Below are 262,260 nucleotides of genomic sequence, written 5' to 3'. Positions count from 1 at the left end.
CATACTGGAACGCAGTTTATAAACTAAACAGAAACAGATTGTGCTGATTTGGTCAGTATTTATCCTTTTCCCGCCAAATGGTTATCTGATCTCCCTAGCTACGCAAAATGTGAAAAGGTCCTTTGCCTGAAAGGGTCTTTCCTTATGTAGTCTTTGAACCTGGAGAGCTGCAAAATCGTCTCTTCTACTTTAGTAGTACATTTATTACCGCGAACAAACCATTAAATTGAAATGTATGTATAAGAAAAAAGCTTGTACTTTTTAATTTTCACAAAGAAATTTTAAACTTGAAATTTTCACAACCAAAAAATACAGAGGAGAAGGAAGTTTTAACTTGTATTTCAATCTAGCGTTTTTTGCATTTTTTTTTTTAAATGGAAGATGCCACCAGTTGATTTAATTTCAGGTTCCAATGAAAAATACATGTTTGACTTAGAGATTTCACATTTTTTTTCAAAGATAGGTACACAGACAAGTAGGATGCAGTAAGTACTATGATTACTGTAACTCATAATAGCTGGCCTCTCTATATCAGGTTGTCTTTGTAAACCGCTTATTGTGCGGGTTAAAAGAGTTGAATTTTCAGTTCGGTAGCCCTGAGGTAGAAGTCAGAATTATATCCATTTTGTAAACAAGAAAATAATCTCCAGACAAATCTTTAAACTATATTTTAAGATGGGAGTGGTGGCACTGGCCAGTAATCTCCAGTTGGGAAATAGAGAGAGGGTGGTCACAAGTTCAGAATCATCCTCGGCTTCATACCGAATTTGAAGCTAGCATTGTGTCTACCAAAGGCCCTGGGAAAAAAAAATGAAAAACTGTATTTCACCACTCATAAAGATAAGGGCAATTTACTATTGAAAGGTATTTCATAAAAGAAGCTAGAAGGGTGGCTCAGGATCTAAGAGTATATTCTACTCTCCCAGAGGACCAGAGTTTGGTTCTCCCCACCCACATTAAGCCTCACATGCACATACCCACACACAGACTCGTATATAAAGTTAAAAATAATGAAAAAAAAAAGAGAAATCTTATTTTAAAATACCTTTTCAGGGGCTGTAGAAATGATTCAGGGGTAAGAACAGCTAGAACCCTCTTCCAGAAACAGATGAAAGCAGATGCAGAAATTCACAACTAACCACTGGGCCAAGCTCCTGGAATACAGTCAAAGTGAGAGTGGGGGATCGATAATATGAACAAAGGAGTCAAGACTATGATGGGGAAACCCACAGAACCAGCTGACCCAAGCTAGTGAGAGATCACTGACTCCAGTCTGACAAATGGGGAACCTGCATTAGACTCCCTTAATATAGGTGACAATGGTGTGGCTGGGACAACATATGAGGCCATTGGCAGTGGGTCCAAGATCTAACAGTAATGCGCAAACTGACTTGGTGGAGCCCATTCTATATGGAGAGATACCTTGCTCAGCCTAGACACAGGGGTGGGGTGGGGTAGAGAGGTACCTTGGTCCAGCCTCAAGGAGATGCTAGGACAGGCTTAGTAGACTTCCTAGAGAAGGACTTACCTTTTCCAAGGAGCAGATGAGAGATGTGGGGTGGGGGTGGGGGGAAGCAGGAGGAGAAGAGGGAGGGAAACTGGGATTGGAAGGTAAAAAATAAAATAAATAAAAAATTTAAAAAAATAATCCCGCAATAATTAAATAAATAAATGGCTCATACTCAGAAAGAAAGAATGAAAGAAAAGAAAAAGAGCACTTGTTCTTACAGAGGACCTGAGTTCAATTCCCAGGACCTACACAATGGTTCACAACCATCTCCAACTCCAGTTTCAAAGGAGCCAACACCTTCTTCTGTCCTCTGTGGGCACCATGCATGCATGTGGTTCATATACATACATGAAGGCAAAACACCAATGTTGTGGAATATTATTTCTACGGAATATTTGTTTAATGATGCAAAGATGTGTTGCTTTCTTTTATGTTGCATTAGCTTAACTCTGTAAAGCTGTGTTACTTTTCCTGCCTAAAGCACCTGACTGGTGTAATAAAGAGCTGAATGGCCAATATCAGGTGGAGCTGGGAGAGAATAAATAGGAGAAATCTAGGCATGAAAAGAGTGAGAGGAGAAAAGGAGAAGAGGAGGGTACCAGGGGCTAGCCAGCCATGGAGTAAGAAGGAAAGAAAGACATATGGAATAAAGAAAGGTAAAAAATCCCACAGGAAAAATATTTAAAGCGAAATGGAATAATTTAAGTTAAAAAAAAACTGGCTAGAAACAAGCCAAGCTAAGGCCAGGCATTTATAACTAAGAATAAGTCTCTGTGTATTTACTTGGGAGCTGGGTGAAGAGTGCCAAAAAAAGAAAGAAAGAAAAACTACACACTAAGACACATATAATTATTAAATCTGAAATAAATGTTTCAGAACATTCTTTTCATGGAACACAATGCATCACACAGCATTTCTTTCTCACGAATGAGTTCTAAAAGCATTTGACCAAATGTGAAAGTTGGATTTGTAATGTAATGACAAAAAACATTTCAATAGCTGTCCATTTCCTGCACAGTAAAATCTGGAGACTTCTATTACTTTGTGTCAATCAATCCCGTCTAGCTCTTCTAGATAAAATCTACAGAAAAGCTCTTTTTATGGTTGCTAAGGGCACAGACGATTCCCCTTCCATTTCTTTGCACACTGAATTCTCTCTCCAAGCCCCTCCCTTCTTTTATTTTTTCAAAGCCCTTTTGTTGACAATTCACATCATCACCAACTTCTCCACCATTTCAGATGTCCTTGTGCTCCACCAGGGTACCGTTCTGCTCTGTACTTGGCAACACTGTCTCTTTTTTTCCCCCTACCAGCCTATATTCAGCCAGGGTGAGTCACCTAAAGGATTGAGTTCCTTGGGAACAAGGGTTGTTTTAGTCAAGTACGAAAATACAAGGTCAAGCAGTAGACACTGAAAAGGAGGAAAGTTTATGTGTGTAGGCAGCTACTATGTTACAACCATGCAGTTTTTAGGATCCAAGAATATTGGCCTAAAATATTAGGCCTTTCAATTTTCGAGAGAAACTGAAGTTGAGATTTCTGTATGGAATGTCAAGATATAAACACCTCCTCAAATGAAGTTTTGTTATGAGCATATTTATTGAGATAGAGGCTTGCTGACCTTGAACTCATAGCATTGTGTCATCTCCTGGGAGCTGGGTTTACTGATGTGTTACACCCCCCTGGCCTTGAATTCTGCTTCTTAAATGCAGATTAAATAAAAACAGCCCTGGACAGAAGTCACGGGCTCCAGTTAATCTTTGCTATATCAGTAACCAGAAGAATGTGTGCTAAACAGTGCTGAGATTTCTGGTTACTACAAATGCCTGCTTTAAATAAGTCAATTCATTTAGTCTCTATAACAAATCTGAGGTAGGTGATGGTGGTGCATGCCTTTAATCCCAGCATTCTGGGAGGCAGAGGCAGGCAGATCTCTGTGAGTTCGAGCCAGCCTAGTCTAGTTCCAGGACAGCCTCCAAAGCCACAAGGAAACACTGTCCCAGAAAAAAAAATCTGAGAGATAATTTTACAGATGAGGAAACTGAGGCACAGTGTAATTAGATCACGTCACCAAGGTCATAGAGGCAATAAATAACAGATCTCAGATTGAGCTAAGTAGTGGGACATCAGGGCATGCATATATCCTTGGCATACAGTGGTCCTCAAGTGAGTGCCCCCTGCTTCTGCTGTTCAAAGATAAGCAGAAGGGCCACATATGATGGCTTACTCCTGTAATCCTGGCAACTCCAGAGACTGAGGCAAGAAATTTGCCACAAGTTCAAGGCCAGCCTCATACAGAAGGAAGTTAGAGCACAAGAGGCATGGATTCAAGCTCTGTTTCTCTAATATCCCATGGATAACTTGGAAAAACATGGAATTTCTTATCTTATCTCTAAATTCCTTTCAGAGTCTAAAATTCTTGCCATAGTCTGGGTAGATAGCTCAGTGGAGAAAGTACTTGCTGTGAGAACATAAGGACTGGAGTTCGGATATCCAGAATCCAAGTAAAAACCAGGCAAGCACAGTGGCCTGCTTGAAATCCCAAAGCTAAGGAAGCAGGGACAGGGAATCCCAGGCTGCATAGACCAGCTGGATCAGTGAGCCCTAGGTTCAGGAGAGAGACCCTTTCTCAATGTCTATAGAAGTGTGCAATTGAGGAGGGCACTCAACATGAACCTCTGGTCTCCATATGCACCTGCAGATACATGTAAACATGCATACCTGTCCTGACTGGTCTTGAGTCAATTTGTCACACAAATTGGAGTTATCTGAAAGGAGGGAATCTCATTAGAGAAAATGCCTCCATAAGATTCAGCTATAGGCAGACAAGCCTACAGGACATTTTGTTAAGTAGTGATTGGTGGGGAAGAGTCCAGACTATTGTGGGTGGCCCTGAGTTCTATACGAAAGCAAGCTGAGCAAACCAGGGAAAGCAAGCAAGTAAGCAGCACCCCTCCATGGCCTCTGCCTTGAGTTCTGTCCTGACTTCCTTCAATAATGAACAGTGATGTGGAAGTGTAAGCCAGTAAATCCTTTCTTCACCAACTTGCTCTTTGATCATGGTGTTTCATCACAATAAAAAACCTAAGATGATACCATACACACTACACAAAAGAAGTTTAATTTTTTTCTAATTCCAATGTAAGGCAGAAAAACAATAGCTCTTGCTGATCATCTGCCTATAGTGATTATCATTGTCATGTTAGTTTTGTAGATAATTCCATTCTCCCTTTCCAATTATGTTCACTCTGGCACAGTAGACATGTTTGTCATTTTGGTCCTACAAATTCTCCTATAGGTTTTGGGGCATATAAGTTTTCTAATCAGGTTTACTGAGTATTATAATGTTAGCTAGAAATATAAACACCTAAAAGGTGGACAAAATATTATATTACACACTACCTACCTCTAGGCTTTGCCAATCTTATGTGTGTGTGTGTGTGTGTGTGTGTATACATGCATGCACACACACATGCAAATACTCATTCATATGCACATGCACATGTGACTGACAACTTCTGGGAACTGAGTTGGTTCTCTTCTTCCAGTATATTGATCCTGGGTACTGAAGGTCCATGAGACTTGGTGGCAAGCCCTTTTACCTGTCAAGCTATCCTGCCAGCCCTACTTTGTCAATCTTAGCATCTCACTTGTTTCAGACCTTTCTCAATCCCAACTCTCTCCTCTTTTCACAGTAACCAAATCTGGTGTTTTGTATTACTACAGCTGTGTGCATACTATTTTCCTATGTATATAATTCCAAAACTAGCACAGTACAGTTTAGTATTGTAAAACTGATCATTTAAAAATAGTCCTGAGACCTTTCATTCCTGTCTTTCCAGACTTTCTTAGTCCTGTAGCATCCTGCCTATAGGAGACTTACCTCAACTGCATTCCCTGGAAACTCTTGGTGCAAACTCAGTTTCCCTAGATCTTTCCCATTGCCCCTCTCAGCCATTCCTCTTAGCCCATTCCCTTCCTTTGTGCCACCACTGACCAGCAGAAACACACTTTACCAGGGATTTCACAGCCACCTCACTTGCCCAGGATCCAGAGTGGGCAATAGAAACCAAAGAAGAAAACACTTACCCAATAAACACCCCCACTTTCATCAAAAACTAAACAGAGAAACACTGTAGTAAAGAGTGTCATTAATCAAATGGACCTACCTGATATATACAAAACATTCAATACAAACACAAAATAATATACTTTCTTCTCAGCTGCTCATGGAACTTTATTTGAAATTAACCACGTACTAGGACACAATGTAAGTCTTGACAGGTATAAGAAAATAGTGTCATGTGTCTTGTCTGACTGTCCTGGATTAAAGCTGGATATCAACAACAACAGAAGAAAGTATACAAACTCATGGAATCTGAACAACTCACTGCTGAATGAAAAGTGGATCAAGAGAGAAATAAAGAAGGAAATGAAAACTTTTTAGCACTGAATGAAAATGAAAACACAATATACCCAAATCTAGGGGTTACAATGAGCACAGTTCTAAGAGGCAAGCTCAACACACTATATCAAAAAGTAGAGAGATCCCATTTTAGTTACTTAATGACACACCTGAAAATCCCAGAACAAGAAGAAATGATACCCAAATATAGTGGATGGCAAGAAATAACCAAAATCAGAGCCAAAACTAGTGAAATAGAAACAAACAACAAAAATAGGAAGAGTCGATGAAACTAAGAGTTGATTCTTTAAGGAAACCAACAGGATTGGCAAATTGCTTACCAACTTAAATAAAAGATGGAGAGAAAAGATTCTTAATAAAGTTAGAGATGAAAATAGGGACATCACAACAGGCTCTCACAAAATTCAGAGGATTATAAGGACATGATTTACTTTTGCCTCCTCTTGGGACCCTTTTCCTCCTTCTGGGTTTCCTCCTCCAGGCTTAATATGAAAGGAGGTGCCAAGCCTTACTGTGGATGGGAGGAAATGGGGGGCTTGGAATTGATGGGCGATGTCATTCTGTATATGTTTCTCCTACTGGTTAATGAATAAAGCACTGTTGGCCAATAGGAAAGCAAGATAGATGGGACTAGGAGACAAGGAGGAAAGAGGAAGTAGGAAGGAGGTGTCAAGATGGAGAGTCTGGAGAGAGCAGGACGGCAGCCGGTTCTCTGAGGGTAAGAGGAGACCATGTGGAAATACATAGATTAGCAGAAATGGGTCAATACTTAAGACAGAGCTAGCTGATAAGAAACTTGTACCTGGCCAACAGAATTATATTTAATACAGAGTCTCAGTGTGTTAAATGGGGCTGTCACGGCAGTGGGACAAGACCGGCAACGGGAGGAAAAACCTTACTCCTTACATGGAATAACTTTTAAAAATTGAAAACATCTGTACTCCACCAAACTGGAAAACCTAAAAGAAATGGATATATATCCTATCAAAGTTGAATCGAGACCAAATAAATAATTTAAACAGATCCTGTTGCATGGGCTCTAATTGGCCTTAATAATAAAGACTCTGAGCCAGATATTTTGGGTAAATGCTGAAAGATGAGAGAGACAAAGGAGCAAGTCACAGTCACCTCTTACCTTGACAACTTCTCAGTGGAAAAGGGAGTGAGCTCCTGTCTCCTCCCACCTTATATTCCTCTCTCTGTCCAGCCATATCTCTGTACAGACCTCCAGATCTCTAATTTTCAGACTAGCTTTATTTGTTAGAGAAACAAACCACAAGACCCATAACTCCTAGTAAAATAGAAAGCAATAATTAAAAGTATCCCAAACGAAGGAAAGAAAGAAAAAAAAAAGGAAGGAAGAAAGAAAGGAAGGAAGAAAGGAAGAAAGAAAGGGGCTAGGGCAGGATGTATTCAGAGCAGAATTCTATCAGACCTTCAAAGAAGACTTAACACCAACATTCCTCAAGTTATTCCCCAAAATAGAAACTGAAAAAGAATTGCCTAATTATTTTTGTGTGTCCACTAGTATCCTGATTCCAAAACCATACTTAGAAAGAAAATTATAGACCAATATCCCTTATAAGCACATATGTAAAAACCCTCAATAAAATATTTGCAAACCAAATTCAAGAACACATCAAAAATATTATCCACCATGACTAAGATGGATTAATTTCAGAGATGCAGGGATGTTTTGACATATGTAAATAGGTAAATATAATCTACCACATAAACGGATGAAAAAACAAAACCACATGACCATCCATTAGATGCAGAAAAGGCATTTGACAAAATCCAACATCCTTTCTTGATAAAAAATCCTGGAGAGACTAGGGATAAAAGGGACATACCACAACATAATAGAGGCAATTTATAGTAAGCTCACAGCCAACTCAACCTAAACAAAGAGAAACTCAAAGCAATTCCACTAAAATCAGAACTAAGACAAAGATGTTCACTCTCTGCAGACCTTTCAATATAGCACTTGAAATCTTAGCTAGAAATAAGAGCATTGGAGATCAAGGAGATATGATGGGAGATGTCATTCTGTAAATATGTTTCTCATACTGGTTAATAAATAAAGCACTGTTGGCCAATAGGAAAGGAAGATAGAAGGAACTACGAGACAAGGAGGAAAGAGAAAGTAGAAGGGAGGAGTCAAGATGGAGAGACTGGGGAGACAAGACGCTTGCCCTATTCCCAGGTAAGAAGAGACCACGTGATACATGCATCAACAGAAATGGGCTAATTCTTAAGACAGAGCTAGCCGATAAGAAACTAGTACCTGGCCAACAGCATTATATAAAATACAGAGTCTCTCTGTGCGTTATTTGGGGCTGGTGCGATGGCGGGACAAGACCAGCAGCAGGCAGAAAAACCTTACTCCTTACAGAGATACAATCCAAAAAAGAAGGAATCCAACCTTTATTTGTAGGTATGATTTTTATTTATTTTTTTAACAGAAAACAGAACTAAACAGAGAATTCTCAAAAGATGAAACTCAAATGACTGAGAAACATTTAAAGAAATGGTCAACACCCTCAGCCATCAGGAAATAGAAAATCAAAACTACTTTGAGATTTCATTTTACACCAGTAAAAGTGGCCAGGATCAATAAAACAAATGACATTTCCCTGCAGGAAGAATATAGGGAGAGAGGAACACTTATTCATTGCTGGTGGGGGTGCAAACTGGTTCAGCCACTGTGGAAATCAGTGTGGCTGGAGGTTCTTTAGAAAGCTGGCTATTCTTGTTGTCAACTTGACTACATCCAAATGGCTGCGGCACCCATAGGGGAATTTTCCTTCATCAAAGCATTTGAAATGGGAATATCCACTTTTAATCCAGGTCTTTGAGGTGGGAAGATACAGCTTTAGTCCAGAGTTTTTGATGTAGGAAGATCCACCTTTAATCTGGGCCACCCCTTCTGCTGGCAGCCTATATAATGAGCAAGGAAGAAGGACGCTTGCTCTCTCCTTGCCTACTTGCTTTCTCTCTTGCTTTCAAGACTGTTTCTTCACATACTTCTTCAGGATTACTGCAGATCCTGAAGGCGTCCAATTCAGACATCCAGCCTTGTGAACTGAACAACTTCTAGATCCTTGGACTTTCCATTGATAGCCATTTTTGGACAGCTGGACCACTGCTTATAAGCCCTCCTCTCAAGGTTAAGGGCTACATGTAAAAGAGGAGGCTGGAAGACTGTAAGGGCAAGGGGTGATGGAAGACACAAAGGATGCAATATCTTCTAGAGAGATACAACAGGATTGGTGAACTCACAGACTGGAAGCATACACAAGACATGCACAGGTTCAAGCCACATGGGGTCACAGCACTAAGAGAGTGAACTGGACACAGGTTCCCACCCCTAACCAATAAACTATCTGCAATTGATACCCTTTTGCAAAAGGATAGTCCGTTTTCTTCAACCATGCATCACTGGGTATAGCAAGCACACATCAGCACAGGCTCCGTGTTCAGTAGTAGTTGGCCAACACAAAATGAACTCAATGATATCTCAATGATATACTGTAGACTCTTTGCTTCATTTTGCTTTGTTTTTTTGTTTGTTTGTTTTTGTTTTTGGCTTATTGGTCTTTCAGATGTTTGTATGATTTTTGCTTTTATGGTTTTTGTGTTTCTTTTTTATTTTTGATTTTGTTTCTTGTTTCTCTTTTTTGAAACCATTTTCTCTTTCATTATTAAAAAAGTTGTCTTATTTTGTGAAGAAGAAAATTATTGTTCAAGGCATTTGATAAATATTTTGATAAATGACCTAGAGCAGCCACAGTATCAAAATTAGGGTGATTTTTTTGTCTTCTTTTCTTTTGTTTTTTATTTTGTTTTTGTTTTTTTTTCTTTATATTTGAAAGACTCTACCAAATGAAGTATGAATTTGTAAAACACATACAATGATACTAGAATATATCTTCCCAGTTTATAGTATTTTTTAGCTTTTAGACTAAATAAAAACTACATTTTATTATATTTTAAAGTATAGTCTAAGTCTTATAGTAGCAAAAATTTTTACTTTCCATGGTGTAGATTTTATAAGCTGGAGACTGTGAAGTGGAAATCCCCAAATTGTAGTGTCAGAATTTTATCTGTACTGGTCATTTTTATGCGCTACATATAATTCATAAAAAAATAAAGCATACTTGAAAATTGGGAACATAAGCAATTCTCCATTTCCCTAAGGGAATAGAATGAGCGCAACTTCGTGAATAACTATAACTTTTATAATCCTCAAGAGATAAAACTTAGTTGCCTAAATGCACATTGCTACATGGGTCTTTTAGACCATATGTATAAGAATTTCTCTACATCAGAAGCTCCAAACTGGGTTATGTTTATGCAGAGACTGCCACAGAGAAGGGGGAAGGAAGGAAACATCAAAACTTTTATTTGTTGGCCAATAAAAAAATTGTCCTACTTCCTTAACCATTAAGGAAACACTAATCGAAACACTGACATTTTACCTCATACCAGTCAGAAGGGATATCATCAAGAAAACAGACAAGAAGATGTCCAGGGCATGGGAACTCTTACACAACATTGGTGGGAATACAAAGCGATGCAACCATTATGTAAGGCAATATAGACCTGTGGTTCTCAACCTTTTTACAGAGGTTGCCTGAGATCATCAGAAACTACAGATATTTACATTATGATTCACAGCAATAGCAAAATTACATAGTGAAGTAGCAACAAAAATAATTTTATGGTTGTGGGGGGGGGTCACCACAGCATGAGGAACTGTATTAAAGGGTCACAGTATTAGGAAGGTTGAGAGCCACTGATATAGATGTTTCAAAGACAAACAAACAAAACAAAACCAAAAGTAGAATTATGATACAAGCTGAGTGTGGTGGTGCATGCCTATAATCCCAGTGCTCAGGAAGCATCAACAGGAGAATTGCTCAAAGCTAGCCTAGTCTACATAGGAAGCTCCAGGCTACCCAAGACGACTCAAAACCAAACTAAAACAAAACAAAAATTGTATCGTAAGACTTCTGTATACCAACCCTGTGTATGTACCTGGAGAAATCCAAGCACACCACAGAAATACTTGCACATCTGTGTCTATTGTAGCACCATTTGAAACAGCCAAGGCTTGGAACTAGCCTGGATGGCCATAAACTGATAAAATAAGAAAATGTGGCATGTGTGTACAATGTATTTTATTCATTCACAAAGAAGAAAACCGTGTCAGTTGCAAAAGCAGAATTGGATAAAATTAGAATCATGGTTTCTTGAGACACATTTTGAACACTTTGTCATCCTCTTTCTCCTCTTCTTCTTCCTCCTTCTCCTTTATTCAAGACAGGGTTTCTCTGTGGAGACTTGACTGGCCTCAAACTCACAGATATCTCCTGCCTCTACCATGCAAGTGCTAGGATTAAAGGCATGTACTACCTCATTTCATATATATATATATATATATATATATATATACATACATATATATATCATGTGTGTATGATATATATGATGTATATATGGATATGTACATATGTGTGTATGAGATATGAAAATAGGAGAACTATTGTGTGGGGTAAGAAAGAAACCATATGGAGGATAAATGTGAATATGAGCGAAGAATCTCATTGTTTTGTATATCATTTTAAAAATTTACTTTAGAACTTACAATGTTGCTTGGTGATGATGGCTCATACCTTTAATCCCTGTACTTGGGAGACAGAGGCAGGCAGAACTCTCTGAGTTCAAGGCCAGCCTGGTCTACAGAGCTAGTTCCAGAACAGCCATGGTTACACAGAGAAATCCTGTTTTAAAAAATCACTCCCACAAAAAACTCCAAACATTCAATGTTTTGAATTCCATCTGTTTGCAATAAAATAAATATCTAAGATATTTTCCTTTTTAAAATTTCTTTTCTGTTTTGAGTCTTATTATGTACCCCAGACTATCTTTGATATTAATAATCCTCCTGATTCCGCTTCCCAGTGTTCATATGATGAGAATGAGCCACTACTCCCCTCTTGTAAGTCTCTTTTAAATTCTTTTTTATCCTCCTTATTTGTTTCCAGTCTGTAGGTCCTGTGTCTGACAGAAAGCAAACAATTCCAAGATCTGCCACATGGTGGGGCTGAGACACCAGTTACAGGATCCCCAAATTTGCCACTTCTGATGGACAAAGATCAAATGCTGGAAGCCTATAAAACCAAGACAAAATAACAGAAGTTGTGATTAATAACTACTGCCAAGTTTTTGTCATATAAACTGTAAGACAGTTAAGAGAAGTACATTAACAACCAAGTGAAACTGATTTTATGCCAGGCAAACCTGAAACCCCTACTATGTAGCCCAGGCTGACCTCAGTTCTGCCTGTCTCAGCCTCCCAAGTGCTGGATTCTAAGCATGAGCTTATCCCACACTATATAGGGATTTTTATGGTGTTTTTTAATGGAAGTAGTGAATAAAATATATTAAAATCTCCCAATGTTGATGGGGGATGTCCTGTACATATGCTTCTCTTATTGGTTCATGGAATAAGACACTGTTTGGCCAATAGAGGCAGGAAAATAAGCAGGACTAGGAGAATTCTGGAAAAAGGTTAGCAGATAGAGCTCTCCAGGAAGAGATGCCATGTATCTGGCAAAGGAGTAACAGGTCTAGGCGTTCTCCAGTAAGCCAAGGCCATATGGTGTTATGGATTGTTCTTCCTGCCAGCCTGGTTCCACAGCCGCCTTGCCCCTAATGAACACTCAGAGACTTATATTAATTATACTACTGTTGGTCAATGACTAGGGCTTCTATTGACTATCACTGTCTTAATTGTTATCCCATAACTACCAATCTATGCATTTCCAAGTGGTCTTGGCTTACTGGAGAATACAAGACCTGTAATTCCTTTGCCTGCTACATCGTGATTGTTCTGGCAGGCTCTCTTGCCTACCTTTCCCAGACTTCTCCTCCTCTCCTGGTTTCACCTATCTTAATGCTTCATTGGCCATTGACCCAACAGTACTTTATTCATCAGCCAATAAGAGAAACATATACAAAAGGACATCCCCATCACCAGGCTGGCAATGAAATCACAGAGATCTGCCTGCCTCTGCCTCCTGAGTGCTGGGATTAAAGGCATGTGCCACCACATCCAGCTACTCTGTTTCTTTTTTTAAGGGCTTTGTCTATCCTTTTTTTCTCTCCTAAGCCTACATATATTTTTAAACACACTGTAAACCCTTTAGAGGTTTTTCTTCATTTGAATTAGTCTCTCTCTCTCTCTCTTTCTCACTCTCGCTCTCTCTCTCTGACCACATGAGTCTTTAATCTGTTAAACAGCATGGCAAAAATTAAGGTGGCACCTAGTTCAACTCTATTCCTTGGCTTTCTGGTAGTCTAGCTTCATGGCAGAGTACTGGTGGGAGCCATGCTTATTGGCACAACTCTGAAGAGTTTCTTGGTCCATGTCACCACCAAAAAGCATGTTGCCAGCTTCTTGTAATCACCATTTAATAGTTTGGAAGTGGGGCCTCTTAAAAGAAGAGCCTTTCTGTTTTTGCCACTAATGCTGAGTCAGAAGCCTCTCGTTAAAGAGCTATATGCCTCTGCTTGCCTCTAGCAAACAGAACCCACCTGAGAAAATGCCACTACCAAGAAGCCGTGCTTGACTTTGTTCTTTTGTTTTTAAAATCCCTTTTTAAGTTCTTGTCAGGTTTTATGTGGAAAGTCTCACCCCATGTGTGGACAACATTTTTTGACCTTAAGTTTATATCAATAAGACCAAAATCCATACCAATGCAAAATATTCTTTTCTATATCACTCTACAAAGCCATGAAACTACTAGCACTGTGAAATAAAGTTGGGCTTGCTACACATATATTTCCTAGACATGTAGTCCCTGCTACTGCTGATTCCTCTGTCACTCAGGTAGGCATATTTTCCTTCTCCTCAGATGGAATTCAAGCTGTTATATTCAGTGTTGTTGGTCCACCTCCAAGGGTGTTCTGGTGACTCTCTGTGCAGTCCGATTTCGTGGTTAAAAGTCTCATTGTATGTCTTCAGGAAATTGTGCTCCTTCAGGCAGTCAAATTGAGCTAGCTGAGCCTCTAGTGCCATGCAGTGGGTCTGGCTGAATGTCTAGTTTCTCATGCCTTCAGAAAAATAAAAACATTTACTTCCAAATCCAATCCAGTCTCTTGAGCAGGTGGCAGAGCAATGTTCACAGTTCTCAGTGGCTGGTTTCCTTGACAAGGCAACAGAAAGTGCAATTGCAGCTACAGTGAGGACCACCATCACTACACATGTGGAAATACTAGATTTATAGGAATGGGTTAATTAAGACAGAGCTAGCCAATAAAGAAGCCCTAGCCATTGGCCAACAGTTTTATAAGTTAATACATGTCTCTGCGTTCTTATTTGTGGCTGAAATGGTGGCAGGACCTGGTAGAACAAGAAACTCCAACAACAAAACATAATTTGTTATTATTGTTTAAAATTTGCTTCTCAGTGGAGGGGTTGGGTGTATAACTTAGTGGGTAAAGTGCATGCTACACAAGCATAAGGACCTGAGTTCAAATCCCCAGCACACATATAAAGACCTGAACATGTAGTCCCAAAGCTAGGAACCTGAAAAAGATCCTGGTGGCTTGCTGGCCAGCCAGTCTAAACACACATATTCTCTCTCTCTCTCTCTCTCTCTCTCTCTCTCTCTCTCTCTCTCTCTCTCTCTCTGTCTGTTTCTCTCTCTCTCCCTCTCTCTCTCATTCTCTCATGTACGCACGCGCGCGCGCGCGCGCGCGCGCACACACACACACACACACACACACACACACACACACACACACACACAGATGCCTATAATCTCAGAACTTGGGAGGTTGAGGCAGGAGGGTTGCCTAGAGTTGAAGTTCAGCCCAGGCTAGTTTGAGCTAGAGAAAGACCCTGTCTCCCCCCTCCCGCACCCCCCCCCCCGCGCAAATCCTTTTCATATTCATTAGTATTGCTGAGTGCATATTATATGACAGGTATGGTACAAATTTCAAGAGATGGATTGTTGAACAAAATAGGCACAGAATGTCTTTATAGATCCTCAAGAAAAAAGTAGAAAGAAGTATCAAACAGCTCTACAAATTGAGGGGAGCTTTTTTATGCATCATAAATACAGGTCTTTGCTTCCAATGATAAAATTTAATCTTCTCTGGCTGTGGATATAACTGAACAGTAGAGCAATGGTTAGCCTTGCATGCCTCACATGTACAAGGACTCCAGGTCCAATCCCTAGTACAGGAAAAGAAATCACTCTTGCCAGTGAAAATTAGGATTTTGGAAAACCTTAATGAGCATGACTGGCTTCCAGTACTTAAAGGATTTTCTGAAGTGGATGATTGTTTGATATTATTTAATAAAATTTAACTTTTGCTATCCCAGTGTACCATACCGTTCTTTTACAAATGAAAATGCATAATGTTTCAAAGTCTTGCATAGATAAAAGATCTATTTAAGGTGTAGAATTGTATTGCTGAGAGCAAAGAATGTTTACCCATGTGCCTTCATATCCCCTATTGCAACTCATTGTTACAAAGCTGCCACTTTTGAACTTTTAGTGTGACGATCACAAGTATTTGAAAAAAAGAAGTGATCAAATAGTCTCCCTTTCTGATTTCATAGAGACATGGAACCAGGTTTTCTTCACACACTTCAAGCAAAAGAAGAAGAAGAAAAAAGCTATCACATCATAAGAATCTAGCTGTCTTCTATTTCGACATTAAAACATTTTTTTTTTTTTTTTGCAGATGGGGGAGTACAGCAATGATACTTTTCTAACTAAATACTTTTGTTTAGAAAAGATTTTCAGACGGGTTGGGAACGTAACTCATTGGTAGAGTGCTCGCCTAACATTCATGTGGCCCTGGGTTTCAATCCCAGCAAAGCATGAAATGGAGTGTGGTGGTGAATGCTTGTAATTCCGGCACTCATGAGGTGGAAGCAAGAAGATCAAGAAGATCAAGGTCATCCTTGGCTACATACAAGTTTGAAGCTGGTCTGGGGTACATAATATTCCATCTTTTAAAAAGTTAATCATTCTGCCATCTCTCGTGAACAGCACCATTTACATTTTAGTGTTTAGAAGATATAGACTCCTTGTCTTTTTTTCCTCTTCTCTAAATTTCATTCTAACTCAGCTATATATCATATACTGATATTTTAAAACTTTAATAGTAATTGAATTCCCACAGTTGGTACTATACTTGATCTTAGTAAAAGGTATAGAAGTGGTCTCACAGCTGACCTAGGTGAAAATAAAACATTAAAAATATGAGGCTGGGGGATGGAGAGTGGTTAAGAGCACTGGCTGCTCTTCCAGAGTCCTGAGTTCAATTCCAGGCAACCACACGGTGTGGCTCACAACCATCTGTAGAGGGGTTTGATATCCTCTTCTATCATAAAGGTGTTCATGAAAATACAGCACTAATATGCATAAAAAGTATGAGACTGGTCATGTAGCTTAGTGATAAACAATTACCTAGCACTTGTTAAGCTGTGGGTTTGACCCCCAGCATTGGCCCCAGCCCTAAATGTAAGGAAAGCATAGAATATATTTTGGTGTGATTTAAACAGGAAGCATTCACCTTCCTGACATTTTGGCTTGCTGTTATTAAGCATGGTTTCCCTTTCCTTCTTGCCTCCCACCATTATCATTTCTCCTCCTCTGGTGCTATCCTCAAGCAAATTGTCATTATTGAGGTGACATAAAAGAAAATGGCAACTCAAATACATTTGCATAAATTGAATACGCAGTTGTTGAGTACCTACTGCTTACACAATCTTTGCAAACACGCAGACTGACGATCTACTAAACAGCCAGTATCACTGGGCCAAGGAGGGAGAGGGGTAAAAGAGAAGCGGGGAGGAAAGGGAGACAGGTAGATGGGAAAGGAAGGAAGGAGAAGAGAGGGAACCTTGAATTGTGAACCGTAGGAAAATTAATATGACTTATCTTTGGTAAAGATTATTGTCTAATATGAGAGAGATGTAGTACAAAATGACTGCCACACAGTATAGATGGTGAATGTTGCTGGAGAGAACTTCAGATGTAGTTCCAAATTCTGGGAGTCAGGCAGGGTCTGGGTTCTTTGGGAAGTCACCATGACACTCAGGCTGACCTTGAATTTGTACCAGTCCTCCTGCCTCAGTTTCCCAAGAGCAGGGTTTATAAGAACAAGAGCTACTACACAGGTCTTGCACAGTTGTTTTCAAGTACTTCTCACACCCCTTTTAAACTTTTTATTGAGTCTGTGGATTTCACACCATGTACCCCAAGCCCACTCATCTCCCTGTCCCTTGGTATTTGACCTCTACCCTTGGAACAACATTCCCCAACATAAAATAAAATTAAATTAAAAAAAAAGACAAAAACAAAACCTCATCATGGAAGCTGTAGTGTGCCACAGTCACACAGCATACCCTTTAGACCATACAATACATCTTTGCTTGCAAATGTTTATTGCAATAAGTTATTGGTCCGGGTTGAGATACTATCAATAATGCAGCCTCACTGGAACACCTCTTGGATGATCTGTTGCTGCCCTGTGTTGTGGAGAGCCTTCTGCTTTGGGTCTGAAGGACCTGTTCCTTCATGTGCTTGAGCAGTAGTTCACAGATGATCTGGACCTGGGTGGTAGCTGAGTTGGTCAGCCGTATCCTTACCTCTAGGGTGAGTTATCCAGCACTGCTCAGGCTAGCTTACCCAATGCCATAGGCAGAAAGGGATGGGGCCAATTCACCTGCTTTCACACTCTCAGGGAAGCTCATTCATGCCTACACCAAGGCCAGCTCTACTATGCTACCTGGGTGAGGTGCAATTGGTGAGGGGTGGGACCATTTCTGCAGCCCTTGGATATCAACATGCTCCCAAGCTTCAGTAGAGACCAGGGACGTACACATGACCTTTGGAAGTAACATGGATCATGGACATCGACACAGACCTCTGCTGCTGCATGCCACTGAACCCAGATATGACCCTCGGCAGCTACATGGTCTGGGACTTCACCATGGCATCAGCTGGCTTCGCAGGCTGTACCTCTCTGTACTTCAGACTCCAGAGCTCAACTGTTCCATTTCTCTTCTCTCCCATCTCTCCACAGCATACTTGCATGTTGTAGTGGCTCATGCTTAAAGCCACACATTGGGTAGGGCCTCTGGGTGTCTTCAAGTGTTTGTCTAACCCAGAGCTTCCAAAGGAAATAAATCTCTGGCCAAAGTTAGATGCAGCAGAGTAAAGCTATAATTCAACATAGAGTCATCCAGTCTCACGGTTGAACCGTCACCACAACCAACAAGAGAGATTAGCAGATAGGCCAATAATGAGAAGTAAACACAGCAGGACATGTCCAGTCAGTTGTGGCTCTCCACTCTGCAGACACCGCCCTCCTTCCTGAGTTTGAATGCAGTTCTGGGAATCACAGCTACCATACAGCCGGTTTCCTCTAAGGGAAAAGGCATAGGTCCACTAACACTTGTGTGTCTTACTGGGCTCTGTTGATGGGCAATGTAATTCACCCTTTCCCAAGGAGCAAGAACAGCAACCGCCTTCTCATCCCCTGATTTGCCTCACTTCATTGCGCACAAACCTTCCATTTCTCCACCTCATATTTGCTCACTTTTTACTTCCCATCACTTTACGATCTACTTACTCATTTCTAGCTGGGCCCTTTGTGGACCTGGCCCAGTCCGCCATGTTGTCTAGGCACTTCCTGGTATCCAGGATCTGTTTCTTGATTATTCTAGTCCTGCTCCTTTTGGTCCTGCCTCACCAGGCTGGAGGACAGGCTACAGAGCACTCACTCTCAAGAGACGGAGGCCCTGGCCAAGACTACAGCAATTGAAACCACCACTGAGAGAGAGCCCAGAACATGACACTCAGGCATGCATGGCTGCCAGTACCATTTTGATTCCTCATCACTCCTCCAGCCCTTTAAATTTCTAAGTCCTGTGCACTGCAGCATGATAGTCCTGAATTTTTGTATTATTTATTTATGTGTATATGTGTGCGTGTGTGTGCTTGTGCTTCAAGAGGTCAGAGGCATCCTTTGGAGTTAGAGTTACAAGCAGTTGTGAGATGCCTAATCTGGGTGGTGGGAATTGAACCCACTCGAGGCCTCTGCAAGAACAATACATGATGATCTTAACCACTAGGCAGTAATTCCAGTTCCATAATATCTCTTTTAAGGTTTTATCTTTAAGATTAAAAAAATGATTTATGTGCATGGGTATTTTGCCTGCATGTGTATTATGTGCACCTCTTGTATGCCTGGTGCCTGAGGAATCCAGAAGACAGTGTCAGATCTCTTGGGAATTACAGGCAGTTGTGAGCTGTCAAGTCGGCACCTGAGAACTGAACCCTAGTCTCCTGCAAGAGCAGTAAATGCTCTTAACTGTTGACACATCTCTCTAGGCCCTAGCATATCTTTAAATGTGGTACAATGGCTCATTGTAAAGGCACTTGTCACCAAGCCTGTCAGCCAGAGTTATATCTTCAGGACCCACATGGTGGAAGGAGAGAACTGATTCCTGTAAATTGTCCCTTGACCTCCACATGCCCAGCATAGCTCAACTGAAACTGCCCTAGGCAAGTAAGAACAGTAGTTGTGAAACAGAAAAGATCATAGTACTTGAGTTAATATCTAGTGGATCCATGTCATGCTGGTTCCCTGTGATTCCAGCCAGGCTTCATCCTCTTCATACTCAGTTCATTAGAAAAATGATTCCTTCTTTCCAGTCGTTGAGGATGGCATTTCACCGGGCTGACCTCCTAGGGGCTCATTCCTAACAATAAAATCTTACTCAGGCTCTATAGACCACTTAATAAAAACAGGGCAGTGGAGAAGAGCTCAGATGTTCAGATGGCACCGAGAGAGGGAGAGCTTTCCCAAGCACACCGGGTGTAGCTGTTAAAAAAAAAAAAAAAAAAAAGCCACAAATGCAATGCAAGCCCCCAACATTCATTCACCACAATCAATGTATCTGCTTCTGTTTTCCCTCTTTTGTTTTCATTCCCACTTAATACATTCAGAAAGATCAGAAAGTAGCTTTGCCCTCTTCCTTGCATCTTCTAGGTCAACTTGAAGATACTGATCATAATCATGTTGGAGTAGAAACAAGATATAGAGCCTAGCTACGTTTAGATTTAGTTTCTCTGAAGTCTGTCTTTCAATGTGGGTTTGGTTCTTTGATCAGAAGTGCTATACATTCCCTAAATATGCATATACTGTGCCCCAACATGATATATGCTGATATCTATACATCCATTGTGGTGTGTGTGTGTGTGTGTGTGTGTGTGTGTGTGTGTGTGTGTGTTCTTTTGCAGGGAAAATACTGTACCACTAAGCTAAGCTACATTCCCTGCCCCTAGACAATCACATATTGATTCCGAAGAGGAAAGACTGTTGGTACTATTTTAATTCTTAGTTTGACTTTAAAAGGAGTGGACTTCCCCAAATTCTATTGAGTATCCACAAAGACCTCTGGTGGATTCCCATTACCACCAGGTGTGGTGGGGACTTATCTGTGGTTTTAGAAATCAGGAGATGGAAGCAGGGAGTTCAGGAGTTCAAAATCAACTTCAGCTACACAGTGAGTTGAAGTAATTAAACAAAAATATTTGTGGGAAGTGGGATCTTCAGGACTTTGTTGTTTAGAAAGAGGAGAAAATACGCCTTTAGGGGGTTCTATTTTGGGGGGGCTAGGGAGGTGACTAGTGCTCAACACACAAGCATGGGAACCTGAGTTCAGATTCCAGCTGTCTACATGAAACAATAAACACAGGACCTGGTCTCATGCTGGGAATAGGACAGAGACAGGAGGGTCCTTGGAGCTCAATTGACCCCAGCCTAGCCTATCAGTGAGCTGTAAAGTGGAAAGTGATAGAATACCCCTGAGACCAACCTCTGGCTTGCACCTGAACACTTGTTTATGCATTCAAACTAATATGTATACACACCACATACATACAAAATACAATTAAAAAGATGATTCTAGTTTGTTTTTGGAAAGCATGCTAGAGCATTAGCATTGTATACCCAACAAGGAAAGATGAGGTAGGAGGGTGGAAACCACACTTTTAAAGACACTTCTTGTTTTTTAAAGAGTTTCTATCTACTTATGTATTTGTAAACAGGCTGAAGCTCACCGATAACTCAATATGTAGTTCAGGATGACCTTGAACTACTGATCCTCCTGCCTGTACCACCACAGTGCTGGGATTACAGGCATGTGTCACCATGCTACACAAATATTTTACTAACCCCGCTCCATCTCCAGACTGAGAGTTTCTATTCTCACACATACATACTAATTTGTTTGTTCGTTTAGTTTAAAATTGGTATGTTAGACTTTCCTAGTTGCTCTAAAAATTGTAAAAGATGACAAAGGTTAGCATGGTACATATTGAATTCAGGTAGTTTTTGAATTTTTGTTTAAATTTATTTGTGTAAGATCCCCCCCCCCACACACACACGTATGCATGCATGCACGTATGCGCGCGTGCACACACACACACACACACACACACACACACACACACACACATGCAGCAGCAGCAGCAGCAGCAGCACACATTGGAGGTCATAGAATAACTGGAGGAAGTAGGCTTTCTCCTTCCACCATGAGGGCCCTGGGGATTGAATTTATGTTGTCTGTCATGTTTGGCAGCTAGTGTTCTTATCTACTGAGTCATCTTGCTGTTATTGAATGGCTTTTAAAAGAAAATCAGAGTCCCTGGTTGGAGAGGGAAAATTTTTATCTCAGAAAAGAAAATTAGGCATTGACAGAGACACGGGATTCTAGAATGCCTAATAATCCAGGTTCTTTTCTTTTCCCCCCTCTTTCCCTTCTTTCCTCCTGGCTTACCCCACTTCCCCCCCACCCTTTTTTTTTTTTTTTTTTGAAATGGGATCACAAATAGCCCAATCTAGCCTAAAATGTGCTGTGTAGTCAAGGCATCTCCTAGATCCTGAGATTACAGGTATGTGTCACCATGACCTGCCTTGATTTTTGTTGTTGTTTTTGCTGTCATATAGTGTTTAAGACAAGTTCTCCATCTATAGCCCAAGCTGGCCTCAAACCCGTGCCAATCTTTGCTTCAGTCCCCTTAGTGCTGGGATTACAAATGTATGCAACCACACTTGGCTTAACAACAATCCATTATCTAGTTGTAAAATCAATGATTTTAAAATCAATTGTAAAGTCTACGATACAATGGGATATAAAGTTTTTAAAATTAATTTTAAAGCAGCTTCTCCTCTTGTATACATCTTAATTTAAATTTGGTATACTAGAGGCTAGGAAGATCTCTCAATCACTTAAGTGCTTTCTGTACAAGTGCCAGGACCAAATTTCAATGCCTAGAGCCCATCTATGAAAGTCCAGCAGGGTGGAACGTGCCTTTAGTCCCAGGGCTGGGGAGGTGGGCTCAGGAGGATCCTGGGGCTTGATTGCCATCCAGCCTGGCTGAATCAGTGAGTTCTAAGTTCAGTGAAAAACAATGTCTCCAAAAATAAGGTGGAGGGCCTAGAGAGATGGCTCAGTCATTATGAGCATATGCTGCTCTTGCAAATGCCCTCAGTTCATCCAACACCCATGTTCAATGTTTAGAAACCCCTATAGCTCCAATTCCAGAGGATCCAACACCTCTAGCCTTAGAGGGCACCTGCACACATATGCACACACCAGTACACAGATATATACACATGCATATCATTAAAATAATAACAATGAATATTTTTTAAAAACCAAGGTGGAGGCCAGATATGGTGCATGCCTTTCAATTCCAGCAGATGGGAGACACAGCCAAGTGGATCTCTGGGAGTTCAAGGCCAGCCAGTGCTACACAAAGACTCCCAGCCCCAAATATAAGTAAATAAGTAAATAAATAAATGGTGGAGAGTATTTCAGGAAGACACTCACTGTTGACCATCTGTCTCCATAGCATGAAATGAGTGCATTGGATTGTCCTAATTTAAAAAAAAAAAAAAACCTTTTTGTAAAAGCAGAATTTAATTTTATAGAGGAAATAGAAACTAAGGAAAATATAAAAAAGAATGTTAAAAAATACTTCCAATTCACTATTTGGGAGTATTTTCCACCTTTATTTCTATTTTACAAATACAATTTTCTCAAAATTTAATAGTGTACACATTTTCATTTCGTATTGATTTTTTTGTGGTGCTAGGGACTGAACCATGTATTCATTTTTTTTTCATCTAATATTGCCAAGTATCTTCCATGTCATGAAATGTCCTAGGGGCCAACAAGATGGCTCATAAGGGAAGGCAAGCAGATAAGTCAAGCATGATGAGCTGAATTTAATCCCTGAGATCCACATGGTGGGAGGAGAGAAGTAACTCCCATAAATTGTACTCTAACTTCCAAACATGCACAGAATAAATGTAAAATAAACAAAAGGCTTCATGGCTGAGTGTGACGTTCCATACCTATAACCACAACACTGACAAGGCTGAGGCAGGGGGGTTTAGGAGCTCTAAATATATAATATGCACTATCATATATATTATGCATTTCTATATAAATTATTTCATATATAATATAATGTAAATTATATATATTTATTGCATGTATAATATATAAATATATAGTGAAACCTTGCTCAGAAACAAGACCCCCAAACTACACAGGCAATTGCCACTGCTGTTGGTTGCTCATCAGAAGCAGATGGTGAGGCCCTGTTGCTGAAGACAGCCACATGCATTTGATGTCAATATCCACCTAGACTGGGCTGGAAGCCATCCCCACCTCACCCTCTCCAGCCCAGCTTTCATAGAGCTGCAAGGTGTTATGCAGGCTTCTAGGGGAGAATTGTAATCAATAGCCTTATTCAGTTTTGGACACTGTAACAAAACTACCCGAACAGGCAAGATGAGGTTACTGATGATACAGTGGGAAGTCTGTTATGAGAGTAACCACTAGCTTTCTGATTGTATTTGATGTCTTCTCCACAACGGGAAATTCACATTGTTAACACACTCAAAAGCCTGGGGCTGAGGAGGTCATGGCCCTTGTTGAGGAAACTACTGTTGTTTTGCTAGATGGATATGATGTGACTGTCAAATTTACTTCTAAATAACCATGTTTATTCACATCGATGTGCTGCTGTCAACTTTAGTAAGAGAAGCTTCTTTTTCAGTGGCCAGGAGTTATTGCAGAGATTCATAAGTACTGAGAAGAGAAATTGTTGAATGCCTAGACTTTATGAAGCACCCATATTGCTCCCTAAAGAGAGACAAGGAACATTGGAGAAGTACCACGGTTCAGCCGCAGTCAGAACTAGAAGGTGATTGACATAGACACATATTTTCAGGAACAACAATCTTATTCAAAACATATTTACAGAAATAGGGGTGACCTGCCTCCAATCCTGTTAGCACTGAATCAGAACAGCTCTCAGGTTTGGAGTAACAGACCTGAGGAGCATCAGCTCCCAAAGATTTTAGGGGAAAATATTTGAAAAAACTGGGGTGTCCAGGAATGATCACATCTGTTCCATGCACGATTGACAAAATGATACTAAAATCACCCAGGGAATCAACAATATTATGTGAGAGAATAGAGCATTCAGGCTGTGCAGTCCCAGCAGTATTCCTTGTTATCTGGAAGTCCACTGTTCCTTGATGTATGAGACTGTTCCCAAGGGCTTTTGCCTCATCTGGTGATCCACTGAACCAGCAATCATATACTGGTCTGAAACTAGGCCACACACTCCCAACCGAGAAGGGGTGGAAAGACTCAAAGAGCCTGGCAATGTAGGAGAGCTTTGGGGGTGCTGACCAGGATGTGACATGCAATTAAACTCTTGAACTCACAATAGCCCTGCTTAAATTACCTGCTTAAAACCTTCACAAGATTGGATTCATCAACAGCTGTAGTGGAGGAAGTTTAAGAGGCCCTAGCCCTCTGAGAATTTATAAGCAGTTAATGGCTGAATGGGAACGGAGAGACACTTTCTTCAGTGGTATAGTCATTGGTAAGCTGCCTGACGCTCCTTTAAGCAAACTTTTACCCACACTGTCAAGAAAGTGAAAGATAAATGATAATGGTCCATTTTCAGTATGTGGTGCTCTTGGAGGTCACCAGAGTCACAAGTAAGCAGGAGATGCTATGTCCTCCTCTCTGCTAACTGGAGGCAGGCATTTGCTGCCTTGGAGCTCTCAGATGTGGAAAGTACTAGGCCGTCTTCTGAATTAATAGGATGGTGAGTTTGGGAAGGGTGTTGTGGTAAAAGAGCATGAAGATCATATCTTTCTGGAGTACCAGCCTATGGAAAAAGAGAGCAAGAACTTCTTGCCAGAGAGGATTTTTAAAACCACTGTTTTGGGTCAAATCAGCACAGTAGCCATTTTGCCTTTCTCCTGTGCTCGCATCCTATTCTGTAGATTCACATATTAAAAACTGTTTTGTTGGGACTCAGCAACTCAGAGCACGTACAGGTTCAGTTCCCAGCACCCATGTAATGGTTTATGGCGGCTTGTAACTCCAGTTCCAGAGGACCTGACACCCTCTTCTGGCCTCTGCATGTACATGGTGTATTTAGAAGCTGGAAAAATACTCACACACATAAAGTAAAAACAAATGAATAAATAAATTATAATAAGCTATTTTGTTTTTGCTAGTCTCCACACACCTACGCATCTCTAAAACACAGTACATTTTCAATCATTATTTTGCAAAAACACGGGGAGAATCCAAATTAGAAAGTGAATAGTTTGCAAAACACAGAAAGAATACAAATTAGAACGTGAAATGACGTTACAGCCAAGGCTTCAGAGCTGGTATCAAGCTGGCCTTGCATATCTGCTCTGATGTCACTGGAGCGATTTAAAGAGTGGGTACCAAAGACCTCAAAAAGAGAGAGGAGGGAGGGAGGGGGAGAGAGAGGGAGGGAGAGAGAGAAAATCTAGGAACTACCGTTTACAATGAGCACCCTCCTTAACTTTCTTGCCCTCCTCCATTTGCGCTAACACAGGGAAACCAAGAGTTTACAGCCGGCAAGCATGAGCTCACGCTCGCATGACGTCACGAGCACTTGACGTCAGAAGGCGGTTGCCACGGGGACCGTTCGCCACCGACGGCAGAGTCGTGAAACTCCATCACCACACGACTGGGTTTTGGCCTCTGCGCGGTTGAAGCTGCTAGAGAAGCTTCAACCTTAAGGGGGCCTCAGGGAGAGAGGAGCGGCGCCGCGGCGGAGCGCTCCATCTCCGCGGCTGTGGGGCCCGAGCCGCGGCCTGGGCGGCGGCAGCGGCCGCTCCGCGTCTCCTCATCGCTGCAGCGCGCGGGGCGGATCCGCCATATTGGAGCCGGGGCCGCAGGTTCCGTGCAGCGGCGGCGGCGCGAGGCGGGCCTGGCAGCGGGGCCCGCGCGGCGGCGGAGCGCATGAGCCGCCGGGGCTAGCCTCTTCCCCGCCCACCGCCTGCGCTGGGCCGTCGGGACCCGGCCGGGAGGGACCGCGGCGGCCGCAGGATGTTCTCTAAGAAGCCGCACGGGGACGTGAAGAAGTCCACCCAGAAGGTGCTGGACACCAAGAAGGACGCGCTGACCCGCCTCAAGCACCTGCGCATCGTCATCGGTGAGGAGAGTAGCGACCCCGGGGGCGACGCCTCGGCCTCGGCCTCGCTGGCCGGCCCCGTCACCCCGCGAGCTCCGGGCTTCGCCCTCGCGACCTGGCGCGGTGGGGAGTGGGGGGCCGGCGGCGCCTGTGCCCACGCGCGCGCGCGAGGGCGGGCGGCAAGGGAAGGGGCAGCTTGGCAGTTGGCACAAACCAGTCAGCGCCAACACGGAGAGACCCACGTTTGAGTTCGTGGTCTGAATTCTTAAAAACCAAAACAAAAACGAGCGTCAGCCTAGAAACTTAAGTCTTTGATGAGACTTCAGGGACACTTGGTGTTGTGGGTAATGGTGTTTAGAGGGTGTGTTTGCCAGATGACTACTGCCATCCCCACCCAAGTGGAAAGAAAAGCAGAATGCTCGCTCGGGCAGTGTAACCCATAAGTCTTTCCAGTTTTTTTGGCAGGTAAGGGCCTGGAGGAAGCAGTTACACCTCTTTGGGAAGTGGGTGGCTCCTGAAGCTTGTGGGAGAGGACCCCGCCCTACTCTCAATACACCCTGTTCTTCTTTTGCTGTCCTTTAGGAGGAAAACTAATTATAGAGAGCAAGATTCTCCAGAAGTGTACCGAATTGAGTTTTCATTAAAGTTTTCTTGCTGTCAGCCGTCTTCAACTGGAGTTTTCCCAAAGACTGAACCGAGCTGAATTTGGGAGATATATATATATATATATATATATGGTTAAATGAGGGTTTTGGATACTTGGTCATAGATAACGTTAATATGGAACTTTTGGTTCTGTACTTCCTTTTGTTTTTGTTTTGAAGAAACTTGAGATGAAAAGGAAAGTTGGTCAGGGTTCATGTACAGAATAATAGCATAACTGAGGTTAGAGCCCATATGCCTGGATTCGAATTCAAAGTTTATCATCTCAAGCTGTCTTCCTAATGACTGCCTATTTTAGAAAGTGACTTACATGTCTAGTAGTGTATCTGTGTCAGGGATATATTTCCTTAATGTGTTATGACTAACACCACTAATAACACCCAACATTTTTGTGGTGCTTTACTGTCTACAAAGGGTTTCACATGAATTATTATAATAGATCTTTGCAATCTCTCTACAAATAGAGATGTTATTGCCATTTTTTTTTTTTTGTACAAATGAGAAAGTTTAAGCCGTGTTTGTGCTAAGCTGATGGGAGACCAAATCACAAATGAAGCCCAGATTTTGTGTCTCTAATTTGTTTTTCATCTGTACTACCTGTATGACAGCTAATCTTTATCACAAGAACTTAACTCCTGTGGTATGATGAGAAAGGAATTAAGTCCAGTTTATGTAAATATGGTAGAGGTTTTTAGCATTTTCTTATGGAGTTGTCACTGAAGCAAGATTTGTCTGAAAAGGTATGACTGAGACGTACAAAGTCATGGTGAATGTAGATGTAGTACAAAATAATGGCAGTGTGAAACTGGACACTTAGTGGAACTTAACACTCACTTGAGACAAGCTGTGGACTGCATAAATGCAGAACTAAAATGCTGAATTACACCAGGGTATTGCGATTTCTTAAATTAACCGCCACGGTTGATGAATGATTGGTTTCTTTATATTTCTTTGGCATGTGGTTTTTTTGTGTGTGTGTGTGTGTGTGTGTGTGTGTGTTTCCTAATTTGGGAAAGATGAGATGCATTATAGTCATGTTGAATATTTTGTAGAACTAGCTTCCTCAATTTGAAAATATAATACTTAGGCTGGGTGGTGGTAGTGCACGCCTTTAGTCTCAGCATTTGGGAGGCAGAGGCAAGTAGATCTCTGTGAATTTGAGACCAGCCTGGTCTACAAGAGATAGTTCCAGGACAGCCTCCAAAGCTATAGAGAAACCCTATCTCGAAAAACCAAAAAAAAAAAAAAAAAAAAAAAAAAAAAAGATTCTTTTTAAAAAATAAAATCACTAGGGAGGACATCTTTACAACTTTCAGGACTTTAGGATGTTGAACAGTCTTACAGGCCTGTGCCTTGAGACTAGTAGCCGTAGAACCATGGTGCTTAATCGGACACACTTTGCTAATAGCAGACAGGTAACCATGTCTGGAAACACCACTTCTGTGAGGAGTTGCTACCAGATATAGTAAGTGAGAAGTTGCTACCAGATATAGTATGTTAGACACTACTAAATGAACGGAAAAATCTCTCACAACAATATTTAAGTCTGAAATCTCAGACCTTGTCATAATAAATACTATAAGATGGACTCCCCAATGCTAAGCTTGGTTTTAAGTTCTCTCCCTCTTCCTTGGGGCTAAGAATTGAACTTGGGGCCCAAGTGTGCTAGCAGGAACTTTGTTGCTGAGCAACATTTCAGCTTCAATATTTTAATTTTATAAAATATTCTGTATTTTTAAATGTTTACAGTTACTTAAAATAAGATTAATATGATTTATAAGAAAATGAGTGAGAGAAATAAAGTTGAACACTTAGAGACAGTTGGTATCCTATTTTGTAAATCATTTTTGGAAATAAGTAGGGATTTAAATAAATATAATGAAGAAACTACTTAGTTGGCTAATTACATAGAGCCATATTGACCCAAACAAAAGTGCTCTTCATTGGGGATATTTATAGGGGAATTCTGTACATCTAGATAATAAAATAGCAACCCCTCCTTAGGAATAATGTTTCCAGACATGACCTGTAGTGTTGGTACCACTGTTCTATAGCTACTTACAGATCCCTACTCACAGGGCAGAGGTCTGGAAGAGTGGGCAACATTTGGAAGTCTTTGAAGATGTCTTCTTTAGCGCTTTTCATTAAAAAATATATTTTATTTTTAATGTGTATAAATGTTCTGCCTTCATGTATGTCTGCATAATACATGTGTGCTTGGTGCCCAGGGAGGCCAGAAGAGGGTGTTGGATCCCCAGGAACTAGAGATAGTGAGTGACTATATAGGTTCTGAGACTTGAACCGCTAGGGCTTTAGCAGAGCAGAGCAGCTAGTGTCTAACCAGTGAGCCACCTCTCCAGCCCACTCTTCATTAAAAAAAAAAAAAAAAAATCCTTACATTATTAAAAATCAAAAAGCTCTTTTTTCTTTAAAAATTATTATATAAAAACATAAAATTTAAATATCCAATGTTAACCTTTTGCTTGGCATGTATTTCCACTGTAATGAGAATTCCAGTTAAATTTGTAGATTTTAGTCAGGTGTGGTGCTGTATTTCTGATGCTGAAGCAGGATTACAAATTAAGACACTCTGGGATTCAGTTATTATAGGGAATACCAGGGCAACGTGCTGAAACCCTGTCTTAAACAAAATAAAAACTCCTCTGATGGATTCAGATTTCAAATCTGCTGGCTTATTGATGATAGCAAGTATTTGATCTGTAGGTACTAAAAGGGTTAAGCAGAAAAAGAAGAGGTCTTGTCTGGTTTCTAGAGTTTTGTGGTGTTCTTTTTACCTTCCCACTTCTGCTTTACAACTAGTAGCTTTAAGATAACGATAGTAAGGTTAATATATGTAAAGTGATTAATATGGTTCTTGGCATATTATGCATATTCTGGAAATGTGGTTTACTTCTACTTAAAGTGGCAAGTTGGAAGTTTAGTCATCTGGATTTAAAAATATAAGTGCTGATTTAACTAAGAATGGATTATTTCCCTGGTTCTCAACAATTGGGTTGCCACCCCTTGGGGTCATTGAACAACCCTTTCATGGGGTTCCATATCAGATATCCTGCATATCAGATATTTATATTACATTTCATAACAATAGCAAAATTACAGTTATGAAGTAGCAATGAAAATAATGTTATGGTTGGGGGGGGTCACCATATGATTGGAGGTTGGAGGAACTGTATTAAAGGTGGCAACACTAGGAAGGTTGAGAAGCACTGAATTATTGCTAGATCATTTTAACAGCTTTAATAAGGTATAGCTGTCATCCAATAAATTGCACATATTTAAACTTTGTACAGTAATTTTAACTTGAGATACCTCATGAAATCAACATTAGACTTAACCCAAACAAGATAAATATAGCTAGGGACTGGGCATGTCACTCAGTAAGAAAGCATGCACTGTACAAGGTCCTGGAGTAATCTTCTCCACAACACAAGAAACAGAGAAAGAGGGTTGAGGCTGTAGCTCAGTGGTAGAGGGCTTGCCTGGGCTATAGAATGAGAGAGACTTTGTCTCAAAACAAAAGAAACTGCCAGTCTCATTTTCATCGTTTCAGAAGTAGCTTGAGAGTACCAGTTTCTCCATATATACATTAGTACAGCTCTGTGTGGCCAATCCTCTTCATTTCAGCCTTTGTAATATGTGTACTAGTCATGTCTGGTGGATAGTATGTGCTTCCTTCCATTGTGTAACTTCTTTTGGAAAGTTTCTCTTAAAATCTCATTTTGTGTGTGTGTGTGTGTGTGTGTGTGTGTGTGTGTGTGTGTGTGTGTGTGTGTTACATGTTTATGTACAGGGTTGGAGAGGGTAGGAGGTTGAGGTTATGAATATTTATGGATCATTCTCATCTTACTTAAGGCAGGGTCTCTAAATTGAATCCAGAGCTTGTTGATACCAGCTAGTCTAGCAAGTCAGCTTGCTCTAGAAATTGCTTGTCCCTGCCTTCCACGCTCTGGGGTTGGGGTCTGAATGCTGGTCCTCATGTTTGTATGGCAAGTGCTTTATCTGCTGGACTATCTCCTCAACCTTCAGTTTTAAAGTTCTTTATATATTCCAGACACAAGTGTTTTTGGGGGCTTGCTTTGTTGTTGTTATTTTTATTTTCTCAGTGCTCAGGGTCAAAATCAGGACCTCAAGCTTAGTCAGGTGCTCTACTGACAGCAGCATCGCAGCTACTGAATACAAGTATTTTTAACTAAGTGATTTGCCAAGAACCCCTCCCCCCAGCAAATTGTGGCTTATCTTTTCATTCTCTTTCCTTTTAACCTTTTAAAGAGGAAAGTTATGTGTTGACTTATATAATTCTTAACATATTCATTGTAGTATACATTTTAAATTTTGTTTTAAAAACATTTTTAAACTGTTATTTTTTATTTCATGTTTATGGGTGTTTTGTCTGCATGCATGTTTCTGTATCATATGCTTGTAGTGCCCACACAGACCAGGAGGGGGTGTCAGATCCCCTGGAGCTGGGGTGGCTGATGTTTGTGAGCTGCCATGTTGGCACTGGGAATTGAACTGCTGGTTCTCTAAAAGAGTGGTCAGTGCTTTTAACTGCAGACTCAACTCTCTAGACCCTAGCATCCTTAATTTTGATTAAATGTGTTTTGAGTTGGAGATGTAGCCATCCTTGCATATTCTTGGATTTGATCCCCCCAGCCAGACCACCACAACCAAAACTTCAGCTTAATTAAAAATTCATATAATTTTTTATACTAATTTTTGGACAGTGTCATCTAAAATCTGCCTAACTCATTGTTACATATTTTCTTACATGGTTTTATTTGGGTCTGTGATTCAGCTTACTTTGCTTTGTAGATGTGATATAAAGTGTGTTGTAGGGTGCTTCCCCAACCCTAGTCTTTATATATAGATACCAGGTTGTTCTCAGACTTCTGTATAAGTCCTGCTTTACTGCATTGCCTTTGTGCTTTTGTTAAAATTTGCTTATCTAAATATGTGTGTGCCTATTTCTAGATTCTGTTTTGTTTCAGTGATCTGTTTTATTTGTGCTGGTGCCAATACCACAATATTTTGATTATTGTAACTAAAATAAATCCTGAAATCTAGTTAGTGTTCTCCAACTTTTTTCTTTATTTTTAGAGGTCTACTTTGTTGTTGCTTGTGCTTTTGAAGTGCCAGACCCTTTGTATTTCCATGTGAGTATAAGATTAAACTGGTTAAGCCCAGTGCATCATGGTGGCGCATGCCTGCAGTCTCATCTAGTCTGTAGTCCAGTAACTCAGGAGGCTGAAGCCAAAGGATCATTTAAGGCGGCTGCTTCAAACCTAGCCTGGGCAACATAGTGTGAGGCCCTCCAAAAAACAAAGGTGCTGCAGAGATGGCTCAGTGGTTAAGAGCCTTGATTGTTCATCCAGACAGTCTGGATTGTCTTGTTCCCAGCACCCACATGGTGGCTCACAAGCATCTATAACTCTTCTTCCAGGGGTTCAGAGACTCTCTCAGGGTTTCTGAAGGCACCGGGTATGCACACAATACATATGCAGGCAAAATACCCACATACGTAAAATAACATTAAAAAAATGAAAACATTAGTTTCCATTTTGTAAACAAAACAGAAAGCCATTGAGATTTTCACTGGGACTGTTGAGTCTGGACATGAGTCTGGGAAAATGTAAAGACAATTTAAAGATTTTGAGTCCTGAACCAGTGTGTTTCTTGTAGGACTTCTTTAATTTTCTCAGCAGTGTGGCATTGTTTCAGCATCTTGTGGATCTTTGGTGAGGCTTAACCCGTAACTATTTTCTACTTTTGCAGCTCTTATAAAATTTTATCTGAGGCAGAAGTGGTAGCACACATCTTTGATCCCAGCCCTTGGGAGGTAGAGGCAGGTGGATCTCTGAGTTCCAATCCAATTGGGGTTGGATAGTAACACTCCATCTCAAACAATAACAACAACAACAAAACCAATAAAATCATGGTATTTATTTCTGATTGTAGTTAGTTTAGGAAATACTGACTTTAAAAAATATTTTTATTTTGTGTGTGTTTTGCCTACATGTGTGTTAATGTACCACTTGTTGCCTGGTGCCTGAAGAAGCCAGAAAAGGACATTGGATCCCCTAGAACTAAGTTACAGATGGCTATAAGCTCACATGTAGATACTAGAAATCAATCTCAGGTCCTCTGGAAAAACAACTAATATTCTCATTTTCCCAGTCAACTCTTCACATTGAGATCTGCCTTCCCCCCACTTGATAGATTCCATTGGTTGGTTTCCTTTTATTTATTTCTGTTTCTAATTTGGGTGCTTTATTCCTTTTTTACTCCCCCTTGCCTTGAAGTGGCTAGAAACTCTGATGTCACGAGGAAGTTTTTTGTTTGTTTGTTGTTGCTTTTTGTTTCGTTTTTAAATATTTTTTAATTTAAATTAAAAACAGTCTTATTTTTCATGCAAATCCCAGTTCCTTCTCCCTCCCATCCTCCCATGCCACCCACCCACCTGTAAGGAGTAAGGATTTTCCTCCTGCCACTGGTCTTGTCCCGCCCCGCGCCAGCCCCAATTAACACACAAAGAAATGCTGTATTTGATATAATTCTGTTGGCTAGGTACTAGTTTCTTACTGGCTAGCTCTGTCTTAATTATTAACCCATTTCTGTTAATCTATGTATTTCCATGTGGTCTTATCTTACCAGAGATAAGACTCTTGGTCTGCTCTCTCCAGACTCTCCATCTTGACTCCTCCTTACTACTTCCTCTTTCCTCCTTGTCTCCTAGTCCCTCCTCTCTTGTTTCCTATTGGCCAACAGTGCTTTATTCATTAACCAGTATGAGAAACATATATACAGAATGACATCTCCCATCATCTCCTCTTTCTGTATAAATAAAAAGAAGGGTTTTAACCTTAACATAGCAAAATATATCATATAACAGTTATCAAGTAGGAATCACAGTTAACAATATTTAGTCTATTAACATTTAGCAAGATTTGAAGAAAATATTCCATCATCTATGCTATCTTTGTGAATCTGAAGTCCTATATGTAACTTATCTTTAATCCTAAGGAAAACTATAATCATAACTATCTGTCTTCAACTCCATCAAAGACCACAGAAGGATAATATATAAACTCTAGAAATGACAGAGACATCTCACTGTCTGGTCTTCTGTAATCTTCCATCTTCAGCCTATAGGCCATAGTGTGTCTAGCACACTCCTCAGCAAAGGAGGAAACTTTAGACTGTATTGGCAGTTTGTCAGTCACTTTTCTCTGTTTCCTGAAGAAGGTCTGGCAGACTCTTCCATGAAGCAGGAACCCTGTAGCAATGTCCAACTTGTATCAGCAGTCACTTTTCTGTGGGTCCTGCATGTCCAGTTTATACCTCATAAAGTCAAGCAGTCCGGACAAGAGCAGTATCTTGTCCAAATGGCTAGTCTTGCCATATTGAAAGCAAACTCCATAACGCATTTCTTCAAGGCCCATCTTCCTTTCTGACGCAGGTGGTGTTGCCAGGAGCAGTTGTGCTTCACTGTCAAGAAAAACCCTAAACCATTTTAAATGTCATATTCTGTAGGTCTTTGAAAGGGTTGAAGAATGCCTATCCATCTCAAATACATCTCTGTATATCTAGAAATCCTAACTAACTTAACTATAAGTTCTGAGTATCATAGGTAACTATCTATAATCTGTACTAAATTATACATTACATATCTAAATGAGCTATATAAACACAATACCTAAACAAGAGGAGAAATATACATATCACAAAATTGACCTTAAATTGTATCAATAAATGAAAATCCATTCCAAAACAAAGTAATCATATTTATACTATAGTCCCCTTTTTTACCTTTAAAAAGAGATTGGTTGTGGTCATTAACCATTTATAACCAACCCCATTTAAATGAAAACAAACATTTATAAACAATATTTGGGAATTTGGGCGTCATTCTTTCCAAACTGCTTCCTGCTGGTAGGGGGCACTGTCATGGGGATCCTAAGAAGATGAAATCCTGGCTGTAGTCTGCAAGGCTGGCTTGTCCCAACTATTTTGAATGTTGGATCACCTGGGATGTTGTTTCAGGGGGGTCTGGCTTGATCAAACCACATTAGTCTGGAAGGAATCCACAGCTTTTCATTTTCTGTGGAAACAAAAATAGAAATCCTTTTCCCCAGTAACTTGTCCTTAGACTTAAATTTTGGAGTCAAAGCATTTTAAAAATATATAAATTAGATTGATCCAGCAGCATTTATTTTAACAGTTGTTTCCTCAGCAGTCAAATGATATAAAGACAATATAATGCCATACAGTATACAGATTCTCTCTGAGCTTTCCATCTTTACATGGCTTTATTATTACTCTGTTTCTTTTACTTTTTTATTTTTTTATTTTTTGAGACAGGGTTTCTCTGTGTTAACTCTTATCTGTCCTGGAATTCACTCTGCATACCAGGTTTACTTTAAAATCACAGAGATCTGCTTGCCACTGTCTCCCAAGTGCTGGGATTAAAGGCGTGTGCCACCACACCCAGCTCCTTGCTGACTTTTTAAAACCATTTTATTCTTTTTCTCTCCCAAGCCTACGTATATTTTAAAACACACTGTAAACCTTTACAGTGAATATGTCTTAACTGTAAATCTTTATCTTTTTCTGGCCAAGAGTCTTTTATCTGGTAAACAACAATATTGCTAAAATGAAAGTCAAAGCTGTGTTAGCTGTGCGGTCTATCCAAGATGGTGGCGGGTACTTTTACCACAAGAACTGAGAGCTGTGCTCACTGTCCTGGTCTACGCTGCCATCCAGCAGCATGCTGCCGGCTTGGAGATGCGGTCACTGCTGTTGCCAGCTCTCATACACACCATTAAAATGTTAGCAGAGTTTCTTAAAAGCCTTGTGGGGTTTTTTTGCTGCTTATGCTGAGTCAGGAAATCTCCCTTAAAGGAGCCGCGCAAATATCTTCTTGTCTCTTGCAAAGCAGAGTCCAATCGAGAAAAATGCTGCTACCAAGAAACCTTGCTTGTCTCTGTTCTTTTGTTTCCAAAACCCTTTTTAAAGCTTTTGTTAAATTTTAAGTGGAAGTTCTTAATAGCCACGTGGGCACCATATGTAAGGAGTATATTTTCCACCTGCCGCTGGTCTTGTCCCTCCGCCACACCAGCCCCAAATAATACACAGAGACTCTGTATTTGATATAATGCTGTTGGCCAGGTACTAGTTTCTTATCGGGTAGCTCTGCCTTAATTATTAACCCATTTCTATTAATCTCCACGTGGTCTTAACTTACCGGAGAGAGATCACGCCAGTGTTCTGCTCTCCCTGTCTTCCATCTTGACTCCTCCTTCCTATTTCCTCTCTCCTCCTTGTCTCCTAGTCCCTCCTATCTTCCTTTCCTATTGGCCAACAGTGCTATATTCATTAACCAGTATGAGAAACATATTTACAGAATGACATCTCCCATCACCCACCCTCCATCCCAATCCCCATCCACTCCCATGGGAGGGTGAAGCCTTCCATGAGGGATCATCAAAGTCACATCATTTGGGGCAGGGCCTAGGCCTCCCCTGTGTATCTAGGCTGAGAGAGTAACCCTCCATGGGGAATGGGCTCCCAGTGTCCATTTGCGCATTAGGGATAAATACTGGCTCCACTGTCAGAGGCCCCATAGACTGCTCTGACCTCCCAACTGACACCCATGATCAGGGGGCCTGGTTCGGTCCTATGCTGGGTCCTCAGCTGTCAGACAGGGGTCTGTGAGCTCCCACTTGCCCAGGCCTGCTGTTTCTGTGGGTTTCCCCAGCATAGTCTTGACCCCTTTGCTCATCACTCCTCCCTCTCTACAACTGGATTCCAGGAGTTCCACTCAGTGTTTATTTAGCTGTGGGTGTCTGCTTCTGCTTCCATCAGCTACTGGATGAAGGCTCTATGATGGTATTTAAGGTAGTCCTCAATCTCGTAATAGGGGAAGGGCATTTAAGGTAGTCTCTCTACTATTGCTTAGATTTTTAGTTGGGGTCATCCTTGTAGATCTCTGGACATTTCCCTAGTGCCAGATTTTTCTTTAAAACTGTAATGGCTCCCTCTATTAAGATATCTCTTTCCTTGCTCTCCTTCCTTATTCTTCCCCCAACTCAATCTTCTGATCCCTCGTGTTCTCCTCCCCCTACCTTTCCTTCTACCCACCACACCAATTGCTCCCAATTTGCTCAGGAGTTCTTGTCTCTTTCCCTTTCTCTGGGATACCATGTATGTCTCTTAGGATCCTCCTTGTTTCCTAGCTTCTCTGGGGTTGTGGTTTATAGGCTGGTAATCTTTTGCTCTGTGTCCAATATCCACTTATGAGTGAGTACATACAATGTTTGTCTTTCTGTGTCTGGATTACCTCACTCAGGATGGTTTATGTGGAAGTTTTTGACAGGCATTTTTCTTATAAGAAAGAAAAGAGAAAAATGGTGTGTGTGTGTGTGTGTGTGTGTGTGTGTGTGTGTGTGTGAGAGAGAGAGAGAGAGAGAGAGAGAGAGAGAGAGAGAGAGAGAGAGAGGTGACCAGAGGTCAACATTAGATGTCTCTTTATCGCTATCTTATTTTTTGAGACAGACCCTACTGATTGGTTAGACTAGCCAAAAGCTCTCTACCTGTCCCTTCACCCACCAGTGCTAGGGATACAAATGTAAGCCATCACACTCAGTTTTATGTAGGTATTAGGAATCCAAATGAAGTGCTTGTGCAGCAGACACTTTACCAATGAGCTAGCTCCCCAGCCTTGGTTTTTGTCTTTTTAAATAATAGATACATTTTATACCAAGTTTAGAAAATTTCTTCTCAAACCTACTTTGCTAGGAATCTTTACTAGGAATCAACATTGGAGTTTTCTGCTTACAGCTATAAACATTTTTTTTTTTTTTCCCAATTTGGTCATGTTATGAATCACATTCATTGGAGAGTGGGGTTTTTGTTTTTGTTTTTCTCCCTCTTTTAATTTCTTTTCTTTGTGGTGTTGGAGGTAAGAGACCAGTGTCTTAAATGTACTAGGACTCTACCACTGAGCTACACCTTAGTCTATGATTTATTATTTTGTTTTGTTATTGTAGAGTTAAAAAGAAACACATTTTTATCTACTTATTTTGTGTATATGCACTGTGGTTCCATCATATGGGTCCCAGGGATCAAATTCAGCCTTGGTGACAGGTGCCTTTACCCACTGAGCCACAATCTGTTGGTTTGAGACTGGTCCATTGCTAACTTGAATTTACTCTATAACTCAGGCTGTCTTGGAACTCATGGCAATCATTATCTCTTAGCTTTCTAAGTGCTGGGATTTCAGGTGTGAGCTGCCATGCTTAGCTAGCTTTTCCCCACCTCCTCTGAAACAGTGTTCTTATGTAGCTTAGTTCCCAGTGGCCTGGAACTTGCTTTTAGTCTAGGATGGCCCCCAACTTTAGCCTCCTGTTTATGCCTGGTGCCACAGAGGCTAGAAGAGTGTTGGATCCACTGGAACTGGAGTTACAGGCATTTATGCGCTACCATGTGGAACCAGGAAGTGAACCAGTGTCCTCTTGAAGAGCAGCCAGTGCTCTTAACTTAGGTTGAACCTTATCTCCCAGCCCCCCACTCTAGGTCTTTAGGTATCTTAAAGGTTTGGTTGTGAGTTGTATCATGGCCTTTTGGTTAAGATCCAGTATAACATTTACATTTGTGAAGACTGGACTTAAACTTCTGGGCACAAGTAGTTTTTCTGTGTCAACCTCAGAAGTAGATGGTATTACAGATATGTGCTATCATACCTGGCTTGTTCCTTCTTTTTTAAATAAAGTATCCCTTTATCATTATGGAGTGACTTCTTTATTACTAGTGTTATGGAGTATCCTCCAGAGGAGACTGTTTGGATACAGGTTTAAGCCAAAAGATAATCTTTTATTAGTTGGCCATTAACTACATTAGGTGTTCAGGACCCCAGTGTTGCACTGATCCTTTCTCAGGGTGAGCTTTTAAGCACAAAAAGTATGTTCTGGGTTGACATACTTTAGTTAATGGGAACAATTAGCCAGAATTGGAACTATTTAAAAGTCAAAAAGCATTTGTAGTAGACTTTCTTTTAGGTAGGTCGCCAACCAGCTCTTAAAATCATGATATAGAAACTTACTAGTTTTGAATGCTTGGCCTTAGCTTATGTTTATTTCTGGCTAGTTTTCTTTTAACTTAAATTAATCTGTTTCTCCTCATCTGCATTTTGCCTCAGGGTTTTTTTTTTTTTTTTTTAACCTTTTCTTTGTTTTCATTTTGGCAGCTGGTGCTGTCTACAAGCTAAGTTTTATGGCTTGAATGGTACTTCTATCATGGAGTCAGTTTTGCAAGGTCTAGGGCCTACTACAGTTTGGGGCCCTGTTATAATAGTAATAGTTTTTACCATATAGTCTACAATACTATTTTTAAAGATTGCTTGTGTATGGTATGTATTCGTGTGTGTGTGTCTGTCTATGTGTAGGTGTGTGCACATGTACATATGGAGGTCAGAGGTCAATGAAATATTCCAAGTGTTTTTCCTCATTCATTCATTTTTGAGTCAGAGTGTCCCATTTAGCTTGGAGCTCACGGATTGTCAGACTAGCTAAAAAGCCCTAGGGATCCTCCTGTCTCTGAATTTTTAGCTTTGGAATTATAAGTGCACAGTCCCTGGCTTTTTACATGGGTTTGAGAATACACAGTGAGAGCCTCATACTTGTGTGGCAGCATTTTACCAGTTGAGCTGTCGCCTGAGCCCCATCCTGCTCACATATGTCTGTTCTGTCCTTTTTATTTAAATGCTTATTCTTTGTTGCTTAATAATTTGTAGTAGTTTATTTGTTGCTTTCCCTATGAGGATCTCTCTAGTCTTTTCTGAATTTTCACATGGTGTGTCACAATCTTTCTATAGTACATTACTGAGCATGTCACACCAACTGTTCTTAAAGCTTTCATGGGTCCCCATTGTCAGGAAAACGAAGTTCAAAATGTTTAGCTTGTGTTTAAACAATCCAGTTATCTGATCTTACCATTCCAGTTGAGTGATATAGTTGAATCATAAAAAGTAATGTAGTGGTACTTCACTTTGTTAAAACTCATTTGACTATTCTGAATTCCACTTCTCTCTTTGATATCAGATTTTTTTTGTACCCCGTTTTAATGAGTGTCAGTCTCCCATGCTTGAGGAAGCCAGCATCCCTGACTTTGTCTTAGTACTCTTTTGCTTTTGTTATATTATGCATTCATCTGAAAAAAAAAAAAAAAAAAAAAACATGATTTGGGGACATGTGTTGCTTTCTCAGTGCTGTGAGCTCTCCACCTCTGGTCACTCTTGTGTGTGTGTGTGTGTGTGTGTGTGTGTGTGTGTGTGTGTGTTTTGAGACAGAGTTTCTCCATGTGACTCTTGCTGTTCTAGACCTCACTATGTAAGACAAGGCTGTCCTCAAACTCTCAGGGTCCCCTTGACTCTGCCTCCCAAATGCTGAGGAGGCACCACCATGACCAGTTCATTCCATTTCATTGATTACACTTTTGCAGACTTCTCTTCTGTAGCCAGATGCTCCCTTCAGTGTTAGTGCTTTCAGTGTCTCTTTTCTTCTGCCTATATGTAATGATTGATTAAGTTGCCTCTGGCTTCAAACGCCCACAGAGTTACTGTTGATGACCCCCACCTCCACTCCAGGGTTTAGTTCTGATCAGCTTCCTAATCTCAAAAGCAGAATTTGCAATAAAATACTCACCATACCTCAAACTCCTTCCAGTGTCCTAAATCTTTTCTGACACAGTGTCTCCCTGTTTACCCCCTAGGTACAACTCTCTGGCATGTTACACTGTAGTATCAAACCAGAAGTCATTGCACTGTCCCTTGCTAATAATACTTGCTGTACCAGTCTGTCTTCCTATCACTTTTACCATGTGAAACCTTTAATTTTTACAATTTCAAGGGGAAATGTTACACATGGCTTCTGTCAAGCCTTTCTGATTAGGTCAGCAGAAGAGCTGATGTGACACTTTCATACAGTGTGCTTATTTCTAGTAATTTGATTTCTTGATGACAATATTATTTGCATGCCTAAGGGATGCCCCAAGTCTGAGTCCAGAAGTATATTTTTATATCCCTAAATTTAGTGTGGTGGCTTTCCCTATAATGGGGTGCTCAATAAATACTTTTGAATTCTTGAGCAGATATTTCAAGTATGAGGAGAGCAAGACTGTGAACATTCAATTGGCAGTGGTAGAAAAAAAAAAATCATTGAAGTCAGTATTTTGATCAGAAAGAAGATGGGATTGTTTTAAATACCCAAATAACAGATTTTGATTCAGAATCTAAAGTCTGTGTTGTATAACATGGAAGAACAGGCAAAACATGCACATGCATACATGCACACACACTCAGGGCGTTAACTGAAACATGTATAGGCAAATACACACATATACGCATGGCATTGACTGAAAGATGTCTATGGTGTTATAGCAGGGGTTAACAATTAATTTCTCCAATTGAAACACATTTTTATTACTTTGTTTATAACATTCAGCTTTTATAAAACTCATCCTTTAGGAGCCAAATGAAATATTAGACTTAAAGTACACCAGTGTCTTACTTTTACCCCATCATGTAACAAAGTTAAATGACCTAGAGAGAAGGCTTGATACAAAGACAGAGCAAATGGAAATTTCAGGGTACTGATCTTGAAGATTGGAGTTATGTGGCTGCTAGATAGAAGGCAAATGCTTCTAAAAGATGAAACAGACAGGATGGACTGATTCTTCTCTACAGCTTCTGGAGGAAGACAGTGGTACTGTTAGTGCCTTGATTTTTATCCCATTGATTTCAGACTCTGGGTATTAGGTGTGTTTGAGAAAATAACTTTTGATGTTTTGGGTGGTAATTTTTTGAAGACAGTCACTGAAAGTTAAGAGCAGTTTCTTGGCTGTTTTGACTTTTTCCTCTCTACCATATGCATTTGAGAATCAGATGGCTAACTTCCATGAAAAGCTTTGATTGGATGTTTTGTTTTTTGAAACAAGATATCTTGTTATATTGCTCAGGCTTGTCTTGAACTAGAAATCTCCATCTCACCTCCTGCTAGCCTTACAAGTTTGTGTTAGCCTTACAAGTTGGTGCCACAGTGCTAGATGTGACTCAGTTTTTGTTTGTTTGTTTGTTTGTTTTTATTACATTGGATCTACAAATTTAGTTTAGAGAAGATCCAGACATTAGTAGTGTGTGCCTCTCTTTCTGTATTAAGGAACTTTCCATTTACTTATTTAAGTTTCTTTAAAGTTTAAGAATTAAAAGTTTTGTATATTTTTTTCACCAAAGATTTTTGCATACCATTTAAACATAGCTGAAAACAGTTACATGTTGAAAGAATATTAAAACTGAAAAGGACACTTGGAGGTAGAGGTAGGGCTACTACTACAGTGGAAGGCCACACCTCCCTACAGGGTCAGATCCTGTCTTCAAAGGATGGCTGTTCATTTCCTACAGAAGGTACTTGTGGATGAGTGAATGTTTAGATGAAGTTGAAGAGTGCCAATATGTCATGAGACCTGAACCCAGTATACCATGCCCTTGGTTCGGGTCTCAGTGCCACAAAAACAAACAAAACACTCCGGAATTTTTGAACAAGTCCAGATGGTAATAATTTGCAGATTGATTTCATAATTTAGCTCTGTTCCTACATTGCAATATTATTTTTCTAGATATTTGTTAGACTTTTTGGTGGAAAACATGCTAAGACTTCACAAATGTTAACATATGCTATATCCCTGAATTACATGTCCAATCATTATTAATTACTAAACAAGTAAGCTTTTCATGTAAATGTAAATAATTTGTCTGGTAGTTCAATCTATCGATGTTCTTGGAAAGTTTTTAGAGTTAATAGTTTTATATGAAAAAAACAACTGTCATGTTTTGGTAATAATAGTATTTTTGATTACTCAATTTCTGACAGGCTCTAGACTAGGTATTTTGCATGAATTACTTAATCCCTACAATATATTAGCTACTGAAAAGACTTGAAGACTAATTAGATAGGAAGTGAAAGCAGATGATGGGTTGTGGTTTCAGTTGTTTATTACTTAATACTTCCAATCTTTAGTGTCTTTGTCTGTGAAACTGTTATAACAATACCTCAAACACAGTTAGAGACTGCACAAAAAAATACATTTCAACCACAGGGTTTATAGGGGGATTTGAGGCATTTTTTTGAAATTTAATTGGACTCTTAAAAATGATAAACTTAAATCAGAGGCCTGGGCTTGTAGCTCAAGGTAGAATGCATACCTAGCACTTTCAAGACCCCAGTTCTGGCCAAGCAAACACAGAATAGATGTTATATATTACTCAGTCAAGTAATAGAATTTGTTCTTAAAGAATAAATGAGCCCTACATGTCTGGTAAAAATTAGCAACTTAAAAAGTGATGTATTTATGCTAGAAAACAAAGGAAATAAAATTGACTACTGGTATTTTAGTTCAGATAATGTAAGGAAGCGAAAAAACTGTTACCCTTCCTCTCCACCCAAACCTAAAATAGAATAACCAGGCTAAAGTGGTGTTTGTTTGGAATTTGTTGGTTTTGTCTGAATTTTTTTAAGTCCATAGACTTAAGTAAGGTTCCTGCTCATCTTTCTATCAAGTGTTCTTAGGACTTTTTAGAAGCAACTAGCTTGTTAATGTAAGCCTTTTAGAAAGTTCCTCACACAGACATACATGCAGGCAAAACACCAATGAACATAAATAAAAATAATTAAAAACCAAGTTTAAGAAACATAACCATCTATGTATATGCCTATTTGAAAGTTTAAAAATGATGGATCAAAGAGTCATGCTCTGGGCAGTGGGCAGAGGACTAGAAGAGGTGATTGCTTGGTAATATAGAGTCATATGTGAGATGAGAAACAGGGAAAGAGAAGTATTATCTAAAATACTGCCTTCGTAGGGCGAGGGCATTTGAATTATGTCTTGAAACATAGTTAGAATTCAGAAGGTATACATGAAGAAACATCTTTTGGGTAAAGGTAATGAATAGCAAGAACACAGAAATTAATACAGTAAAGTAGTTGTTCAGTACTTTTTGAAGGTTTTAAAACAAAACATCAGTCTTCAGCTTCAAATTTTCAATTTAATTGCAAAGTGAACAGAAGGATTAGTGTTGTGGGTGGTACTGAATAGAGATACCTTTTAAGATTTCATGAGGATATAAGTGGAAACGATGCTACTTCTTGGATGTGTATGTGCGCGTGCGTGCGTGCGTGCGTAGTTCTAGCTGTTCTGGAACTCACTCTGTAGCCCAAGCTGGTCTTGAACTCACAGAGATCTGTCTGCCTCTGCCTTCTGAGTGTTGGACTTAAAGTGAGTTTGCCACCATGCCCATTTGTGCCATTATTCTTTTTTTAGATTTCTAGTTTGTTTTGTTGTTTTTGTTTTGATTTTCTGGGTAGCTTTGAAGCTTGTCCTGAACTTGCTCTGTAGACCAGGCTGGACTCAAGCTCACAGAGATTCACCTGCCTCTGCTTCCTGAGTCTGGGATTAAAGGAGTGCACCACCACAGCCCGGCCGGCTACAATCCTAGTTTTATTGTGAACGTGTATAAGAAATTCTATGCTCTGGTGTCATTGGGGCTGTTTAGCTTACACACTGTACCATTTCTTCCATAGTTAATGCTCCTGGAACACCAAATACAGTCTTTAAACATGTACTGATGCCATATTACAGATCTGCAACAAGGCAAACATTTAGTTGAATATGTGGAGAGGTTCATCTCACTTTGACAATATTATAACACCCAAATGTGCAATTATTGGACTTATCAAATAGGGTACAGAACATAGAACAGTCCATCTGCATTTCACTTTACACAAATCTTATTTATATTTAAATGTACAAGCATACACACAAAATTTTGCATATGCAAACACTTTATTTGATTTAAAGTATGTACTGGAGCTGGAGAGATGGCTCAGGGGTTGAGAGCAATAACTGCTCTTCCAGAGGACCAGGTTCAATTCTCAGCACCCACATGGCAGCTCACGACTGTCTATAATTACAGTTCCAGGGCTCTGACAACCTCATATAGACATACATGCAGACAAAACACCAGTTCATATAAAAATAAATAAAGTTGATTAGGAAGCTAAGGAATTGGATATTAGGAGAACTAGAAGAGATTAAAAGAAAAAAGAAATAGGAGAAACTTGCACCTACTAACAGTACTGTCCCTTCTATACTGGGTTCTCCTGGCAGCTATTACACTTTCCATCTCTGGTTCTGGATGGATCATATAAACAAAATCAAACATGTATTGTCCTCTGTGTCTGGCTTCTTAAACTTAGCACAGTGTTCTAAACAGTATGTCATTCTTTTCTTTGAATACATGGTATTTGTTGTATGAATGGTTTGCATTTTGTCTATCTTTTCATCAATTTATGGATGTTTGAATTGTTTGCAGTGTTTGACAATTATGAGTGATGATGTATGCTATGAATATGGTAGCATGTATCCTAGCAATGGAAATTCTGGGTCATGTGGTAGTTATCTAACATTTTTTAATGCTTGCCAAATCATTTTCTAAAACAACCACATCATTTATAGTCATAGCAGCAATGCACAGTTCAAATTCCCACATCTTTGCCAGCTCTTGTTTCATGTCTAGTCTGTAGCTTTGTAGTGGATAGTGGTGCCTCTTCTTTGTGCTGGAGATGAACCCAGGACCTCGTGCATGCTACACAGGTGCTCTACTATAAATTCCCAACCCTTCATTTGGGTTTTGATGTTTTTCCCTAGTGGCTAATGGTGATAAGCATTTTTCCTATGCATATTTTATTGAATATTTTCATGTGCAAATTTTTATTGAATATTTGTATATGTCATTGGAGAAATGTCATTGTAATCAAATATCCTGTCCATCTTTAATTGTGTGTGTGTGTTTTTTTTACATTGTTAATTGTTAAAATAAAGTTTGCAAATGTTTTCTTTCATTCTTTAGGGAGACTCTTCTCAATTTCTTGGTAGTGTTCTTTGAACAAAAAGAAATACACAAGCCAGTTTTTTTTTTTTTTTCTTTTTCTTTATGTAGTGTTAGAAATCAGGCCCAGGGCATGCAAAGCAAAGGCCCTAGCCTCCGTCCACCTTCTTCTCTCCTATTTCTTCCTTCATTGCTTATGCTTTTAATGTTATCTAAGAAATAATTCCTAAGATTGTTTTCTTCAGAGGGTTTTATATTACATTTGAATGTGGTTTTTTTTTTGAGTTTTCATTTTTCATAGGGTATGAGGTAAGAGTCATATTTCATTTTGTTGCATATGTACATTCAATTGTTTAAGTACCATTGTTTTTAATGAATTGCTTTTCCTGTTGAGTTGTTTTGGTATCCTTGTAAAAGATAACTGACCAGTAAGGGTTTGTTTCTGGTTTGTTAATCTATATGTCTTCCCTTCACTCAGAATCAGTTTTGATTACTGTTAGCTCTTCTGCATTTTTCTTTCTTAAGATTTGTTATAAGTATTTTAGAATCTTTGTGTTTTCCTACAAATTATAGAATCAACTTGTTATTTTTGGTAAATGAGTATTGTGATTTTGGGTAGGTATTGCATTGAATCTAGATCTATTTGGGGTACTGTCTTCATAACATGAATTCTTAAGATTTGTTCTTCATTTATTCTAATAATGTTTTGGAGCTTTCTTATTTGTAATAATAATTATCATCATCGAGAACTAAACACAGAGGGGACAGATACAGAATTAGAGAGAACTGAGTGGAGATAGAGGTGTGAGAACTAACTGGGCCTGTATAGTGAGATATCCATCCATCCTGCCCACACCTGTTTCACTAAATTGAAAGCCTATCACACTAGTGCAGCTTTTTTCCTTAGAATTTTTTAGTTTTGCCTTTTTATATCTTGAAATAGTTGTACAAAACTGAAAGCTTCCTGGATACAAAACAAACAACAATGACGACAACAAAACCCCAACTTCTATAAAATATATTTGTTGTGGGAATGTTTCTGGAATAAAGTACCCAGAGACTAGTAAGAATGAAAGAGAAGAGATGTCACCAGCAGACTGAAGCCAGGACACCTGAAAGGCATCAATGCTGGATCTAGTTTATATTTTCCTTTTATACTCTAAAACCACAGTTGGGGCGGGCAAGCAAGCAGGACTTTACAGAAGTGTACCTGTCAGTCAGCAGGTTATTAAGGGCAACAACCCATTGTTTCAGCTATTTCTCCAGGTCATTCTGTTCCTGGTAGCAAGTGAAGCCATGCTTGGCAAATAGACAGTACAAGCCATACTTTAAGTAAATCACTAAATAAATAATAAATTAGTATCTAATAATTAGTCTTTTCAATCTGACTTTCCATTAGCCTTATTTAGTTTGTAATTCTTATCTTTGCCTTTAATTGATGACTCAGTATAATTGTTTGGGTTAGGAGCTAGATTGTATTTCTTATCTTTTAATCATTTTTAAATTGTGTGTGTGTGTGTGTGTGTGTACATGCCTTTTAGGAAATACTTTGTAGATGGATTTTTTTTTTTTTTAAGACAGGACTAATGTATGATGTGAATTCTCTGTGTAGTCATAGTTGACCTTGAGCTCCTGATACTCCAGCTTTGTATATGGTAGACAAACTTTCTGCCAACTGAATTGCACCCCCCACAGTTGGATATTTGCCTTTGTGCTTGTGATAACATTTCATTGACCTGAACTTGCCATGTAAACTCAGCTAGCCTTGAACTCATATCTGCCTCTACCTCCCAAGTGCTGGGTGCCACTATGCCTGGCTTCATTTGATTTTAAAAAGTGTGTATGTGTACATGTGTGTGGATACCCCCAGAGACCAGAAGAGGGTGTTGGATCCTTTGATGCTAGAGTTACAGATGGTTGTGAGCTACCCAACATTAGTTCTAGCAGCTGTCTAGTCAGGGTTCTCTAGAGGAACAGAATTGATTGAATGAATGGATTTTGTTAGAGTGGCTTATAGGCTGTGGTCTGAGTAGTCCAACAATGGATGCCTACCAACAGAAAAGCCAAGGATCTCGTAGTTGTTCACTTTACTAGGCTGGATGTCTCAGGAGTCCCATTCTGGTGCTGGAGCCCTAGAGTATTCCTAGAGAGTTGCCTGTCTTCAGTCTGTGTGGGATCCCTGAAGAAGTAGTTCTGATACCAGTGAAGGATTGCCTCAGTAACAAGATAGAAGAACTCTCCTGGGAAATTGAGGGCATGCAGGCAAAAGCAAAGCTTTCTTACTTCTTACTCCATATGCTTTTATGTGGGCTGCCACCAGAAGGTGTGGCCAAGAGTTAGAGTGTGTCTTCCCAACTCAAATGATGTAACCAAGAACATCCCTCATACATGTGCCCAGCTGCTTGAGTTTTAGTTGATTATAGATATAATCAAATTGACAATTAAGATTAGCCATCCCAGCACCCAAACTCTGGTCCTCTGAAAAAGTAGCAAGTGCTCTTAACCATTGAGCTATCTCTCTAACTCTTTGTTCAGCATTTTAGTATATTCCCTGAAAGAGTGGTTTGTGGATAAGCCACCATATTGTTGTATCCATCCTCATTTGTGATGTTTACTACTTTATTATTAGAAGCAGGTTATTTATGTTATATCTTATAAGCTAATAAATTATACTACCGTTCAAGGAAAGGTTGTTCTAAATAGCAGTTACTATTTAGTAGATGAAGGATAATTAAATTGCTGAATTTTTGAATGTTTTTTAACATAATTCTTTATTGACTCACCTCCCATTCCCTCTGTATCTGCCCCTTACCTCTGTAGCATGCCTCCCAAAAGAACCCAACAAAATTAACTAAAATCAATCAAATAAAAAACCACCTTGCTCCTCCATCTTTCTAATACTTCTTCATTCATCCTAGTGGCATTGGGAACTGCAGTGTGTCACATAGTACACCCTGGGTTGCAGTTGAGAGCCATGAGAGGTTGTGTTAATGTCTGTGATTCCTATTGCCACCTGAGGTTGTGCCGATAGCTGAGGTCTGGACAGCCACCTGAGACCATGGTGTCGGAGGACCTTGTTGTTGCCAGGACCATACTGATCTGGGTGTCCTGTTCTGCCACCAGGCCATGGTGATATCTGGGTACAAGCTGCTACCAAGGGCCCTGTCTGGGTCTGTGTTCCTGATGCAGCTGAGGTCTGTGATGATGTTCATGATCTGTGTGTGTTACCACAGGTAGTCATAGTAACCATGCATGCTGAAATCTGAGGGGTGCTGAGTCAGCACTACCCCTCACTGGCTCTAGGATAGTTGGCCCTGCCCCTTGTTCAGCACTGCAGCTTGAGAGCTGGCACTACCCATCATGAGAAAGCTGCCCCTTGGTAGTCACTGCAGCAAGAGAGATGGCCCTAGGCAGTAACCCAGGCCCAGGCGTCACCCTTGTCCCAGGTGGCAAGCAGGCCACCAATATCAGCCCATTCCTCTGAGCTCTTGCTTCTTCAGAGCTGTCTCTTACCACTGCACAGGAACCATTTTGCCTCTCTTTCTCTCTCGTTTCATCACCATGTACTTTCTCATCATATTGATATCCAAGGCTCTGGATGCCTTTAGGCAGGCTGGACCATGAGGACTCAGGCTGCCCCATGGGAGTCTTTTACCCTCCAGAACCTAATTTTTGATTTTTTAAAACAAAACAAAACAACAAAACAACAAAAACAAACAAACAAACAAACAAAAAAAAAAAACCTTTGTAAAGACTAGCGTGACTGGTTTCACTGGGTAGACAGCCTTGAGTAATCCATTCAAGGTTACTTAGTCCAACTATGTCCTTTGGATACTGCCAGAAACACTGATGGCACATGTTCAGCCCATATTTCCTGGTCAAACCATAGAGTTTAGAACAGATGTAGCAAGATCAAGAACCCTGGATGACCTTCCCTGGAGGACTCCAGTAGAGCTGCTGGTAACCCATCTTGCTTTCAGATGGCCAACAAAGAAAAAGGCTGAAGTTTTGATTTTCAACCAATTAATTTAGTAAACTTTCAGGGACATGGTTAATATTCAGGATTTAAAAGGAAAGCTGATGAGTCTGGAGAGATGGCTCAGTGGTTAAGAGCACTGACTGCATTTCCTGGGGTACTGAGTTCAATTTCCAGCAACTACGTGGTGGCTCACAACCATCTATAATGGGATCTGATGCCCTCTTCTGGCATGTAGGCATACATGCAAGACTGGCAGTTGTGGTACACACTTTTAATCCCAGAGCTCCTAAATCCTGGCCAGCACTCTGGAGGCAGAGGCAGGTGAATCTCTGTGTTTGAGGCCAGTTTGATCTACAGAGCTAGTTCCTGGACAGCTAGGCCTGTTACACAGAGAAACCCTCTCTCAAAAAAAAAAAAAAAAAAAAAAAAAAAAAAAAAGGATTAAAAAAAAATATTCCCAAAGGTCTACAAAGCATTCCAAGACCTGAATCATTTTAAAAATTTAAATTTATTTATATTCCAACCACGATTCTCCCTCCCACCCCTCCTCTCACTCCCTACTTCCTCAGTCCCTCAGCCCACCCTCAGTCCACTCCTCCTCACAGGTAAGGGCTCCCATGAGGAGTCAACAAAGTCATAACTTGAGGCAGGGCCAAGCCCCTCTCCCGTGCATTAATACTGAGCATGGCATCCACCATAGGGAATGGGCTCCCACAAGCTAGCTAGCTCATATACCACGTTTGTATCTTGGTCCTACTGCCAGGGGCCCCTCAGATAATTCAAGCTTCACAACTGTCTCCCACATATGGGGCCCTAGTTTGGTCCCCTGGAGTCTCCGCAGTTGTCAGTCTAGAGTTCATGGGTTTCCATGAGCTGTCTCTGTAGATTTCTCCATCATGATCTTGACCTCCCTTGTTCATGTGTTCCCTCCTCCCTCTCTTCAACTGGATTCCCAGAGCTCAGCTTGGTGATTGGTTATGGATCTCTGCACCCGGTTCCATCAATTATTGAATGAAGGCTCTGTGATGATAGTTGGGGGTATTCACCATTCTGATTACAGGTGCAGGCCAGTTCAGGAATCCTCTCCACTATTGCTGGGAGTCTTAGCTGTTATCATTTTTGTGGATTCTTAGGAATTGCCCTAGCACCAAGTTTCTCCCTAACCCCATACTGGCTCTCCTATTAAAATATCTCTTTCATTGCTCTACTACTGCATCTTCCCCTCGTTTCCTCATGTTCTCACCCCCCTTCCCTCTGAAATGTCACCTCCCCACCCCCAGTTTACCCAGTAGTTATGATCTAATTTCCCTCCCAGGGTGATCCATGTGCCCCTCTTAGGGTCCTCCTTGTTACCTAGCTTTTCTGGAGCTGTGGGTTGTAGTCTGGTTATCCTTTGCTTTACATCTAATATCCACTTATGAGTGAATACATACTGTTTATCTTTCTGAGTCTGCGTTACCTCAATCAGGATGGGGTTTTTTCTTTTTTTTTCTAGTTCCAGCCATTTCATGAGGTCATTTTTTTTTTAACAGCTGAGTAGTACTCCATTGTGTAAGTGTACCACATTTTCCTTATCTATTCCTCAGTTGAGGGGTGTCTAGGTTATTGCCAGGTTCTGGATATTATGAATAATGCTTCTATGAACATTGTTGAGCAAGTGTCCTTGTGATATGGTTGAGTATCCTTTGGGTAGGGTATATGCCCAAGAAGAGGTATCACTAGATCTTAAAATAGATTGATTCCCAATTTTCTCAGAAACCACCATACTGATTTCCAAAGCGTCTGTACAAGTTTGTACTCCATCAGCAGTGGAGGAATGTTCCCCTGACTCAATCCATGTCCTCTCCAACATAAGACGACCTCATTATTTTTGATTCAGAAGCCTGAATTCCTGGTGAAATGTTTATTTAGTTTCTTTAGGAAAATACTAGTTCACAAGCACTTTCAAACAGAAGTATTTATTATGAAGACAGGTAATATTTTCGATCACTTTTTTTTTTTTTTTTGGTGGTGGTGGGTTGGGTGGGTTATCACCTTTCAAAACACTTCCTGTAGATTAAAATGCTAAGGTTTGTTACAGAAAGTAAGGCATGCTCAATGTTCCTGAAGACTATGCAGTGACTGTAGAATATTACTGGCCACTGTGGCACAATTAATATTCACTGCACAAAAGTAGTGAGAGCCTTAAAAAGAGATGTATTTGGAAAGGTAAAATTTGGTATTATGGTATAAAATTGACTGAATTTTTCTGTAGCCTATCTATAAATGTACTTTTCTGTTTTCTCTCAAATTGTTCTTGAGAGCTTCTTATTTTTTTTAGATTTATTTTATATTATGTATGAATGATTTGCCTGCATGCCAGTCTGTCTGTTTTGTGTGTATGCCTAATTCTTGTGGAGGATAGGAGAAGATACTGGGTCTCCCCGACTGGAGTTCCAGATGGTTGTAAGCTGCCATGTGCGTACTCGGAATTGAACTTGGGTCCTTTGCAACTGCACCAAGTGCCCTTAATGCTGAGCTATCTCTTTGGGAGGGAAAAAAAAGAGGAGAGAGGAAGATATAAGTAAAGACCTCTTATAGTTTATATATTTGCCCTTGTTTTTTCCTCTGCCATGTAAACTTTATGAATTGACTGTCAAACATTTTATCAGAGTTTTTGTTTGCTATTGTGAAAAATAAATATAAAAGGGTTGGAGAAGTAGCTCAGTGGTTATGAGCAAGTTCTACTCTTTTTCTTTTAAGTTTCTTCCTTTTTTTTTTAAAATTATTTTTACTATTCCAACCCCATTTTCCTCTCCCCTTCTCCTGCCTTCCACAAGTACTACTCTTTCAGCAGACAGGAGTTCAGTTTCTAGCACCCACATCAGGTGACTCATAATCACTTGTCACTCTAGTACCAAAGATTTCAGTGCCCTCTTCTGGCCTGCATAGACAACTGCACTTATATGCATATACCCAACCACACATAGATATGCAGGCATACACATTATTTAAGGTAAAAATAAATTTTAAAGTAGAAAAACAAACAAACAAGCTTAATTTTGATAGGCTCACCTTTCCTGCTTAGTCAAGGTCTAGGCCCCAAGACTGGCTTCACTTTTTGTCCTCCCATCTTAAACTCCCCTGGAATTTCAGGAGTGCGTCACTATGCCTGGCTTCAGTACTTGTTTATTAGCCTTATCCAAGTGTACAGCTTCCCGGCTTTGTTCATAGCCATATGGGAAGGAAATTGAGTGACAATATCTCAGCTCCTAATATGTTGGGAAGTCTTTGGTTGAGTCACGCTTGCTTTTGAATTTTTGCTTTGTTTTGTTATTCTCATTTTCTTATTTCTCTTGGGACATTGTACTTTAAAACATTTCAGAAAATTTAGATGTAACTATAATATATTTCCTTCTCATTTCATAGTTCTTGTGTATTCAAAAGGAAAATGTTTTTCTTGATCAGAATTGTCTAAAATTTTTATTTTCATATTCTATACTTTTGTTCTGTAACTACTTTTTTTATGTTATACTCAGGTAAATGTAGTTTTTATAATGGAGAATGTACAGTGTAAGCTGCTCAAAACATGGACAGCAGCTGCAGTTCATTAAACTTCGAAAGTAATTCTGTGTTTTGAAATTCCATATATGGTCCTTTCATTTCAATTTCACAAACTTTCTATTGTGCATATAATTGTTATGTTTTGCTTGTGTGTTGTACTGGCAGATTCTTGAGAGCAGTCTGTATTTTGAGTTTTATAATCCTCAAATACTCATTTACAAAGCCTGTTGTTAGATTATTTATTTGCTGAGTTATCATGAATTCTTACAAATAGTTCTGTAATTGTTAGGTGAGATATTAGTAAAGCCGAAGCCATGAATTGAAAATAGATCTTATTTTAAAGATTATTTATTTATTTTATGAATATGGGTATTTTTGTCTGCATGTACATCTACACACCAGAAGAGGGCATTCAGTCCCACAGGACTTTAGTTATATAGGTAGTTGTGAGGCATCACATAGGTGCTGGGAATTGAAGGACCTCTAGAAGAGCAGCCACTAAGCACTCTCCATTTCTGTTTCCAAAAGTAGATCTTTGATGTAGTAATTTGGAGTCAGTCAGTCAGTCTGTCTGTCTGTCTGTCTGTCTGTCATGACTGGGTCTCACTATGTTTCTTAGGCTAGTCTTGATGTCCTTGATCCTCCTGTTTCAGCTTTCAGAGTAGGTGGGATTACAGCTGTGTGCCATTGTACTCAGTTTTGACATTGATTGCTTAAAAAAAAAAAAAAAAAGACTATGTTAACTTGACCAATTTTTTAAAACTAAAGCTGAAATATGTAAAGGTGAAAATTACAAAAATGAAGAAATATAAACATAGGCTCTGTATATTTGAAAAAGATAGAATTTCAGTTGCAGATCTTTGACCTTGAAGGAAATTTGGCACTATAAATATTTGCTAATCGCCATTTAACTTTGAAGGGATAGTTGCTAAGAACTGTTTTTTTGTTGTTGTTTTTCAGAAAATGCAGAATCTATTGACCTCAAGCAGTTTTTTGACCAACATTTTTCACATATTTACTATGTGTTTTTTGAAAATTTTGTGACTATTGAAGCTAGTCTTAAACAGAAAGGTAAGATATTAACATATATTCTGATTTGTGTTTATGTTTCTTATAGTCATAAGCATTAGCTAAAAAGAGTATCTGGACATTAGAATTTTAGTAATGTTTTATTTTGATACCCTCCTAAAACTATCATCAGATGTATTTGAAAGGAAACTAATAGACTTGTATGACTATCCTTGTTGTTTTGTGAAGGCTTAGAACATTTGCATTTTCCTGGTCAGGTTTCCTCAACCTACCTTCTTTGTTTTGCTCTAGGAATGTTTGAATAGCAATAGGAATAGTGTTTTCCATGTTTAGTGCTCATTTTGAACCCATATATAATATGGGATATCTAATGATATTAATACAACCTAATGTTTGTATTTATTGTATTGAATCCAGGCCTTGTGTATGCTAAGTGTGGACTTCCCAACCCCCAGACCTAGAACCCATATTTAGAGTAATTATGCTAAAGGGTAGAAAGGGGCTATAATACTGTCTGTATAATAAATAGGCCATACTTTAGCATTTTCTAAAAGAATCATGAAGGAAAGCCCAGGGATTGAAATATTTAAGATTATTAAGTAGTTATTAACAGTGAGTATAAAATGATGTATTTAAAGTATTTTTCTGTTAAAAATATTTTAGGTCACAAGTCTCAGAGAGAGGAATTGGATGCTATACTTTTTATTTTTGAGGTAAGTGCTATATATCATACCTTTTAAACTTTTTAAAAAAATAAATTCTTGGAACAAAAGAAGTATACTAAAAATATTATATAATGAAACACAATCTGCAGCTTTTGGCAAAACTTAATTTATAACTTAAAATGTATCTGACTGAGTTTATGTTTGAGGTACTGTGTATTTTTAAGGACAAAATTATGTTTATGCTTTTGAAAACGCAAAATTTGATAGCATGTCTGAAAAATGAAAATTTTAATTTTTATAAAGTTTACATGGATTTTTTTAACCTCCAGAACCTTTGTTATTATATATGCCTAGGGGATTTATCATTTATGTATTTGTTTTGCTTTTATTTGTTTCAAGACAGGGTATCTGTAGGTAAAGTTTCTATGTTTCCTAGCAGCTGCTCCCTAAGTAACCATACAGAAACTTAATATTAATTATAAATGCTCAGTCAGTAGCTTATGCTTGTTACTAACTAGCTCATATAACTTCAATTAACCCATTTCGAGGCTCATTTACCTCATCTATGAACTTCCAATGTTGCTTCTTCCGAGTCTGTCTTTGTGACTCCTCAGACTCCACCCTTCTTCCCAGCATTCTTTCTACCCTGAAAATCCTGCCTAGCTGTTGGCCAATTAGCTTTTTATTAACAATGAGAACAACACATTTTCACAGTGTACAGAAAGATTATTCCACAGTATTTCCTCCTTTTTGTCTAAATAAAAAAGTAAAGTTTTAACTCTAATTATATACAACAAAAACAGTTTTTAAATAAGAATTACAGTTACAATATCCAGTCTCTTTATTTGTATTTGGAAAAATTAGAGAAAATATTCTATTATTTATCTTATCTTTCTGAGTCTAAAGTTTTACCTTTTATTGTAATTAAGGAAAACTGTAAGTCTAATTATTAACAATCCCAGAAGGGTGTAATATTGCCTAATGACAGGGACATCTGGTTGCCTAGACTGTCAACCAAAATTCTTCTGTAATGCTGGGTCATCCAGCTTTTACCTATGGGCCTAGTATATCTGACAGACATTTTTGAGTCACAGGGAATTTTGAAGGACTCCCTTGTCTTGGCAAAGTTTGACAGTCACTTTGTATTTTGCATCTTGCTGCAGTTTGAACAGTATACTGTCAGCAATTGAGGCAAGGGCAGTTAGTTTGCCCAAATGACTAAATTTTGCCCCAGAGAAAACAAACTCCATATGGAGTTTCTTCAATTCCCATCATCTTCTCTGAAGGAGATTGGTGCTTCCAGGAGCAGATGTGTCTCACTGTCAGTAAAAGCCTTGAGATTATTAAACATACTAAATGTCATATTCTGTAGGGTCCCCCCACCCCCAGACATCAAGACACAGTTTCTCTCTGTAGCTTTGGAGCCTGTCTCAGAACTAGCTCTGTAGACCAGGCTGGACTCAAACTTACAGAGATCCACCTGCCTCTGCCTCCCTTAAATGCATGAGCCACCAACACCCGGCTATTCTGTAGGTTTTGAAGTGTTTGTGAAGGCCCATATATCTGTCTACATGTACCTGTTTAACCTTGTAAACATACCTGTTGTAATTTTTAAAAAGTGGCACAAGAGCGAAAGACAGCATTCTCACAGTTCAATTGGAGTTTTTTTTTTTTGTTTGTTTGTTTTCTTTTTAATTAATAGAAAAGGATTGTAAAAGGGGAAAGGGAATGGGGGTGGAGACCAGCCTCTGGGGATAGGAGCAGGAAGAGAGAAAAAAGAGAAGCAGAGAGAAGGGAGAGAGGGAGGAATAGAGAGAGGGGTAGAAAGAAAGGCGATGAGAGGTGGCCAGGGCCCCTTTAAAAGGGAATGTAGTGAGTAGGCACAGGTGGTGCTCTTAGTGGCAGCAGCTGAGGGTATATCCTGTCAGAACTCCAAAGGCAGGCCAGTACAGATGCCTAAATACTAACCATACCTAATGTGACTATAAGTTTGACTATTATAGATAACTATTAATCTGTATTTGTTAATAATACATTACATTTAAAAATGAGCTACATAAACACAAGAGTAGAAACATACAGTATAACAAAATTAATTTTAGTGGAGCAGTAGTGGCTCATGCCTTTAATGCCAGCACTTGGGAGGCAGAGGCAGGTAGATCTCTGTGAGTTCAAGACCAGTCTAGTCTATAAAGCTACACAGAGAAACCCTGTTTTGAAAAAAAACCAAAAATTAAAAACAAACAAACAAAATTAACTTTAAATTTGTATCAATATATCCAAATCCGTTACAATATTTTTAGATTAATAGTTGCTTTTTGAATTAAAGTTTCTCCTATCATTCCAATTTCCTATCTCCCCATTTTCCTTTAGAAAGAGATCTTTGAATTTAACTCTTTTGTTAGCATTTTTTCTATGACCAATAACAACTAATAACCAATCTGCCTTAATAGTAACAAATTTATAATCCAGTGAATAACCAAAACACACCCATACCCCATCTCTAGGGAATGTGGGTGTCATTCTCTAGACTACTTCCTGTTGTCTGTGGGTGCTGGTATCTTTGGGAGAACCTTGAGAAAGTCAGAATAATTTGTTAATTTTTGGCTGGAGTATTCTGTGATGCTGGACCATCTATGCCAGCAGCCTTGAAGCTGGTCTGGATGCTGGATCACCTGGGCCATCCATTTTTATTGGTGTCTGCTTCCCTTATTATGAAAATAATACATAAACTTTTAAAGGTAACATACATATCTGTATAAATACAAAATAGACTGTGCATTGTAAAGAAGTCAGCCAAAGATTTTTTGTTTTATGTTTGAACAGATAAAATATATATCGTGTGTCTTGTAGTTCTTCTAGGTTTCTTTATGTCTGTAGCCAGTATTTTTAGGGCATCTTCCTTGATGAATCCTGGAATGACTCCACAGTCTCTCATTTCCTGTAGAAAGAAAAGCATAACCTCTTCCCCCCAAACAACATATCTTTTGACTTCCATTTTGAAGTCAAAATACTTTTAAAATATACAGGTTGATTTAATCTAGCTGCTTTCATAGTCAAATGTCTCTTAGCAATTGTTTCTTTATCAGCAGTCAAAAAATTTAAAGGCAGAACAGTAACAGTTCATGTTGCTGTGTTGGTGGAGTTCATGCTGGTGGAGCTCATGGTGGTGGCTCAAGCCTGCAGGCAGCGGCTAGGAGACATGTTTCTGTACCACAGCAGGCATGAGAGCCATGAGAGTAGAAAGCCATGTTTGACTCCATTTTTGTGTGTTTAGAACCTTTTTTACGTTTTCTTAGGTCTCACGTGAATGTAGGTGCCAGATGTTTGGATGCCATTTGTAGACAGAGTTTCTGCTGTGTGCCAGCAGCAGCTCCCCAAATAACCATACAGGGACTTAACACTAATTATAAATGCTTGGCCATAGCTTAGGCTTGTTACTAATTAGCACTTATAACTTAAATTAACCAATTTTTATTAGTCTATGTGCTGCCCTGAAGCTTGCTTATTTCATCTATGAACTTCCCATGTTGCTTTTTCTAAGTCTGACTTGGGGCTTCTCAAACCCCACCCTTTTTCTTTCCAGCATTCTCTCTGCCCCCAAAATCTTGCCTAGCTATCAGCCAATCAGCTTTTTATTAACAATGAGAACAGCATGTTTTCAGAGTGCAGAAAGATTATTCAGCAGCAGGTCTCACTACTAATTTTTCTTTTCCAAAATTTCTTTAATATTGCTTATTATTTTCTGGGTGGGAAAGTTCAAATATTTTACTAGTTTGTATTTGGTACACTTTTTAACATGAGAAACTCTTAGTATGGCCCTCTAATATTTCATTCTTTGCAATATATTGACTCGTTATTTGATTTCACTCATTCTTTTGCTATATTAATTTCTAGAAAATTTTACAACTTCTTCCAGAAAAAATTCATCAGCGATGGCAATTTCATAGTATTGGTAAGTAATATAAACATATTTCACATCTGAAATAAATTATACAATGGTTTATCAGTTATTTTTAATGAGTTTATGGTCTGTTTTACTGAAAGTGGAATTTAAGAGGCTAGAGAGATGGCTCAGTAGGTAAAGTGCTTGCTGGGCAAACTAACCCTGAGTGCTGATCCCTAGCACCTAGATCTAAAAAGCCAAGGATGGGCACATTCATGCTAGTAACCCCAGTACCACAGTGGGGTGAGGGTTGAAGACAGATATTGAGTCTCTCTGACTTATTAGTCTAGCTAAAGGCACAGATTCTAGGTTTAATGAGAGATCCTGTCTCAAAACATTAGGTGGAAAATACCAGTACTAACCCATGGCTTCCAGTTTTCACACACATATGCATGCGTGCATGTACATACACGAATTTAGGAGCAAGCTGGGTGTAATTCCACAGGTCTCTAATCCCAGGCCTGAGGATCACAAATTCAGGGCCTGCCTGGGCAAGCAAGACCCCATGTAAAAGTGTGAAAAACGAACTGGGTGTATAATTCAGTGGTGGAGTGCTTGCCTAGAATGTATACAATTCTAGATTTGATCCTCAGTACAATGGAGAGGAAAATACAAAGGCAGATCAGAAATCTAAGACTAAAATTTAAATGAAGAGCTAAGGGTCAGTGGTAGATCTCCTGGTTTACATGTGAGGCCCTGGGTTCTGTTTCCTGTGAACACACACAAAAACAAGGCAGAACAGCCAAGTTGAGGAAGAGGAGAGAGGGGAAGAAAAAAAATCTATAAATGTATATATGTTGATTTGGCTCACAATATTTTTTTGATCTATCTCTTCCTTTATTCTGAATGCACTAGCAGTGATGATAAATCATGTTAAAAGACAGAAGTAGACTTAGACGCAAAGTAATTATCTTTATAAATCCTAAGTAGGAAAGAGATGCAAATACCAAAAAGGAGAATTCATGAAGCTATGACTTGTGCGTTTTCTGTTTGTTTTTTGCGATAGGTTGTCCTAAAACTCATTGTGTAGCATAAGCTGCCCCTCAACAGTAGATAAATTTCAAAAGCTAATAGATATGAAAATCAATAACTTATAAATGAATTGCTGTATATAATACCCTTTATATAAAGCTTTAAACAACTAATGCTGCTGGGTGGTGGTGGCACACACCTTTAATCCTAGCACTTGGGAGGCAGAGGCAAGCATATCTCTGTTTGAGGTCAGCCTGGTCTACAGAGAGAGTGCCTGGACAAGCTCCAAAACTACACCAAGAAACCCTGTCTCAGGAAAAAAAAAATACCCCCCTCCCAAAAAAAGTTGATGCTAAGAAATGAAAGGATTTTTAAGTAAGTAGTAATATAAAAATAATTTTGTGCCAGGCAGTGGTGGCACATGCCTTTTATCCCAGCACTCAGGAGGCTGAGGCAGGGGGATCTTGTGAGTTCAAGGCCAGCCTGGTCTCCAAAGCAAGTTCCTGAATGGCCAGAGCTAAACAGTGAAATCCTGCCTTTAAAAAAAAAAAAAAAAAAAAAAATTGGTAAGTGATAATATAATGTTTTTCTCTAGAGAAGAAAGGAAGAAAATAACTTAAGCTTCAACGTGCCATTATATAGTTAAGTAAAACAAAGACAAATATTTAAATCATAACAAACATAATATTGTATTTAGATTTGTTCACAGTGAATGATGCACTTCCAGATGTTAGAGTAATGAAAACAATCATTAGAGAATAGTGGAATTAATGATAGTTCTTTTAGTTAATTAAAATCTTCTTACAATAGTTTATGTATTAGTGGTAAAATATGTTCTTCATATTTTCAGTGTAAATAAGAGATGTAATAGATTATTGTGTCAATCACAATTTTGGGATCAAATTTTGTCAATAAAGTAAATCATGTTTAACTGTGTTGAAAGGTGACTTTTTTATATGCCCTCTGACCTCAGTTTTGATCAAAGGGTTACCAAAGTCACCAAGAACAATTTAGAGATTGCCAAGGACTTGTTTAAAAGTGTTTCCAAGTCTGACCGAGAACTCTGACATTTATAAATAGATAAGAAGTTGATAGGGATATTTAAAATCATGTTTTTCTTTTCAGGGTTGATTTTAAAGAAACTGCTTCACACAGGAAACTCCTTAAAGGTATAATATAATTGTATTTATTTTCTATTACTTAAAATAAAACCTGAGTAAAGGGCTAGGGTGGCTCAGAGTGTTTGCTAGATATATATAGGGCCCTGGATTACTTGCCAGCACTGCATGAAGTGGGTTTGATGGTGGCCTCTTGAATCCTAGTGCTGGAGAGGTGGAAGCAGGAGGTCATCTCCAACCACACAGCAAGTTTAAAGCCAGCCTGCTCTGCCCTGAGACCCTGTCTAGAAACAAATCACCAAAAAAAAAAAAAAACAAAAAAAAAAAACAGTAAAGCGTACATACCACTTATACTCTCCCACCTTGACATTTTCCTGAAGTTTGTTCAGTTAATTGTCTTCAATTCATTTGAGAAAAGTCACTTAGAAGAATTCTGCGCCTGTTAAAGGGTGAATTTTCCATTTTCTCTTTTGTATTCTCTTTCCAAGAGAACATTCATTCATTGGTTCTAGTATTTGTAGTCTTTTCATGTATGGGGATTGGTTTAGTTCATTCAGCACAGTGGTTATTCCAGAGTTCCAGATTTGTAGCTTGGAAACAATGGAAACAAATAAATAGTAAATGAGATCATTTCAGAGGGCCTTTAAGTAACTTTTAAAATAGTTGTTTAAATAAAGTCACTTTTATAATTTGAATCAGAACATGGATTAGTTCACCAGCATCCCTGTGATCATTCCTACTTTACTAAACTCATTTGTCCTATTACTTTTTTTCTTTTTGGATTATATTGGTGGTGGTAAGTGGTAAAGAAGGTGATAAGGAAATTGTTTTCTAGAGGAAGCCAATATGGGTTTAACGAGAAACCTGGCACTAGGAAATGTCCAGGGATCCACAAGAATGACCCCAACTAAGAATCTAAGCAATAGTGGAGAGGCTACCTTAAATGATGACTACCTTAAATGCCATCATAGAGCCTTCACTCAGTAGCTGATAGAAGCAGTGACTCACAGCCAAGCACTGAGCCGAACTCCTGGAATCCAATTGGAGGGAGGGAGGAGTGATGAACAAAAGGGTCAAGACCATGCTGGGGAAACCCACAGAAACAGCAGACCTGAGCAAGTGGGAGCTCATGGACCCCTGTAAAACATCTGGGGGCCCAGCATAGGATGGAACCAGGCCCCCTGAACATGGATGTCAGTTGGGGGGCTTGGGTAGTCTGTAGGGCCTCTGACAGTGGAACCAGTATTTATCCCTAGTGTATGAATAGGCTTTGGGAGCCCATTCCCTATGGAGGGATAGTCTCTCAGCCTAGATACATGGAGGAAGACCTAAATACTGCCCCAGATGATGTGACAGACTTTGATGATCCCCCATGAGAGGCTTCACCCTCCCTGGGGAGTAAATAAGGGGTGGGATAGGGAGATGGTGGGTGAGGGGAATGGAAGGACAGGAGAGAGAAGGAACTGGGATTGGTACATAAAATAAAAATGTTTTTAATTTAAATAAAATTTTATTTTTAAAAAGGGGAATTACTATATTCAGTAGTTTATTCTTAGGATTCCATCCAACATGGCTGCTTTTTCTCCCAAGTGCTGTGGATCGAACCCAGGGTCTTGAATATTCTCCCACTGAGCAATATCCTTAACCTGAGTTTATTCTTACAAATCTATGAATTTAGATTTCAAAATAGTGGGAGTTGTATAGATGTCCTGGGTATATCTGACTTCATTCTCCATCTTGTCTTTGTCTTTCTTCAACAAAATATCATTCTAATGAACTTGTCATAAGCAGCAAGAAAGCACATCCATTAAGAAGTACTGTTATTTATTTCATTTTATTTTAGATCAGACGGGAAGGTGTTCGTCTCTTCTTGTTATGGTTGCAAGCTCTTCAGGATAACTGCAGCAAAGAACAGCTGTGGATGTTTTCATGCTTGATCCCTGGATTTTCAGCACCACAATCTGAATATGGACCTCGAACTTTAGATAATCTTATTAATCCCCCACTCAACCTTCAAGAAAGTAAGATTGATGAGATGTTATCTATCAGTATGTTTTCTATAGTTTCTTTTAAAAAATGTGTTTGTTTATATACATTTTTGTGTGTGCACAAATGTGTTTTTTAGTATATGTAGGTGTGTGCAAGTGTACTTGCCCATGCTGGCCATGTGGAGGGTAGACATTGATAGCTGGTTTACTTCCTCAGTTGCTTCTCCATATTATTGTTATTTTTGAGACTGAGTCCCTTAATGAGTCCCTTACTGAGTCTGAAATTCACATTCCAACTGGACTAGCTAGCAAGCAATCCCTCCACCCCTGCAATCTACTTGTTTTTTGTCCTATAGCACTGGGGTTATAGGCCTTCAAGGCCTATCAATCTTTTTTAATGTGGGTGCTGGTGATCTGATCTCAGGTCCTCATATTTGTTTAGTAGGCACTTTGCTGAACATCTCTGCAGCTTTTTTTTATTAAAAATAGTTTTTGTTTGTTTTTAATGTCAAATGTCAAATGGTATTTGAGGCATTGTTTATAAAAGTAGGTTTTAGTATTACTCTAGCTTAGTGAGGCCTGGGCGTTAAGACAGCTGTTGGAAAAGTAATTTACCACTTAGTTTCCAAGAGGATGCAAGTCCATGCCACAGGCCTGGGTAGACAATGTGTGTGTTTAGCTCTCTGTGTGAGTGATCAGGGTTTAGTCAGAAGACAAGGGGAGCAGACATTCATAGGTTAATGTGGGCAGGACCTTTTATTGTGCTTTCATGGGAAGGAAGTGACAAGTCAGTGAAGGTAAGTAAAAATCAGCTAGTGTCAATCATGATTTCAGTGGGTTCTGGTACAAAAAGGTGGTCCCTAGTTGTCTAGTCCTTGGCCCTGAAGTAATCTAGACAAGAAAATAGTGCCCTTGACTCAAAGTATAGAGGACTTTATGCAGATTTGGACTTTAGACAGAGTGGTTTGTATATGAGAGTTATTATTAGCAGGTTAGTTCATTACTACCTTCCTCTAGGAATTGGCCAGCCCTGATAAGGACATTATCTCTGGTAGCCAAGTCCCAGATACCAGTGCATCTGAATCATATTAAGGGTAATGTAGACCACTTCACATCATGTTTTGTTATGTTTTTTTTGAGACAGAGTCTGATATACCTCAGGCTGGTCTTAAATTCACTATGTAGTAAAAGATGACCTTAAACACAAGATCCTATTGCTGGGAGGTATTGAACACTACTCCTGGTTTTAATTTATAATTTCTATTTCTTGTGTATCATTTTGTATGCTGGAATTAGTGTAGATGTGCACAGAAATAGAAGTGTGTTTTTCTTTGTGCAGTGACCATAAAATACTACATATAAAATTTCTAAATTTAAAGTTGCATTTTTATTTTAAATTTAATTTGTAATTTTAGAAATGTTACTTGTTTTTTTTTTCACTAATGAATCTTTGTCCTGTTTAGCCCTAAGATTTTCTTTCTTTTTTTTATTTAATTTTATATAACAAAGTCCAATTAAATGAAAACAAACATTTATACACAATATTTGGGAATTTGGGTGTCGTTCTTTCCAAACTACTTCCTGCTGGTAAGGGGCGCTGTCATGGGGGATTCGAAGAAGATTCAGATATCCTGGCTGTTGTCTGTAGTAGCCCTAAGATTTTCTAACATTATTTTTTACCTTTTAGTTTTCTCTTTGTATTATTCTGCTTAAATATCAAAGTAATTTTTTTCTTTCTTTTTTTGTAATTTTTTTCTTTTTGTTAAATATATTTTTCTTTTACTAGTAAGCATGTGTGATATATAATGCTGCATTAACAAATACCACAGATTAAGTGGCTTCAGGCAGACGTGTATATCCTAGAGGTTGGAATCCACAAGTAGATGGTGACAGGTCCAGTTTCTGGTGAGCCTTCACTCAGCTTTCATATAGCCCCTTCTCACTGTGTGCTCACAGGATTTTTTTCCCTAGTGCATTTGCATGCTTGTGTTTGTGCACACAGAGCAAACTCTCTGTTGTTTCTTCTGTTCTTATATCCAGTTTCATACATTTAGGGCTGAATCCTAATAACCTCATCATAACCTTACATGCTCTGTGTTTAGTTACAGTCACATTGAGGATTCATGTTCCAGCAAATGAATCTTGGAGGTACACAGTTCAGTCCATACCTTGTATATTGGATGTTTCATATTATTGTAATAGATTTTTCTATAAATAACAAATTTTTATAGCAACTCAAACTATACTTGTAGCAATAAGTTTTAGAAACAAAAACAAGCTTGCATAAAATCTATAAATATACCAGCTTAAGCAGACCACTTACATCTGCTTATTTACACACATGTCATTCTGAAGTATTCAGCTAATGTTTCATAAACACTTTCTTTTGGATCACTGCCATCCATCTCATCTGTAGGTTTCCTCTTGTCTCTATTTTTAAAGCTAGCTCTTTATTATTATTATTATTAGTTTCAAAAGCATTTTGACCAACTCTTTTGCATTCTCTTTCTGAGAACAACGTTTAAACTTTCCTTTAATTTTTTTTATATGTGTATGTATGTGTGCTTACTTGTCTATGTACCACATGCATGCAGGTTTCCACAGAGGCCAGACAAAAGGTCTCAGATCTCCTGGAATTGGAGTTTCTGGTGGTTTATGAGTCACCTGATGTGGGTAAACTGAACCTGGGGCAAACAAGAGCAGTGCACACTCTTAAGTGGTAGGCCCTCTCTCTCTCTGGCCCCAAGAATAGAAGTTTCTCTGTTTGCTTTATAGGGCATAGAAATCTGAACTATCTGTACATTCCTCTATAGTTACTAAGAAGTCCTTGGGTCTTAAATGGGAGTTATAGCTTTGCAAAGTAGCACTGGTACTACTCTGTGAGGACAGTGTACAATGATAAAAGGCTGTGCTTATAAATATTGGGTTTTTTTAAATGGGTGTTCGAAATAACATATTGTGTATTATTTTAGAATTGAAAAATGTCTTTGTTGTATGTAGGCTTACTAACTCGGTCAGTATACCCAGTTACTGATGGTTCTGTTTAGGAAATTTGAGAGCATTTAGATAACTGTGGGTTTTTTTTTTTTTTTTTTTTTTTTTTTTTTTTGTTTTGTTTTCATTTTTTTTTTTTTTGTTTTTTGGTTTTTTTTTTTGCATCAGCATTTGATATAGTGATTTAATATCTAAAAAGTAAAACACAGATTTCTGATGTATTGGATGAGTAAGCACCTTGCAGTAATATTTCTCATCATATTATGACATTTTGTAATGGACACTCCCAATGTGACTCTTCCCTAGTGAGGTTCATGTACCCTCAGTCACTATATACCTGCTCATGCCTGTTCCATTTCCTCTCAATCAAGAATCCACAAAAAGCCAGTTGTCAAGTAATTATGGACTGTCAGGATTATTCTCAGATTTATTTCAACATGTAATTTTTAGAAAAATTTAAAAGAAGTCTTCATTGTCTATTTGTGTTACTAAATTTTATTTGGTCATATTTTTGTGTAATGAGTTTATCTTATGATTATACAATTCTCTTGTCTTTGGGTAGCTCAAGTAACTATAGAGGAAGTCACCCCTCTTGTTCCCCCACAATCAGGAGATAAAGGACAAGAAGACCTCACAAGCTACTTTCTTGAAGCACTTTTAAAATACATAGTAATTCAGGTATGTTACCATCTTTTTACTGCATGGCCACGTGGCTTTTTCTCTGTGATTACTTGCATGCACACCCAGAACCTCCTGATGTTTTTTCTCTTCCTTTTTCTTCTTATGAAAAGATATTCCCCCTTGCTGTCCTGCTGGATAATTTTCCTGTCTCTTCTCATTGCTTTGCTTTAGTAGATGTTTGCTTATTTAGTGACAAATTTTTAATTTTGAAAATATATGTTACTATTATTTTCTCAAATAAAAATCATTACAAGGTTATGAAACTCTCAGAGAACTTATATTTGTTATCTTTCTGTTGCTGTAATAAAACATCATGATGCCTGGCATTGGTGTTGCACATCCTTAATCTCAGCATTCTGGAGGCAGAGGCAGTCAGATCTCTGTGAGTTTGAGGCCAGCCTGGTCTACAGAGTAAAGTTCCAGGACAGCCTCTAAAGCCACACAGAGAAACCCTGTCTCAAACAAACAAACAAAACAACAAAAAACAAAAACAAAAAAACAAACAAAAACCCCATCATGACCAAGGCAGCTTATAGTTCATGAGGGGAAGCATGGCAATAGAAACCGGAAGCTGAGGGCTCACACCATTCACCTTGAGCATGAAGTAGAGAGAATGAACTGTAACTGATCTGTAGAGATACATAGTAAGACCCGGTCTCAAAATATAAATGAAAGACTCTACTTCATGGGGCTGGGAAGATGGCTCAGGAGGTAAAGTGCCTGCTGTGTAAGCATGAGAACCTAAATTTGGATCCTAGGTACCCAAGTAAACAATGTACTGTGACTTGCATGTCAGGTGGGACAAAAAGAAGCAGAGAAGTAGATCCCCAGAGCTCAGTGGCCTGCCAATTTGACTAAACTGATGAGGTTCAGAGACAGACAGATCCTATATCAAAAAATAAGGTGAAGAGGAATTGAAGATTGAAGAAGACAATGGTGGCAATCTCTGGTCTCTACACACAGATGTGCATGTATAAACAAACAAACATACACACACACACACACTCACATACATACACACACATAACACATACACACAAGTCTACTTCATATACATTTCTCTCCAGCTCTCTGGTGGTTTTAATAAGAATGTCCCCAATCAGTTCATGTAATTGAACACAGTCCCCACGTCGTGGTGGTGTTTGGAAGGTGAGGCCTTGTTGGAGGAAGAGTGTCACCAGAGGCAGGCTTTGAGAATTCAGAGACTTGGGCTAGAGGGATAGCTCAGCCGTTAAAGGCTAGGTTCACAACCATAAATATTAAGAGAGTCATTTCATCTGCCCTCCTTCTTTTGAAGAAGAGGTACATTTTAATTTGATGAAGTCCAAGCAACCACGTTTTTTTGGCTTTCATGAATTGGACTTTTGATGCTGCTTTAAAGGAGAAAAATGATCTTGCTGGGAGTAATGGCACACTCCTTTAATCCCAACAGTTGGAACAGCAACAAGTGGATCTCTTTAAGTGTTGGGTGCCTCCAGGTGTTGGTGGTGCATGCCTTTAATCCCAGCACTCGGGAGGCAGAGGCACGTGGATCTGTGTGAGTTTGAGGTCAGCCTGGTCTACAAAGTAAGTTCCAGGACAGGCTCCAAAGCAATACAGAGAAACCCTGTCTCAAAGAAAGAAAGAACAAAACAAAACAAAAAAAACCAAAACAAACAAACAAACAAAAAAAGAAAGAAAGAAAGAAAGAAAAAAGAGTTGGATGCCAGCCTGATCTACCTAGTGAGTTCCAGGCCAGCCAAGACTATATTATATATATCAGGACACCACACACACACACACACACACACACACACACACACACACACACACGAATAAAACAAATAATAATATTTTTCTACTTCAGTCAGTGTTGCAAAGACATTCTCATGTGTTTTGAGTCTTATGATTTATGATTTTTTTTTTTAAATCTCTGGGTTCTTTTCAGCAAGCTTGTTTATATCTATAGTATAGCTGTTGATGCTGTAAGGTAGTATCTGCCAGGGTTTCAAATACTATTAATAGTATTTTTCTTTTTTATAATCAGTCAATATTTAGGGGAAATCCATTCTAATTATATTACCTCCTCCTCTTCAAAATTTTACTTACAGTTTTTAGTGTTTATTGATGACTTCTGGCTGAATTTTTTTTTTCCCTCTGAGACAGGGTTTCTCTGTGTAACAGCACTGGCTGTCCTGGAACTCCTTTTGTATACCAGGCTGGCCCTGAACCCACAGAAATCCATCCACCTGCCTTACCTCTTGAGTGGTTGAATAAAAGGCATGTACCACCACTGCCCGACGATATGGTTGAACTTTTACTGTGATGGTTGCCAACTAATAATTGTTTAAAGACAGCTTTATTGTTCTGTCATGTACATTCAGTCTAGCTGTCACATAGAATGTGCAGCTTAGTAGATGATTTTATAGACTATCCTATTGTTACTACATATAATTTTGAAATATTTTAGTTTCCTCTCAAAAAAAATCCCAAGCCTATTAAGAGGCCTCTCTAGTATCACTCACCTGCCCTAGGGAAGCACTAATCTATATTTGCTTATCTTAACATTTCAAATAAATGAATTCACTTACTGAAGTCAATACACACATTATATTCTTTTATGACTGGCTTCTTTTACTTAGCAAAAACTTTACAAATTTATTCATGTTTTAGCATAATCAGTTTTTTTCTTTTTTATTAATTAACTATGTATATATGCTAAGTGTGTATACCTCGGGATATTTGGATTTTTCCTTTTTTTAGCCAATATTGGAAAAAAATCCTGTCATGGTATCTACATTCATGTTGATCAGATATTATCTGCAAATATTTTCTCCCTTTCCTGTTTATTCATATAATTATTTATCTCCACATAAATTGATGGATTCTTGTGACTTCAAGATGATTTCTCTGCTATTTGAATGGTCTCTAATAAAATTCTTTTAAAAATGTGCTGCATTTTTTTCTGGGCAGTGGTGGTACACATTCAGTAGGCAAAGACAGGCAGATCTTTGTGAGTTCAAGGCCAGCCTAGTTTACAAATTGAGTTCCAGAACAGCCAGGGTTACACAGAGAAACCCTGTCTTGGGGGAAGAAATGTTACATTTTTATTTATTTCATTGGAGGGAGGCAAGGGGTGTCCATGATGCAAATGTGGAGATCAGACAACAGCTTGTGAGAGTTGATTCTTTCCTTCCACCATGTGTGACCTGGAGTTCTGGAGGATTGAACTTAGGTTGTCATGCTTGGTGGCAAGTACCTTTACCCACTGAGCCATCTTGCTGTTCCTCAATATATATTTTTGTTGTTGTTGTTGGATTTTTTTTTTGTTCTGTTTTTAAATTTGTTTGTTCTGAGTCAAAGTCTTCGGCATAGTCCCGGCTACCTTGGCACTCATGTACACCAGACTAGCCTTGAACTCCCAGTGTTTTACCTGTCTCTGCCTCTTGAGTGCTGGGATTAAAAGTGCACCATCACAACCTGCTCCAGTATATAATTCTTTATTGTTACAGTTTTATCTTGTACTTTCCTTGGCCCATTCTGAAGATTTGTGCTTAGATTCCAGTATCTAGGTACTTGGATACTCATTACTATCAGTGCCAAGTGTAGCTATTTCTGGAATCTTTTAAAGACTAAAGTTAACGAATTAATATGTAGACACAGAACTGTCCCCCGTGCTCCATCCTTCCCTGTGTGACAAACTTGTCTCATATTCTCAGTATATTATTTAGTTAGCCTTCTTAAAGTGATCTTATTTACACATATCACCATTTCCATGCTTTGCAGACATTTCCTTAACTTGGGTAGGTTCCAGTAACTCACCTTGGGTCTTTACAAACTCCTCTGTTGGGTATCCTTCTGATTTTTTCTGGAAGTCTACAATAGATTATTTTCGCTCTGTGTCCTCCTGTTCCTCTACTCCACACTGCATGAACAATCCCTGTACACATCTCAAGCTCAAAGTCTCCACTGAGCTGCTTTCTGTTCTTAGACTTTGATATCTGTACTTGCCTACTATCACTGTGAACATCCTCTCTCTCTCCCTCTCTCTCTCTGTCTCTATCTCCTGACTACATATATCTGTCTTTGATTGCATTTATTCAGGATGGGATAGAGAGGAAAGGACATTAGTGTATTTGTCATTAATACAGCCAAATGAGTCATTTTCATAATCTTGCAATATACAGTTTAGTGTAAGATATTTTAAATATATGTAATATATTTTATATAGACCAATTTTAATGGCAATTAAAGCACATTATATGTGTATGTATGGAAATTATATGGTGAAACCACTTTGTACATTATATATTTTAATAAAAGTAAAGAATGGAACTTTTGCTTTATATTATGATCTTCATAATCTAGAGGTACAGTATATTATAACCTCTATAAGCTTGTTTATAACAGCTAAACTATATTTAAGAGATTCTGTCTTCTGGGATGATTCTAACAGTATTGTTTATTTTTAGGTAAAAAGTTTAGAATGGAAGAACAAAGAAAACCAAGAAAGGGGATTTTCATTTTTATTTTCACATTTTAAGAAGTTTTACTTGCCTTATATTTTCCCAAACATCTGCAAGGAGAATAGTTTATATCATCCTGTACTTGGTAGGTATAACTTATAATTTTATAAAATAATACACATGAGAATGTCAGTGTAAAGTTTACATTTGTTATTTACAGAATACTGACTGACCACATTTACTATTTGTATTGATGCTATACCCAGATTCATAATGAACATGCATTTATAGTAACAAATTATTACTGATAACGGAAAGGTTTCATTAAAAGCTTACTCTCTGGATCTCATTCATTAGGGTTTGCAATAGATTAAATTGAATTTTAATGTTTCTATGGTCATTAGTGTGTGTGTGTGTGTGTGTGTGTGTGTATGTGTGTGTGTATGTGTGTGTGTATGTGTGTGTATGTGTACTTATGTTTTTAATTTTGAGACAGAGAATCAGTAAGCTGCTAGATTGGCTGGAACTTGGTACCTAACCCAATAACGTAGACCCAGACTGGTCCCAGATTTGTGATCTTCCTGTCTCAGCCTCCTGAATACTGGGATTATAGGTATGTACCATCATGCCTGATTTTAAACTGTATATTATGAATTTTCCCTAACATTTCTCAAGGGTTCAACCAACAATCAAATTGTATAAATAGTTAAATTGTTAAATCTTTTTGTCATTTCTTGTCCAAATTTTAGTGGCTTTGTCAAGTGACTTGGTGGAGCCTTGCATTAGAACCTTGTGTAAAAATCTGGATTAGAGGCAGAACTGGGCAATCCATATATGAAAAGAAGAGATAAATCTGTATATAGAAAATTTATTTTGAAGAAAGATGTTCCTCATAGCAAGTTCAGGTAGCTAGCAAGATCGGGTGTTGTCACTGAAAAAAAACATTGAATGTTGTTGGTTTGTTTTTTATTTTATTTTATTTTATTTTTTTTCAAGACAGAATTTCTCTGTGTAACAGCTCTAGCTGTCTTGGAACTTATTCTGCAGATTAGGCTGGCCTTGAACTTAGAGATCTGCTTGCCCCTGCTTCCTGAGGGCTAGTATTAAAGGTGTGCACCACTATCACCCAGCTCTTCTAGATTCTTAACTAGCATCAAACAATATAAAATGATTTTTTTTCTAACATGTCTAAAACTAGTATAGTGTCAGAGTATCTCTGTAAGAGTTTAAAACTGTAGGCTTAGCTAAGGGTATTGCTTTTTTCATTTCATGTTTTATTTTCCATTTTTCACATAGATATCCCACAGATGAGACCAAAGCCTCATTATGTGATGATAAAGAAGGATGCTGAAACCAGTGAAGTTATATATTGCACAAAAGAGCCTTTCATCCAAGCTCGGGTTATTGTCATTCGTTGGCTGGTTTCTTTCTGGCTGGAGCCAAAACCACATTCAGGACCTAATATTCCTGGGATGGAAGGTGAAGTCTTGCCAAAGAATATTCAGGTAATATACAAATGAAGTAAGGCTGTTGAAGTTAGAAATGGCTTCCTGAGTTCATCTGTCTTAGGAATACAACATGTTTAGAATGGATGATAGTGATGGGTTATTTGAATAAATCTGTTTCATAACTCAAACAAAGCAAAATGAGACAAAAATGCCATTGAGTTTGTTTTGTACTGCCAATTCCTTCTGGCCATGGAGCCTTCTCTGGCTAATACACTGAGTGAGATTCTACTGGAGAAAATGGATTGTTTTTCTTTTGTCAGTGGATATCAGCTGCAGATAGCTTCTTGGTTAAAGCGGGGTATCCCATGTCCGCTTCTACCTTGTAGTGCTGGGATCCTATCTGGCTTGAATGTGCAGGTATTGTGCATGTTTTCATAGTATGAGTTCATAAATGCATAGTATTAGGTTTTCCCCTAAAGGAATGAACCCTCTAGTCTCTTGGCCATTTGAGCAGATAGTACCAGATATGGGTAACGTCTCATGAAATGGGCCTAAATCAGAAAATTATTGGTTACTGTTAGCAGTAAGTTTTATCCTGCCTGCTGGTCTGGTCTCACCGCTATTCCAGCTCCAAATAATATACAGAAACCATGTATTAGATATAATTCTATTGGCTAGTTACTAGTTTCTTATTGGCTAGCTCTGTCTTAATTATTAACTCATTTCTATTAATCTAAGTACTTCCACATGGTCTCATCTTACCGGAGAGAGAGGCTGGCATTCTGTTCTCTCAGTCTCTCCATGATGACTCGTCCCTACTCCTTCCTCGAATCTTCCTTGTCTCCTAGTCCCACCTATCTTGCTTTCCTATTGGCCAGCAGTGCTTTATTCATTAACCAATATGAGAAACATATTTATAGAATGACATCTCCCATCATCTCCTCTTTTCTGTCAACAATAAAAAGAAGGGTTTTAACCTTAGCATAGCAAAATATATCACACGACAGTTATCAAATAAGAATCGCAGTTAACAATATTTAGTCCATTAACATTTAGTAAGACTTAAAGAAAATATTCTATCACCTATCCTATCTTTGTGAGTCTAAAGTCTTAAATGTAACTTATCTTTAATCTTAACTAAGGAAAACTATAACCATAAGTATCTGTCTTCAACTCCATCAAAGACCACAGAGGGATAATATATAAACTCTAGAAATGACAGAGACAACTCACTGCCTGGTCAGTCACCCGAAGTTCTTCTGTAATGTTCCATCCTCAGCCTATAGGCCATAGTGTATCTGGCAGACTCCTCAGCAAAGCAGGAAACTTTAAACTGTCTGCCTGTATTGGCAGTTTGTCAGTCACTTTTCTCTGTGTCCTGCAGACTGTCTGGCAGATTCTTCCATGAAGCAGGAACCCTGTAACACTGTCCATCTTGTTTCAACAGTCACTTTCCTGTGGGCCCTGCATGCCAGTTTATACACAGCATAAAGTTAAACAGTCCAGACAAGGGCAGTATCTTGTCCAAATGGCTAGTCTTGCCATATTGGGTGTAAACTCCATAATAAGTTTCTTGGATGTTCATCTTCCTTTCTGATACAGGTGGTGTTGCCAGGAGCAGTTGTGCCTCATTGTCAAGAAAAAAACCTAAAAGCCATATTCTGTAGGTCTTTGAAAGGATTGAAGAATGCCTATCCATCTCAAATACATCTTAAACACATCTTGAAAACCTAACTAACTTAACACTAAGTTTTGACTATCATAGGTAATTATCTATAATTTGTACTAAATTATACGTTTTTAATGAACTATATAAACACAATACCTAAGCAGGAGGAGACATATGCATATCACAAAATTGACCTTAAATTGTATCAATAAATGAAAATCCATTCTAAACCAAGTATTCATATTTGTACCATAATTCCCTTTTTACCTTTAAAAAGATGGGTTGTAGTCATTAATCATTTAAAACCAACCCCATTTAAATGAAAACAAACATTTATAAATGATATTTGGGAATTTGGGCGTCGTTCTTTCCAAACTGCTTCCTGCTGGTAGGGGACGTTGTCATGGGGATCCTAAGAAAACGCAGAAATCCTGGCTCTAGTGGTCTACAAGGCAGCATTGTCCCATGGACATTGCTTCAGGGAGTCTTGCTTGATTAAACCATGTTAGTCTGGAAGGACTCCCCAGCTTTTCATTTTCTGTGGAAACAAAAATAGAAATCCTTTTCCCCAGTAACCTGTTCTTGGACTTAAATTCTGAAGTCAAAGCATTTTTAAAATATATAAATTGAATTAATCCAGCAGCATTTCCTTTAACAGTTGTTGTTTCCTCAGCAGTCAAACGATAGAAAGACAATATAATACTGTACAGTATCCAGATTCTTTCCATCTTTACATGGCTTTTTTATTACTCTGTTTCTTTTACTTCTACTCTTTCATTTTTTGAGACAGGGTTTCACTGTGTAACTCTTATCTGTCCTGGAATTCACTCTGCATACCAGATTTACTTTGAAATCACAGAGATCTGCTTGCCTCTGTCTCCCAAGTGCCACCACACCCAGCTGTTCTCTGTCTTTTTATTCTTTTTTAAACCATTTTATCCTTTTTTCTTTTTCTTTCCCAAGCCTACGCGTATTTTAAAACACACTGTAAACCTTTAGAGGTTTTTCTTAATGTGAATCTGTCTTTACTGTAAATCTGTATCTTTTTCTGGCCACGAGTCTTTTATCTGGTAAACAACAACATTACTAAAATTAAAGCCACAGTTGTTTCAGCCTTGGTCTATCCAAGATGGTGGCATGTACTTTTACCGCCAGAACTGAGAGCTGTGCTCACTGCCTTGGTCTACGCTGCCATCCAACAGCATGCTGCCGGCTTGGAGATGTGGTCACTGCCATTGCCAGCTCTCGTACACACACCAATAAATTGTTAGCAGTGTTTCTTAAAAAGCCATGTTTTTTTTTTTTTTTGCTTATGCTGAGTCAGGAAACCTCCCTTAAAGGAGCTGCACAAGTCTCTGCTTGTCTCTAGCAAAACAGAGTTCAACCCAGAAAAATGCTGCTACCAAGAAGCCTTGCTTGTCTCAGTTCTTTTGTTTCTAAAATCCTTTTTAAGCTTTTCTTAAGTTTTAAGTGGAAGTTCTTCGGTCCACGTTGGATGCCATTATGTTATGAGTAGTTTTTCCCTCTGGTCTGGTCCCACCACTGTGCCAGCCCCAAATAACACACTGAGACTCTGTATTTGATATAAAGCTGTTGGCCTGTTTCTCATATTTTTTATTGGCTGGCTCTGTCTTAATTATTAACCCATTTCTATTAATCTAAGTATTTCCACATGGTCTCATCTTACTGGAGAGAGGGGCTGGCATTCTGCTCTCCCAGTCTCTCCATGCTGACTCCTCCTTACTCCTTCCTCGAATCCTCCTTGTCTCCTAGTCCCACCTATCTTGCTTTCCTATTGGCCAACAGTGCTTTATTTATTAACCAATACAAGAAACATATTTAGAGAATGATATCTCCCATCAGTTTACTACCATGATATTTGTGCCATTGTTGTATCAGTATATTTTGCAGTCAAGGTCTCTGTTATAGATAATAAGGGTTATAGCTGGGTGACACTAATGGTTACAGTAGGGTTGAAGCTTCTAGTGAGGGGTCAGCTTGATTTTCCCATGTTTAATGACGTAAGTGTCTTCAGCAATAGGGTCATCAGATTGTAGAGAGTAACCAATAGCCTTGATGTTTGGGTGTTTCCATTGGGTCCCTTTGGCCAACCACTAAAGATGCAATCCATTCTTAGCACTGGAAGTTTTACTTGGTGGCTTAAGATGTCTAGTTGGAACATGTCTCCCTTATTATTTGGTCACTCTATTAAATCCTTTATATATGTATAGATTGTAGGAAACTTCTACAGTAGTAGGTTTCTGTATGGTTTTTCAAATGGCCTTTAGTGTTAAGTTGTTCCTCTCTATATTCCCTGCTTTACCCTTCTCTTTCACCCCCTCCCTGTATATATTCTTATTCTAGCTTTCCCTTTGTCTCTCCATAATACTATGTTTTATTTCCTTTTCGTTGGGAGATCCTTTCCTACTCTCATATTAAGAACTTAATTTCTATGGGGGTTCTAACACACACATTGAAAATTTGTAAACTACCATTCACATATAAGAGAAAACATACAATATATGTCTTTTTGAGTTTGAGTTACCTCACTCGGGATGGTTTTTTTCTACTTCCATCCATTTACCTTTGACTTAGTTTTTTGTAACAGCTGAATAGTATTCCATTGTGTAAATGTACCATATTTTCATTTTCCATTCCTTAGTTGATGGACATATAGGCTGTTTCCAATTTCAGACTATTATATATAGAGCAACAATGGACATGGATGAACAAATATCTCTGTAGTAGAGTATAGAGCCCTTTGTACCCACAGGACTTATGCCAAGATGGCTCTTGATATATAGATTTCCAGCTTTCTGAGGAACTACCACACTGATTTCCACAGTGGCTGTACCAGTTTGCATTCCCACTAGTAATGAATAGGTGTTCCCTTTTCCCCACATCGACACCAGCATGTAATGTGACTTGTTTTGTTGATCTTGGACATTCCTATTGGTATAAGATGAAATCTCAAAGTAGCTTTAGTTTGCATTCCCTGATAGTTAAGGGTGTTGACCATTCCATTGTCTCTCAGCCGTTTGTGTTTCATCTTTTGGGAACTCTCTGCTAAGCTCTCTATCTCATTTTTGATTGTGCTAAGTGTGCGTGTGGTTTTGTTTTGTTTTGGTTTATTCTTTTAAAAGTTCAAATATATTTAGAAACTAACCTTCTATCATATGTTTCCCAGTCTGTAGGCTGCCACTTTGCTGAAATGATAGTGTATTTTTCCATACACAAGCTTTTCAGCTTCCTGAGGTTTTATTGATTAGTTGTTGATCTTAGTTCTATCAGTGTCCTGTTCAGGAAGTAATTTCCTGTGCCAATGAGCTTGAACCTATTTTGTAATTTCTCTTTCTATCACATTCAGGGTATTTGAGCTTATATTGATGTCCTTGATCCATCTGGAGTTGAGTGTTGTGCAGGTAGATAAATATGGATCTATTTGAATTCTTCTGTATTCAGCCATCTGCTTTGACCATTTGTTGAAGATGCTGTCTTTTCTCCAGTGTCTATTTTTTTTACTTCTTTGTAAAAAACCAAGTATCCATAGGTGTGTGGGCTTATGTCTGGGTCTTCAATTCAGACTATTGTAAAAGGTACTGCTTCCCTGTTTTCATTTATATATAGGAAGACTACTGATTTTTGTGTGTTAATTTTGTATCCAGCCACTTTGCTGAAAGAGTTTAGCAGCTGTAGAAGTTTCCTGGTATAGTTCTTGGGGTCTTTTATATATAAAAGCCATATTATCTGCAAATAAAAATACTTGAACTTCTCCCTTTTCTATTTATATCCCCTTGATCTCCTTCAGTTAGTTGTCTTATAGCTCTAGCTAGAACCTTAAATACTATATGAGTAGTATAGAGAGTGGACACTGATTTTAGTGGAAATGCTTTGGTATTATTCCCATTTAGGTTTATGTTGGCTGTGAACTTACTGTAAATTGCCTTTATTATGTTTAGGTATATCACATATATCCCTTAGTCTTTCCAGTATTTTTAATCATGAAGTAATGCTGAATTTTGTCAAAGGCCTTTTCTAATTGGATCATCACATGGTTTTGTTTTTTAGTCTGTTTTTTTTTTTTTGTGTGTGTTGCATTATATTTATTTATTTACATATGTGGACCCATTCCTGCATCTCTGATAAGAAGCCAATTTGATTATGTTAAGTTTGGTCTTCAGCCTTGATGAATATTTTGTTATTATAGTAAATAGCATTTTCTCAAAACTCCTAAGGTTTTCTCTTAGTTTTCTTTGTTTCCTGTCACCAATCTTGTTTCCTCCTCATCTTCTGCTTCAGAAAGTTTTAAATATTTAGCATTGTGAAATAAATAGCCTGATGCCATTTACTTGTCAGTTATTCACTCCTTCTTAAAGACCTGAGTTTCCTCTGTTTGTGACTATATGCTGAAAGTTTTTTTCATATGGTAACATAATTGAATTACCTCAACTTAATTACAGGTAAGTGGTTGATTTATTACTACACATTTGAGTTTTTCTATGTCACTTAGGTGTTATTTGCATTTCTGCTTAATTATTTAGCATGGATTCTAAGTGTAATTGTATATCTGGCTTTGAAACAGTGTTGGATGTGGCCTTGGGATATGCCAATTATTTACTAAAAGCAAAACATTTAAGTTGAGTGATAATGATGTTCTTTGACTTTTGTTTTCATTTTAGAGAGCAGCTGCTAGTTTGGTATCCAGAGAAGAAAACAAAAATGATAATGTTGATAAAGCAGACAAAACTACAGAACCAGAACAGTCTCATTCTAATACAAGCACTCTCACAGAGCGAGAACCTAGCTCTTCTAGTCTCTGTAGCATTGATGAAGAACATCTCACAGACATTGAAATTGTTCGCAGAGTGTTTTCATCTAAAAGAAGCAATGTAAACTTTGTCACAGAGATATTTCGCCAGGTAAAATACCTATTAACATTTTTGGATTGTAATGAAAATTTGTTGTTATCACTGAATATATTTATTTTTAGCTATTTAAAATTGACCCTAAAGTTAAGTTTCTTAAACTTACATGAAAATTGTTCACATTTTTCTTTTATCCTCCTACTTCCTGGTTGTTGGTTTCTTCTCATAATGAAACACAGATTTGTGCATGCTAAATACATGTTCCACTGGAGTTGCATCCTCATCCTTCCTTTCTTTTTCCTCCCCTTCGTATTCCCTGTGTTACCAAAATAATTTATAATTATTCACTATGTGTCTTAGTTAAGATTTCTGTTGCTGTGATAAAACACCATGACACCAAAGGTAACAGGGAAGAAAGGGTTTCTTTACAATTCGTAGGCCATCAACCAAGAGAAGTCAGAGCTGAAACTCAAATCAGGAATTTGGATGCAGGAGCTGATACAGAGGCCTTGGAATTGCTACTTACTGGCCTGTTCCTCATGGCCTGTGCTCAGCCTGCTTTCTTAGAGCACCCAGAACCACTGCTTCAGAGCTGGCACTGTCCACTTGAGCTGTGCCCTCCACATCAATTATTAACAAAGAAAATGCAGCACAGATTGTTCACAGGCCAATTTGGTACAGGTATTTTCTCAATTGAGGTTCCTTCTTCCCAGATTACTAACCTAGAATCATTGGGAGAGAATCTAAGGAATGGTCTAGATCAGATTGGCCTGTGGGCATGGGGAATTGTTTTGATTATAATTAATTACTGTGGGAACCGTCAGCCCCATGTGGATAACATGTAGAAGTAAGGAAAGAGATCATTACTGGAAGTATGCATGCATCTTTTCTCTCTGCTCCTGACTATGCTACGAGTAACTGCTCAAGTTCCTGCTGCCTGACTTTCTTAATAGTGATGAACTATACCTGAAATTATAAGCTAAAATCAACCATCATTATGACATTTTCACATGTGTACAGAAACATTTCACAGTCCCCGGTTACTCTGTTTTGTTCCCCTTCCACTTCAGCTAGCCCTCTTTTCAACTAACTCTCCTCCTCCTTAGGTCTAGTTTCATTAGGGTTGTTTGTTTACAGGAGTGTGGGTCCCTTACCAGTGGTTTACACCACTGAAGACAATGTTTCTCTCTCTCAGGCATCAAACCAAATAGAAAGCATTTGATTACTCACGACAGATTCTACACTGTTGCATCAGTGGGTTTATCTTGCACATTTGTTCTTTACCCAGAACCCTAAGTTATTAACTTTCCTTTAGGATTGCTTTTATTGTTTCTTAGTAGGTCTTTATTGTGTTTTTCTTCATTCAGTTCTGGAAATTTCTTAACTTCTTCAAGGACTCATTCCTCATTTAATAGAATGGTGTTTAATCTCCATGAGTATAAGTTCTAGAGATGTTCTTGCTGTTGATTTATAGTTTACTCCATTGTGTTCACATAGGACACCAGAAAATAGTTCAGTTTTCCTGTTTGTTGAGTCTTGCTTCTTGTCCTTGCCTTTTTTATGGTCTTTTTTTGGAGAACACTCTAACGGCTGCTGAGAAAAATGTGTATTTTGCATAGAATGTATATTTGGGTAGAATAGTCTGAAGGTTTCTCTTAAATCCATTTGATAAATCCATTTGATATATGATGTCATTTAATGCAGATGTTTCTAATTGTTTTCTGTCTAGACAGCTTGTCAGTCAGTGAGAGTAGGATGTTGAAGTCACCCACAACTGTGGTCCTGTGGTTAATGTGTGACTGTGTATCTAGTAGTATTTGTTTTATGAAATGGGTGTGCCTGTGCTTGGGGCATATTATGTTGAGAATTATAATATTTTTCTTCACATAAAGTAGCATTCTTTATCTTTCTTCGTTAGTTTTGTTGTGAAGTCTATTTTGTCAAATGTTACAACAATGACATATGCTTGTTTCCTAGGTCCATTTGCTTAGAACATCCTTTATATCCTTTTATCCTAAGGTAGTGTCTTTGTGTGTGTGAAAATTGAGAACATTAATATTCAGAGCTCTTATTGAATACCATGTACTGATTCCTGTCATTTTGTTGATTTTTGTAGCATTTTATTTTTTCCATTCCAGATTAACTATTCTTCTTCTTTTTTAAAGACATTTTCCTTTATAGATTTATCATGTATAAAGTGTTATGTGTCGCTGTAGGCCAGAAGAGGGCAACAGATCTCATTGTAGATGGTTGTGAGTCACCATGTGGTTGCTGGGATTGAACTCAGGACCTCTGGAAAAACAGCTAGTGCTCTTAAACACTGAGCCATCTTTCCAGCCCTGATAAACTATTATTCCTGTGTGACTTATTGTTTCCTGTGGATGGGTTGTTTGTTTGTTTTTCTTTTTAGTCTGGAACATTCCTTTAAAGTAGCTTCTATAGAGAAATGGCTTAATATTTATAAATTCTTTTAACCCGTTTTTATCATGGAAAGTTTTTACTTCTACTGTGACAGATAATTCTGCTTGGTCTGGCAGCGTTTGTGGGTTAGCAGTTGGCTTTTAAAGCTTGAAGTGCATCTTTCTAGAACCTTCTACTTTTTAAAGTTTAAGTTGACAAATCTGCTTTTATTCTAATAGATCTGCCTTTATGTATAACTTGATTTTTTTTCTGTCACTTTCAATATGCTTTCTTTATTCTGTATACTTAATATTTTAGAATTCAAGGGGAAGTATATTAATATTTTAGAATTCAAGGGGAAGTTCTTTCTAGCCTTATTGTTTAGTGTTCTGAATGCCTCTATTATACGGAAGGCCATCTCTTTCCTAACGCTAGGAAATTTTCTGTTTTGGTTCTTTTGAAATGTTTTGTGTGTCTTTAAAATGAAAATTTCCCCCTATGCCCCTGACCTTCACACTTGTGATTTTCCTGTTATGAGTCTTGGAATTCCAATTTGTTCCTTTTTATTACCTTAATTTTGCCCTTACTGGGTTGTTCATTTCCTCTGTTCAACTCCTCCTCAGTTACTTTTTTTTCTCCTTCATCTATTCTGTTGGTGAAACTTTGCACAGAACTTTTAATATGACTTACTATTTTTCATTTCCAACATTTTATACTTACTTTTCTTCAGTGTCATTTTGTTGAATTCTCCTTTCATTCCTCACATCATCACTCCTATTTTATTCAGTTGTCTGTATTCTTCATCTGCAATAAATCTTTTATGGAAGCACTTTAATAGTAATAATTCTGAACACAGCAGTAAGTCTAGTTTATCAAATGTAGCTTATGAAAATTTGTATTGAACTTTGCAAGAGTAAACTTTTATGAAACAAAGCATATTAACATTTAGAAGTAATGCAATTAAAGCAAATCTTTGATCCTTCTGTTTGTATAGCTATCTACTGTATTTCTCTTCAATGTAGTTACAAAATATTTAGAGATAAAAGGCTTTTTGTGCTGGGCGGTGGTGACACATGCCTTTAATCCCAGCACTTGAAAGGCAGAGGCAGGTGGATCTCTTTGAATTCGAGGTCAGCCTGGTCTATACAGAGCTAGTTCCAGGACAGAGAAACCCTGTCTTAACTCCCCCCCCCCCCGAAAAGGCTTTTTGTGGGTTGATTAATAGTTAATAAATTAACTTGTGAAGTTGTTTATATCCCCATTATGTGAGATAAGAAATATATTAATGTTTGTGGCAAAATAAAAAAGTATCATTCGTTTTCTTATTTTTTCCCTATTTACTAGGCATTTTTATTACCAATTTGTGAAGCAGCAGCCATGAGAAAGGTGGTTAAAGTATATCAAGAATGGATTCAACAAGAGGAAAAACCTTTGTTTATGCAAGAGCCTGAAGAACGTGTGCTCACTTCTTCAGATATATCTTGCCTAGAAAATATCACAGACCATGATATTTCAATAGAAGATGGAGAAAAAAGAGAAGAGGTAAAATTATATGATATGTATGTTTTAATGTAAGCTCTGTGTTGATATGAATATATTTAAAAAGTTAAAGGTACCTTTCAGTGTGTTTTGCATTTTATATCGCAATATTTTCTCCGGTATTCTTCTGTAATGTTCTGTGTTGTCACAATTTTATTTTATTTTAATGTTACAATCTAAAAAGCAAAAAATGAACAAAAACATTTAGGTTATATTGTGTAGATCAGAGCTTTATAAACTTTTTACACTGGCAACTTTTGTACCCAATAAATTTTTACACAGCCCTGTGTATATCACTATAGTGATACAAAGGTATCTGGGATAAGTAAGGTGGCTTACACCTTTAATACCAGCATTCAGCTGGCAGAGACAGCCAGATCTCTGTGAATTTGAGCCAGTCTTGTCTACATAGCAAGTTCCAGGTCAGCTAATGCTATGTAGTCTCAAAAACAAAACACAACAAAAAAATCTGAATCACTCATTAAGAATAAATCATTAAGGAATTTATTTTCAAAGTTTTTCATATGTACATATAATATGTATCATATTTCCACATAATGAAATGGTTATGAAAAGAAATAGACTTAGCTGAGTATTTGATACTGGAGGACGGGAGCATGTACAACATTTTATAGTTAATTGATATTTTCATTTTATAATCATCAGTGCTAATTATGCCACTTTGTATAAATGTGTAGTGCAAAATGTTGGAAGTATCTCTAAGACAATGTTAGAAATTGTTGGAAATTCTGGCTTAATGTCAAGCTAAAATTCAGTTTTTAAAACTGCTACTCAAGTCAGCAGCTTAACAGTAATTTAAGAGAAATCAAACATTTTGACACAGTCCAATCCAAAGAAATACTAATTTGATACTTCCACACTGAAGAATGGCAACATGAAAATATTACATCTTTATATTAAATCTTTGTTTCATAATTATACCATTGTATTTTCTAAAAGCAGGAAACTACATGTAGTAAAAACACTCCAGTTTATAACACAACCTTGTCCTGAATCTAATGTCTTTTGGTTGTTCAACACTTGTCCGTGAGTCAGATTCTCAAGGAACTAGAAACTGAGATGAAATTTGCAGTATAAAAGATTATCAGTGTTAGTGCCTTTAATCCCACCACTCAGGAGGCAAACTCGGGCAGGTGTCTGTGAGTTCCAGACAAGCATGGTCTACAAAGCAAATTCCAAGACAAACAGGGCTATGTAGAGAACCCTGTCTTGGAAAACAAAACAAAAAACAAAACACAAGCAAACAAAAAAGACTGTTCTATCTCATTTGCTTTCTTAGGAGGGGGAACAGTTGGGTAGTATTTCTTTATTTTAGCAGTTAATTTAACCTCACTGCTGCAGTTTAATCAGGATAAAGACACATTAAAGAATAGGGCAGTTTAGACAAGATCAGGCACATTCAGGGTTGTATGGACCCCAACTAACAATCTGAGCAACAGTAGAAAGTATACCTTTCCATGATCATAAGATTGATAACTAACCTATATGCCATCATAGAGCCTTCATCTAGTACTGATGGAAAGGGAAGCAGATACCCACAGCTAAACACTGAGCCAAACTCCTGGAATCCAGTTGTAGAGAAGGAGGAGTGATAAGAAAAGGGGTCAAGACCAGGCTGGAGAATCCCACAGAGACAGCTGACCTGAACAAGGGGGAGCTCATGGACTCCCAGTGATAGCTGGGAAACCACCATTGTACCAACTCAGACCCCCTGAACATGATGGGTCTCAGTTAGAAGGCCTGGGTAGTCTAAGGGACCTCTGACAGCGGAACCAGGGTGTATCCTTGGTGCATGAAAGGGCTTTGGGAGCAGATTCCCCATGGAAGGATACTCCCTTAGCCTAGAGGCAGGAGGGAGGGCCTAAACCCTACTCCAAATGACTTGACAGATTTTGATGATTCCCTCCTGGAAGGCATCACCCTCTCTGTGGAGGGTGGGGGATAGGACAGGAGGGGGATTGGGTGGCAAGGGAGGGAGGATGGGAGAGGGAACTGGGATCAATATGCAAAATAAGAAAAATAATAAATTTATGTAAAATTAAAAAAAAGAATAGGGCAGTTCTACATGGAGTAATTGAGAGAGGGATTATGGGCGGCCTCTGTCATTCTTGGCTTAGTGTTTTAAATGATACTCTGTATAAGAAGAAGAAATGTTTAAGTAATATTAATGAGACAGTGGTAGAGGCATGATAGCATGTATAAGACTTTGGGTTCACTCTCCAACTGCTACAAATTAAGTAAATAAAAGAAAAAATGACAAATGTAATTTTTTTTAAAGACAGGGTCTCATGTATTCCAGACTAACATCAAGTCTCACTATATAACCTAGGATGATTTTAAACTCTTGATTATCCTGTCTCTACTCCCTAAGTACTGAGATTACAAATATATACCACCATGCCCAACAAAGTATATAAAATTGATAACATAATTTGTGGAAGTGAATTCATAGTACTATTAATGTATTTGTAAGAAATGTCAGATATTTCAGTTAGGGTAGAAAATATACCTATCAGTCTAAATGATATATTTTTTCTACAATCCTTTTAGTTATATCATGTTTATGTACACGGAATCTACCCTGCATTGTCTATATAGGAATAGTAGGATAAACTATATACAGAATTAAAATTAGGGACCAGACAGAGAGGTGCATACTTTTAATTCTGTCACTTAGGAGACATAGACAGATGGATCTCTGTGAGTTTGAGACTGGTCTGATGTACATATTTCCAGGATAGTCAAGAACTATATAGTGAGACCCCCAACTCAACAACAATGAAAACACACACACACACACACACACACAACAACAACCAAAAATCCAACTGCACACAAACAAAAACTAAATAGAAGTAACGAATGGATTGAGAGAAGGTGAGTTGATAATATAGATGTATTGATAGGAGTGTCTTCTGTTGGTTATTCACATCAGTATTGCCATTAGCAATATGAATTTTCAAAGTGCCAGTAGCCCTTGTAAGGCTATTAACCCAAATGATATAGTCACTCATTGATTGACATCTGGTAAGTTCAATATATATTGCAAATGCTTTTAAAATGTTGGTGTTATAAAATGAAATTATATAGGTCCAGATAATTATGAGTGGGTCTTTATTTCACATAGTATTTAACATGTTTGGAAGACACTAGGTCATTTTTCTGAGTTTTCATCACTTCCATGCACATTGTCTGACATTAGGTATTTCCTAGTTCATCTCATTAAATCCCGGTGACATTTTCCAGTAAAGAACCCCTAGTGTTCAGAAAACCCTATAAAGCAAAGCATGTGTTATAAAACTACTACATTATTACTGTGATTCTAGAGCATGAAAGAGAGTACTTTATACTCTGTCTTAAGGTGGTAATACAGTCTGAAAAGCAGGTAGATCATTGGGAAGGAACCATAGAACTGGGGGGAATGGTTCAGTGGATTATATATCCACACAAGCAGACATAATTATAAGTACCTGTACACACACACACACACACACACACCCTACAATACCACAAAACAGGCTTTTATCTGAGGGAACTTGTAACCTGTACTACCTAATAGCACCAAAACTCAGGCAGAAAGCTTCAGTAGTAGTTGTTTGAAGCAGGGTTGTTTATTTTTTTTGTTTAAAATTACAGTTATAAAGATTTTACAGTTCTTAAAAGTCTGTTTTCAAGTTATGTAGATTAATATAGAACAGAATTAATCTTTTACAAAGCTGTGAATAGTATAATACAGTTGTTGAATATGTGAGAATATACATAGACAAATGACTCCATAAATGATGTGATATTAACTCTAGCTAGTCATTATCCATAAAATTTTACTGTTAGAATATTTTACAGTGAATACATATTACTTGTATGATCAGTTAAACCATCTTTTTTTATTTGTTTTTATTAGTTTTAGTTATGTTAGGTCTGTGTGTCTGCATGTGGGCGTGTGCACCTGAGTGCAGGTGCTCTCAGAGGCATCAGAGTGCTGTGGAGCTGGAGTTACAGACACTTGTGAGCCTGCTGGTGTGGGTGCCAGAAACTGAACTCAGGTCCCCTGCAAGAGCAACCAGTGCTCTTCATCACTGAGTCATGTGTCCAAGCCCCTAAAACAATCTGTTTTGAAGGAAAGAAACAGTTTAATAGTGGGGTCTAATAATTTCATATATCTTTTATGTTTCTGACTTGTAGCAGTCTCATTGATGAAATCATAAAAATCTTGATATTTTGCTTCAGGAAAATGGGACCAATATTTCTGAGCATGTTCGAAATTCTAGTTGGACCAAAAATGGTTCCTACCAAGATGCTTTTCATGCCTCTGAAGAAGCCACAGAAAAAAATATTCAAGCTGGTACGCAGGCAGTTTTGCAGGTGGGTAGTTTTATACTTAACTTACGTGTGTGTGTGTGTGTGTGTGTGTGTGTGTGTGTGTGTGTTTAGTTTCTAAGATTGAACCCAGGGTTTTGTGGCATGCTAGGCAATTTTCTACCAGTCTACAAATGAGTTACCAACTAGCCCTTTAGCTTAAAAAAAAAAAAAACCCAAAAAACCACTAAAACAGTCATTAAATATTTCAAATGCCCAGAGTTTGCTATTTCATACGTAATAAATTCATATTTTCATATACACATATATTGTCATATGTCATATTTTCATAAAATATATAATGACAAACATTACACACAGTTTATAGATGAAAAAAGATGCTCAAATTCAAGATTAATAAAGCAAAAGTAAATTGAATTAGGAGAATATAATTAGTTTTGTTTTACATTTAGTGTGTTTCTGTATGTGCTTGCCATGTGGTGGTCAGAAGACAACTTGTGCCAGTGCATTCTCTCCTAACGATGTGGGTCCCAAAGATCAGACTTGAGTCATCAGGCTTGGCAGCAAGGGCCTTCCTTATCCACTAAATCATGTCACTAGCCTTACAGTTTTAAAAACAGGACATTCCACATCCTCTGTAGACAGTACAGAATTACAATCTGATACTTCATGTAATGGGTGAATGTACAAAATTAGGAATTGATAAGCACTTCCTGGGTCTTCACCTGCATCTGTCATCCGAATTGCTGTGTGCTTCATTATGCTTTTCTACCCACTGTTAGATGATTGCCTTTTAAGGGATTTGCAGAGGTTCCTTTTCTCCTTTTCTTTCCCTTCATTATCTGCTTTTGTTTGTGGTGCTTAGGGCAGAACCCAAGGCCCCAGACATGCTCGCTTGGCCACCCTGTCATAGATATGCTCTCACTGATTCTTTTATCTTGTCAAAGCTACTTCTAACCTCTCTCTTGCTAAATCAAAAACCAAAAGTCCTTTTTCTCCCCCCACCCCCCGAGTCAGAGTCTCACTGTATAGACCAGGTGACCTCAAACTCCTAGAGATCCACCTGTCTCTGCCTTTGAAGTAATAGGATTAAAGGTGTGCACAACCATGTCCCACTAAAAGTACATTTTAAATTCTTACCTGACTGCTTGCCTAGTGCAGAGGATCTACAGAGAGTTGTTCTCCCTAGGATCCTTCCGAACAGCAGACCCTCCTGTTTTTTGCTCACAGACCATTCCCCAAGTAGATGGTTTTACACTGATTTTTTTTTTCCATGTCTCCCTGGCTGTTCTTGTTGAAGTATCCAGGATCCAGATCTTGAATCTCTTTTCCATATTTGCTGTCTTTTTTTTTTTACTTCATCCATTTCCATAATTTTAAATATCATAAGCACACTATCGCTTACAGATTTTATTTCTTGTCTGAAAGTCTTAAATTTGGACTCTGAATTCAAATATTTAGATGCCAAAGTAACTTGGAAATCTGGTAGCCATCTCAAACTTGACTATTTTCCTTAGGCCTCTTTGTGTCTTTTAATGGCTTCTGTGTTTTCTTGTTTTTTGTCTTTGTGTATACTGTGCACTCCTTGGCTCTGTCTTCAGAATTTGTGTAGACTTTCCTACTGCTTGTCTCTGAAAGCCCTCGCTGAACACTCACACTCATGTGGACTACAACAAACTCCTAGTCTGTTTCTCTGGGAAGAGGATTCCTGTTCCTTCCACACCTTCAGGCCTTTCGTTGGTGCTTCTCTAGTGCTCTTTGTGTTAGACTTTCTGTAAATGCTTGTTTTTTAGACTGTGGTATTTTATGCCTTTTCTTAATTTGTTAACTTTTTTTTTTTTTTTTTTTTTTTTTTTTTGAGACACGATTTTTCTGTGTAACAGCCTTGGCTGTCTTAGAAATCATGCCGTGGACCAGGCTGGCCTTGAACTCACAGAGATCTGAGATCTATCTGCCTCTGCCTCCCGAGTGCTGGGCTTAAAGGCATGCACCATCACTGCCTGGCGTTTATTAGCTCTTTTAAAATAATGAATTAGATGTGAAATTCTTTTCCTGTGTATAATGAAATGAGCATACTTTTATTTTCTATTTTAATTCATTGATAGAGGGTATAATACTAGATTTTTCTACATTAAGTCATCCTTATATTTCCAGGTTATACTCTACTTCATCATAAACTAATGTATTATGTTTTGTTTGGATTGTTAATATTTTAAGATTTTTATCTATTCACGGGAGATATTAGCATTTTGCTTAATATATATATAGTTTTTACTAAGAAGATTGTGCTTTTATCTAGTAAATTGGGTGGATTTCTTTCTTTACCTCTGAAAAAAGATAAAGATCATGTCCCATGAAGGTAGAACACGACTGCTTAGAGCTAGTTGTCTAGACTTGTTTGCTGTTCAGGGACGAATAGCCTGCATTAGCAGCTCAGTTTCTTTCATGCTGTTCATATGTGAGTCCATTAAGATTCCTTTTTAAGTCGGTTTTGGTTACTCGTGGGTTATAATTAATGATTTCTCTTATTATAGGTGTTCATTATAAATTCATCAAACATCTTTCTTCTTGAACCTGCAAATGAAATAAAAAATCTTTTGGATGAACACACAGATATGTGTAAACGTATTCTTAACATTTATCGATACATGGTCGTGCAAGTATCAATGGACAAAAAGACCTGGTAATACTTCTTTGTCTTTATATAGTTATTGTTCTCTCTATAAGTATACTAATTTCTCAAGGAATAGTGTCTATGAATAAGGTGTGTTACAGTGTCAGTGCTCCTCTTACTGAACAAATGCAAATATTTTATATAGTAATCATGGTGCAAGATTTATATGTGTGTAAGTGTTTTTATTATAAGTATGTAACTACACTATACATGCCTAGGTTCTGTAGAGGCCATAATAGGCCTCCCTCTCCAGACAGAGCCCTGTGAGCTGCCATATGGGTAGTGGGAATTGAACCCAGCTCCTCTGCAGGAGCAGTTAGTGCTCTTAACTGCTGAACCATCTCCCAGCCCTCTAGCTTTATTTTAAAAACATTCTTTACTGAAAGTATATATAGAATTGCATATAGAAATACTTATTAACATATTTGTGGCACTTTGTGCTGAGGACATTTCTAAGCATTTCACATACCAATCACATTATGTCTTAATATGTATGTCTGTTTGAGTTTGTCACAGGAGATTAAATGACTGATCTTTGTTTATGCAACTCATGATGAGTATAAACAGAGTTTGAATTATGCCCTTTCTCTATTTTTAAAACAAAACATGGAAGGTGTACACTGGTAGTCCAGCTCTTGGGATGCAGAGGCAAGAGGAATGCAAATTTGAGGCTCACCTGGGCTACATAGAGCTGTACTCTCTCAAAAGCAAGAATAGTAAATCATACCAAACTGAAATATTGTTTTCTATCTTTTTTGGGGGGGGGATAGTGGTTTTTTTGTTTGTTTGTTTGTTTGTTTCTGTGTAGCATGGCAGTCCTGGAACTCATTCTGTAGATCAGACTGGCCTCAAACTGCTCAAGATCTGCCTTTTCAAGATCTTCCTGCTTTTGCCTCCTGAGTGCTTTGATTGTAGGCATGCACCACCACTGCCCAACATGAAGTATTCTTTTTCCTTTTGGCCCTATATTTTTCTTTCTATAAGTTTCAATCAATGATGAGTTAGGAATCTTGCCATGTGGAACACAGTTTTAGAGTTTATCTCATATTTTTAATTAAAAATTTAAATTTTATTTTCATGTGTATGGGAGTTTTGCCTGCATGTGTGCTTGGTGCTGGCAAAGGTCAGAAGATACTGGATCTCCTTGGACTGGAATTATAGAATAAGTGAGCCACTATGTGGGTGCTAGGATTCGAATCCAGGTTTTCTGGAAGAGCAATCAGTGTTCTTAACTGCTGAGTTATCTGTCTAGCCCTTAATTCTTTTAAGTTCCTTTAAAGCTGAAGTCAAAGTGCCTAAGGCAATTATTCACATACTTACATTGACTTTATGAGATTTTTCTGTTGATTAAAGTTATTCTTTTTGTGTTACAAATTGTATCACCTGATATGAATGAGTTAAAGTTAGGCAGTAAATAAGATGAGGTTTATTTATCAACTGTGTCATATGTAGTTAGATTTTCATTTAATACAGTAAGCTAGAAGACTAAGGTAGCAATATGTCACTTAAGATTTTATTCTCTGATGGCTCTGTGGTCATAACAGAAGAGCTGTCCCTGACCCCCACCAGCTGCAACACTCGGGAGAGCAGTCCCTGCATCTCACCTGGGTAACACAGTAGATCCAACCTTGGTGGTGGAGGTGTGGATGAGCCAGCATCCAAGTTGTAAGTGTGGGAGAGCCACCCCACTGTTCATCTGTCTTGTGGCAGTGTGGGAGGATGAGAGACAAACCCTTAGCCTTCGCCCTTTACCATCTGCAACAGACAAGTGAAGTGATCTACCCTCTGACCAGCTGCAGGACTCAGGAAGTGAGCATTATCCCTCACCTAGGCAGTACAGCAGAGCTGCCCAGTGGTTAGATGTGAGGGTGATCCAGCCCTGAGATTATGGGTAAGGGAGAACAGTCCCCATTCCTCATCTGACATGTAGCAGCATGGACAGAGGAGAAATCCTCCCCACCCCCGCCTCGCACCCATCAATCCCTGAGGCTGTGGAGGAGCTGGCCCTGGGGTCATAAGAACAAGAGAACTGTTTTTACTCATCAGCTGTAGTGTTTGGAAGAGTGACCCCTGTATCATATTTGGGTAACACAATAGAGTTAGCCCTAATGTTGTAGGTATGAGAGGGCCAACCCTGAGCATGAAAGCAGGAGAACTGACTCCACCCCTCACTCATTGCTGCAAGAGGTGAACTAGCAAGGGCAACGCTGAAGAACTCTGCCCCTAGTTGCCCACGCCCAGAACCAGAATTATGACATAGTCCGCCTCAACATCCACCATCCACCCCAGATGTGATCTGCTGGAGCATGTGAAGGGACCTTACCGGAAGACCCAAAGCTGCAGGATCTCCACAGCACAGGGCAACAACACAATATCCAGGAAGAGTCCTAGTGAGGGTACTGCATCAATAGTGGAGTAGAAACCAGAGGCCTTGAATCAGACCGATGAATGACTCTTTGCAATGAACACTTGCAACAGGATATATGGGCACTGCAGTTTCCATGAGATTTTTAATTTCCCCCCAAATTTTGTTTTATTTTGGGAGTGGGTACAGGGCGGAGGGAAGATGCTAAGGGATAGGGAAATGAATGGAATCAAGATACATGTTGTAAAAGACACAGAATTTCTGTTATAAAAGAGATTTTATTCTATGAGTGATGATTATTTTATTTGCTATTTTTTAAATTTTTTTTATGGGTTTGCCTCACACACTATAGGCAAGTGCTCTGCTACTGAGCTATACCTCTAACCTCAGAATATTTTTTTTTAATCTTAGTGATAATTGTCTATTTGATTCCATGTTTATATCTTTCCCCCCAAATGACAGCTAGATCTGGGATGTATTATTTCTCTACCCACATTTCTTAACAGTGACCATAAAGCTGTTTCTACATTGGGAGTGAAAATGGCCTCTATAGAGGAGACTCTGATAGGAACTTGAACTCTAGCTTGCCTCTATGCCTAACTAAAACTCTTGTCGGTTTCCTTTTTCTTCTTTTTCCTTCCCTTCCTCTTCCTTCCTCCCTCCCTCCCTCTCTCCTTCCCTCTCTCCCTCCCTTCCTCCCTTCCCTCCCTTCCTTCTTTTTTTAGTGAGATAAGGTCTTAATGTGGTAAGTCCACACATACATATCACCTCTCCTGCCTCAGTCATCCAAGATTACAGGTGCCTTCTACTATGCCTAGCTATTAGCCTCATATATTGGTATGTTGATGAATTCATTTCCAAAATATCAGATGTAGTTTTATGGTGTTAGTAGGAAGCATCTAGGAGAAAGAGTTAAGGTAAAGACATTGTTAGCATTGGTTCCATTTCCAGTAACATGTACAACAAAAGATTGAAAAAATTGTTGAATAGGGTTAGAGAGATGTCTCAGCAGTTAGGAGCACTTTATGCTCTTCCAGAGACCTGAGTTCAGTTCCCAGCACCCACATTGGGTGGCCTACAACCGCTGGTAACTCCAGCTCAGGGGTCTGATGCCCTTTTCTGACTTGCTCAGGTGTCTGTACATGTGCATACACTCACATAGATAGATACACATATTACATATACATTTTTTTAAATCATTGAAACGAAAAGGGACAAAAGGGTGTGGTGGTAAGCCTCTGTAATTCTAACATGAGAGAGATGGAATCAGGGGGATCAGGAGTTCAAAGTCATCCTTGGCTACATAGGAAGGTTGAATGACAGCCTAGGCTTTATGAGTCGCTATCTCAGGAAACAAATGGGGGTTGGAAGAAAGAGAAGCAATGTTTTTACCTTTTATTTTTCCTGAGTATCCATTATTAAAACCATAAAATAGAAAATTTGTACCTGAAGGTATTGTTTGTGCCTTAAAGGATTTTATGATGATGACTTCATAAAGGCTTACAAACTTCAATTCTTAATTTTAATATTTAAAGAATCCTAAAAACTTGATCATTCAAAGATTGAGTATTTGAGCTATTCCAGTGATGATGTTATTTTCACAGCAATGAATAGGAAAACTGATCACTAATCCAGAGCAAGAAAGAAACATTAATGATCTTCTTACTTTAAGGGAACAGATGCTGCTCGTGTTGCTCAGAGTCACGGAGTCTGTACTGAAGATGTCATCACAAGCTTTTCTACAGTTCCAGGGGAAAAAAAACATGACTCTGGCAGGTCGACTTGCAGGACCACTTTTCCAGGCAATAAAAATAAATAGATGGATAGAAGTGTGTTTGTTTTTAAAAGAGTCATTTAAGCTGAGCTTGTTAATAGGAGAAAATGCTTTAAATCAGAAGCCTGTTTATGTTAAAGGATCTTTTATAGACCTAAATTAAAAGCCACTGATCTAAATAGCCATACACACGAATTCACAACATAATGGAAGAAAATTGTTGTAATTAAGAGTAATATGCTTATTTTACCTCTAGTGTGGCATGCTTATTGTTTCAGAAATCTAAAAAAGGGCTGCAGGAATAATGCCTGTGTATTTTATGAGTTTCTGAATTTCTGGGATTATTAGGAAAATGTAGTTCTTAACTAAGAGTCATTCTTGTGCTGCCCCATAGACTTTTATTGTTCTCCTTTCTAGAGTTGATTGAATCAATGGTATTTTTGGTTATACAGGAATTACATTTTTTTCAACATGAAGGTAATATATTGACTTTAAACTTATTATAAACTCTAAAAATAGGAAATATTCTTATGATGACATATTAAATGAAATTTCATGGTTAAAATGATTCTTAATGTCAGAGATAAAGACTATTTAATATCTAATCCTTGGACATAAATGTAACCATTTATATTGGCATTTTTCAATTCTTACTTACCTAAAAATCTTTTCTAAAGGTAAATTAACTTTTAAAATGGAAACATATTATCTAAACTTTTAGAAGATTCCTCGTTTTTATAACTAACCCAGTGATGGGAGCTTCAGAAAGATAAAAATTTAGCTTGCTGTGCAAAACTAACTTTTTTTGTAGTTTCAACATTTAGAGTCAGAATGAAAAGTCACTGGTCGTTTCAGTATTATCTTTATATTTCAGGTGTGCATTTATAATAATTCCTTAGCAAAATTCATGAAGTTAAACTTTTGAAAACTTTTTATTTTGTGACTTAATAATGGTAAATATTTAGTAGCAATCCATAAAACCTCAGAGGATACCTGATAATCAGTATTTTCTGCCCTCTTAAGTATAAGCTATTAATACTATAGTTGGATTTATTACAGAATACTCTTAATTGCTGTTGATCTTTAAAATACAACTTAATTTTAACCTTTAATTTGCATATAATTTTTCAAGAATATTTCATTTAGTACATCTCTAGGATTCCCTTACTTTGTAGTAGTAGCAGTAAAGCAAGCTGCTACATTCTAGTCATTTCCATGTTTAATTTGGGAATGTAGTTTGAAGTTTTTCACTTAAGAACTGAATATGAACACAATTTCAACACTAAATAATACAAAACACCTCTTGTGTAGGTTTTACTTAGCAGTAATGCAATGTAGCATGAAAGTTATGTCTTAATGTTTCTGGGAATCAGTAATCACTTAGCCAAAATTCTTAGCAGGTAGTAATAATTGCATTAATTACTTGTGCAACATATTCTGTGATTGAAAATTTTTCTGTTTTTTGAGGTCACACACTAAACAAATGTCATTGTTATTCTTGATTATTTGTCTTTATAGACTCTCATTGTTGCCTGGATCAAAGCAAATCTAAATGTATACATCTCTCGGGAACTTTGGGATGACTTACTTTCTGTATTGTCATCATTGACTTATTGGGAAGAACTGGCCACTGAGTGGTCTCTGACCATGGAGACACTAACCAAAGTTTTAGCTAGGAATTTATATAGTTTGGATCTCAGTGATTTGCCATTGGATAAGCTGAGTGAGCAGAAACAAAAAAAGCACAAAGGGAAAGGTAAGAGTTTTTCAAAGATTCTCCATAGGAATTTGTTTAAATAGTTGAGTTGGGGAAAACCAAGCTGGGAAGATCTTTTCTAACCTTCCTTCATTTGTCCTGGAGTTTTAAAATTTCCAACAATAAAATAAGGAAATACATTGTTATTTTCTTAATCTTAAAAATCAATAATAACTTTGGTGAGATAAATGTTTTATATATATATGTATATGTATATATGTGTGTATATGTGTGTGTGTTATGGTCAGTCTTATATTTCACTAAAGCTAAATAATATAGAATTTTTTATATTAAATGATTAACCCGAGTTAAAAATGTATAAAATGTAATTTTTAGTATAAGCAGTTTTTATGTAGAACTGAAAAGATGATTTCATTTTGTTCTATAATAATTACTTGGAAAATTCTCTTGAAAGCATTTTATTTTTTTAAACTACAGTGAGGGCACTGACATGATTGTTACATCACTCTCATCTTCTTGGTATGGCATTCTGCATTTTAAAGAATAAGTTGCCAGCTAGAAATTATATTTGTCATAATTTATATTTGGCTATTTATTTATGATAGTTAAGAATATGCCCAAACCACTCTTTCTGCATTATTTCTCTAGTGGCTGTTATTGGTAGTTAGACATTTAAAAACTGTCATTACAAGATGACTTTCCTTTAGCACATTTCTTATCTCTAGATCATAGAGAATTATAATAGTTTATTGTTGATGAAATAATATAATTTTGAAGGTCTTCCTAAGTTTCAACTATAGTTTTTACATGAAGTGAAATTCAAAAAATGTTTATAGTTACTTTATAATGTATTGTAGGAAGCCTTAGCTTCTCCAACGGGCAAACATTATCCTATATACTAATAATGCATTTCTAGGAGTTGGACATGAATTTCAGAGAGTCTCAGTTGACAAGTCATTTTCTAGAGGATGGAGTCGTGATCAGCCTGGCCAGGCACCCATGAGACAAAGAAGTGCAACAACCACTGGGTCCCCAGGAACTGAAAAGGCAAGGAGTATAGTACGGCAAAAAACTGTTGGTATGTACTCCAAAATCACAGGATTAGCTGAGCGGTGCGGGGTAGATGCTGTCTGTGTATGGTGTTTTTCTTTTTGGGAGATAAGAAACTTGTGTAGCACCCCCCCCAACAATTTGTATTGTCCAGTAGCATGCTTGTAAGCCTTTATTTCTTTAATATATATATATATATACTCTTGTGTTTATGTAGTTTACTTTATGTTGGATATCCTTGTTTCCAAATAATCATTTTCTAGAATTCAAAGAAGTAGAACTTGGATTCAACATGCAGAACTCCAGCCTGAGGTGGTATAGTTTTTATTAAATAAATATATTCACAAATACTGAAACGGCAGCAAACTTTCCATATTAAAATTGTATAATACAGTCTTTTTGGCTTTAGGAACTTCCAGCAGGGAATTAAATTCACTCCCCCTGCTGGCAGGCAACTGAAGTCAAGAAGAAGTCTATGCTTTTTTTTTTTTTTTTTTTTTTTTTTTTTAAGAAGTGGTGTAGGAGCACTGCGGGAAGCACTTCGTGGCTTATAGCAACCAGCATACTGTAGAACTAGCTAGCAACTGTCTTATATTCCTCTCAGAGCCATGTAACTTGGCTGAATTATATAGTAAAGAGGATTCTGCGAGAAAATACAAGGAGGGCTTATTCCCTAAGTTCTGTCTTACTCTTTTTCCTTACTAAATATCTAGGTAACCTTGAACAATTTACCAAACCCTTCCAGGCCTTCTCTCTCTCTCTCTCTCTCTCTCTCTCTCTCTCTCTCTCTCTCTGTGTGTGTGTGTGGGGGGGGGCATTTGTGTACTCACGTTCCACATTGGGCAGATAGAGGTCAGAGGACAACTTGTTTGAATTTGTTTATTTTTTTCACCTTGTAGGTCCCAGGATTTAATTCATGTTGTCAGGCTTGGTGACTGTTGCCTTTACCAACTGAGCCTCTCACTGGCTCCCATTTCTATGTTTTAAGTGCGCCATTTGTTTAGTGGTAGTGATAACACTTCTCCCACCTGAAGCAGAATTGCATGATATTGTTTCAGGTTTCAAGTCCATTAAACAAAAAGTAAATCTTTAAAAGGTTTACTAAGAAAGGTACATGCATATAAAGTTGTAAAGTTCTTTGAAAGTTAGAGGTAAATATTGTTAGATCTTACCTGTTTGCTTGTGTCTTGCTCACTGAGACAGGGTCTCACACTGACTGTATCCTTGGCTGGCCTGAAACTCACTGACCACAAACTTGAAGTAATTTTGTCACAGCTTCTTGAGTACTGGGATTACAGATATGAACCACCATGATTGATTAATTTCACATGATCACGGTGAATGAATGTGCTTATTTAATTCAGTAAGTTCATATATCATTAAGCACTCCCAGCATCCTCCTCCCTGTCTTCCCAGTTTACTTCACTAGAGGCCTAAAACACATTGCCTATGTACTGTGGTAAGCCCTGAATTATACACATTTGAATGAAGAAAAATTAAACATTCAGTATCAAAGCACTGTTTTAAACATTAAGGATATAGTTAGGAACTAATACTTGTTCTTGGTTAAAAAACTAGGAAGTAATAAAGGAAATCAAGTTTTAAAAGTAGTCACTGGCATTTAGAGTTTTAATGTTGAACTTACAGATCCAGTAAACATAACATGTAGTAGGAAATTAAAAAGAAAAATAAGGAAATATAAAGGACTAACTAAAGAATGGCAAGAGGGAGAGTAAGATGAAAACAGGCTTCTGTAGCATATGATTTAAGAACATAGATTTGAGTAAGTGAGAGAACATACTTGGGAAGGACCTATAGGGGATACATGCTGATTAAAGGGGAAGTGTAAAAGCCTTGAAGCCAAGAGTTTTTGTTTTGTTTCTTTTTTTCCTCTATCATTTTCATTGAATACTATGCTATTGTAGTTGAAGTATTGTGTTCTTACATAGCAGTACCTATGAGTTCATTTAATCAATAGTGCTTAAACTGAAGCTAAAATGAGTAGGAAGTTTAAGTTACAAGTTACTGCTATGTGATCTAAAAATTTATACCTTTGTCATCTAGTGATTCTTTTATGAAACTGTCCAAAAATACAAGTTTTTGAAAGTAACCTGCAGTTTTTAAAAAAGATACTTTGAAGCTTTTATATATTTATTTTTTGGATGAGCACAAATTGTTTATTGTTCTAAGAGCCTGATGCTGTGTTTGTTGTTGTTGTTGTTGTATGTTTGTTTGCTTTGCTTTTAGAGAGCGTGTGCTAAAGACCAGGCTGGCCTAGAACTCACTGTGTGATTGGAAATGACCATGAATTTCTGATCTGCCTCTTCTCACCACCCTAGTGCTGGGAGTGCAGGCATGTACCCACACCTGCTCTTGAATGTGATTCTACATGTTGATACAAATTCTATTTTCTATAAATGTTTCTAATTAAAACTTTAATGTTATACTACTATACTTTAGTGTAAATGAAAGACACTGGTTTGATTAAGTATTCTCTCACCTGAACAACTACTAAACACAAGAGTAACTCATGACAAATTTCATATAAGGACGTATTAGTAATTAGAAGACTTTATTTGGGTAAGAATATGGAAATAGGAATGATTTGTTAGTATAATTCAGCTTTCTTAAGAATTGTGCAGAGAAATGACCATATAGGATACCAGAGTTGTTTTGTGTTAATGATACTTAAATATTTTTCAGTGATTCCATTTGATAAATTTCTCATTTTTTTAATGTGCTGAAATGTCTGCTGTTTTTTTTTAATGCTGTTCCATTATAATTGTTAATAATAGGCATTTTCCTGCTTTACACCAAAAGAATTACATTCAAAATGTGTGTTGTGGTTTCTTTTCTTACAGCTTGCCAGTATTTGCTGTGCTGAAATGTTTTGATTTAAAGTTTTCTTCCTTTGAATCTTTTAGTTTTCTCTGTTGCTGCTTTTTCTGTGACACAGCCTTTCATTATAGTCACTCTTCTTTTTTCCTTCCCCACTTCTTTCTTTTCCTTTTTGAAGCCATGAGAAGCCGATCCATTGGTGAATGTGCTCTGCCATCGGCCTATATTCGCAGTGCTAAAAGTGCTCCTGTTCTGATCCATACTTCCAAACCCTTCTTGCCTGATATTGTTCTCACTCCCCTTTCTGATGAGCTTTCAGGTAGTGCCACCTCTGCTAATTTCTGCACCACCCTTTTCACTTTTTAATCCTCTGCTTTCGAATTTGCTTAATCAAATAAACTCTTCAAAGTTAATTTCTTTGGGGGGGAGGTGTGGGAAATTGGAAAATAATTGAGAAATCAACATTTTGAGTTATTTGAACTCTAATGCTATTCTTGCAGTTCATTCTGGAAGTGCTAAGTTTAGTGCTGTGCCAATGTCTTACATTTTTTATTGTAAAAGGCAGGTTGTTATGTTTGATGTTTTTTCTCTCAGGTGATTAAAAAGTATAGCAATGAATATTTGTATCATAGGTGTCACACAACAGATAACACAACAGATAACTGACTTTTAATGTTTTATTGTTTTGATTAACAGTATTGCAAACCTTAACTGTTATTTCCTCTCTGCCTTCTGTATTTATGGAACTAAATAAAGGTATAAAATCACTGGAAAAAAAAACATATAATCTAATAGTTAGTTTGGGCTTTATATTAGATAAAACACCATGTATAATTCAGAGGTTGTTCTCAAATTTTTTAAGCATTCCATGTAGCCCCAATTTCAAGGAATTTAAAAGCCTCAGCTTTCCCATTGGATTAGATCTTTGATTATCAGTGCCAGATTGACATGCTCTTTTATTATGACAGTTATCATTTAATAAAATGCATGGATTCAGTTCAGTGAGTTTTAAGAATTATACATACACCATCACCCAAATAAAATAGGAAACATCTTCATTGCCCTAAAATTTCCCTAGTTAGTCTATGCCAATAATCACTCATTCTCTACTTCCACATGCAGAAACTACTTTTTATTTCATCACCACAGCTAGTATTGCCTTTAACTTACATTGCTTATATAAAAAATTATACAGTATCTTGTCTTTTGGACAGCAGCAAACTTGAGTTGAGTATAATTATTGTGCAAAATGTGATAGTTAAAGTGAGCTTAACTGGGCATTATGAGATACACCTTCCTAGCAGTTTGCTTAGGTGTTTCTGTGGTGTTGCTGTATTTAAGAGGCACTGATGATTTTTTGGGTTTGTGGGTATATGTGTAGGGTTTTTGATTTTTTTTTCCTTTTCCTTTTTCTTTTTCAAGCCTATCTTTAGTTTAGTTGTCTGAAAGATCTGTGAAGGAAGGTACATCTATGTTAATGATATTTTCAGTGAATTTCCCTCTGCCATCTGTATGCCATTAAGATCAAATTTTCTTCTAAATTATCAGGGTTCCAATAATTGAGAATTATTTATTTGCAAGTGCAGAAATATGTCTAAATATATCATATGATTAATGCTCTGTAGAGAGTTATAAATGACAAAATGTATTTATATTTCTCAAAATGGAACAATAAAGCATCCCATTATTGGATATATATATGCATTTTCTAGGTGGAATGTGTAAGAATTACTTCTGGACAGTATTCTGATACTGTTGTTCTTGTTTTGAGTCAGTGTTTTACTTTGTAGCCCAAACTAATCTAAAACTGCTTAGTTTAGGCTTGCCTGTACCAGTGATCCTCTCAAACTCAGCCTCTTAATTTCTGGGACAACAGGCACAAGCCACCATGCCTAGCCTCATATTATGATATATTTGGGAAATATTCAAGTATTGTCTTGAAACTATAATATAGTAAATTAGAGATTATTTATAATTATCTCTATATATTAAATTGGTATTTGATTTTGCAGTTAAGTAACAAAAATAAAATAGGAAATTTGGCCTTAATTCAAAGCTTAATGAGCCATACGATTTTTTTGTTTGTTTGTTTGGTTGGTTGGTTGGTTGGTTTTTAGAGACAGGATTTTTTTATGTAGTCCTGGCTGTCCTAGGACTTACTCTATAACCAGGCTGGCCTTGAACTCTGAAATCACCTGTCTTGGCCTTGAACTCTGAAATCACCTGTCTTTGCCTTGGGGAGTAGTGGGATTAAAGACATGAGCTGCCATGCCCTCCTGATCCATAAGTATTTGATGAATAAGTTAGTAAAATTTAAGGCTGCCAGTGAAAAACTGTAGAACAGTTGAATGATTCATGCATGGAATAATATATACTTTAATGGATGAGAGAAAGTGGTACATTTTTTTTTCTTAAATATATCCCTTAGTTCTAAATAAATGAATGAATAAATATTTTGCTTTTGGCTATAAAAATATAAATATTTTGCCATTTCATACACATTCAAGCACTATCTTCCTATATAAACAGCACAGATTTTTGTAAGCATATGTCTCACTATAATTTATTTCCTTAAATTAGCAAACAAAGAAAAGTTTCTGTTTGATAAGTGATAACAATTAAAGAGAACCACCTAGTTTATTGTAAACAGGTAAATTCTTTTGCTTCGGACTTTTAAAAGCATGGGTTCTTAAAGCATCAAATACAAACAGTTTTTACTTATTTAGAAAAAATAAAAATTGTTTTGGCCACTAATTCTTAAATTTTTGGTTGGATTAGATAGTCTCCTGTTTTAAAACTGTCAGAAAGTTTCTTTTTGATTTTAGAACCTTTGGGACTTTAGAAAATTCTTGTCAGAGACTTGAATATTTTGACAAATAATTATCTTAATTATTTTTAAAAAAATCAAGAATTTTATTTAAACAAAAAGCAGCTTGATTTGAAGAGAAAACTATCTAGGATTCATACCAGTTATTAATACACAATAAAGAAATAGGGATGGAGAAATGAAAGAACTGAGAAATCTATACTGTAGTAGTCAGGATATGTTGGAACCAAATTTCTGCTTTCTAATTGAGAAAGAATGCTAAAGTAGCAGGTTTCCTGTTTCATCAACACCTCCTGTGTGCTGCAGGAGCACACCAGTGTGCTCTTCCTCCATTTCCAACTGTGTGTCCATTTCACTGTTTGGTTACCATCAAGCAAGTGCTGCCATTCACAATAGGCTTTCATTGGTTCACTAGTTGGTGTTTGCTTATTAACGTGCACCACAGAAGTATCTGCCTGCCACTTTAAATTAATATGGTCATTGTTCTCAGTCTTGACTCTTTCCTTGGGTTTCCCATCTGCCATAATGAGTGCTGGCATGTTCCACAGAAGAGGCACCAGCCCCACATTGAAGGATCACACAAACAACAGCAGAAGCAGCAGTACAAATGTGTTTTTAAATGCTAAAAGAAAAATGAAGTGTTTCCTCCCTATCCCCAACTCTCATCCCTGTTGCTACTTCATGTAGCAAAGGCTGGACTTGAATTCAGTATGTAGTCAAGGATGACCTTGAATACTTGATCTTCTTGCCTCTGCCTCCCAAGTACTGGGCCCAGACTACATTGTTCAAAATGTTCCAAGTATTGCCTTAAGTAGCATGAGTTGTTTGTATTTCAAAATTCTTGCTTTGTTATAAATAAGTCATAAAGATTACCATTTTAAAAGACCTTTAAATATTTATAGGTAATACTTAAAAGATTATTCAAGTGCCATGAATTTGTTGCCTCCATTTTCCTCATTTGAGATAAAATGCCTCTATGACAAATTTAAAAATTTAGATAATATTGACATACTAGTCTCTGGAACAATCATTTTAGATCTCACTTTCAAAATGATGGCAATCCTCCTTCTTTAGCATCCTGAGTGGTAGGATTACAGATGTGAGCTGCCTGTACCCGATGTAATTTTAGTCAGTGCAGAGTATCTCAGAAAGGACATTTTAAAAACACAATCTTCCAAAACTAGTTTGTTCATAAGATACTTTGCCACCAGTGTTTTATAAAAATGTACACATACAGTGTCAAAGTATAATTAAAGTTACTTTCAATTAGAAATCTTTTTTCTCTTAGGACTCACAAGAGGCAAAGCACAAAGCATTTTAATGTAACAGCAAATCCTCATGTCCCTGAAAACTGACTTAAGATGAAGTCACCATGTGCAAGCTGATAAATTCAATGGTTAGAATACTAAGATAAAATGAGATGTTATAAGGAAACAAATTAAGATCCATAGTGTGTTTGCTGATATATAAGGACCTCCCCCAGAAGTCTCTTAACCAAATAATAACTGCAGAATCCAGTATTTTTCAACTTTATTTCAGCATAAATACTTTCTCTAACATTTTGATAGTTTAATATATAATAACATTGAAGTCCATAGAACACAAATCTAGAAGATACTGAACTAACCTTTAAACTAAAAAAACCAACACAGTATTAAATCAGATGATTATATCAGTTTATATTGTAGAAATCTGAGCTGTTTCACATTTTTTGTATTTGTGACTCATGGAAGTAGATTGAAGGCATGGAATTTGTTTCTTCAAGGGGTGGGTGGAAGAGAGAAGAGGTAGTTGTATGGCAGAAGTATGTAAAATTAGTGCTAATAAGCTTCAACTATTCTAATTGGTTATTTATGTTTCTTCCAAAGTTTAAGTAAATTTTACTTTAGGGTAGTTAGATGTATAAACAAATCATTTTTGGGGCAGTCAAGTCATAAATCAGCCAGCCTGTGATAATAACATTGAAGTCCATAGAACACAAATCTAGAAGATACTGAACTAACCTTTAAACTAAAAAAACCAACACAGTATTAAATCAGATGATTATATCAGTTTATATTGTAGAAATCTGAGCTGTTTCACATTTTTTGTATTTGTGACTCATGGAAGTAGATTGAAGGCATGGAATTTGTTTCTTCAAGGGGTGGGTGGAAGAGAGAAGAGGTAGTTGTATGGCAGAAGTATGTAAAATTAGTGCTAATAAGCTTCAACTATTCTAATTGGTTATTTATGTTTCTTCCAAAGTTTAAGTAAATTTTACTTTAGGGTAGTTAGATGTATAAACAAATCATTTTTGGGGCAGTCAAGTCATAAATCAGCCAGCCTGTGACATAGGTCTGCAGTCCTAGCAGGAACAGAAAATTGAGGACAAAAAGGAAGAATTCAGACAGAATCAGTAAGAAAAGGACTTCATAATCTGGGTGTGGTGACACGTGTCCTTAACTGCAGCATTTGGGAAATTGAGGCAGGAGGTTGTGAGTATGAGGCTAGCCTGAGCTACATACCAAGCTTTGTTTCAAACAAACAAACAAAAAACAAACAAACACACTGCCACAACAAAACTCCACAAAACAGTAAAAGAATAGATAAAGAAACCAATGTTTTTCATGATTTTCTGTGTTTCTCCCCATGTTTATACTTTAAATGAGCACATAATAAAATATTTCCTGTGTGTACCTTTGAGATCAGTAATCAAGGGTCTGTAACACTTTTATTAACACTCTTATACACAATTAATCTGCCTTTTGGTTAAAGTAGCAGTTTATCAGAAAAGTGTCCACAGAAAAGAGGCAATCCCTATCACAGTGGTGTGATTGAAATCCTAGCACTCCAGAGGCAGAGGCCAGCCTGAGCTACTTAGCAAGACCTTGTCTTGATTAAAGCAAAAAGGTGAGAAAAGAAAAACATTTTCCTAATAGTTTTTTTAAATTAAAATACAATTGAATTTTTTTTCCATTCCCTTTTCTGATAATCTTGAATAGCTTGGGGGGGGGAGTTAAAACTAAACTTCTTTTAATCCTCCCTACACCTGTGTTTTCCAAAACTTACAAAAATTGTTAAATATGAACTGCCAGTTATCAAAGTACCTTTTTTGCCAGCTCTTTTTCTCCTCTGTTAGTTTTAGAGGGCCATTGTACCTACACAGTTGTGAGTGTTGTGATGCTCTGTCTTGGAATGTCATATATAGTTAGAGACTAAATTATTGAGTATCCTTGAAGAGTTTTCCTACACTAAGGACCAGGTGAAGGTCATTGGCATTATGCCAACACTGTTTCTTAACATAAGACTTATCTTTAATAATTTTTAAAAAAAGTATTTGCTTAGGCCCTTAGCTCAAATTTTGATACAGTATATTGGGGCTTGCATAAACACCAAATACAACTTTTTAGAAATTACTGCTCCTGAGGGAGCACAGCCTCTGGTCTCTCTCCCAGTAGCTGTTGAGAATTGCTGCTCTAGACTTCACTTGACTTCATTTCAGGGGGAACTTAGCAGACTTTCTGGTTTGTTTTGCTTTTGAGTCAGGGATTTTTTGTTTGTTTGTTTTGAGGCAGGTTTCTTTGTATAGCCATGACTATCCTGGAACTTGAATGTAGATTAGGCTGGCCTCATATTTAGAGATTCACCTGGCTGGGTTTAAAGACATGTCCCACCCAGCTTGAAACAGGGATTTTTATGCAGCCCAAACTGTCCTTGAACTGAGAGCTCTGTGCCTCCAGAGCTCTGTGCCTCTGCCTCACAGGGGTACCACTATTACTAGTAGTGCTCATTTTCCTGTTAAGCAATTTTTAGGCAAATTTGCTTACAGTGCAAAATATAATGCCTTCGCGAAAGGAGGGTACTAAAAATTTAACAACAGAGGCAATTTACGATTTGTAATTCTTTTTTTCTGGCACAAGAAAAATGCCCCTCCCCTTTTTCTAAATTTTGCCAAGTAAAAATGAAAATTCCCAATCTCTAATTAAATAAATATGTTCATGCAATGAAGATATTTATTTTTTCCTGTCACCAATATGTAATAGCATATCCATCTTTGGTATAGCTCTTTGCTTATAATATGATGGTTATAGCGTAATTCCAAATGATATATTCAGTTCTTGGCCCTGAGTTCACTAGTAGAGCAGAGAATAACTTTGAACTTCTATTCTTCCTGAGTCCAGTTAAAAATGCTGGGATTGTGGGTGTGTGCTGTCACACTCAACCTTCCTAGTATTTTTAAAGTAAATTTGATGGTAACTTACAGGGAAATGGGTAGATATAAGCATAATGGCTCATCCCTGTAGTACCAACAGATAGGAATTGAGACAGGATGATTATCTCAGGCTTATGAGTTTGAGGACCATTGGGCCACATAGTGAGTTCCAGGCTAGCCTGGGCTAAGAAGTTAAGAGCCTGTTTCAAAAAATAAAAATTAAAATAAAAGAATACAATCCATACATAGCATTCTTATAAACAAAACACTATAGCATAACACAAAACTAAAGGAACATGTACATGTACCTGCTCACACAAACATGAACATACATACATTAGTATGAACACAAATAAACATAAAACATGTATATGTGAATATTAGAGTCTTAAAAGAGTAGAAGATCATTCAGTGGAACAAATTTTTATTTAACCTTGATTATTTGTTTGTTTGTTTTTAAATTCATCTATTTATTTTACGTCCTAGCCATAGGATTGATTGGTTTTTAAAGTCTTCTCATGATTCACTAATGTAACATTTCTTTTCCCACTGAAACATCTCATCTTTTAAATACATATAGTGTTTTTCTAACATAGGTATACTACATCTATGTAAAACATCTTACCATGAAGGCAAAAAGTTATAAAATTATTTAGTAATTATCAGGAAGAAAGTTGAGTTTTAAAAATGACATTGGTTTCATATAAACTAGCATAAATCATTTTAAATTCAAGGAACATAAAATACCAACAATTGTACTTCACTAAGGAAAATAATTTAGTTTCATTAAAAGAGAATTTGGAGATTCTGCTTTTTAGAAATCTAGTTGAATGTTAATATTTCTAATTTTGCGGTTCTGTTCTCATGAAATTATTTTTACCAATGAGCAACAGCTTAAAAAAAAAAAAACAACTTGTGTGTTTGTGTGCATTTGTGTGTGGTTTTGTGCATGTGAGTGCAGGTATCCAAAGAAGCCAGAGTAGGCATCAGATCTGGAGCTAGAGTAGAAGGCTGCTGTGGGTGCTGGGATCCAAACTCAGACTCATCCAGCTATCTGCCCAGCCCTGGTGAGCAGCATTTTTGTGTTATCAATGTGTTCCTTCTTCTGTATTATATTCATTCTGCATGATGGTGTTATCTGTATGATGCTCTTAAAAGTAGTTGTATGAACAACATAAAAATGTTCAAGAAACCTAAATTCTAATGGAAGAGGGTTTTTTTCTTATATGCTACAATCTAGCAATAATACTTTAATGCACAATTTACCTTTCAGACTAGCAAAATAACCTTTCTTTGGAACATAATATCCAGAAAAACATGCCTTTTAATACAGAAAATAATCTCCAGGCTTTAATGCTAAACATTACCAAAGAAACCTAGAAAAATAAGACTTGCCACATCTATAAAATTATAGGCTTATGTGAAGCATTGATTCAGTGGTCAAGAATTTTTTTCTTGTTTATTTAACATAGCAGAAAGACCACCATTTTAGCTATGTCATGGATTCTGAAACTAAATCGAATAACAATTTACCTTTTGTAAACAAGCTACCCTCACCTTCTAGAGGATGTAAATCTAAATTATTTTTATGTGTTCTTGGATAAATGCTAGATTTACTCCAATCTAAATGTTTAGTTAGAATGTTTCAATAATAATTCTGTTACTTTTATTTTTTGAGATAGGGTCTCACTTTTGTAGCATAGGCTAGCTTTGAACTCAGCTCTTCATCCCTCTGCCTCCTAAATACTAGATTATATCCCTGTGCCAGCCACCATGCCAGGCTTATTTCTGTTCCTTTTAGCATTTGTATTACAAATGTAATAAATAGCAATGATAATCTGTTAAAATTCTGATTTTATTTTGCTGGTAGATACATTCTTTTTAATTTCTAGGTAACCTAAAGGGTTTTATTTATTTATTTATTTATTTATTTATTTATTTATTTATTTATAATTTTGGTTTTTTGAGACAAGCTTTTTCTGTGTAACAGTCCTGGCTGTTCTGGACTTGCTCTGTGTACTATGCTGGCCTCAAACTCAAGGATCTGCCTGCCTCTGCCTTCCAAGTGTTGGGATTAAAGGTGTGTGCCACCACTATCCAGGAAGACTTTATAATGAGTTCATAGGCGTTGTGTTAATTTCCACAATTACACTGAAATATATACATATGTAATATGTGTGTGTGTGTGTGTGTGTGTGTGTGTGTGTGTGTGTGTAGTATTTGATTTTGTATATCAATACCATATATTGTATATACATAACCACAAGGACTTAGCATTATAAGATTATAATTTACTTAACATTATAAGATTATAAAACTAATGTAATAACATTAAGCCTTCTTCTGAAACTGCATTATAACTTGAAAAGGAAAATCCCTCTGGATTTCCACTTTTTCATCTGTAAGAGAATTAATTAGGCAATCTCTAAATCTCTATTTTGGCTTCAGAACCTGTACTTTTTATTATTTATTTATTCCTGTCTTATGTGCATTGGTATTTTGCCCACAAATATGTCCCTGTGAGGATGTCAGATCCCCTGGAACTGGAGTTACAGACAGTTGTTACCTGCCATGTGTGTACTTGGAATTGAACCTGGGTCCTCTGTAAGAGCAGTCAGTGCTCTTAACCACTGAGCCATCTCTCCAGTGCCCCAGAATCTCTGCTTCTTAAAAAAGAGGTGTGAGAAGTCATAGTTTCTAGAGATTGGTGATAAAACACCATGACTAAAGGAGGTTGGGGAGGAAGGGGGTAATTTGAGTTTATAGATTGTAGTCAGTTGTTCAGAGAAGTCAGGGCAGGAACTCAAGACAGGAACCTAGTTGCAGGCCCTGATGCAGAGGCTGTGGAGGAATGATACTTAGTAGCTTGTTCCCTTTGGCTTGCTCAGCCTACCTTCTTATGGTACCCAGGACTAGGACCTGCCCAGGGGTGTCACCACCAACAGTGATCTGAGCCTTCCCACATCAGTCATTAATCAAGAAAATGCACCACAGGCTTGCCCACAGGCCAGTCTAGTGAGGACATTTCTCGTTAAGGTTCCCTCTTTTCAAATGACTCTTGTCTGTGTCAAATTTGCATAAAACTAATCAGCACAGTGGTTGTTTATGAGAAGGGCCACTCATAAGTAGATAAGATTTCTCTATAGAAGGTTTAGATATTTTTTATAAAAACTAAAAATTAATTTGTATGATATACTGATCTTACTTTGTTTTTTGCTGATTATATTTGATGGTAAAGAATAGAATTTAAGATTATAGTAAAGATAAGCAGAGTGTTCTGACAAACAGAACTTTAAGAAACAGAGGGGAGATTTCCATTGCTATACAATATGTGGTCAACCAGATAGCAACAGCTGAAGAAAGGCAATGTCTTGTTTCTGCCTAATGGAGCAGAATTTCTAAAAGTCTACGTAGGTAGGCTTTGTGTGTTAGGATCTCTTTCCCCCTGCTTATAACCTGAATAGGAAAAACTAACAAATATGAATTGTTTGGGGTATTGGCACAGCTCTATCTTAAACTGCACTTCCAAGTGTTTCACCACCTCACTCTTCATATGCATGTTAACATCTTAAGTGGATTTTGGTCATTTTCTAATTCATTGACACCACAAGTCTTGGACCCATCATATTTTTAAAAAATAGGCTATATATTTTTAATTGGTTTTCTTTAGTTGAACTTAAAAAAAATCAGGTTTTTTTTTTTTTTTTTTTTTTAAATTGGGAAGCAAATGCTTAGGTTGTGGGTGAAACAGTTACATATATTTCTATAGTTTCTACTATGTATACTTTTGTCTTTTACAGATATTGATGATGCTCAAATCCTTCCCCGCTCCACCAGAGTCAGACATTTTTCACAGAGTGAAGACACTGGAAATGAAGTTTTTGGAGCTTTGAATGAGGAACAGCCATTGCCTCGAAGTAGCAGCACTTCTGACATCGTGGAACCATTCACTGTTGATCGAGCCAAAGGTGCAGTTCCTGTCGTTGACAGTTCATCCCGTCATGCTCCGAGCTTGCAGACTTCCACAGAGGCTTCTTCAATATCTAGATCCACTGAAAGCTACAGCACTGATACTCATAGTAGAGAGTCTTCTCTGGAAGTTGGTGATAGCATATATGACCATCTTTGTCATTTAATAGGTCCAGTAGAACTTGCAGATGCAGCTTTCGAACAAATCCAGTACATTGACCTTGAAGGAGATGATGATCTTCTTTCTTCCCTGAAAGAATACTTTAAAGAAAACCAGGAAAACCATAGTAAAAATGAGCTAGGTAAAGATACAGCTTCTCAGAAGGTGATTATTGCAGTAACTAGAGATGAAATACCATCTTTAGATAAACTAGAATATATAGGCCAGGAAATAAAGTCAGAAAATCTCATGTCTTATGTTGGGACTCCTGAAAATACACCATTTCAAAAAGAACCAAGCTCAGCTGTCTTCACAAGTACTCTTGCACCTGACCAGTCAGTTAGTTTTTCAACAACACAAACTGCTGAAAAACCTAAGCAACTAAATCTTGATGAACAGTCATCGGACCCTAGTTCAGATAGCTCTTGTGATAAAGAAAAAAGGAAGCATCTCTATAGACAAACAGCCACAGAAGTAGATGCCTGTGTAGATATGACACTAGGTGAAAAGCTTAAGAGTATACAAGTTAATGAAAAAATCACCCCATATATAATGCATGCCAAGAAAACTGCACTAAAAGCACCAGTGAACCGCAGAATGCCTCATGTTTCAAACACTAGCAAGCTTTCTCCAACTAAGAGGAGCTTGTCTGAAACAGTAACTCATAGGGCCAAAATCATGAAAATTGCTGCTAAGAAACGAAATAGTGTTCATGTTACTTTTAGACCATCTACTGAGTCTGTCCAGTTTTATAACCCTCTGGAAAACAAAGAGGCTCCATGGAAGATGAGACTACGGAAACTCAGTGGCTTTAGCAGTAGTAGCAATAGCAATACCAGCAACACACAGACCAGCTCAGCTAGTGGTACAGACCTTGTAAAACCTGGTGTGTACAGACCTCTAGATACGATTGGTGCAGCATCAGTTAGCAAAACAGTGAAGGAATCCACAGAGATTCTCACCACATCACAGAAAGAAGGAATTGCAAGTAACCAGTTAGGGAGTCGCAATACTCTTAGGTCATCAAGTCACGAGGCAGGACTACAGCAGGGCTCCCTGGGTGGCGTTTATAAAACTGTTGTACATGCTCTTTCGAAGCCGAAGGCAAATGTTTCCCCACAGAGGCAGAACAGAATGCCACCAGAGGCTCCACTGAGGGATCTGTACAGTCATGTAATGGGCTATTTTGGAAGGAAAGCTGCAGGTGAGCACTAACAGTGTGCAGAGCGCAAAAGGAGAAAGACAGCACCAGTTTGGCTTAATGCAACTGAAGCAAGCTATAAGCAATCAAAAAGCTTTGGGATGGTCACTGCTTTCTCTCTGTTTGGTTATGCATGCGCCTTTCCCCAGCTGTATTTTTCCCAGCATACAATATTTATTTAAATTACTAATTTCCTTTATGAGGCATTTAGTTAAACCTCTTTGCTGCTGAACAACAAAATAGAAAGGTGAAGATACAGGAGTAAATTTTTTTATGATAATATTTTTTATTTAAACTTGAAACAAGCTTGTTTTACCTGTCACTGGCCTTTTAAAGGTCAAGTGTTTTTCTGAGGCTGTACCGTGAGTCTTAAAGTTTACTGAGGAGCTGGCTGTACTTTCTCTCTTGCCCCACTACTGTGTCTAAATGGGCATTAGCTGTATCACATTGAATTTGCTTACTCTCACTGCTAACTTAGTTGGTTTTGTATTTTTTCCTTGGTAGAAGGTTACTTTGACATCTAACATAACAGAAATCAAAGTCCTACAACCAGCACGAACATTATACTTAACTAATCATTGAAGCGAAAAATCCTTTCTTTAATCTTAAAGATTTAGTTACTTTCTATTTAAGGTATTTCTGTAAAATAAAATTCTATAGGCCTTTAGTCTTTTGTTCTTGTGTATAGAATATGTTATATCTTTGAAAGATTAAATCTTTATTGTGAGATTTTTAAATGTGCATTAAGGTTTCGTAATAGCTAGTCGTTATTTCAAATGGAACCTAAATGTGCAGATTAGAAAAAGGAAGCAAGATTGTAGTAACCACTTTATCTTGTTTCAAAACTGAACAACTTTACAGATACAGAAACTTAACTTTCAGCAGTAAGGTAGGTTTTGATTTCATTTGTTTTAACATGGTTTTGTTAGCATGATTAACAACGCTGTATAATGCATCTTGCATTGAGCCATTAATGCCACTTGAGGGCAGTATATTACAGCTTAGCAAAGCCTGGCCAGTATATAAAGACAATGGTATTGCACATTCTGAAATTTTTTGTGGTTCAGTAGGGATATAAATAGCACTGGTTTTTGTTGTACAGAGAACAAACTTTTCAACAGTATGATAGTGACATAATTATCTTATTTTCCACAAGTTAGTTTTCCAAGTGAAAATAATCGTTACTATAAAATCATGTTAATAGTGTTAATGTTAAGCAAATTAAGTAGCTGTTTTGGTTTTTTTTTCCTTGATTATTGTGAAAATTGAATTTTTTTTCTTCAATCACTGAGGTTAGACTTTAGACTAAATCTAAAAAAACAGTATACAAAATCATGAAATTTTAATTTGTATCCAAACCTAAGTGTCTTTGTGTCTCTCTGAGATTTGCATGAATTGAAAGGATATATTCCTTGCAGTTATCCTCTAGGAAAAGAGGGAGATTGTGAATTATTAAGCCTCTATAGCAGCATAGAGTAGGAAGAAATAAAAATATACCAATTTCTTTATAGGCAATATTAACCTGACTTCAACTAGTGCTTACCTCTAGCTTTCTTGCTATTTAAGGTCATACTGAAGATTGACTAACATCTGCTTAGTTAAATAAAGTAAATACAATTTACTAATTCTTAAAAATTAAATCTGAAATGAGGGAGATTATTCATAAGTGCATGTTTGGCAAGTAATGATATGGCAGAGGTACTTTTTTTGTATTTTTTTTTCAAATTTAGAAGATACAGTTAAGTTGTTGCTCACTATATTTAGTTATTTATTTGCTTCTAGTAAACAAAGAGGACACTAGTCCCAAGCTGCCTCCTCTTAATAGTGATACTGGCAACAGCAGTGCTAATGTTCCTGACCTGATGGATGAGTTCATAGCAGAGCGGCTTCGTAGTGGGAATTCTTCGGTGAGCTCGATTTTTGTTTAATTAATTGGTTTTAGAGACAAAGATAGAACTAAAAGATAGGTATAATGTGTATGTGGAGATTTTTAATCAAAACTTCATTTCCTGAAATTTAGCCCTTACTTGTGAAGTAACTAAAGCATTTTCATATGAATTTATTTGTTTTATATTTGTACATATATGGATGCATGTATTCCATAGCATGCATGTGAAGGATCTGAGGACAGCTTATGAGAGGTAGTTCTTGCTTCTGCCCTGTTTGTCATCCTTCATAGTAAGCACTTTCACCCCTGACTTGCCAGTCTTCACAACTTTTTAAAGCTGGTACAAAGTTCTACCCAGCTGCTCAGGAGGCTGAGGCAGGAAAACAGATAGTTCAAGACCTTGCCTGGGTATATGGTAAGTTCAAAGCCAGCCTGTTCAACTTAGTATGGCCCAGTCTTATTAAAAGTAAAAGGAGAGCTGACTGAACCTCAGTGATACAGTGTTTGACTAGTTAGTATTCATAAATCCTTAGGTCAGGTCCCAGAGACAGGGGGCGGGGCCGGGGGTGAGGGATGAGAGAAAGAGATGGGGGGGGGGAATAAGAGAGATTTAAAGTTTTTTAATTACTTTTTTTATTCAAAGGCATAAGCCATTTGGAAGTTGTGGCTTTCAGTACAGACACACTGGACTATCTATAGTAGTTGTCTCTTCCTTCCTAGTTCCCCTTACTTACTTACTTACTTTCTTTCTTTCTTTCAAGGTTGCTGTCAATAAGAAAGAATACAGAAGTCACTTAGCCCAGTTCCCATAGTTTTGATATCATAAATATTGCTTAAACAATTGAGATAACTGTAGAATCAATGTTAAAACTTACCTTTTATCTTTAGTATTAAATGTCAGAATGAAAATAGAAGCTAATGTATCTCTAATTCTCAGTTGCAGAATTGCTTTTTAAAAACTGTCATATTCCATTTGGGTTTTAATTTATCTGTGACTGTTACATTTCCTTTTATTTGAGTTTTTTCTTTGAGGAATAAGAATTATTTTGGAATCACAAAATGACATCTTTGCTGTCTTTTCTCTTACTGTCTCTTCTGATAGCTTCTTTGTTCCACTGTGAACTTTATTTTTCTTGTGTTTAAGAGCCTCAGACCCAGCACCATCTCACCTGATACTCAGGTTTTTGCTTTATGTAGAACTACAGTAGCTTAGGCATCAGGTACATGTCATTACGTATTGTGTAGATTGCTTGAGAAGTATGTTTTCCCTTTCCATCTGAGGTCTTAACTACCAGCATTTATACTGATGATTATCTTGAAAACTAAAGGCTTTGGATGTTTAATTAAAATTAAAAATAAGATTTTAATCGTAAAATGTTTCTTGTTTTAGACTATGACAAGAAGGGGAAGTAGTCCAGGCAGCCTTGAAATTCCGAAAGACCTCCCTGATATTCTAAACAAGCAGAACCAGATGCGTCCTGTTGATGACCCAGGTGTACCCTCAGAATGGACATCTCCTGCCAGTGCAGGGAGCAGTGATCTTATGAGCTCTGATAGTCATTCGGATCCTTTCAGTGCTTTCCAGTGTGATGGACGAAAGTTTGACAGCAAGTATCTTTTACTGTTGGAGTATATATTTTCTGTCAGTTATTTTCTGTGGGCTGCATATCTTTTACTTTGCTCTCTGTTGTTACTTAGGTAGTTGTTACCCTGTATGTTGATTTCACAAATTCTGAAGTAAGTTTTGGGGAGTCATCTCAGGTTGGGACCATTTTACTTTGGAAAAATGGAGGGCACTTTAAAAAAAACAAAACTACTGTCCATAATAAGATAAGATACATTTTAAAGACTAAAGATATGAAAAGAAAAATTATTTAGAATGGAGTTAAAATAAAGGACCAGTATGGTTATGAGATGCTGTGATATAATGCATTCATATTTGATGCTTGTTGTCCAATTCTTTTCTACCCAGACCCTTCCTTGAATATTCCTCTATATTAAATATCAGCAGTTAATATTTGGTACATCATTATGCTGCTGAAATTCTCTCTACACTTAGCATTCAGAGAATAAAGTAAAAGCCTTTGGGTATTGTATTTGTGAGGAGCAAGGAGGTATATAGGAGTATTATATGTTTCCTTCTTCATGGATTGATTATATACTATTCTGAGCTCAAACAGCTGAGATTTTTTTTATTATTTTATATAACCAAGTCCATTTAAATGAAAACAAACATTTATAGACAATATTTGGGAATTTGGGCGTTGTTCTTTCCAAACTACTTCCTGCTGGTAAGGGGCGAACAGCTGAGATTTTAAGAGGTATGATACGTGTGTGTGTGTGTGTGTGTGTGTGTGTGTGTGTGTGTGTGAGTGAGAGACAGATTTATAAACTACTTAAAAAGTAGTAAGAGTATTACCAGCTATCAGAAACTACATAAGAATGCCATTTTAAGATAATATTGTTAATAATAAACTATTACAATCTTAAAATGCTTTTAGTTGAAATCTTCAAAGTTTTACTGCTGCTTACCCTTGCCAGATTATAATGCAAAGAGTAAACTAGGAAGGGTGTGAATATTTTATTATTGTGTTGTCTTAATACTAACATTTCTTCTTCCTACAGACTTTGGCTTTGGGACTGACATTGGGATCCCATCCTCTGCAGATGTGGATTCGGGTTCTGGCCATCATCAGAGCACTGAGGAACAGGAAGTAGCCAGCCTAACAACACTTCATTTAGATTCAGAAACAAGCAGTCTTAATCAGCAAGCCTTCTCCGCTGAAGTTGCAACAGTTACTGGTAAAGTAATTCCAGGGAATGTTTCTAAATCTTGGCCTTTAAATTTCCAAAGAATCTAGCTAAGTTTCTACAGTTTGTATGACCTACTGCTATTTCAATGGGGTTTTTTGTTTGTTTTGTTTTCATTTAATTTTTATTTTAACAGAAGAGAAAACAAAACAAAACAAAAATCCAAAGTACTTTTCTTGAAGTGAACATGACAAGTAAGCAGAGTAGACCCAGTGTATATACACCAGACTGGAAGCAGCTATTATACAGCCAATCTAGAAGAGGAAAACAGTGCTTCACTGTATCTTTTTCATTGTTGTTCAGAGTTAAACTAGCTTTTTTACAACATTTATTACAGGAAATATAAAGGATTCTACCAATAAGGAAATGTATTTGTTACTATACTAAAATTCCTATTTATAAGCAAATTATTCTTTGCAGATACTTTTTAAATAAGACCAAACTCAACTTTAATATATTAAGTGGAGTCCTGGAAGTTGAGTCATAATTAAATACAAAGATTTCTTGTTGTTGTTTAGTACAGTGTTACTGCAGGGTTAGTGTAGAGATAAAATGATCTTGAAGCTCCTACTGTGTGATCTAAACAGCTGCACCCTGATGCACCTCACTCAGTGGTTAGCTGTTCCAGTTAACTATCATGAGGTAGTCCCTGATGCTTCTAAGCATCACGATCTCTTTAAAAACATATTTCCCCAAACAAGCTTGATTCTAATTCTAGTTTATTTAAAACATTAGTAAAACTGCTGTTTTCCAAAGATTATTACAATGTGAAAGAAAATGTCACCACACTTTTTTTTTTAATCTCTTTATTCATCTAAAGTAAAGCTCTAAGAGCTAGGGAGAAGATTCAGTGGGTAAAGTACTGGCTGAGCAAGCACATGGATCTGAATTTGGATGCTAGGACACTTGTAAAAGCCAGGCATGGCAGTTCATTCTCTAACTCCAACTTTGGGGTACTAAGACAGGCGGATCCTAGGAGCTTGCTGACGAGCCAGTCTATCCCAAACAAAACTTCAAGTTGAATGAGAGGTGCTGTCTCAAAATAAAAGTTGGACAACAATAGGAAATGATGACATCCTAATAACAATCTGGCTTTTTCATGTTCCCTCCCAGACGTGCCTATGTGGATAAGAGCAACTGCACACACATAAACATACAGATAAATTGTGGTGATACATTATTTATGATTTATTAAAGCTTGCCTGAGGATTCAGAAAACAAAGTTAACCTCAAGGCTCTAGAGATCAGGCAGTGGAGGTATGCACCTTTAATCCCAGGACTCAGGAGACAACCCAGGGCTACACGAGATTGAACCATTCTAAGAGTAACAGAGCTCATGACTTTAATCTCAGCACTAGAGAGGTATAGGAGTAGGATCATTAGTAATCAGCCTGGGATTGCAGTGTGAGGTTTGGTGAAGCCAGGATCACCTGTCAGTCTGAGGTAGAGGTAAGAGATAGTGGCTGGCTGCTTTGCTTTTCTGATCTTCAGCTTGAAGCCTGAACCCCAGTATCTGTCTCTGGGTCTTTTATCATGCTACAGAAAATAAATGAATAAATAAATAGTTCGAGTAAAAAGTCTAAAAATTAAAACTTCTGTATGAAGAAAATTAGTTTTATGTTTGTTTATATGGTCCCTTTTTTGTAACTAAACATCTAAGAATTTGTAATATGCATGCACCCTATGTGCTGCATTGAATGACTGATTCCGTTACCCTGTTGGTAGGTTTTATTAGGAATACTAACCTTAATCACTGAGATTATCAGTAGTGTATAGGGTTTTTAAAAACAGCTATGTCTTTTATTCATAAACATAAAATTCGGGAGTGAGTGTAATTTCATAAACTCTAAAACTTTGTAAGATAATATTTTTTGGTCAAGTTTGCATGCATTATCACACTGTTAACTGTGTCTTATTAGAGGGATGTTAGTTGCCCTGAAATCTTCCCTTCTGTTTAATACAGGAGTTTTCAGATACTACAAGAAATCTAGTGAGAAAGATTAAAAGATATGAAGTTTAATATATACAGTGAAAATATGCTCTACACATATTTGGGATATAAATAAAAAAAATGTTGGGTTTTGCTTTAAAAAGCTCTATTACCAGGAAAAACCTTTAAGTCAGCCATTATTCAGTCTTGTTAATAAAATTAAAGGTAATATTGATTTTCTGGTAGTTCATCTCAATATAAACTGTTTTTAAAATCTAAGGTCTTAAAAATGAATTTAGGGATAGCAAAATGACTCATTGGGAAAAGGTACTTGCCACCACTCCTGACAGCCTGAGTTGGATCCCAGAGATTTACATATTGGAAGAGGAGAACCAATTCGTGCAAGTTGTCCTCTAACCTCCATACACATGCTATGGTCAATGGATAAACACGTGCATGCACACACATAAACACAGTAAATCTAAAATGTCTAATGTATGGATTTTTATGAAATAGGAGACAAGGAATAGATTTGTATTTCTTTTTCTTTTAATTTTTTCTTTTTAGTGTTTTGAGACAGGATTTCTCTGTATTGCTTTGGAGCCTGTTCTGGAACTAGCTCTGTAGACCAGGCTGGCCTTGAACTCACAGAGATCTGCCTGCCTCTGCCTCTCAAGTGCTGGGATTAAAAGTCTGTACCACCAATGTCCGGCTTAGATTTGTATTTCAGAGCATTTGATGAAAACATTGATATCTCTTGTGTAAGCTTGCAGTTTTTGATAAGTGTTAAGGAGATTTTTTTATCCTTGTGCCTTCTGTTTGATGGTGCTTATGCTAAGCTTCAGAATCCTCAGGCTTATGCAGCTGTCTTATTATAGGAATTTTGTTGCATGCCAAATAAAAGGAATATGCTACCTGGTTAGTAATATGACTCCTCCACCTAATTAATTCTAGGTGGATTTATATTATTTTGATATATAGTTATACTATGATTGTGTAATTGTTATGACATTATGCATATACTAAAGTTCTTTATCTTTTGGGCACTTATTATGCTACTTTGAAAAATTACTCAAGTGATATGTGCAACCATACATCTGGAAAATTAATACAAACATGTAACTTGAGTTATTTTTTGCTTTACTGTATAAAAAGGGCAAGATTTTTACAATTATTAGGTCTAGAACATTGATATTTCTGAGCTAGAAAGAAATCCAACATGAAAAGCTCCAGTGTACCAGTAGACTCTGTTATGCAACTTCCATCGGCTATTCTGTATGGCAATTTATGCTGCACATTGATTAAACTAGCAAGACTATCTGCCGTGTGTAATGCATTAATTAGCAAGCCTGTGCGTAAGGAGTTAGAATTCTGTTGAGGGTGTTTCAAACTGAACAGGCATGTTGAAGTCAGTATGATAGTGGTATAATGTGAAGGTATGAAAGTCAACCAAGCCATATAGCAGGGAGTTACACTTGGTAAAGTCAGGAGTAGGCATCAGTAGGAAAAAGTGTCTAAGCCAAGAATTTAGTCAGGATTCTGTGCAAGGAAAAAGTCTAGACTATGATGGTTTTAATAAATATTATTCATTTGGCTATAATACAAAAATTGTAGCCAGATTGTAGAGTGATAAGAGAATTACAAGGATGCCTAAACACTAGAAAATTTATCGGAGGGTATGCTAAGATCAATGAGAAGATTTGGTTTGCCTTTTCATGTCTTAAAATTATATATTATTGGTATTTGGAATATTATGTCTTAGGTAGGATACTGAATACATTCTTCACAGTGATTTTATGAAATTATCCTTACAGGTTCAGAAAGTGCCTCCCCAGTTCATTCAGCTATGGGATCCAGATCACAGACACCTTCCCCCTCTACACTAAACATAGATCACATGGAGCAGAAGGACCTGCAGCTTGATGAGAAGCTCCACCACTCTGTTCTGCAGACACCAGATGATCTAGGCAATGTTTGCAACTCAGATATTTGCTATTCTTACAGAGTACTATTGTCAGGAAAACTTATTCTAAGTCTCTGACTTTTCTGCGTTGTTTATTTTTTCTTGCCCTTAAATGGGGCTATTATTAAGATAGCTCTGATTTTTTTCCTTACAATTTATCCTAATTTTTAGCAGCCTCATAATTAGTGATAGTGATTGCACCATTTGGTGTTGTGTTGTTTATTGATATGGTATTTATCCTCTTCCTGTCCCCCTCTCTTCCTGTCCTCCTCTCTTCCTCTCCCTCTCTCCCCTCTCTCTTTCCCCTCTCTCTTTGAGATAGGGGCTCACTGTGTATCCCTGACTGGCCTGACCTGGAACTCACAGAGGTCTGCTGCCTCTGCCTTACAATTGCTGGGATTAAAAGCCTGTCATTATGCCTGGTTCCTTGTTTTAAAATTTTGTCTTTGAAACAGGGTGTTGCACTATAGCCCAGGTTGGCCTCTAACTCCTGCTTCTCTACTTCAGCTTCCTAAGTGCTGGGATTAAAAGTGTGCTCATCATGCTTCAGGTCTCTTAATATTGTATTTCAGTATCATGCTTATTCATAGGAGGAAACAACAACCCTATCTTTTGTCAGCATGGCTTTCAGTAAAACAGTTTGTCAAATTAGTAATTTTACCTATTTTTTTTTCAATGCAGGTAAACAAAATCCTGCATAGTATAAAAATTGTCAGATAAATACTTGATACATATTCTGAAAATTAGTCAAGGACATAGTTGACAAAATATTTATTTGTAAGTCATATTAAAAGTCTATTTTTATTAGCATGTAAACACATTTACTCTTACCAAAGGAAGAAATGAAAGCTGTTTAACTCCTGGACTACTTAAAGGGCTTATCTTATTTTTTTCTATATATAGGTCCTCTCTGAGGAGAGGACCTGATGGAAAGCTCCAATTTAGACTCTCTTTCCACATAACTTCTGGCTATAGGTGTCTGAACCTGCTGTCATCTGCTGCTAGAGGAAGCCTCTCCCATGATGACTAAACAAGTTTAGCAGGATATCAGTAGGAATTATTTCAATGATTTATTAGTAGTAGTAGTAGTAGTAGTAATAGTAATAGAAGCGTTTATTTGGTCTTTGTGCTATCCAGTCTCCTGTTTCTGCCCATCCAGGCAATGTAGGACATGGGCTCCCTTTCATGGTATGGGCCTCAAGTTATATTAAACATTGGTTGGCCATTCCCACAAGTTCTGTACCAACATCAGCCTGGGTTGTTCAAGGATCTCTTCAGGATCCCCTTGACCAACAACTCAACCAAAAACAACACAGTCCCATCACTGAAAGCCTGGCCTGGCCACAAAAGATTGCCAGTTCAGATTCTATACCCTCCATTACTAGGAGTCCTCACTAGGTTTGGCCTCATAAGTTCCAGGAAGTTTCCACTGCATTAGGTTTCTACACTGCCCTCCAATATCCCCCAGTCTCAGGTGTCTCTCCCTGCACTCTCTCCTTCTCCTGCCATACACTGATCCCTCCTGCTCCACTTCCCCCCTGCAGAATCTATTCCATTTCTCCTTTCCAGGGAGGTCCATGCATTCCCTGCTAGAGTAAAGGACTCACTCCTTAATATGCAGCTATATAACTCCTAAGTTATATAACTTCTGCTTTGTGGATTGTTGTGACATTAACATTTGTTTGTATACTATTTTCCCACGATTCGGAAGAAAATTTTTAAATTACCAAACAGTTAATATGACTAGTTTAAAAATATCCATTAATCATTTATATAAATTTTACCGGGCTGTTACCATTTTGCCAGTTTTTATCTGTTTTTCCACACATAATTTAAATTTATAAATATTTTATATCTATAAACTTAAATATATCTGTCCCAAAATTATGTTTGCTTCCTGTGTAAGCACAATGTGAACTTCATTCATAATACTTAACATTAATTACCATTTTTTTAGCTATAGTTCGTTCTTCAGTTATCCTATTAATGTTATTTGTAGCTACTTAATACAACTTGATCCAGATTTTAACCGAAAACTGTTTATTGTTTCTTGCCCTCTTAATAGTTAATATTTTGTAGTTTTAGTTTGAGAAGGTTAAGTTATAGACAAATCAATTGCTTAGAATAGTAAGTGCATTACAATTCTATGTGGTTAGAACCTCAGTGTCACCTCAGTCTCTCTCTTTTTTTTTTTTTTAATTTACTGGCTTTATACCAAAAAACCTATTTTTTATCCTGAAGATTAACTATATAATACCTGTTAAATATTATTAGTTATTGAATAATTTATATGCAAAGATAAAATTTAAGCATTATCAATACAAGATACGTATAAAAATGGACTGACTATAAATTATCAATATATTTGGGATATTAGGAAAAATGAAAGGTCCTATTTGAGCTGGATGGTGGTGGCACATACCTTTAGTCCCAGCACTCAGGAGGCAGAGGCAGGTAGATCTCCTGAGTTTGAGGCCAGCATGGTCTACAAATTGAGTTCAAGGATAGCTCAGGCTACACAGAAAAACTCTCTTCTTTAAAAAGGAGGAGGAGGAAGAACCTGTTTAAGATTCTTTTAGTCATCAACTACACCATTTCTGCTGATTTTTGTTTAGTTGTTTACTGAAAGGTCTCACTGTGTAGCTAAGCTGAAAGTTCAGGCTGGCCTTGAATTGGCAAAAATCCATCTACCTCAGCTTTGCTAAGAGCTTGGATTACAGGCATGAGCCACCATTTATACTTTCTTATAATTCCCCATACAGTTGTATGCATTAAATATTCTTTTTAAGATGGAAAAAGACTTTAGTGAAAACATCTATTTTATAAGTAAGGAAGAATGTAGCCTTGAGTCATTAAAAATAATTTGTTTAACATGGTTAATGGCAGAAATAAGATTAAGATCAAGGTTACCTATATTTATTGCTTCTCACCTTGTCAGTGTTAAAGATAAAAAGCATTATGCTGGGCAGTGGTGGCAGGAGGCAGAGGCAAGCAGATCTCTGAGTTCGAGGTCATCTTGGTCTACAGAACTAGTTCCAGGACAGCCAGAGCTACATAGAGAAGCCCTGTCTCTCTCAGAAAACAAAAACAACCAGAAAAGTCATAATTTTGCTAACTACTATTATGTTCAAATTTTAGTACAAGTATCTTATTTGTTGTGATACCTCTTTCAGTGCTATTGTGTAGATACTCTCACTTCTACAGGAATTACTTTTTAGCCTAAGATTTTCTGCTTGATGATATAGCCTAAACTAGATATTAGGTAAAGTGAGTGTGTGCTTACAAAATTGATATTTATGCCTCATATATATTTCTCTATCACAGGCCAGCAAGATGGCCCAGTGGGTAAAAGCACAATCCCCACAACCTGCCTTCAGTCCCTAGATCCCACAGTGTAAGGAGAGAGCTAACTTTACATACACAAGCTCTCACACATCACATACATCCACAAATAAGTTCTCTTTGGTAGCAGTATTATAAGTAGTAGTTGCATTTTTTTCTTCAGTAAAATAAATCTCAATAAAACCCCACTAATAAGAAATTATTACCAATATGAATTGTTATGGGAGTTATGAATTGTTAGGTTTTGACATTATCAGAAAAAATACTTGCATTTACATTCCTTTTATTCACAATTGTAGATATTTAAGAGTATTCACTTAAGTTGTCTTTTCTGGGTACTGACACTATTGTGTTATGTTTTCCTATAGAAATCAGTGAATTTCCATCTGAATGTTGTAGCGTGATGGCAGGAGGTACTCTCACTGGATGGCATGCTGATGTTGCTACTGTTATGTGGCGAAGAATGCTGGGCATTTTGGGAGATGTCAATGCTATTACGGATCCTGAAATACATGCTCAAGTGTTTGATTACCTCTGTGAACTTTGGCAGAATCTAGCCAAGGTGAGAAAAAATAAAGACTATTTAAGAGGAAAAGGAAAGAAAAATAAAGTATTAATAAATAGAAGAAAGCCAGGTGTGGTGGTACACACCTGTAATTCTGGCACTTGGAAGACTGAGACAGGCTCATGAGGTAGAAGCCATACTGGGCTACATAGAGATTCCAAGCCAGCCTTGTTTATTCTGTCTCAAGAAACAGCAAGCACCACCCATCCCCACCCCCATCCCCAAAAATGAAGAGGCCTCTGAGAACACAATTACAACCTTGATCTTGGTTTGAACTAAGCTAATGCTCAGCATGGTGAAGTCACTTGGCCACAATAGCCATAATGAAATAGGTTGGTATGGGAGAGACTGGATTTGACTTCTGTTTAAGATAAAAATAGCTAAAAGAGGAAATGGTTTAATACATGTTTGTTACCTTTATTTGAAAATTATAGATCAGAGATAATCTTGGCATTTCAGCAGATAACCTGACTTCACCTTCTCCACCTGTTTTGATTCCTCCGCTACGAATTCTTACACCTTGGCTTTTTAAGGTAAGCGTGGTGTGTAAGACATTAATATATTTTCTTCAGTAAATCCGTCTTGAACATTTAATAGAAATTTTAATAGTTACTTGGTCTTCAAGAACATTAAATGTTTAACTGGTATCTTTAAGAAATCTTGCATAGAGAGGAAGGTTAGGCAAGCAGAATCAAATGATTCATTTAATAAAACAAAAGTGTAGAAAAGTATGTCTTAAATGTTTTTAAATGTATTCATTTTTATTTTCCTCCTGTAAGGGATCTAACTGACACCCTTGCACATGCTAGACAAGTGCTATGGCACTGAGCAATACCCACAACTCCAGAACTAGAGTCTGTCATCATGGTATTTAAATAAAAATAAAGCACAAACTGTAAAGTTTTAGATTTATTTCTTGGGAATATTGTTTGATGTTTGGTCTGTTTTTTCAAGTGAAGTAGTCTGTGATTATGCATATGTACATTGAGTCATTTCAGGTAACAGTAGTTTCCCTAGTCCTGACTTTTAGTTCATTAACAAAATTGGGCCAACAAACAAATATATGAAAACAGATATTGCTTACTATATTCTGTTGTTTAGATATTTATAACAATATTTGGCTTTTAGTATTAAAACTGATTTCTTAATTTTAGGCAACCATGTTGACTGATAAGTATAAACAAGGTAAATTACATGCATATAAACTTATTTGTAATACTATGAAGAGAAGACAAGACGTATCTCCAAATAGAGATTTTTTAACACATTTCTACAATATAATGCATTGTGGATTGCTTCATATTGATCAGGTAAATATGTATACCTTCCAAACCATTGTTTTTATCAGTTGTAACAGTGTCATTTGTCAACTTGACAAATGTTAGAATCACCTAGAAAATGGGCCTCTGAGTATTCTGTGAGAAATTGTCTTGATTACTTGAGATGGGAAGCCCCATCCACTATGAGTGCACACCATTTCCTATGCAGACTGTGTAAGATAGAGAGGGCAAGCTGAGGACTATGTGAATGCATTCATTGCTCCCTTTTGTCTATGCACATTATGTGCCCAGAGGCTTTGGGTTCTTGTCACTCTGACTTCTCTGCAGTGATGGACCATAACCCAGAGACCTGAGTTAAACCATTTCTCTCTTGAGTTGTTTTGATCAAAGTATTTTATCATAGCAACAGGGAAAGGAAACTAGGACATCGGTTTTCAATTCTGCTTAACTCTTGCATTTTAAGATCTTGAATTAACACTTTCTTTCATATGTAATGATTTACATATAATTCACTTCCACTTTATGACCTTATTCTTCAAAAAGGGTTGAAAACAGGCTACTGCAGTACTTAAGGGACTGATTTTAGCTTTCACATACTAATTTATTTTTTGAAGAAACTAAACCATCCTATGTTTAGGTTGGTTTTTTTCCATTTAATATTTCTTTTTTTTTTTCCTTTCTATTCTGTATTTTTAGGCATTTTATGATTGGCATCAGTTGTGATAGTTTGAGGCATATGAATTTTCTTATCTTTTCATACAGCAATTCTATTCTAAAGTTTCCTTGATATTTTATTACTAAATTACATTGCCAAAGTGATAATTATATTGTCTTAGTAGCTGTATCATTTATGATCATTGAATAATCATAGATAGGATTCTAGGACACATATTTCAGGGATCTCGATCTTAGTTGGAAAACCAAAAAAGTGTGGAAGATTATTGTAATTTGATTAAATGTCTGTTGAAGAACACTAATAGTTCAAGCTGATAGATAAAGTTCTTTTTGAACAAATGAAAAAAACTTTCTTCATTAATTTGAAAACAAGGTAGAGTCCTAACCCTATAAACATATCTCAAATACTATTACATTCTTAATACTGCAAAAAATAGAGATTTCATTAAGGTCAGTCACATTCAGTGGTAGTAGGTAGGGTGATGACAAGAAAGGGTTGTGGGGATAAATATGAGCAAAGTATTTTAGGAACCTATATGAAAATATCCTAATGAAATGTATTATAATACACATAATCAATACAGGCCAATAAAAATCTTTCCTAAAAAGTTATATTGGCTAATATAACCAAATGCACTGTATCTTTCTTGGTAAATTCCAGAATCATAATGCCATGTTAAGAATATTCACTTAAAAACACCTACCTCTAGGGTTCTGAAACTAGATATCTATTATTCAAGGACTTCCCATTTGTCTTTTTCAAAATAAGATCTCTCCAGTTGCCACATAGCAGATCATTTGGGTTCAGTGTAGATTCACACACTGAATTATCACACAGAAGCAACTAATTCAGTGTTATGAAATATGGGGGTAACATCTGTTGTGAAGCAAAGAGCCCTCCTTGATCTAAATTCTGTTATTTATGTAAGTTAATGAAATATGTTTCAAGTTCATTTTCCTAACAAAATATACTAAGCATGTATTAATTGGAAGAATTAAAATTAGTCTTTCCAGGTAGTCAGCCAGTTTATTTTCTATTTTACACTTTACCTATTTTTAATGACATCGATTAGCTGATACCCACGATTACATATGTGATCATCTTTCTTTCCTTTTTCTTCTTCTAAGGACATTGTCAATACAATCATCAAACACTGCTCACCTCAGTTTCTTTCACTTGGTTTGCCTGGTGCCACAATGCTCATTATGGATTTTATTGTAGCAGCTGGGAGAGTGGCTTCTTCAGCTTTTCTTAATGTAAGTCTTTATTTCTAGTTCTTTTAAGGTAATAAACTCTATTTATCAAGACTCAGCTCATAAAGCAACAAAGAGCACTGTTGCTGATAAAATATAACAAATTCATGTCCAAAAAAGTTTACCATTTAATTGGAATTGATTGCTTCTCCTACATTAAAAAGAAAGAAATTCTGATGTGTTAAGAAATCAATAAAATATGTTGGTGAATTTTCCCTAAGAACTATAAAAAATGGTTTACATCTGATGGGGGAAAAAAGATTTAAAGTTGGAAAATCTAGAAAAATAGGGAAGGAAGTGAAGAAAGGGTTGTGAGTTATTGCAAAAGATAAGAAAGGAATGGAGAATACTTTGTGTGTGTGTGTGTGTGTGTGTGTGTGTGTGTGTGTGTGTGTGCATAAAATCATCATGTTATTCAACTAGAATTTTTATTTGACAATTACAATTTTAATGGGATAAAGGACAAACATTTATGAGATAACCCAGGAATATGCCCCCAGAGTAAACTTTACATGTTAAAAAGCTATGAGATAATTGCACAGAAAACAAGGTAAGTAGAATATTTCTTATATAAGTAGCAGGAGTGAGCTAGCTAAGAAGATAAGTAGCTGTGGGCATAAGTGCTATAAAGGGTTAGACTTTGTCTAAGGAAGATTGAGTAATCATTTACGGAAGCAAGTTGTTAACATGATCAAATGTATATTTTATAAAGATCACTTTCTAATGGCCTGTTAGAAAAAAGTCTAGGATATATGGATATATACAGGATATACCATTTTAAAGCATACATAGTCATTTAACAGATTATTTCTGTTTTGCAAAAGCCCAACAGTGAATGAGAAAAAGTGCTGTTTGTGGCATTACATAAAGTGTATATTAAATACTGACAAGAGGTCAAAAGAATAATTGTATACATAAGTCAGGATGTCAAGCAACATGTTTTAAAATGTTTTTTAAAACCCTGTGCTTGATACAATTGATCACCTGGAGGAAATGTGCAAATGAAAAAGAAAAGACTATATTTCTAGCCAGTTTTGTTTCTGTGGGTCCTGGAGAACAGACATCATGTCTTGCATCTTAGTATCTCCAGGATCTAGCATAGCGCAGTGCTTAGTCTACTAACTGAAAATGTTAAGTACTTATCCAGTACCTAGTATATGCTCAACATTGAGCTTAGCCCTTTGTTGGTTTTATAAACCTTGTTCATATGTGTAGAGGCTAGTCCACAGAGGAACAGAAAAGCTTAGCCCTTTGGTGGTTTTATAAACCTTGTTCATATGTGCAGAGGCTAGTCCACGGAGGAACAGAAAAGTGTTCCTGATCAACAAAGCATGCCCTGCACAACAGCATTTGCTGTGGTCTGGTTGCTCATTAACTATGCTAAAGTTCTGAATCAGAACCCACATTGTGATGAGATTATAGATGGTGAATGAAGTCATTGGGGCATACATCATAGTAGGTTTTAAATGTTATAGACCAAGTTATGGTGCTATACTGGCTTAAAGAAATACTTTAAAATATGGAAAGAGATAATTAAACCTATACCTTGAGAATATTAAATAAATAGATTACTCTTGGAGTAGATTAATGGAAGACAAACCAAAGATGACACACAAACCTAAAGTCCTTTGTAGTATTACCATGGTGCCCAGATTATAATCAACCTCTTAGACTGGAAAAGGTTGGTAGAACTCAAAGTAGACTAATATTCAAATAACTGTCACTTCTTATTAATTTACTATGAAAACTTTCCTCATCAGTGGACCAGTTAATCAAGATGACTAGCCATATTTTCTGCAATTTTTCTCAAAGTTCTATAGAATTAAACCCTGATGCTTCTTACATAACTAACTTTCCTCCCTACAGCTAGATATTGGTTATGTAACAGCATCCTTTGGATAATGTAAGCAATAGTCCCTTTCAATGCTAATTCATATGATGCCTATTATTGAGGAAGGCTACAGAGAAACCATATCATTGTAGGATGGACACTCAGATGTGCCCTGTATGGTTTGAGGCACCCTTCCTCTGGATGCTGTTAAAAATACTAATTCCAAGTCTTGGCCCTTTCAATTCTCATTTTAGATCCCATCCATATCATCTCTCTCTGTTAATGTTTCCTACCTCCTTAAGCAGATTACAAGTGATGAATTTTGTCTTTCTAAACTATCACAAAGTCACTTGTTCTTGTTATATTCATATTCAGACATTACCAGTTACCCAACTTAGCAGAAAAACTCAACTAATCCCTTCAACTAAATATTGAGGATTTTTTTTTTTTTTTTTTTTTGTTTTGGTTTGGTTTGGGTTTTGTTTTTTTTAGTTAGTTCTATTTATATAGGATAGTTTTAAACCAGGGTAGGTTAAACCAGATGTCATTTTACCATGCCCTTTCATGCTTATAAGTCTAGGTTGTTTGTTTAATCTAGACATGAAGTATTTTATCTTTTGTTTTGTTTGAGACAATGTCTTGCTGGTAGTACAGGCAGGATTTCAGCTTGCAATTGTACTTCCTTGGCCTCCTGAGAGTGGTGATTTTAGATAGACTCTAACAGGTCCAGTAAAAATGAGCTGTTCTGTTCTGGTGAAAGTCATGTAAGCTTAAGTCATACTAAGCTGCAAGTCTTCTTGAGCTTAGCATACTGATTTATGTGCATGAAAATATTGTATTGCTAGTATTCTGATGTTTCACATTTTTATTAAGTATTCTTAAACCTATAAGCCAGTTGGTAAGTAAAATAATGCTTTGGTCCCTGTTTAGTGGACATGCAAGAGGGCAGAAGAGGAAATGTTCAATATTGATACTTAAGAAATTACTTAATAAATTTAAAGATGATATGAAGTACTTCTGTAAGATTTATGTAGACATAAATTATTGTGTGTGTGTGTGTATGTGTGTATGACAGTGAATTTTTTTTCTTATGCATAAAAAGGTAAAAACCATCTAGCCTGGCACCCATTTCTTGAAGACAAAATACATTTTAATCTCTTTTTATTTATCCTAACTTAGTGACTTTGAGTCATCAACTTATTTGAACAATAGGTAATGAAGTATGAACTATATTTAAAGTAATTTATTGAGACATGGTTGCACATGCCTATAAGCCCAGCACTTGAGATGCTGAAATAGAAGAATCACAATTTCAAGACCACCCTGGTCTACGAAGTGAGTTCAGGGCTAGCCTAGGCTATATAACAAAACTCTGTCTCTAAATAAATAAGTAAACAAAATATTCATTTTCCCTTTGTGTTAAATGTATGCTTATTACTAGCTTATATTCCTATTTAAAGTTCATTAGCTGCAGATGATTTCTGTTTATTGGTTGCTTTTCAAGAAAGTGTTGCTATTTGTCCATTATATTTACTGAGAATAATCATACTCTCTTTAGAAATTCTAGATAAAAACCTAAATCTTTGACATTTCCTTTTTGAATGTTGTCATGTTCTCACTGACCTGTATAATGTAATTAGAAAACAAAATATTTAATGATAATTTAAGAACATAATTAACTAGCATTTTATAGACGTTTAAATCTAATATTCAGGCACCAAGAGTGGAAGCACAAGTTCTTCTGGGATCCTTAGTTTGCTTTCCCAACTTATACTGTGAACTGCCCGCTCTCCATCCCAACATCCCTGAGATCGCTGTGTCTAAGTTTACAGATGTTAAGGTAAGAAATCAGATGCTAGTCTTTAGCATATATGATATAATCTGTCTTCTCCCTTTTCTTTTTGAAATCTAGTTACTAAAGAATGTTAATACTCCAGGCATAAAACTAGAATGTCTTTTAGGAGCAAAACCTTTTCAGGTTTAAAAGTTTGAAACCTTTTCTCATTGTTGAGCCTGCTCATATGTCTGTCCCTTAGGAGTCATTCATTCACTCACTAAACATGCATTGAAATAACTTGTGAGCCAATCCTGTACTGCTAAAAATATAAGGCTTCTAAGATTGAGATGCCAAACTAAAGCTGAATGTTTTGACTTCTACTTTCTATTTCTTGACACATTATATCAAAGTGATAAATCTTTACTGCTATACAGAACTTTGTATGAAACATGGAGTATGTCCTGTATCTGAAGCATTAAAGGGCTTGTACAATCATCAGAATCAGGCATGATAAATAACACTTGTGATGTATGCACTTTTCTAAGTTTTCTTGTTAGAAACCTAGTAAAAAGTTCTCTTGAGCCTCTGCAGAAGTCAGCCTCTGTTTAAAAAGGAAATATGATTTGATCACATGGTTAGTCCTATGGATTCAGTGCCTCTTAGACTAAGTTAGAGGGAGCTGGCATAGAAAGTTCACCTGTTAAGGTTCTGGGCCTGGCAATGTGAGCCTTGGTGAATAATTCTGGGAGTAGGTCATTGTCTCTAACTAATGCCTGTGTACTCTGAATCCCAAGAGCTTAGCATCCTGTTAATAAAGTATGCTGTGACAGTAACTGCAAGATGTTCCATATTTAACTTGAATTGGTCTTTAGCATCAGAAGAGTTGAGAAGACACTGTGGCTCCTGGTGGGGGATCATGCTGATGCATTACTTTTCCAAATTGCTTTCTTTGAAAGTTTTGGTTTGGATTTCTTCGTAGGCCTTTAAAAATGTTTTTAGTTAGTATATAAAGTATGGATTTTATTAATAGCATATTTTGAGCTATTTTGAGACAAGGTCTCACCATGTAACTCAGAGTGGCCTAGAATTCACTCTGTAGCTCAGGGTGTCCTTGAACTAGTAGAGATCCTCATGCCCCTGCCTCTCAAGTACAGATATCACATGCTTTAGCATATGAATACTATTAAAAGATAACTTTTGTTTTGTGTTTTCAGACAGTATTGCACTGTGTAGCCCAGACTGGCCTGGACCTCATGGTCCTTCCTCCTCTGTCTTCCGGCTTATGAGAGTACAAGCATGCCATGATGCCTGCATGTATTGTTGTCTTTTTGTCATACTGATTTCTTTAGATATATAACTATAAATGCTTTGGATGACATGGCTATTTTAATAATATTAATACTTCCAATAAATGAACTACTCTTTCTTTCCAGGAATAAATGCTACTCAATCATGTATACTCTTTTTAATGTACTGCTCAGTTTGGTATAGAGTATTAGTAATTTTTTGAGGACTTTTAAAACATAAAGTAGTACCTTAGGGATTTGGGTATCCATATAATGCTGGCCTCATAAAATGAGTGTGAAAATGTTCTTTTTTCTTTAGTTTTTAAAAGACTTTGGTAAAAATTCATCTTAATTTTAGCAGTGTTTGGTAGAATTCACCAATGAAGCCATCTGACCCTGCCTTTCAAATAATATATCTCAAAAAAAAAAAAAGTAAAGGTCTTTATTACTCTCCTAATCATGGAAAAAAAGTTATTTTTAAAGATATTTTAGTTAAAATTTCATGATTTGTTAGCTACTTTTTAGAATAATGCTGGCGTTTTGTTAAAAGTAAACATAGGAACAAATTGTTTACTTACCCACTCTACCCACTCTATTTCTAATGGCCGGAGCCCTATCTGGCTCAGAATAGTAATATAGTAAACATTTGTTGAATTAGTACATGAAATCATAGTCATTTCTTCTCTTTCTGTTTATTTTAGGAACTTATAATTAAAACTGTATTAAGCTCAGCAAGAGATGAGCCCTCTGGTCCTGCACGGTAGGTCAGATATTCTTAGATCTAACCCTTAATGTAACAACTGTTCTTGGCATTTTGTAAAAATTGATTACTACACTTCAAATTGTTCCAGACTTCTAAAAGCGTTCATCTTTCATAACTAAAATGGTTTGTTTTAATCTTATTTGAGTATATTTTACTTTATCATTGTATTCGTTAGTTGTTATTCCTTATGCAGTGCTTTGAAGTATATCAGTAGGGATCAATGTTCATTAAAATATTTATATTAAGGAAATTGATATATCTAAGGAAATAGTATATTTTTAATAGATACCTATTTGATCAGAATATTTTTACTTTCCCTTCCTTTTCATGCATATATGTGTACAGATAATTGTTCAGGTGCTCATGTATGCATATTCACAAGCCAGAGGAAGACATTGGGTGTTCCCTCTTGCTTTCCATTTTATTCCATTAAGACATGGATCTCTCCTTGGACCTAGAACTGCTGAATTTTGGTTAGGCTGTTGGCCAGCAAAATCCTGCTTCCCTTATCTCTACTGGGGTTGCTGGTTTATACAGAAGTGCCCAGGGTTTTACATGAATGCTGGGTGTCTGAACTCAGGTCGCCATGCTTTTTGTAGAAAGCACTCTTACCCACTGAGCCATCTCCGAAACAAAGTAAATCATTTTAATAAATTGGGGAAGAAACACCATAGTCTACTTTTTCATGCCCTCTACTTTCTCTTGATGTGCACACACAAATTCAGAAACATCTTGTTCTTAGCCTCTAATTTATGTAATATTTCAATATTTTAAATTAATTCATTGATTTTTGGGTTTGAGACAGGATTTCATGTAAACATGAGCTGCCCTTAAGCTCATTGTGTAGCCAGGATTGCCCTTGAATCCTGATCCTCCTGCCTCAGTTTCCCAAGTGCTAGGATTACAGGTAGGAACTACCACACCTAATCAGCCCTTGGTGTTTCAACAAAAACTATTTAGTATTGGTGCTCTCAATCTCTGCTTTTGGTTAATTGAGGTTATGGAGAATTTTGCTGCATTTCAAAATGTATTATTGCTTTGGGATTTCATAAATCTATTGCTGAAACCTCGGACTTGGTTATCTAGATCGGTAAACACTATATATAAGACTTACGATTTGATGCCAATGGAGAAAAATATAAGGCAGTAGCCCTTACTCTGAAGATGTTTTGGTCATCTCAGTAGTGAACTATTGGGTAGCAGCAACAGTCTACATCATAGGAAATTTCAGACTCCTCTGTGTTCTGGAATAAAAGATATTTTTTCATTAAATTATTGTAAAATGTAGTGTTCTGTTGTATTTAATAATATCAGTATTAGTACATGCACATACGCCAGAATTACAGACAGCGGGCTATTCTCATACTTGGAAAGAATCATTAGTTTATCAGAAGCCTAAACTTGAGTCCATTGAAGTTTTCCGGATTCTGGTTACCAAATAACTTCCAGCTGAAACTTAGCTGGGTTACAGTTAGGAAAATAAAAGCCCATAGACATTAGGGAAACAAGTAAAGTTCTACAAGGTCTATTTCTGCTGTAATTTTTTAAATTATTTTCAGTCTGTTTTTTAAAAAAATGTGATTAGTTGTGTTATATTTGAATAACAACAATATTTTTACATACTACATCACTTTATTTTATGTAATTTCACTTTCACTCTCTCCTGTTGAAAGCAGATTGTACAGTTGTTTGGGAAGAAGACTTATCACATTGTCAATTTAGTGATACGGACTTGTCAGAATGATGCCGCATAATGTCCCAGGCACTACTGCTCTATTCACTATTTCACTATTGGTTATGAATTACAGTAGAAAATTAGGTTTCAATTTGGGGTGTTTTTACTTCCATTTTTCTTTAATTATCAGCTAATTCATAGAGTAACAAAGTCTTAGATTCACTTAAACAGTGAATGTACTGAAAATTCTGTATTATTTAAAATCATTATAAGCTGTCTTTTTTTCCCCCCAGATGTGTAGCACTTTGCAGTTTAGGTATTTGGATTTGTGAAGAATTAGTTCATGAATCTCATCATCCTCAAATTAAAGAAGCTCTGAATGTAATTTGTGTTTCATTAAAGGTAAAGAAAACTGTTTAATGAAATATACCAATATCAATTAGGACACATGATTTTTTTTTCCCCCAGACATTTAATAATTCTGGGCCCATGTGACCCAGAATCATTTTCATCATGTATTATTATGTTAGTTCCTTGATTCTGATTCACTTTAAGAGTGAATGGTCACATTCTTGAATTTAAGATATTTTTGTGATGAGCTCTTTTTTGAACTTTTCTATATTTGACTTCTTACCTTAGAAAACATGTGAATTATGTCTTAAAAATAAACAAGTTTTTTAAAACAGCATATAGGAGGGAGGTGATTTACTATGTGTAAGAGAAGCAGGGGTTGGGGGGGGGGAGGTATGGTATATGCTTATGTGTGTGCTTGTGTGCTGAGGCCAGAGTTACGGTCAGATTTTCATCTGAGTTGAACTCAGATCCTCATGCTTTCGCTGTAGGCACAAGTTGAGCTACCTTCCCAACCATCTTTTTTTTTTTTTTTTTTTTTTTTTTTTTTTTAACTAGTATTTTTGTGACTTACTCTCTGGTCTTTATTACTCCCTAAATTATTGAGGTTTTGGCTTTTGGCTTTATTAATAAAGATAAATAGCCTCTTTATAGCCAGAATAGAATTTGTTCGTAGGTAGTAATCTAGGGGCTAGAGAGATAGCTCAGTGGTTAAGAACACTTACTACTGTTTCAGAGGACCCCAAGTTCAATTCCCAGCATCCATGTGGCAAGTCAGAACTCTCTACAACTCTAGTTCCAAGGGACCCAGTGCCTTTTTCTGGGTACCAGGCCCATATATGGTATACATACATACATGGAGGCAACTAACACATAGTTTAAAAAAAAAAAAGTTTTTAAAAAGTAGTGATAAAAATCATTTGGAAAGTTTGAATAAATTATGAAATTTTATTCTGTTTCAGTATTATTTGAGGGTTTGTTTTTGCTATTATTGTTTGAGACAAAAATCTCACTATTTAGGCTAGGCTAGCTTCTAATGCAATAGTGTACTCAAAATATCACTGAACTCATAATTTTCCTGCTTCAGTGTTCTGAGTATTGGAATTTAAAGCATGTCCCACCATGCCCTACTTATGTGAATAGTTTTTACTTATGAAAGAATATTTATTATTATTGTCTTAAAACTTTTAGTACCACAGCATCTGTTTAAGATAGATGGGGCTGGAGAGATGGCTCAGAGGTTAAGAGCACTGCAGTCACACGTGGCCTGCAGTCACACATGCAGGCAGAACACTGTATGCATAATAAATCTTTTTTAAAAAGACTAAATACATAATTTACGTAGTAAGCACTTTTGAGTAATACCAGTTCACGACAGTTATTTCTGATTATATGCTATGTTTGAGGCACTTTGCTAAGCAAAGTAAAGAATGAAATGAGAACTGTACAGATATGGGCTTTGAGAAATGTATGGTAAAACAGCTGGTATTTGTGATAAAAGGAAGCATGAGATTTAAATTGTCAGAAGCTAATATTAATGAATATGCATAAGGAACTTTTTTATCACAATGATTTTTGTTGTTGCAGTTTACTAATAAAACGGTTGCCCACGTAGCTTGTAACATGCTTCACATGCTGGTCCACTATGTACCTAGACTTCAGACTTACCAGCCGGATTCACCCTTGAAAATTATTCAGGTAAGAAACTTTTCCTTTGTTTTTATTGTAAGTTTATATAAAAAGTTCTTATATGGATACCTTAAAATATGAAATTATTTTAATAGGTACTAATTTTTCCATAGGTAAATGCTTGGTCTTCATCCTACTTTTTTATACTATCAAAGTTACTAATAATTCCTTTGTATTTTCAATATTTATTATTTATTTGACATTCCAACTACAGTTTCCCCTCCCTCCTCTCTTCCCATTTTTCTTTCCCCTTTCCATCCACTCCTTCTCTGTTTCTGTTTAGAAAAGGGCAGGCCTCCCATGGATATCAGTTTTTTTTATGTGTATGTGTATTGTACCACAGATGCAATGCCTACCCCTGAACTAGAACTACATATAGTTGTAAGTCATCCTGTGAGTACTGGGAACTGATCCCAGTAAATGCTCTTAACCACTGAACAATTTCTCCAGCCCCCTCCTTTGTAATTTTTGTTAGAAGTAAGGTTTTCTGGTTTGGAATGAAATTTTTTTTAAGTCATTAAGGTATTTATTAGTTGTGAAAAGTAAAACATGCCATCCTTCCAGTTTGCCAGAATCAGGGCATTCATTACTCCTTCCTTTTTTAGCTAATCATTATGAAGTTTAATTTTTTTACTCAAATTTATTGTTTCATGTGCTTCTATTAAGACCCTTTATTATTTCTTTTTTGCTAGTGCAGTATCTTGCTCCTGGCAGGTACCTCTTCCCCTTTAGGGCATCGTTGATATTCACATGGCTTCTTATCATGTTACCTGAAACAAAAATAAAACTTTGTTTTTCATTTTCCTTTGACTATAAAATAAAGTTCCTTTCTTAGCTGTGAATTGAGATCTGCAACTGAAGACCCACTCATCTTTCTAGAACTGTATACAGTTTCCTATGAGATACATGTTCTCCAGGCAACTAGATCTGCTTAGTGTCTCTCAAACATACTTCTAACTCCCTTTCTAAAATGCTTCTCTCCAAACCCCCTCAATCTCTGTGTGCCTTTCTTAGTATTTTCACATCTTCAAGAAAGCTGAGAAGTATTTATTGAGCTCTTAAGGTAGAACAATTGTTATATCATTCACCTCTCAGAAATACGTAATTTTAAATTTATTTTACTTATTTTTATTTTTTGAGTCAGGGTCTCACTATGTAGCTCTGGCTGGTCTAGAACTCAATATGTAGATCAGGCTAGTCTCAAACCCATATTTATATATTCGTATATTTTTGAAACAAGGTTTCATAGTTTAGCCCACCCTTAGCCTCACAGTTTCACTCCTTCTGTCTCAGCCCCCTAGTTGCAGGGATTATAGGTGTATGTTCCTGTTTCCAGCTTTGAAGAGGTTTTTTTTTTTTTCCCCATTTTAGAAAATTTTTATGTCTGAGTCTTTTGCTTGAACAATGGAAGCAATGGGTCTAATTTCATTCTTCTGCATGTGGACATACAGTTTTCTCAACACCATTTTTTTAAAGATGCTTTCTTCCCTCTAGGTTATGTTTTTGGCATCTTTGTTAAATATTGAATGGCTTAAGTTACATGTACTCATGTTTAGGTCTTTGATTCCCGCCCCCCCCCCTTGGTCTACATATCTGTTTTTGTACCGATAACCATATTGTTTTTAATAAGTGGCTCTGTGATACCTCTTAAGATCAGGAATGGTAATCCCTCCCACATTGTTCTTTTTGCTCAGGATTGATTTTGGCTATCTTTCATCTTTTGTGGCTCCATATGAATTTTAGGATAGCATGAGATGGGGGATTTCATTGGGAATTGCATTGAATCTGTAAACAGCTTTTGGTAAAGTAGTCATTTTCACAGTATTCTATGAACCCATGAGCTATCTTTCCAGTTTGAAGGGTGTTTCTTCAGAGTTTTAAAGTTTTTATTTTAGAGAACCTTTACTTCTTTGGTTAGGCTTAGTACTGGATATTTTATGTTCTGTGAAGCTGTTGTGATTGGGATTTTGTCCATGGTTCCTGTGTTTGTTGAGTTGATCTTCTGATTTTTGTCCTTAAATCCATTTATGTAATTTATTACATCCGTTGACTCATGTATGTTGAGCTATTCTTATATTTCAAGGAGACAGCCAATTTGATCATGGTGGATAATTCTTTTGATGTATGTCTGTATTCTGTTTGCAAGCATTTTTGGGTCCTTGCTGATCAGTGATACAGGCCTGTAGTTTCTTTTTGTTATTGTTTTTGATGTATTCTGTACATGGTTTTAGTATTAGAGTGGCAATGGCTTTGGAGTAGGAGTTTGGGTGTGTTCCTTCTTCTCCCTCCCCCTTCCCTTTCTTGAGTTCAAAAAAGACAGGCTGTAGGTAATTTTTTAAAGTCCAGGAGAATTCCGCTGTGAATCCATCTGACCCTAGGCTTTTTAGTTTTAAGCTGGAAGACTTTTTTTATTATTATTATTTCAATCTCCTCATTTGCTATGGGTCTGTTTAGGCTGTTTATTTCTTCTTGGTTTAATTTTGGTGGCTTAACTGAACCTAGAAATTCATGCATTTCTCCTATGTTTTCCAGTTAAATGGAATAAGGTTTTTTAAACTATTCACGTATAATATTCTAAATTTGTCTCATGTCTGTTGTTTTCCTTGCTACTTCTGATGCTATTAATTTGGGTCCTCATTTCTTTCTTTCGGTTAGTTGGGCCAAGAGTCTGTAAATCTTGTTTATCTTCCAAAGAACCATCTCTTGCCTTTGTTGATTCATTTTGCTTAGTGTTTTCTTTGTTTCTAGATCATTAATTTTTGCTCTCATTTTTATTATTTCTTTCCATTGACTGGCTTTGGATTTGGTTCTTGCTTTTTTGAGTTGCATCATTAAATCTTTTTTTGAGACAGGGTCTCTCTGTACATAAGACAAAGCTGGTCTTGAGTTCACAGAGATCTGAAAGGCTCTGCTTCCCAAGTGCTGGGATTAAAGGTGTGTGTTCCCATGCCTGGTCCTCTTCCTGAATTTTTAATGTAGGCACTTAGAGCTATAAATTTTCCTTGCAGATCTGCATTCAGTGTGTCCCAGAGGTTTTGTTGTATTTTCATTTAGTTCCAGGAATTTTTCTTTCTTGATTTCTCCCCATTCATCATTCAATAATGAATTATTTAATCTCCACAAGTTTATACACTTCCTAGAGATTTGTTTTCTGTCAATTTTAAATCTTATGGCATTGTAGTCAGATAGAATAGGAGCAATTTCAATCTCTTTGTATTTGTAAAGATTTGTTGTGTGTTCCAGTAAATATGACCTATTTTTGAACAGTTTCATGTGCTGCTGAGTAGAAAGTATATTCTTTGGCATTTGGGTGGAATATTCTATAGATAAGGATTAAGTCCATTTTGACATTGGGTGTCAGTTAATTCTGAAGTTTTCTGGTTTTTCTAGATGGCCTGTTTAGTGGAGCAGTGGGGTATTAAAAATACACAATTAATGGATTTATATTAATCTGTGTCTTTAAATCCAGTAGTACGTTTTGTTTTGTTTTGTTTTAATAAGATTGGAAGTAACACATCAGAGGTTGGTGCATTCTGTTTAGGGTAGTCATGTCTCCTTGGTTAACTGCTCCTTGGTTAGAATGAGGTGTCTCTGTCTCTTCTGATTAGCTTTGGTTTGTCAGGAATTTCCTTGCTTCCCAGTCCCATTGAATTTGAGTGCTTTTGCTCATCCTTTTACTTTATGGTGATTCCAGTCTTTAAAGATAAGCTATTTTTCTTGCAGACAACAGATACATGCTTTTTGTTTCTTGATCCATTCAGTCAGTGTCTATTGATTGTAGAATCAGGCATTGATATTTAAAGTTGTTATTGGCATGTGTCTGTCAATTGTGGTCATCACATTGTTGGTTTCTGATCTTGTTTATGTTCTCAATGGAACTTGTGCTTTACTAATTATGGCTTCATATTTCTTTCCACAGTCTCTCTGGTATTCTCATTTCTCTCTTCAGCCTGAAAGTCTTGCTTCCTGTATGTTGTTTAGATTTCTTTTGTTGGGTATAATATTTTTAGGCTGTTTATATCTTGGAAAGTTTTTCTTTCTCCTTCAATTATGGAAGGTAGTTTTGCTGGGCAGGCATCTAGGAGTTAGAATACATTTCTCCAGTTCTTCTCACTTTCTAAGTTTTCATTGAGAAATCAGCTGTCATTCTTTATATGTGACTTTAGCTTTTTCTCTTGCATCTTTCAATATAATTTCTCTGTAGTGTTTTAACTATGATATGCCATTGGGATTTTATGTTTTGATCTTGTCTATTTGGTGTTCTGTGTGCTTCCTGTCCTTTTCTGTGTAGATGTGTTTTCCAAGAAAACTTAGAAAAGTTTTCTTCTATAATCTTGCTGAAGTTCTTAGCTGTCATTGTCCTGCCTTTGCCTCTGGGATTAAAGGTGTGCACCACCACACTGAGATCTAAACTTTCTTTTTCACAAGTTGGAAGCCTAGCTGGATGGGATCTGGCCCTGAAGTCACAACTCCCTTTATTCCATTTCTTAATCTGTTTATCTCCTTGAACAAAGGACTTAGCTCCATTCTACTCCCTGGTGCCCCTTTCCTCCTCAAATTGCACATTTTGTTTTTTCCTTCCCAACTTTCTGCTTTTCATTATAACACTCAATACTAATAGCCACATGAAAGTCTATGCGAGGCTGTTTTGAGATTTCCTCTGCCAGTGCAATTAATCCAAAACTTTTCACATAGATGCACAGAAAAAAAAAAGAGGGGGGGGGTGGGAATAGTGCTGGTGAGATGGCTTAGCAATCTCTTCCAGAGAACTTGAGCTCAATCCCAGCACTCATATGTGTTCCCAACTTCTATAGCTTCAGCTCCGTGGAATTCATGCCACTATCTGGCCTCCACAGGTACCCACCCACAAACAGCACACAAACCTACAGACATACACATGTACATATAAGTAAAAATAAAAATTTTAAAAGCAGTTGGAGCTGGAAAGATGGCTCAGTGTTTGTTGCTCTGATAGAAGACCTAGGACCTAATGTGGATTACAGCCATCTGCAGCTGCAGGTCTTGAGTACCACGGGTACTAGGCATGAACATGATGCACATAAAAACATGCATGTAAAATACTCATATAGGTAAAAATAAATGTCCCCTTTTTAAAAAACAAATGGGAATGATGCAACATACTTGTAATACTGTCTACTCAGGAGGCTCAAATAGGAAGGTACTTGAATCCAGGAGTTTAGGGCCAGCATGGGCAATGTAGCAATACTGCATCTCCAAAAAAAAAAAAAAAAAATCCCTGAAACCAAGTATTTTCCAAATAATAAAATTTGCATGACTTCCATTCATACTCTCTATTTCATATATGTTTATGTAACTTTAGGAGCTTTTAATATGTGTTAATTTAAAATACTCTTTTCTCAGAGTATATTTACATGTGTTGCACACACACACACACACACACACACACACACACACACACACACACATTGAGTGTTCCTTATCTGAAATGTTTGTTTACCAGAAGTATTTTCAAATTTCAGGGTTTTTTTTTTTGTTGTTGTTTTGTTTTTTTCTTTTTGTTTGTTTGTTTGTTTTGTTTTCCTGTTTGGAATACTTTCATAAACTCTTGTAGTCAAACATCCCTAATCCAAAAAATTGAAATCCTCCAAAACACAAAACGTAAGTTTGGAACAGAGTTTTATATAGCTGGATCCAAACTTACTGTATAGCTGAGGATGAGTTTGAACTTGTGATCCTCCTGCTTGTTCCTTCCAAGTGCTAGGATTATTCACCTGTCCCACCTGTTCCACCATTTCTATGTGATTCTATGGATGTGAGCCGGGGATTCCTGCATGCTAGGCAAGCACTTCTCAACTGTCTGATGTCCCCAACCACAAACACTTTTGGAGTATACCCTAAAATTTTAGGATTTTGAAGCATTTCAGATACAGACTGCTCAATCAGCACAGATAGAGTGATCTGAAAAGGCATTGGATTGTGGTTCTTGAGGTAGTGGGAGAATATGATTTTTACAAATCCTTTACTTCTGTCTTTGGATTTCCTCTAATAGACCTAAATACCTGTTTTTATACGTATTGTTTAACCTTGTGAAGTGAATTAGTATGAAATGATTTACCGTTGACAGAACATATGTATTGTAATTTTCATTCTGTAATGAAGATTATAAATGATTAATAGTTAAATGTCTTATTTTAAAAGCTTACCTGGTGCAAATTAAAGTAACAGTGTATAGGTTAGATACTGTGTTTATATGTTATATTGATGTTAAATTTACAGCAATAGATTTTATATCACTTAAGCATGTAATTAAACTTTAGGGAATACAGTGAATTTCATTTACTTCAAACTCATAACTCTTGTTCATTCATCTTTTGCCTACAGATCTTGATAGCTACTGTCACCCACCTTTTGCCAAGTACAGAAGCTTCATCATATGAAATGGACAAGAGGGTAATTTTATTTTTTATTTTTTGACATTTAATTTGTATTTATCTTGAGTAGTTAATTTAAGATTTTAAAACTTAAAATTTGCATGATAAATCTTCTAAATTCAATCAACTATGGTGAACTATAACTTTGTATTATTTAAGTATAAAAAATTCATTTTATAGACTGAAGAGATGACTCAGCAGTTAAGTGCTTGCTGCTTTTGTAGAGGACCCAGGTTTGGTTCCCAGCAGCACATGGAGGCTCACTAGAGTCTGCAACTCCAGTGTCAGGGTATCCAATTCCTTCTGGCCTCATGGCATCAGGCACACATGTGTTGAGCAGACATACATGTAGACAAAATTTTCGTATACATTAAATAAATTAAAAAATTTTAAACAAATTCCATTTTAGTTTTAATTTCATGAATATTTGACTATCTTGAAATCTCACAGTAGCAAAGAAATTTAGCAAACATTTTGTTTACTTATAATGATTTTACCATAGCCTGCCAGATTATGAAGTTGTTAAAGATTTTGAGAAATTTTCCACCTCTGATGATAGTTACTTGTTTTTGTTTTTGTTTTTATAAGTGTTATCAATGGAAGGTAAAGACATTTTCAATAAATAGAGTACAAAAATATATTAGAAGTATACCTCTTGTTGTTTTTGTTTGGTTTGGCTTGTTTGTTTGTTTATTTTGAGACAGTTTTCTCAGTGTAGCCCTGGCTGTCCTGAAACTTAACTCTATAGACCAGGCTGGCCTCAAACTCAGAAATCTGCCTGCTTCTGCTTCCTGAGTGCTGGGATTAAAGGTATGTACCACAATTCTAGGCCTAGAAGCATACCTCTTAAGAGAAGGCATTTCCTCTGCCCTCAAAAAAGTTACACCATGTGACAATTACCTTTAGACCTTTTCCAGGAGGTCTTTATCCCTTCCTGTATTCCTTCTTCTCTCCTCCCCTCACATTCCCTATCTCATTTGACCCTTCCTATTCCACTATTCCCCTTCCCCCCATTTTACTGTTGTGTTCTATCTCCCATCCCTTTTAAAGATGAAGAATAATTTACTAGGAACTATAAATAAAATGATAAAAAGTGTATATAAATATAAAGGAGATGCATACACACACACACACACACACACACACACACACGATGAAGAACTTTTGGGACCATATAAATATTTTACACTTTCAAAATATTTGCACTGTTTTTTTCTCTACTGTTTTGTATCCTTTTACCTTTCCATTCATCCTTATACCTTAGCATTCTCTTCCATCAAGATTTTGTTTAAAGCCACTATATTATGCTTAGACGAGCCTTTCATTGTTTTACCTAGTAACTATTAATATTGTTAAGACACAATATAAAGAGACATTTCCTAAGGATGACAGTCAAATCACTTACAGTGGGGTTCATACACCTTTCTTAGGCACGGGCTTGTAAGAACACAAGTAAACCCTGTATAAGCAAGAAATTTTAGATTTCTGAGAGAATTTATTGTTATTGGTGAATATAATGTAATTTTAAGCATATTAATATACAGAGGTTGAAAAGAGCTAGAGATGTAGGAGCACTCAAACACTGTGTTTGAGCCTTAACACTGCCAGAAAAACAAACAAAAGAAAAGATAATTTATATGGTGATTTAAAAAAAGAAAGAAAAATTCCCATTAGTGTGCATTTCATAGGGATTATTGCAACTTAAAAACAAAACAAAAAAATTTTTATTCCCTGTCACAGAAAGAAGATTTAGATTAAATCACCTACATTCATATAGTTGTTACTAGATATGAAACTGAAAAAAGAACTTATCATTGACAGATATATTCCAAAACTTTTATTCTTTTTTGTTGACATCCATTCAGAACTTTGATTTCAATTCTACGTTAGAACATTAATTTCAGGGATTAATTTGGGTTTGTTTGTTATGATGCTGAGGATGGAACTCAGAGCCTTCTGCATGGTAAGCAAGCACAAAGAGGCCATAATTTCAGATTGTAGGGAAGTTTCTACAATAGGAGGAGGAGTCCTGTTAAATATTTCACTTTACTCCTCCCTTTAGCACATACTGGCTTTACCCCTCTTCAGTGTTGTATATGCATTCTACATACTACAGTGTGCATACAAACTTCCTAAAAGCAAGCAGTTCTTCATGACCACAGTACAGCTCTCAACATCTAGTGATAACATTGATTTATTAATTGTGATGTGATCTATAAATCTTACTTAGATTTCACTAGCTACTTCAATAATGTCCTCTGTGACAAAGGAAAAGCCCAACCTTATGTTCTGTTTGTAAAGTACACTGTTAAATCTTAAACTTTTTTATGGACTGATTTTTCAACAATTTTAAGTTTACTAGAACATTTATTGTTCTGATAGATGGCATGTGGTGACACTGCTCCTCCAACAAGGCTCTGCACCTTTAATCTTTCCCAAACAGTTCCACTCTCTGGGGACAGAAATCCATATGAGCTCTTGGGGGCTACTCTCATACAAATCACCATAGATACTTTCTATCTTATGATCATATGGAAGGTTTGGTTTTGTGAGGGTCCGTTGCTTAGAAGAGTATTAAACTTCGACTTGGAGAATTTATCTTTAATGATGAACAGATCCTAGTTACTGCCTGATTGCCACTTTTATGGCACTATTTATTATTTAGCATTAATTATGATTTTTAAATCTAATAGAAAATATAATTCTGTGTTAGGGTGAAAGTATTGTGTTAATGATATCTGTTATTTTGAAAGTTACTAAAAGGTTTTATTTAATAAAATGAAAAATGCTCTCTGGCAGGATCCTCGGTGAGGTATTACAAATTAGAAAAGGAAAATGGAGGGAGCTAGGGAGATGGCTGGGACTGTAAAGTGCTTGGCATGCAAGCATAAAGACCCCAGTTCATCACCACATGAAGAGCCAGGCATGAGGGCACATGCCAGTACTGGGGAAGCAGAAACATGAGGTCGCCAGGGCTTGCCATTCAGGTAGTCTAGTTGAATCAGCACAGTGAGAGATTGCTTCTGTCTCCCATGAGAAGGTGGACAGCAAGCGAGAAAGACACCAAACATGGACTCTGACCTCCATACGCACATACACACAAGGGAGTTGGGAATGTAAAATAGCTCATTGAGTAAAGGTGCTTGTTACCAAGACTAATGACCTAAGCCTAATTTCTGGAATCTGCATGGGAGGAGAAAACTGACTCCCACAAGTTGTCCCCTGACCTCCACAAGCTTCATCGCACACACACTCCTACATACACACACAAAAATAATAAATACATAGAAAAATGGAAAACAGGCATGATTTTAATATATGAACTAAAACCCTATGTTCTATCTTTGTATAATTTCTTGGATGCAATTACATTTCCTTTTTCTTTTTTGTCTAATGCTTAGGGTACCAAACTGTACTTTCAACCTCAATGTATATTACTACTATAATTAATTGTGTATCGGGATCACTGTTCATAGTTGAACTTAGGATTTATAGTTCCTACAATAAGTTCTAGAAACCCCAGAATAATAAAGTGATTTATTGATTATTAATAATCCCTAATTGGAGCTCTAGAAATGAGGTAACTTGCTCAGCATTGACAAAGTCTGGCTTCAATCCCCAGCACATATACACCTGATATGTTTGCACAGGTTTGTAGTCTCAGCACTTGAGAAGTGAAAGCAGAAAGAAGTTCAGGGTCATCCATGGCTAATGAATTCGGTATTTTTCTTCTGTCTGTAATAAAATACCTGATAAGTAAAACTTAAGGAAAGAATTTGCGACAGCTAGTCACACTGCATGTGTAGTCAGGGAGCAGAAAGTGATGATGAATACTAACACCCTGCTTTCTGTCTTTTTTTTTTTTTTTACTTAGCCTTGCACCACAGTACTTATAAAGGTGCTGCCCACATTAAGGTCACACCCATCACACTCATCACTTTCCTGTTTGTGTGTGTATATGTATGTTTGTGTACATGCACACGTGTGTGCATGTATAAATGAAAAACAGGGGTCTATGTTTGGTGTCTTCCTCAGTTATTCTTCACCTTATTATTTTAAGACATACAGCAATTTGTCTCCCAGGTAATTTTAGATCCTATGATAGTCAATATTAAACGACCATAGCTGCTACATCTTTGACTACACGAGACCTTTTCTCAAAAAGGGGGTTAGGGTGGGGGAAGCCCTTCCCTTATAGGTTTACATTAATACTCTTTTTGTTGTTGTTATAGTTGGTTGTATCATTACTTCTTTGCCTTCTGGACTGGATCATGGCCTTACCTTTAAAGACATTACTCCAGCCAGTCCATGCTACAGGAGCAGAAAATGATAAGACAGAAAAATCTGTCCTCAACTGCATTTATAAGGTAAATATTGTTTGCTTTATTATTTATTTAATAACGAAATGTTTTTAAAACTTCAGAAATAATATTCAGGATCTGATAACATTTCTGAGTTTTAACATTTTCATTGTTTAAAAATAGATTATTTCCTAAAATACATAGACTTTGCTTATCGATCCTAGAAGTAATTTATGAGTACTTCTTACAAGGCAATTTTGTTCAATCACAGAAGTTTGAGAGGGGTTAGATTTTGTTGAATATGAGAACCACTGGTGAGATTCCATGCATCTTTTTAAGAGATATTAATTATTACATTCATCGAAGAGCTAAGGTTTAAAATATTCAAGTTTCTGCCAAGCTTTTATGTTACTTGTGGCTTTCTTTTATTTTTATATTCTCTTTTCTCTTAGGTATTACATGGGTGTGTATATGGAGCACAATGCTTTAGCAATCCAAAGTATTTCCCAATAAGCCTTTCTGATTTGGCATCTGTAGATTATGATCCTTTTATGCATTTGGAAAGTCTGAAAGAGCCTGAACCTCTACACTCTCCTGATTCAGAACGATCTTCTAAACTCCAGCCTGTAACAGAAGGTACCATGAGATTTCCTTAAGACAGTGTTACTGCTTGAGTTCTGATAAGATATGTTTTGAGACCATGAATAGGTTTCTGGTTATAGTAGTTTACCTAACCATGTATTTATTTATCTATCATAAATTAGTTTTCAGTTTAAGCAATAACTGCATATGTAAAATTACTAATGTTATATATGATAATATTCTCTTTCTGCTCTGGTACTTGGGAATATCTTATTGTAGATTTTATAGTATTTTTTAAGAATAACTCGAGAATTATGAAGTCTGAAAGACTTGGTAATGACTCTCAGTTGCTGAGAGACATTTTAGTCCCTCATTTATAAAATGCAGATAATAATATTAGTTTCAGCATGAATGAATTGTTTTGAGTACTGAGGTTATATATGTAAATTCCTTTCACAGTCCTTAGTACATAATGAGTTCAGCATTCAAAATTTTGTTTACATTTTTAATTGTTTTGTATGTGTATTTATGCACAGCAAATAATTTACCAGAGTCAGCTATCCTTCCATCACGTGAAGGAGGTGTTTAAGGATGAAGTGAGTTGAATTTCCTTAAAATAAGTGAAACTCAGTAGAGAGTTGTTCAGTTTCTGTGAGTTTATAAGCTTCCTGTTGTTTCTGTTGCTGTTGAAATTTCAGCTTTAATCCATGGTTGTCAGATAAGATACAGGAGGTTATATCAATTGTTTTCTTTCTGTTGAGACTTGCTTTGTGGCTGAGCATATGGTCAGTTTTGGAGAACATTCCATGAGGTGCTGAGAAGAAGGCATGTTCTTTTATATTTGGGTGAGATGTTCTGTAGTTATTGGTTAGGTTCATTTGAGTCATAATGTCTGTTAGTTCTGTTATTTCTTTGTTTAGCTTCTGTGTCCATTGCTGAGAGTTGGGGATTGAAGTTTCCCACTATTGTCATGTGGGTTTCTATGTTTGATTTAAACTTTAGTAATGTTTCTTTTACAAATGTGGGTGCCCTTACATTTGGAGCATAAATGTTCAGAATTGACACATCATCTTGGTAGGTTTTTAAATTTGGTTGGAAATCTATTTTGTTAGATATTATAATAGCTACACCAGTGTGCTTCTTAGGTCCATTTGATTGGAAAACATTTTCCCAACCTTTTACTCTGAGGTAATGGCTGTCTTTTATATTAAGGTGTGTTTCTTGTGTGCAGCAGAATGATGATGGATCCTGTTTTCATAGACATTCTGTTAGCCGTATCTTTTTATTGGAGAATTGAGTCCATTGATATTGAGAGATATTGAAGTGAGGTGAATTAACTTAAAATAAGTGAGTAGCATATTATTTCAAGAATAAAGTCCCTGAAGGAATATACTGGAATTCATTAATCCTAGGATTTGTCCTTCATTTAGGACTAGAAAAGAAAGGAAAAGGAAAATGAATTAAAGGAATTGATATCATGAAGACCCAGTGAAAAATAAACTGTCAAATGGTTGTACTGATCATCAGATAGTAAAGCGAGTCTAACAAATTCAAAGGAACTGTGAATAGTTGAGTATTGGTTTTCAGTTTACATCTGGAACCCAAGTTTGGTAAAGAATTGTTTACAGAAGTAACTAACAGCTAGGGAGAAAATAGAGTGTTCTCAAGAGGTAGAAAGTAGATGTGGACTGATGTAAGAAAGTAAAGCAGTGGTTCTCAGTTTAGAACCACATTAGAATATGGATAATCTCGTTTCATTGATAGATGGTGATGGTCTGTATTTTAAGATTGCTGGGATTTCCAAGGCTCTGCATGTGAGTAATCTGCAGCCATGGTTGAGAACCTCTGAAAGTTGGTGTGCTATACCAGCAGTTCATTCAATAGTGTTTTAGGGAGTAGAATTTCTTCAAATAAGTTTTATAAAGAAGCGAAATTTGCCGGGTGTTGGTGGTGCACACCTTTAATTCCAGCACTTGGGAGGCAGAGGCAGGTAGATCTCTGTGAGTTTGAGGCCAGCCTAGTCTACAGAGCTAGTTCCAGGACAGGCTCCAAAGCCACAGAGAAACCCTGTCTCGAAAAACAAAACAAAACAAACAAACAAAAAAAAAAAAGCACAATTTTAAAGCTTTTTAAAATAAAGCTCAGTAGAGTAGAACCTAGAGATATGACCTTTCCAGGGGCTTCGCCAAGGGCTGCTCAAAACACAAGTGGGGGCTGGAAAGCTGGTTAGGGGTTAAGAGCACCACTTGACTGCTCTTCCAGAGGTCCTGAGTTCAATTCCCAACAACCTCATGGTGGCTCACAACCATCTATAATAATATTCAGTGTCCAGGCATACATGGAGGCAGAAGGTTGTATACATAATTAATTAATTAATTAAAATATAGAGAGTGTGTGTGCGCGCACATGGTTGATGTATTTGGAAACCAGAGGACAACTTGTGGCAGTCAGTTCTGTGCTTTCCCTGTGTGAGTTCTCAGGATGGAACTCAAGTCATCAGCCTTGGTAGCAATTGTCTTTGCCTGCTGAGCCATCTTACCACCACCCCCAAAATGTTTGAATGTATTTTATATACAATTACTATAGAGTACAGTAAGTAGAGAAAAAGATATTTAAAAGGTGAGCTTGATACTAATACCAAATATTTTTGTTCTCTGTGTCAAGTTGTTCCCTTTGTGCTTCCTCAAAGGTAGTTAGTGAGGTCACATAAATTCAGAATTGTTTAGGAACAGCATGATGCATCAACAGATGGTATTACTTTACTCTGGTCTGTGAACTCTAGACTACATGCTGTGGGTTTTGCTGTGTTTGAGGGGGGTGTTGTTTTGTAGGAGTTTTTGTTGAAGCTTTTTTTCTAAGGCAAAATGACTGATATTGTATCCTTGTCTAAGACATGCCTCATTGTCTTCAAGTACTTTTTTGACCAATGAATTCTAAACATAGAGTGTACCCATAATCAGCTCAGTATTGGACTGAAAAGTGATTTGAAAACTATTGGCAGGAGTGGCTATAATTACTAAATTTACTACAGAACAAGGGAAGGTAGTGAAGTTGGCTTTTTGTCAGATGGCAGTAGTTTTATTAGAAAAAATTCATCATTTTCAGGGCTAGAGTGAAAGGAGGCTCCAAAGATCCATTCTTTCCTAATTATAGTTTCACCTATGCATATTATGCAAAGCTAATATTTAAAGCATTTGCCAAAATTAACTTCCTCTGCATGTCTTTTACAGAACAGTGAATTGCAGCAGCTTTTTATGGCTTGCTGCTTTTGTATGCCATAATAATCTGTAATTATGGGTTTGCTTTAAATGATGTAGGCTTGTTTAATGTGACGATCTGAACAGATAGCCCTGACTAGCTTGGGTTTGTTTAATGAATGCTAGTTATACAGTGCCTTAGAAGCATTGATATCTCCATTTTGCATCTTCTCACCAGACTGGTTATCTTAGAATTTAATTTTAAATTTTAAATTTGAGGATTTTATGTCTTCTTTCTATCTTAGCAGGTAAGTATGAGAGAGATGTTTTCTTTAGTTTACTGCTCAAAAATCTAAATAAATCTAATCACTCAATTGACAACTAAAAGATTTTTGATCTTTTGAAATAGATGCATATATCCTGAATTTAGAAAAGCATCTTAGGAGAAAAAATGATTGTGCTCATATCCAAATTAGAAATTTATCCTTTAAGTGTTTTCAATGTTAATAATTATAGTAGATTATAGCAATTTTTATGGCTTGCTGTTTTTGTCTCCTGCTTAAAGCAGTAATATATAAGTGGGTAACACTTTTTTGATTTTTTTTTAGTTTATTTATTATGTATAGATTTACTTATTATGTACATAGTGTTTTGCCTGCACATGTGTCTGTGCAGAAGAGGGCACCAGATCTCATTATAGGTGGCTGTGAGCCACTATGTGGTTGCTGGGAATTGAATTCAGGACCTCTGGAAGAGCAGCCAGTGATGTTAATATCTTTGCTATCTTTTCAGCCTGATTTTTGTTCTTTTGAGCTGGGTCTTACTGTGTATTCAGGCCAGCCTTGTGCTCCTCTGGATTTCTCCTGCCTCAGCCTGTACCCAAGTACAGGACTACATACATGCACCTCCTTGTCCAGCTCCACAAGCTCTTTTCAACTAAATTCCCATGGTCTCCTCCTCTGGGCAGATGATGTATAGAGTTGACTAATGCCCGGGCTTGGGGGTTTATGTTTTACAAAATAAGCTGAGCCATTTTGGGGGGTTATTTATAAGCAATTCTAAAAGAGAAATGTCTAAAATCTGTATCCCTTAAAATGCTATCAAAATTGAATAGATTTTATTGTATTTATTATTCTAAGCCTTGTACATAAGAGCTTTTAATTCATCTTTATGAATAGACCTAGGATTTTCTTACAGGATAATGGGATTGCCCTCTGGTAATAGAATAATAGGGAAATACAGGCATTCTGTAACTGGGCCTAAGTCTGAGTAGAGGCAAGAGCACCTAAGTCCTCCTCCCGCCTCAAATGACAAAGTATCCTCTTCTGGCATGGATACTAGTACATCCTTACCAGCCACAGCACTTCTCCTAATCTTCCCAACACCAGTGCACAACTGGCCTTTCATCAGCAATCATAAACTCTTGGGTATGGTGACTTCACAGGGTCACCTGCCTTCTAGGAGCTACCTACCCTGCCTACTCTCAAGGGAACTCCACCTGGGCCATGGACCCAAATAAATCTCAGAATATATTTACTTAGACTTTTGTACATCTCCGCGTTTCCCTCTGAAAATGTGTACTCCACAACCCAACATTTTAGCAGTTGGCTTTGCCAAGTAATTGTCTAGCTTTTCTCCCTGCCTCTTTCTTCGGCTTTTGTCTTCGTCTCCTGTCTTAGTTTTTTTTTTTTTTTTTTTTTTTATTGCTGTGATAAAGTGCCATGACCAAGGCAGCTTACAGAAGGAAGGGTTTATTTGAACTTAATGGTTTCAGGATTGGAGACCATCACTATTATGGCAGGGAACATGGAGGCAGGCAGGTGGGCAGAGTATTGGAGCAGCAGCATTTGAAAGCCCATTTCCAGTGACATATTTCCTCTAGCAAGGCCACACCTCCTAATCCACTCCAAAATAGCCTCCAACTGGGGACCAAGTATGCCAATGTCTAAGACTTATGGGGACCATCTCATTCAAATCACCCCATGTTCTCTTCCTCTTTCCTTCTTCAGGTCCTAATGAAAGACATCTTACTTTCCAGGCCTCTCAAACAGTTGTGTTGTCTGAGTTTTCTTATCTTACTCTTTCATATCTTTCATATTCATACTCATGAATATGCTTAGCTGGTTTCCTTAATATGAATAGGGGAGGGAAAAATGCTTTTCATATACTTTTAGATTAGACCATATTGATCCACAAAATTTACTTTAAAAACTATAATGCCTAAACAAGTAGGCCCATCATCAATTTTTAATTTTTTTATTTTGTTTTGTTTGTATTTTTTATAAATCACTGGAGATCAATCTTAGGGTCTTACTATTACCAGGCAAATGTTCTGTAACTGAAGCTACATCCTTAATCCATATTTTTTTATGTTTGTTTTATTATTTTTTAATTATGTGTGGTATATGCACCTGATCAAGTGACCAAGGAAGTAAGAGATGAATTATGTCACTTTTGGGCTAGAGTTACAGGCAGTTGTGAGCCTTGTGATTTGGGTGTTGGGAGCCAAACGTGGATCCTCTGGAAGAGCAGCAAGTACTCTTAACTAATAACTAATCTCGCCCGCTCCCATAGCTCATATTTGGAGGTTGGCTTTGTCATATAAGGGTATACTGTTCACTGTTTAAATTCATTCTCATTCTTTAAGTTTAATTCAGATATCACTTTTCTCTGACATACTTTTTTATCATCAGTGGAAGCCAGAACGAAATGACATTTAAAGATGCTGTAGACTGTGTCTCTAAATCTGGAATGCCTTCATGAGATAAACATATCAGTTGGATAGATTTCATTGGCTTTTTAATCTGTGTATTTAGTGTATTTCAGAGAATTGATTTCTGATACTTGTGATCTTCAAAGGAGATCTTCATTTAAAAGCTTTTGTTTAAATTGTGAATCCATTAGCAACAGTTTCAGAAGGGCTTCCTTATAAATAAAACTACTTCATCAGAAAAGTTTACTTTCTACCATTCCTATAATAAGGAAGCTAGATTATATGTATTAATGTTATTTAGATATTTGACTGTGATGTTAGCAATGTGATAAAGTCCTCATTTTTTCTAATATGTTTTATGACTCCCAAAAACAGTATTATTCCTACTCATTTGTGGGGTTCCCTCCTTTTTTTTTTTTTTTTTTTTTTTTCCAGTGAAAACTCAGATGCAGCAAGGATTGATCTCTATAGCAGCCCGGACTGTTATTACCCATCTGGTGAATCACTTGGGCCATTATCCCATGAGTGGTGGTCCTGCTATGCTGACAAGTCAGGTCTGTGAAAATCATGACAATCATTACAGTGAAAGTACTGAACTTTCCCCTGAGCTCTTTGAAAGTCCAAATATTCAGTTCTTTGTGCTGAATAATACAACTTTGGTGTCTTGTATCCAAATAAGAGCAGAAGAAAGTATGCCTGGAGGAGGGTTAGCCGCTGGCCTTGTGTCAGCTAATTCCAATGTTAGAATCATAGTTCGTGATCTCTCTGGAAAGTACTCATGGGATTCTGCCATACTGTATGGTCCACCCATTGTGAGTAGTTTGTCCGAACCTACATCTTTCATACTTTCAATGTCTCACCAAGAGAAGCCAGAAGAGCCTCCTACATCTAATGAATGCTTAGAAGATATAACAGTAAAAGATGGACTTTCTCTACAGCTTAGAAGATTTAGAGAAACTGTACCAACTTGGTCTACAATAAGGGAGGAAGAAGATGCACTTGACGAACTCCTGCAGTATTTAGGCACTACGAGTCCTGAATGTTTACAGAGAACTGGAATCTCCCTCAATGTTCCTGCTCCACAACCTGTATGCATTTCTGAAAAACAGGAGAATGATGTCATTAATGCTATCCTTAAGCAATACACAGAAGAAAAAGAGTTTGTGGAGAAGCACTTTAATGACTTAAACATGAAAGCCTCAGAACAAGATGAACCAACACCTCAGAAGCCTCAGTCCGCATTTTATTACTGCAGATTGCTTCTTAGTATCTTGGGAATGAATTCCTGGGACAAACGGTAAGAAAAGAGTTTTCCTTTTTTTTTTTTTTTTTTTTTTTTTTTACATTAGTCCTCATCTTCTGATCAAGAATTTTAGTCTCAGGCAATGGCAGGGCACACCTTTAATCCCAGCACATGGGAGGCAGAGGCAGTTGAATCTCTGTAAATTTGAGACCAGCCTGATCTACAAATAAAGTTCCAGGACAGCCAGGGCTACATAGTTAGACTGCATCTTAAAAAAAAAAAAGAGAGAGAGAGAGAGAGAGAGAAGCAAAAATTTAGTTTTTATTCATTTTCTTATTAAATTCTATCTGCCATGCTGGAGAGATTGGCTCAGCAGCTGAGAGTGTGTATTACTCTTTCAGAGGCCCCAAGTTTAGTTGCTAGCATCCCTGTGAGCACTTCAGAACTGCGACTCCAGCTCCAGTGAGTCTAATGCCTAGGCCAGGCCTCTTCAGACATTGTACTCACCTGCACACACCTACACACAAACATACATATGTGCACATAAGCACATAATTAAGAAAATTTAAAAACTAGGAGCTGAAGAGTTAGTTCAGTGGTTAGGAGCACTTGTTCTTGCAGTGGATCCAAATTCTGTTCTTAGCCCCCAGTTAGTGGCTAGCAACTATCTGTAACTCCAGTTCTATAGAATCCAGCATCTTCTAACCTTTGCACCTTTGCATGTGATATACGTATATATGTGCAGGCAAAACACGCATACATATAAAACAAAATAAATCTTTTTTAAAATCCTTTAAAAAGAAAATAAAACTGATATATTCTATATACCAATTAGTTGTTTTGACCAATAGGCAATTTGTCTGGGTTTGTTTGTTTATTTTGTTGATTGAATGGTTTAACTATTGAAATCCGGGAGAATAAAAGCTAATTTAATTCAGTACATTCTTAACAGTTCCATAGTAACTACTGAAACTATGTAACTTAGAAATTATAGTCATGTAATTGAAAAAATCAAATGTTTAAACCTTTATTTAAGACTATCAGTTTTTAGCCCAGTCCTAATGTTTTCATTTCAAATTTTAAATAAGGAAGTAACTCAAAATTTATGATCAAATCAAGAAAAGAATGGATTTTTTTATCCTCCTATTTTTGTTTTCCTATAAATGTTACATAATTTTATCAAAAACTTAAAATAGAGTACAGGGCATTTTGGTACACCCTGTAATTCTAGCATTTTGAAGATGTGTAGGCAAAGCCAGCCTGGGCTATAAAAGACCCTGTCTCCAAAATCAAAACAAAATAATCTTATAATGGGGCTGGAAGTTTAGTAAAATAATAGGGTGCAGTTAGCACTTGCAAGGCCTTGTGTTTAACCTCCAGTACAGAAAACACCAAAAACAAATATCTTACAATAATTAAGTTAGGACTTAAATGAAAAGAACATTGGACTTAAATCAAAACTAGGTTAAAGACACTTTGTCTTTGAACTTTGGCCTATAGTGTCGAAATTGAGGATAATTTTTAGATCATACTATAAAGAAATAATGTACAAAAACCCTTAGGATTTACTTTATATTTATGCATTACTAGTATATGTTTAGGTCTTTTGTTTGTTCTGGGTTTTTTGAGACAGGATCTTATGTCATCCAGGCTGGTTTTGAACTGGCTTTGTAGCTGAGGGTGACCATGAAGCTCTTGATCCTCTGTCTCCACCTTTCAAGTGATCAGACTACAGGTATGTGCCAACATGCCTGGCTGCATTTAGGTTTTGTTGTCATTATTTTAAATAGAAATTGAGTGCAAGACCTTAGGCATGCTATGTACAATCTCTATAATTTGTTTTTTCATTTTTGTGCTATCAAAAACTGTAGGAGAATGGGAGATGACATATTATTTACTTTATCATTAAATAATAGAAATATATCATTTCTATTCAGCTTATAGAAGGGAGCAGCTTGGAAGAGACTAGATGAATAAATCTGCGATACTCTAGGTACATGTGAGTTAACTAAGATAGGCCTGCTCTCCCTCTTGCTCAGTATTTATATTTTTACTTGATTTAAAACCTTCTATTTGTTAAACAGTATTCTTGCCTAAGCCATTCCATATTACTTTTTCATTTATTTTCTGAGGTACAAGGGTATACACATGCCATGACATATGTATAGAGGTCAAATGACTACTGACAAGAGTCATTTCTGTCTTTCCACCATGTAAGTCCCAGTGATTATGCTCAGATTCAGGCTTAATATGAGATGCTATTACCTGCTAAGACATCTCTGCAATCCCCTATGCCTTTTTATATAAACAGCATAGTTTGTCTTATGTTATAGCTGACTACAGGTAATTATCACTTAGTTATTATAGAAATGCACTCTAGTTTCTTGCTATGGCATGATCTATATGTTGTCTCCTAAGAAAAGTTAAAGATGGAAAGCTGTTTTTTAATGACAGTATTAATTTTATTTATATATTTAGTACACATAAAGTAAAAATTCTGTGTTTATTCATATTTTTTAAATATAAATAATAGTAATAATAGTACTGAGAGTATATATGTGTATATACACACCTGTGTATGTAATAATAGGACTGAGGGTGTGTGTACTATGTCTATATATTAATATATATGTATATATATACATGTATGTATGTATGTGTGGGATGGATAGATAGATAGATAGATAGATAGATAGATAGATAGATAGATAGATAGATAGCCAGCCTGGTATGTGTAAGCCTCTGATTTGATTATCTCACACCACATGCACAACACACACACACACACACACAGACACACACCAGCAAAAAATGTTTTAATACCTGTAGTATAAAACAAGGGGGAAAAGCAAGTTCTTACATGTCCTTGTATCCATTTCTCTGGATGTAAGTGTGGAGTGCTCACAGCATCAACAAGGAGAGTTTGAACTGCCCTTGATAAAGTAGGTATATCATCAAATGAGTGAAGGCCTGGGACAAATATGACATATATTCTTTACATTTTTTAGGGTCTGTTCTCCTTTGTGTTAGAAGTATGGAAAGACAAGAAAAGTGTAAGAAGTTGCATGAGTAGAATGGGAAGTATTTCCAGACTATCATGTCCTTCCTTTTAAAGGTGATGAAATGTTTATAAATCTCTCTATTTAGGAGGAGCTTTCATCTCCTGAAGAAAAATGAAAAGCTGCTTAGAGAACTTAGGAACTTGGATTCAAGGCAGTGGTGAGTTGTTGGGAAATTTTGATATTTACAACTGGAAACTTTCAGCTATCTCTGTTGACAGTAATACTGTGGATAGCAATGTAAACTGTAATACTGTACTGTTGAGTTACAGCTTTTTGAATGGAAACTATGCCATTGTACCTAAAATAAATTAATTTTAAGAAAAAAATTAGAACTGTATTAAGATGTTTGTTATATTTAAATTACTTATATTCTTTGTGTGCATTTCACAATCCTCTTGAATTGGAAAAAAACTAATTGAATGTTTAAAATATCCTTAGATCCCTGTGCCATACTTAATAACTTACTCACTGTTCTGGTGCTTCAGATGGGTTGGAAAGCTAATTTGAAGCAAGCTTCCTGTTATGATATCACTATTGTACAAGAATTCAAAGTGAAATGAGCTGATGTACACTTTTGCTCCACATCTTTCAAAGCCCTATGCTGGGACATTTTTTTTTCACATTTTTTTTTCAATCTCAGTACCAGAAAGTTACCCTTTCATTGGTACATTACTCTGGTTTACATCTCTTCTGCCTGTGTATGATCCTCTTTTAAAAAAAAAAAAATCTCTTTATCTTAAATTTCTTTGTATTCATAATGTGCTTGACATACTCGGGAGGAGGGAACTTCAGTTAAGGAATTGACTCCCTGGGATTGGCTGGTGCATGTCTGTAGGGCATTTTCTTGGTTTCTAACTTATGTAGGAGAGCCCAGCCCATTTTGGACAGTACCATCCTTTGGCAAGTGGGTCTCAGTTGTCTAACAAAGGTAGCTGGTCATGAGCCTGGGAACAGGTCAGTAAGCATTGTTCTACCAGGGTCTCTGCTTCAGTTTTTGTCTTGTTTTTGTCTTGGATTACCTGGATAGTGGACTAACCTGTAGGATGACATAAACCCTTTCCTCCCCACATTATTTTTAGTCAGTCTTACCACAACAACAGAAAAACAAACTAGTGCAACTTTTAAGCTACAGACCTTATTCCTTTCACGCTGTATGGGAAAGTGTCACCAGTGACTCACTTTCTGTATTTCCTAACTGGTTTTTGTTGAGGGACTTTTGATTTACTTCAGCATAGCCTTTTAAATATTTTTGCATTTATTTAATTGCTGTGTGTGTGTTTATGTGGGTGGGTGTGTTTTGTATATGTTAAGGATTATTTTATATTTGTGGAAGCTGTTTAACTTTCAGTTTTCAGCTTCTGATTGAGTTTATTCATTTTTGCATAGTCATCTTTCTTAGTATTTTTTGCATTTCTTCAATTGTGCTTGCAGAGTGCTGTATTGAAGTCATTCATTCTATATTTCTTTATAATCTTTATTTGGTTAAGATGGTTTTCTTTTATGGTTAGTCCTTTATTCTTTCTAGACTATATTTTGGATTATGGCTTATAAAGTTATCTTCTAAGTCTGATGACCTGAGTTCAATCCCTGGGACCCACGTAGTGGAAGAAGAGAACTGACCCCCAGAAAATGTCCTCTGACTATCCTTTGTGCACATACATACACAATAATAATAATAATAATAACAGTAATAATAATGAATAAAAAATGACTCAGTGGTTAAAAGCAGGTAATGTACTAGCTAGCAGAGGACCTGAGCTGAGTTCCCAGCACCCATGTCAGGTGGCTCACTACTGACTGCCTTGTAACCCAGGTCTAGGAGACCTGACACCCTCTTTTTGTCTGCACAGGCACTAATACGCACATGCACATACCCACATGCAGATACACACATATACATAAATAATAATAAAAATAAATAATTTTAGAAGAGAATTAGAACTAGGTTGAATATTTGAAAGTATCTATTTCTATAATTTGTTAAGTTACCCCTAATCTTTTCTATTGTTTTACTATTGCCTTTATCAAATAAATATTCAGCCTTGTGATTTCAAAGATATGTGTTTCTATTGATTTATCTGTTGTTTTGTATATATATATTACTGTTTAATTTATTATAGCTACATAATACGTTTTCCATGCATAATTATGTTATGTTTTTGACATTTTGGTTGTGAGCCTAGTTAATCTTTAATGGCTGAGCCATCTCTCCAATCCCTGATGTTATATATTTGGGTTTTTTTCATTCTTAATGTTTATCTTGTATCCAACACTTTTGTGAACTTTCATACTGCTTTTAAGCATCTCTTAGTTTTAGTTATCTCTTTCTCTTAACATTTGTTTAGGTACACAATCATTATCTGCAAACAATCTCTTTTCTGATAGTTTCACTTATATATTGTTGCACTGACCAGAACTTCCAGATTAGTGATTAAGTAATTTAGGAGAAGTGGATGAACATCCTTGCCTGCCCGATTATAACAAAAGTAACTCTCCTTTCTTCTTCTGGAGAAGTATTGGTTGGTTGTTTAAAATAGACCATTTTAATTATTTTATGAAGCAGTTTAGTCTGTAGGATTTTTTTTAGTAAATATTAAAATAAAATGGTGGTGGTATATGGACATCAAAATTCTTTTTTATTTTTGAGATTATAACATAAGTTATAATTAAAATGAATGAATTATAAACAGAATATAGGAACTGGGGGGAGCTCAATTGGTAAAGTACTTACTCCAGTGCTCCTGTAGTTTGAATTTCTTAACTAATTGGTTTCTATTGTATTTTAGTATAAAAACTTTGTATAGACTTGGAAGAGTTGACTCCACAGTTTCAAGAGCACTTGTTGCATTTTAGAGGACTCAGGTTTGATTCCCAGTATTCATATAGCAGCTTATCCACAAGCCATAGGGGATCCAAAGCCCTCTTCTGACCTTCATGGGTACCAGGCTTGGTGCTCATACACACATGCAGAATGCAGGCAAAACACCCTTACACATACAGTAGTAATAAATAAATCTAAAAAGAAAATCTCTCTAGTCTGTTGACTTACTGTATTTGGTTTGCTAAAATTTCATTTTGTATCAAGCTATACTACATTTATGGGCAAGTTCTGCAGAATTTTTTGTTCTGTCTTTTGATTTTTAGAGTTAAGTGAGTTTCATAAAAATCAATATTATCTGTTACTTGAAATTCCAGATTTAAGATAATTTCCCTTTTGATTTGTCTTCTTCAGATTTTGTTTCAGCTTGTGGATCAATTTCATTATGTCTTGCTTGTTTTACAAAAAATCTATTTTTTTGAGATTTTCAATTTAAAAAATAGAGAATTTTTGCTTATTTAATATTTATTGCGCCTAGGAAAACTTTTACATGTCATAATCTGTATCCTATTCCCTTTCTAAGCTTAGTTTTTTTTTTAAAAAAAAAAACAAGCCTTGCTATTACAGATGTAATTGTGTGTATGTTCATTTGTGTATATGATGGATGTACATGTATATGCAAGTGCATATGGAGACAAGAAACAGCTTTGGATGCCACTTCTCAGGTGTCATCTACTTATTTCCTGAACAGGGCTTCTCACTGGCTTTCTCACTGGCTTTCTCACTGGGGTTATCTGGTTGGTTAGGGAACCCCAGGATCCACCTGTTTCTCTCTCTCAGGCACTGGTATTATAAGTATACACCACCACAGCTTCTTCTTCTTCTTTTTTAAAGTTGGTTTGGGGGACCAAATTCAGATTCTTGTGCCCACAAAACAAGTACTTCACCAACTGAGCTCCCTCGTCAGTTCCTATGTTCTGTTTCTAATTCACTCATTTCTGTTCTGTTATTTTTATCACTTTCATAAACATTGTTTTTTTTCTTGTATCTAGAACTAATGTTATCTTTCTTGATTATTTTTGTTTTGTTTTTGTTTTTTACTAACAATGGAATAATCCCAGATTGTAAGTTCTAGCTAAAGGTATAGCATCTATCCACCCTTTCGAGTCCCAATTTAAGCAGCAGTGTTTCTGGAAAGCCTTGCCATAAACCACTGCTGACTTCCTTAATTTATCTAATTGAATAAATTTAATTCTCATCTAAGCAAGCTTTAATATCTGAGCAGTGTTAGGTTTGAAAATAAAATTGATAACCAAGTAGAAAGTGTTTCCATATGGTATCTTGCCTCAACAGTTTCTCTTGTTAATGACATCTTCCCAAGTGCAGCTTTAAAATTGACAAACCAATATTCAAATAGTTATTAACTAATGTTAGTTAATAATAATATGTTTACTGAATAAGCATCACTACAGTCCAATTTTAGAGCTTCTTTTTGTTTGATATATCGAGTAAGTGCCCACCTGATTTGTATAGCAGCTGCAGCATTTCTGATCATTACCAGCCTTGTGTGCAGGCTCTGCCATCTCTGCCTTGGCCTGCTTGTTACCACCTGCCTGTTAAATTCAGCTTAGTAGAATAGGGAGTCAGATCTTGTGATTTTTGACTTGCCATATATTATGGGTCATTTTTAAGTGATTAAAGTGGCCATTTGTATATCTTTTAAGGGAAATATTCAAATATTTTTATACTATATTAAATAATGCCTTTTTAAATTTTTCCTGTCAACCCAGAACCTCAGAACATAATTTGGAAATCAGGGCACAGATATAATTAAGATAAGGTCATACTGGATTAAATTTGCTCCCAAATCCCACCACTGTTCTTTTAAGGATGCATGCACATAGAAAGAATGCAAGTGATCAGGCAGAGATCAATATAGTTACAAAGTGAGGAATACAGAGGATTGCTACAATCACTAAATCGCCCCATTGCCTTGAAAGACATATAGTTCATTATAGAAGTCCTGAGCCGGGTATTGGTGGAACACACCTTTAGTCCCAGCACTCAGAAGGCAGAGGCAAGCAGATCTCTGTGAGTTCAAGGCCAGTCTAGTCTACAGATCTAGTTCCAGGACAGGGTTCAAAGCAATACAGAGAAACCCTGTCTGAAAAAACAAACAAACAAACAAAAAAGTCCTAGCAAACGAATTCTTTGCCTGTCATTTTTTTATTTTATTATTTTATTTTATATAACAAAGTCCAATTAAATGGTAACAAACATTTATACACAATATTTGGGAATTTGGGTAGTTTTTTGAGACAGGGTTCCTCTGTGTAGCATTGTAGACCAGGCTGACCTCGAATTCACAGAGATCTGCCTGACTCTGCCTCCCGAGTGCTGGGATTAAGTGTGCACCACCACTTCCCAGCCTTGAGGTTTGTGTGTGTGTGTGTGTGTGTGTGTGTGTGTGTGTGTGTGTGTGTGTGTGTGTGTGTGTGTTGGGGTGGGTTTTTGGTTGTTGTTTTTGTTTTGATTTGTACATGAGTACATACAACTTTTAGTAGTCAGTTCTCTCCTTCCACAGTGGGCTATGAGAACAGAACCTAGGTTGTCAGGCTTGGCAGCAAGCAGTTTTAACTCCTGAGCCATCTTACTGGCTCCATATCTTCTATATATAAAATCATATCCACAAGTAGAAATAATGTGACATATTCCTTTTTGATAAGATTACTATATAGTTAAAATGTTTTTATATATTCTTTTGGGGGGACAGGGTTCAAGACAGGGTTTCTCCTTGACCTCGATTTGTAGACCAGGCTGGCCTCTAACTCACAGAGATCCACCTGCCTCTGCCTCCCAAGTGCTGCAATTAAAGGTGTGTGCCACCACTGCCTGGCCTTTCAGTTTTTTCTTAAATTAGTTTTAGCAGTTTATATCTTTCTTGGAATTGTGTTTTTAATCTAATTTATCTATTTGTTGACATACATTTATTAATAATATCCTTACATTTTTGTATAAAGTATGATTTTGGTAACATGATTTCTTTTTCCTTTTTAAGTTTCTATTGTGTGGGGAGGAGGTGAGGGTGAGAAAGAGATGAGGGGAGGAGATAAAAGGACAACTTTGTGGTAGTCAGTTCCCTCCTACCTTTCTATGGTTCCAAGTACTACTAGACTCAGATTGTCTGATTTGCGTGGCTAACGTTTGCATGCTCAGGATTCTTTTTTCTTCATTTAGATTAAAAGATTAAGAAAAGTTGGTTGGCTATTTTAAAGAAACAACCAGGTTTCACAGATTTTATTGTGTTGTTTGAGGTTAATGTTAGTGTGGCATTGATAGGATCATTTTAGCTCTCTTTCACACTTTGCATGGTGTCTTCCATTAGAAGCATAGTAGTGGCGGCTGGAGAGGGCTTCCTAAATTGAGAGCACTTGTTGCTCTTGGAGAGAGTCCAGGCTTATGTAACTGGAACTCTAGTTCCAGCAGCCCTCTGCTAGCCTCCTCGGGCAATACATGCATGTGGTATAGAAACATGGGTAAAAAAACATCCACACACATAAAAATAATAAATATAGTTTAAGCGTGTTAGTGGTAGTACTTGGTCATTTAATTCTTAGCAGCTTTATTTCTAAACAGTGTGAGTCTTTAATCTCCTACTCAGATTTTTTAAACTTATTTTTTCTTGTCTAGGTAGACCATTCCCTAGGGTGGGTTGTCTTCCCTAGGTTTACATCACATATGACTCAGAATTTGTGCTTGAAATCAACCATCCTATGCTAATGATATTTTTGTTATTATTGTTGGTTATGTGTGCTTGGAGGCTACCACCACAATTCAAAATATTTCTGTTTTTGTCTCTCCTTACTCTCTGACCATTCCAAAATATGTATAGCCTTGAGAGTGTATACAGATTTCCAGACATACAAGTGGTGATTGGTTATTATTCTTAATTCTTAGATTCCTTAGAGTTGGCCCAGAGTTATGAATATTATGCAGTGCTTGTGAGATTCTTTGGTCATACACTATTTCAGTGGTTCTCAACCTTCCTAATGCTGAGACCTTTAACACAGTTCCTTATATTTTGGTGACCCCCAACCATAAAATTATTTTTGGTGTTACTTTATAACTGTAATTTTGCTACTGTTGTTAATCACAATGTAAATGTCTGTGTTTTCCTATGGTCTTAGGTGACCTCCATGTCCCCTAAGGTTGTGACCCACAGGTTGAAAACCACTGCTCTAGTTGCTCTTAAGTGCAGCCTAGTGCATATGCACAGGCTCCTTGACTCAGAATTGACTGTGATCCCAGGCAGTTCTTAGCCTCTCTTTTCTGGTTCTTGCTAACTTCTGCCTGCTTTGCTGTTCACATGTGTCAGAGCTGCAAGCTTCTCTCTAGTGCTTTCCTCCAAATTCTGATCCAAATAGTTGTTCCTCTCAGGCAAAACTAAGCCTTTGTACTTGAAACCTGCCTTTCACCCTGGGCATCGTTTGTACATCACTATACCTGAGCTAGGATTAAAGCAGCATAGCTTTGCCTAGAATGATACCCATATTCAGCAGCTGGGCACTTGGAGAAGGGTTGGGAATCCCTAGTTGTCTCAGCTTACTATTTCCAGCAGAACTTCCACTCCTCTCTTCCAAGAACAGGTGGAAAGAAGACTCTCAAGCTTTTGTGCTAAGAATGAGGAGCTGGAGAAACAGCCTCAGATCTAGGCCCCAGCTTCTGTAACAGGAAGATAGGAAACAATAATAACTACTACTAACCTTAGCAAAACTTGGGTACCATGGAGTTGAGGAACTTGAGTGTAAGGGGGGGAAAAAGTGGCTCATATGTCAGTAACTCTGTTTTTTACCAAGATTTAGTAGATGTTCTTGAGTGAAGATTTTCTGTTTCTTTACATATTTAGGACACATTTTTAAAATGCTAAGTTTTTTTTTTTTAACATAGTAATTTTTACCAGTTAAATTGGGTTTTACTCTGTAATTAATTCTGGAACACCATTACATTTGACTTCGTATACTGGATTATGCTAGCACTGTGTTGAGCACATTGAAAGTGTCCCTGTGTCTTCCCCACATGAAGTGAAATGCCAGCAGTTACAGAAACTTGCTGAAGCTTCTTTGTTGCTGATGTGGAAACTCATAGTCATGACTTAACTTTTCAAATATGTGGGAAAATCTGACTGCAGACTTCAGTTTTAAACACTTGTTTATATCTGTTTGTTGATACCTGTGATCTCTTTTTTATTCATATCAAATTTGGCAACAAAATTTACTTCCAATTTGTTTTTCTGGTCCTAAAGTTTGCCAGCATTCACCAAACATAGATCATCTAGTGAGCTTGGATTGCCAGACTTACTAGAAGTTTGCTTTTATGAAAACTTTTAAATTCAGAGAAAACTAAAAGTTAAATGTCTAGGAATTTGGCAGCTAACCCATGCAGGGGTGGGTGGGTGGGGTTGTGTGTGTGTGTGTGTGTGTGCGTGCGTGTGTGTGTGTGTGTGTGTGTGTGTGTGTGTGTGTTCTGTTGTTGTGTGCAGTTTTGGAGAATACACACCCTACTGATGGTTTATCAGTTCTAAAACAGTCACTTTAACCCTGAGTTTCAGTCCCACTGTACAATGATCAACTCTTTAGATGATTTATGTGTTCATATATATCTGTCATTGCCCATATTCTTTGTCTTTATTTGCCAAATTCATACCGTTACCTAGTTTATTATTTGTTTAAGGATTATTTTTTCCAATCAAAAGTAACTATGCCTTTTCTGGTTCAGTGAAAATTTTGTCACTTTTTATTTCTTTATTTATGTTGCAATTAAAAGTCTTTTTCATTTTCTTATTGCTATATAATATATAGCAATAGACTTTAATAAGCAAACAAATGAATGGTATAACCTTTTGTTTTGTAGCAGAGAGACACACAAGATTGCAGTATTTTACGTTGCTGAAGGACAAGAAGATAAATACTCCATTCTCACCAATATAGGAGGAAGCCAAGCATATGAAGATTTTGTAGCTGGTCTTGGTTGGGAGGTATTGTTTTTAGGTTATACCAACCATTATTTTATATTTAACCCCCAGTCAACCAGAATCCAAGGTTGTTCCAGTCCCTCATATAAAATAATGGGATACTTGCATATTGAACTAATCATATCCTCTTGTATACTTTAAATCATACCCAAGTTACTTATACAAAGTCATCTAAATACTTTATATTCCATTGCTGTGTTATACTGTTTAAGAAATAATTACAAGAGGGACTGGAAGGTGGATCCATTGGTTGAATGCTTACCTAGCAAGCATAAGGACCTGAGTTTGGATCTTCAGCACCTATGTAAAAGCTAGGCACAGTGGCAGGGATCTGTAACCCCAGCACTGACAGAGACAAGCAGATCCTAGCCAAATTCACAAACTCCAGCTTCAAAAAGTAACTTTGGTTTTGATGACTGTATCTTTAAAGCAGTATCGTGGAAATAATAACCTTGGTAGCCATTTAAACTTACAATGAAACTTTTTCTTATAGTTGACAAATATTTCATAAAATTTGTATTGAGAGTATCTGATAAAGTTGTTGGAGACCATTGCACTAGACTATAAACTTATAGAGGGCTGGCACTTGTATCTTACTGATTTCTGCCTTTAATACCAATACTTTCCACAATGTCTAATACGTAAGCTTTTCCTGTCCTACTCAGTATGTATTATATGGGTTACTAGCTAGTTTACCTTATGTTGAGTATGTAAGCTCTCTGAGCCTCCATACTTTGTTACCCAGCAGAGGTGACAAATAATTCAGTTAAGATGGTATATGTAAAAATGCCTTGAAAATACAACAAATGGATTTTTTTGTATTGACAAACTATAGAACCATTACTAAAAGTGAGGGATACGTGAGAAGGAAAGCAATTTGGGAATTTCCCTCCTGATTTCAGAATTTACTACTAAACAATACTAATGAAGACAATTTAGTATTAGCAAAAGGATCAATGGAATAGAACAGAGTACAGAAATAAGCCCACATGTTTATAGTCAGTGATTTTTTTTAACGTGGCCATCCAGTGAAGAATGGATAATCTTTTCAACAAATCTTGCTGACATATCCAGATAGCTGTATGCCAAAAAAAAAAAAAAAAAAAGTTCCAGAGTATCTGACAGCCCTCTTCTAGCCTCTGCAGGTACTTGCAGTCATGTGCACATGCCTCCCACCACCACACATGCACACAAACACTAAACAACATAGGCATACACACATAATTAAAAATAAAATTTTGAAATAAAGCCAGACCATATTATATATAAGAATTAACTCAAAATGGATCAACGACCTAAAATTATAAAACATTTAGAAGATAATATAGGTGCAAATATTTATGGCCTCGAATTTGGCAAATATCTCTTAGACCTAACACTAAAAGCATGAGCAAGAAGGAAAATAGCATTCATCAAAATTAAAACTTTGTGTGCTTCAAGGAGCACCATCAGCAAAGTGAAAAACTCCACAGATTGGGGAAACTAATTACAAATCATATATTTGAGAAAAGATTTGTACTTAGAATATTTGAAGAATTCATACAAATTTAAAAATAGAATGTGATTCATTTTAAAAGTACCCAAAGTCTACACCAGGAGATATGCCAAGATAGATGGAAGAAAATTTCCCTCAATGAATAACTACAGGCAGTCAGTGGCTGCTGAGGGGGGAAAAAACAGGTTTTTTGCTTTTGTTTTTTCAGGAATAGGACCACACTTCTAAGTGGTCATCCCTAAACATGCAAATAAGGGCAACACTAATTGGACTCAGAATAACAAAAATTTAAAAAAACAGTCATGAATTCAAAAGGAGATTATTGAGGGGACATGAGGGGTTTGGGAGAGGGAGGTGAAAATAATTCAGAGACCACTGTATGGAATGATGCAAATGTACTCATGTTTTAAATCCTCTAATTAAAAAATAGCCACAGGACCTTGATAGATATTACTCTAAAGATAGGTAAATATTCAGTTAAGTACATGAAAAGACTCTTGATTCATGAGCCATCAGGGAAATAAAGGAGGAAACCACAATGAGTATCTCTTCACACCCAGTAGTGTGGTTAGACTAAGAGTCAAGTAATAGCTTTGGCTAGGATTTAGAGCAGTCTGAACTCTCATATTTTGCTAGAGGGGATGCAACATAGTTGATTGTGTAGTTAAACATAGAGATGCCTTATGTCCAAGTTAGGGTTAATGTTGCTGTGATGAAACACCGTGGCCAGAAGAGCAACTTGGGGAGGAAAGGATTTACATATCTCACACTTCCACAGCACTGTTGTCACTGAAGAAAGTCAGGCCAGGAACTCAAACAGGGCAGGAACCTGGAAGCAGAAGCTGATGTAGAGGCCATGGAGGGACACTGATATTTCCCTTTTATAGCTAATAATCACTTGTAGGGTATACTACATCTATCCATTCATTCACTTATGGGCATTTATATGGGTTGTTTTGTCATTCTGTTATTATGCAACAGTAAAGACAAATAAGTAAGTTTTTGTGGAAGCTTAAGCTTTTATTTTTTTTCCCTGGTATGCACTCAGCAGAACTATTTTGTTTTAAAGATGACCTGGTTAGTTTTATGTCAAACTGACACAATCTGAAGTTATCTGAAAGAAGGGAACCCTAAATGAGAAAATACCTCCATAAGATCCAGCTGTAAGGAATTTTCTTAATTAGTGATTGATGGGGGAGAGCTCAGCCCATTGTGCCTGGTAGTTTCCTTAGGCTGGTGGTCCTGGGTTCTATATGAAAGCAGAAATGTTTCCAGATCCTCATACAGATCAATTGATAATTTTTTTAATGTTCTTGAAGTACAGTTACATTTTGTGATTTTTTTTCACATTTTTTTTATTCTAGACTATAGTGGATACTGACAAGGAAGACAGTTTTATTAATAAATATGAGACATCTAATTGATCATTTTTTGAAGTTGACATTGTTTTAAAATTCCCCTAAGTCATTTCAGATTTGACTTTTACTCTGACCTTAGTTTTCCTCCACAGCCTTTCTAGTTTACTGTAGCCCCTAGTGGCTTAATGTAAGTTCATAATAAACAACAGCTGATTTCTTTCTTAATTAACTCCTCCTGATTAGAGGTCATTAAATACTGTTTTAAAAAAAAATACTGAGGTGAAAAAAATCACCTCTAGTAAAATTGCCTTTTGGTATGTGTAAGGATTGGTTCCAGGATCCCCTTCAGAAACCAAAAATCACAATACTCACATCCTTTATATAAAATGACAGCATAATGCACATTTTCCTGGATAATATGTGGATTACTTATAATACCCAATGAAATGTAAATATTAGGTAAGTAGTTGTTATATCAGGCCATGTGTAGTAGCATATGCCTTTGAGCCCAACACTTGGGAGGTAGAAACAGGACTTAAAGGCAATCCTGAATTATATGAGACCCTGTATCAAACTAAATAAAATAACTATCACACTATATTATTTAGGAAATATTAATAACAGGAGATGAAAGTTTGTACCTGTTTGGTACAAGCTCATCTTTTTCTGAATACTTTCAATCCATAGTTTGTTCAATCTATAGATGTGGACCTCACAGATAGAGAGAGCCAGTTATAATGCTAGATTTAATACTGGCCAATAGCATACAAAAGACCCTATTCCTTTTTTCCCTCTTTTATTAAAGTGGATTTTTTTTTCTTCACAATAAATCCTGATTGTTTTCCCCTCCCTTTACTCCTCCCAGTTCCTCCACCTCCCCTCCCATCCAGATGTACCCTTTTTCTGTTTCTCATTAAAGAACAAGCTTCTAGGGGATAATAATAAAACATAATATAATGCGATAAAACAGAAGCTAACACATCAGAATAAGACAAAACAAACCAGAAGGAAAAGAACCTAAGAGAAGGCAGAAGAAACAGACCTACTTGTTCACGTACTCTGGAAGCCATAATATATATGCAAAGGACCTGTAGGGTAAAACAAGAGGAGAAAAAATATGTACATAAAGTAAAAATGAAAAGTAATAAGATAAAAATATTTTTGAAAGGAAAAAAAGATGGAAAAGTCCTGACATATTATGAGTTTGTTTTCTCTTGGCCGTTTACTGCTGGCTATGCAGCCTACCCTTTCCCCAGTGAGACTTTCTTGGAGAAAATTAAGTTTTCATTTGCAAGTGTTTATTATTTGAAGATTGATTCTGAGTTAGAAATGGAGCCACAATAGCACTACTCCTTCCAGCTCTAGGGCCACATATGATGCAGGCCTTGTTCATGCTTTTTCAGTCTCTCTGAGTTCATATATGGGTCAATCTTATTGATTTAGAGACCTTGTTTTGTTGGTGTCCTCCATCCCCTCTGGCTTTTACACTCTTTCTGCCTCCTCTGTGGGCTTCACAGAGCCTTGAGGGAAGGGAGTTGATGGAGACAATCTGTTTAGGGCTTAGTGTTCCAAGAGCTCTCATTTTCTGCATGTCTGGCTGTGGTTTCTGTATTTGTCCCCATCTGCTACAGGAAGAAGCTTCTTTGATGATATCTGAGCAAGGCTCTATGAGTATAGCAGAATGAAAAGACCTTGTTCCTAATGTCTGTGTAAAGTGTTTTGTTGTTGTTTTTCCTTTTTCATCAGTGTATCTGAGAGTTTTGTGGTTGTTATTGTGGTTGACTATGTTTATGCCATTCTTCATTGTTTCTAGGTAAATCTTACAAATCATTGTGGCTTCATGGGAGGACTACAGAAGAACAAAAGCACTGGACTGACCACTCCATATTTTGCTACCTCTACAGTAGAAGTAATGTTTCATGTATCAACAAGAATGCCTTCTGATTCTGATGACTCTCTGACCAAAAAAGTGAGTGCTTAGTTAAAGAAAAAGAGTACTTTGAAGTTAAATCTTATTAGTTGAGAAAATTAGCACATAAAATATTAACATCCAGTTGGTAAAGCACTGCTGAGGCATGAAGAGCTTGTTTCTTTAACCACTGCCATCTTCAAAAGCAGGATTGTTGTGTAATAAGTTTTGCTTTCCTGTGGTAAGGAAAATAATGATGTTATTAAAGGTTACAGTCTTTCCTGATTTTTTTTTTTGTTGTTGTTGTTGTTTAGGTTTATTTTAGTCACTTTTATGTGTGTCTTTGTGAGGATATGCCACATGTGCACAAGTACGAAAGAGGCCAGGAGAGGCTATTAGATCTCCCTGGAACTCGAGTTAAAGACACTTGTGAGCCACCCAATGTGGGTGCTGAGAACTGAACTCAGGTCCTCTGGGAGAGCAGTAAGAGCTCTTAACGGCAAACCTATCTCTTTAGCTTACTTTGCTGTTTTTAATAAATTTTATTTTGTATATCTGAGGTTTATAGCATTGTGTTTAAAAACACATATAAGTGGTAAATTATTTCTGTGAGGCAGATTAACTCATCTGTCATCAATTCTGTGGTAACAATAGCTAAAACGTCTTTGAACACAAAACTCTTGTTATTGAACCAATTCTCTTGTTCCCTAGATTCCGAGATGTGTTGACTTGCTACATTGTATCCTTAGGCTTTATCTCCCTATTTCCCTCCATGACTTCAGCAACTGCATTACTGTTTTTGGTTTGGTTTTGATTTTTTTGTTCATTTGGTGTGTGTCCTTTGGTTTTCTGTTTGTTTGTTTGTTTGTTTGTTTGTTTGTTTGTTTGGAGACACAGTTTTGCTGTATTGTCCAAACTGCCCCTGAACTCATGATCCTCTTGCCCAGTCTCCTGAGTGGTAGGATCATTAGGTGTATACCAAACAAAACAAACCTGGCTTATTGTTACTATATTTTTATATGTTTATTTATGTATGTTTTAATTCTGCATATAAATGAGGTCATATGTTTTCTTTGGCATATTTCTCTTAGCATAATCTCCTTCAAAATTTTCCATGTTGTAGCAAATGGCAGAATCTTCTTTTTTAGAGCTTAATCAATATTTCATTACCTACCTATATGTTTTCTTTATCCATTAATCATGAATTGGTACTGTCCTGCCTTCATTTTTGTTGTTGTGATAAAAATTAGGAAAGAAAGGTCTATTTTAGATAAGAATTCCAAATTATAGTCCATCATTGTTGGGAAGTCAAGGCAGGAACTTCATTCAAATAGCTAGTCATATCATCCAGAGTCAAGAGCAGAGAATAATGAATGCATACATGTTCACCCACTTGCTTGCTTTTGCTTAGCTTTATTTCTCCAGTCTTATGTAATTCAGGAACCCTTGTATAGGGACTGGTGCCTCTTACAGTGTTCTGGTCCTTCCCACGTGAGTTTACTTAAGACAATTCCCCACAGGCATGCCCACAAGTCATCCCAATTCAGACAATCCTTCATTCAGACTCTCTTCCCAGGTAATTCTAGGTTGTATCAAGTTGATGACCAAAGCTAGCCATCACAGATCTATATGACATTTCCATTTCCTAGTTGTTGTAAATATTCTGCAAGAAACCTGGGAGTGTAGATACCTTTATGAGATCACAGCCTAGTTCATTTTGTCAACTTAATACAGCCTACAGTCTTCTGAGAAGAAAGCCTCCATTGAGAAATTGCCTCTATCAGATTAGCCTAGGAGCATATCTTTGGGAAGAAATGGTTCTTATTATTGATACAGGAGGGCCCAGCCTACTCTGGGCTGAATAAAAAAACTAGCTAAGAATGGACCTCTAAGTGAACCAGCAGGGAGTATTCCCTATGGTTCTTACTGCATTTCCTTGTCTGTGAGAGTTTATGCTTGAATTCTTGCCCTGATATTCTTCGAGGTAGATATAAGCTGTAAGCCAAAATAAATCCTTTCCTCCTTTAAGTTTCTTTGGGTCAGTGTGTTCTATCACATCAACAGAAAGGAAGCTAGAACAAGTGTGATTTCACCTCTTTTCAGCATACTCTCGGAGACTGGTAGTTCACATGCAGCTCTTCCTTATCAATCTCCATTTTGTTTTCCACGCATAACATCAATGATGAATGAAATGAGTGTTCCTTTTTGTCTACACTCTCAGCAGTACTTACTTCTTTATTATAATAGCCACCCATGAAGTCTTATGGTTTTAACTTCACATTCTCAGAATGACTTTCCTGATACTGACCACCTACCTTTCTATATACCTCTTTGGTTTAACTTAGGAGAAATATGTGTTCTAGTCCTATGCCTATTTTTTACTGTCTGTTTGGTTTTTGGGTTTTTTGTTTTGTTTTTGTTGTTTCTTTGTTTCTCTTTTTCTGCTTGAGTTGTAAATGTCCTTTATAATTCTAGCTATTCACCCTTTATCAGATATGTGGTATACAGGCTGTTTTTTGTTTGTTTGTTGTTGTTGTTTTCCAAGTTGGTTGGTTGCCTTTCTTACCTTTTGGCTTTGTTCATTTTGGTTTTGTAGTACACATATTTGATGTGACAAGACAAAAATAAAGTATTGCTAAAATCATTGTCAAATAGCTGTCCCCATATGTCTTTTCAGGACTTAGATTTATCCACTGGGAAGTAAGTGTGTGTGTGTGTGTGTGTGTGTGTGTGTGTGTGTGTGTGTGTGTGAATAATGAAAAATACGAGTCTCATTTCATTAGTTTGAATGTGGAAATGTAGGTTTGCCACTCTGTTTATTGAAGAGATTATCCTTCCTCACATGCATTATTGACATCCATATAGAGAAATTGTACTAATTTATACATTCTCTATTCTGTTACCTCAGTCTATACATCTGTTTTTATGACAGTACCATCCTGACTACAATCCTGTCGGGGGTGTCTTAATTTTATTCATGAATCCTGGTTCATTTTTAATACTGGTCCCTGTTATTTCCTGAATTATTAGTATCAGACAATAAGCACGTCTTTTTTTGTTAGAGTAATTCAGACATCAGAAACAAGCCTCAGAAGGCAAAAAGAAAACAAAAAGACTTTTTCTGACTTTCACCTACACCCTTTCCTGCACAAGGCAGACCATAGTCCTAATTAGCTCCTTCCTGCCTTGGAAGTAGCCATAAGTCAATTGTCTTGACATGACTTGTCTGCAACTAAATCATAAGATTCCCATTTCAGAAGAGCTCTCACTCCAAACCTATGGGAAAGGAGTGCTTCACACAAAGACCAAGAAGAAGCAGCAGACAGCCTTTGCTGAGTTCTCCCACTCCATCAGTGACATTTCTACAGGGTTTCAGTCATGGCTGAACAATGTTCAGAGAGTTTCTGGATAGCCAAACACACAGGGCTTCCTGGAGAATGGCATTGCCAGGCACAGCATGAAAGCTCCACACCCCTTCTTCCATATCTTAGCCTGCACACATTTGTGCTGTCTAATCTTGATTGTCAGTGTGACTAGATGTGAAGAGAGCATTCTGGAAGCAGTTAGCTAAGGAGGGAAGACTTGTCCCTCTCCAAATGTGTCATCATTTTCTAGGCTGTAGTCTCACACTGGAAACAGAAAGTTGGTTAAGTGCTGGTATTTCCTTCTCTCTGCTTTTTGGTCAGCACTGCAGATCAAACCACTCTTCAGATAAACATATTCCTCAGTTCATTTCCCCTCACAGTCTGTCTTTCCCATTACTTTCTATCTCTATAATTTGCCAAGTCTAGAAGTATAATGAGTAGGAGCATACAGTATTTGTTCTTTTGTACTGTCTTATTTAGCTGAATGTTTTTAAGATTTCACGTTTGTCGTAAGCACATCAGAATGTCGTTGTTTTATATGGCCAGATAGCTAATTGTATGTATTACTGCATTTTGATATCTGTGTGTCTATTGATAGACATTTGGGCTGCTTCCACCTCGGCACTGTTGTAAGTCATATTACAGGGAAATTGGCATACTATTTAGATGCTGGTTTTTTTTTTTTTAATTCTTTTTGCTATATACCTGGGAATAACATTGTTGGGTTATGTACATACTATATATGTTGAGCTTTCTGAAGATGTTCAATATCAGCTGGGCCACTTTACATCCTTGTCAGACTTGCACAATGGTCCCAACCTTTCCATATCACCAATACTTGCTAATTTGCATCTTCTTAGAAAAAACTATAGACATCCCAATAGGTGCAAAGTAGTTATTTTGTTTGTTTTAAGGCAGAATTTATCTGTCTATCCCAGGCTTTTCTTGAACTCACTGTGCAGCACATGCTGGCCTCAAACCTCATAGTCTTCCTTCCTCTCCCTTCTTACCACCATGCCTGTCCCAAAGTGGATATTTCTTTGTTTTAATTTACATTTCTGTAACAACTGTTGATAGTGAATGTCTTCTCTTACACACACTGACCTATTGTTTATCTGCTTTGAAAGAAAATGTCTAACCAAGTCCTTTATCATTTGTTCATATTTTTCTTATGTCATTTTAGTTCTTTATATGTTGTAGATATTAATTCCTTATCCAATATATGATTGGTCAATATTTGTAGACTCCAAATTAATTTTTCTCTTGTTACCTTTGCTTTTAATGTCCATCCAAGATACCATTGCCAAATCCACTATCATGGAGAAGTTTCTTTATTTTCTTCAGAGAGCTTTATAGCTCCTAGCATTTAAGTTGTCTATTCCTACTGAGCAGGTTGTAGAGTGTGGAGTGAAATACAGAGTGGCATGTGAATGCCCAGTCTTTTCATCACTATTTGTAGAAAAGCTGCTGCATTCTAGTTCATTAGTCATCACATCTGTTGATACTGTTCTGATGGCTATTACATTCTAATTTTGACTCAAGAAGTATGAATTCTCCAGCTTTTGTCAGTATTGTTTTGACTTTGAATATCTCTTGAAAATCCATATAAAACGCTGTAGAATTGATTTTCTGTTTCTATTCCAGAATCTATTGAAATTCTTCTTTCTTTTCTAATTACCATGTGTAAAGTAAGGGGTTTAATTACAACATTTTCATACATACATATAATGTACTTTAGTCCCTCTGTTACATTGTTGGGATTTTGATAGAAATATAGTGACTCTGTAGATAGTGTCAGGTAGGATTAATATTGTGCCTTTGAGACTTTTATTGCATTTTGGAATTTATTTTGTGCATAGGGGATGTTATACACAAAGAGGTCCTCGAGAATTCACTCTCTCCTTTTATCATGTGGGTCCCGGGGGTGCAACTTGGTCATCAGACTTGGCAACAGGAGTTTTACCTGCTGAGCTACCCTTCTGTTTGTTTAGTGTGTGTATGTGTGTGTGTGTACTCTCTTGCCTGAATGCCACAGTACTAGATGTTGGAGGACACCTTGAGAGAGTTAGTTCTTTCCTTTCATCATATAGATCCTCCAGGTTGAACTCAGGTTGTCATGCTTGACAGCAGTTATCTTCCCTACTGAGCTGTCTTGCCAGTCCCTTCTAATTTGGTTAATGTAAATATATGGTAATAGTTTTTAAAACTTTATAATATAGGCATGTGCATTAAAATAAGTATTATTGAAGAAATACCCAACTTAAGTCAGCTTTTTTTACTTAAGGCAATTTTAAAGGATTTGTCTGTCTTAATATCCAACAGAAAAAGATATAAATATAATCTCATAATTTAGTATTGCTACTCTAAACCTTCTTTTCATAGGAATCAAAAATAAAAATGTACTGTTTTTTCTTATACTGATTTTCCCCTTTCTTTATTCTCTATGACATTCCTGTTAATATGCTCTTCAAGCATCCTAGTAATATTTTTTCTCAATAGCAGCCTTATATTTTAGTTTTATTATAATATCACTTTCTTTTTAACAGGTTAAATGTTTAAACAATCATAGACAACAGTTGTCTTACACTAGTTCTTCTTAATAAAAAATCACCTTCTGTATTGGTATTTTTTCTCCAAAATTTAATAAATTCCACATTAGTGGTAATAAGTTGAGGCCTAGAACATGTCCTATTACAAATGAACAATTGGATTTCATTAGGTTGTCCCCCCTGTCCTTTGTACATATATCTTCAGGTGTGTTAATCCATTCAGTAGACACATTAATGAGCACTGGTTGCAGTGTAATATTGAAGGAAGTAAAGCTTGTTGACCTCAACATGGAGTTTAATACCTCTAATTAAATTAGAGAGTCGACAGTCAGTATAAAGAAATAGCCATGCCTCTGGCGAGCTAGAATTATTTATGACTCTGCTTCTATGTTTTAAACTTGGTTGGAGAAAAGTCATTTATATCCATTTTATAAAAACTAATTTTAGGTTCTGACTTTTTATTTTAAATATTATGTGGTAGTTTTGCAAATTATTTTTAAACATTTTATTTTCTCAAAATGCAAAATCAGTGTCTCTGGATCTATTTAAGTATATAACAATTTTTTTTTTTAATGTGTGTGAAGTGAAGGTCTTTCAAAGCTCAAGATAATAGCAACAGAATTTTGTAACGTAGATTGTACTCTTTGAACAAATTAACCATTTAATCTAGTAAAGTCTCGCTTAGAAATACTATGCCACTGTATCAAAAATCGTGCTATAACCCCAGCCCAAGCCATCTGTTCTATAAATTATTTCTACCTGAGAAAGATTGATGAAAAATGGTTAAAAATAATTTCCACTTAACTGACTGTATTCACCCCTAAAAATCAAAAGCGCGGCAAGCATTGGTGTAAAGTGCTGAGAGGAGCCACTCTCATCTCCTCTGTCTCCTCGTTGCAGCCACTTGCTGACACTCTGCTGCCAAGGTAGCTGAATCATCCTTTTAGAAGTCTGATGAAGATCAAGTTGAGATCATTGTAAAATACTTAGTTGGACTCTCTAGGCTATCTTTCATTTCCTGAACCCCCAAAAGAGGAAAAAGAAGTACTCTGTTTAAGTCAGTTTCCTTTAAAATACTATTAGTGTAATGGACAGCAGGTCATGTCTTAAAACTTGATCACATCAGTTTCTCAATAAATGGGTCTTAAAGACTCTTCTTGGTCCAGTTTTTATTTCAAATCTATTTTTATTTTAATTTTAAAATAAAATTAGCATATGAGAGACTTCAAAAAAAACTACAAGCTAAATAAAATCTGAAAAATTAATTTTGAAAACAATTTTATGGAATAAATACAAAAAGGTTTTCTTATTTCAGTAAAAGTGGGATTAATAATATAATTGATGGATGCTACAGAATTGTCCTAGTATACTTTCTATTGCTGTGAGAAACTCCATGAATAAAAGCAATGTAAAGGAGAAAAGGGTTTATTTGGCTTAAATGAACTGGTTACAGTTCACTTTTGAGGGAAGCCAGGCCAGGAACTCAAACAGAATCAGAGACAAGAACCATGTAGGAGCTCTCTTTAGTGGCTTCCTGTCCAGAGGTGACAGTATCCAGAGTGAGCTGGGCCCTCCCACATCGATCATTACTCAAGAATGTGCCCCACAGACATGTCTACAGGCCAGTCTAATGGAGGCGTTTTCTCAGTTGATGTTCCCTCTTCCCAGATGACCCTAGCTTATGTCAGGTTGATAAAAGCTAACCAACACAGAAATTCTCCTCATAGTTTCAGATCAGAATATAACAATTAATGTTACAAATTCTATTCAACATCATATTTTCCCCATAGCCCCAGCTTTTTTAAGTGTATTCCTAATGACAAAGATAGAGGCTAGAAATAATATCAGTAGTTCCATGACAGCGTTTCTCACCATGAACAGCATGATCTGGATAGGAAAGCAGTAGCTTCTCATTGCACACCAAGGACGACTTAACCCCAGTGTCCTCTGTGTGCTTTGACCACCTTCCTGCTTAGCTCTCTAATCACCTCCCGTCGTCTTCTAACTCATTAACCAACCTCATTTCACTATGCTAATCTTCCACCAAATCAAGTCCAGTCAAATAGCTGAGACTCAGTCTACATTTTTTTTTATTTCAAGCTTCTTCATTCTCACTGTTCTATCCTCACACTTAAGTGACAGTTTCTTAGTAAGATCTCCCCAGATCATTCTAGCTAAAGAAACCCCTCTACTCAGGAACACTATCACTCTGACCTATATGCCTTTTTAAATCTATGTGGTGTGTGTATGCACATGTGTGTACACACTAGCAGTGCCTACCACACATGCTCATAGACATCAGAAAACAACCTCAGATTGTCAGTCCTCACCTTCTACCTTGATTGAGATGGGCTCTCTCATTTTGCTACTGTGTACACCTGGCTAGCTAGCTGTCAAGCTCCTGGCATTCTGGGAGTCTGGACTCATGTCCTCATGCTTACATGTCAAACCCTGCCTACTGAGTCATCTCCTTACCTTAGTATTATTTTCTTTATAGCACTTACCACTGTATAAAATTATTATACTTGCTTATTTATTTTTATTAATATTTTATTAATTTTTATTAATGTTTTTTCATTACAAGCCAGGTGTTGGTGATGCACACCTTTAATCCCAGCACTCAGGAGGCAGAGGCAGGTGGGTTCTGTGAGTTCGAGGCCAGCCTGATCTACAGGACAGGCTCCAAAGCAACACAGAGAAACCCTGTCTCAAATAAACAAACAAAAAGTTTTTTTCACTATATACATACACACACACATATATATATATATATATACACACACACACACACACACACACACACACACACATACATATCTTTGTCAAAATAGGGTTTCTCTGAGTAATCCCCTGGATGTCCTGGAACTCACTCTGTAGACCAAGCTGGCCTCAAACTCAGAGGTCCACCTGCCTCTGCCTCCCAAGTGCTGGGTTAAAGGCATGTGCCACTACCACCTGGCCACAATATATTTTAATCCTATTTCCCCCTTCCTTAACCCTTTCCGGAACCTCCCCACCTCTCTATCTACCGAACTTCATGTTCTTTCTCTCTCTCTCAAAAAAAGCAAACAGACAAATTTAAAAACAGTAAAAAGAAATCCAAATAAAATAAAAAACACATAAAAACAACCATAGCATCCATTCTGCATAGGCAATTATTCCTGAGCATGGATTCTATCTTGAAAGTGTGGTTAATATACTCAAATGTAACTCCACTGGCTAAAATTGGTTTCCCCTTTCCAAGAAGGTATCAATTCCATTATTTGTTTATTCTTTATATATTTATCTGACTCCCCATGTATACACACTATATCAAGGTCATGAGGACAAAGACTTTCTTAATATTGTATTTCTTAAATATTGTATTTCTAGAACCTAGAACTAAGTCTATTGGTGCTTAATGAACAAAAAAGTTACTGAAGCTATCATAGTCACAAATAAAAAACCATATATATATAGTTATAATTATTGTTGTAGCATATTTAGATAAATGCCACAATTAGACATTTATGCTTCTTTATTAGGTATTTGTATAATGTTAGAATATAATTTCCATGATAATCATTCTGTTGGCCTATTAGCTAGCAATAATAATAGTACCACCTTATACTAAAGCACAGTGCTAGGTTGCTTTTAAGAAATGTTTTCTCCTTGGGGCTGGAGAGATGGCTCAATGGGTAAGAGCACTCGCTGCTCTTCCAAAGGGCCAGAGTCCCGTTCTGAGCACCCACATCATGTGGCTCACTACTGTCCAAGCTCCAATGCCTCTGACTTCTGCATGCATTGGCAATTGTGCACATACCCATACATGAACTCACACACATACACATAAACTTAATAAAAAATTAATCTTCCAAAAAAGAAACTTTTTTGTATTTTGGAGACAGGGTTTCTCTGTGTAGCCCTGATGGTCCTGGAACTCTCTTTGTAGATCAAGATGGAATTGAACATTGAACTCAGAGATCTGCCTGCCTCTGCCTCAAATGCTGGGGATTCAAGGTGTAGGTCACCATACCCAGTTAAAAGAAACTTTTCTTAATTGATTACAATGAATGATCCACATAACAAATGATAATATGAAAATATTATGTGGACAATATAATTATATATGATACTCGGACTGCTGAGGCACGAAGAATGTCAGAAAGTTCACTTTGAGGCCAGCCTAGGCTATATAGTGAAACCCTATCTCTATGGGTGAGAGTTGGAGCAGTAAGAATCCAGTTTGAATTTCTTCACAGCTGCTGTTTCTGCTTCCACCAGTACTTTAACTTTTATTTTAAATATTAACACGTATGAATACTTCCACTTTTAGTGCAAATGCCATTATAGACTGGTGTCCTTTGCTATTTACATTCAGAGAAAAGTGTTTGGAACATTGTCTGTAGCTTATTTTTTTTATTTTGTTTTGTCTTTTCCATGAAACCCAAAGCTTTGAGGTCAGAAATCAATCTGTTAACCCTCCTTAAAGCATTTGCAAAAGCTAGCACAGTGCATCAAGACAGCTTTCAGATCATATTTAGTAATGAAAGATAGAAGGTAGGTTGAAAAGAAGTAAGGAGGAATAAAAGAGATAAGACCTTTTTTTAATTTAATTTTTTTATTTAATTTATTATTTTACATGTCGATCCCAGTTCCCTCTCTCTCCCTCCCCCCCTCTCTCTTACCCTCTCTGCCCCCTCACATGCACTCTGACCACCTTCCCCTCCCATCCCCCCACCCCAATTCCATATGTAGGGCAATGCCAGCCAGGTGGGGTCATGTAGATCTGTCAGGTCATTTGAAGTAGGGACTAGGGCTTCTCTCCTGTCTCTAGATTAAGGCAGTTATCCCTCCATGGGGGATGTGTTCGCAAGGTCCTTTTGTGACCTTTTAAGAATTCATGAACTACACGCTGCCTCATTCTAAGGGAACTTTTGTCCTTCCTAACTACATAGCATAATACCACTGATTCATGGGACTTTAAAATAAAGCACCAGAGTTACTAGTGTCCATTTTCATCCAAGATCCTCCTTCTCTAACGTTCTTAGTCCTATTGAAACATTTCAGTATCTTCAAATACTGCAATGTTAATACCCAAGAGAAAAGCCATTGTGTGTATACTGGTCACCATATCAGTGTGATACCTTCTTCTCCTCCTCCTCTTCTTCTTCTTTTTTTTTTTTTTTTTTTTTTTTTTTTTTTTGTCTTTGTTGGTGGTGGTTGTTTCTGTTTTTTTAATAAACTATCATGCCCTAAAAAAAAAAAAAAAAGAATTCATGAACTAGTTCAGCTATGTGGATATACTATCTACCCCAGAGCAACTTTAGAGGAAATGGGAAGGAAAGAGCACTGTTTTCAAATGAAGAGGTTGGTAGACATGTAGTGATAAAAGCAGTAGGATCAGAAAAGACTCGTACCCACTTTTAACAGAAATAGGGGAGTTGGTCAGGCAGTAGTAGCGCACACCCTTGATCCAGTACTTGGGAGGCAGAGAGAAACTCAAAGGGCAAGCTAAATTATGAGACAGAAATAGATCCTTTACATGATATCTAGTCCCCAACCCTATTTTATAGCACTAAGGGAGTAAAGCATTAACTCCAGGTCCCTTGTTGATAAAATGAATGTGTTGTACTGACATAAAGTGGATGTTTGTTTTAATTCTTTTATACTACTGTAAAACATGCCAGAGTCTGACAGTAGTAGGGGCTGGCAAGATCAGGAGACTGGCATATTGGTGTCTGTTGAGGAGCCACTAACCTGTTCACAGACGAATGAGCTGCTCACAATAGCCACATGTGTTGAAGGTGGCAAAAAAGTTCTCTGGAGCTTTTTTTTTAAAGACAGTAACCTTTTTAAAAATTATGTAATCACTTCTCCAAGTCCCTCCCTGGTTGGACTTAAATTCCTAAAACCATTACAGTGGAGGCTAGCATGCAAGCTTTAGGAGATTGTATTCATCTATAACAGTGGCAAACATCTCATTTTACAAAGGAGTATAAAACAGGCCATCCCTCTGAAAATACCAACATTCATGAACTCCAACAAAATAGGATTATTAAACAGATGGCTTGAGAGCACTTAGATAATGAGGTGGTGATCACTAGGAGCCAATGTGAGTTCAGCACAACTAATCACATCAAACTGAATTTGTTTTAATAGGATTACTAGATCATGGCCAACCATAGACTGTGTGAAGTTCTTTGCTCTAAGTTGAAGCAATGTGGTCTTATAGTTTGATGTGTATGGTGATGACTAGTTGCACAATCATATTCAGAACACAAATGCTTTAACAAGAGGAAAATATTGCAAAGTGGTTCAAGTTTGGGTTCTGGAACCAGATTGCCTGGATTTGAATATTGTTTCTGTCACAGCTTTTTTGTTTGTTTTTTTTTTTTGTTTGTTTATTTTCGAATCTTAGCCAGACTTCATCCTTTAAGCTTCAGTTGTTTATATGGGAAAATAGTAACAATACTGATTGTACTTGTCTTATAATTGTTTTGAAAAATGAAGTGAACTATCACAGAAATATAGAATAGTATAGTCTTAATAAATAATATGTAGTAAATACCCTTAATAAATAAAAGGCATCTTTTTAAACAGAATGAAAATCTGCAGTGAGTCTCTTGTGTAAACCATTTGACATTTTTTGTTCAGAACTTGAATGAAGACATAAGAATATTAACTTATTGATAACCCTGATCTAGAAATGAATGAGCCAGCACATTGAGTAGCAGAATCTGGCTAACAGTAGACCTAGCAAACTTACAGAAAACCTAGACTTGGCAGAGTCAAACTTAGTAAGCATAAATATGAAATCCTCTCTTTAGATGGCAATTGATTTTACATGCTTAAAAGAACTTTGAAGGTGTCAGTGGATAGAGGAACTTGCTGTCAAGCCTAGCAACCCAAGTTTCATCCCCTAGAAATATACGTGGTGAAAGGAGAGAGCCAGCTCCTAAAAGCTGCCCTCTGACTTCCACACATATGTGTGTGCATGCATGTGTGCACACACACATATATACACACTAAATAAATGTCTTTTAAACTCTAGAAATTATAAATACTTTTTAGTTTTTTTGAGACAGGGTAGCCCTGTGTAACCCTTGCTGTCCTGAAACTTGCTTTGTGGACCAGGCTGGCTGGCCTTGAACTCAGAAGTCCACCTGCCTCTGCCTGCCAAAGTGCTGGGATTAGAGGCATGTACCACTATGCCTGTCAAGATTTTTTACATAATTTATTTTTTTAATTTCATTTTACATTCCAACCGAAGTTCTCCCTACCACCCCTCCTCCCACTCCCTCACCTTCCCCTCTAGCCCACCCCCAGTCCACTCTTACTCATGGGTAAGAGCTCTTACAAGGAGTCAACAAAGTCTCAGAGAACCAGACCCCTCTCCCATGCATTAAGACTGAGCATGACATCCCACCATAGGGAATGGGCTCCAACAAGCTAGCTCATGTAGCAGGTTTGTATTGTGGTCCTACTGCCAGGGGCCCCTCTGATAGTTTAGACTATCACAACTATCTCCCACATATGGAGGGCCTAGTTAAAAATTTTGCAAGGAAAAGAGTTTGAGTTGGCTAGCTGTTCAATAATGCCATAAAGTTTCAGAAAATAATTTAGTGACAGAGTAAGAAATAGTTCCGTTAGTGAGTTTGCTGTATCAGGGCATATAATGATATTCTATTCCAGACATTGCAGTCTAATAGAAACATTAGTAAACTAAGAAAATGATCCAGAAAAATGACACCCTGAAAAAAAAGTAGAGATATTAAATGATCTTCCAATACCTGGAAAGATAAAGATAAAAGATAGAATACATGTTGGGTTCATTTGGTAAGGCCCATTTGGAAGAACTAGTATCAGAAAGGCAGGGTTTGCTTCATGTAAAGAACACTGTGATGATTTTCACTCCTGAAAGATAGAATGGGCTAATTGTGAACAACTACACTCCAACCTTAAAAGTATTAGAGCAGAGGTTAGGTATCTACTTCTTGGGATAGCACAGTTGAGTTATCGGCTGTGCAATTACTCCTTTGGATTATCTTCCAATATTAACATTCTGTAATGGATGAAAGACTTGAGTTTACAAATGTTGACTTTCATTGTATTTTCTTCATGAATTAATATTGGCCATCTGTAGCCTACAGTACAATTAAATTCCAGAGTGATGTCAGAAACAGTTGAAGTGAATTTAGAAGAATACTTTGGTTACAAGTCATGGTACAGACCTGTCCCCTATACACAGCAGTCTGGTGCGCTTTCAAAAATTGATTTGCACATAGGTTCAAAAACATTGTGGATAGTCTGGGTATGGTACCACATGTCTCTAATACAAACAGGAGGCAGAGGCAGTCTCTCTGTGTTCAAGCCTCGCCTCATCTTCATTTTCAGTTCAAGGTCAGCCAGGGCTATAAAGAGAAACACTGTCTCAAAAAATGATAAAGAGAGAGAATCATATAAATAGGCACTCCTTTGAGAAATTTTAAAGTACAGGAAAGTAATCTTTTAAGTCCTTAAGACGTAAGGAATAAGTTAATATAAAATAGTAAATAAAGTATTTGTACCAAATATAGACACACATAATGTGTTTGCTAATTTGCTTTTTATTACTGGCATTATGACTTCTGTCACCTTTTGATAACTAGAAAGACATCTTCAGTGAAAATGCTCTTTCAGAACCTCCCCAAATGTACAGTGATGATTAACAACACCTTAATTTCTGTCTATCAAGTATACTGCAGGTTTTAAATTTTAAAATGTCATTATGGCACCCTCAAACAACTGTATTTTTAGCATTGGAATCTAAATAATAAATAATTTTTTCATGAAAGTTATTCCTTTAAATATCAAACACATGTAGAATAGATTTGTTGATAAATATGTTTCTACACCAAAAAAAAAAAAAAAAAAAAAAAAGACAACATTTTGACAAAAAAAAAAAGTGTGTTCTTTTAAACTTCTGGAGCAGACCTTTAAATGCTATGTGAAAGATATTTGAAAACAACTTTGGTTAAAAGATAATAGTACAGTTGCCTTGTTCGCTTGTTTCTTTAGATAAGTGGCACTAGAAATTATAGATAATTTTGGCAAGAGTTCCAGGGTTAATGTAGCAGATAAATAAAAGGAATTTTCTGTAAATTGAGACCTGCATTATTTCAGTTGTCTTGTCTTTCCTAACCTAACTCATTTAATTTTAAAAAGTAAATACTTAAATTCTTCCTGACAGTGTGCTCAGCTTTTACTATCATTTATTACTTCAATTATACTTGATATCACTTAGAACAATCTGCCATTTAGAAATCTCAGGATAGCCTGGAGCTTAGTATTAGATCTGGCTGCTATTGTAACATGTACAGCATATGACATTAATGTATCAGAATTAGATTGGATCATCCCTCCTGGTTACATTTATTTCACATTTCTTTTGTATTCAGTTAACATAAACCTATTAGGGAAGCTGACACATGGGGGTGGCTGTATAGGAAGGATATTTTTAAAGTATTTTGATTAAAAAATGAAATTATATAGCCATAGCTTTTTTTACTTTGTGTAATCTCAATCTCTCTCTCTCTCTCTCTCTCTCTCTCTCTCTCTCTCTCTCTCTCTCTCTCTCTCTCTCTGGCATAGTCTAAGTCTGCATTTATGTCTTTCCTGTATGTATACACAGGTATAAGGAGTTAATTCCTGAACTAGGGAAGGACTGCCAAGTTCCTTTCAGAAAGTGAATTTAACTCTCCTTTTTGTTTTAGTCAGACCTTAAGTTCTTTTGCCTGCCTTATGGCTTTTAATCTAAAAATTACATATATTAAAAATGGAAATCACTGTACATTAGCTCAGACCAGCTTTATTCTTCTTTCATCTTCTAAACTTTCCCAACCAGTGTGTCTAGATACCTGAAAATAATGGAAAAACCAGTGTAAAGTATCTACCAAACATAGACTCATGTGTTCCAAATGTACTAGATGATAAAATTTTATAATAAAATTGAGGTGTATACTACAATCTCCATAAGGAAAACTCAGTAATATACACTATGTTCATTTTTAACAACTTACTAGAAACACAACTTTTTAAGTGCTTTCCTTTTTTACAGTTTGTTATAATAAAACCCTCTCAAGATTTCTAGGAGCACCTTTGTAAGCAGCATAAACATCTAAGTAACATTTTTTAGGGCCTAATAAATATCAAGACATCTATTTGGAGGCGTTTCTAAGTTCCATGGGGGGGGGGTTGCAGAAAATTAATTTGTTAGACCAAATATAACCAACTTTCTTCTGCTCAATAAATTATTATAAAATGTGTGTTGACCTATTTCTTTGCTTCTCTTCTTCAGACCACCTTGCTACTTATTAGCATTTCAGAGAGTGCATAGAATAAGAGGAGAGAATCTCAAATCAGTCACTTTTTAAAATAATCTTTGAGAGTTTTGAGAGTGGAATTGCATTGGTACCGCTACTAGTCTGAGAGTGGGCTGTGGCTCTCTTCTCTAAGGTCTTTCTCTTTCATTGACTGTGGGAGTTAAAAGTGCCTGGTGGTCTTCTGTGTCCCTTGATGACTTTGAGCGTTTGTATTTTTTGTGTCATGAAAATGATCAACTAACTTTCTTCTGTATGCTCTGTTGTTGCTAGCTGTATAACTTGCTCACATGGCTTTTATAAAGCACTGTAATCTGTTTCCTTCATTTTCCAGTTGAGACACCTAGGAAATGATGAAGTACACATTGTTTGGTCAGAACACACTAGAGACTACAGAAGAGGAATTATTCCTACGGAATTTGGTGATGTCCTCATTGTAATATATCCAATGAAAAACCACATGTTCAGTATCCAGATCATGAAAAAACCAGAGGTGAGAACTCCTCAGCTTCTGTCTTAGTAATAGATTTTCAATTGTGAAAATAGGGGGAAATACAAAAGACTATGATGCCGTGTAGGTTATCTTAAGCATAGTTAGAAGGATCAACTTGTTTAGGGAGACAGCTAGGTAGTGCCTAAGTAGAAATTCCTTGTGCTTAGCTCACCTTTTATTAAAACAGAAAACAATGACAGTTTCCAAAAGACACAGTAAGAACAGCCTGGTGTTAGTGAGGCACAATTGTAGTCCCCGTAGAGTAGAGGCAAGCTAATCAGTTGCCAGCCTGTGCTACATAATGGGCCTCTATCTTAGAAAGCCAAGAATAATTTTAAAATAATAAATAAAATACATACAGATGTTTTTAAATGTTAAAGAGACATTATCTCCTCCAGTTGGATATCCTAGATGTACCACAGGGCTTCAACAACTATTTCAGAAGTCTTTCTTTCAAAGATAATTAAAGTTCAGCATTATTTTTATTTTTTTAAGATGAATGCTTTTAATAGAAACTTGTTTTAACAGTTGATTCAGAATCTTCAGAATTCCTTGAATTGGGTCAAGTTTTCATTTAAAAATTCATTTCATTACAAATTCATTTCCTGAATTTTTCAAGGTTTATATAAACTAGAAGTCAACTTATGGCAGGGCACCACCTAATTTTGTGCAACCTACAAACTGAGAATGTTTTTGGTTTTGTTTTGTTTTTTAATATTTTTAAAGCGTTTTTTAACAGAAATTATAAGTTTTACAAAATTGAGATATTGTATGGCCACAAAACCTAAAATACCATGTCATCCTCAGGGAATTGTCTTGCCTTGAGCTACCATTTTTGTCAATCATATTTAAATAGGCTTTTGTTTGTTTGTTTATTTGTTTGTTTTCAGTATTAAGCCTTGTACCCAGCTAGGTTAGCACTCTACCACTGATCTATATATTCACAGCTCTGACTTGTGAACTAATAAAAGTGACTGTATAGACTTTGTTTTTTAACTAAACAAGCCAAATGTGTTTTAGGTTCTGTACTTGTTTCTTGCCACTGACAAAATCTTGGGGAAAACATCTTAAAAGGAAAGATTATATAATTTTGTCTCATGGTTTTAGTTTATGGTCTTTTGACTCCTTCTGTACCTTTTGGTCAAAGCTCTTGTTAGTCACTCTCTAACCCAGAGCTACCCTTCTAAACATGGCCCTGGGAACTAAGCATTCAGCATGAGTTTGGGGAAGACATTTCATGTCACACCATAAGAATAATAAAACTGGCATCTCACAGAAATGCCCATCTAACTGCCTATCTATAAGAATGTGTCTCTTTTCCTTTGTTTGCTTGATAGAGGAGTTGCTTTGTGTGTGTGCACAGGCACATGTGTAGCTGAAACTGGCAGGGGATATAAATGATGTAGGTACACAAAGCACATAGTTCTTTTGAGTAGACACCCTGTTAACCTTGGGCATTTTTGTGTGTTGTCCTAGTAGGAGTGATTCATCATGTAAAGAATTGAATTTGAATATTTTTACTTGAAAGAACAAAGAGGAAGCAAAAACGCATTTATGTGCAAAGGATCTTGATTGTTTATATTATAATCTTTTTACAGTTTGAGTTTAAAATTGTGTTCTGATCTCTCTATCAGGTTCCCTTCTTTGGTCCACTTTTTGATGGTGCTATTGTGAACGGAAAAGTTCTGCCCATTATGGTCCGATCCACAGCAATAAATGCTAGCCGTGCTCTGAAATCCCTGATTCCATTGTATCAAAACTTGTATCCTTTTTGACTGTGTTGTTAGTGTACTAGTGTACATCTGCTTTACAAAAAGCTAAATATTTTTTATGTATTAAACCTTAGTGTTTCTGTTTATTGATAAATGGCAGAGTTCCTCCCTGGTGATTGAGTAATTGTGGTATTTGAATGGTACGTTTTTTTATATACTTTAAATATTAATCTTTGACTTGGTTAACTAAAATGGTATTATATGACATGCTCTGTGCTGTTCTGGAGGTGCAGAAATAATCAAAACAATCATTGAAAAGAATTCATTCTACATGGAAAAACATACTGTTTTCATTACTTATGTTTTTTAAAAAGGTGTATGCAGGATGTATACTAATAAGGGACCTGCTACCAGATCTGAGTTTCTGTCCAGAAACACTTAAGAGAAAAATGAAAATTGAACCAGTCTTAAATGATAATCAGATGGAAGAGATTAAGAACCTTCTAAACTGGGGACAGTGTACTGAGAGACATGAAAGTGTAAGATGTGGAGTGCTTAGGATCATGGCTTCTGGAGCCAGGCTATCTGGTCAGGTGCTACTCTTCTGGAGCTAAACCACCTCCCTGAGCCTTGGTGTACTTACCTATGAGATACTAGTGACAGTAATTACCTCGTCTTGGTCAGGCTGTAGAACCAGGGTCTAGAGTTAAAAATCAGGCCTTGAGCAAGCTAGGCAATCACTCTACCACTGAGTCATAATCCAGTCCAAGGTATAGAATCCTTGAATCTCACTTTCTTTATCTGTAAAAAGATTCTAATATTATATCAACATTATTATGAGTGCTAAATGAGATTTTATGCAATTAATTATGTTATTCATAGATATTACAATCAATATAAAATGTCTCCACCCAAAGATTAAGGAGTTGCTTAATTGAATTTTTATATTGGGCTGATTCTCAGTTCTACTACTTGACATTTTAAATATTTTATCATATTGAGATAATGGTTGCCATGTCCGAGAATATTCTAGGGTGAAAAGAAATAATTTCTTTTAAAATAGTAGGCATGCACACTTTTTTAAAGTAGCATATCTGAGTAGTTCTATCAACAAAATTGCTTGTAGACAACTTAGAATAAGGTGCTGGAGAGATGAATCAGCAGTTAAGATCTTGTACTGCTTTTGCAAAGGACCTGGTTTGGTTCCCGGCCCCCACACCATACATCTCACGGCCATCTGTAATTTGAGCTCCAGGAGGAACTGATGCTTCTAGCCTCTTCAGGAACCTGTACTTATGTGCACATGTGTGCGCACACACACACACACACAATTAAAAATATTTTTTAAAAAAAGAATATTGAGAGTAAAAACATTACATAGTACACTAAATTTTTTCTTGCAGTTTAATAGTAATTGAACTTCCATATCCATGAGCTCCTCATTTGAAAAATCCATCCAACTTTATGTGAAAAATATTTAGGAAAAAAATAAGACTTCTTTTTCTTATCATTATCCTTTTAACAACAAAGTATAGCAACTACTAGTATAGCAGCTATATATTTATCATTATATTTCAGAAATTTGGTTATATGCAGATACTTTACCATTATACAATGGGGACTTGGTGTCCACACATTTTTGTTATCCATGATGGTTCCTGAAAAATAAAATCTTTACATACCGAGAGAAATATGTAATAAAAGATATTCCTGCCCTTTATTAATCTGGAGAATGTTATATTGTGTTTCACAAAATGTTCAAGGGCTGTATTCTAATTGTTGAGAAGGAGCCAGACATAGTAGGTGCTCCTACAGCCAAGCTGTAAGAGCAGAGAGACTGGGAGGATGACTTCAGATCAAGAATTCAAGACAAACCATATCAAGAGTGATCCCACCTCAGAAACACAAATGAATGGATGGAGGTAGGAAGGAATTTTACTTGATTTTAACATGAAGGTTTATATAATAAATTACAACTGGATACTTGTATTTCCAGGTATTTAAGTATAAGAATATCTATTAATTTTAGGTAACATTCTGGTTTTATAAATGTGTTCAGTTTCAAAATGTATGTTTTTGACATTGGATTTCCAGGGAGGAGAAAATTGTGTATTCTAAAATCAATCAATACACTTAACATGAATTATAGTATGAATTTAAATAGATGTCAGTTTTGAAAACCACCATAGTTAATACTTTAATTCCCATCAAAGAAATAAGAAGATAGAAAATGTAATAAACTCAATTGTATATGTATAATTATACTGCTGGGTCAGTTATCTTATGCCCAATAATACTACCTACCAAGATTCCACAGCATAAATTGTGCTATTTATGATCATTAAATGGAGTTTAAGTTTTATCCTAGGAACATCTTCTGTAACTATGAGTCTAATGTTCAGAAAATGAGGACAGTATTGATTGTCATATGCTGGCCAAATCGATCATGCTAGCAACCAGAATTACAGTAATCTGTCAGTATTGATGACTGTCTTTCAAGCTTTGAAACCTCTCCCTCACTTCACTTGTTGTTTCTTACATTACTTGTACTTGAAAAACATTTTCATGCAACCTCTGATTTTTTCAGCTAGGTACTTTTGTCTCTTAAGCTCAATTTGTTGTTTGATCATGCAATTAGAATTGAATTGCCACACTCGGGAGGAAGGCAGGCAGACTCTGGGTGACCACTGAGCCAGAGGAGTGCTTCAACTTTCATCTTAGGCCACAACTGGATTAGCTACCTAGAAATCTGAGTTCCAGTTTGTTTGGTAGTTTCACAATGGAAATAATTCTAAAGCTTTTATTTCATGACTCTATTCCTTATAAGTAAAAATTTTAAAGAAATTGTTTTGATCCTGAAGAAAGTTTCACTGTGACTAACCATACATGTGTTTAGTATAATGCTGTCCTTGTGCTTTCTGTTTTAGAGTGAGATTTTTATACATGGAATTTTCAGAATTTATAGTGTATGATAACATTAATCAACCCAGAGCTCCACTCTTTTGTATTAACTAGTACATTTTCATATTACCCACAAAAATTCCCTTCATATGTTAATCGTCTTTAGATTGCTTATGATAACTAATACAATGTAAATATTACATAAATAATGAGGAAGATGTACTTTAAGGAATTGGCTTTCCTGGCTGTGGGGATTAGCAAATGAGTGGCAATTCTGTAGACCTAGGAAGAGTTGATGTTGCTATCAATCTTAAGGCTTCTAGTAGTAGAATTCCTTCCTTTCTCAAGTGGCTTCAAGTTTTTCTCAAAAGCGTTGACTGGGTGAGGCCTACCTGTGTTTAAAGAGCTTTACTCAGGTCCACCAATTTAAGTAGTAATCACACCTAGACAAAACAATAACAGCTAGACTAGTGTTCAAAAAAACACTGTGTCCTTGACCATCCAGTATCCACTGACATGTTATGATTTGCTTTGCATCTTAAATGTTGACACATGATAAATTATATACTTATTTTTAAGAAGTCAAAATACACCTGTAGTGTTTTTTTCTTTCAGTTATATTTATTTGGATATCAAGATGGCCAAGTGGTCTATGGTGCCAGGGCTGGGGCCACATACCTGTAAGTTTTAGCAAGGCAGTAGCTGAAATGGGTGAACTTGGAATTTGAAGCTACCTGGACAATAATAGCAAGAGTCTATCTAAAAAGAAAATAAAATATACATATGTGTGTATATGTATGTATGTATTCATATATGTATACACATATAACTATGTCCTTATGTATGTATATACACACATCTTTTACACTTTAACAAAGATTTTGAAATGTTGCAAACATTCAGATGATATCCTTATAAAAGTAATAATTTGAAAAAGGTAATAATTTGATCAGGAAGAATGTGGATAGTAAGATTATAATTCAAGGAAGGTTACAGTTGGTATCAGAGTTCCATGGAGGAAGAAATTGGTGTGAAATAAAATCAGGAAAGAATATATAGGCAATCTGGGTCTCAAAGGAAAGGATTTGAGTAGATGGAATGTGACATACATGCGCTAATTCTTTTTTGTTATTGGGTTGTGGTTTGGTTTGGTTTGGTTTGGCTTAGCTTGGTTTGGTTTGGTTTGGTTTGGTTTGGTTTGGTTTGGTTTTGAAACAGGGTCTCTTTATGTAGCCCTGATTGTCCTGGAACTTGCTGAGTAGACCAGGCTGGCCACAAAATCATAGAAATTCATCTGTCTCTGTCTCCTGAGTGCTAGGATTAAAGGCATGTGCCACCAGACCCAGCCAATACTATAGTCTGGGGCTTTATATATGTAGATATATATTATCTATATATAATATATTTGATATTCTGAGATACACAGTGTAAGGGGTACTACACAGTTAAAAGGCATCTTTAAAGAATGCTTTACACCTAGGCTTAATATGTTTTGCTACCACAACTAGTATTATTTGATTTTTCTCAATATGTGTAGATTGACTTTTTCTTTAATGCCAGACTTGGCTTTGTTTAACTATATTGGACAAATTACCAAATTCAATGATAATTCTTCAATTAGTCACTGTTTGTTAGCCATGCAGTTCAACTGCTCAAATGTAAGGGACCTGTTGCAGAAGTATGAGAGCCAAAACTAAATGAATGGTAATTGATTGGCTCCACTAATGCAGTTCCCTTTCATTATGATGGACATTGTAAAGCTCCTTAGGGGGACCTCATCAATACTGCTGCCATTTCACGTTAGAAGAAAATGAGTTTCTTGAAAAATCACACAATTTTATGTATTTACTGTCTTTTGTAAAGCATTTTCTTAGAAGATAACATCAATAAATATGGACTAACCTTAATTTAATCTGTAAGGAGATAATTATAGTACCAAACTCAAGATTAGTGTAAGGACTAAATAAAACTGTCCTGTCATCTCCAGATCTCCAGCAGCAGCTCAGAACACTGTCTGGGAGATGATGATGTTACTACTATCTAAAACACAAATCTGGGCATGCTAAAGGCTTACAAACAGTTCTGCCTACCTACTGAAACAGGTCTACATTTGGTTGACCACCTGCAAATGGTTCTTTTATCTTGCCCTCCCAGCCTCATAGTTCTTATGATAGCTTTGTCAAACATACCTGCATGCCTCCTTGACCCCATTCCCTTCTCTGCAATCTTCCCCCACTACACTAGCACCTAGGGTGCTAATCTTACTGTTGTTGGTGGTGGTGGTTTTGGGTTTGGGGGGGTGTTTTGGTTTTGGTTTGTTTGTTTTGGTTTTTTGGTTTTTCAAGACAGGGTTTCTCTGTGTAGTTTTGGAGCCTGTCCTGGCACTGTCTCTGTAGACCTGGCTGACCTCAAACAGAGATGTGCTTGCCTCTTACTTTCCTCCTGATTTCACTGACCTAGCTCTATGTGAATGAGTAATAACTTATCATTGTATTAAAAAAGGAGGGGGGGTACCATCCCTGGATCCCTGGAAGGAGTTTTTGGGTTTTGTTGTTTTTGTTTTGTTTTTGTTGTTTGTTTGTTTGTTTGTTTTCCTTTCCAGGACAGGGTTTCTCTGTATATCTTTGGAGCCTGTCCAGGAACTCTGTAGATCAGGCTGGCCTCAAGCTCACAGAGATCTACCTGCCTTTGCCACCCCAGTACTGGGATTAAAGGCATGTGCCACCACCACCTGCTCTGTGGATGGAGACCTAACTAATTTTTTTTCAACAGAAAGTTTTTACTCACTTCCAAGTGTACTCTAAAGTTCACATGTATTCTTATGGATTCTCTAAATCTTTTTTATGTTAAAACAATCTTTTATCATTTTACATATCAATCCCAGTCCCCACTCACTCCCCTCCTCCTGCTCCCTCCACTGTTTTCCCACCCCAACCCCTCCACTCCTCCAAGAGGATAAGGCTTGCATAGGGGTCAGCAAAGTCTGTATTGCCCATTTTTAAATATTCATTTTGATTGAGATAGAAAGTAAGTGTGTGTGTGTGTGTGTGTGTGTGTGTGTGTGTGTGTGTGTGCATATATGAATACACATCAGGTCCCCTTGGAGCTGAAGTTACACGTAGTTTTGAGCCTTCCAACATGAGTGCTGGGCAGTAAACTTAGATCCTCTGCAAGAGTAGCACTATTCTTAACTACTGAGCCATCTCTCCAGTCTATTATCTATGTTTTTGAAGTTTATGATTAGCTTATTTTTTGAAAAGTAAAAAAAACTTGTAATGCATAATTTTGAGTTTATATTAAACTAGGCTGCATGGGTTTGATAGATGGCTCAAAGGTTGAGCACTTGTTGCTCTTGCAGAGGAGCTAAGTTCACTTTGCAGCACCCATGTAGAAGCTCATAACCATCTGTAACACCAGTGTTAGGGATCCAGTGCCGACTTCTGAACTCCACTGACACAAGGCACACATATGGTACATGTACGTGCATGCCATACAAATATTCATACATAGAAAATAAAATTAGTCTTTAAAAAAAAACTTTATAACTTGACTACCTCTTTGAAGAGTGTGCTGGGTAGGTAAAATAAGGAAGCCTAGAACCAGAAGAAATTGTCTTTGACACATGTATTAACCAGGGTTCTCTAGAGTCACAGAAGTTATAGACTGTGTGTGTATATATGTATATAATATAGATACATGCATGCATACATACATGCACATATACATTTATATATATATATATATACACACACACACACACACACACACACACACACACACACATACATATATAAGGGAATGTATTGCAATGACTTACAGGCTGCAGCCCAACTAATACAACAATGGCTGTCTATGAATGGAAAGTTCAAGAATCTAATAGCTGCTCAGTTGCGCAGGCTGGATGCCTCAGCTGGCCTTCTGTATATGCAGGAGTCTCACAGAAGTAGGCTCCATGCCAGTGAAGGAATAGATGTGCTGACAAGGTGAGGGAGGGCAGGCAGGTGAAGAGCAAGGCAGTCTTCCTTCTTCCATGTCCTTATAGGTAGGTAGGTGTGGCCCAGATTAAAGGTGTGTTATCCGCTAGTCAAGTTGACAGCTAAGAATAGCACACACACAAAAAAAAAAAAAAAAACAACAACATACACACAGGAAGGGTTGTATTTGTTTTGGGGGTTTTCTGAGAAAGGGTCTTGCTGCATAGCCCTGGCTGACCTAAAATGCACTCTATAGACCAGGCTGGCCTTGCACTCACAGAGATCTGTTTGCCTCTGCCTCCTGTGTACTAGGATTAAAGTTGTGCATCACCACACCCCAGGAGTTTGTATTTTGATTGGTTAGTTGGTGTATTTTTATTAGTGAACATTGTGTTTAGTGAGGATCATTCATTTTCAGAGACTAGTAAAAGAAAAGTGGCAAAGAATATCTGTTAGGGAGAAAAGTGAGCCTACACACGTCTCTCTTGATGGCAGTGGCAGTGGAAGATTAAAGTTCCAAAAGCTCACACTTCCTTCCTAAATGGCAAGAAAGGGGAGAGCCACAGGCAAGCAGCAGAGGGAGCTGCGGCCTCTGGGTTCTGGGGACTGACCCTTCTGCTCACTGCTGGAGCATTTGTACCAGTATTATTTGTACCATTAGCAATTCCACTAGGAGCCTCTATATCTGATTGCATTTAATCTTCATACTTTCTGAATCGCTGCCTTGAACTTAATAGACAAATGGGTTAGCTGGTAAATATACTCAGAAATGTGAAAAGACGGTCTTTTATGTGCTTGCAGGCTTTGTGTTTTGATAGTAATTGTTGTGTTAGGACTTCTCCAAGAGTTGAAAATATTCATATTTGCCTGGCAGTCTCTAATTGGAGCATTTATTTCTTCTTCTGTATTAAAGGCATGGATATTACTGTCAAAGAATTTTTTGAAATTCTTGTGTCTGCTTATGTATCCCATTAACATGTATTTTGCTCCCAACTCTAGTAATGTTTCTGCAGACAGAGTAGTCCCTTTTAAACAGGGGCCCAGGATATGTGTAACACTTCTATAGTGACACTAACTTACTATGTAATTTTTAAACTATTTCTTTCATTAAGTGGAAAGTATCTTATTGTTGATGATACTACTAATTATCTAGTAGATTCTTTTCAGTCATTATAGGTCTCCTGAACAAATTGAGAGGGGGGGGGTCAGGAGAAAGGAGGGGACATGAGGGAGCAGGAAGATTGAGTCGGGAGAATAGAGGAAAGCAAGACAGGAGATACCATAATAGAGGGAGCCATTATAGGTTTTAAGAGAAATATGGCAGTAGGGAAATGTCCAGAGACCTACAAGGATGATAGTGAGATTGATGGCTATCTTATATGCCATCCTAGAGCCTTTATCTAGTAGCTGATGGAAGCAGAAGCAGATACCAACAGCTAAACACTGAGCTGAACTCCTGGAATCCAGTTGCAGAGAGGAAGAAGTGATGACCTAAGGGGTCAAGACCAGGCTGGAGAAACCCACAGAAACAGCTGTCCTAAACAAGAGGGAACTCATGGATCCCAGACTGATAGCTGGGAAACCAGCATAGGACTGATCCAAACCTTCTGAATGTGGGTGTTAGGTAGGAGGACTGGGCAGTCTATGGGGCCTCTGGGAGTGGATCATTATTTATCCCTAGTGTATGAATGGACTGTGGGAGCCCATTCCACATAGATGGATACTCCCTCAGCCTAGACACATGGGGGCGGGCCTAGGTCCTGCTTCAAATGATATGACAGACTTTAAAGATCCTCATACTCCTTAGGGAGCAGAAAGGGAATGGCATAGGGGGTTGGTGGGGAGCAAGGGAGGCGGGGAGGGAGAGGGAACTGGGATTGACGTAAAAAAAAAAAATAGCTTGTTTCTAATTTAAATTTTTAAAAAATAGGGGGGAAATTCATCTTTCATCACAGTTTTTTAAAGTTATTGTTGGTTTGGAAATACCAAATCTGACTTATGCTCTCAACAAGGAAAAAAATACAAGCAACCACATATAGTGGCAAACACTTATAGAACCAACTTCTTAGAAAGCTGAGGCAGGCAGGAGGATCAAAGTTTTAGACCAAACTAGGATGCATAGTAAATTCACTATGTCTCCAAATTTAAAAACAAAAAGGTTTATTTTTAAAAGGGCTGTAACTTGATGGAAGAACACTTGCCTAGCATACACAAATCTCCTAATACTGGAAAGAGGTGGGGGAAGAAAGAAAGGGAAATAGGAGCCAAAAAAAAAGACAGGTAGACAAAAGAAAGAAGGGTTTAGACATGAAACCCTGGTGTGTAATAAATAATGTGATGGTGATGGAGTAAGTTTGTTGTATGGAATTGAACCATAATCTAAGGGTACCATATTCTCACTCTCATATGCTCCCCTCATTCTGTGCTTTTGACAGAGATTCTCTGTGTAGTCTTGGCTGTCCTGGAACTCACTCTATAGACCAAGCTGCCTTTTAACTCAGACAAATCTGCCTCCCGAGTGCTGGGATTAAAGGTGCACCATAACCTCCCAGCTTCAACTTTTATTTTATTAAGCAACATTGTTTTAGTCTAAGATACAGGTTTTATCCTCTACCAAGAACTAATATTTACCATATTACTAAGGACTGCGGGGTCATTCACTTATTCACATATTTGTTGTCAGAGTAAAGCTAGAATTTAAAAAGCCACTGCTTCCTCTAGGTGTGGATGTGGTGACACATGTCTTTAATCCCAGCACTTAGGAGGCAGAGGCATGTGAATCTCTGTGAGTTCAAGGTCAGCCTAATCTAGTTACTGAGTTCCAGAATAGCCAGAGCTACATAGTAAGACCTTGTATTTAAAAAAAAAAAAAAAAAAAAAATTCCACCTTTGAGAAGCACACAGTGGTGTGGGAGAGGAGAATCCTGTGAACTGGATTAGTGAAGTGCACACAGAGAGCCCAGCACAAGTGATATATACAAAGTAGGATAGGGAGGGAGAGAGAAGAGATAGTGTTGGTTGGAGCGGATTAGGAATGGCTTTACCAAGGAATTCTGTTCTGCAGATTACTTTAAATATGACCAGGATTTAATGAGACAGAGAAAATTCCAGTTTTTCAGGATAGGAAAGGGATGTAGGAACAGTTATGAAGTATAATGTGGTCAAGAAGTGAGAGTTGGGACCAGGGAGATAGTTCAGTGGATAAAAACTGAATTATCAGCTATGAAAACCCAACAGCCCAAGTCCATCCCTCTCGACCCACATAAAAAGCCAGATGCAGTCTGGTGAATCTGTATTCCCAGCACTTCTGTGGTAAGATAGAAAGAAGGTGGAGATGGGAAAATTGGCCAGAGCTTGCCTCAGGTATTCAGCTTCTGGAATGAAAGACCCTGCCTCAAAACAAAGTGGAAGAAGAGAACCAACTCCCACAAAAGTTTTTCTCTGACCTCCATGTGCATTCCCTCTGCCCATAAATAAATAAATATTTTTTAAATGCAAGCAGATCACACTATTGGGTGATACAGGGCAAATGAAAGCAGTGAAAACGGAGGATTTTTCCCGCCTGGTCCCGCAGCCATTTTGCCCCAAATAAACACAGATACTATATTAATTATAAAACTTGACTGATGGCTAGGACTTCTTACTGGCTAGCTCTCTGTTAATTATTAACCTATAACTACTAATCTATGTATTTTTCTACATGGCCTTATCTTACCAGAGAACATCTGGTGTATTCTATCTTCCCAGTCTACATGGCATCTCTCCCTGGCAGTCTCTCTCTGCTTCCTCTCCCCAGAATTCTCCTCAGTCTCCTAGTCTTGACTATACTTCCTGCCTGGCTAGCAGCCAATCAATGTTTTATTCATCAGCCAATAAGAGAAACATATACAAAAGGACATCCCCCATCAGAGCAGTAGCAAGTGAAGATGAAGAAATGTATCTACACCAGACAGAGTGGCCAGAATTAAGAAAAGCAAAGTGATCTTGGTTTTCTGGTGTTACTGACAAATGGTGCTGGTGACAATCCCTTCTGCTTTTGTATGCTTTTTGCCTGATGATTAATAGAGGAATTATAGTTTAAATTAATAAATTTTTCCTTTGGTGAAGCCTTTCCAAATGTATGTTTTATTAACTGTCATTTTCATAAATCTCAATTTTTTTATAATTCATCAGGCAATTATTGTCAGGCTATTAACAGTAATAGCTAGTGTCTTTTTTTTCTTAGTGAGATTAAGAAGGCATTTATAAATGTTTGATAATATTTATACATATTTATCATTTTTAGAGAGCATTAAGATTTTCTGTTTCCTATGATAGATTCTTTGTAGTGCTGAAAACCAAACTCGGTGTGTATGCACTGGACAAGCACTCTACTGCTAAGCAAGCTGTACCTCAGTCCTTTGGTTTTTGAGACATACCTTCTTTTTTTCTGTAGCCCAGGCAAGTCTGGACTCCTATGTACTGTAGACTGGCTTTGAAATCAAAGTCTACTTCTGCCTCCCAAGCTATTGAGATTACAGATGTGCTCCCCACACCCGGTTTAGACTATACATTCTTACAGAACAATCTTACTGTTTTTATACATTATCCTTTTAAACAATACTGGTAAATGAAGTTCTTATAGCCTATCCTCTTTGGGGGTGGAGTCCAATTCCTTTTGTATGTTGGCTTCATGACAAAAAATAAATAAAATACTTCCACTATCTTATACATTTATATCTTATCCACAAATACCAATCTAGACAGTTGGGTCATATCTCAGTATGCAAGAGGCAAGATAAAGAACTCCATGAGGGCCTGGACATACTGCTCCTAAAAACACCGAAATCTGATGTTGTTCTGCTTTTATCTTTAACTTCTCACCTGTGATGTCACAGGGTTTCCTTTCCCAAGTTAAAAAACCTGTGTTCTGTGGGTGACAACAGTATGCTGGTATATCCATATTATTATTCACCATAATGATGCAAAAAATGCATTCTAGTCGTTGTTTAAATATTAAAAACAACTGTAGACACGGATGGTATTGGGGGATTCAGAGAACAAGTAAAGGCTGTAAAGTAGAAATTAGTTTGCCTTGTTAAGCCTATTGGACATAGGAACTAGAGTGTTTTTAATCCTTTTCATTTTACTAAAAGGAAAAGTTTTTAATAATGATTTTTATTAATTCAGTAATGGAATTAAAATTAAAGTATGGGTTACAAATCTCCCCATTTTCTTCTAAATAACATTCTCTCGAACACTACAGTATAGCCTATTTAAATCTTAACTTTTGCTTGCCAAACCACTGTTAACGTCCATCTGTTCATGCCAGTTGTAAAGAAGGTTCAGTTTTTAGTGAAGCTTTGCATTTCACATAAGGTATGTGAAGTGAAATTTCACAAGGGACATGATGGATCCTGATTCTTAGTGATAAACCTTTGGGGCCATCAGGGTTGGCATATGGTCCAGTATGATATGAAGGCTTGGGTTCCCTGGCTTCACTTCTTTGGCGTGAAGCTGATAAAACCTGGCTCTTGAGTATTATTTCACTGGACACCAATCATGGGCAGCAGGAACTGCCCATTTAACTCTCTGTGGGAAGGAAGCCCAGAGAGCATTCACAATGGTACCATTGTCAAGTTGCAAACTGCTCTGAACAGCTTGACAGCTAGGGAGGAGGGGAAGGGGTTGCTTCACTAATTGCTGCTCAGAAAAGAGAAGGAGCAAAAAATAACTGCTGTAGAACTGATGTTTCCACATTAACTTACTCTCTTGATAGGAGTGTTGACTTTCCTTTAGCACATAACTATCAAAAAGGAAGCAAATGAATATATTTAAACAGCCACCTGTAACCCCATGTTATCATACTGCATCCCTTTTCAGCCCACCAGTTTATACTACAATGATGTTAGTTTTATTTCATGATATTTCTGTATCAGATGGAAATAATGTATTTTTATATCCATAAAATTTTTAAATGAGAATTGCTTAAAACCACAATTCACATATCAGATGAAGTTATAAATCTAGTTTAGTTTCCTTTACACTTTGCCTTTTTGGAATTCCCAGGTGACATATATAATATAATAATAAATAGCTAATGGCTGTTTTAATCTTGTACCCTTACCCCAGTGAGTTCTGACTAGTTTATTTTTCACCTACCTGTTATTTGCATAACACTCCTTGAGCTTTCTGTGTCCTCTGGAACTCTTTCAACAAGCCGTTGATCAGTTCTGTAGCAAGCAAACAGTGATGTACTTTCTTTCTTTTTTAAGCTAAAGCCTACTTTAAGCCTCCAGGGGTTCTGACCCCACAGTGTATTTCCAGGAGTGATTCTTTTTCCAGCTGAAATTAAATTGACTACATTATATTTGATGTTCAGTTTAGGCTGCTACTCTCATATAAGAGCAGAAAGAGAGGTTTTTAAACTTTTTGCTATAATTTTTTATATAACTGAGATGTTCTTGCTGAAGTTGGAGACAGTCAAATGCATGATTTATAAAATTAGTGAATCTGTAAAATTTACTAGAATTCCCTCTCCTTGTATCCCCTTAAGTAATTTTAGTAAATGGCACTAGTGCAGTATTTCAAAAACAGTAATTCATTGAATGTCCATTCTTCCTTCTACTGCAGAATAGATTATATTTAAAGTCAAGATTAATGGACAGATTTTGATGTTAAAGCCCAGTGTCCCAGGCTATCATTCCCTGGGGGCACATAGTGCATTAGTTTAAGCCAATATACTGCTTATCATAGATTCTATGACCATATTTGAAATGGCAATTTGCTGTGCTTTGTTAATACTTTCTCTGATAATAAAATCACTTTTCTGTATCCCCAATAATTACAGCATTTAAAATCTAAATCATATTAGTGCATATTTAAGTAGAGATAACATTTAAGTAATTGTATACTGTAAAATCTCACTTTAGAGTTTGGGGAGCTCTTTTGGTTTGGGGTAGACTTCATTTTTGTGTGTGTGTGTGTGTGTTTTCCTTTTTACAATCACCTGAAGCTCCTACATTAATTTTCTCTGCTTTGATGAACTGTAACTTTTGTTCCTAAAAGGAACAGTACATCACCCTCCCAGTAATTTTAAACTTACTCTAATACTAGTAATTTTGGAGCCATTCTTTACTCGGTATAAAGATTCCATTATTACAAGTCAATGTAGTATTCTCAAGTATATCTTAACAAGAATAGTTACAAATTTTTAATTTCATTAAATTTGAAGTCCAGATAATTCAGTTTTTCTTTTAGATATTTTGTTTCATGCATCTTTTGTAAAGGTACAAGAGAGAGAGAGATAAGTATTTGGTAGTCATGTTAGTGATATTTGGAAATCACCAATGATTATTAGATTATTAAATCAGGAAGTATTTTCAGAAACTTTAGATAGGTTTGAATTTTTAAGCCTATTTATTTGAGGCTAATCTTTCTTAATATATTTACATGAACATTGGTAGAAATGGACCTATCAACTCTTCTAATGTTTTCATTTAGTAATTGAATGATTTACAAGCAATTATATATGGTACAAATGTATTCTACTCCAGCTTTCAGTAATAGGGCTATCCTCACACTGCCTTAGCACCTGCTATGGATTTTGAGTCATCTGGCAGCCATGGGACTCCGATAAAGAAGTACCAGGTGTCCTGCCTATCTCTAATTGAGACGCAGTGAAAACAATACAGACTTGGCAATGTGGTTAAAAGGATGGATTAAAGCCCAGCTTTGTCTGCACTGACAAATCACAGCTTTTCCTAATGGTGTAGATAGTGTCAGCTACTAAAGAATTGCATTAATATAAGACATCATAAAACAGACAGTTGATCATAACCTGTTGCAGGCTTTTTGAGAAGGACTTCTGCTAGTGTGATGCAATTAAACAATATGATATTTGGAAGAATTTGTTTTCATTGCGAATGACATAGACTATAGATTTCATGGCAGATTTAGCTACAGTAGGAAAGAAATAGAATATCCCTCCTCCTGCCACATCACTAATTTACCTGATATTGCTTTGTAAGGTAAGCAATATAGTTTACATTCATTTTGTAAATGAATGGTGCCTATTATTTCCTAGGATACTTTAGTTGCCCTATATATTTCAGGCTTATATAATACTTTACAACTAATAGTAGCATGGAATCCTTGAAGTTCATTTGTAAAATATATCTACACATACTGCATATCTCAATAAAATTCTTCATTATTTAAGGCTACTCAGTGATTTTTTTTTTTTTTTTTGCTTCACAGTTTATAAAGGTATTTCATGATCTTCTAAAACTAAAATGTTAAATATCACTTGAATCCTTTTCTCATTTTTACATTAGGGCAAATTGGAATTTTTTTAACTATGATATATATGCATATATTAAAGTACAATAATTATAGTGTAGAGATATAAACATATTTTCAAAACAGCTTGAGAATTTGGCTAGTGCTCATTGTCTTGGCCATCTTTGGGATAACATGCCCCGTAGCCCTTTTTTTTTCTCCTCTACAAAACACACAGATCAGTGAAATTAGATCTAAAGAATACTAAGGCATTACCTAAAAGACCAAGTTTCTAGTCCAGCTTTGACTCGGCAGCAGCTTTGGTTTTTGTTAATTTGCAGTATTCCTCCTCAAAGCAAGGAAACTTACTGCTGAATAAACATTTTTGGGGTTTGGGGAAGGAGGGACAAAACAATCAGGCTTGTGACACATGCCCCAATTCCAAGCTCTTGAGGGGCTGAGGCAGGATGTTTGTGAGTTTCAGGCCAGCCTGAGTCCCAAAGCAAGACTATCTCCGAAAACATTGGGGAAAGGAAAAAAAAAAAAAAGGTAGTTTGTGAGTTTGCTTTGGTTGAACTTCATATGGTTCCTTGTGTAGAATTAGTATATCTGGTGAAAACCACATTGCACTCTGATCATCTGCACCTGGAATGTTTAACTAACTTGCCCCTCCCACCCATCCACATGATAGTGGAGGTAAACAACCTGAACTCCTTAGCATGCTATGTTCTAAGTGGGATATTCCCCCCAGTATCCCCCATCTCACCTGACATCCACATTTTATCTCCTACATGGATTTTTCCTTAAGGTCCTTTCTCTTTATAAAAATAAAAATAGTTTAAACGCTATTATAAAATGAAAAATTTTAAATGTTAAATTTTCTTTTTTTATTTAAATTGGAAAAGATTTTTTTTTCTACATGTCAATCCCAGTTCCCTCTCCATCCCCTCCTCCCCTGCCCCCCCCCCACAAACTCCCTATCCTATCCCCTTTCTGCTCCCCAGGGAGGGTGAGGCCTACCATAAGGGATCTTCAAAGTCTGTCCCATCATTTGGAGCAGGGCATAGGCTGAGAGAGTAACCCTCTATGTGGGATGGGTTCTCAAAGTCCATTTGTATACTAGGGATAAATACTGATTCACTACCAAAGGCCCCATAAACTGCCCAGGCCTCCTAACTGAGACCCACATTCAGGAGGTCTGAGTTGGTTTTATGCTGGTTTCCCAGTCTGTGGTCCATGAGCTCCCCATAAATGTTAATTTTTCTTTTACAAATTATTGAAAGTGAGGGAATACATTTGTCTCAGTGCTGAATTATAATGATTTGTGATTCTTTTCAACATTCATAGAATGTTTTCTTTAACCAATTATTCAAGAATAAATAAAGAGCAGTTCTCAGTTTTTCTTTCTGCTGATGTTGAACTTTACCTACTTATACATTGTTCTGGCTGTTTTGCTCTGTTGTTTGTTTGCTTGATTTTTAATGAAACAAGTTCTCACTGTATAGTTCTGGCTGGCCTAGAGTTCATAGAGATTAGCCCACCTCTGCCTCCAGAGTGCTGAGACTAAAGATGTGGCCACCTCACCTGCTACACTGTGCTTTTTTTCTGGTTTTTTTTTTTTTTTCTTTTATTCCAAAGTGTCAGCAAGATCAAGAGGTGGGGCGGAACCAAGTATATACATAAGTATAACTAGAGATGGGCTGTGATGGGGTTAAGTTAAAGAAGGTGGGTCCGGAGGGTTATGTACTTACCACACAAGTGTTAAGAGTCAAGTTCACAGTTATGCCCAGGGTCCTTTCATGAGATAGGAGGTGAAGACACAAAAATCCCCAGAAGTTTCAGGCTAGACTGATGTAAACAGTGGGGGATGTGCCTCATGGTGGAAGGCATGAGTTTGTCTTCTAACCTCCCCACACATGCACTGTGGCCCACATATAATTGCATATTCATATTCTCTCTCTCGTGCACACTTTTTTTTTTTTTTTTTTTTGGTATTGGTGTTTTTCCCATCCCCATCTCTGTAGTCTCTCTACTGGTGCTTATTCTAGTAAATTACGCTCACTTAAATAGCTTCTGGTAGGGTCAGTGACTAACACCTGTTATCCCAGCACTTGGGAGATGGAGACAGGAGAATCGGGAGTTCAAGATCATCCTTGGCTACACAGTGAGTTCTAAGCCACCCTGAACTACTTAAAATCCTGTCTCAAGAGACGAAGGAAGAGAAGGAATCTCTTCTAACTTTGAGGGGCAGATTGTGGTGGCATTTGGGTGTTGTTATTGCACTTTGTAGACTAGAGGTTCTGTGTGTGTTTATGCTGTATTTTAATTGTTAATTTTGTGCTTAGACTTGTGGAGAAACTAATGTCACAGGAACTGAGGCAGAGACCATGCATTTTTATCATTATAGTTTCAAAACTGTCTTACAAATTTTCTGCCACACAGTGACTAACTACATATGTCACAGCCAGTTCTGTTGAGAAATTTGGTTGCTAAAAATTTTCTTCCTACAGGATCCATTGGAGCAATCATCGTCCCATTTCAGCAGGAAGTAATCTTAATATGACTACACCCCCTTTCCCTACCCTTGGAATTTTGGGATAATAGTCATCGTCTTTGGGTTGGTTTTAGTTATTTGGGATTGGGTGATGCTTACACTCGGGTTTATCTTTTAGACAGGAATAGGGAATGGTGGGTAAAGGTATGGTTTAGATGGGATATAAGTAGATTAGCCTATTTCCTTGAGAATTTGAGTATGAATGAGATAGTATTTTACAGCTTACATTGTTATGTATTCCTATGTGGTAAGCTATGTAAAATTAAGTTTATATTTTGTTATATTGTGTTAAATCTTTCCACTTATAATATTTATGCACATTATTTTTTACCATATTCTATGTATGTATACTTTTCCTGTATTCAAGACATTTTGTATATTGATACAATTTGGGATATTTATCTTGCTGCCCTTTATAGTTCTACCTCTTGTCTTGACACTTATACTCTACCTCTATTTTAGGGATTTACATGTAGGTATATGTAAATAGTTATATTGTTTAAGTATTTGTTCCTGCTTTACTCAGGAAAGTTTTAATCAGTCTTTTAGCTAAGTTCCCGAGTATTACAGATTATCTTCACTCACATTTCCTGTACCTATGAGATTAGTCAGATATAGATGCTTAATCTTCAATCACTTCATAGACATGCAGAACATGGCATTTAAATGTTTTAATATTAGTACTCCATTGACATGAGACACTGTTGCTCCTGACAGCACCGTGCACTTTCCCGAAAATATGTTGGACACTGATGTTGCTCCTGCTGGAGTTCAATCTCGCCTCAGCTAATGGCCTGTTGGGCATAGAATTGCCCCCACCTTGACCACTGATTTGGACATGCAGTCCTATGTGCTTGCAGGAGACAAATATAGAAGACTGCTTGACCTTGCCAAGTCAGGGTAAGACAGCCATTCTATTTCCCTGCTGTTGTGGTCTGTCAAGTTCTCTTGGCCTTAGCCAAATCTGGGTGTACCAACGTCGCTGTGAGACCTAGGGTGACTGTTCAGGTGGCTTGCTGTTTCTGTCCTTGCTGCACCTTTTGGAAGTTGTCCATCCGCATTTCCTGTCTACTCTAGTATTGTTAATTTCCTTCTCAGGTCTTGATGAGGTTGAAGATTAAACTATCACAACTATTATTCTCTCTTCCTAGTTAGATATATTAGGTAGTAGACTTACGTTTTCCAGCTTAGGACAACTCTATTGTAAACTCCATTATGCCCTCACCCTAGGACTAGATATGTAGGTCATTTTGTTCTCGATTTTCCTTTTCTTAGAGCACACTTGTTATTCACTGTTTTGTATATAGTTTTGTATTAAGCCTAAATCTTTTCTTTAGACTAAAGGGGAATTGTAGTGAGGTAGTCCTTCTGTAGCACTGACCACGCCCATTGGGGGGTGGAGCGATGGGCGGAGGTGACCTGAGGAAGGAGGTCGGAGGGGGCCAGGAAGGCGCTCTCTCTTTCTGGCGTGACTCGGACAGGAGAGGATCGGGTTGAATTTCCTGGTGTTCATCTGTCTAGGTTGTAAGTTATTTCTCCCTGAATAAACATCTATTCGGCCTATTTGTTTATCCTGATCCTTATTTACCGCAATAGCTACTTATTGACCAATTGGTTCTAATAATTTAAGTAGTACCCAGATTATAGCCACTTCACTTACAACTCAAAGTACAATTTAAATAACATTCTCCAATACAATTTTTCATCCAGTAGTCAGAATTTTTAAATAATGGTTTCTGTCATAATTCTCCCTATGATAATATTCTTGGAATCTGGAATACAGAGAAGAGACAAGAAACTCCTACTCCTCATAGCTACAGAGAACCACAGGCTGAGTGTAGAGCACATGCTGCCTAAGAGAGCCAGCAAGACCAAAGTGGGCATTTGGTCCCTCCCTAAGACTGCATTGATAACAGATACCAAAACTTCAGGCTTACTTTAAAAGAAGCCATCTTTATGGTAGGGTTCCCTTCCACCACCACCCTGAATTTAGGAGGTAAGTCAATAAACCATAAAAGAGGAAAATAAGCAATATTAAAAAAAACTTTGATATTTGTTTATAACACATGAATTATGCCTTATTCATTCTTGTATATGTGTATTTAAAGTGTGTATGAATGCAAGACTTCCCATTTCTTTTACTCTAACCATAAATTACATTCTAGCTAAATGTACAGCCTACTGAATCGTGCCTTGGTATCAGTGATCACAAAACTGAAAGTGAAACTGAGCATGGTGGTGCACCCCTTTAGTCCAGGTACTCCAGAGGCAGAGGCAGAGGCAGGTGGATCTCTGGGACTTGGAGGCCAGCCTGATCTACAGAGTGAGTTCCAGAACAGCCAGAGTTACATAACAGAGAGACCCTGCCTCCAAAAAAGAAAAGTGAAAGTGTTCTTATTTCCATGGTTTAAAAAAAAAAAAAAATCCTGTAATTTGAAATTACAGGATTAAGAAAACTGTAGAAATTGAAGGTTGTAGCTTCTTTAAGAACAAGTCTCCCTTTTAGTCTAGTCTCCTTGCACTTTAATAAAATGGAAATATTTACTATTTAAACCTTTTCTGTACATGCCACAAATAAGAAACATTACTGACATTATTGTAGAGTCCTAACATGTGAAGATAGCTATATTTTGATGGATGCATGCTCATTTTGTCACCCAAACTAGCCTGGCATTTGAGACCCTCTTGCCTCAGCTTTTGAAATGCTCAGATTATATGCAAGTGTATCTGGCAACAGAGATAGATTTCCTACCTTGGCATTGAAAACTTTCCTAGAGCCAGGCATGGTGTTTAGGGTTAGCTTGGAAGGCTATAAACAGGGAAAGGAGGGAGGGAAATGTGTCAGGACAGCACCTGCCATTTACAAAGACGTGCACCAAACGTTAAACTAGTACAAAAATAATATCTTGGTTATATTGGTTACATTGCTGACAGAGGAACAGAATCTGTCCAAAAGAGTAGATGAAGAGTTTTACAGTTCCTAAAAGATTATTAAAACTACTTGTAAAGCTATAGCCCTTACATTTGGATATAATATTGCAGAGGTCCATACTTCATAAAGTATGGAACAGTGGAACATACTTTTAAATACATTTTAAGTTCAAGAAATATATAACAGTGTTTGTACCAGTGTAGCAATGAAAATAAATGTCAGCTCCCATGTATTGGGACCTTTGAGTTACAATGTATTTATAATCTTTAAAGTCCTAGTAAAGTAAATAGGGGTAGATGGTGATGTCCCCATAAACTGTAGGAAAGGGAATTCATACTTGTCTTTTCAGAGCCAGGATAAAACTGGACTCTGGTTTCTTAACAGCCTGCTTTGAAATTTAAAATTAAAATTACTCAGAATGTCTACTAATATAAACTTAATAAAGTTCAGTTTAGATTTAAACTATTTCTTTGTAACAGAACATGTGTAGTGTTCTTCATTATTTTCAGAATTGCAATATCCCTTTTTCTTTTCTGCTTTGCAGAAAGCACAAGGACAGAGGATTAGTGGGTGATTGTAGTGCTGTGATTGCAGCACCTGTGTGCATGGGAAGGAGGGCAGTGTGTGGTGTCTATGTAAGGATGTGTGTAGGTGTGTGTGCATAGGTGTGAATGGGTATGGAGGTTGTATTGTAAGGGTGTGTGGGTATAGAGGGTGTTGTAGGTATGGGGTAGGGTAGGGTGTGTATGTGTAGGAATGGGGGAGTATAGGTAGGGGCGTGTGTAGGGGTGGGACTGTATTGTAGAGGTGGGGGTGTAAAGGAGATGTTTGTAGGTGTGTATTTTTAGGTGGGTGTGTTTGATAGGCTACTTCTGTATTAAAGATTCCTACCAATTAAAGTCACCTTTATCAAATTTTAAAGTTAATTTTAACTCAAAATGTCTTAAATTTTACCACAAACATGTATATGAATTCATCTTATGTCTGCACTTTAAATTTTATTTCTGAATATTTTTGTTAGTTCCCCTTCACCTTTTCATCATACTCATTTCAGTGTTTAATTTTAATGCCATTTGGAACACTCACTCACAGTAGGACTGTAGCTTGAGTTGTCCTCTTTTTGCTAGCCACTGAGTTTGTGTATGCCAATTTATAGGTACTAAAAACTCTTCCCTAGAGAGCTGCCTCTAAGAGTTTGACCTGCTATGGAGAAATATAGGCATTCGCTGCTTCAGATGCTGGTTACAACTGCAGATGCTAAGGCTACTCTTTAGTGCCTTATAATCATTGTAATCATTAAAGTGCCTTGGTGTGGACCCAGGACTGTGTTGGAAGTTTATCACATCTCCTAATTGTATGTTTTCTGAACCAAAAATTGTGAATGTGTGTTAGGTTCAGTAGGTTAGGTTTGTTCGTTTTTATGTTACTTAATTTGGCTGCAACAAACTTGAAGAAACTATAAATAACACTTACTTTTAGAAATTGGGTTACTTTAGGCTATAAGTATTTACCCAATTTCTGGACTTAACCCACAAACAGGAAAGTTGAGGTGTTAGCCTGTGCTAATATGTGACACGTTCCCATGTAAAAGCTCACTCTTTCACGTAAACTTAAACTTCTCAAAATTAAGAAGCCTGTTTTCATTAAATACATTGTGTGTTTTATATAAAATGTACATGTCTGGGAAACCTTCCATTTTATAAGACTATTGCTATGGCTTAGAGTTATGTTGCTTTAAAAACCGTTACATACCACAGTAGGTCACCCTTCATTGTGCATTATTTACCTTTTTTTTTTTTTTTTTTTTTTTTTTCTCCTTTTTTCTTTTTTTTTTTTTTTTTTTTTTTTTTGCTTTGATGAATTTGGCACGTTGGAACTATCCTCCTTGTTTTAAAAATATTAACATTTGCTTTTTCTGCCTAGTTTTTTATGTAAACTCTAAATAAGATAAAGTAAAATATTTCATTTATAGACTCTCTAAAGTAGAGCATTTTCAAAGCAGGTAGCTGTCTCCACCCTGCTTTTCATGAAGCATTTTACCCATTCAAGCAGACTTTTAAAAACAGCTTGTTTTGATAGCAGACTGTTCTCCTGTGGGCCTTCAGCCTTTGCTTCCTGGCAGCACCTTTGGTGCGAAAAGAGAGTGATCAATTGGGAGACTATCAGTGCCAGCATGCATAGAGTGATAAGTTAACACACCACTGGGAATTTCTAGGGCCCACCAAGATACTTCACTTCTAATGTGCTAACAAGCTCACTTTTCTACCTCTTGCCTCTTCAGTTATTTTTTTTCTCAGAAGAGCTTAGAAGTTGAGTGCATCAGGCATAATGAAAAGCTCTGTAGGAGGGAGAAGCAATAACCCCATTTTTCCCTTTTCAGCCAAATAGAAAATTAGTTTCTGGTAATACACAAAGGCCAGTATTTTTTGTACAAGGGGCACTGCTGTGAATCAAAGGACTCTATTAACTGCAGAAAATTCGGCAGCTGTGAATCTCCCCCAATGAAAAAAGTACTTTCCAACAAGTTGTGAGATATGTGGTATTATTTAGATTGAACAGTCAGTTCCATCCTCCTCCATTTAGAACCATATATCTTCTTTTTAAATATGCTGTTACTTTTGTATGTTAAATTTGCTCATAAATGCCTGCTCTCTGTCCATAAAATCCTTGCTTACCACCAGTCACTTTGATACATCTTACCCTGTTGCTACCTATTTCAGAAGTAAAATTCTTTTGGAGTTCAACTACTATGTACAGAATTGAAAATAATAAATAATAAAGAGGTAACATCCAGGTTATTTCAATATTTGATGCAAAATCATAAATTTTAATCCAAGAAGCTAGAATACAAGCCATCAAAAAGGTAAATGATCCATCTAAGTCAAGACCCAATGGCAGTCTGGTCTCTAACTAGCTAGCTTTTTGTCACTTCTTAATAAACTTTTGTAAATGTAACTGGCCATAATATCACCCACTGAATTATCAGTTTAAATTAGCTCCCAAATGATTCTTCCTAGTTTGAGCTGTAATTCCTAGAATTATAGAAGTGAAGTATTGAACTATAATTTTTAAAAGAATAACAAATTTTAAGATGGAAATACTAAAATGGCTTTTAGGGAGAGAAAAATCAATTGAGAAAAAAAAAAAAAAACCCTTGGGTGAGTTTTCACACTCCCTATGTAAATGTCTTGTGTGCATTTTCATTGTCTTTGTTTAAATGTCCACATCACACACCGAGTACAGCAGGAGAACTTAAAACCTGAAGAAGAAACGTTAGGTGGTTTCTCAGTTCAGGAACTGTATGACACGAAGTCGGCATGTGCTTTTTCCTGATAATTGTCTGTTGCTGCCTGCTGCTCTACACTTTGACAGCCATTTCCATAGTTGCTTTCATGAACAACAGAAATATTCTCTCCCTTTCTTGTCCTTTCTATGCTAACAGCACAATCAGACCTGCTGAAACAGGAAGCCTGGAGTGGGGTTGTTCAAAAGCAACAACACTTCAAGGTACTGGTTGCTTGTCAATAATATCAGGGAATAATATGTGGTGAGAGCGAAGTACAGTCTCTCTCTGTCAGTGCCGGTGCCCTGTCCATGCTTTGTTGGACAGTAGTTAGGAGCCCCATGGACTCTTTGCAAATATCCCTGCTTCTTTCACTGTTGTAATTGATGGGGTATTTTTTACTGACACACAGATTCAGCTATGCATTTATCTTAACTGCATGGAGTTATTCGAGGATTATAACAACAGTAGTCTTCCATTCAAAATGAGAACAATAGTTGAGAAAATACAGAGATTTTAAAAATGAAGAAGATATGTAGGAATTTCACAATAAATCTTTACAAATAAAAAATTGAGAATTTGGGGCATAGTATTTTAAGCATTTTATTGAATTTAAGTATTTTATTGAATGACTTCTGAGAGTAAATCTGCAGATGAAAGTTGACTAACAAGAAGGGCCCAGACTGATCCAGCTAACAGTTGAATATTTTCTCAAACTGTTCTAATAATAAATCAGTATTATAATTATTCTATAGCAAATTCCTGTTAACTGTTATTTGTCATGGAGTCAAGAGAAATAAGCTGCCACTAAGAAGTACATTTTTATGCTTTAAAAGGGGGCACTTTTAGTCATGTGTAAGAACAAGGAACAGTTCACTAAGTGAGGATGCGCTGTTGCGGTCCTCTCATAAAATGTTCCTGCACACAGCATCTCAGTTCATCCTTAACAGAAGGGAATCAGCTATGAGGAGAGAGCACGGTACCTGCAAACAATTGTCCAGCACCATTTAGAACCAACAACATTTGAAGACTTTGCAGCACAAGTTTTCTCTCCAGCACCCTACCATCACTTACCTTCTGATGCAGGTAAGAGTAAAGGAAAATATTGGTTGTTTGTCGTGAGCTCAAAATGCAATACCCTTTTCTTCTAAATCTTGATTGCATAGAATTCTCATCATTGAAATATATTATTTATGACTATTTGAGTTCGGCATATACATCTGTTTTCTTTTATCTGACTGTGGTTCTTTTTAAAAGTCCAGTAATCTTCATAAAAGTACATGATCCACATCACAGTCACTGGCCATTGCATTTCATGAGATTCTGAAGCAGAGAGAGCTCTCTCAACTTGAGAGAATCAAATTTCACAAATATGGTGTCATCATCTATAACTTTATAAGTAAAGCTAACCCGGTCTAGATCTAGAAGCATTTAGTACAGCAAATTATATTATAATATTTGAAGATTTTAAGAGGGTACTGCATTAATACAATTAACTAATTTTAAAGAAATCAGAAAAAAATTACTCGTGGCCTTCCTATTCTGTAATATCTTGCACTCCTTATGATTGTTTCATTTATTTTATTTTCCCTCTTTAGATCATTAAGTATCAGTTCTGTTTATCTGAAGGTAAGACAAAGTGTCAACCAAAGCATCTTCTGTTCTTCTCCCATTTCCTTTTCCAGAACTAGCAAGCTCTGTGCTTGTAACTGAGACAGTAAGCAGACTTAACACTGCCCTGGTTCATACTAAACATTTCAAAAGTTGTCACTAAATTTTTTCCCAGAATTATACTAACTAACCCAGGTCTGCATGAAACACTAACATGGTTTGGGGATAAAGTAACTAATGATAGGACTCTTTGACTGAAACTTGTTATACCCTGTTATATTGACTTCTTTTGTTTGTTCATTTCTCAGCATGAAAAGTAGCTCTATTGAACTGACATCATGTGTCTTTGCATTCTTGCAATACATTCTGTTGTTACCAGATATCTGAACTCATCATTGACACTGCACTAGGCATCTGAAACCCAGCAATGAGTGTTGTGGTGGTGTCTAAGGGAAGCAGAAAGAGCATAATAGGAACTTGGCCATAATAAAGTACTTCTCATTCCCATTACATCAAATATATATCTTTATATCAGATAAATTTAAACATACAACAGTTTTTTAACCTAATCTATTTTTAATCTTTTTTATAGAATTATAATTCTCAATTGAGATTTTATTAATAAAATTAAAGCTTTCCTTCCAGTAATAATTAATTTGTCATCAGAAAAATAATTTTACCAAAGAACTTAAGCTTTTCAACTAAAAGGGAAAACATCATGTGAGGCTGAATCTTTTGAAAATAATATAAAAAGTGTAAGATTCACTTCCATAGATGAACACTATATAAAAGTGATTGGTTTGGCATTAAGATGAAAAGGTGAAAGGAAAGGTATCCAAGGTGAATTTGGGAACAGCAAAGTGAAAATCACTTTTGTATATAAGATGTAAGGCTGTATTAAAGTGATAGGAATAATACTGTTATCGCATGTCATCAACAAGCTCCATGATCAGGAAATACTGATAGACTGGGCTCCACACTGGGCTCACTGTCCACTTCTGCTTACAAATGCTGTTCCATTCCTGTTCCTATTCACCAGCTAGAATCTTTATTATTTGTCTTCTTAAAGTTCTTTTCACATTTTGTGTATTTTCCTGCACATTCAGCAGATAGACGCATAGAAGTAAGTTATAGCACAAGGTATTGTTTCAGTGGCCATCAAGGCTTCATTTTTAATATGCCAATGTTACTATGAGTTTATTCAACACGACACTTGATGTGATTGTTATCTAAATGGTAATTAAACTATGAATTTAAACATGTACCTAATATTGTGTTAGAATTTTTAAGTTAACTTTTTAAAATTGTTTCTGCCTTTAGGACCACTAGAGAGAGACATGCACTCTGGTTTTATTAAAGGTGTTCTACCGCTGAATGACATGTAGCAGTATTATTGAATACATTTGTTGCAGACTTTAATAGTTATGACAAATTTTTCTCAGAATGGTGCTTAGTTACAAAACATAGTAACTACCTGAAGAATAATTTTTTCTTCCATTTATTTCAAATCTTTGTTTTCCTGTCATATTTTACCTCTTACATAGAAAACAATCCTTTAAACTTTTAAGTCAAAATAGGAGACTTTGAAATCAGTATTTTGTAACAGTTTGGACCTGACTGCTCCTTTGCAAAACTGGCATGGTATGATGCTTATGGGATTGTTTTTGAGACAGAGTCTTACTGTATAGCCCAGGTTAGATTAACCTCTTCTGAGCACGAGGATTCTAGGCTCACACGAAGCTGTACACATGGCAAAATTCACCTTTTAGTTACAGAGGTGTTTGCCCCATTCAGGAAATGGGTTATTGCAATGAGAATCAACTTTAGATATCCTGTGTATATAAAACAATACTAATCAATGGTGGTATATGTGAACTATGTTTTTAAAAAGAACATGTCAGTAGGCAAATATATTCTTTGTAGCCAACTCTATAATATGCTTTATTTAGACTCAGTGGAATAGTATTAAGAACTATATTCATAGGGGGATGCAAAGATAGCCCAGTAGTAGAATGTATGTTTACCAGACTCAGAGCCCTGGCTGAGCTCATTCCCTAACTGGGGGGAGGGGAGGTAATATCTGTATTTATATAACTCGGTTCATCTAAAATTTCCTTTTTAACAGTAATTGGCTAATAGTGATGACATTTAAATCTAAAAAAATTTTTCATGTAACTTTATTTAAATAGATGTGAAAGATTTCAGTGTACCATAATTGATCCATAAATTTCATAACTGTGTTTTCTCAAAATGTACTGTCTGTGGCACTAGACTGATAACTGAAGGGAAATTATTTTTATCCCTAAGGTCATTGAGGGAAATACTGTGATGTCACACAGTGTTGATCTTCCATAACTACATTAAAATATTATTAAATTTTTCTTGTCCTTTATTTAAAAAAAGTTACAGGAAATTTTGTTTTACCTTTGTCAGGCATGAATGTGGAAAATATCAAAAGTTTTATATAATATATATTCATACATACATTCATATACACAGCCCATTTCTTCTAACTGTAAGTTTGAAAATAAAATTGTTCTTATTCTTAGCTGGGTTACAGTGATAGTTCAAAAATACTCATATTTTCCCTAATGTAATAAAAAATTACAAAATGCTGAGGAACAGAATCCTATTTTGCTGTTTACCATAAATACTAATTAGTTTGTCTTTCTCAATTTCAGCACTAAAAATATACCCATAATCCTAGTACTATGTATTTTTATTATATCAACCATAAGTATTGTATAGTATATCTGGAATTGCCTGTAAGTCTCTAATACTACCTTCTTTGGGTTTTTTTTTTTTTTAGCAGCTTAGCTATTCTTTAGCAATTAATGAATTGATTAATAACTTCATTCATTCCCATGCTACGTGTTATCATGTGTAGATAGGTTAGGATGTGTGACTATTGGGTCTTTCTAAATCTTTAAGGAGGATGTGTCATCAAAATTAGACATTGTTTTAGGTATTGTAAGCACAGTGTCCTTTAAATGTTATTTTAAACTTTCCTCCTAGACATTGAAATAATCTGAAAGAAAATGTTTTAGCTCTTTCAGAAGATACTTAAATATAAGAAAACTAAATATTAGTTATAAGTGCCAATATGAAAATCAGTTTCCTTCGATATATTAGCATAATCTGTAAATTTGTTTGATCGTTTTTTAAAAAAACAGATTACTCAAATTTGTGTGTCAATGGATTAGTCTGAACTTGTTAGACAGGCAGATGTGTTTTTTTCAATATCTTGAACTTGAAATTTTTATGCTATAAACCAGTGGATAAAACTAACTGAAATAGCATAATTTGTGGCAATAATTACTAGGTTCAGTTTTCATATAGAACACTCATTTGGATGTGAAACATTTTAATGAAAGTGATAAAGGAAAAATGGCGTATGAAGCACTGTGCCTACTGCAGGATGTGGACCCTTTCATTACATCTTCACAGCATACCTATGCAATTTTAAAAGGAGAAAGAAATGATACCAGGACCACCTCACAAGTGGTGAAACCAGCATTTTACCCTCACCTTCAGAGCTCATGGTCTCAACATCACAGTTGCCATTAGGTCTTTCAACCCCTTACCATTACTAGCAGTGAGAAAGGGAGAGGGTCAGGGTCAGGGAGAAAGAAAAGGACAGGGAGTGGGAGAGGGGGGCAGAGAGAGAGAGAGAGAGAGAGAGAGAGAGAGAGCTCAATATTCATCATTTACAATTCAGAGACTATTAGAAATGTGTGTTTGTAGGGGCTCTACTTTTCCATTGAAAACCCTTTAAAAAGAGTTTAGGGTTGCCAGGGAAGAAGTATATTTTGAAATTAGACTGATCTGGATTTAAAGTGTGTAGTCCTGACATTTATACACATGATATCAAGTCAATCTGTGCTATACCAGTTTTCTCATTTGTAAGGAGGAGAGAAAATACAAGAAACATGACCTGGTTTATTCAGGTCTACAGCAATAGTTGTGTGTGTGTGTGTGTGTGTGTGTGTGTGTGTGTGTGTGTGTGTGTGTTTAAAATGAAACCATTTGTTTGCCTGTATTTCTGTACATGTCATTTTGAATGTGTTACTTCCTTTATGACAGTTTGGGGCTATGTCTGTGTAATCTTAATCATTGACTCTGTAGACAACATTAAGTTTATTATATAATTGACCTTTCAGGTTGAATTTTATAGCACAGTCAACATAAAAGAAGATAGACCCCTTGATTTCCAAAAATTAAACCTAAATATATGTTATAGATATTCTCCCCATTTGGATGATTATATTTCATAGGTAATCATTTTATCCAAAAATTTCTAGTTTCAACCGTGCCTTCCAAATCCTCATCTGTTCTGATTCAAAGTCTCCTATTTGCTCTGTAATAGCTTTTTATGTTGCCATACTTACTTTGTACCTGTTACACACCAGGCTCTTTGCTACATAGTCCTTAATCTCCACAACTTGGCCAGGTAACTATTACTGTCTCCATTTCACAAATAAGAAATTTACTCCAGTTAGCTTGCCCAAGATGAAACAGTTAATAAAGCAAGAGATGGACCAGCAAAATGGCTCAGCAGGTAAGGTGAGCCATTACCACCAAGCCAGGAACCATGTGGTAGAGGGAGAGAGCTGACTCTCACAGACTGTCCTCAACCTACAGAGAGGCAGAGACAGAGAATAAACAAATAAGTGTAGATACATAGTTATTATAATAAAGCAAGAGTCCAGAAGTACCTAACCCCATTCTTTCTAACATAGTCACAATGTCTCTTGGTTCATCTAATTGAAGTTGCTTTCAAGGCTACAATTTTTAAAAGCTTTATTAGCCAATAACTTTAGGAAGTTTTTGTTGGTTTTGTTTTGGGGTGGGTAGGTGTGTATGTAGGTGTGTGTGTGTGTGTGTGTGTGTGTGTGTGTGCTTGGTTTGGGGGGTGGCTATGTTGTTATTGTTTATTTTGTGTTTGTTTTTTGGTTTTTCATGGCAGGGTTTTTCTGTATAAGAGCCCTACAACTCACTTTGTAGACCAGGCTGGCCTCGAACTCATAGAGATCCACCTACCTCTGCCTCCTGAGTACTGGGATTAAAGGAGTGTGCCACCACCACCCAGCAACTTTAGGAAGTTTTAAAGTTGTCAGCAGACAGTATAGACCAAACCAAAATAAATTTAAAAATCATTTATATTCCCCTTTAAAATGTCTATGGAGCCTCCCAGTTTATATCTGAGGTATCATCTCTAATGGTTTATTGTAATCAGCATGCAGTATAGCAGCTTGTACTGTCAGAATGTAGAGAGTCTGTGGAGCACTTTGATAGGGTTAGTACATGAATGTAGGAGCCACCCTGAAAGATACAGAAGTAATTCAGTCATATCTTCATGACTGGTATGGTATAAACCAATAATTAGGAAGACTAGGTTGGGACAGGAAATGGCAAGTGTGACTGTTTTCTTTACAAATCCACAACTGAGGCCTGCCTCTGGTGAGCTGCTGTGGAGTGGCTGTGCTGAGTGTATCTCACGTGTCAGTTGCAGAAGTATAAGCTTGAGACCTACACCAGCCCTGCCTCAGTTGATTTTAATTGCATGAAATGAAATGTAATCATTTTACTGTGGCTATAGCTACCTCGTTACACAGTACCTATCTAAAGTCTTTATGACTGCATTGTGAGGCAGTATAGAATGCATGGGAGAATTGCTGGTTTTGAAGAAAATATTTTCTAAATAAAGAAGTGGGATATGCACCCCAATGCCCAAAGATGGGCTTTCTTTACTATTGTTAAAAATAGTAATAAATAAATAAATAAATCAGTGATTCTCATTGTCAAACTGCCTTCAAGAGATCAGGAGTTTCAACCAATAAAAACAGTTGATGGAAACATTTTCGTTTTCCTCAAAGATTCTTCATTCTAGTACTGGGTTTGAGGGTTAAAAATTGAGTAGAAGAAATGCTCTTTTCTTAGATGCTAAAAGTAATTCTCTTCCTGCAACTTCTGTGGTGGTGTAAATATCACATATCTGCTCTATCCAAGATGGTGTGACTCTACACTTGAATATGGCTAGTGTAGCAAGGAATTTAAATTTTACATTTTAATTACATGAAATTTAAACAGTTGTAGCTATTACCTCATTACATTGTCTATCTAAAGATCTTAGGACTGAATTGTAAGACAATATCAGTGCAATGAACACATTAGACAGTAGATGTTTCTCTCACACTTTTTTCCTGTTCTCTTTTCCTATTTAACTTGTTTTGTTAGTTGGTAAGTATGGCATCTGAAGTGGCAGAGCATTGGCCATTGTGGAACATCACCACCCTAACTCATTGCATGCCAGTTGTGTTCATAATACAAACCTGATTGTTCTCCGTTGCTCGGGTAACGCCTGTAGCACCTGCACAGTCTCCCTCACGTCTGTCCTCTGTCTTCTCTTTTGTTCTCCACTCAGCTCCCTACTGCATTTCTTCCCTCACAGCAGAAAGGCATGCACTGCTAGATCTGTCCCTCCCAAACCCCCACTAGAGACACTGGCCCTCAGGGGAACAGCATCGGGAGGGAAGACCTTTCCTCACTTGCATGGGTGGCACCGGGAAGCTCAGATACTGCTCCTTGCAGTCCTTTTCCCCAAGTGGGAAACATTGTCCCCAAGTGACTAACATTCTCTGAGTATTTTAGTCTGCATCTATTATGAGCCATCTCAGATCACTGGGAAGAGTAAATTTGAAAATAAAATTTAAAAAAATACTTCCTGCTTAATTTTATAGACCAGTCTCATGTCGGTTAGAAGGAAATGTGGGAGAAGATACTTGGAGCAGGTAGTGCACAGGTTCCAGTGACAGCATAGTTCCCTTTAGCAATGCATATCTGTCCCTATGTATATTTGTACCATTTGGCCTTGAAAAGTACTTTGAAGAATTCTTTAGGGATACCTAAAGAAACATCAATAAGATACCTCAATAAGATCTGTACTTACTGAGCATTTTTTGTTTCTCCACTACACATATGTATACCTTTGAGTTAGGCAGGAGTTTCATTACATAGAAACACTAGCAGAATGATTCCCAAAGTGTCAGGGTGGCTCTGGAAGAACCACCCTCCAGATGACACAGGATTTTCCTGTTTGAATTTGTTTTGCCTATTTTTCTGTGTCTACTAATTCTATTGCTAAGTGTAAACACTTAAGCTAATGAACACAAAGGCATTACTTATATCTAACGACATTTTCTGAGGTTGGTTTGTCTTTCCTGGCTGGCTTTCAAATGAAAATTCCTATCTTTTTTCCCCTCTGTCTCTGGAATTCGGCTGCTCCTTCTTTACATACTTACATACCCAGCACAGAGTGAAGATGCTCTTTGGCTGCTCAGTGCAGCTAGCCGATCTTCCTCCCCACTTCCCACGTCCTGCCCTGCATGCTGGTTGTGCTTGGGATCTATGGGCTTTCAGACCCAAAGGTTGTATTTCCCATTGCATTTTCCAGGCTGCTGGCTCTGGACACGATGATTGGTGCTTTCTTTAATATGACATGAGCCACCAGACCACAGAGTTTCAAGTACATTAGTAAGCTTTGGGGACTAGCAAGCCTTAGGACTGCTTTTTTGTTTTTGTTTTTTTAAACTTCTGAAGTCCTTGAAGAGGGTTGGGATCCTGCTCCAGATAGCAGCGGAAAGGTCGTAGCTGCCTGAGAGACTGGAGAATACTAACATGGTCACTCTCTCCTACAGGATCCTACCCAGAGAGTCTGCTCAGTGACGCTCCCACAGCAGCCCAGGTAGATGGGGCTGATCTGGCCTCTCCAATGTCTCCTCGAACTAGCAAAAGCCGCATGTCCATGAAGCTGCGTCGGTCCTCTGGCTCAGCCAATAAATCCTAAGGAGACAAGCAGCCCAGCAGTGATCAGCAGTAGCCACCCTGGCACAAACGTAGTGTTAACTCTTTCTGGCCTCATGTTTGCCATAACATTCATGTTCCTTCCTGTACACTTATTTGAGAAAACACTGGACTTAAAATAATTTGCAACTTACTGTTTTAAATATGGACTATTTATTTAGTTCAGTTTTTTTCCCACACTCCACGCTGCCGTATTTTGAGGGGATCGAGTTTTACTCCATACTCTTCACCTTTCTAGATAATCATGTCTAAGTAGTGCTACCTTCAAATTCATGATTAATGCTGAGTCAAAATGTAATTGGACAGATAGTCTTATGTTATTTATTGTGCCTCATTACAACTTCATAATTCAATAAATACATAGTTTTTACAAATGTAACCTTTTTTTGTAGTGCTGGGAAGCCAGCATCCCAAGCATGCTAGGCAAGAACACTGTCCTTATAGCCCAGCCCTACAAATGTAAATTAATAAAGCATTTGTAAAGCTAGAGCAAACGCTGCTCATGTGTTCGTTACATAGGATGTGTGCAGACTGTTTATGTTACAAACAGAAACACTCTAGTGGTCATGCAGCAGCTCAGATTCCAACGGAAATTACATTCATTGACTTTTTCTTCCCAGTGTCTCATTTCTCGACAGTGCAAATGACGACACAACACACTGAATAACTAGGAAAATCACCGCTGAACGTTGATCTCTGTTTAGCTCCCAAACAACTCTGTTCTGCTTTTTTAGGTGGTATCACTGTTAAATACTATTTCTGTTTTGAAGCTGCAGTTTTATTATTGACCAGTTTATCCTGGTGTGTCTGTGTGCTTTCTAAAGTACCAAAAAGAAGGTGGTGGACAGAAGTTTGGGAGACTTTTCTCATAGAAATGTTTTGCTCCAATTATGTGTATTGTTTAAAAAGCAAGGGAACATGACCCAGGAGTCTAAGTTAAATCTAATATTTTAGTACTAAACTTGCTGCAGGTCAGGTTGGTATGCATCCCACCTCCAGAAGTATTTCCTGTAGTAAATAAGCTGCCCCCTTTTGTTTAACATGGGCATCTCCTAAGGAAATATAGCATGATTGATACCAACTGCATGTGTAAATACATCATCCTGACAAACCACAGAATATAAATTATGTATCATTCATGTAGTGTCTACAGATTTGTAATGGGACAAAAAGATGACATGGTATTTAATAAAACAAAATAAAATATTCTTCACATGTCTGTCGGTGATTGTATTCTATTTAATATATTTTCAGACTTAAAGGCAGCAGGGCTGTGTAATTGGGAGATGTAACATACCCCCTATGGTAGCTTGAAAAAATAATCATGAAAAAATAAACATCAATGCCATTTTCAGAAATAGCCTAGTATGCCTCTCAGAGGCCCCCACTGTCAGTTGGAGCGCAGAAAGTCTTCCACTTCCTAAATCTGACCAGAAACTTGACCAAAATCAATGTACCTATCTCAGGACATTTGACTTTTTAAATTTTCAGTGTTTTTAATACACTTTCTAGAGTAAAACTTTCCTCCAAATTTTTTGTGCTTTTTTAAATTAATGCTCACAAATAAAACAATCAAATGAGCAAAGAGATCTTGTACAGATATATTTAAAACAGTGTAGAGATTTTCCCACGGCCAACAGGAAGAATTTTTCAAAGAATATCAAACTTAACTCCTTACATATTTCTGTTGGACTGATAACAGGTGACAAGATGGATAGAAAATGCTGATTTGAAATAGTGAAACTAACTAGCACCATTTATATGATTTAAGTAGACTTAAACAAAAAGAAAAGACAAAAGAAAGAAAAAAAACCAGAATCCATATTCTTTCTCCACGGAGCTGCAGTCTGCAGCTAGCCTTCAGATGAGGTATTCCCATTACATTTCAGCACTATTCTATTCATTTGCAAGATATAGTATTTCCTCTCTTTGTGTTCTGTCAAAATAAGTCCCTAAGATCTAAAGTTGGTTACTGGTGTTGGGAAGGTAAGTGCCTTGAAAATACACTGAGTTCAACCACTTCTTAAAACAATAAAACAGGCACAGTCTACATACTTTTATTTGGTGGAAGCAGCTTACAAATCTATTGTCAGACAGTGCTCGGCCAGTGTCCCAGACTCTGGCTATTGATACAGAATATACATTGAATATTATTTACAAAAAAATTCAAACATTGCTCCTGAAAAGAAAATATAGAATATTCAGTGAATTAACATTCAGTACCATGGTGGATTACTGGTATGAACACCTTCCTTTTAAGTTGAATAGTTTACAATGCAGCAGATTTACAGCATAATCGTTACATAATTTGAATGGAATCTTTCAAATGAATGATTATAGTATTTAAAAAAGGTTATATAAAGAAAAAATTTAGCTCCTTCTGGATGCAGCACATAAAATAGGTAAAGAATTCAGAGGGCACACCAACTCCTTCCCATTAAGCAGCACCTTCCCCACCTCCAAAACCTAATTGAAAAGGAGAAACTAATACATTCAATTGAGGAAAGAAAGTTCCAGGGATATTATCACACCAGACACCTGTCCATCTACAAGGGTCTCAGCCTCCCTTCCCTGCAGGTTTGGCATTAATCACATAACTTGATTCACAGAATATACAAGTCAAGAAATCTGACCCTATTGAGACAGAGACGATGTTTAAGTGCCTGTGGTGGCAAGAGAAGAAAACGTTGGTGAATACCACATTAGGTAGAACCTTGTGTACACACTGAGACTTGCACGCGTTCACTGCGACTTTCCATAGGAACTACAAACCATACAGGATTCATTGGGGTCTCCAGCGTTTTAAGGGATGGAATTTTTTATTTTAGTGGGGAAATGAGGACATAAAGCTGTTAGCTTTGACCAAGAGTTTTATGACATACATACCTGCTCTAGGGAGGGGGTTTTACATCTCGCTGCCTTCTCCCAGGGTGGATCATGACTGGGAGAGTTTTAAGAGGAAAAGCATGGGAAGGAAAGGAAATTGCAAGATGAAGAAAGCCCCACAGGAGAACCATATTGTTTTCTCCACGCCATTCTCGAAATCTTGCCAGGCCTATCAGTCCCTCAGCAGCCAGGCCGCAGTGGCATCTGCAGCAGCAGCACTTGCCGGCTTTCTGAGGGGTGACACTTATTGATGTGCCGGGTCAAGCCCGGGGAGCTAAAAAAAGTGGATGGACAGTACTTGCATGAGAAGATCTGCTGAGTGCTACCGTCGGATGCCCCTCCTGGCCCTGCTTCTGAAGGAGCTCCGATCAGGGCGGGCAGTAGCAGCTCCTCGCGGACAGCATGCCATAGCCGGTGCTTCTCTCGGATATCCGCAGACGGAAAGTGAGCCCCGCAAAGCGGGCATGCAAAGGCCAGTGGGGCTGTGCGCTCCGAACTGAACCCCGGGGCTGGTGCACGGGCCGGGCCCGCCTCGTGGGTGCCTAGGTGCTTTCGCAGATAGGCTTGGCGACGGAACTTTTTGTGGCAATACGGGCACATGAAGACCTCGGATGTCGCCCCCGCGCTGGCACCGCCTGGCCCAAGACCTTGGCGCCCTAGCATCACCTCGGGGTAGGGTGCCTGAGGTCGTGCTGCCTCCGGGTGCACCAGCGCCTGCAGGCCTGTGCAAGCGGCGCTGTCCCGGTGCTGACCGTCCCCGGAGCTGTCCCGGGCCTGCAGGTGCTGATCGTCGGTCCGGGGCAAGCGGCCGTTCTCTTTACCCGCCGCCAGGGAAGGGTCCGAAGGGGCCAACGGAGCGGAAGGAGGTTTACTCGCTGCGCAGGAGGGCGCGGGACGTGGCTTGTGCCATCGGCGATGGGAGGCGAGGTTCGCGGGGCAGCTGAAGACCTTATCGCACTCGGGACAGCGGTACTCGACGCGCACGATGCGGGAGCAGCGGTGCTGAGCCAGCGCGAAGGGGTCCGCGTACTGCTGTTTGCACAGCTGGCAGATGAACTCCCCCAGCGGCGTGCGGACGCCTCCCAGAGTCCGCGCCGGCGCCCCGGGCTCCTCCTCCTTGATCTTTAGACCGAGTACCGGGGACGTGGTCACCTCGTCTGCGAAGCTCAGCCTCCTCACCGCCTTAGGCTTCCTGATGGCCGCGGGTGCTGATGCGCAGCCCAGGGCGCCCTTACCGCGGCGTTGGAGGCTGTGCGGGGCGAGCGCAGGTGCGGGGACGGAGCCGGGGACGGCGACCCGAGGCGGCCCCAATTGCTCCCCCGAGGTTGCGGCCGCGGGCGCCGTGGAGCAGAAGGCGGTGGCGCTGGGGAAGGACTCGGCGGAGACTGGCGAGCGCAGGCAGCGCTCCAGGAACGCGCGGCGCAGCTCGGAGCCCGCCGGCCTCGCGGGGCTGGGTCCCGGGCCGTCTCCGCCACCCGCGCCCCACTCAGCACCGTCCCGCGCGGGCGCGAGGCAGGCGAACCCCGACAGCCCCTGGTCGGGCTCCTCTGGGGAGGGCGGTGCAGCGAGGGGAGCCGGTGGGGGGAAAAGCGGTTCGGCCGGGCGCGAGCGGTAGGAGCTGCCCGAGCGCTTGGTTCGCTTCACCAGGAAGCCCCTCGGCATGGTGGGTCGGGTGCGCGTGCGAGCCCCGGAGCTAGGCTGGCTGGGCCGGGCCGGGCATGCGGCCACCGGTTTTATAGCTGAGACGCCGGGCCGGGCCGGGCCGGGCCCCTCGAGCTGCGCCGGCCAATCAGGAGTGGGAGCGGGTCCCGGGGCGGGGCCTCTGCTGGGTCCGGCACCCCGACCGCGACGCGGGAAGACGAGCGGACGCGAGGGGCTTGGAGCGCCTTGTCCAACCTCCAAGGACCGCGCGCTGGGGAGCCGGGCGTCACCAGCCCGCCACGCGCGGGGAGCAGCCCGAGCCCGGGCCTGGGCGTCGGGCTGAAAGGCTCGGCCGCCTCGGGAGGACAGTGGAGAAACGGCTGCCGCGACAGAGCGGGAGTCAGTGCGGGAACGGGTTAACGTCCTCAGCCAGTGCTGAGCTGATGAGAAGCAGCGAGCTAACTGCAGGGCGGCTCAATCCGCCGCCCTGTGCCTACACTTGACGGCGGGAGCACGTCTGCCATCCAATATCGATCCGGACTGCGCGCGTCTGTGATACTATGAGAATTCATCTGGGGAGAAGGGCTCTCGGCGCCGCAGATCGTGCGTGCTGGCAAACCTCTGGTGCTCAGGACGCTGCACGGTTCGGGCACCGAGCTCTTGGCTGATAAGTGCCTCCTCCCCTGGGGGAAGAGGAGTGGGGAGAGGAAGGGATCTAATTTTCGGCTGTCCTCACACGAAGTGGTTTCTCTGTTCACACTTTACACTTAAGCTACCCAGAGACATGACTTAAAGCCTAACTGGCCTGTTTAGCATGGAGGAGATTGAGTGAGAAATGGTGGCAGAATCAGCATCACAAATGCCTCTCTGGACATGACAAGAGACACTACAAAAGATGTGTGGTAGACCAAGCTCAGCAGATTGTCGTCTGGGCCTTCTGCCACCAGCCCAGCACTTCGTTGTCGCTGCTAAGAACCAGAAGAGAGTTGAAAGTTTGTAGTACTAAGTGAACAGGGAAATAATTAGCCAGTATTCGGCAGAGGTACCGTGCCAGCCTTTATAACAAAAACCAGTGCAATGTGAGAATGGGAAGGAGAAAGGACTGTGCTCAATACTCCTCGCTAAACAGAACTGGAGGCAGGGTTAAAATGGAATGTGGGCTGAATCCAATCATCATTGAAGTAATTTTACATGGAGGACACTATTTAAGGAAAGAGACAAAAATGTCTATTTTTCTCTGATTATGCATCAGATTATGCTTAAGTGCATACACGCACTCGGACACACACACACACACACACACACACACACACACACACACACACACACACACACAAAACCTATGGAAGAATAAAACCCATACACTGGGAGGAAACATTGACAAAATGTTGCTGTAATGTCCATCTACTTAGTAAAAATTAAGAGTTTTTAGATCTTTTAAGTAGCCTGCAAAAAGTATATACAACTCTGGTGATCAGAAGAAAAATAAAGAATACAACTCTGAAAAGTTAGGGTTAAATGTAGCAGCTTTCCCTAGGACACCCTGAACATCAACTGGAAGCTTGTATAGTTACTAAATATTCTCTGCATCCCTCACACAAAGGTGACAATTCTGGCATGTAGACCTTCCAAATGGAAAGCACTTCTAAGAGTTGAAAAACAGACTTAAAAAGTTGGCACAAGAGCCAGGTGGTGGTGGTGAATGCCATTGATCCCAGAACTCACAGAGGCAGGCAGATCTCTTTGAGTTCAAGACTAACCTGGTCTACATATCCAGTTCCAGGACAGCCAGGGCTACCTAGCTGAGAAACCCTGTCTCCAAAAAAAAAAAAAAAAAAAAAAAAGAAAGAAAGAAAAAAGAAAAAAAAAAAAGAAAGAGGAAAAGAAAAAAGAAAGAAAGAGGAAAAAAAAGTTGCCAAAAGAAAGGATGCCTCCCACTTGGGTAAAAACCAAGAGGCTTCTTTAAAACACCAGCAATCCTTTAAACATGTAGGACCTTCCTCTGCTCCATCATACTCTGACAAAAACTCATATTGCTGAATCATCTCTCAAGATTTAATTGTCTAGTTGTGGATTAAATTTGGCTTAAATTCAGAAGTTTTGAAGGAAAAAGGACACGACTACTCAGGGGAATGGAGGGGAGGAGGGCGAAAGAGAGCTTGAGCCAAATGTAATCCTCAGGGGAATGGGGGGGGAGGGGGCGAAAGAGGGCTTGAACCAAATGTTTTCCTCAGCTTGACACAAGGCAGAGTCACCTGGAAAGCGGGAACCTCATTTTTGGAGTTGCCTACATCTACATTATATGGGCCTGTGGACATATCTATGGGGTATTTCTTGATTAATGACAGATATAAGAGGGCCCGGGCTGCCCTCCCTAGAAACAGCCTGAGCTGTTTAAGAGAACAAGCTGAGCAAACCAGAGGTATGAAGCCAGTAAGCAGCATTCCTCTGTGTCCCTGTTTCAGTTTCCTCCAGGCCCCTGCTTCCCTTCATGATGGTCTGTAAACTGTAGGATGAAATAAACCCTTTGGTCTCTTTAAGTTTCTTTTAGGCCATGGTATTTATCAAATCAAAGGAAAGCAAATTAAGACACCCCATTTATGTGCATGGAAATGTCATCATAAACCCATTTTTTTTTGTACAAACTATACCATCATCACAGCAAAATAACTCAAAATATTTTGAAAGAAAGAAGATTCTTCTTGCTCCAAAATCATAGTGTATATGAGACAGGCTCAGTGACTGGTCTACTTTTCAATCCCTTGACTATCTGGAGGCTTGTTAGGAACAGCTGTATTTCTTCTGTTTCCTGCCCTGTGACTTCTGCCTACAAATGTTCCTGTAAGAACTAACATCAGCCATCGCTATTAGAGGCCACGGATGGCAAGGACTTGGAAGTCAAACACTGAGATGTTGGGAGATGTCATTCTGTAAATATGTTTCGTTAATGAGTAAAGCACTGTTGGCAAATTAGGAAGGCAGAATAGGCGGGACTAGGAGACAAGGAGGATTCTGGGAGATGTAGTAGAGAGGAGTCAAGATGTAGGCCCTGAGAGAAGTAAGATGTCTGGATCCTTTCTCCGGTAAGATAAGACGACGTGGAAACACTTAAATTGATAAAAATGGGTTAATACTTAAGACAGTGCTAGCCAATTAGAAACACTAGTAACAGGCCAACAGCTTTATATCTAATACAGCGTCTCTGTGTTATTTGGGGCTGATGCAGCTGTGGGACCAGGCTGCTGAGCAAGTGCTCGTAACAGTGAACTACTGATATTTTCCCCTAACCTTAATCCCGTCTAAATGTCCTCATTTTTTAGCAAATGGCACCTACACCAAAACTAAAATTCATTTGGCTCGTTACCCATTAGCAATTCTTATCATTTCTGCCTTCAAACCATTTGCTGACTCTGAATCCTTCTCAGTTCCCCAATATTACATCCTGCCTTGGTGTGACTGCAGACTGCATTGAGGACAGGATCGCCCCTCCCAGTCTGAGCCTTGGTATAGGTAAGAACACTCTAGTGGTTGACAGCTTTGCCTTCTAATCTTCAGCTTGAACCCCAATATCCCTTTCTGGGTTTTTATTTGTGCTACACCTGAGTTCAGGGATGAAAGGCATGCACTACCACAGCCCGGCCACCACTCAAATCTTTATTTTGGAAAGATGAGGTTAAGCGCTGTGTTGGAGCAGAGCTGTGCAGCTGAGGAGATGATGTGGAGAAACTGAGAGCAGATAAACTGTGAGGCAAGTAGGACAAGCCAGGAAATACTATAGTACATGATAAAAGATAATGTGGGCCTAGTCATTAAAATGCTGACTCTATTTAAATAATTGGTTGAAAACCATGTAATTATACTTATCTGAGTGTTCTCCCCATGCTAAGCAGTAAAATAGATGCACATTTGAAAAACTTGAGAGGGAGAGAATGTACCACTTGACCTTTGCTTGGCTGTGAAAGACTGGCTGCCTTTTGAAATCGGGATTCATTTCAAGAACTATAAGTAATAAAATAGCAAGCCTGAACTCGAAAGAAAGGGTTTCCAGTGGTGTAAGATGTCATCTAGGAGAGGAATTTTGTTTCCAATGTTCAGGATGCCTGCTGAGTCATCTCACCCAGCATCACACTGCAGGCCTCAGTCTTCCCTTCCACGACAGCTCGCACACTTACTGTGCCCAGTGTACAGCATTCCCACATCACAGATCCTTAAAGACCCTGTCAGCCATGTGAAAAGAAAGCTCCAAATGTTGTTAGAGATTCTCCTGTCTTTCTGTAGAGCAGAAGGGGGATGGGATGTGGGTATCGGTGTGGGATGCATGGGAGGATGGGAGGGAGAGGGAATTAGGATTGATATATAAAATAAGGTTGTTTCTAATATAAATAAAAAAAGGAAAAAATACCCCCTCCTTCCTTCCAGTCTCAAGGGAATAAATACTTTCTGAAATGTAGTCACTGCACATGAAAAAAAAAAAATGCAGGTTTGAGTCCTAGCACTGCCACTTACTGGAAAATTTAAAATGTGTTTTTCCTTGGCTGTCAATTAGGCCTTGCAATGTGTAGAATATAAAATTCGAATTAAAGGAGATAAACTAGAAGCCTCTGCAGTGTTGGCTCATGGTCACACTTGTCTTGAGAATACAAGTCTCCATACTTGGTGGTGTAAATTCACAAGGGTGGAGAGGAGACAATCCAGTCCACTCCTTGTTATACGAATAAAAAATATGTGCAGTCATTCCAAACAAGCATCTTGAATACCTTGGACCCCCTGGCTGCAGGAGTAAGGCCCTGTCAGTCTTCATTTGCATAAGTATATTAGATTTAATATCCAATTCATATGCCTGAAAAGAATATGCATTTTAGGTAAGTGTATCTATGTGCCCATCCCGCATGGCAAGTAACAGATATTTCTCTTCGTTGTCTCTCAGTTTCTACCGCATAGAATCTTGAGACTCACAATTTCCAGATTCATACTAAATAAAGCCACACCTGTTTAGCTAACTGGACCTTTCACCACCATCAACTCTCATTATCTGCAGGATGGTTTTCTGCCATAAAGTGTGTTGGCTGGTTGGCTCATTTGGGAGACATGTCAGCTTTCTTTTGGTCGTTGTCTCTAAGGTGTCTATATCTTCATTTTTAACCTTACTTTATCACTATGTCTTCAGTGAGTCCTACTAATAACAGCCCCTATTCTTTCAGCGAATGATGGTTTTAATGTAACTGAACTTTCAGTACCTCCTCTGTTCCTAATTGCTATTATATTTGGGATGCGATCTGCCATTTCTCAAAAGGCTTTGCATTTGCTCAGTGGCATTTGCTTTGTTCTCCTCTTTTCTTCCTTGCTAGATTGGTATCTGGATCTTACCCAGACACTGCCTCTTAACCAGTGTAACACCTTCACTTATGTTCCTTTCTTGTTTTTAAAACTAGATAACACTTTAATCAAGCAAAATTCTTCTTTGATATTAAAAGGACATTTGACCACCTGAACTCCACCTACACCTTCCTGACTCAAGCTACGGTGGCTGTGTGCCTTAGCACTCCACTTTCAAAGTGCACAATGTGGGCTGGAGAGATGGCTCAGTGGACCCAACTTGCAGAGGACCCAAGTTCTGTTCCCAGCACCACATCAGAGGGCTCACAGCTGCCTAGAACTAACTCCAGTAGAGCCAATACCTATGGCTCTCCAAGGGCCGCTGCACTCATGTGCACACAGACACATAATTTAAAGAGAATCTTTAAAGCAAGAAAAGCAAGGTCCCTCTCAACTTGCACCTCAAATTCAAGGTCAACCTTGGACTAGAGGAGACCATGTGTCAAAACCCACAGGTTTAATTTATTGTTATATATTTACATACATGTACATACATAGATTTAGCAGTGGCAAAATATATCAGTTGTATATCTGAAAGATTTTTATTTTTAGCAATCAGCCATTATATGTATTTGTTGCATGCATGTCTTGTGGTCAAAAGACAATTAATGGGAATCGGCTCTCTCCCTCCACTATGCAGATCCCTGGGATTAAGCACAATTACTGAGTCAACACACTGGCCCCAAAATGCCTTATTTTATCTATTAGAGAAATTTAACTTAAGATTTGTTGTATTTTTTAATTATAAACATGTGTGTATGTCTGGGGTGGGAGTTATATACGTATGAGTCAGGTGCCCATGGAGGCCAGATCAGGGAGTTGGGATTACATGCAGTTCCTAGGTGCTGGAAATAAAATGGGGCCTCTACAAGAGCATCCTTCTGGGTATTTGCACTAGCACAATGATAATACCATTGCACTGTTTCTTATTTTCCATTTGTACCAGAGAAAAGGCAAGTGTTGATAGCTGCTGCTCTTTTGAAAGAAATGTGCCTTTATCCCAGCTGTTTTTAATATTGGGTGAGAGGGAAATCGGGGTTCTTCTGTGACCTTTAAAAATTCTGTTAAAATATTTAAAACTTCCAACTGTCACTTATAAACACAAGAAAATGAAAGCTTATACACTGAGAACTGGAGAGTTTTATTTCACTGTCAAAATCAAGATTTGAGAGGTTGAGTAGATAAATGACTGTGGTGATATTTTGTTTATGATCTAACAAATAAAGCTTGCCTGAAGATCAAAGTACAAAGCTAGCCACACTAGTTAGCCATAGTGGCCAGTCAGTGGTGGCACACACCTTTAACCCAGCACTTGGGAGACAGAGGCAGATGGATCTCTGTCAGTTCAAGTCTTCCCTGGGGTACACAAAATTGATCCAGTCCAAATGAGAAACAGCTCACACAGAACCTGGAATGATATGCCTTTATTCCCAGCACTATGGTGGAGACACGCATATGGCTGGACAGAGAGAGGAATATAAGGAGGGAGGAGATAGGAGCTCAGGGAAGTGTGAGGCAGCGCTCTGAGGACAGGATTGAACCTTTGGTCTAAGGATTCAGTAGAGGTAAGAGGTCTCTCTTGTGGCTGGCTCTTCACTTCTCTGGTCCTTCAGCTTTCACTCCCTGATAGATGACTCAGTTTTTATTATTAAAGACCAATTAGAACTCAAGCAACAAATGGCTCCATGGTTTAAGTGCTAGACTGGAGTACAGATCCCCAGAACCCACCTCAATGCCTGGCAGCCTTCTTGGCCTTCCCCATGATTCCAGCCCATATTCCAAAGCAAGCTGGCTGGCAAGAGCAGATATACCAGAAAGTTCTGGGTTTGCTGAGTGATCCTGGGTGGCTCCTGACTGCAACCTCAGGCCTCCACAAGCATGTACACCTGCACACGGGTGCCCACACACATGCAGCCACAACACACACTTGCAAACCACATTTACTTCTACACGCATGAAAATGAAAGCAACAGTAGTGTGAACAGCACTTTGACCTTTAAGTAGTGTTTGCCACTCCACATCTTTCCTGGGTCAGGGTGACTGGTCCCACTCCTCGGCTTCTGCTGTTTGATGGCTTTTTGTTTTTGTTTTGTTTTTCAGTGATGTAAAACATTTCGATATGTGGAGTTTTTCTTTCTTTGGGGATATATTCATGGTTTCCGTCGCAGCCTTTTTGCTCATTGGTGGTGGTAGCCTTCACCAAGTTTCTCTGAAGCATTTATAGGCACAGCGGCTGTACCAACCAACGCCCCGCAGTCAGTCTGCTGCTGCCACAAGCATGTTCCATTCAGAGACTGTTGCAGCGCAGCTCTTGTTTGCCGTGGTGCCTTCAGCTCCGCTGGCCACTTCCTTCTCTTCAGCTCTGTCTACTTTTGCAAAATGCCATGTGGGTGACATGGAAAGATCACAACGATAAAGCCTCGCCATCCGTGAGCAAGTAATAGATGCAGGCCTGCTTGGGATTCACAAGGTCCTGTCTCATAACAAACAAGATCCCCACAGTTTGACTCTGTGAATCATCCAGCACATTCTCTTTAATTGTTTGTGCTCATGTGATTTCTATTTGCTTATTCAGCCACTTGTAGTCACAGTGGAGTTCAGTTCAGCATTCAGTAAAACAGAACAAATAGCATAGGCCATCTTCAGGACAGTCACAGAGGCCCATTCAATGGCAACCCAACAGGTGCTGCTGGCTGTCCCACGTCTTGCTGTTGGTGTGATCTGTCTGTCTGTCTAAACCAGCAGTGTTGCTTTTTTTTTTTTTTTTTTTTTTGGCAAGCCTTCATGTTGTCTGTAGGGGTCATCAAAGCTGGTCTTTTATGTGCTTTGTATTTTTCATTTGATGATTGTGTGTGTGTGTGTGTGTGTGTGTGTGTGTGTGTGTGTGTGTGTACTCATACATGTATCACACATGCCACAGTGTGCATGAGAAAGTCAGAGGAAAACTTGGGGGAGTCAGATCTCTCCTTCTGTCATGTAGAGTCTGGGGATGGAACTCAGGTCTTCAGGCTTGGCAGCTACTAAGTCTCTGCACTGGCCCTGGTCTCTTATGTCATTAAACAAACTCAAGGTGGGGTTGTAGTTTGGTGGTAGAGCACTCACCTTGAATGCAAGATACCTTAGGTCCGATCGCCAGGACTGCCTAAAAATAAAAATGTAAACCTACTCTTCATTACTATTGTATTGTCTTTTTAAAATTCTAAACTCCATTTATATTTATTTCTTTACTTATGTGTGTTCTGTGTGTATGTGTGAGTGTATATCTGTGGAGGGGCACATACTGCATGCATGTGGAAGTCAGAGGACAACTTTGTAGAGTCCATTCATTCCATCCACGTCTACACGTGTTCCAGGAATCGAATTCGGTGGTCAGGCTTGAAAGGTAAGCCCCTTCAGCAGCTGAGCAACTACTTCCTATTTTATTATCTTATATTCTTAAGCTATTAAACCCAATTTCTGAAGTCCTTATGGTTCTTTGGGTGATTGCTTCTTTGATGGAGTTGGTTTCTTTGTTTATGTGACCAACCTCGTAGGGAAAGGATTGTTTCTACAGTGATTTTAGGCCCAGGATAAATGTATCACACTTCAGAGAGGATCTGAATTTGCTTCTGCTGGATACTGCAAGCCAGAACAATTTAACCGGAGCTCAAGGTTCAAGACTCAGAGAAAGGCAATTTGAATAAACCAATAAATACTGAAAGGCTTGGATCCCAGCATCTTGTGGAGGGAGATCTTCTCAGATCTCTTTTAGGTAGGTCTGAGTTTCTGTTTCTATCTATCTTGTCAGGCACACATATTGAGACAGGTCTTCATCAGGGAAGAGCAGCCTGAGTACTCTGCTTGTCGTTATTTCTTCACTTTGGCCTAGTAACTTCACACTGTCTTTGCAGATTTTTTAATGCTTTAAGAATGTTAATGGGGTGGGGCTGGAGAGATGGCTCAGCGGTTAAGAGCACTGGCTGTTCTTCAAGAGGACCTGAGTTCAATTCCCAACACCAACATGGCAGCTCACAGCTGTTTGTAACTACAGCTCCAGGAGATCCAACATCCTCATCCAGACATGAAAACACACAAAATACCAATGCACATTAAGTAAAATCTTTAAAAAAGAAGAAGAATGTTGTAAGGGCTGGAGAGATGACTCAGCAGCTAAGAACACTTGCCACTTGTCCAAAGGGCTCTAGTTCAGGTCCCAGTACCTATGACAGGCAGGTCACAGCCACCTCTAACTCTGGCTACAGAGGATCCTATACACATATATGACATATATACTCATGTATACACACATACACATAAATAAAAATATAGTGTTTTTTTCCAAACCTTTTATTGAAAATAATTCTCATACAATACATTCTGATCATGTTTTTCCCACCCCCAATTCCTCCCGGGCCCTCCCATCTCTCTACCCACACAACTTTATGTTCCTCCTCTTTCAAATTAAAAAAAAAAAAACAACAACAACAAAACAAGAAACATCAGGGAAATGATAATTAAAATAAATAAGCTAAAGACAATGACAAAAAAAAAAATGCCCAAACAAAACAAACAAGATGAAAGTCTACAAAAAAACACCACTGAGTTCCTTTTGTATTGACCAACTCCTCCTGGTATTTGGGCCTGCCCTGAGGTGTGCCCACTGAGATCTGATTTCTTTCTATTTGTCATTTATATATAGGAAAACTATTGATTTTTTGTGTGTTAATTTTGTATCCTGTTACTTTGTTGAAAGTGTTTATCAGCTGTAGAAGCTTCCTGGTGGAGTTTTTAGGGTCTTTTGTATATAAAGTCTTATATATGTAAAGATGCTTTGACTTTTCTTTACTATTTTTATCCTCTTGATCATCTTCAGTTGTCTTATTGCTCTAGCTAAGACTTCGGGTACTAGATTGAATAGGTATGGAGAGTCAACACTCTTGTCTTGTTCCTGAATTTAGTGGACATGCTTTGAGTTTTTTTCCACTTAGGCTTGATGTTGGCCGTGGTGTTCCTGCAAGTTATCTTTAATATATTGGAGTATGTCCTTTGTCTCTAGTCTCCCTAGGACTTTATCATGAGAGGATGTTGGGTGTCAGAGGCCTCTTCTGCATCTTAAGGAGATGATCACGTGGTTTTACCTTTCAGCCTCTTTATGTGGTGGGCTATATTTATTGATTTTGTATGTTAAACCACCTCTGACCCTCTGGAATGAAGCCTGCTTGATCATGGTAGCTGATCTTTTTTTATGTGTTCTTGGATTTGGTTTGCAAGTATTTTATTAGTAATTTTTTGCATCTACCCCCAGCCAGGCTGATGCTGAGCTGAGTGGCCTCTGCTGTCCATAGAGCCATAGTGGCATCCAGACCTGGGCTGCTGCTGGGGGCCATGTCTGGGTCCATATCGATGTCCATGGCCCGTGTCACCACCAAAGGCCACACAGATGCCCATGCTCTGGTCCACCACCTGAAGCCATGTTGGGGACCAGGAGTCATGCTGATCTGAGGATTCAGCATGTCTATGGGGTCAAGGTGCTGCTGAGAGCCCTACGGAAGCCAGGGTCTGTGTCCATGTCAGTAGCTCCAGTTACCACAAAGGCTATGTAGATACCTGAGGTATGGGCCAACACCAAATGGGTGCCTGAGAGTAATGCTACCACTGGGACCATACAGATTGGGGTGAGCTGCACTGCCATCCAGGGCTATGATGTTGTCTGGGTCTGTGGCCATACTGCAGCCAGGCTCTGGGCTGATGTCCATGGCTCCTGGTACCATTGAGGACCATGCAGATGCACAAGGTCTGGGCCTCCACTTGGGCCCACACTATTGAGGGCCATCTTTTGGCCAGGGCAATGCTGACTGGAGTGGCCAGCATAGCCACCCAGGGCCTTGGTGACATCTGGGCCCCAGAGACTACTGAGGACCATGTCTAGGTCTGTGGCCCTGCCACAGCCAGAGTCCTGCTGCCAGCCATGAATCCTGTTGCCATCAAGGGCTGTGGGACTTCTCAGGGTCTGAACCACCTCCTGGGGCCATGTTGAAGTCTGGGACCACACTACTGCTGAGCCCCTGCCGATCTGAGAGGCCTGTGCTGCCACCCAGGGCCATGGTAACATCCCACCCAATTTGCTGCTGATGGCAATGTCTGGGTTTGTGGTCCTGCTGCAGCTGGGATCTGTGTTGGTGTCTTTTTCTCATGTTACTACAGAGGCCATGTGTTGAAATATAAGGGCCTTGATGAGCTGGCCCAGCCCCTCACTGGCCCAGGAATAAGGGACCCCCATGGCCATGGTTTGGGAAATCTGGCCCCACGTTGGCTCCCCACACTTGGGAAAGCTGGGCCCACCCCTCACCATAGGCATGGGAGAGCTGGCTTTGCAGCTCATGTGAGGGGAGTGGCCCCAGCAACTGACCAACCCAGGCACATATCCAGGGCTTTGAGTTGCCACTCCCCAACATCTACCTCATCTATGACCTGCTGGAGAATGAAGGGACTGGTCCTGCAGAACCATAGCCAAAGGATCTCCATGACTGAGGGCAATCACAGGATATCCATGTGGACTTCCAGTGAGGGTCCAGTGTTGATGATGAACGTTTGCAAGTAAAGTTGTTTGCACAAAGGGGTATATGGCATGATACACAATACCTACTAATGCTACTAAGACAAATGAAGAGACCATGGAGAGGTGGAAAATATGGAGGAGGGGAGTGCTGTTTTGTTTGTTTTTTAATTGATACTGATATTTTTAATTTTCAATTTTATCTTTTAAATCTTATTTTTATTATTTCTTTCTTAGTTTTCTGGAGGGGGCACTACAAGGGTGAGGGGCAGATATGGAGAGGCTGGGAAATGAGTAGGATTGGAGTGCATGATGTGAAATTCCCAAAGAATCAAAAAAAATTATGTTAATTAAAAATCTTATATCTATGATCATAAGGGATAGTGACTATAGTTTCCTTTTTGCTGAGTCTTTGTGTGGTTTTGTATAATGGAATATTCACTTTGTCTCCTTCTGTGGCACTGACCACGCCCATTGGTGGGTGCCAGGGGCAGAACTAGGGTAATAGTGGTTTTGTAAAAAGAATTAGGAAATATTCTTTCAGTTTCTATTTTGCAGAATAATTTGGCGTATATCAACATTATTTCTTCTTTATGGTAGGTTTCTGCACTGAATCCATTTGGCCCTGGTTGAGAGACTTTTAGTTACTATTTCCAATTCACTATATTGTTTATTTGATCATGATTTAACTTTGATAGGTCATCTATATGAATAAATTCATTTCCCTTAGGTGTTCTAGTCTGGTGGATTTCTCAAGTATGTCTTAGTATCTGTTGTAACATCCCTATTTTCTTTTTTGTTTGTTTGTTTAGTTGGTTGGTTCTTTTTTGTTTTGTCTTGTTTGTTTGTTTGTTTGTTTGTTTGTTTGTTTTTTGAGACAGGGTTTCTCTCTATTGTTTTGGAGCCTGTCCTGGAACTCACTCTGTAGACCAGGCTGGCCTCGAACTCACAGAGTTCCACCTGCCTCTGTCTTCAGAGTGCTGGGATTAAAGGCATGTACCACCAGAACAGAGCCATCCCTATTTTTATCTCTAATTTTATTAATTTGGTTCTTCTCACTCCTTCACTTAGTTAATTTGACTAAGGGTTTATTAATCTTATTGATTTTTTTTTCAGAGAACCAACTCTACATTTCATTGATTCTTTGCATTGCTTTTGATGTTGTTTCTATTTCATTGACTTCAACCCTGAGTTTGATTATTTCTTGTACATCTACTCTTTGGGGGTGTGATTTCCTCTTGTTGTTCTAGAGCTTTCAGGTATGTTGCTAATGCTACTAATATGGAATCTCTCCAACATTTTAATGTAAGCACAAGTGTGTGAACTTGCCTCTCAGAACTGTTTTCTTGTGTATGGGTATGATGTGTTTTCATTTTCATTCAATTCTAAATAGTTTTTAATGTCCTTCTACATTTCCATATTGATCCATTTTTCATTCAGTAGTGAGTGTTCAGTTTCTATGAATTTGTATATTTCTGTTGTTTCAATTGTTGTCCAGCTTTAATCCGTGGTGATTAGACAGGTAGCAGGATTAAAAAAAATTAATTTTCTTGCATCTGTTGAGACTTGCTCTGTGTCCAATTTTGGAGAAAGTTCCATGAACTTCTGAGAGAAGAAAGTATATTCTTTTATATTTGGGCACAATGTTCTGTAGATGTCTTCTAGGTCCATTTTTCTTCTGTTAATTTCAGTGTTCTTCTGTTTAGGTTTTTTCTGGGTAACCTGTCTATTGGTAAGAATCAGGTAAAAGTTACCTGCTATCACTGGCATGAGGGTCAGAATGTGAATTCAACTGTAGCAGTGTTTCTTTTATGAAATTGAGTACCCTTATGTTTGACACATAGATATTTAAAAATTGCAATATTCTCTTGGTAAATTTTCCTTTGATGGTATGCAGTGTACTCTGTCTCTTTGATTAGTTTTGGTTTGAAGTCCACTAGATATTAAAATAGACACACCGGCTTGTTTCTTAGGTTCATTCACTTGGAATATCTTTTCCATCCTGTTATGTTGCGGTGATGTCTGTCCTTGATGTTATGCTGTGTTTATTGGATACAGCAAAAGGGTGAATCCTGTGTTTGTTTCTATTCTGTTAGTCTGTGCCTTTTTGTTTCAGAAATAAGACTGTTATTGATAGTTACCCATGAGCAATGGTGTTGACTACTGATATTTTGTGGTGGTATGGGTTCCCTTCTGATTTGCTACTATGAGATTATTTATTCCTTGTGTTTCCTTGGGTATGGCTGACTGACATTTTCCTGCTAGTGGCCTCTGTAGGACTAGGTTTTATAGATAAATTTGGTTTTATTGTGAAATGAATTTCTCTCTTCATCTTCTATGACTGAAAGTATTGCTAAGTGTAGTAGTCTGGGCTGGCATCTATGGTATCTCAGAGTCTGTAGAACATCTTTCCAGGTCCTTCTGTTTTTCAGATTGTCCACTGAGAAGTCAGCATTATTCTAATGGGTCTGTCTTTTTTTTATGCCACTCAGTATGCCTTTGTAGCTTTTACTATCCTTTCTTTGCTTTGCATATTTGGTGTTTTGATTACTGTATATCATGGGGAATTTCTTTTCTAGTCCTATCTATTTGGTATTTTCTATACTTCTTTCCATCTTAATTAAATTAAAAATTTCTTTGTAAAATTTTCCTACCAACCCATCTAACAAACCCCTAAAATATACAAAATAAAATAACACTTGATAAGTACCTTCTTTTTAGATTGGGGAATTTTTCTTCTATAATTTCATTAAAAATATTTTCTGGTCTTTCAAATGGGTTTCTTCTCCTTCCTCATAGATTTGGTCTTTTCATGGTGCCTTCGACTTTCTGGAGGTTTTGTATTTGGAATTTTTTTGAATTCAACATTTTCTTTGACTAAGGTGTGTATTTCTTCTGAGATTCTCTCTTATATGTCTTACACTCTGTTGGTGAGGCTTACCTCCGAGGATTTTGTTTGACACCCTAAATTTTTCTTTTGCAGTTTTATTTCAATATAGGCTTTTGGGGGTATTGGTTTGGTTATTTCAGTATAGGCTTTTGGGTTCTTTTGGTTTGTTTTGTTTTTTGGTTGGTTGGTTGGGTTGTTTTTTTCCAAGACAGGATTTCTCCATGGAGCCCTGCCTGTCCTAGAACTCACTCTGCAGACCATGCTGTCCTCAAACTCACTGAGATCCACCTGCCTCTACCTCTGGAGTGATGGGATTAAAGGTGTGTGCCACCACTGCCCAGAAAGTATTGGTTTTCTTTAGTGAGTCTATTCCTTTGTTAAATTCAACTTTCATGTCTTGAATTGTTTTCATTGTTTCGTTGAACTGGTTGTGTGTAGTATGTACTTTCAGGTTTTCACAGATAAATAAACTACATTAAACATCTTCAAAGTTTTGGGGGTTTTGTTTGGTTGGTTGGTTTGATTTTGGTTTTGGTTCTTCAAGACAGGGTTTCTCTGTGTAACAGTCCTGGCTGTCCTAGAACTCGAATTGTAGACCAGGCCATTATAGGTTTGAAGAGAAAACTGACTCTAGAGAAATGTCCAGAGACCCCCAACTAAAATTTGAGCAATGGTGGAAAGGCTACCTTAAATGCCCTTCCCTGATAATGAGATCAACAACTAACTTATCCATCATCATAGAGCCCTCATCCAGTAGCTGATGGAAACAGAAGCAGACAGCTAAACACTGAGCCAAACTGGAATCCAGATGCAGAGAGGGAGGACAAGACCGAGCTACAGAAACACATAGAGACAACTGACCTGAAAAGTAGGAGCTAACGGGCCCCCAAGACTGATAGCTAGGAATCCAGCAATGGACCGACTCAGACCCCCTGAACATGGGTCTCAGTTAGAGGCCTGGGCAGTCTAAGGGATCTATGACAGCGGAACCAGGATGTATCCCTGGTGCACAAAAGGACTTTGGGAGCACATTTCCCATGGAGGGATACTCCCCTAACATAGAGGTAGGAGGGAGAGCCTAGTCCCTACTCCAAATGACTTGACAGATTTTGTTGATCCCTCTTGGAAAGCATCACCCTCCCTGTGGAGTTGGGAGGGGAGGAATGGGATGGGAGGGAGGGAGAGAGGGAAGGTGGGAGAGGGAACTGGAATGGATGTGTAAAATAAGAAAAAAAAAATCTACTCCAGAATTTATTTAGGTAAGATTTTCACTCAACTTTACCCTGATTTAGAAATTTCTCAGACTTACAGAACTCTATCATAATGCCTTTGCAGACAACATAGATTTCAAATTCTATGAACCTTAGTTAGAGGATGAAAATCCAGCTCAATCCACACGTGAGGCACTTTAGGCAAACTTCTCACATGTGCACCTTGTAAAGAAAGGGGGAGCTGACGAAAAAGAACTAGATCATTTCATATTTCCTTCCAATGCTCATCTGTAAAGATATTGGCCCTTTTTATTGTCTGTGCCAAATATATTAGCTAGACGTTATGATCCATTTTACGATTATTCCAGTTTAAATCTGATAGGCACACAATTGCATTGCTATCTGGGCAGCATCTCCGGAGCATTCAATTACCCTAACCCCATGCAGACCACATCAAAGGCTTTTACAAGCATCTAGATATATGTTTACCCATGGAGTTTTCTGTAGCCACCAACTTGCGGAGTAATTTTATAAGACCAAATAAATCAGATTTGCCTGGCATTATCTGTCTTCATAAACAAATGCTTTTCCACTGACCATCACATTGTTATCTAAATGATTTCAGATCAATTTGGCTAGCTCTAACTTGGGCAATTGCATTCTGCCAGCCCAAAACTCCCTCTGTTTCTCAATTGGAGACATTATTCTTCCTTTCATTTAACAAAGTGTTTTGTGCAACAAGCAGGCAAGTATCTGAACCAATCAAGCCTAGCTTCTGAAAGGTTTGTATTTGATAGGCTAACTGAAACACGCTATGTGTTGCATCCATGCCACAGCTTCAGCTGGCAATGTTGTTTCCTAAACCATGGTACTAGATATCCTAAGTAGTGTTTTACTGCAGTGACAGAAAATATAGGAAAAAAAATCTATGTGCTTCTAGTATATATTAATACTAGGTTCCTTGGTAACTGACAACATCTAGTTGAAATTAAATTTTATATCAGAAACTAATAATAGGTTTTGGTGAGAAATGTTTTACCTTGTGCTACATACAGAAGAATGCTTCAAGAAAAAAGATGACTGTGTAATTCTAGCACTGGAAGGCTAACCTGGGATGATTGAGAGTTGAAGTATAGCATAAGTACCCCCCCAAAAGTGATAAAATTGTTGGTGCAATGTTGTTTACATATGATAGCATAGCCTTTGAAGTTTATAGATGACCTTCTTAAGTGGCATTTGTCTAAAACTAGACATTAACTTTGACACAATCAAAAGAGGAACTAGGCTACCCAAAAAAGTTAACGCACATGCAAAGTGTGTTCCCGGCAAAGGAGATGAGCAAAGTTCTGCTTCCTGTGGTGTTCTTAACTTCAGGCTCAGCTTGGACTGCCATGGGAGCTTCAGTGACACTCTAGGTTTATTGCTAGATGTGCTTAAGACGAGCCCAGGTCTTGAAATGCGGTCATAACCGAGGGATAGTGTACCCACTAAGTGTGATTTCTCAGCCTGGGAGAGTGTTATTTGTGGGGGGACATGAACAAGCCAGGAGAGACAATAAATAAAATGCTTTCTTACTAAAACTATCTCCTTTACCAGAAGAGTGTAGCTGAAGTCCTATATAAATAATAATATTCCATAATAATAACAAAGTAGCCACAGCCCAGAAGAAACATGCAGAGAGGGAATTCTGAAGGCCTACGTTCACTGTGTCCATTGCTCCTCACTGCTGTCACTGGAAAGCAGCCTTTTTTCTTTGTCTTAATGAAGGACATAACTCACAGGGCAATTATACTAACATTTCCTTGCTTTCTGGTGTTCTACTCTTGGGTACCAACCATGCTTCTTTAGTAAAATGCATTAAATACTTTGCTGGAAAGTATTATTGGAAATGGGGATGGGTAAATATTAAGTCTTTGTTACATTTCCTTCATCCTTTCCACTTCTCTAGGAACTTTACATAGGGTAATGAGAATATTGGCCTGGATATCATTGTGTAGCAGAGTTGTCAATCATTAAGAAAGCTTTTATCTGCCCAGGTGCATGATAACTACAGTGCTTTTAGGTAAGGAACTGTCATGCTTCCCAATAAAGATTTTGTCCAAAGGCATGATTGTTAGTTTTTGTGGAGTATGGGAGGTTCTTAAAGATTGCAAGTAGGCTGGACATGGTAGTGCACACGTTTAATCCCAGCATTTGGGAGGCAGAGACAGACAGATCTCTGTGAAGTAGAGGCCAGCCTGGCTTCCATAGAATTCTGGGATAGCCAAGGTTACATCTTGTCTCAAAAAAATAACAATCATGATATATAAATATCAAATTAAACATAAATACTAAAATTATTGTTACTGTTATCATTGTATATCTCTAGAGCTGGAGAGATGGCTCAGCAGTTAATGCTTACTGCTATTTTAGAGGACCCAAGTTCAGTTCCCAGCACCCATGTCAGGTTGCTCACAACTGCCTGTGGCTCAAGCTCCAGAGGAGCCTCTGCTGGCTTCTTAGGGTACTGCACTCACATGCACAAACACACATGGACATATGCATACACATAATTAAAAATAAAAATGAAATCTTAAACAATAGCAAAACAAAACAGAATTGCAGCACATATCTGTAAGCCCAGCATGGGTGGGCAAAGAGGAAGGTGGGGCCCGTTGGCCAGGAAGCTGTCAGTGAGCACCTATTTCAGTGAGAAAGCCTGTCTCAAATGAGCAGGTAAATAAGGTGAAAAATAACTGAGGAAGACACCCACAGCTGCCCCGTGGTCTCCATGCACACCCGCACACAGAGCACATATGCGTATCTTCAACACACAGGCACATACACACACACACACACACACACACACACATCCTAATTAGGCATCCAAATCAATAGACTTTATTCACACTTTCAAACAATAACATTGATAAACAACCTCACTTTCTGAATGTCTCAACCTCCAGCACTCCATTCAGATTCATAAAGATGTGTTGTCAAACTGCCTACGAAACATTTGTGGCTACACCCACAGCCCAGTGAACCCATAGTGCTGTGCACCCACAGCTCAGTGCACCCACAGCCCGGTGTACCCACAGCCCGGTGTACCCACAGCCCGGTGCACCCACAGTTCAGTGCACCCACAGCCAGGTGCACCCATAGCGCATTGCTGTGCTCAACCTTAGTGAAGGAAGCTCCTTGTTGAAGTGGCTAGTAGTCACTGCAGAGATTCATAACTGGTCAAAATGCTGAGAATAAGTGATTACTGGGTGCTTAGCCCTAAGAGAAGCATCTGTACACTCCCCTCAAGGCTCAAAGGCACCCTCAGGAGAGCAGGCAGAAAGAAAGTGAGAACAAAGGACAAGGAAGGGTGCTCCATACGCTGCCCTGGACTCACCACAGCTACAGTTGGTCACTCAGACAAGATGATCAAGCCAAACAACCTTCCGGCTGGATGTGGGAAGGGCACTGGAGGTTCCACCCCTGGCTGAGGAGCTTCTGGCTTAGGGGAGGAGTCATTTTTCTCGGGGGATGGACTGGGGTGACCAGTGAGAGGTTGTTTATACTCAGGTGGATGACATCACACCCATGTATGTGCATGTAGGGCTATTGAACTCAGTGGGTTGTTACAAAGAAAGTGAAGAGGAGGGGGGATTTGGGTTGAATATGATCATGACACATTGTATAATATCAGGTAATAGATATCTTAAAAAGTCTAAAACAAAGCGAAGGGCAAGGTAGGAGACGACCTGACACAGAAAAGGAGACCATGTGACCAGTGCAGAGACCGGAGGGATGCAGCTGCATCCAAAGGATGCTAGCAGCCAGCAGGGGCCAGAAGTGGCCATCAATGAATTGTCCCTTACTTAACTGAGGATGTTTCAGCATGGACTTCTCTCCAGTAGCTTCAAAGAGTGAATATGCCTGCAGCAGTACAGAAGACTCTCTCTACTAATGGCTTTGGGGGTTCCACACTGCCAGCGCTGAGGAGAAATCAGGGTTCCCTTCTCTGGACACCCATGAGAGGGGCTCAGAGCCAGATAACAAACTCCAGCACCTGGGTTGGGTCAGGGCGTAGAGCCTGCCCTGGGCTTTCCATGAGGCTCCCTACTGGGGGAGAGGAGTGCATTGCCTAGCAACCCCATGCCTGACCAGGCTTCCCACTGTGTCCTGGTTCCCTAGAATGGAGCATGCATGCAATGATTGTTAGAGTGTGGAGGCTATTTAAAAAATAGAAATGAATAAAATCATAGCCTGGGGCTGGGATTCAGTGGTGGGGCGCTTGCTTTGCATACAAGAGAACCTAGGTTCAACTCCCAATATTGCACCCCAAAAGTATATGTAAACATGTGTATAGATGTGGATATATATATTTATATATGTATGTATGTATGTATTTATGTATGTATGTGTGTGTGTGTTCCCCAAAAAGCGTAAGTAAACATACATGTATAGATATGGATATATACATATACACACTTGTGTGTATTTCTCCAAAAGTGTTTGTAAACACATATGTACAGATGTGTGTGTGTGTGTGTGTCCACATCAGCTGCTCATGAGTGTCATTTACTCAGAGGGCTGAGGCAGGAGATGTTATAATTTTAAAAACTCCTCAAAGAGAAGTCATGCCATGCAACAAGACTCACAAATGAGGGTTATTGGAAGAGGAGAAAGAAGAGAGAAGGAACAGAAAAAGGGGCAGAGGAGAGGGGGGCAGAGACTGGTCCCTGGGGACAAGAGTGGTGGAAGAAAGAGGGAGAGAGGGGAGAGGGAGATAGGAGGTGGGCAGGGCCCTTTAAAAGGGAATGTAGTGAATGTACACAGGTGGTGCTCTTAGCAACTTCAGCTGAGGGTGTATCTTGTCAGAACCCCTAGGGCAGGCCAGTACAGATGCCTGAACACTAACAGGAGGGTCATTAGAGCATAGAAGTTCATGGCTAGACATCCTGGATAACAGATTGAGACCATCTTTAAAACTGTGCTTAGGAACTGGGGAGATGCCTCAGTAATTAAGAGCACTTGCCACTTTTCCAGGGGACCTGAGTTCAGTTCTCAGCACCCTTATTAGACAGCTCACAACTGCCTGTAACTCAAGCTCCAGGGGATTCAGCACCTTCTCCTGGCATCTATGGGCAGTTGCACACATGTGGCATGTACACACGAATACAGACACACACACACACACACACACACACAAAAATGAATTAATGTATGTGTGAATAATTATGAGTGCCATTTTTTCTCAATGGCAATATTGGGACTAAAAGTTTTCAAAAGTTACTATGTATCTAGATTTTATAGACCTTTTCGTAAATGCAATATTTTTCTTATTAAGCTATTACACCTATTTTCCTGTATAGGATTCCTTCATGGGAGTTCCACTAAACCAATCAAGGAAAGGTAGAATAGAACAAGAGAGGTGATAGAAAGAGCTAGAGCAGAATCAGGCTATGGCAGGTCTCCCTGTTGTGTGCAGCAGGAGCCCACAGTGTCCTGCAAATATGTAATATTCCACAGGGAAAGCATGTGTGCATAGCAGAACACTACGAACATATTTTGGACAATTATATGAGAATCCTCATCACAGCCATTTTCACTGAACGGTTGCTACAAGTGGAGAGTTCTCCGAAGCCGGAATTGCTCTTTGCAGGATGCGCTGTGATGAAGCCCAAGGCTTTCATTCCACTTGACTGGAAATGAAGATTCACTGTATTAACGTCCTCTAGACACTTGTGCCGTGTGAAATTATGCCCCTCAATTACAAATTCTTCCAGCCTCCTCTCTCGCTTCTCTAGTTTCAAGTCTCATTTCAAATACTCCACAAAATAGTTGGCATAAAAGAAGTAAACCTTTGTCCCTCCTCCCCTCCACCTTTCTCTGGAGATAATGACACTTTCGTCTTTTCACGGAGGGCGAGGCATAACATTCTGTAAAGTACTTTAAAAGCCTTTGATATGAGAGCAGCTAATGGAAACAAAACTGCATTGTCACCTGCCCTTCTAGTTCCTCTCAAGTTGGCCATTTTCTTTTCGGTTATGTATTTTGTTTGGCTGTTGAGAATAAATATTGTGTTGCTGTTGAACGTTGAGGCTTAGTTCTGCTTTCTTCGCATTCTTTGTGCCTCGTGTAGCTTAACTACCACGGAACCATAGATTGTTCCCAGGAACTGGGAGTGTGGTCTGTTTTGTGACTGAAGCACCTAAAGATGATTTACTGTTAGGCCCAAAGAGCCTCCTGAACGCCAGCTCCTAGCAAAGTGGTATACAAGGACATCACTGCACCATTGCATGACACCTTGGGGCCTCACACTCTCTAGCCACCAGCTCCATGCGTACATTAATTAAACATGTGATCTCCTTAAGTGAAGGAACTGATTGGGCCTGTCCACAAAGTGCCCAGTACAATGTTTTACTCGTGGCAAATATTCAAGAGATGATTCCAGGCAATTAAATGAAAATAAATCATAGGCTTCCTTAGATCGTGCACTGCAAAAATCTCTGAGACAAGCTCAGTCTGGTGGTGTTTCTTGCCTATTATCTGCAAACTCCAAGTGGTCCCTTTGTTGAGAACTGCTTGGCAAAGCCCTAGAATCCCTTTGTTGAGAACTGCTTGGCAAAGCCCTAGAAGCTGATCTGGGTCATTTTTACAGATATTCATGTAAGTGTCTGCCTGAACTCTTCTCTCTGTAATTGTTAATAACTGGTTAGTTGGATGTGGTAGTTTATGGCTATAATCTCACCATTTAAAAGGCTGACATATGGAAGAATTGCAGAGATCAAGGCTAGCTTGGGCCACATAGCATGACCCTGCCCCTATCTCAAACTGACTTAAGACAGTTCAGATGCTACACTGAATAGCATCTGTACGAAAAGGACAACAGTGGCAGAGGGAGACACAAGGCATGCAAGGAAGGCCAGTACTGAGACGGCCTGGAAGCCACACACATGTGATCTCTCACCCCGGCTGGGAAGCTTGCTCTGTTACCTTGAGGGACTTGCTTAACCTCTGAATCTGCTTCCCCATCCCTCCCAGGGAAACTGTGGAGCTGTATAGCTCTTGTCTGGTTCAGTGTGGCAGTTCGACAAAAGGCTTTATCATCACCCTTTAAAACGTGCCAGGGAAGTGAAGGCAACCAAAATTAACATAAGACACTGCTCCAAGGAGCTGTAAGGAAAGCCAAGCAGACTGAACCCAGGAAGTCAGGCTCGGGCCGTACTCGACAACTTTCTCCCTGTCCTATCTCACTCTGAGTTCAATTTAGAGGGTGAAAACCCTTTGGCAGAAGAATAATAAAGCCAGGTATAGTGAAGCATACCTGCAAATAAACCCATATACAGGAGGCAAAGGCCGGAGGATCACCACAAGCTCAAAGCCAGCCTGGGCTACATAGCAAGGTCCCAACTCCAAAAATCAAACTAGGGAGCTTGGGAGATGGCTTAGTGAGTAAACGCTCCCTGCGTTCATGATCACCTGTGCTCAGATGCCCAGAACTTGCATGAAGCTGGGTGTGGGAATATGCATTGGCAATGCCAGACAGCTTAGTGTACGAAACAGAACATGAAGCCCTATCTCATGCAGGAAGATAAAGACTGATACCCAACGTTGCCCCCCTCACCTCTGCATGCACACTGTAGTACATGTGTACCCACACTCACATCATACACTCACTAAGGTTTTTCTTCTCAAAGGAAAAAACAAAACAAACAAACAAAACATCAGGCAGTGGTGGCACACACCTTTAATCCTAGAAGCAGGCAGATTTCTGAGTTCGAGGCCAACCTGATCTACAGAGTTTTCCAGGAGAGGCTCCAAAGCTACACAGAGAAACCCTGTCTTGAAAAACAAACAAAAAACTCAAAGCCCTAAATAAATAAAACCACTGAATCCGAATAAAAATTACTTCCACTTTTCGCAGGGCTGCTGTCTGGAAAGGGGGATGAGATTTTAAGTCCTTTGATCACCAGCCAAGTTCAACAAAGTGGCCAAAAGAGTAGAGAAATGAACAGATCCTGGACTTTCATTCTACTCCTGTGACTGATTTCTGTATAGATGGGTAGACAAGGAGGCAATAGGGATTACTATGGAATTGTATCATAGGAGGGGTTGCCAGAGTGAGTGATGTCATAATAAATAATGCTACAAGAAGGTTAAGTTTATCAGCTGCTTGTTATTTAGTCCAAGAGATGGATGGCTTGCCGAAGGAGAAAAACGTAAGCTTTTTAGCTTATGTTAACTCACCTGAATGAATTAAAATAATTATTGTATTTCCAAACAGAAGCATTAGTAACTTGAAATTCTAAGATTATAATACACAGTTTCACAATAAGAAACTGCACAAATACAAAGCAAATGATTTGGGATAATACTGTGGGTTCCCCCCCCATTATATATTGGAGAAATGACAGATAATGTGGATGTTTTCAAGTTACTTAACTAAATGTTTTTGGAAGGCTTAAGCAAGCAACTTTACATGAAGCTGCTGGGCAATTCTATCAGCCCTCGGAACCAAGGGATCATAGATAAACTGGGTAAGGTGGTGAATACCTATAATTTCAGTGGTCAGAGGCAAGCCAAGCAAGTTCAAGGCCGGCCTGAGATACATACATGAAACCTTATCTCAAATAAGATCTGGGGATGAAGATTAATTAAGAGCATATATAAATCCTTAGGTTTAATCCCCAATACTGGAGAAACCAGGCATGGCAGTGCATGGCTATAATCCCAGCATTTGGGAGGTGGAGGCAGGAGGGTCAGAGTTCAAAGTCGTTTTTGGTTGCATACATCTTATGCTGAGGCCAACCTGGGAACATGAGTTCCTATCTCGAAGAGAGAGAGAGCAAAGAAGAACCATTAAGTGGGTAGATATAGAAATAATGGTATTTCTGGTCCAGCCAACTTTCCTTTCCCTTTCTGTAAATGCATATATAATGTGGAAAAACAAAACACCAATCACATGATTTTCTACATACTTCTCTATGGTCTCAATTCATGTAACTCCAAAATTCATACACTGACATGGAACCCTAGCTGGGTGGCTTTGAGAAGCAAGGCCTCTGGCAGGTGGTGAGGTCATGAAGGCAAATCCCAGAGAACGCTCTATCCTTCTCAAGTGAAGACACAGAAGGGAGGCACAGTCTCCAGAGGCACAGAACCAGAATGCAGACCCTCACTAGATACATAACCTGCAGGAACTTTGATCTTGGACATCTCTTCTAGAACTATGAGAAACAACTGTCTGTTTGTAAGCTACCTGCTTCCTAGTACTTTATAGCAGCCCGGGTGGGCCAAAGAGGGCTTCATTCCAGAGCAGTGTCCTATTTCATTATCATTTTTCTGATGTTCCAGCTCTCTCCCCCTTTTATTTTAGAAATTCACGCATCTCTACTTCCTGCTGCTTACAAGTGTTCTGGACTTGCTTGTAATTGCTGCTTTAGTCTGCCTTAGTGATGATTTCCTGTATAGGACATTATAATCACCTGTGGCTATGATTCCAATCATTCTGTCTCCTTATCTCCCCTGCTAGCCAAGCAATGTAATCCTTGCTTTGTTGTGGGTCAGCTCAAACTGGAGACAGTGCCTAAGGGGGACCTGCCGGGTTACTCCATTTCTGTTTTCAGAGTTCCATTACTACCAATCTAAAGCAATGACAGTCAGTTCTTCTTTAGCTCCCAGGGAAAGAGTGGTGCCCAGTGCTGTCCAAATTTAAATTTTACCATAGAGAAGTCATACATAGTTGTATAAAATACAGTTTTTATTGTGTTATAGTTCTATTAATTACAGATTTAGTTCCAAATGTATTAGCTGGGCATAATGATACACACCTGTCATCCTGGAAGATAAAGGAGAGAAGACCTTGAATTCAGGGCCACCCTGGGCTAATAGTAACACCCTGCTCTAAAAGCCACATACATATTAAATGTAATTTTAAAATATATACTTTATCCTTATTTTCTACAAAAAAATCTGCAAATGGCATTTTATTGTAATTTAAACTTGCAAAGGCAATAATATTATGTAGAAACATACTTTGTAAGTTTTCTTTTCTAGAATGTTAGAGGGAAGTTACTGAGCAAATTTAGGGAAGGTAGAAAATATTCATGGCTCTAGAGGCCAGGCATAACTATGAGTACTAGAATTTTGACTCCTGCCAGACGATTTTGAAGCCCCCCCTCCAGGGGGGGTGAGTCTTCTTTTAAGTTGGTATTCCTACTCTGGTGTTACCTTTCCCTCAAGGAACCTTAAAGTAAATGAAATTGGGGTTCACAGAGATTTCAAGTCACTCACAGCGTGAAGGTGCCTGTGTCTACAAATAACTGAACCCCTGTCTTTTCCCGACACCTACTAAAGTTTTATCACATATTAATCACTGCTCTGCACCCGGGCTCCACATTTCCCTGAGTTCAGCAGCTCTAGACTCCTACAAATATGTTTTGCTATAAATTACTGGCACCGTTTCTGTTGATATTCGGCATAATCAAACATTTGTAAGCATGCTGCCTTTTCAATCTGCTCAGCTGAGGCACTTTACCTGATCTTTCATTAAAGCAATCAAAACACGTGCTGTGTCGCATCTAATGAATGTTGCATGTATGATTAAGTGCTTTCATTCATATTGCAAGTTTGATTTAATGTAATCTGCCTTTCAGACAGCCATTAGCCTAGCTCCTATGTGAATTCGATTAATTGGCTGAATTCTTCCAGATGTCCATTAAGCATTACAGGAATTTGTGGAAACAGCAGGGACTGTCTAGCACAGAACCAAACAATGAAATGTTATATTGCTGCCATGACTTACCAAAAGCTGGATTCATTTTCATTAATAAAACATCTGTACTCCTGCACAGCTATGCATTGAGATGCGTTTATTTTATATGTTTATTTCTCTTATGACTGTAAAAAGATAGTTAAACAGAAGCACATTTGCTGATATGTAGACTCAAGGCTTGGCAGGTGCTGACTGACAAAACAGTAAATTTTCCAAGTTTACAGTAGGGTCCTAGACAGAAGGAAAGAAACTAACAAACACCTGTTTGAAGCAGACATTAAGAACACGCGGGATTGCTTCAGTGGGAAGGCTTCAAATGGTATGAGAGACATACTCCGAAAATGATTTGATTGTCCTGCCACCTTCGCTCCTGTTGAGTCTTCAAGAGAAAGGGGCAGAGGTGACTCCTTTTCCCCCTTACATTGTTGTTGATTAGCAGCAGCCTAGAAGGGACGGCAGAGTCAGCATTCACAGACAGTAGCACACACCAAAGTCATGAGGGGCAGCAAGAGTGATTGATGGGAAAGAGCCTGGAGGCCTCCTCCTCGAGAGCAGAGTTAGAGGAGTAGCCTTAGGCCACCTCTACTCAGTAGGCATGGTTAGAGACGAAGAGGGATTCACTGGCCGCTGTCCCTGACTGACCACTTGGAGTGTACTTCCCTTGGCAAGCGAGGCTGTTGGCCAGGGCACGCTTGATGTATTCCTCCTGGGCGGCCTTCGTGTTCTCCTTTTTCCCACCCCAGGTCTTCAGAGCAGAAGCCTGCAGGGCTCGGCCGAAGGAGAAAGTCAAGGCCCACGGCTTCATCAGTGGGCATTTGTTGATAGCATTGAGGTTGATGGATGCTTCTTCCTCACTCTGCCCTCCAGACAGGAAAGTGATCCCAGGGACAGCAGGGGGCACTGTGCGACGAAGTGCCGTCACAGTTGCCATGGCAATCTCCTCACTGGAAAATTTCTGGGTGCAAGCATGGCCTGGGGTGACCATGTTGGGCTTCAGCAAGGTGCCTTCCAGGTAGACATGGTGGTCGCTCAGAGCCTTGTAGACAGCAGCTAGTACCTTCTCAGTTACATATTGACAGCGCTTCAAGTCGTGGTCCCCATCAGGAAGGACTTCGGGCTCCACAATGGGTACAATGCCATTCTGCTGGCAGATGCTGGCATAACGAGCGAGGACATTGGCATTTTCCATGATAGCAAGGGCTGAAGGGGTGTGTTCCCCAATCTTCAGCACACAACGCCACTTGGCAAAGTTGGCTCCATCCTTCCTGTACTGGGCACAGCGATCAGATAGCTCATCTAGCCCTTGGGTGGTAGTCTCGCCATTAGTTCCTGCCAGAGGCACCACGCCCTTATCTACCTTTATGCCCACAATACCGCCCTTGGACTTGATAACTTGGGGGAAGGGACGTCCATCATCTGCCTTCTGGTACAGTGTCTCATGAAAGAGGATCACACCCCCAATGCAGGGATTCACGCGGTCATCAGCAGTCAGCAGCAGCTGGCGGTAGAAACGCCTGTTCTCCTCTGTGTTCTCGGTGCCAATGGACTGCAGCCGCTTGGCGATGCTTCCAGTGGACTCATCTGCAGCCAGGATGCCCTTGCCCGGAGCCACAATTCGGCGAGCGATGTCAGACAGCTCCTTCTTCTGCTCCGGGGTCAGTGCTGGGTATGGGTGGGGCATAGTGCTGGTGACAATATGCTCCTGGCACAGGAGGTGGTGGGTCTGCTGGGTGCTGTGGCAGATGGGAGAGAAAGAGCCTGTGGAGAGAGTGTTGCTAAGGTCACCATAGAACCTGGATCTGTGGCGTGTTCTGAGAGAACACAGCCTATTTAGCTGGCCTTGGTCTCACGAGATCTATCTGTCTCTGCCTCCCGAGTACTAGGATTGAAGATGTGTACCACCACCACACAGCTCAGAAGCTAATATTTAACAAGAAAAGTGGCAGTTTCTAACCGAATAAGCATAAAAGAATGAGACAAAAAATACTTTTTGTGTTTCTTCTACAGTGATCTACAAATTAATTTTACTAAATGAAGCTAAAATCCTTGGGCTGGAGCTCAGCAATTGAAAGCACTTACTGCTGTTGCAGAGAACCTGAGTTCTCAGCACCCACAACCACCTGTAACTCCAGCTCCAGGCCATCCAATACCTTCTTCTGGCCTCCTTGGACACTACATACGTGTGGTATATATACATACAAACAGTCATACACACAAAACAAAAATAAGTAAGCCTCTTTTTAAGCTAAAATTCTTCTAATGGAACATCTTTATAAAATAATGTTTTTGTAATTATCTGAAGCTTACAGACACAGTATGAAATTTAAGCCTAAAATACCTTGTATTTCTTTTTAAAAACTTGCTTTGTGTGTGAGAGTATGTGTGTGTCTGTGTGTGTATGTATGTGAGTGTGTATGTATGTGTGTGAGTGTGTGAGTATAAGAGTGAATATGCATGTATGTGAGTGTGTATGTATGTGAGTGTAAGTGTGTATGTGTGTGAGTGTGAGAGAGAATCTGAGTGTGTGTAGGAGTGTGTGAGTATAAGAGTGTGAATGTGCATATGTGTGTAAGTGTGTATGTATGTGAGTGTGTGAGTGTAAGTGTGTGTGTGTGAGGGTGAGAGAGAGTGTGTGTATGTGTGTGAGTATAGGAGTGTGAATGTGCATATGTATGTGAGTGTGTAAGTGTAAGTGTGTGTATGTGTGTGAGAGAGTGTGTGAGTGTAGGAGTGTGAATGTGCATGTGTGTGAGAGTCTTTACTGCAGCTTCGGGCGATGAAACATATTCCACCAAACTCAACAAAACCACATGGAGTTTATTGGGAAAGGGAGCAAAGTGAGCTAACCGATCTGGAACAGAGATGCAAAGAGAGAGCAGGCAGGAGGTGCTGCTTATGTAGGAACCCAGTTTAGAAGGAGTCTCAGCAGCTGGGGCCTTTGAAACTGGAGTCATGGAGCTGCTGTTGGCCCAGCTCCACACAGTCCCAGTTCCATGTGGTTTCTGCATGCAAAATCTTTATGCAGCCACCTAATGCATGCATGATGCAGCCATGCTGGTTTCTGCATACAGACTTCTTACTATGCAACCCTTGACAGCTGTCAGTGAGGAGTGATCACCTGTCAAAGATGGATCCTGGGTCATGGGCAGGTAGCCCAGAGAAGAGCAATCCCTGGGTGGGGAGGAGCCAGAGGATTAAAGAGACCCCGCACTCAGGAAAGGTTCCCTAAGGATACAGGCCCAGGAGAGGACTGGCATGGAGTGATAGGTGGGTGCTGAGGAGAAACCACAGGGTGGGAGAAGGAGAGGAGTTGGGAGCAGGAACAGGGCCAGGTTGCCCGGGACCCTGGGAAAGAGAGAAGTCAGGAAATCAACAGTGTATTTGTGTGGGTGTGTGGGTGTGAAAGAGTATGTGACTGTGTGTGTGTGTATGTGAGTGAGTGTGTGTCTATGTGTGTGAGCGCGCACGCGTGTGTGTATGTGACTCTGTGTGTGTGTGTGTGTGTGTGTGTGTGTGTGTGTGTGTGTTATTAAAGTGACTCCCATGCTATGGTCCTGCTAATTCACAGCAGAGCAACTGAGTAGTTGCTCAGTACCCAAGGCTGGATGTCTTAGAGGTCTCAGTCTGGTGCTGAAGGTGGAGGATTCCTGGAGATTCTTCAGTCTACAAAAAGCTGCTTCTAACATCAGATGAAATCGCCCATGAGAATGAGGAGAAGTAGGCAAAAAGCAAAAGCTTCCTTCTTCTGTACCTGTGACTGAACTGCCACCAGAAGGTGACACATTCAAGGTTCTTCTGCTTCAAATGATCTGATCAAGGAAATCCCTGCTATGAGCACCCAAAGTTTTGTTCCAGTTGATTTCAGATGCAGTCAAGTTGGCTATCAAGATTAGCCATCATACTAACTAAGATAGATATTTTAGAAGATATATTCTTCTTACTTGAGTAGAGTCCAGGTGCTTCCTGAGATAACCACTTATAGGATATTGTTGGGGCCAAATATTTCCATGAGTAAATGCAAGTTTCCTGACATTTAGAGACTTTATTTGTCCCTTATTTCATCCTAAAGTTATTGGGGACTTGAAATACTACCAGATACAATGGCTCCGATCATGGCAGTGTTAGACGCATGGTACTCCAGGCAAGGCAGTGCAGCCTGAGATCTCAGCAATCAGGAGGCTAATACAGGAAAATCAGCAGTCTTTTGCCAGCCAGAGACATTGAATACTTTTAATGTGCTCAATAAAATGTTCTTGTTTTGTTTTGGAATTTTCGTTGATTTTTTTTTTTTTTGAGCTAGGAACCTCACTATGCTGTCCAAGCTGGCCTTGAACTCGTGGCCTCAAATATTACTGAGTAGCTAGCTAAGACAAGCTCACACTATCACATGGCTTGTATGTTGAGTGAATGAATGATTAGCACAATGCATTATTTGACCTCTGCTTCAGATTTATTCTCAGAGGAAACCTTCATTTCAAAGTCATGGGCAACCCTAGTGTTGCCTCCCATGGGTCCACCATGAGAAGCAAAATCAGTCACTCTTTTAGTGCTTTTGTGATTTGGGTGTTTTGTGTTGTTAGAAACTTTTCATTTTTAGGCTCAATCTTTAACAAGTAAATGTTTGGTGAGTTCCCAACAAAAGGATAAGATATTTCTGCTTACTCAAGAACCAAATGGAAGAAATGGCAGGGCTGAATGCCGTTTCTCATAGTGCTTGTGACAGGCAACGAGTCCCAAAAGCTTTGTCATTGCTTTTGTAAGCCAGTGTCGCCAGATACTCCTGCATCCACAGCAAACACAAGGGACAGGTTCTCCAGCATCTGCACAAGAAATGCTCCAAAGTTTCCTGAAACTTCAACTAATTAAAAATGAAATGCAGCCAGTGAAGCCCTGGTCATTTCTAATTTACAATATTGCTTTGCTTCCAAGGTAAATGTGGACAAGTCACAACTTCTTTTGATGCCTGAGGGACTGAAAAAAATTAAATCAGCAGGATTGGCTATTGATGTTTTCTAGCAAATGTTTTGAAATCTCTGCCTTTCATCCATCTTGTAGGAAAACAGGATTGCTTTCTGAGCCTTCAAAGATATTAATTCCTTTAATAAATCCTTACTTGGACATTGAGAACTTCCAAGGGTTAGGTTTCTGTAACAATCTCTCCATCAGGGGTGAATGTTGCCCGCAGGCAGATTCCCAATTTTTTTCCCAAGTATCATCACTCTTGGTCTGAAATTGGGGTGAACTAACATTATAAGAGATTAAGGACACCTTCCACCCAGCCTTTTCAGAAGATTTCCTTATTATATTCCTTACAGAGCAAATTTGAGGCAGGCTGTTAGCCTTCCTGGAGATCAGGACTTAACGAGGTAATGCAGTGACACTAGCAGCCACTGTCCCACCTCTACTCTTTGACCCCTGCTTTAGCCCATGCCAAGAACATGGAGAGAACGGGGACTGGAGCTAGGAGGAGTTGGGGAAAGAGCTGGGTAAATATGATCAAAATACAGTGTGTGTGTGTGTGTGTGTGTGTGTGTGTGTGTGTGCGCGCGCGCGTGCGCTGTTCTCAACGAGTTAATACAAATATCATATTTTCAAAAAGAAATGATGGAGAGTGAGGGATTCCTAACATACAATGGAAAGTAAAGAAAACTGAAACACAAATGTTCAGCCATAGTAGTGAGGGTGCATGCCTGAAGAAGAGGGAAGGTAACAAGGTGGTGGGGATTCTGCAACAGCATCCATTCTTTAGTAAGCCTTATCAAAGGCTTATACAAAGACAATAGAAACAAGAAGGTACCACCTTGCTCTTGAGGACAGCATTCTGTTGGTGTCTTTCATTAAAGAGGAGCATCAAGGATATTGGCCTATCATGTTGTCCCAAGGTATTTGCTGTAAATTCCTGTTTAAGGAGGAAATATGAATGTGCCTCTGTCCAAACCATTAAAAAGAGAGAAGGGAATACACAGACTGGCTTTGTGGGAAAGCAAAGATGCTTGGTGACACATAAGCAAGCTAGCATGGCTCCCCTGAACACTAAACTAATTCACTTTGTATTACAGAAAGTGAGGAGATGATACTGCAATGACCAGTTCAGGGGACAGGATCAGGAGTATTGTGGGGGACAGGTAGAAAGTCTTCAACCCACTGGGGGTCTGTGCTCTCTTCATGATGAGGACTCTCTTTAGCTTTCATTCTTTCTGATGTACAAGTGTGCTGAGCAAATTAACCCTACAAAAATAATCAATATTGTCACACTACTAATGACTATTTCATTACGCCTGTTTTTTTCTTATTAAGGTACAATGCTGTGAATGTCAGGTTGAGGCCATAGCTGGTAGTGGACGGCTTGCCTTGCATGCACACAGCTCTAGGCTTGATCCCCAGCTCTGTGAAGGGAGGGAAGGCAAG

At 37.9% G+C, this 262,260-nt stretch overlaps 3 protein-coding genes across 8 annotated transcripts; 1 reads left to right on the top strand and 2 right to left on the bottom strand.

The window, feature by feature from the left end:
• Nucleotides 1-26,401: 26,401 nt before the first annotated feature.
• Ralgapa1 (Ral GTPase activating protein catalytic subunit alpha 1) lies at nt 26,402-225,781 on the top strand. Of its 6 annotated transcripts, none has more exons than XM_051195868.1 (42): nt 26,402-26,545; nt 54,625-54,735; nt 55,357-55,406; nt 59,256-59,313; nt 61,402-61,445; nt 63,238-63,415; nt 66,939-67,054; nt 71,509-71,647; nt 72,799-73,007; nt 79,299-79,538; nt 83,229-83,426; nt 87,672-87,806; nt 90,296-90,444; nt 94,473-94,602; nt 96,093-96,330; nt 97,208-97,369; nt 100,358-100,498; nt 110,999-111,166; nt 111,338-112,531; nt 114,311-114,435; nt 115,807-116,023; nt 117,042-117,218; nt 120,972-121,124; nt 124,831-125,024; nt 125,462-125,560; nt 126,182-126,337; nt 128,111-128,239; nt 131,782-131,907; nt 133,832-133,890; nt 135,862-135,970; nt 137,507-137,617; nt 143,972-144,040; nt 148,254-148,388; nt 148,775-148,958; nt 155,250-156,111; nt 159,205-159,276; nt 167,848-167,971; nt 172,635-172,790; nt 189,319-189,477; nt 191,112-191,239; nt 216,054-216,178; nt 224,401-225,781. In XM_051195868.1, the coding sequence occupies exons 1-42, from the start codon at nt 26,440-26,442 to the stop codon at nt 224,547-224,549; spliced, it is 7,584 nt and encodes a 2,527-aa protein (XP_051051825.1). In that variant the 5' UTR covers nt 26,402-26,439; the 3' UTR covers nt 224,550-225,781. The 6 variants fall into 6 exon arrangements, with proteins under 6 accessions (XP_051051825.1, XP_051051824.1, XP_051051826.1 ...); XM_051195867.1 differs by adding an exon at nt 216,691-216,721 and having other exon boundaries at nt 110,999-112,531; nt 224,401-224,549; XM_051195869.1 differs by lacking the exon at nt 111,338-112,531.
• Nucleotides 225,782-227,586: 1,805 nt separating this feature from the next.
• On the bottom strand, nt 227,587-229,324 carry Insm2 (INSM transcriptional repressor 2). Its single transcript, XM_051196061.1, has one exon. It carries the CDS (start codon nt 229,112-229,114, stop codon nt 227,633-227,635), a length of 1,482 nt encoding a protein of 493 aa, XP_051052018.1. The 5' UTR covers nt 229,115-229,324; the 3' UTR covers nt 227,587-227,632.
• A 27,074-nt stretch (nt 229,325-256,398) lies between these two features.
• On the bottom strand, nt 256,399-257,603 carry LOC127230600 (fructose-bisphosphate aldolase A). The gene has a single exon (XM_051195864.1). The coding sequence runs from the start codon at nt 257,531-257,533 to the stop codon at nt 256,439-256,441; it is 1,095 nt and encodes a 364-aa protein (XP_051051821.1). The 5' UTR covers nt 257,534-257,603; the 3' UTR covers nt 256,399-256,438.
• Between the last annotated feature and the right edge of the window lie 4,657 nt (nt 257,604-262,260).

This window comes from Phodopus roborovskii, unplaced genomic scaffold (assembly GCF_943737965.1).
Source record: "Phodopus roborovskii unplaced genomic scaffold, PHOROB, whole genome shotgun sequence".
Taxonomy (NCBI): Eukaryota; Metazoa; Chordata; class Mammalia; order Rodentia; family Cricetidae; genus Phodopus; species Phodopus roborovskii.
The sequence above is the reverse complement of the archived record's forward strand: the minus strand, read 5'-3'. Positions and strand labels throughout refer to the sequence as shown.

What these genes read in the sequence shown, in the direction of transcription:
- Ralgapa1 (XM_051195865.1), top strand. Translation starts at nt 26,440, where the DNA reads ATGTTCTCTAAGAAGCCGCACGGGGACGTGAAGAAGTCCACCCAGAAG. An exon ending in GAGCCCTCTGGTCCTGCACG is followed by an intron (nt 133,891 to 135,861) that starts GTAGGTCAGATA and finishes TTTTCCCCCCAG; the next exon opens with ATGTGTAGCACTTTGCAGTT. An exon ending in CATATGAAATGGACAAGAGG is followed by an intron (nt 144,041 to 148,253) that starts GTAATTTTATTT and finishes TTGTTGTTATAG; the next exon opens with TTGGTTGTATCATTACTTCT.
- Insm2 (XM_051196061.1), bottom strand. Translation starts at nt 229,114, where the DNA reads ATGCCGAGGGGCTTCCTGGTGAAGCGAACCAAGCGCTCGGGCAGCTCC.
- LOC127230600 (XM_051195864.1), bottom strand. Translation starts at nt 257,533, where the DNA reads ATGCCCCACCCATACCCAGCACTGACCCCGGAGCAGAAGAAGGAGCTG.